Source organism: Gopherus flavomarginatus, chromosome 10 (assembly GCF_025201925.1).
Source record: "Gopherus flavomarginatus isolate rGopFla2 chromosome 10, rGopFla2.mat.asm, whole genome shotgun sequence".
NCBI lineage: Eukaryota > Metazoa > Chordata > Testudines > Testudinidae > Gopherus > Gopherus flavomarginatus.
In genome coordinates this window covers 69,257,314-69,507,608 of record NC_066626.1, presented here as the reverse complement: position 1 = coordinate 69,507,608, position 250,295 = coordinate 69,257,314, and the positions used below count along the sequence as shown (strand labels likewise).

At 43.0% G+C, this 250,295-nt stretch overlaps 4 protein-coding genes across 7 annotated transcripts; 2 read left to right on the top strand and 2 right to left on the bottom strand.

Annotated features, from left to right (window-relative positions):
- Positions 1-16,997: 16,997 nt before the first annotated feature.
- Positions 16,998-84,915, top strand: LOC127030463 (TGF-beta receptor type-2-like). Its single transcript, XM_050917073.1, has 7 exons — positions 16,998-17,153; positions 56,944-57,094; positions 68,667-68,869; positions 75,056-75,870; positions 76,615-76,756; positions 79,180-79,307; positions 82,699-84,915. Exons 1-7 carry the CDS (start codon positions 17,102-17,104, stop codon positions 82,909-82,911), a joined length of 1,704 nt encoding a protein of 567 aa, XP_050773030.1. The 5' UTR covers positions 16,998-17,101; the 3' UTR covers positions 82,912-84,915.
- A 1,704-nt stretch (positions 84,916-86,619) lies between these two features.
- Positions 86,620-191,515, bottom strand: OSBPL11 (oxysterol binding protein like 11). Of its 2 annotated transcripts, none has more exons than XM_050917047.1 (13): positions 191,427-191,515; positions 128,412-128,480; positions 125,855-126,030; positions 124,721-124,800; positions 122,361-122,543; positions 113,006-113,207; positions 105,187-105,332; positions 103,628-103,768; positions 99,841-100,339; positions 97,565-97,751; positions 92,569-92,751; positions 91,280-91,433; positions 86,620-88,304 (listed from the first exon to the last, which is right to left on the bottom strand). In XM_050917047.1, exons 1-13 carry the CDS (start codon positions 191,498-191,500, stop codon positions 88,227-88,229), a joined length of 2,172 nt encoding a protein of 723 aa, XP_050773004.1. In that variant the 5' UTR covers positions 191,501-191,515; the 3' UTR covers positions 86,620-88,226. The 2 variants fall into 2 exon arrangements, with proteins under 2 accessions (XP_050773004.1, XP_050773002.1); XM_050917045.1 differs by lacking the exon at positions 191,427-191,515 and adding an exon at positions 155,152-155,586.
- A 1,702-nt stretch (positions 191,516-193,217) lies between these two features.
- LOC127030494 (glycerol-3-phosphate dehydrogenase 1-like protein) lies at positions 193,218-220,433 on the top strand. The gene is made up of 9 exons (XM_050917134.1): positions 193,218-193,504; positions 202,964-203,141; positions 208,412-208,552; positions 209,395-209,533; positions 211,576-211,688; positions 213,589-213,822; positions 214,420-214,526; positions 218,001-218,093; positions 220,179-220,433. Exons 1-9 carry the CDS (start codon positions 193,464-193,466, stop codon positions 220,198-220,200), a joined length of 1,068 nt encoding a protein of 355 aa, XP_050773091.1. The 5' UTR covers positions 193,218-193,463; the 3' UTR covers positions 220,201-220,433.
- Positions 220,434-220,936: 503 nt separating this feature from the next.
- Positions 220,937-247,176, bottom strand: LMLN (leishmanolysin like peptidase). Of its 3 annotated transcripts, XR_007768394.1 has the most exons (18): positions 247,015-247,176; positions 245,046-245,143; positions 244,933-244,963; positions 244,465-244,547; positions 244,095-244,212; positions 241,769-241,944; positions 238,567-238,672; positions 238,249-238,343; positions 234,683-234,800; positions 233,137-233,244; positions 231,491-231,567; positions 230,652-230,762; positions 229,483-229,615; positions 228,316-228,475; positions 227,509-227,639; positions 226,463-226,673; positions 224,913-225,223; positions 220,937-223,701 (listed from the first exon to the last, which is right to left on the bottom strand). XR_007768394.1 is itself a non-coding variant. In XM_050917053.1 (17 exons), the coding sequence occupies exons 1-17, from the start codon at positions 247,165-247,167 to the stop codon at positions 225,123-225,125; spliced, it is 2,010 nt and encodes a 669-aa protein (XP_050773010.1). In that variant the 5' UTR covers positions 247,168-247,176; the 3' UTR covers positions 220,937-225,122. The 3 variants fall into 3 exon arrangements, 2 of the variants coding, with proteins under 2 accessions (XP_050773010.1, XP_050773011.1); XM_050917053.1 differs by having other exon boundaries at positions 220,937-225,223; XM_050917054.1 differs by lacking the exons at positions 220,937-223,701; positions 224,913-225,223 and having other exon boundaries at positions 226,558-226,654.
- Between the last annotated feature and the right edge of the window lie 3,119 nt (positions 247,177-250,295).

Genomic DNA, 250,295 nt, shown 5'->3' with positions numbered 1-250,295 from the left:
GAGCCCTTTCACTTTAGGGACCTGTGACCAGTGAGGTGGTTAAAGTGACTAAAAAAACCCAACCCTTCTTTTTTTTTAAACAAAGTAGTTATTTATTCATTCACCCAAAAGGTACAAAGCACACATAGCAAATGCTAAAAACAATCAAGGTCAACATGTATATTTCCATTTACGGAACCCTTAATCTTTCCTTATAAGCTTTCGTATATTTCAGCTAGCCCAGTACCTCCATGTCTTGATTGTAAGAAGCAGACTGCTTGTTGTATTATTTTATTATTGTTTATTGTCATAGTGCCTAGGAATCCCACCCCCATTCTGCTAGGTGCTGTACCAACAGAGAACCAAAAGACAGTCCCTGCCCCAAAGACCTTACAATGTCAGTATAAGACAAGAGACAAAAGATAGGGGAGTACAAGGAAAAATGAGACAATATTTGTCAGCACACCAGCAGCTTAACCATTGTCACATTTTTTGTAAACCTGAGAGCACAGTAGTGTATTAAGGAAGGTTTTTGAAGGAGGATAATGAGTTAGTTTGGGGGATGTTTATGGGGGATCCCGAGAATGAGGAGCAGCATGAAAGAAAACACCAAGGTGCTTGTTTGAAAATTTAGGTGGGTGATGCAAGACAAGTAGCTTATATTTGATTCATTAGGGAAGAAAGAGCTAGTGAAACGTTGCAAAGAGAGGGGTGACATGGTCAAAGCCACAGGCTAGGAGCATTCTGAATAGATATCAGCAGGGCAAGACTGCATTCGTCAAGGTCAGAAAAAAGGGTGTTGCAGTAATTGAAATGGGAGACAATGAGAGCCTGGATGAGAGTTTTATACGTATGGATTGACAGGAAAGCCCCATCGTACAGATATGATGTTGAAAAAATCTGCAAGATTGAGGCATAGTCTGGATGTGAAGAGTTAGAGTCAAGTTCCAATTCCAGATGATATTCAGGTTACAGGCCTGGGTGACAGATAGGATGGTAGTGTTATCCACAATGGTTGAGAAAGGAGGTTGTGACAGATATGGCTATTTCCTGCAATATCTTTAGAAGATCTTAATATATTATGTTTATGTATCGTTGTGGGTAGGGATTATGTATAATTCCATGGAGAAGGTAGACCATAGCCCACTAAGAATATTGGGGAATGATTAGGAAAATTCACTCAGGTTGTAACACTTCCTAAGAGGTCCCACTAGCTGGTAAGACTTGCACATACTGGTTCAAACTGCATTCTCCAGAGACCAACAGACAAAGCAAGGACTGTGCTTGCTCAGGGAGATTAGAGACGCTACAAATACAGCAAACCCAATAATAATGGGGGATTTCAACTATCCCTGTATTGACTGAGAACATGTCACCTCAGAATTGGATGCATGCAAAGATGAAATTTCTAGACACTATTAATGATTGCTTCTTGGAGCAACTAGTCCTAGAATTCACAAAGGGACAGTCAATTCTTGATTTAGTCCTAAGTGTTGCACAGGGTTAGGGTTAGGGTTAGGGTTATATATAGTTGAACCACTTGGTAATAGCGACCACTTTGTAATTAAATTTAACTTCCTTGTTAAAGAAACTCACCACAGTAGCATTTTACTTCAAAAAGGGGAACTGCACAAAAATTAGGCGGCCAGTTAAATGAAAATTAAAAGGAACAGTCACAAAACTGAAATGCCTGCAAGCTGCATGGAAACTTTTTTTAAAACACCATAATAGAGGCTCAAATTATATGTACAGTAACTTCACATATAATGTTGTAGTTATGTTCCTGAAAAATGAAACTTTAAGCAAAATGATGTTAAGCGAATCCAATTTCCCCATAAGAATTAATGTAAATAAGGGGTTTAGGTTCCAGGAAAAAAATTTACACACACACACACACACACACACACACTCTCTCTCTCTAAGTTTTAAACAAACAATTTAATACTGGTATACAGTGATGATGATTGTGAAGCCTGGTTGAGGTGGAGGAGTCAGAGGGCGAGATATTTCCCTTACTGCTAAATGATGAACTAGCAATTGGCTGAGACCTCAAGGGTTAACTCTCTCACTCTACGAGGCAGCAGGAATGGAGGGAGATATGCACATTTCCCCTTTAAGTACACTGCCTTGTTAATTAGATCAGCTTGCTGAGACCACAACTGCTGCAATCTCCTTCCGTCCTGAGCCCTGGTGTGTCCCCCCTGCTCTATGGAAGATGGGGTAAGCGGGGTGCAGGAGCAGGGGGGAGGGGGACATCGTGACATTACCCTCCTTTTTCCCCCTACTCACCCCCGCACAGCAAGCAGGAGTCTCATGGAGCAGCTCCAAGGCAGAGGGCAGGAGCAGCATATGGCAGTGGGGAGAGGGACAGCTGCAATTGCTAGCTTGCTGGGTAGCTGCTGCACAGGGAACATAGGGGAGCTGATTGATAGGGTGGCTGCCGGTCCACCCTGGTTCCAAGCCCCCACCAGCTACCTGCAAGGGGCTGCTCTTCCTGCAAGCAGTAGACAACTAGGCAGCTGCCAAACAATGTTAGAAGGGAGCATTACACAACTTTAAACGAGCATGTTCCCTAATTGATCAGCAACGAAACAATGTTAACTGGGATGACTTTAAGTAAGGAGTTACTGTATACCCCAAATTAAAACAAAACAATAAGAGGACCAAAAAAATATATATGCTAAGATGGCTAAACAACAGAGTATAATAGGGGGTTAGAACCAATTTTTAAACAATGTCTTTTTGTAAGTTGAATCCTACGGAGGGAAAATAGGAAAAAACTCTGGCAAGTCATGTGTAAGAGTATAATCAGGCAGGCCAAAAAAAGAATTTGAAACATAACTAGCAAAAGACACAAAAACGAACTGTAAAAAAGATTTTTAAGTACATCAGAAGCAGGAAGCCTGCTAAACAATCAGTGGGGTCACTGGACGATTGAGGTATGAAAAGGAGCACTTAAGGAAGACAAGGCCATTGCAGAGAAGCTAAATGAATTCTTTGAATTGGTCTTCATTGGAGAGAATGTGAGGGAGATTCCCACACCTGATCCATTCTTTTTAAGTGACAGATCTGAGGAACTATCCCGGATTGAAGTGTTGACACAGCAGGTTTTGGAACAAATTGATAAATTAAACAGTAATACATCACCAGACTAGACTGTATTCACGCAAGAATTCTCAAGGAACTCAAATATGATTGAAGAACTGGTGTGTAACCTATCGCTTGTCTCAGCCACTGTACCAGATGTCTGGAGGTCTGTTACTGTGGTGCCATTTTTTTAAAAAGGATCTAGAGGTGCTCACTTCTAACATTTTTTTTTTGGTCCTCTTACTGTTTTGTTTTAATTTGGGGTATACAGTAACTCCTTACTTAAAGTCATCCCAGTTAACGTTGTTTCGTTGCTGATCAATTAGGGAACATGCTCGTTTAAAGTTGTGTAATGCTCCCTTCTAACTGGCAATTACTGGACAGTAAGCCTAACTTCAGTACTGGGAAAATTGGTTGAAATTATTGTAAATAACAGAATTATCAGACACAGATGCACATGGTATGTTGGGGAAGTCAACAGAGATTTTGCAAGGGAAAATCATGCCTCATCAAACTATTAGAATTATTTGAGGAGGTAAACAAACATGTGGACAAGGGTGATTCATTGGATATAGTGTACTTGGACTTTCAGAAAGCCTTTGACAAGGTACCTCACCAAAGGCTCTTAAGCAAGGTAAGGAATCATGGGATAAGAGGGAAGGTCTTCTCATAGATAAGTAACTGGTTAAAAGATAGGAAACAAAGGATAGGACTAAATGGTCAGTTTTCACAGTGGAGAGAGGTAAATAGCAGGGTTCGCCCAAGGATCTGTATTGTGCTGTTGAACATATTCATACATGATTTAGAAAAAAGGGTAAACAGTGAGGTGGAAAAGTTTGCAGACAATACAAAATATAGTTAAGTCCAAAGCAGACATCAAAGACTTACAAAGGGATCTCACTAAATTGTGTGACTGGGCAACAAAATGACAGATGAAATTCAAGTGTTGACAAATGCAAAGTAATGCACATTGGAAAACATAATCCCAAGTATTCATATAAAATGATGGGGTCTAAATTAGCTGTTACCACTCAAGAAACAGATCTTGAGGTCATCGTGGATAGTTTGTAGAACTGATAAATGAAATTGTTTTTAATTGTTAATGTAACTTCTGTTCACCATTCACTACACTTGCCTACATTGTAACTTCTGTTCACTGTTTGCCATATTGTAATTCAAACCCCATTTTAAAACACTCACTCCATTTTGTAAAAACTTCCACCAACCTTCATTTTTGCAAACCCTGCTGTAATCTTATTAGTTTAGTTTAGATGTGTGAATGAGGTATGTGTGGATGACGGAATCAACCTCCAGCCCCAGCCTGTCCTAATGAGATAAAGTTCAAATACCAACGGCTGAAGACCTAGACAACAGCCCTAAACAAAGTAAGAAGCATCCACCCTAAAAAGAAAAGGACAACAGAACAACAGAAGGAAGATCAAAGCCAAGTTCAAGGCTGAAAGTCACGCCTGCAATTGATGGGTGATCAATCTAAACCCAGAGGCAGCGTGACACAGCAAGACCTATAGACTTTGAATCCAAACTAAAAGCCTATAAAAAAGAAGGGTGAGATGAGAGACTCTGGGTAACATTCTGCTGCCAACATGGAAGGACATCAGTGCCTGCCGAACAGAGATCCAGCTTGTCCTTGTGCCTGGCTTTCCTGGCCAGTTAGCTGCCACAAGCTACGAACCCAAGCTACAAAATCAAGCTATGAACTTAAGCTATCTTCAGGACTGGTAACTATGCAGCAGCTGCAGAACATCTGATGGATGTGAATGTGTGTGTGTGTGTGTGTATAGGTATTAGGTATAATGTGTGTGTATAAAAATTAAGATATTAGTTATTAGTCATAAATCAAATTGTTATCATAATAAATGTGGCATCTTTGTCTTGTCCCCTTTAATAAGATCCTGCTGGTTTTTACTGGTCTAATATAATTAGTATAATATTTTGGTGGAAAATAGCGAAAGGGGGATTATTGGTATTTTTGCCTCACTTATTGTAAACCAATCTGTGTGCACACAACCGGTCTACAGAGCATGGTTCTATTCTTGGTTAACCAAAACCTGCTGGCCCCCGTGTGGGTAGCAGGAAAATAAAGAGCTCTTAAAATTGTTAACAAAACCTGCTGGCCTCCGAAGAGGTAGTAGAAAACTTAAAATTGTTAAGAAAACCTGCTGGCCTCTGGATAGGTAGCAGAAAACATAAAATTGTTAACAAAACCTGCTGGCCTCCGGATAGGTAGCAGGAAAAGAAAGAAAAATCAGGGGCAGCAAGAGGGTCCCAGGGGCCAGCAGTGCTGCTTGCTGAACAAAATTAAAAATGTTTAAGAAAAGGCAAGGGAAAACAGTCTCAGAGGGAGGAATGGAGTCAAAAGTAGCTTCTACCTCACCTTTTATTAAAGAGATAATGCCTTCTAAACAAATCCTTCAGAGATATGGGCACAGTCCTTAGACTGAACAAGCCCTTGCAGATATCTGCACCATTTCGGACCTAGAGGATAGGTTGGCCCAATATATCCTCATATGTAAACCCCCAAATGCAACAAAAAAAGATGCTGCAGGGATCCGGCTGCTGTGGGAGGCTTGTAATGACAGCTACCTCCATCTAACAGCCTGTAAAAAAAAAAAATCTCTCTAAAAGAGAAATTATTCCAACTAAAAAAAAAAAAGAACATTTGAGACCTCAGAAGGGGCAAATTTTTGGGACCCCTCTGGAGAGTGGAAAAGGGAATATTTGGGTAGATTCCTCCTCCCAGGACCAGAATGCCATTGCAACAGTAACAACAGTCTTGCTTCTGCCTCAGACCTCCAGGCCATGGCAAAGTGGCTGGAGATTTTAAAATAAAAAAATCTAAAGTCACAAAGAAATGCACCACTTAATTAGCATTTGTGCAGCCCCAAGTACCCAACACACTGTGGCAGAGACTGAGCAGGGTCTGCCGTGTGGGAGCACTGTGCTAATTTGTTTCTAAGCTTCTGTCTTTCAGGCTCTGAACCAGAACATCAGGAAAGCTGGTACCAGCTGAAGAGTTATAAAATACCATGGTTATAGTTTCGCGACAAAGTCTGTGTTGCATGTTCTGTGTTGCATGTTCTGTGTCTATCTCTAGTGGTGTCCTGTGCTAGCATTGGGTCCAGAAAAAAAATAAGAAATACTACACTAGACAGGACAAATGTCTTTTCCTCTCTCTACTTCCCCCAAGTCCATCCAATTTAGCAATCACCACTTGTGTCCAAAAAAAAAAAAAACTTTGGTCCCCGGTGCATCAGGTTTATTTTTTGTTAAATTCTCTAATAGTCATTTTGTTGTTAATTTTGTTATTGATACATTTGTATTGTTAGTTACATTTGCTTATATTGTTAATTCCACACTTTCTTCTATGCACTCTGGTTCTACTCCCCCAAGCCCAAAAGGGTAGTTCTTGGGCCCTCATAACTTGTAAAATCTTGGCCCATAATTGTAGGGCCCCATCTTTCAGGTCCCCAAAAACTTCTTGAGAACAACTGTTAAAAATAGGGGATTCTGCAACATTTTAGCAACAAAATGTTAGTTTAAGTCCAAATCAGCTTAACCTTGCATGACAACTGTGGTCCTCCTACAAAATCTTATTTGCTGTGTGTGCTTAAAAAGGTCCTGACTTCAGTAACTTTTATTGTTTGATGGCTATTGCTGCATCAAACTTGGTCCTCATTTTATTTGTCAATGTACCCAATAATTGTAATGGTTTTATTGTATTCCCATTTATTATAACTATAATTGTTTTCATTTATGTATAGGTTATATCTGGTGTTTAGTCAGTTGTAATAGGTTTAGTTATATTCACCTAGTTCTAATTATTTGGTTTGTTTGCAACAGATCACCTTGCCCTACATGTCAACAACTACTGTAATGGTCATAACTCAAGGGGCAAAGTGTTGTAGAAGCAGCCTGTCTGGTCAGCAGTTCTAAATATAATTTTTCATCCCCTCATTGTCCTATTAGTAACCCTAACTGTTATGTTGGTTCTGCCTTAAAACAATTACATAAAGTGTGACCCATTCAATACCCCTGGATTGAAGGGTCAAAAGGGGGACAATGTAGAACTGATAAATGAAATTGTTTTTAATTGTTAATGTAACTTCTGTTCACCATTCACTACACTTGCCTACATTGTAACTTCTGTTCACTGTTTGCCATATTGTAATTCAAACCCCATTTTAAAACACTCACTCCATTTTGTAAAAACTTCCACCAACCTTCATTTTTGCAAACCCTGCTGTAATCTTATTAGTTTAGTTTAGATGTGTGAATGAGGTATGTGTGGATGACGGAATCAACCTCCAGCCCCAGCCTGTCCTAATGAGATAAAGTTCAAATACCAACGGCTGAAGACCTAGACAACAGCCCTAAACAAAGTAAGAAGCATCCACCCTAAAAAGAAAAGGACAACAGAAGGAAGATCAAAGCCAAGTTCAAGGCTGAAAGTCACGCCTGCAATTGATGGGTGATCAATCTAAACCCAGAGGCAGCGTGACACAGCAAGACCTATAGACTTTGAATCCAAACTAAAAGCCTATAAAAAAGAAGGTGAGATGAGAGACTCTGGGTAACATTCTGCTGCCAACATGGAAGGACATCAGTGCCTGCCGAACAGAGATCCAGCTTGTCCTTGTGCCTGGCTTTCCTGGCCAGTTAGCCGCCACAAGCTACGAACCCAAGCTACAAAATCAAGCTATGAACTTAAGCTATCTTCAGGACTGGTAACTATGCAGCAGCTGCAGAACATCTGATGGATGTGAATGTGTGTGTGTGTGTGTGTGTGTGTGTGTGTGTGTATAGGTATTAGGTATAATGTGTGTGTATAAAAATTAAGATATTAGTCATAAATCAAATTATCATAATAAATGTGGCATCTTTGTCTTGTCCCCTTTAATAAGATCCTGCTGGTTTTTACTGGTCTAATATAATTGGTATAATAAGTGCGCAGATGTTTGCAGAGCAATGTGTAGCAGCGGTCAAAAAAGCTAACAATATTAGGAACCATTAGAAAAGTGGTAGATAAGTAGACAATAAATCTCATAATACCACAGTACATATCTATGGTACCTTACATATCCATGGTCCCTTACACTGTGTGCAGTTCTGACTACCCCATCTCAAAAAAGATACAATCAGAAATTTTAAAAGTACAGAGAAGGGCAAGAAAAATGATTAGGGATATGGAATAGCTTCCATATTAGGAGAGATGAAAAAGACTGAGACTGTTCAGCTTAGCAAAGAGATGACTGAGGAGGATATGATTGATAGATAGGGATATAGAGGTCTATAATACCATGAATGGTGTGGAGAAAGTGAATAAGGAAGTGTAATTTATCTCTTCATATAACATATGAACCAGGGGTCACCCAATTAAATTAATAGGCAGCATGGATCTACTTAAGTCACAGAGAAGTCACATATTTTTAACTGGTTGGGCAGGGCATAAAAAGCAAATTTCGCCGCTGTATTCATTCAGTTGTATATTCCATGCCAGCCTTACTTCAGCACTGTTGCAGGCAGCGGCACTGCCTTCAGAGTAGGGCACCTGGCCAGCAGCTGCCACTCTCTGTCTGCCCAGCTTGGAAGGCTCTCCACTTTGCCTTCAGAGCTGGGCGGCCAGAGAGCAGCAGCTGCTGGCCAGGCGCCCAGAAGGAGGATGAGGCATAAACTACTACAGACACAAAGAAGGGGGGAATGTTCAGATAAGTTTGAGAACCACTGCCCTAATGATTAGTATCCTCCTTTTGGCCCTAGATTTAGTCTTGGGAGGAGTAAACCATATTTAGCTTGGCTGGCACTAGTAGAGTGTATTCCCCCAAAACAGATTCCTTATTGTTTGTGCAAGGATTCATTTGTGTCATTGTTTTACCTTTCCTGCTTGGTTCCTTTAACAATCCCTTTTGATCTAGTTCTGAAGCAAATAGCCCATTGTAACAAACACACAGAAGCATGCACCATATTCATAAAAAATAATATCCATATTTTGCAGTTTGTCAGACACCCTACTTTGCATTAGTGCTATTTACAGCTTCAAAACTATGTCTATTTTTCTCTTTAAGGGGCTTTTTAAAAGCATCTAGAATAAAACAAAGATTGCAAAAGATTTTTAAATCCACCATTCTATTGCTGAGAAATTAAATCAAAAAAACCCATCCACCATGCTTTCTGCGTGTCCCAATAATATTTGTGCAGTCAGCAACCAAAGCAGGAAACAATTAACTGGCAAATCTTATTCCCAAAGATATGACGTATGTGTTTGTACAGCACCTCGTTCGATGGAGCCCTGGTCCATGACACGACACAACACAACCACAACACAAATCAATAATAATAATGTATAATGATACAATATATTGGCTCAATGAAATTGGTCGTGGCTCCCCATCCCTAACGGTTGGCTCCAGCAAACAAACATAAAGCCCGCTGCTTGCTAATAAAATTAGTTCTGTAGCCCGAGATGCTAGTGGCTTGTCCTTCTGGTGCTGAAGGGCCTATGTTTGAGCCCCACTGAAGACTGTGGCATCTGTATGCATGTGACCATGTTTGTTATAATGATAAACAAGGCAGAAATTTATGTTCCTTAAGAGACACTAGGGTGAAGAATCACTGTTAGGGAATTGCCAATAATAAATAGTAAAAAATCCTTGATAGCTTGCTTTAGCATGCAAGAATGCAAGAGAGAGGGCAAGGAGAAAGCCTAATAGGTCCAAAAAGAGAAATCCTTCACCACAGATCAGCCCAAGACCCTCATGGATGTGTTTGTATATGAATTGAATAACTATGTGAAGGGGCCATAAAGATAGCAATAAAAGCAAAAGTCAAGCTAAGCACCCAGACAGGGAAGCAGAAACTCATAAAAAGAAAATAATTAGAGAGGATCTGGAAGCCTTTCAGAGAAAAGAAAGGACCAAGTCACTTTGAACTCGCTTTGTCTCACTCACTTTGAACTCAACAGGAGTTTTGCCACTGTCTTCAATCAGAGCAATACTGGGCCCATAAATACCAACTAGAGAGCCAAAACCAACTCAGAGTTTTGAAAGAAACCAGAAGGGATCACCAATGCCACAAACAAGGCTTTGCTGAAAACTGTCCAAAAAGCAGCCAGGAGGAAGAAACAAGAGAAACCCAAAGCCTTATGGGAAGAAGCCAAACAGAAATGGGAAACAATGGAACAGAAAAAGAGATTAGGGACAGCATATTGGGGCAAATTGTGCCCTGATATAGTCTTTTTGCATCTTCAGTGAACTGAATGAAGGTCTACAACAGGGCAAACCCTATTAAGAAAAATAACAAGCATAGCAACATAGAAAAAAGTAATATCATGCACAGCCAATAGGGGTCAATCATCAGGTAGGTGTACATGAGAAGCAATGCAATCCATTTGGTGATATGAACAAGAGGTGTGTTAGGTGATGTGTGAGACTAGTGTGTGCAGGGCTAAGGGGAAATAGGGGTGGCAGTGCAAAAAACAGCATAATGTGCCTCCCATCCAAAAATTAAAAAGTTTATCCCTGATCAGAAATCGTTGGAATAAGCTGTACATAACTATTCTCCATGACTACTTAAATGTCATCACAGCAGATGTCGAATGAGCTGCACCAAGAGAATGAAAAATGACAAAGTCCAACTAAGGTTGGGGTTTTCTCATAGGTGATGTAAGGGAACCCATTTGAAAACCAAGCCATATAACCCATTTGTATAATTTCAGTAACAAAGCCCCAGGAATCAGGAGCACGGCAATATGAGTGGACATTCAGCACAGAATCAGAACAAGTATCCTTACAAACAAAAGGTGGTTCATGCTGTTGGACTTGATTCTGCACCACTATCTCAGGCAAAGCTTCCATTCTTATCAGTATGGGTTCTCTATCCACAGTCTGAGAACCGCTAGAATAGAAAATGACCCAATGTTTTTAATTCCAGTTGAGACAAACAAGGTAGGTGATCGGATCACCTTCTGTTGGTGGAAGGGACAAGCTTTTGATGTTCACAGATCTTAGAATCATAGAATATTAGGGTTGGAAGAGACCTCAGGAGGTCATCTAGACTAGTCCAATTCCCTGCTCAAAGCAGGACCAACCCCAACTAAATCATTTCAGCTAAGGCATTATCAAAAAAACGGGTCTTAAAAACCATTAAGAATGGAGATTCCGCCACCTCCTAGGTAACCCATTCCAGTGATTCACCACCCTCCTCGTGAAATAGTGTTTCCTAATAGCCAACCTAGACCGCCCCCACTGCAACTTAAGACCATTACTTCTTGTTCAATCATCTGCCACCACTGAGAACAGCCTAGCTCCATCCTCTTTGGAACCCCTCTTCAGGTAGTTGAAGGCTGTTATCAAATCCCGCCTCACTCTTCTGCAGACTAAATAATCCCAGTTCCCTCAACCTCTCCTCATAAGTCACATGCCCCAGACCCCTAATCATTTTTGTTGCCCTCTGCTGGACTCTCTCCAATTTGTCCACATCCCTTCTGTAGTGGGGAGACCAAAACTGGATACAATACTCCAGGTGTGGCCTAACCAGTGTTGAACAGAGGGAATAATCACTTCCCTCGATCTGCTGGTAGTGCTCCTACTAATACAGCCCAATATGCCCTTGGCCTTCTTGGCAATGAGGGCACAATGCTCACTCATATCCAGCTTCTCGTCCACTGTAATCCCTAGGTCCTTTTCTGCAGAACTGCGGTTTAGTCGGTCCCCAGCCTGCAACAGTTTTAGTCCGTCCCCAGCCTTCATGGGTTTCTTCCATCCTAAGTGCAGGACTCTGCACTTGTCCTTGTTGAACCTCATCAGATTTTTTTTTGGCTCAATCCTCCAATTTGTCTAGGTCACTCTAGACCTTATCCCTACCCAACAGCGTATCTTCTTCAGATCTAAGGAAGGTAACCAGAGTATCTAAGCTAAATACAAGTTGGCACAGATTAAGTGTAGCAGATTCACACATGCTGTCAGAGATCACTTAAAATGAAGTGGGCAATTAAGGGTTAGCAGACAGTAGAGTGTTTTACAAATTGTTGTAATGAGCCATAAACCCAACATCTCTGTTAAGTCCTTAGTTTTTAGTGTCTAGCAGAGTTATGAATTTAAGTTCCCAGGCTCATCTTTGGAAGGTGTTATGCAGGTTTCTGTTGAGGACAAGGACTGAGAGGTCAGATATGGATTGATCTGATTGCTCTGTGAAAAGTGTTCTCCCAGAGGTGATGTGGTGTTTTTATCGTTTATCATTTTTCTGTGTGAGTCCATTTGAAAGTGTAGTGATTTCCTAGTTTCACCCACACACTGGGGCATTTAGTGCACTGGATGAGATACACCACATGTTGTGATAGGCATGTGTAGGACCCATGGATCTTGAAAAGTGTTTGTGGGAAGTATTGATTATCCTAGCAATGGAGATATGTCTGCAGGTTTCGCATCTGTTCTGGCAGGGTCTGGTGCTGCTTTGAGTTGGTGTGTCCTAGTCTTCACATCAGCTTGCTTCTGATGATGAGCTTGGCAAGGTTTATTTGAAGGCCAATGGTCCATTGTCCAGCTGTCATTTCTGAACCCACTGCTGATAACAGCTATCTTGCTAAGAAGGTGGTATCATACAAGGTGGTGGTTGGTTGGAAGCTCAGTGGGAGAGACCCAGACAAGGTTCCATTCTGCTTTATTATTGGATGAACAACCATTGAAAGGACTTGACTACTGTAAAATTACACATTTGGGGCTGGATTTATTCTGGCTCTGACACAGCGAGGTGTCAATTATACCTTTGCGTGCCAGCTGATTTCCTCTGCACTGGGGGAGGAAGGGTGATTCACATAAAACGAAGGCCAGCAGTGTTGGTGCCTGGCTGTTCATAAGTTTACCACTCAGAGCTCCTGCTAACATTCCTCATAGCTGCTCTGTCTATGACCAATCCCAGACAGTACTACTCACTGGGGTGGATGCCCCTTCTGGTGGAGGGGAGATTGAAACCACTTTCTGTTACCACAACCTTTTCCTGTGGCAATTTTTTTTTATTGCCAGGTTCCTTAGTTCCACCAAGGCTGAATCTGGCCCTTTGTTTAAATACACAATGCATTGTTTCAGGTGGCTGAAGTCTGATTTTGGTTCTCCAGTAAAATGTCTTTCAGTCTTTAAGTGAGAATTTAGGAAAAACTACTCCCACAATGCAATTTAAAATTATCCCGCAGAAATCTTTTTGACTGAGCTCAAAATCCAGCCTTCAGTAAGTCCTGAGTTATGAGGTTGTCCAGACCTCTAATAGAGGAACAGGGGAGTTTACACCAAAAGGCATAAACAAGTCAACAGTTTAAAAAAAAACACCGTTTATCTCCTCCTCCTCCCCAATGTCTTGTTCCAAAGTTCATTGTGTTCTGTCACTGAAGCAAAGCACTGGAATATAAATGAAAGGCCAAATTCTGAAGCTGTTACTCACTTCTTACTCATTCCTTAGCCAGGCAAAGTTCCCAGTAAGTTTGGGGGTTTTTTTCTTGCATAAAATCTGAAAAATAAGGGAGGACTCCAGCCCTGAGCTATTTGTGAAGCAGAGGCCTGGTCTAGTGGTTTGAGCAGAGAGCCAAAAAAGTACTGCGCCATAAGCCTGGCTCTGAAACCAATTCGTTCCATGTCCTTGGGAGAGTAACTTAATCTCCCTTTCTCAGTTTCCTCATCTGAAAAATATATGTAAAACATTTTACTTGTCTACAGAGCGAGTTCGTGCATGGCAAGCCATGGTGGGAACCTACAGCACACCAACTGAACATTCACTCCTGGCTCGTGTGCTCACAGCTCCAGAGTTGCCATGCACGATCATGCTGTGTAGACAAGCCCTGATTGACAATAAATAGCATCAGCTCAGCAGACAAATATAAAATGTAGGTTAGTGGAGGACTTCATCTAAGCTTATTAAAACAAAAATCTGAAAGCAGACAGAAGTGCCCTGGCCACGCACACTCTGGAGCAATGCAGGCTGTGGGCCCCAGGAGTGGGAGGTTTGCCTACAGAGAAGCTCAGTAGTGCTTGCCACTTATAAACCGCACTGTTTCAAGGGCTAGGGAAGCTCTGATTAAAGCAGCATTAGAAATGGTCAGGGCAGCCCCAGGAGAGGGTCGAGCCAGCTGGATGTTGCTTCGAGTCAACATTTCTTCCAGACAACCCCCACTAGCAGGGATATTACAGAACCTCAACTGGATCTTAATGATACCATCCCACAGGAGAACCTGCTGCTCTGCATCCAGGGTGAGCACCCCCTCGTTTCCAGCTCAGGTGGGTGAATTTGACCCAGGAATCTTTTCCTCAAATTATATCGCATGGGCATATTGTTATGTATTTTCTTGCATTCCACACTCTTGCCCTTTAATGTTCCATCTATCTCCTATTTTTAGTTTTCAGTGGAGATGAATGCGGATGTAAAACCTGGCTGGGAATGCTCTTAAACAGAGTAGCATTCACAGTAGGGTTTGTTTTGGCTCATAAAAAGTTAGGGATCATTTGGATCCACATGTAGGTTCAGATTTCAAACATGCCTGTAGTTTGTGGCTATTTTGATCTAGGCCTTAAGTTCAGAGCTATCACTAGTTTTCTACCTTCTGATCATTAAAAAATCCCATTGCTGAAATTTTGCTTACTCAGAGCTACTGACTGTACAGTGACCTTGTCTTGTCAGTGTCCACCATTGTTTAAAATTCTTTTGGGCTCCTGCTGGGGACTTTGCTTCTCTCCAAGTTTTCCTTCTCAGCAGGAGATTCTTCCTGGTTTTAAAGCGTTTTAAACATCCATCATGAATAATCTGTGACATTTCCAACAAAAGCCTGCCAGCTTCTGACTTACACACACACACATACACAAAAACACACACACACACACACAAACACACACAATGCTCAAGCTTGGAAACCGAAGGGCCAAACAGAAATGAACTGTGGACCTTTTGAAGTGCACTAATTCCGAAATGAGAGGGAGTCAGTGATCTGCTCAAAGAACCCCTGGTTAAAAATTCAGTATTTCAATATGTAGATTGAAGAATAATTCATTTTTAAAGAGTTATTAAACATTTGCTAATACTTAGACATACAGGGCCAAAGCCTCAGCTGGTGTAAATCAGCATAGCTCAGTTGTAATGAAAACTATACCAGTTTACACCAGCTGACAATCTGACTCAGTTTACTCTTAGGCAGGATCATATTCTCCAGTTTGTATTTCCTAGGAAAGTTCTCGACTGTTGTAGATCTCTACATATTTAGACACTGCTCCTAAGCAAAGAATTCTAAACATTTCAGCCTCCAGTTCAAAACTTCCCTCCTTATTCCACAGATTTTAATGGCAGAAGGGATCATTATGGTTATCTAGTCTGACTTCCTGCATAACACAGGCCCTACAATTTCACCCAGTAATTCCTGAATCAAAGCCATAACTGTTGGTTAAATTGACTGCCGAGCACTCTCCCGTCAACTCCGGTACTCTACCGGAGCGAGAGGCACAGGTGGAGTCGACGGGGGAGTGTCAGCTGTCGTTGCACTGCAGTGAAGATACCGCGGTGAGTAGATCTAAGTACAAAGCTGAAGTTGCGTAACGTAGATCGATTCCCCTGCCCCTGCCCCTCCAGTGTAGACCAGACCTCAGTGTAAGACCAGAGACAATAGATGGATACAGACAGATGGGAGAGTACAAGGAAACAATGAGACAGCACTGGTCATCATGACAGTCAATGGTCTCAGCAAAGCAGCAGCCTCATCATTGTCCAGGGTTTTGTAGACATCACGGCAAAGTAGAGATGCTAGCTAGGATGGGGATAGATTGTGATGGGCCTTGAATGTGAAGATAAGTACAAGGACCTGATGTTTCATTTCTTATTGAAGCTAAACTCGGATATATATCATCAGCAACACACAGAGTGTGATGAACTGTAAAATGAGTAAGTGAAAAATCATAGCTTTACAGTATATATACATAGTACTAAGTATATATCCAGAAATTTCTGGATGTATCACCTAGCAATAACTGCGGAAAACAAGCCTCAAATTAGAGTAACTTTTTGGCTGTAAAAGAATGGATATCATCACTTCTTTCTCTGTCACGGTAAATTACTCTGGTCACTACTTTAGCATATTTGCAGTGTGTTTCAGGGGATAGAAGACAGGACTGGAAGTCAGGACACAAGTTTTATTCCCATTTTTCTCACAGACTGCTTGTGTTAATAACTGGGGCAAGCCAGTTCTTTTCTAGGTACCAGTTTCCCCATCTGTAAAGTGGGGAGAATATTGCTTACAAACCTTTGAAAAACAGTTGGAGATCTTGGGAAGAAAAACACTGCATAAATGCTAAGAATTATTATTTTACTTTCTAATTCAGGAAAGCATTTTAATATGTGCTTAACTCCCATTGAATCAATGGAATTTAAAGATATGCTTAAAGTTAAGCATGCGCTGAAGTGCCCTTTCTGAACAGGTATGTTGTCCTGAATCCTGCAACTAAGCATTTTTAAACAAATAATTTTACAAATGTATTGACAAAAGTAGAGTTAAGGTGAGAAAAGTGGTAAATTAGCACTTCTCAGTGTACTGAACTGCCGCAGTCTGGGTTTTATTTTAATGAAAGGGGTGTGTTGTAGTAAACATAACATTTTGATTAGATGCCTGTAATAGAAGTGGAGTGCTCTTCAAAGATCCTTGGACAATATGGAGTTTGAAGCAGCTGAATATTGTCATCAGAAAATCAAACTTTGCTCTCAGAGCCAGAGCTCTTCCCCCAGGCTCCCCCCCTCCACCACCACCCATATTTGTATATAGTCAGAGAGGAGAGTCAGGCTTAGTTTGTTCATAAACTCCAGTTCCTGGGCGGACCCCACACACAGCTGGATTTGAAACAGCTGGATCCGCCTTCCCTGCAAGTTTAGCCAGGAGCCTCGCAATCCTGGGAGCTTTGGGTTAGGAGCAAAATCATCACAGACTGGCTGCACTGGTGGAGGATGAATTGATCAAAACTGTGAAGCTGGATTTCCAGTTGCTGGCAGGATCCAGAACATGGGTTACTGGAAGAGGCTGGGTCTGATTTCCCTACTGCTGCTGTCCTTCTGTGAGTAGAAAAAGGTTTCTGGTAGGCAAAGTTAAGCAACATATTCAGAGAGTTATTTTATTTTTTCCTTTCTCCAGCAGATAGATAATCATTGATTTCTACCCTAATGGCCATTAGCTAGAGGGTTTGAAATAGCTGAGATGTTAGTACAATACGGTAGCAGTAACACTGGTTTGGAAATCAGCTGTATAATTCTCTTCTAACAAATGGTAAACATTCGACTTGCATGTAAGTTTCTGCATGCACTCTGAGCTGCTCAGAGATGTCAGTGTTTATAGTACAAAAAAAATATATATATATAGGTCAATGTTTCTTCTTGGAAGGTTTTATTTTATTCAAACACAATAAAAGCAACTGAGATGTACGGTTGAATGATTTGACTTCAGCTGTGTCCAGATGCTGAGATGTTTGCAGCATAGAATTTTTTTTAAAATCAGCCCCAGTTTTATGTGCAGGATTAATCAAACTATTAAAGAAACAGGGTGGGGAGACTCTGCAGCAACATCTGGTTATTCAGCAAACCATTCCAGCACTTATGTAAAGATTTCTTTGTAATAAATACTCTGGTTGGGTTTCTATAACACTCTTAATACTGCAGATAAACTTCCTACATCAGGATTAGAAAATATACCTCTCTATGCTCTAAATTCTCTTGTTTAAATCTTAATGATTGCTTCAAGATGAGGAATAGATCTGTATATAAATGGGTGTTATATACACATCCAGTAAGCATGCATGTCTCTCTGTATATGCAGTACCTATACATATGTATACATACACATCTATATATAGTGTTTATCTATAGATTCATGCAAACACTGGAACTTTCTTATGGTGAAATCTTTTTTAAACACAGATTAGTTTTGCTCAATGTGTAAATTTCACTGTGACTGGAATTGCTCTTTTCTCAATGCAGTGAAGCACTGGAATTTTTATTTCACTTTGTTCACATCCAAGTGAAATGATTGTGGGGCTCTCTCTCCACATTCACTTTTAGTGGGTCCCAGTGTCTACAGAAAAGGGAATGAAATATGACAGACAGATAACTTGTGTGCGTTCAAATATGACATCATTGCAACTTATGAATCATAGAGAGCCAAACCAGGGAATTGAGTATATACAGTTAGAGTAAGATTTTCAAAGAGTTACACAAAATTTTACTGGTGATACTAACAATAAACTGGCAGATAAAACCCTAACTATTGCTGTAATATAGAGGGGACAGGATGTTATACTGGAAAGTGACTATGAAAATAAGTAATTTTTTTAGCAGAACTAACTGAAGTACTACAAGGTGGTATTTTAATCACAGTATTGGATTATTGTTGGTAAGAAAGGAAACCTCTAATTATCCTTGAGAAATGCCCAATTATAAAGTTATTTAATTCTTGGTCTTCCTCTATAAAAGGCAAATTTTTAATCTGGAAAGAGTCAACCCAAAAGATATTGCCATTACTAAATTAATCTGAAAGGTTAAGAGGCTGATATGTTGATAAAGTTAATGTTATTCAATTAATTTTGAATGTTTAAATATATAGTGTCTCAAAGAGGAAAAAGCCAGAATCTCTTTTACTGGATTTAGTTCAACAATGATATTTTTAAAGTGCTACCTCCTGTTCTATGATGCATACAGTTAAGATCAGCTGCACAGTAATGCTGAGATTGTTAAAAGAATTTAAGGAAATTAGTGCCCAAATCCCATTGTTGTTAATTGGAATTGGGCACCTAACACCCTTAGACTCCTTTGAACTCCCTGCCCAAAGTACCAAAATATTTTAAAACAAGTATTTGATCCCACCTAAAGCAACAAATTCCCAAAACCATGTTGATTAATTGTAAAAGGGCATCTGGATTAACTGTTTAGTGGCAACTGGAAAGTAACTCCTCTCAGCATAAATGACACATCCTTATTCATATAATAAAGAAAATGGGCTGGATTCCATCTCAATTACCAGAGTAATCCCATGAATTTCAGTCTTTATCATCACAAAATAATAGAAATGTAGGGCTGGAAGGGATGTCAAGAGGATTATGTGGTAAAGACATTACTATGGATTTACACTGGTGCTGTTGAGAACCATATTTAGTGCATTATCAGCTTCTAAAATGTCCTTTTCATATTACTTTCTTCAGTCACATGGCTGAATGGTCACTAGATAATGTAACTGAATATTTTCATCTGTATGTGATAAAAGCAAAGACTGTAGTTTGATGTATAGTTAAGAATGTAAAAGAGGATTTCCATAATTCTCACTAGTAAGTTACACAAAGACACACAAGATTCTGTTCAAAAAATTTATCCTTAATATTTTTTCCTTGTTGTGGCTGCTTTTCTGAAGAGTAAGTAGGGTTTTGTAAGCTGAATGTGGAGACAGGAAACTTCTCAGTGGCATCCCAGCAAAATTTGATACTTGATTCCATTTTTAACTTATGAAGCTCTAGTTCTGGAAAGCTAGGAATCTTTTTGCACATGCACGGGTTGTGTCCAGTTCTGGAATCCAAATTTTTAAAGGAACATTGACAGAGTTGAAAGGGCTCAGAAAAGAGCTACAAGAATGATTCAAGGTCTGAAGAACCTGCCTTACAGTGGGAGACTAAAGAAGATCCATCTATTTAGTTTATCCAAGAGACAGTTAACAGGTGACTTAATCAGTCTGTAATGGAGAGAAAAATTCTGATAGTAAAGGGCTTTAATCCAGCAGAAAGCCATAATGAGATCCACTTGCTAGAAAATGAAACTACACAAATTCAAAGAGAAATAAAGCACAGATTTTTTAAAGTAAGGGTAATTACCCATTGGAACAACTTACCTAGGGACGTGGTGGATTCTCTTGAATTGTAAGATTGGATCTCTTTCTACAAGGTATGCTCTAGCTCAACCAAAAGTTATGGGCTTGATGCAGGAATTACTGGGTGAAATTCTAATGCCTGTGTTATACAGGAGGTCAGAATAGTTTATCCTAATGGTTCCTTCTGATCTTAAAAATCTATTAATCTGTTCTTGGAAATATGTAACTGGTGTAGTGACATCTCTCTGCATTTGCAATTGGGCATCTGAGTGCCCAAGCAGGGAATCAAGCTCAACAAGTCCAGCAGGGCAGGTGAGCCTCACCAAGAGAAAACCAAACTGAGCTAATAGGTGTACTTGGATCTCACCTACAGCAAACTGAGCCCAAAGATTCCAGAGGGTGTGCATGATCATACTTGGAATATCTGCACAATATATAGTGAATGCTCTCTCATGTGGGCAGAGCTTATTTTGTGTCTGGAGCTCAGAAGAGTATCACTGCTTCAGCCGGTTCAACGCAAGGATAATATTTTGGTTGCCCTTGACTCCAAGTAAGGGCACTGTCATCTGGGTAGCTGTCATCAGGGTTTTAGCAACAGTCATGGGGCTTTTAGATCCTTGGGAAGGGGGTTTCTAGAAGGATGTTGGGTACCAGATTAAAGAATGTGTGGTGCCTCAAGGTGGCAAAGTAGTCGGTACATCCTGAGTGCACCCTTTAGTCCCCTCCCCCAGAATTTGATTTGCAGGGAAACCCAGAGTACCGCACTTACACTAATGGGAGTGACTTGATTTGTTAATAAGATGCACACATGGACAAGGGAAAGCCACAGGTGTGGGCAGCCCACCCTGGAGGGCTTTGTGTAAACTCACAAGGAGTAAGAATCAGAAAAAATATTATTGTAAAAAAGGCTGACTGCCTTTACTATATTAGATAATTGTATGCTAAAAGTATAATCCCCAAGACCCAACCTTCACCCCCAAACGCCCCTCCGAATGGATCTCCCTTATACAAAACTAACTCCAATGCACATTTCGGCTTAGCTAAGAATGATGACTAGTCAATGGCAGGAAAACATTCAGTCATAAGTGCTCAAAATTGGTCTGTTTGTTGGTGGGGATAAGACTTCAGTAATGGGGCAGGGTACAAGATGCACAATGTTCTCTCGGGAACTGCTGCCTCTCTGCGTGAGGATGATGTGAGAGACTCACCCTCACACATCCTAAAGTGTAGTAAGGGGCTACCTAGATCCACTTGTGATGAGTCTCTCCTCCCTTGGTCTCTGAAGTTCTCACAAGCTGTAAACAGGGATCTTAGGTTCATTGTGGCAGCAGCAAGGACTGGTACTTGCAGAGGATAAGATGGGAGCTCTGGCTATGCCTACAGTGCCCCCATGTGATTCTCCCAACTTCGGGGCTGTTTATCTTCAGCCTTTCAGACTGCCTCCCTTCGGGGAAATGGTCACATTTGCAAGGGTAGCTGAATTTATGACCCCTCTTCTGGTCTCTTGAGTGCATCCCGTCAGGTCTCAGGCCTTGGGCCTTTATGAATGGGAGAATTGTAGGATTACATCCCAAGAGAGGTAGACTGTCCCTAGGCTACAGTACCCTATGGATTAGCTGTGCTCACCCAGAAAGACTAACTGGGTTTGGGCACCTGAGGTTCTTCGCCTCAGGAGTCTGGGTTACAGTGACCCAAAACAGCCCTCCTATAACAAAGTATTGCTTAATCTTAACAGCAAGGCCAAAACCTGGCATAAGAGAAGATTTATGAAACAACAAAAGGTCTACAAGCATGTCTATCTTGACCCAGATCCCTAACTTCTGGGGGTCTAAGTCTCATTCTGTTCCTCTTAACTCTCCTTCCCCTCTCCTTGGGGGACTGTCTTTTAAAATCCAGCCAAAGTCCTTTGTTCTCAATTTGACAGGCCCTTTTTATTCTACTGCCCAAAAAACAATCTGGTGATCTCAGAAGGGTGGTGGTGGTGCACTTTCGGAGCGAAGGCACTTGCATTGTACCTCAAGTGTTGGGAGCTGTATGGCTAGCGGAAGCCATTGTTCCCTTTCCTGCTTACATGCAGCCAGCCTCTTCTTGAACGAACCCCACATTTTCATGTGGTAAACCCTCTTACAACAAGCAGCCAAACATATAGAATATAGAGTATTCATAAATTACCACAGGCAGCTCCAAAGCTGTCACAGAAATATCCCTAGTATTTGTTCAGAGATCTCTGGTGACCTATCCCAGGCTCCTCAGGCTGCTTTCTGAAGAGGAGGGGCTCTTGTTTCTATGGCAGTTGGAGCCAAAACCAGGCTTTGGAGACAATTTCTGCCCTGGATTCACTGTTGCAAGTTTACATGGCAACCCTTTCCCACAGCTCTGCAGGGAAACACTAGCAGGGTGCACAGATGCCCAAAACACACACAAGACAGGACAGGAACAACCATATTGTGAAGAGTAGCCCCATCTACTCGTGGTGGTATCTCATTTTGATGCCATACGTGAGTGGGCCTTGGGTTGTAAGTGGAGCTTAGGAGAGGAACCACTTTATTTTGTAAAACAAGTTGAGACCTACATTTATGAATTAGCATTATAATACCTTAATATATTTAGTAGTAATAGTATTCCCTGCCTTAGCATGACCTCTAAATGTATCAATTTGTACTGGCCCACTTCAACCACTACTTTGAAAAGAGTAGATGGGGAGAGACTCTATGCATATTAAGGCACAAAAGAAGGCAAAAGAGGGATTCAAATGGTTATTCATGGATTTTTTTTTTAAAAGTGGGAGATCAAAACAGAACCCACCCACACATTTTACTAATAACGGGAAGGTGGTATAGTTTGAAAGGAGATTCTATGAGGCATGACTACCCAGGTTGGTAGTTGGTGCACATTTCTCATTTAAATATTTCTGCTACGGGGTATGTGGGACAAGGGGGGGGGAGTATATTGTTTTGTTTTTGGCACATGTGAATTTGTTTACATGTTTTGCAAAGGGAGGTGTTCCTCTTACAAGGATTTGACTTTTATTTTATTTTTTTCTATTACATTAATAGCCAGAAATGCCCAAGAGCAAATTAGCACCGTCAAAACATTCAGTGATTTCCCCCGTCAATCTGATAATGGATTAAAGGACCAATCAATGGTTTCTGCCCATGGTTAGCTTTGTGTCTGTGGAGGAGAAAAATAGTTGATTCTTTGGGCAGTTTCTGCCTCCTTGTAAAGGAAACCAAATACAGATGTTATGAAAAGGCTGAATGAGAGCTAGGTTATAACAACAGCTCTGAGGTACGCAAATAAAAGGAATAGGAACCTATTCAACACTTCAGAAGGCTGAGCACAATCTTGAAGATGCATGGCCAGATTCATGGGTCCAACCAGGTTATGATTGTCTGAGGAACAAATAGAGACAGGTGGTTCTAACTCTTCTTTATGTTCTTCTCCCCCTCTTGCTGGGACAAGACACAGACTGTTTCAGCCTTTGGTATAACTTAGAGCAGCCTCAGGGCTGCTCTAAATTACTCTGAGAGTAATGGTTCCCTAGAACTGTTCCAACAGGCCCAAGATTGCTGGAGTGCAATTTGCTCTGCTCACCATCCCTTATGCCTGCAGAATTCCCCCTAATTGTGGGGCAGGGAGCAGGTGGCATATTACTGGTTATGTTAGCTTTATGCCACTCAGAAATTTCCCCTGCTTTTCCAGCTATTTTCTGCTGCCTGAGCAGTGCAACACAATCAGAAGGTGGAACAGAGATCTAGATCTGAAGCAGGATGGTCACAACTAAAGTGATAGTTTTTATTATTTTCTGTGAAAAAGTTTGACGAAAATGAAGTTTTTCATTTTTGTAGAAAATTTTTATGGAATTTCTCAGGTTTACATAAAAAAAATAAAACCCCAAAGTTTTAAGATTTTGGACAACCAAAAACTAAGGGAAAAATTGTTGTCAAAATTTCCATTTAATACAGAAGTCATTCTTTTTTTTAAAACATTCAGCTAACTCTAGTTACAACACATGTAAATTTTATCAGTGCCTTATCAAAGAGAAAGTCCGTAACGTATTTACTCCTCAGATTCACTGATTATGAAATAAGCAATCACTGGCTTAATTTTTTTTTTTTAAAGGGGACTCTTGAAGTATTCCTGTATTCTGAAGTAATGCCAACGTCTATTGTCTACCCTGATTTATATAGCTTTTGTAAGCTACTTTAAGCTCCGCCAGTTGTCTAGTTTATTTCTCTGAAGATGTTTTTCTCTCTCCTTGCAATGATTCATCTTCATCATGTTTCCTTTCAGTCTGGTCCTTTATGGATTTGTATTGTAATCTGGAATAAAATGAATGCACCCCACTGTGGACTGTCATGTTTTATTAGATGTGCAACATCCCACATCTTCATAAAAAAGAAGTACCTACAGTACATTAAGCATAGCTCAGCAAACTAACCTGATAGGGACTGAGATGAAATCATCAGTGTGACTTGGAACAGTCTGTGAACTACACCAGCTTGCTTCTCTGTTTACATCAAAAGGTTTAGCGCCAAATGCAAGAGAAACAAAAATAAATTTAAAGAATAAAACCTACCTCTAGAAAAGACCAGCACTTATATGGGGCAATAAACCAGTCAACCGCCAATGGCATCATCAAATCTGTGCGCACCAAGAGAAGATCGTTGGACCCAGACTACGGGCTGAAGTCCCCCACAGGCTCTTCAGGGCCTTGAAGGATTGGGCTAATGGGTCATAACTGGCTCAGCCTTGCTATTCTGCATTTCCCTGAATGCAGGGGAAACAATCCTGATCCTGCCTGCCTCTGTCCAGAGGGAGAGGATTAACCCTTTCCTCACCAGTCTCCAGAAAGGATCCAAAGGCCCCATCACAGGCATGTTTCTGTTCTTCAAATAGTCCTTTTACTTAACATAGACAACATCAGTTCTTACTGTCAACCGCTGATAGCTGTTTGCTTTTCAGAAGATCAGACATGTGAGCACTTACAGGTCTTGCATCCACCACTGCAGGCTCTGCTCCAAACAACTGCACTCAAGATGATTTACCCCTGCATGCAGTTATTGCACTGCAGCCATCAGTAGTGTTTAGCATCCCTGTGATAAGCCATGAACATGCCTAACAAGCTAAACTACAGCTGATTTATGCTGGAGCAACTGCATCTTGTCTTGTGGGAAATTAATTAATCCAGCTGTATACTGCAATCTTCCATTTTACAGCAAGCTGACAGTCATTGCTACATGGATGCTGGCAGTTTTAAAATGCACCTTAATTGAAATGTTATTCTTGACAAGACAGAATTGTGTATAATCAGATTTAAACATCTTTTTATCATTTTACACAATGCACAATTTGAACCTATTAATAAGATCTAAAGATCCTAGCTACAGTGCCAGTTCTGGCAGCTGCTGCATTTCACTTCACTTTTCCACTCCCTCTACGTTGTAGAGAGAGACCTCTGCTGCAATGAGACCTCTGCTAAAACACTTGGGCTGGGACTTTCCATGGGCCTAAAGGAGTCTGTATCTTATTGAATTTCACTTGCCCTTTTGTGCCTGGGGCAATGTGGCAAAGTCTCTTACCTCTGACTGTGGAGGATGAGGCTCAGTTTTCCTCTCTAAGGGCTGGTCCACACTACGGGGGGAAATCGATCTTAGATACGCAACTTCAGCTACGTGAATAACGTAGCTGAAGTCGAATATCTAAGATCGGATTACTCACCCGTCCTCACCGCGCGGGATCGATGTTCGCGGCTCTCCCTGTCGATTCCGCAACTCCGTTGGGGTTGATGGAGTTCCAGAATCAATATAAGCGCGCTCGGGGATCGATATATCACGTCTAGATGAGACGCGATATATCGATCCCCGAGCAATCGATTTTAACCAGCCGATACGGCGGGTAGTCTGGACGTAGCCTCAGCGTAGTTTAGTGCTCCAGCCAAAACAAAAACTCCACCTTCTTCTGGAGTGCACAAAAACCAATCCACCAACAGTAGCTCCATCAGCCAGTCTTCATCCCACTCTCCCCCTCTTGGCTGTCCACTGAAGGCTTGTATCAACCTTCCCTCAGGATCTTGTCCTGAGAAACAGATCGAGGGTTTGGTGAGGTCTTTTCCCCTTGGTGCAGGGAAGTGAAAAGAACTTCTACCTATCTTTGCACAGTCTCATGCAGGACCACCAGCCTCCCTCAAGGATGCGTCAATCCTCCCCCCTCTGCCAGATTCTGACAGCAATACCTTCTGGCAGTCCCTGAGAGTTCATGGAGAGCTCCTGCCCTTCCTCCTGTGTCAGCACCAGACCTGAAGCTGTAAGTGACAAAGTATTGGCTCTCTCTCTCTTTCCTAGGCACTTATATGGCCCCCATCATGGTAGTAACCAACTCACAATCGTCAATGTATTTATCCTCACAACATCCCTTGAGATAGGGAAGTGCTATTACAAACGGGGAACTAAGGTACAGAGAGATGAAGTGACATCTCCAAAGTCTCCGCTTCACTTTCGTCAGGTCTTGTTTTATCCAAACCAGTAATATTTGAGTTGCGGGTGAGGGTGGATAAGAGGTTCTAGTTTGGACTCACCTCATTAACTCTCTGCAGCTACTGGTATGTATTTGCACATAACAAACAGGACGTTTTTAAGAGCGATAATGCACAATAGCTGGGACAGAAAGGTGACTGAGATTTTGACAGTGCTTTTGTCACTTCAGCCAGTATTTCACAAACCAGGTAGCTTTACTCTGTATTTTGCATTCAGGGTGGAAAATGTGTCTGCTCGCTTTAAAGAGATTGTACCACCAAAATGAATGTATACGCTGGCTGTTTATCATATATCTGTAACCCATTTCCTCCTCTACCTAGTGCTCTTTATAACCTCACTTGTCAGTCAGTTGCAGCACGTAAGCTTCAGTCCTGCAACTTTGTATGTGCATGGGATTACGAACACGGACAACGTTATTCATGTGAAGAAATGCTTGCAGTACCAGGACCTTAAGACTGTAAATTCTTTGATGAAACTTGAATCGTGTGTGGGTTTTTTTTTTAAAGTGCCTATGATACCTTTGGGCTCTATAAAACTAATAATAATAATAATGTGCAAAGGGCAGCATTCTACATAGATATCGCTTAAAAAAACTTCTGTTTTATTTTAATCATTTTAATAAAATAAAAACGCACCTGCATTTGCACATGCAGAGCAAATCCCTGAGCCCAAACCAGTCAGCAATCTGCAAGAAATCAGGACTCGAAAATAAAGATTTGTTTATGTCTTTGCATGCTGGTTATTTTACACTAAGAGAATCTAAAAGCCAGCATCCCAAGTTAGAAGACACTGATTCAATTGTCCTTTTGACTAAGTCATTTTTTCCATGTTTCAAATGTCCCAAATTTAGTCTAACCATTCCATGAGAGATAACAGGGTCCTTCGTCTTACAACAGGAAGTGATAATACATCCAGATACTACCAATACATGGGTGATTAATTCAGTTCTTTCCAAATCACAGATCCATGGAATAGACCCATCCACAGAAGCAAGAGCAATGGATCCTGTGGGAATTCAGTTCTTGTTATGTCTTTAATTTGTCAACAGGCATCTTTCCAGAATTGCTGGAAAATACTCTAGGACATTCCCACCATATGTGCAGGAAGGTAACTTTTGGGTTGCATTCCCTCCAACGCACGTTCAATCCAGTTTTGTATATTTGTTCTATGCTTGCCTGTTTGTAAAACACCATCAGTGGAGGAGTGAGAGGTCCTGTTCCATATATCCTCATCAGCACTATCCCCCATGGCACAGAAGTCCACAGCTTGGAAAGTATTTGTTTAACAAAACTCTTGTTTAGTGATATACCCACTGGAGCATGTTTCAGGGATAACTCACTGAGCAGGACTGGGTTGGTAAAACAAATAACTGTTGCAGAACAGGGACCAGATTATGAGCTGCACCTCTGAGTGACATAGCCTGGGGCGTGGGGGGGAACACAGCAGTAGCTATGTGCCACCTTTCTGTCCCCAGTTCAGGGCTTGTATGGTGGCTGGGGTGGCTGCTGCTCACAGTTCCACATGTAGTAATCATGTAGTCCAGAATAGCCAGAGTGTGGAGTTCTCTGGCCACACCCCTCCCAATATGCCCCTTCCTATCTTTGCCATGCACCTACTTCTGCCATGCACCTACACCAGGGGCTGCGAGACAGGGTATGTCATGGGGATTCTACTCACTGCTGGGGCGCCCCCTTATGGCTGTGTCCTGGGATTAGCTCTGCTCAGGCTGCTGCTCACGTCCGTCTCTCACTCGCGTCATAGCCCTTTTCTAGGAGTCGCAGTGCTTCCTCTCTGTCACTTGGCCCTTTGTCTTCATGGCCTGGTTCTCTGGCCAGGTCACTATGTAGTTTTCCCCTTCCAGGATAGCAAAGTCTCACTGGACCCACTGTCCGGGTGCCATTCCAGACAGTCTTCCCAATCAAGACTGTGCCACTTCCCTATGGCTAGCAGGGGAACCCAAGCCCGCCTGCTATTCCAGGTGCCAGCCCAGTAACTCTACACCCAGCAACCACAGTCTGCTCAATCTCTGACCTTCTTGCTCTTTCCCTGGGCTCTTTCCTACCTTTCTTCCCTATCTTCTGGATTCCCCACTGGGTTACCACTGGAGCTTCCTCTACTCCCTGTGGCTACTTCACCATCTCTTGGATTCTTCCTAGAGTCTGTATTCCAAGGCAGGATCCCAGGGCTTAAGAACATGAGAACGGCCGCACTGGGTCAGACCATTGGCCCATCTAGCCCAGTATCCTGTCTTCTGACAGTAGCTGGTGCCAGATGCTTCAGAGAGAATGAACATAACAGGGCAATTTTTGAGTGACCCAGCACCTGTCATCCAGTCCTAGATTCTAACAATCAAAGGTTTAGTAACACTGAGAGCGTGAAGTTGCACCCCTGACTATGATGGACCTATCCTCCATGAACTTATCTAACTCATTTTGGAACCCAGATATAGTTTTGGCCTTCACAACATTCCTTGCAACCAGTTTCACATGTTGACTGTGCACTGTGTGAAGAAATCCTTCCTTTTGTTTGTATTAAACCTGCTGCCTATTAATTTCATTGGGTGACCCTTAGTTTGTGTGTTATGTCAAAGGGTAAATAGAACTTCCCTATTCATTTTCTCCACACCATTCATAATTTTATAGACCTCTATCATATCCCCCCTTAGTCAGCTCTTTTCCAAGCTGAACTTTCCCAGTTTTTTTAATCTCTGTTCCATAGCCCTAATAATTTTTCTTGGCCTTCTCTGTACTTTTTCCATTTCTAATATATCTTTTTTGAGATGGGGCAACCAGAACTGGACATGTATTCAAGGTGTACACATACCATGGAGTTATATAGAGGCATTATGATAGGAAATTATCGATTCCTTTTCTAATGGTTCCTAACATGCTTCTAGCTTTTTGACCACTACTGCACATTGAGCAAATGTTTTCAGAGAACTAGCCACTATGACTCCAAGATCTCTTTCTTAAGTGGTAATATGAATTTAGACTCCATCATTTTATATGTGTAGCTAGGATTATGTTTTCCAGTGTGCATTACTTTTCACTTAAACTAATTTCAACATTGCCATCACCAGTTTTGTGAGATCCCTTTGTAACTCTTTGCAGTCTGCTTTGGCCTTAACTATCTTGAGTAATATTGTATTGTCTGCAAACTTTGCCACCTCACTGTTTACCCGTTTTTCCAGATAAATTATGAATACTTGCACAGGATAGGTCCCAACAGTACAGATCCTTGGGTGACCCTGCTATTTACCTCTCTCCACTGTGACAACTATTTATTCCTACCCTTTATTTCCTATCTTTTAATGATTACTTATCTATGGGAGGACCTTCCCTCTTATCCCATGTCTGCTTACATTGCTTGAAAGCCTTTGGTGAGGGACTTTGTCAAAGGATTTCTTAAAGTCAAAGGCCATCCTTGTCCACCTGGTGGATGACGCCCTTAGAACTTCTCCTTGCCTTTAGCCAACTCCCCTCTTCTCTAGGGAGTGACTGCAGAGTCCCTCCCTGCAGCCCTTTTCCTATACCAACTTCCTCTCTTTATAAGCTTATCCCAGCTCAACCTCAGCAGGCTTTATCAGTCATTAGGCCTTAGCAGTCCCTGGCTTTCCGCCAGGTGTAGCCTATAGTTTAATAGGCCTGTTTTACCTGTTTGGGCCTTGTGTGGGGTGGGTACTCCCATCCCAGGCCAGCATAAATCCACCTATGTTACTCTTGTGCCACATTTATGGCACAGGAATTCCCTGAAAGGAAATCCACCTGGGTTCCATCCCCCTTACCATATATATCAGCTGCATAGTTGGCGGGAATCATTAATCGCCATGGTTTGTCTGTGAGGATATTTTGGGACCTGCTTCCATACTGGAAGCTCAATTCCATCCCCACATCCCAGGCTGCTCACCCACGTCAATTCCTTTGTCCATAGCCCATGTGTTCAGGCTATGCTTAGGGACCAGGGTTTGCACACACGTAATACTCCCGTTAAATTCAGTGGCTAGTTTTGTGTGCCGAGGACTTGCAGGCACTGTTTGAGGAGTTTTCTCATAAGAAATAGTCTTATTTGTGCAGAGATGTTTCTTTCTTTCTGGGCTGCAGTCAGCTAAAATTCTTTTTGTTGTGCATTCTTCCACACGGCATATGACAGTAATGCACACCAACATGGGATTGTCATTGCTAATTGCAGGGCTGGCTCCAGCTTTTGCCACACCAAGCGGTGAAGAAAACAAAAAAAAAGAGATAAAGCCGATCGGCGGCACTTCGGCAGCAGCTCAATCATGCTGCTTCATTCTTCAGCGGCAATTCAGTGGCGGGTCATTCGCTTCCTCTCTTCCTCTTTGGCGGCACTTCGGCGGCAGCTCAAAGAGGAAGATGAGGAGTGACGGACCTGCTGCTGAATTGCCAACAAAGACCCAGACGTGCTGCCCCTTTCCATTGGCCGCCCCAAGCATCTGCTTCCTTCTCTGGTGCCTGGAGCTGGCCGTGGCTAATTGACATTTTTCACAGATTTGCCCAATTGGTCACAATCAGGAAAGTATTTGAATCAAGGAATGTGCATAAACCAAAGGACAATTTTCAAAAGTGACTTTGATGCTTCAATTTTTGGGTGCCCCAACCTGAGACTCTCTGCACAGCCTTATTTTTAGAGTATGGGTGCCTTGCACTTTCTGAAAATGAGACCCCTTTAAGGTGTCTCCAGCTCAACAACTGAAAATCACTAAACACTTTTGAAAATTTCCACCAATATACTTAGGAATTTACAAATGTAAGGCCTGTTACTGAGTACGCTCATATCCACTGACTTCAGCAACTAAAGTCCAGATTAGTGGACTTTATTTCAAGTGTGGTTTATCTAGAGCAAAAATAAGATAGAAAGAAAAAAGAAATGGCTACAAAAACGATCATTCCATGTACCTGGAAGAGGAGACTAGTCTCACTTATCATCAACTATCAATTGATTTAATTGGTCATTTGTGTTTCTTGCAAAAAATGGAAAATATGGATGACCTGCTCAGTATCACTGTCCATTGACAGTTAAGAATATTCCACATTAAAATTTATGATACTCTGACACTATGTAGACATAAGAGTTTTTCACACCAATTTCCAAAGTGAAACTATGTTTCACTGTTTTACTTATATATCATTTATATCATTAATTTGTTAGCAAAAATATGTACATTATGTCTAGGTAAATCAGAGATTTAATTATTTTCCATGACACATCATCATAAAAGGCAATGAACACCTATTGAAAGAAACATGATCATAATTTAATCCTGTGTACACATATATAAATTGTAACTAATATTGTTTTAATAATACTTTGCAGTTTTATAGTGCCTTCCATGTGAGGATCTCAAAGTGTTTTACAAATATTAATTAATTAAGCCTCACATCATCTTGGTAAAGTAGGGAAGTGTTAGTAGACTCATTTTAAGGCACAGTGTTGATCAGTTGGCCATATACCTACACATTCAAAAGTTTGGGTTTCTTTTAAGTTCAACCTTTACTTTCAGTTTCCTGGTTTAGGCTTGATTGGTTTGTTTTTTTCAGGGTGTTTGGAGCATGGTTAAATTTAATAATAATAATATTTAAAAAATTTTAATGGTTGGTTTTAATAATTCAGTGCCCTTATAAAGGTGTTTTTTTAAAAACCTCTATGTTATGGATACGTATTCTCAACTTTAACTTCAGTTTAACAATGTTTTTATCTGGTACAACAGGATACACTATTTGGTATCTTGTAGGCTATAATATTTACAAATAAAGCTGGTAAACATTTTATTGACCAATTCTTTTAGTTGGTTGAAAAAGATAGGAAATTTTTTGCAAAAATGGTAACATTTCTTGTCCAAAAATTTGAAATCATGAAAAAAATGCCATCAGCTTTCTTTCCAGGTGTGGACACATGGGCCTGGTAGGAATGTTAAGATGAAGTACTAATACCGATGCAAATAAATTACGACTGTTCATAACACCTCATAAGAAGATCTTTAGGAAGGAAATTTCTACATTTTTCAGCTTGTTGAGACTTTTACGTTTCTACCCAAACTTGGAAATAACAGAGTTTTATTAGATACGAAAGAATAGTCAGTGTTGGAACTTTCTGATAAAAGTACATTTATTTACATCACTGTAAATAAATAATCAAAAAGATTAAAAGATGCTTAAGTTAGTGGATCACAATACTCTGTTATAACAGCTACTCCATTCCAACATGTCTTTGCTGGCTCATCAAAGTCCTCCTAACAGATGGTAAATAGAACGTGTGCCAGGAATTTTCAAACACTCCCCAGGAAGTTCATCTAAATCATCAGTAAACCATTTGCACTTGAAACAGAGCAAACTCTGTTGCCCAAATGTGACCCAGATAATGTTTCTGTTATGTTTACCTATTCTGAGGATATCTTTAGGGTTTTCTTTTTTTATTGCCCTTTTTGTTCTCCTACTTCCATCTGCTCCTGCAGAGCAAGGAAAATACACACAATGCTCAGTTCCTGGGCAAAAAAATATAGAAATATTTTTCCTAAGATCAAGGTGGTCAAGGCATAGCAGCCTGTGGGCCAAATACAGCTCACTTTGTTCTGCTATTTGGCCTATTGCTACTTTCACCATTAATACGGGCAGGAGGTGGCCTACAAAGACTGCAGCTCCCTGGTCAGTGTCTTACTGGAAATGGGGTTTGAACGACGGTGAGCTGGCTGAGACAAAATCATCCAATCTGACCTTTTGTCAGTAGCCCGGAAGAAACAAGCAGAAAAAGGCGGAGCTGGTGCTAGTTCCCTCCTTTTGTCACTGAGGTTTGCAACCTGTATTTATCTAAGTATCTTATATGGGATCCATCATTGTAGCATCTGAATGCCACAGACTCATTCATATATTTATCCTCACAACACCCCTGCAATGTAGGGAAGTGCTCGTATCCCCATATTACAGAAGAGGCCCAGAGAGATTAAGTGACTTGCCTGAGATCACACAGGATGTCTGTGGCAGAGCAGAAAATTGAATCCAGGTCTCTCCAGTGCCATGCTAGTGCCATGACCATCTTCAGCAGTTTCTAGATACCCTGATAGTAGCTCTAGACAAAAGCACTTCACAGCATTAGTACCAGCCAGCAGATTGTAATTTTTTCTTTCATATGGGGTCCTCACCTCAATGACCCATGATTTAACCACTTGGAGATAGGATTATTGTCATTTGCTCTTCATGGGGCTGCAGTTTCTTCTTTCTAGTCGTGACATGGTATATTCTGAGGTGTTGGCTTTAGTCTGCAAAGTCGTAAATGGAGGGGTTCTTGGAGAGCTGGTAGAGTTATTTCATGAGTATGTTGTCATTATTCAACCAGCTCTAGGTCCTGGTCACCTCAAGAACCTTCAAGTCCTCTCTCGCTTTTCCAGGTGGATCTGAAGGGGAGGCAAATGGGGTGAGTGTCTAGGGGGGAATAATTGGAGGGTTTTAGGTTGGAGGGGCTCAAGGTTGTTCTTAGCTTTTGGACATTGGTATGATATTATTATAAAGAGTCTACACATTACTTTGGGGGAGCACATGTTAATAAACTGAAGTACACACACATAATGAGATGGCCCATTGCTTCTGGGACCCATGGGTTGTATCTCCATATTAAAGATGATGATAGACGCATTCTGCTCCATTTTCACTAAATTAGGTAATTAGACATGATCCTCTAGCAACTGACAAGCAGCCCATATGGCCCCCTAGTTGGACAAAGTTTGGAACCAGAGTTTACATAGTAACTATTCACATCTGAATTTCATAGTACTGTAATTAACATACAGCTGCTGCATTTTTAACAGGTTAGGAACAATTATCACAGCGTAAACTCACAGTTGCTTTTCTCCTCCACACCCGTTTACATTGCATGGTAGTTGCTTTCGCACGTAATTACACAGTAATCTGCAAGCACCAGTACACACTATGCAGTTACATGGTATTAAAAACAATATTAAGGTGTCATGTCATTAAAGAACAGTTATCTAGTATTTATGTCCTGTGTGACTTGACGTATTATTGCAATTTCTACCACTATGCTGACATACAACCCAAGTATGGCCAGATTTTCAATGGGATTTACTGGGTGTTGAGCACTTTTGAAAACGTGGTACCTACTAACCTCAGGGGAGTAACGGTGTATCAGGAGTTATAACCACCCAGGCCTGGTTTTAGAACAACCTTGTTCATTTGACGTGTTGCAGGCAGAGTGCCAACCTGTTGTAATACTCGTGTTGATTTGTGAATGCACCCAGGGCCAATTCCCACTTGCTCTCCTGTTGTCATGACCTATATACTGCAGTAGGACCCTATCAGATGTCCTGATTAAATTGTTTCTTTCCCTAGATGGTGACTTTTATTATTTAGGACTAGTCAAATTAACTCAGTCTGGCACAGGAATCACCCATAGGGAGCCATGGGCAATCGTTTTAAAATTACATCACTGTAACAGAATGTTCTGTTACAAGTTGTTATATTATTTCTCGACATCATAAGGCCCCGATTCAGCAAAGCACTCAAGCATGTGCTTAATTTTAATGACTTGACTTAGTTTCTTGCCAAATAGTGGAATTAAGTGCATGCATAAAGTTATGCCAGTGCTTAAGAGATTTGCTGAATCTGAGCCTTACTGAGTTGAGAAACAATGGTACCAACTCGTAACAAAACAAAAGGTTGGAGTGCTTTGATTAACCAGGCCCTGAAAAACAAACAAAATACTTGCAGACATTTTGGTGAATAATTTCTAGCAACATTTTAAAAATCAGCATTTTCCAGTGGGCCTATCTTTTTAGTAAAAGGATTTCAATCAGCTCTGTTTATAAGTGGCTACAGTAAAATTTGCTTAAACATCTAATGGAGATTCCTGTGGGGTTTGCCATACTCCTGTCATTCGATGCTGAAGAAACATCACTCCAGAAACAGCCTGAGGTTGAGGTTACATTGATTTAGGTTGACTGGTGCCCTCAAAATGTATGTAAATTCTCTACTTCTTGTCCCTTGCATTCATATCCTTTCTGGGTCTGATCCAAAGCCCACTGAACTGAATAGGTGTCTTTCCACTGATTTCAATGAACTTTCTATCAGGTCCTCCTAACTTCAATATCTCAAGTACATAGGTTATTATTTTTCTTTTTATATGTCTTCCTTTGCCCGCTCATTGTTACTTTTAAAAAAAATTCTTTAAGTAAAACAGAAATCACAAATCAGTGTATCAGAGGTACCCACATTTTAATGAACATGGGAAAAGATCCATACAAAAGGGAAAGATTGCTTCACTCCAATAAATGTTATGACTTTAATCGTCTAAACCAAAAGAATAAATGGAGAGTATTACCTTATGATTTTTTGCCCAATCCTTCCAGAACTTTATTCCTAAGGGGAGTAATTGGAGCCTGACTGAGAAGCAAGAGGGAAAAGCATCCTGTAATTATTCTTTTGAATCTGCAGAAGGATTTCAGTTCAGCCCGTTCATGACCCTGCTGCATTTGCTCTCCACAAACATTTGCTCAGCACAGTTTTGCTAGCACGAATGGTCACAGAAAATGAATTCAAACTTGAATATTCAGCCAAAGCAAATACATTATATATTTGATTCTAATATTCAAACTTCAAAATGCACCCTGGGGTGGCAAGCTAGTTACAGCACGTCAAGCATTGGATAAATCCAAAAGAAATATTAATAAAACAAATCATCCAAGCAGGGAAGAGAACCAGTACCATGATTTAGGTCACTAACCAACAAATCACAAATGCCAAAGTGCATTTGCCATCAATTGCTTGTGAACTAGTCACGCTATGGGAAAAAATGTGTTTAATCCTGTACAATGAATACATTAAGAATGATCAGTCTGCAATGGCATCCTACATTTTGGGTAGATTGTCACAGTCCTATCTCGGCCACACAGGGGAGCAAAGGCACCTCCTTCCTATTCCCCTGCTCAGACAGACTCCAGCTACAACCCGATATTTCCTGCAAGCAAGTGGGTGCAGCATGAGAGGAGCCCTGGCTGTGGGCTGCCCCATAGAAAATAGTTGACTCCTCTCCTCCCCCAGACTAAGCGCAGGGAGCAGGGAAGGGATTGTAAAAGACGGTTACTCACCTTTGTAACTGTTGTTCTTCGAGATGTGTTGCTCATATCCATTCCAGTTAGGTGTACGCGCCGCGCGTGCACATTCGTCGGAAAACTTTTACCCTAGCAACTCAGTGGGCCGGCAGGTCGCCCCCTAGAGTGGCGCCACCATGGCGCTCGATATATACCTCTGCCGGCCCACCCACTCCTCAGTTCCTTCTTGCCGGTTACTCCGACAGTGGGGAAGGAGGGCGGGTGTGGAATGGATATGAGCAACACATCTCGAAGAACAACAGTTACAAAGGTGAGTAACCGTCTTTTCTTCTTCGAGTGATTGCTCATATCCATTCCAGTTAGGTGAATCCCAAGCCTTACGTAGGCGGTGGGGTCGGAGTGAAATGCGGCAGAATGAAAACTGCCGAGTCAGAGGCCACAGCCTCTCTTGACTGTTGAACCAGGGCATACTGCGAAGCAAAGGTATGGACCGAGGACCAATGGAGCTTCGCGACAGATCTCGTGGGTAGGTACACGAGCCAGCAAGGCGGCAGACGAAGCCTGAGCCCTGGTAGAATGCATGGTGATGTGGCTTGGTGAAATATGAGCCAAATCATAACAAGTGGGGATGTCCGCCATCACCCAAGATGAGATCCTCTGAGAGGAAAACAAGCAAGCCCTTCCTTTGGCCCGCTACCGCGACAGAGCCGGGGCACCTTAGGAGATGGGTCTGTCAGCACAATATAAATGCGAGCCCTCCACAGATGCCCAAGGAGTGCAATGGTTATGCCCATTGCGTTGAGCTGTGGGTAACATGAAAGGCCGAAACCCCTTAGGGAGGAGACGTAACAGCTACGAGGAAAGTTGTCGTGCAGGACAGGCATAGCAGAGGGCCAGTCGTGAACGGCTCGACTGAGGGAGACATAAGTCTGGTTAAAACGAGGCTGAGCTCCCAGGTCGGGGCTGGGCGGTGCACCCGAGGGTGCGAGCGCTCCAAGCCCTTGAGGGACCTCGAACCCATAGATCGTGAGAACAGGGAACGGCCACCTTAGCCTGCTGGGAGGTAGAGAGGCTGCTAAGTGTATCCTCAGCAATGATACCGTCAGGCCCTGCCGCTGAAGGCCAGAGGCAGGCCAAATAGAGGGGATCGAGACCTCAGCAGGAGCAAGATCGAGCGTATTGCAGCCGTAGAAGAAACACTTCCACCTGGCCCTGACCGTTGACCAGGTGGAAGGCTGCCCGTCACCCCGACTCAGGTACGCAGCAGCCACACCGTGAGGTAAACCAGCTGCAGGACCGAGCGACAAAGCCCGTTGTCGCCCTGAGTGATGAGGTCTGGGTGGGGTGGAAGGGTAATTAGGTCTGTTACTGACAGGCCGAGCAACATGGTAAATCAGTGCTGCCTGGACCACTCTGGAGTGATCATGACGATGCACGCTCTGCCCCTGCGGAGTTTGAGCAGGACCTAGCGGACCAGTGGGAACAGTGGGAAGGCATAATGCAATTGGCCTCTCCACGGCATCAGGAATGCGTCCAAGATCGATCCTGCGGAGAGACCTCGGAAGGAGCAGAACATCTGACATTTCCTGCTCTCGCAGTGAGCGAACAGGTCTGTGTGAGGAAACATCTCAACTTCCGGAAAGCCGAACGTCTCACATGGGGCAGAGTGATCGCTCGTAAGACCAGAAAGACTTGCTGAGGCAAAGCGTTAAGACGTTCCGAACGCCTGGGAGAAAGGACGTCGCCAGCTCCATCGAATGGGCCATGCAAAAGACCCGGAAATGGATGGCCTCCTGACAAAAAAAGGGGGGGGGCAATGTCCCTCCCCGGATACTCATGAAGCACATGGCCGTTGTGTTGGCCGTAAACACCGAGATACAACGGCCTCGCAGCTGCCGCCGGAACCCCTGGCATGCCAGGCGGACTACTCTCATTTTTGGGGCATTGATGTGGAATGCCAGCTCCCAAGAAGACCAAAGGCCTTAAGCCCGGGGGTGACCATGAGCACTCGAGCAGAGAGATGACGCGTCCGTCGTCCAGGCACACATCAGGGAGGGAGGTAGCCACCACTCTAGGGAGTCTATGGTGTTCGAGGGAACGGTGACCACCATGACCATTGGCTCCCTGTCCAGGCGGTACGCCGAGGTGGGCCGGACTTGGCGAGGACGGAGGCGGAACGTGGCGTGTTTGGATACAAACTTGCGGGCAACCATGGACCCAGGAGACTGAGACAAGAACAAGTCGAGGTCGTTGGGAAAGCCCTTCGACCTCCTATGATTGTTGCCATCGCCTAAAACCGCAGGTGTGATAAGCAGGCTCCAGCTGGGTAGGAGACCAGGATAGCCCCTTGGAAGCCCAACCTCTGCGTGGGAACCAGAGTGGATTGCTCTATAGGAACCATCAGGCCTTGGCCTGTGAATAAGACCGTGACGATGTCCACGCACTGAGCGGTTTGTGTCTCAGAGTCTCCTCGGATAAGCGAATCGATGGTAGGCGGCGACTATGGCCGTAAGCCAGGAGAGTGACCGTTGGCTATAAAGCGGAGGTACCTCCTGTGCGGAGGGAAGATGGCGTCACGAAAGTACGCGTCCCTCATATCCAGGGCGGCATAGTAGCCCCCAGGAGGTAAGGATGGAATAATGGTTCCCAGGGATACCATGCAGAACTTCAACCTCATTCTAAACCGGTTGAGTCCGTGCAGGACCAGGAAGGTCTGACCTGTGCCCGCGTGGGGGACTAGGGCATAACGGGAGTAAAACCCCTCGCCCCTTTCGCCCGCCGAAGGGGGACAGGGCTGGAGCAAATTAAAGGTGATACACTGTCCCCAGGTACACCTTGGAAGGTTCGTCTCCGGTCCCAGTGGTAATTACGAGGGACCTTGACCTTGGCTCTTTAGGGGGCCTGACGTTCGTCCGCGACCACCTTGGCCTTGCCGTTAGCCAAAGTTCTGCCTCTGGCTAGGCACAGAGTATGGCGGCTGGGGCCAGAAAGGCCTGCGTTTAATCGCCGGCGTATGCATGCTTAGAGAGCGCATTAGGAGCCCATTGACCACCAGGCTTCGCAGCCTGGGGCTGTCCCTGCCACGACGAGGCCTTTACCAACAAAGGGTAGATCCTGAATGGCAAACTGCAGCTCCCGTCGGAGGTTTGAAACCTGAAGCCATGCACCTCATGGCAACGCCCAAGGCCAGAGTCCTGGCCGCAGTGTCTGCTGCGTCCAACGAGGCCTGGAGGGACGCTCCGGGAACCTCCTTTCCTCTGTCCTCCGAGATGGCAGCGGACTCCTGGCGGGAGGTCTGAAGGAAAAACTCCTTCACCCCGGTGCTATAAGTATTGCAGCTAAGCAAGGCTTGTTGCTTTGCTACCTAGAACTGTAGGGCCTCTGCAGAGCACCCTGGCGGCCAAGCAAGCCCATGCGCCAAGCCTCTTTCGGCATTGGGGCGGGCGCCCGCTGGCCATCATGTCAGGATCATGGTCCTGAGCATAGAATCTGCGCATATGGAATGACACAGATGCGTGTGCGGACTGCCACGGAGGTACTAAAGAAGGCACAGGCAGAGTCTCTGACTCACTCGGACCTTGCCCAACTCGGCACCGGGGACCGGCACCGGGAGGCGTACCGGTACCTGGAACGAGATCCAGACCCGCAACCAGAACGGTGCCGGGAGGTCAACCGAGATCTCGAGGCTCGGGGAGAGACTACAGGAGTCAAGGTGTCCGCCGCGGCGCCGGGAGTCGGAACGGTGCCGACAGCGGGTCGGCGAACGGAATACCGGGCGGTGCAGCGAGTGTGACCAGTACCGATGAGGAAACAGCATCGGGACTGCCGATGGTGCCGGGCGTGTCGACAGAACCTGGAGTGCCTGCGGGACCGTAATCATGAACGGTGCCGCTCTGCTGTGCTGACAGAGGACGGTCACCTGAAGAGACTGTATCAGGCAGCATCGACTCTGTCATGGCAATGAAATTCCTCGCCGTCGGTAACGTCTCCGGCGTGGAGGGAACAGCAGGCTCAACCACAGCGCATAGTGGGGAGCTGTCAGGCATCGGATTCGACGGCCCTTGTGGGACCGGGGTTGACGGTACCGAGGTTCGGTGCCGGGCGATCCGAGTTAGATAAGCTGGCTGGCTGCGGTGCCGTCGGCACGGAAGCAGCAGGAGCAATAAGCTCAACCACGGCGCGTGCCGGGGAGCCGTCAGGCACCGGATTCGATAGCCCTTGTGGGACCGGAATCGACGGTGCCGACATTGTCGGTGCCTCAGAGGCGTCGGTGCTGGGCAATCCGACCGAGACTAGCCCTCTGGCTGCGATGCAGGTTGCACGGAAGCAGGAGCAGGGCTCTCAACCACGGCGCGTGCCGGGGAGCCCTCAGGCCCTGGATCCTAACGGCCCTCGTGGGACCGGGACCGACGGTGCCGACGTCATCGGTGCCGCAGCAGACGTCGGTGCCGGGCGATCCGACTCAGAGGAGCCCTCTGGCTGCGGTGCCGTTGGCACGGAAGCAGCATGAGCAGTAACTCAACCACGGCGCGTGCCGGGGAGCCGTCAGGCACCGGATCCTAACGGCCCTCGTAGGACCGGGATCGGCGGTGCCGACGTCATCGGTGCCGCAGCAGGCGTCGGTGCCGGGCGATCTGACTCAGACGAGCTCTCTGGCTGCGGTGCCGCTGGCACGGAAGCAGCAGGAGCAGGAGCTCAACCACGGCGCGTGCCGGGGAGCCGTCAGGCACCGGATTCTACGGCCCTTACGGGACCGGAATTGACGGTGCCGACGTCGTCGATGCCTCAGCAGGTGTCGGTGCCGGGCGATCCGACCTAGACGGGCTCACTGGCTGCAGTGCCGCTGGCACGGAAGCAGCAGGAGCAGTAGCTCAACCACGGCGCGTGCCGGGGAGCCGTCAGGCACCGGATTCTACGGCCCTTACGGGACCGGGATCGACGGTGCCGACGTCGTCGATGCCTCAGCAGGTGTTGGTGCCGGGCGATCCGACCTAGACGGGCTCACTGGCTGCAGTGCCGCTGGCACGGAAGCAGCAGGAGCAGGAGCTCAACCACGGCGCGTGCCGGGGAGCCGTCAGGCACCGGATTCCACGGCCCTCGTGGGACCGGGATCGACGGTGCCGACGTCATCGGTGCCGGGTGATCCGTCTTAGATGAGCTCTCTGGCTGCGGTGCCGTTGGCACGGAAGCAGCAGGAGCAGTAAGCTCTACCACGGCGCGTGCCGGGGAGCTGCCAGGCACCGGATTCCGTGGCCCTGGGGGACTGGAAACGACGGTGTCGACGTCATCGGTGCCTCTGCAGGTGTCGGTGCCAGGTAATCCAACTTAGACGAGCTCCCTGGCTGCGATGCAGATGGCACGGAAGCAGCAGGAGCAGGGGGTCTCAACCACGGCGCGTGCCGGGGAGCCATCAGGCACCAGCAGGAATCGTAGGCTCTCTCGACCTCGGAAGAAGGGAGCGGTGCCGAGCCGATATCGGTGCCGGCGACGGCCGGTGCCGAAAGGCCTTGGTAGTATCGGCGGGGTCCGGTGCCAAGGAGGCGCTACTGCCCGCCGCTTGATCATCGCTCGGCGCTCCAGGTGGAGGGGTAAGTGAAAATCCCACACCGTTTTGTTCTCGGCTTAAAAGCCTTGCAAATGGGGCACTTAGCTGTCAAGTGTGATTCCCTGAGGCACTTGAAACAGGAGTCGTGTGGATCTCCCTTCGGCCGCGGCTTCTGGCACGCCGGCCCATTCGAAAAACCGGTGAGCCCCGCATGGGCTCCGGGACCGGGTTCATGGAAGGGGCTACTTCCCGAACCCCGCTAACTAAACTAACCATGTTAGCAAAGAAAACGTAACTATACAAATATATAAATAAAAGGGTTATAACTGCGTAACTATATACGAGAAATACGAGTAGCTAGGGAAGTGGAGGTCAGCTAAGCCGCGCTCCACTGTTCCAACGACCGACACGGGCGGTAAGAAGGAACTGAGGAGTGGGTGGGCCGGCAGAGGTATATATCGAGCGCCATGGTGGCGCCACTCTAGGGGGCGACCTGCCGGCCCACTGAGTTGCTAGGGTAAAAGTTTTCCGACGAATGTGCACGCGCGGCGCGTACACCTAACTGGAATGGATATGAGCAATCACTCGAAGAAGAACAATTCATTCGCTGCTCCTGGGATGACCCAGGTTGTACTTCCCCTTCCTAGCAAATCAGTCTAGGCTTCTGTGCACAGCAGAGGCAACATCTGAAAATTAAAATTATTTGCCGTGCATTATTCACTCAGCTCAAGGCGCAGGCAGTGGGCCTGATTTTTAAAGGTAATCAGGTGCCTAAAGATGCACCTAGGGGGATTTCCACAGGAGCCTGGACATTTGACTCCCCAATGGGAGATGAATAGCTACATCTTTAGGTGCCTAAATGCCTTTACAGATCTGGCCGTATGGCCCAAACGTGCTTCTCTAGTAGCATTGCCTAGTGGGGAGGGTGCTGGAAGTGCTGCGACACACAAGGGGGACCAGAGGTGGTTACCAAGTTGAGCAGGACCTTGTGCGTGCTGATCCTGTTTAACCCCTCCCCCAACCCTCCAAGGTTTGCATGATCCCAAACTCCTGTGCAAGAAGAATTTGGCTGGGGTCATGCACTATGCCTTGTGTGGACCTATGATACATAAAGCTGAGGAGGACTGGTAGGAAGTTGTGTTCAAGGATCCCATAAAGGGTGGAGCGCGCAATACAGAAGGGGCAGCCCGAGGAGAGGGGGAACAGCAGCAGCTTTGTGTCTGGATTCTGGGCTGCTGTGTGGGCAAGGTGGCACCCCAAAGGCTGCTCTGACTTATGGTAGCCTCCCCAGAGCTGCCTATGGGCTGCACAGGTGCCTGGAATCCCACAGAGTGCTCAGCGCCATGGGCACGCACCCTCCCAACACTGCACCCCCTGGGGGGAGAGAGGCAATATAATGTTGATTACATTGGCCCTACTTTTCTCCTGCTCTGAAGGAGTTCTCCGTCAACCCCCTGCAGCACCTATATGGCCCCTGGCCTTAGGTACCACCACAACAGGGACCAGAGTCAGCCTCTGAATCAGAAAACTAACTACTGGTTGTGTTGGTTTTGTTTGGGTTATTCCCAATGCGTGGCCATTAGCTAAGGGCCTCGCTGCAGGAAATCACAGCAGGACAAGAAGAGCTGGTGACAGTACTATGAAGATGGCTATATCCATTACAGAGCATACAGCATGCAGTCACCTTTAGCTCTTCAGTCCCAGCCACCTGTGCACAGTCTGATCTGTAGTCAACACGCTGAGCTCTGTCGGACATAAACTTAAGAACCAGCTGTCTGATCAAAGGGCTGCCATGCACAGTCTGCACATAATGGTTGGCAGGTGTTGGGTCATATCTCCGCCTACCCCTCCCAGGGCCACCTCCCTTTCCTCCCCCCCAGCCTGCCACCACGTAGCCCCTCTCTTCTATCCTACAATAGGCAAGCTCTATCATCCGAGGACTGGGCAGCCACTATCCAGACCCATGCACCTCTCCCTTCTGCTATTGAGCACCTGCCTGGGGAAGTGGGGTTGCTTCCCTTCACTTGACTGCCTGTTCAGCAGCCCCTGCTTCCTGCCTACTTCTCAGCGCTCACTCTGGGGGCTCCCCACACTCACCTGCCTGCCTCTTCTGCTCCCCATTACACCTCTTCCACCAATGGCCCCTGGTGGTTCAGTGTGACCACTTGGGACTTCCTCACACAGATATCAGGACTCACTAACTGTTCCTAACTGCCAGGGTAGTTAAACACTGGAATAAATTGCCTAGGGAGGTTGTGGAACCTCCATCTCTGGAGATATTTAAGAGTAGCTTAGATAAATGTCTATCTGGGATGGTCTAGACAGTATTTGGTCCTGCCATGAGGGCAGGGCACTGGACTCGATGACCTCTCGAGGTCCCTTCCAGCCCTAGAATCTATGAATCCCACCTGCTCAGGAAGTGCCCATCTGCCATGATTCCTGCTACAAACCAGACAGAGAGAAAATGCAGGGGGTGAAAGGGTCAGTTCCTATACTTTCAAAGTTCAAGCTGACTGTCTAAATGACTCCTAATGCTAGCTTGCAGTCAAACTGAGTGAAAACAACAACAGTTTTAGTATACAACCATCCTTTATTCATGTGCAGCATTTATGTGATGGAAAATAAAAGCCAGAGCATGCAAAGTACAATCATTCCTCTTTAACGGTATGGAAATTGCTTCATTATTACTGGAAAAGCATGAACTCCTTATGCGTGTTGTATGTGTGTGTATGTGCTATTCATTGCACCGCAAAGGGTGCAACGGTGGAATCCAGAAATAAAAAAAATGACTCAGAGGCTGTAGGCTCGATGAGTCAGTCAGCACTGTTGTTGTTTTCAAATGAAAAGAAGGGCACACAATATGGAAAATAATTATCAGTACCACTGTGCTGCAACAAACCTGCCATCTAATGCAGCGGCGCTCTGGTGAGACTGCCTCCGGGAATTCTATATTCAGTACGGGGCACCTTGTTACCAGGAAGATGGAGACAAACTAGTAGGAGTTCAGAAAAAGAACATCTGTGATTAAGGGGGCTGGTGGGATTGGCTTAAATGGAAAGACTGAAAGAACTTAGCATTGTGTATCCTGCAGCCCTTTCTCACGCAAGAATCAAAGGAACTATTTATGTGATCAAGAATTTTCCAGGATCAGGCTTTTAAATATGGATAGCTGGCTATATGACAACTAAGGGAGGAGGGATACTATAATTGCCTGCACATGTTCCAAGGAGAGGGAATAACTACAGAAGAACCTCAGAGAATGGAGGTTGTTCGTAACTCCGAAATGTTCATAACGCTGAACAAAAAGTTATGGTTGTTCTTTCAAAAGTTTACTACTGAACATTGACTTAATATAGCTTTGTAACTTTACTATGCAGAAAAAAATGCAGCTTTTAACCATCTTAATTTAAATGAAACAGGCACAGAAACAGTTTCCTTCCCTTGTCAATTTTTTTTTGAAACTTTCCATTTATTTTCTAGTAGTGTACATTTAACACAGTACTGTATTTGCTGGGGGGCGGGGGTTGGTCTCTGCTGCTGCCTGATTGTGTACTTCCAGTTCCAAATGAGGTGTGTGGTTGACTGGTCAGTTCATAACTCTGGTGTTCATAACTCTAAGGTTCTATTGGATTCTGGATGGTACAAGGGAACATGACTAGAAGCAATGGGATGAAATTCAGAATAGAAAAATGTAGACTTAATGTCAGGAAAAGAATTCCTAACAATGGAATAATCTGCCAAAGGAAGAAGTGGAAACTCCATTGCTTTGGACACTTAACACCAGACTGGGCAAAGCACTAAAAAATAGTAGGGTGTAATGCAGGAATGGTGCACTGGGGATCGGCTAGATGACATGCAGTAACAGCAACTTGATATTATGCTGAGGAGCACATTAAAGAATATCATAGACAAACAGAAAAGATGTATTATCTAATCTATCTTTAATTTCTATGCTCCTGTGACTTCAAGAGCTGGAGAACAACTGCATGAGCCAAGGAAACTGAAGCAAAACATAAGATAATCCTTGCATATCATTCTGGGCTCACTCCTGCTTTCTGTTAGCTAGAATGATACCATTGAGTGTGCTGGTACTGACTTCAGAAATCGCACACATGGTATGATGTTTGTTCTGTGACATTGCACCCATATGCTACTGTATAAAACTTCATCATATCATGATAAACTGTCATGAGGCAAATGCCACATGCAAAGCCCAGTAATTTCAATGGCACTTAGACATTAGTGGTTAGAAATACAATAGATTAGACAGCCAGACAGGAGAGAGATTATTCTACAAATCTCCATTATTCTGATTTTACAGCAGTTTTGAGACCGTTCCTGGTATAGCCCACGCACATCAGCATTTACTTTGTAATCGGCCTAAGCATTACTTACAAAACACACTAATTTAAAGAAGATACTTTTAAGACTCTTGCCCACATGCTCAGGGTTTAGCTGATCGCCATATTTGGGGTCGGGAAGGAATTTTCCTCCAGGGCGGATTGGCAGGTGCCCTGGAGGTTTTTCGCCTTCCCCTGCAGCGTGGGGCACGGGTCGCTTGCTGGTGGTGTCTCTGCAGCTTGAGGTCTTCAAACCATTTTTGAGGATTTCAAAAACTCAATCCTGGGATAGGGGTTGTATAAAATTGGATGGGTGGGGTTCTGTGGCCTGCCTTGTGCAGGAGGTCAGACTAGATGATCAGATTGGTCCCTTCTGACCTATGAGTCTATGAGTCTATGAGAACAAAAGGTAAATGACAGAATAAGTCCGTTATGATCCTACCTTTAAAAAAAGGTCCAGCTAGTCCACAAAGGATATACTGCACGTCTGATTTGGCCTCAGGAAGCACCGTGTCTAATGCAATCAAAATTGACCCTTTTTTATTCACAAGGATACATTATGGACTCACTCCAGTCTTCACAAGTGCAGTAGTTTATTGTATAGGGCAATGTGAGGGCAGGATTCAGTTGTATGAACCAAATAAAGTGTAAGCAACACCATAGGTGCTGAAACCGAGGGTGCAGGGGGAGGGGCAGCTGCACCCCCTGGCTTGAAGTGGTTTCCATTATATACAGGGTTTACAGTTTGATTCAGTGGCTCTCAGCACCCCCACAATAAAAATTGTTCCAGCAACACTGAGATTCTAATAAGAGATGTGCTTTGCACATCATGGGGTATCTTGGAAAAATTGCTACTGAATCTCTCTCCAGCTCAAATAATTTGGTCTGTCCTCTCCTTGATACCCATGTGTATATGGAGTCTAAAAGTATCTATGTGAGGAACAGGCATTTGAAAATAATGGGCTCTCCAGTCTGGCAGACAAAGGAATAACAATGGCTGGAAGTTGAAGCTGGACAAATTCAAGCTAGATAAAAGGCACACATTTTTAACAAGGAGGGCAACAGCCATTAAAACAATTTACCAAGCGCGTGGTGGATTCCCCATCACTGACAATTTTTAAATCAAGATTGGGTGTTTTTCTAAAAGATTTGCTCTAGTTCAAATTGGAATTAATTCAGGGAAGCCGTATGGCCAGTCTTATGCAGGAAAGTCAGACTAGATGGTAAGAATGGTTCCTTCTGGCCTTATACTCTAGCCATGTGCCAATCTATCAGCGCCGTAACAAGGGCAAAGCGGAGGGGGGGCAGCTGTCTGCGATTGGTGGCGCTTCAGCAGCAGCTCTACCGCCGCCACTTCTTTGACAGCGGGTCCCCGAGTCCCTCTTGGAGGGAAGGACCTGGCGCCGAATTGCCGCCGCTTCATTTATTCTTCGGTGGCGGGTCCTTCCCTCCAAGAGGGACTTGCTGCCGAATTGCTACTGCTGCTTCATTCATTCTTTGGTGGCAATTCAGCAGCAGGTCCTTCCCTCCGACAGGGACTCAGGGACCCGCCGCCGAAGGGCCTGGAGCCGGCCCTTGCCTTGGGCACAAAAATTCCTTGTTACAGCTCTGCAATCTATTGAGGATCAGGAATATAGGAATTGTCACACTGCATCTAGTCCAGTATCTTGTCTCTGACACTGGACGTCATGGAAGGAACCCTGCAGTAGGCAGTTATGGAAAAACTTGCTGACAGGGAAAGTTTCACATGGAACAAAGGGAAGCTAGATCCCATTGGCTTTTCTTTTCTTTTTAATATTGAGAAACAAATATTGTGTATAACAAGGAAAGAATTTTGTCATTCTCAGAAAAGGTTATGAATAGCTCTGTTATTGTATAGCTGTGTCATTAGTCACAGGATGAAATCCAATTCTAAAGTCTAATCCTGAGCTCAGATACACACGTACGCCTCACAAAAAGGTGCCTCAATCTGTGCTTTTGAGAGGTGCAGGGAAGCCTGTGCATTAAGCAGCAGCTCTGTATGATCCCAGTGCTATGTGTGTCTTCCTCATCTGTGTCTGACTGGGCTCCAATCTGATGTGGTTTGACCCCACGTGAGAGGCCTTAGCTTTGCATCTCAGTTATTCATTGCCTGTGGTATCACACAGGCATATTAGGAACAAATATGCTGAGTGGAAATTACTATACACACATGAGGAAATGAACAATGTGCACGAGTCTCCTCCAAAGCATATTCAGGAAGGAGCTGCCTTGCCAATGTGTCATTTAACACAGCTGTCAGTTAAAGCAAAGACCCAAACATGAAATCCAGCCCTTGGGGACACCATGTGGCTTGGGGACACTCTCCGGAGCATTTTGTCTCTATTCATCAATAAATGGCTCACACTCATCCACACCTTCTTACGGATGTATAAAGCTCCACTTGGTACTTCAGTGACATATGGAGAGCCAAGTAGGCACATGTGAAATTAATTGCATGGCACGTGTCATTGTTTCAGCTGGAACATGCCTTTTGCTTCACTGGCACATATACGACATACTACAAATTCCTTGCCATCCTTACTGGTTATCATTTGGGGCCAATGATATTGGGACTTTGCAGAATGCCCAACACAAACGTTACATGATATGTAGCCAAACAGTGATATGGAACCTATCTGACGTATGCCGTGGAAGATAATTGCTCCCTCATGATGGCTTCAACCATCACTGTGTTATCCAAGCACCTCCCCCTAGTGCATTCAGATGTTTCAGGGACTGAATTAAGTCTATTGAGGACGACAAGATTGGCGCAGAGAGCTGCTGGGAAAGCGATTTTAGGTCACCCTATAAACAGGAAGAATATGGTGCATTGTGTGTTGAAAACAAGTATCTTCAAGGGGACTGTGAATGGGTTCCCTCTTCCACTCCAGGAGAAGCCTGGCTGTTAAGACCTGTTGGTGAATTAAGCAGCACACAGGTACACCAAGGTACCATCACCATGTGTGTTTACTGTTTGTCTCCTTCATAAACTCCAGTACAAACTAAAAACACATAGCAACAGAGAATTCTTTCCCATGTTTCTAGCTAGTGGGTCTTGCCCATGTGCCCAGGGTCTAACTGATCACTATATTTGGGGTCAGGAAGGAATTTTCTCCTGGGTCAAAGTGGCAGAGACCTTGGGGTTTTTTTTTGCCTTCCTCTGCAGCATGGGGTATTGATCACTTGCAGGTTTAAACTAGTGTAAATGGTGGATTCTCTGTAACTTGAAGTCTTTAAATCATGATTTGTGAACTTCAGTAACTGGGCCAGAAGTTAGGGGTCTATTACAGGAGCGGGTGGGTGAGGTTCTGTGGCCTGTGATGTGCAGGAGGTCAGACTAGATGATCATGATGCTCCCTTCTGGCCTCAATCTGAGGTGCGAGTAAAAGTTATGAGAAGCCCCTTTCCTGCTCCCAAGGTTAACCTTTTGTACTTCTTGCTTTCCTACCGGTCTCTCCAGCTGGTGAGCTAATTAACTCACCAGATTACCAGCAAGTGTAAACGGGCTCCCTTCTATCTTAACTACACTCCGGGCCCTGGCTGTTCTAAGTGACTGGGGTGCTGGCTTCCAGAGAGCCCAATTTGAAGCTGTTAACAGCCCCATCATGGGGACAATTGCACATGCAAAAATGGCAGAACATGGGCCCCTCTGGGCTGAGGTGAGCAATAGCACACAGGCTACAGGGTAGAACATGGGCCTCTCAAAGCTACTGGTAGAACTGTCTTCTATACAGGTAGAACACGAGCCCTTTAAAGCAACTGAAAAGCAAACTTTAAAGCCCCTTGGCTATGGTATCAGTTCTGCTGCTCCAGTAAGATACCCCAAAACTTTTTTGTGGTTCATGTCTGTGTTCAAATGCTTAGAGTCAGCACTTATCCTTTCTGGAATAGCTCCTGATTCATAGTAATCAACACCAGAAGGCATGAACCTGTCCCCGTACACAAGAACACAAAAGATTACGGTGAAGGAAGACAAAGCACAAAGTAACCCACCTATTGGTGACTTCAGACCACCCTTCCAAACTGTTGTTTCACAGTAACTTTGACTACCTATTATTTTATTGGCTCACATCATGTCCTTATGGCTTCAATTTATTTTTTGGAAAACTCACCCAGCATTTAATTAGTTTATAGTTCGTTCCAAGTTTTGCTTATCCAGCTTTTTTTTTTCCTTTTTTTTTTTTTTTTTTTAAGTTTTTATTTTGATGTTTAGCATTTGCCTCAGCAACATCTGGAACCCCTTTATGGAAGCGTATTGTTACTTTTACTGCTTGTGCAGCTTTATTAAATCATCTGAGTATTAATATTGAAAGTGTTCATCTGGGTCTAATTAGGACTACTTTGAGTGATGTGGCAGCTAAACTGTGCCTACGAGCTAATTGTTCAGGGACACAAAGTTCTGAAGGAACTTCGGTGGGTTTCTTACACTTACTTTTACTTGTAAAAGAAGAGAAGGTGTTCCTGCCATAATCTCTCTCAGAAAAGATAATGGAATCCATGCAAAACAGTTTAGGACAATTCACAGAATTTTGACTCACTGCAACTTTATGGATCTTACTTACATAATTATATTAGACTTTTAAAAAAATTGATATTTGCATTGATTTATTCATTGTGCAGTACAAATGACACTGTCAAATCGTTAGTTCCTCAACAGGCGCTGGTACAGTATTGTCTGGTTAAACAAGCTGAGGCCCTAAGCCTGGAAATCAGTATGAATGCACAGAATCTGACTGCATGTGCTGTTTTGTAGGATAGGGGCATAAACAAACAACAAACCAAACCAAACCATTCTGTAGAGAATGTGGTATCTCCACACATGAACGCATGCACACACACACACTTTAGCAACTATAACAATTGCACGTAGTTCATTCATGATTCCATTCCAGTATTTACAGTCACAAAATATTGTTTCCAAGCAAACACATAGTGAGCAATGTCAGAGTTTCAGAGCAACTGCACCTGTACAGACGCTCCCTGAGTTACGCAAGACCCGACTTACACAAATTCGCACTTATGGAAAAAGTTCCATAAGCCAGAAATAGGATTTTCGAATTGAAGAAACTTTTGTGTAATGTACGGGTATACGTTTCCGACTTATGCAAAATTTGAGTTACGCAAGGCTTTCTGGAACAGAATGATTGTGTAAGTCGGGGGGCATTTGTATTCTCCTTCCGTAGTCCATCAAGGGCAACTACTTCAGGCTTTCAGACATCACCTCTGTTGGGCAGATAACCTCATCTCACTTCCTCCTGACTGTGGATTTGAAGGCTGCACAGCTCCCTGCCTTACCCTCTGTAATCCCCAGCAAGCCAGACTGCCTAAAAGGCCAGTGTTTGTGCCTGGCTTTCTTTCCAAGGGCTATAACCAGTGGATTTCCCACAACTATAAGTTACAACATAGCTCCTTCTAAGCAAGCACATTTATTCTTAAAATAAAAGCATGACAGAGAAAACATGCTAAAACAAAAGGCATGCTACAAATTGTGCTAGGTCACCCTTAACTCCAGCCTCAGGCTCTGCTAGCTTTCAGTCCTTCAAAACTCATAAATGGGATTTCCCTAGGGTTACAAGTTCATGCGGCTTAGATCCAGATCCCAAACCATTTCTTTATACAGCTTTGGCCTTTGATCTTGGCCTTCTGTGACAGGCCAAGACCCTCACCTCAGGGCATAGCTTCAAAAGGCTGGGGTTTTGCATAATCAGAATTGCAATAATTTGCATTAATTTCTCTCTTAACACTTATTGTTCCAATATAGTCTTTTGTACTCCCAGATCTCACAACTGTCATCTCCCCACTAGAAAGATTACATACAATCATGGCCCACAATAATATAATGAGGTCTTTCAGGGATATTGTGGGGAATTGCCACATCTGTCACAAGCAGAATGTAAACAGGCTAATATGTGGACTGACATGGGGACTAATGAAATGAACACAGGACTGGAAGCCAAGAGCTCCTGGTTCTGTCACTGTCTATGTTTTATGCCTCAGTTTCACCACCTTAACTATCTTGTATTGGTGCAGTAACATTTTTTGAAGATAAAAAGCACCACACAACTGTGAGTATAATTACTGATCCACCTTCCCAACTCCTGTTGACTGCAACAGGGGTTATTCACAGGAATGGCAGAAAATCAAGCGCTACCTATTAGTGTCTTTCTTAGTAAATAGATCCAAAAATTCTGAAGGGAGGCCCCCAGATCTTCACTCACAGAATCTTTCATTTTCTTTTCATTTTACCCCTTGTGTGCTTCCTCTCCTTTGCAGACAACCGAGGAATAATCCTCCTCTTCCAGTTTGAATTTCCCCAGGCCAGCTCAAGCACTGTCTTGTTCACTGGGCTTCAGGGAGGACACCTGTAAAGAAAAGCATAGAGCCTTCCCACTTGATCTAGTTCTTCAGCATAGCCCGTCACCAACATTCTAGCTTCATCTCCTGAGGAAGACCATCACCACCCAAATTATATCTGCATCACCCTCTTCACCTAGATCCCCCAGCGAGTGCTTGCAATGAGCCCCCCAGAAGCAAAGCTAGGAGCTGGATTCCAATTTTTCCACAGTTGTAGTGACAGATGGCCAGACTCAGTTACCCTAAGACCACTCTGGTAAACATGTAAAGGAACTTTAAAAGGGGCATCAAGTATATTTACATTTATGTAAAATGAGAATCAGACCCAGAGAGAGAGATGAGCTGGTGAGACCCAGATCTGGATTGACTCTTTAAAGCTAAGGAGCATTTGGTGCCAGGGTTTCAGTTCAGGCCAGTTTTAGGAGGTCCAGTACCAGTGTTCAAAACAGTGTGCTTGGGGGGTTATCCTCCAATCCTGGTCTCACTGAGGTCATCAGCAAAATCACCATTGGCTTCAATAGGGCCAGGAGCTGGCCCCAAGTGCAGAACTCTTGGTATCAGTTTGTACCGAAGTTTTATAGTAACCTTGCCTAACTTCTTGGTTTGACCCCCACCCTCCCAAATTCCCATCTCACAGCCAAAATGCTGCTTCTTGGAGACGTCCTTGCTGTGTGGCATTTTAACTCTTTCATGGGTCAATTAAAAAGAATTCCTCTTCCCAGCCTACGGAATCAACAGATTTGTCTGTGCCAGCCAGGCTTCCTTCTTGGTTGTGAACCTTGGGCTCAGCTGTGAGGCCACGGAAGGTTGTAAATGGTTTATTTCTGTGTGTAAGGGTTCCAGGTGTTCTTTTATTGATGTTCATCAGGGGGCAGCAGTGCTGATGGAAGGATCACGCTAGGCACACAAGATGATTGCAGAGCAGCCTGCTCTCCTTAGATTTGGGAAGCAAGGAAGTTAAAATCTCTTAATGCCATGAGGCATTTTTTCCACTCCCTCTCTAACTCCCAGATCGTCTTTGGGGTTTTCCCCCCCAGGTGCAGGTTTTGTATCTTTAGACTAATGGCTAAGGGGGTACCACAGGATGCCTTTGAGTTCACTAGTGGATAACTATGCTTGCACTTAGAGAACATCCGAGGTGAGGTTCTTTCCCCAGATGTGTGTCAATAGGAAACTCTGGCACATGTCCCTGGGCAAAATTGGACTTTTCCATAGAATAAACTTTAGATAATTAACGATGGAAAACTTTGAACTCCACTAGACCCGGATGAAAAGGAGACAGATACTGGAGAAGGCTGACTTTATTCTCGGCTGAGGCACTCAGTTACCACAGTGATGGGTGGGATATCAATTCCTAGAGAGAATGTTATTACACTGGATTTTTGGCACTGCTATCCAAAATATAAAGTAACAATAACTAAGATACTTGGGGCAAGTTTTTCAGGAGCTCGAGGTTAGACACTGAAGGGAAAAGGTCGGATGCCCAAAGTGCTCAGCAGCCAGCGGATCCCATTGATAGGGACTGTACTGAGGGTTGCCCTTATTGAGAACAGTGGTGGCTGCAGGATGAGCAGCACAGTTGAGTACCTGGTCACTTCACTTGGGTGCCTAAATACAAGCCCTTTGGAGAAATCTGGACAAAAAGCACATTCTGCCTGGGGTACTTTAATATTATACTTTAATATAGACAACTCAAGCAACCACAAATTAGGACTCCATATATATTAACTGGCCTTTTATTTTGCTACGGTCATCTGCTACTAGATTCTTTGCCATGTGTGATATTTTAAAGGAACAAATCCTCTCTCTGCCACAGCAAAATAAGGCACAATATCCTCCTTGGTACAACTGCGGCGTCCCCCACTAACATACCGTAGGGCTGGTGGCGTCAGTGCTTCTTTTAAAGAGTTCCTGACGTTTTTGCTACAAAGTTCTTAATTCACTGACACTTGGCATTCAAAGACTTGATCCTGAAAATCTGTACTCCTGTGAGGAGTTAGGCATCTGAGGCAAGAGGTGCCTTTGAGATCAGTGGGACGGCTCACGTGAGTAGGGACTAGCGAGGTGAGTGGGAGTTTGCAGGATTGGGGCTCTATTTTGAAAATTAAGTTTCAGGCTAGTCTTTTGGAAAAATAAACATGTGAACACATGGTCAAAGTTTTCAAATCTAGGTGCCTAAAATTAGGCTCCTAAATTAGAGTGCCCTGATTTTCAAAGGCTAAGATTTTCAGAGTCACATAGAGGATTTGGAAACCCAATTCTCATTAAAATTAATGGAATGTTAATATTAAGGACATAAAACCAATCACTGTCACAGCAGAATCAGGCACAGTGTGGTTTTAATGGGAACTGGGTGTCCAAATCTCTCTGGTAGTTTTGAAAATCTCATTGTGAAGTGGAGAGAGCTGACCGCTCTCACTGAAATCTGCGAGGATTTTAGATACTCAGTGCCTTTGAAAATCAGGCTGCATTAATTTGGTGCCTACATTTGAGACATTTTTTTAAAAACACTTCTTTGATGGCTCTTTTGTTTGCCCTTTTCAAAATCAAAATAAGCAGCTTTCCAACAGGAAGTTTAAATTTAGCTGAGATTTATTCCTTAACCTAAAATAGTTCCTTCAGCTCTGGTACAAAAATAAATAGGATTTTGTAGCCAGGCCATGTACACAGCAGCTACTGCACGCCTGCTGCAATTATTTCTTCATTGTGGTGTGTTTAGAAAAAGGTCTCTGTACGCAACAGTATCCTATGCTGCAGAAAGTACTACCCAAAGGCTTTCAACTATAGGGGGGCCCTCATCTTGAAAAGTCTGTGTCCAGAGCGAAATCCAGAAACCACTCCCCCACCAAAGCTCAGCATTGTTCAGAACAGAGGTTTGGGGCTGGCCCATTAGAATGTCAGAGGCACTAGCTAACTTCAGATTCAGATCAACATTTCCAACCTCCTCATCCTGTCCCTAAGTTCTGGGGCATTTGGAAGAAAGATTGTGGTTCACTTTCATCTCTCAAAGCCCATCAAAGGGGAAACAACATTAATCTTTAGCTCCGATATAGCACTTCTCCTCTGCAGATCTCAAAGCATTTTATAAAGCAATTTTCTTCATCTCCATTTTACAGATGGAGAAACAGAGGTGAAGTGATTACAGTCAAGGTCACACAGTAGCAGGGGTGGACGTAGCATCCCAATTAAATGGGTGCAGCTACTAAATCCAGTGTAACCGCTGTGTGATAACAATAAGGACAAAGAGGATGACACAATGACAGTGCCAGGGGTGGGTGTGTGGTCTGGTGGGTGCAGGCCTCAGTGCAGCGCTAATCCCGGTTACGCATGGCAGTGAAAGACATCCCACCCGAGATGCAATGGGGGAGGTGGCTCCACTCAGCATCTGTTCCCAGCTGCTCAAAGTCCCTGCCACAAGCCCAGTGCCCTGCTCTGCATCTTTGCTGCCTGGAGATCAGGACACACAGAGGTATTGCCCCTCCCCAACACTCCCTCGGGGGAGATTTTGCCCTTTGGGCCTCTGTAGAGACTCTGAAATCATTATGCAGCAACCTGGCCAGGAGTAGCACCACCATGACACAGGGCCCAGGCTTTGGAGCCATGTGCAACTTCTTATGCAAATGAGCCTCCCCCTCACCGGGTGTTTTTGCACCCTTATTTTTCCAATTTCTGTGGGTGTATTGGAATCCATGAACTCTCACTAAAGCTATGCCCCTCCCCTGCTGCCTAGTGGGTCAGTAGGAGAGTCAGGAATAGAACCCAAGTCTCCTGATTCCCAGTCCAGTGCACTATCCACTGGACCACACTACTTTTGGCAGCTCAGAATTTTCAGCTTTGAAATAAGCACTCTCCAGCAGGACCTGCTTCCCTGGTGCTCATGTAGCTGCAGCTGATGTCTGTGAATTCTGGCCTAACACATTTGACCAAAGAGTTCAGCAAAGGAAAATGATTAACAAATGCACTTACAAACAGCAGAGTGAGCTTGGGCTTGTGCGCAGAATTCCCTCTCTCCTCCTGTGGTTCTGTGAATCACACATTTTTTCACAGGCAAACTAAGTGCCAGCTAAGACTCAAGACAAGAGTGACAAAGAAAATCAGTAATTCAAAGGCTGTGTTTCTATTTGCAGCATGTTCTGCTGGGGCACGGAGAAATCTGAAGACCAACTTGTGTAAATGGTGTGACTCCACCTCCCCAGTGTGTGAGGAAAAGGTGTGCTACAGCAACTGTAATTTGAACTCCTATTGTGAGAGTCCATATGAAATCTGTGTGGCTATATGGTAAGCAACAATCCTATTACCAATGTGCTTTCTGTATGTGTGACGAAGTGGGGATTTTCCCTTGTTATGTTGTAGGGGAGTCTTACTGTTGAGCCTATGAGTTTTACTGTTTTGCATGAATATTGTGTGTGCGCCTCAGTTTCCCAGCGTATTGCACCAATGCGTAGGTGGTGGGATAAGGGTGTAGGACTTTGGCTGAGATCCCCCAGGGGGCAGGTGATGCTGCTCCAGCTGCAAAGGCTGATGCCCTTCATAACCTGAGACCCAGGAGGGGGATGCAACCAGGTGATGACCAGGTGACACTTTGCCTGGGAAGCAAGACAAAGACCAGGAAGAGGAGCATCAGGTGTGTCAGAGGTCGGGTAGCTGGAACCCGGGCAGCCTGCATGGGGAGACTGGAAGAGGGGGAGTCCAGGATGTCTGGCCCAAGGTCCCCCAAGATGAACTTCGCTGAAAGTCACTGATTTCTGTGCTCATAAGTTCTGTTCTACGCTGTGTTCCTGTCAACTAATAAACCTTCCGTTTTACGCTGGCTGAGTGTCACTGCTGGCTGTGGAGTTGGGGTGCAGGGCCCTCTGGCTTCCCTAGGAGCCCCGCATGGGCGGACGCGCTGCGGGAAGCGCACGGTGTGGAAAGGGATGCCTCATGCTCTGAGGTCAGACCCAGGAAGGTGGAAGCTGTGTAAGCTTCTTGCCCTGGTGACAGTATGGTCAGAGAGAGGAGGCCTGCTCCCCCAGAGTCCTGGCTGGCTTCAGGGCATTGGCCCAGTGACTCCGTGACAGTATGGTAAAAAATATCTGAATTATTTACAGAGCAAAAGAAGGACCTGTGTGAAATGATGGGCTTTTTAGCATGCTACACATATGCACATATTACATACACATGCACAGGAACCTTCTCCATTAATCTGTTCACACACACACATACACTGTATTCACAACTGCAATTTGCACTGATACAATTTGAGACTTTCAAATGCACTATATATGAAATTTCACTATATTCAGGTTTACTACTGGCCAAATCCTGCAACTCTACTCCAGCAGAGCTCCCATGAATTTAACCTTGCAAGCAAGTTCCAGGGGGCCAGATCCTAAAATCCTCCCTCATGACCTGATATGTCAAACTCTTACTTTTGTGGGCAGTCTTCATTCACATCAGAAGACACTGAACAATTCACTCATGACTTTAGCACTTGGAATAACGCAGCCATCACAAACTCAAATCTCTATGCCCTACTACATGGTCAGGTATTCCACGTTTGATGGCTATATGGACAGACCCAGACTTCAGATAAGGGAATGTAAAAGTGCATGGAGCCAGTGCCATAAAACTCAGCAGAAATTCTAGCCCTACATCCGAACAGAGGATCCCAATGGTCCCTTCAGACCTTGAAACCTATGAATCTCCTATTCGCGATACAGGGAGATGCTGTGATTGGCTGGGCCAGGCAATTTGTAGTTTCATATTCGCTAGCAGGTTGAGATAAATTCTAGGTTCCCCGTAGTCTTTATCTTCACTGGTTAATTAGCCTCAAAGCTGCAAATTGCTTTGTCTTCACTATGGTTTTCGCTTGAGTTAGTTACCATGTGTTAGAAAAAAAGGTGTGTTTACCTCGTATTAGCTAAGTGAAGACAAGGCCTTAAAGTCTGAAAACAAAACTGAATCTCTCTCTGGGGGATAGTAACCCCCGGACATTTCATTGGCTCTATCAGCAGAAGCCCACCATTGCTGGAGAAACCAAAACAGCAGCATTAATCGTCTGACATGGAATCAAACCATAAATCCTCATAGCAAATCACTCACCTCGTCTGGTGAGGAAGTCACCTGGTGGCCACAGGATAACAGATCCTTATTAATAAATCCCTAAGGAAGAGGCAGGTATGTTTCTGTGAGCTGTGAAAGAGTCAGTGTGGTATGAAAGCCCATCACCACACAGCCACACCTCTCTTTCCTCCTCCTCATCAGCATCTTCATTTGCCAGAAGCTTGTTAGGACTTTATCTTATCCTGCCCTGGCAGACTGTTAGCAGGCAGTCTGCCACAGAGGATACAGCTTGTTCTGTTTTGTGAAATTCAGATTTCCTGTGTGAAGAGCCCCCGGAAGACATTGACCTCTCAGGGGCCAAGCCACTGAAGTCAATATAGACTCCTACTGACTAGAGTGGGCTTTAGATCCCATCTTCTGTTGGCAAAAGCACATTTAAGCGACTTTTCCTCGTCTTTTGTTTGGTACCCAGCTTTACATCAATTTTTTCTCCTGTATGCTCCAGGTGTAAGTGACAAGTTCACCCCCAAAATACAGTCCTGTTCTCCGTGACCCAGAAGGGAAATCATTATTGTAACTTTCCGAATTATTTCCCTCAAGATTATTGATGTCCTAGGTCAGGGTGTCCTTTGGCATTCTAGTTTCAGGATTGTAGTTCAGTTTTCCACATAGGCTAATGGCTAAAGAAGAGCAAATCTGGGTTCTATCCCTGGCCCTATCACTGACTTTCTGAGTGACACTGAACAAGTCATGGAACTTGTGTGCCTAACTTTCCCCACTTGGCGATCCCAGGATGGGAGATGCTAGCGAGTGCAGAACATCATGAGTGCAAAGGTAATTATGTCTATAGTTTCCTTATGCACAGGAACTCCCAGGATGCATGACCTCGCCTTGTTTTTTCAAGGTCTCCATATGGTCTCCAGTGCCTTGATGCCTGAAATCTGTTTGCTAGTAAACACAGATTGCCACAGAGCAGAAGCCCAGTCCAACCCCACTGAAGCAAATGGGCTCTGGAACAGGTATTTGATCTCTTAGAAGCACATTGCATTCACCCAATCTGGAGAGACTTGGGGGGGTAACTTCAGTACTCACCCGCCATGAGTGGGGAAAGCATCCAGCTGACAACTTGCCCGTTGCAGGGTTTCTTTGCCACTCTTGGTGCTGAGCATCGCAGAGGCCCATCTGGAAGAGCTGCACGTTCACAGTCCTAGCATAAAAGCATTTTCATTGGAGACTGTGGCACGGTTACCTCAGTCACTCTCTGGGGCTGGCTTTGCATTGACTTTTCATTTCCTTCTAAATCTGTGTTCTTGAAACGCTGATAAAAGCTGTTTTTGGAAGAAAAACCCAAGAGCCCAAAGAAAACACGATGACTCAGTTTTGTGGTTAAGCTCTTCCCCCTGGAGACCATTGTCAGTGCTCTCTGCAAAGCGCCAGGGAGACGCATCTAATTCTGGAATGCTGCTTTCACAGTTACTAACAGGAAACCATTCTATTAGCAGTTAAATAGATATGGCTCTACACCGTGCACACACGCGCCACCCATTAGAGCTGGAACAATCTGCCAGTTAATAGCTGACAAGCTCCCACTCTTCTCTCCTTAAAAGAAAGTCTGAGACCTTATGAGGTACTCCAGCTGTATTGACCATACAACACGGTACAGCCATGGAGAGGGGCTACTATTGCCATGGATGTTACTCACCATCCAGCCCTGTGTACATCTGTGATGCTATACAAAGGACACTATTTTGCTCTTTGACAGCACCATCTGTCTGAGGATCTCAGGGTGCTTTACTGACATTTAGTTCACAATACCTGTGAGATGAGATGAAGTACAGACATACAGAGAATGCAAGTATCCAAATCACAAAGGGAGTCTGGGGCACAGCCAGGAATATTGTTCTGGTCTCCTGACTCCCATTCCTGTGTCTCAGCCCCAAGACCATTTTTCTGCCCCTTATAATAAATACTAGTATATGCACAAATTCATACTGTTCCCTGTCAGACAGGATCAAGCCCCTCGTCTTCAAAGATCTTCACAAAGTTGCTCCCCTAGTTTCTGAGCCCAGGCATCCTCCTCCTAAAACACTTCTCTGAACCCATTTCTCAAGGAGCATTACATTCCTATCTGCTCGGATACTTTTGAAATAACTTAATTCAATAATAGAGTAACATTTGATTGCCACCAAGACCCTACATAACCATATGTTCTCTCTTACCATTTCTTTTTGTTCTCAGCTTAATCTAATCTTCATCTGTATTGTAAAGCACTATAATAATAGGAGATATATCTATCTCCTAGAACTGGAAGGGACCTCAAAAGGTCATCAAGTCCAGCCCCCAGCCTTCACTAGCAGGACCAAGTACTGATTTTTGCCCCAGATCCCTAAGTGGCCCCCTCAAGGGCTGAACGCACAACCCTGGGTTTAGCAGGTCAATGCTCAAACCACTGAGCTATCCCTTTGTGATGATATACAAGCAATAAAACAATAACTAAAAATGGACCCAAGCTATTGAATTTGGATCTAGATTGGATTTCCATTGACTTTAACAGGCTGTTTGACTTCATAACATGACATAGTATAGAATACTAATTTAAAATAAAACCTCAAAGTACAGACTATTGCTATTATAGCTTTGGCCTAATTCTGACACCTTTATTCATGTGAGTAATTCCACTACAATGAGTGCAGCTTCTCGAGTGAGTTTTCAGGATCAGGTCCTTAAATATTTTAACTATTCTTATTGTTGACTAAAACAACGGCGCTACATGGGGTGCAGAAAATTCATCAACATTTAATTCAAAATGCATGCTGTTCAAACAAATGCATTAATTCCAGAAAGTGAAATCTCTTGAGAAGTCAATTACTACCGATATTAAAATATGATTCTATAAGAACAGCCATCTGGATCAGACCAAAGGTCCATCTAGCCCCGTATCCTGTCTTTTGACAGTAGCCAATGCCAGGTGCCCCAGAGGGAATGAACACAACGGATAATCACCACACTCACATACTGAACATGCTCAGGGCCCTATTACGTGCAGGTTATAATTTTGTCAGTCGAAAGGTCAAAGACATCTTTAGAAGCAGTAAAGAGAGTATCCAAAGGCTAGTTATGTCCTCTATAGAACGAAAGCCAGATATGGAGTGGTCATTCAAGGATGAAATGTTAAACCTAGCAATAGCAATACCTAAAGATGCCAGTAGGTGCCTAAAGACCTTTAAAGATCTGGCCCTGAGACACTTTTGAAAATATTCCACAACGTCCTTGTTAAAAAGGCTGCCGATCTATGATACTAAAAGTAAATGAACTCTGTCCATTAAAAATATTGTTTAACTAGAGCAGGGGTAGGTAACTTATGACATGTGTGCCAAAGGCGGCACGCAAGCTGCTTTTCAGTGGCACTCACATTGCCTGGATCCCGACCCGGCGGAGGGGCTCTGCATTTTAATTTAATTTTAAAAGAAGTTTCTTAAACATTTTAAAAACCTTATTTACTTTACACACAACAATAGTTTAGTTATATATTATAGACTTATAGAAAGAGACCTTCTAAAAACATTAAAATGTATTACTGGCATGCAAAACCTTAAATTAGAGTGAATAAATGAAGACTCAGCACACCACTGCTGAAAGGTTGCCGACCCCTGAACTATAGCATTGTACAGCTCTAGGATTGATTACACTGGTCTACAATTTTTGAGAAGTCGTCTGCTTCAGAGATAAAATGTGATATTTATTATGTATTTTGATGTGCTGAATTCAAATATGACATTTAAAACAACTGATTGGCTACTGTTTCTAAGATATTTAAGTTTTTACATTTTATGTCTATGTATATTGTGTAGATAGTAGAGTTTTAATCATAAATTGTAAACCTAGGTCTTTTCATGTGTTTATGGTTGCTTTACATGATATATTTCACCTGTCCTGTTTATGTAACACTTTAAAAATCAGCAAAAGGGTTATATAAATAAAATTTATTATGAAACAAAAGGCAAAAAACTATTATGTACATAGTTTAGTCCTATTCAGTGTCTACTCAGCGCTTCTTGGCTTGTCTCTTGTATTCATTAAATGGAGCATCTCTTGTCACTGTCCAGCAATAGTCTGCAAGCACTGATGGGCTCCATTTGCCCTGACAGCCTGCCAGGAGATTCCACTGCTGTAGTCCGGAGCCCAACAGCTCTGCCTTACTCTTGGGTAGTTCCAAATCCCTGACAAGGTCATTCAGTTCACCTTGTGTTATGAGGTGTGCTTCAGAGGAGGAGGATGGGAGAAAATGTGGGTCCTGTGACATTGATGGTTCAGGAACAGAAGTTTCATCCTCTTCCTCTTCCTCGTCCGACTCAAGTCAGAATGATTCTGGTGCATCAGGAACCGGCAGTCCTTCTCCGTGGGGTACTGGGCGTATAGCTGATGGAATGTTTGGATAATGCACAGTCCACTTTTTCTTCTTCGACACACCTTTCCCAACTGGAGGCACCATGCAGAAGTAACAATTGCGGGTATGATCTGTTGACTCTCTCCAAATCATTGGCACTGCAAAAGGCATAGATTTCCTTTTCCTGTTCAACCACTGGAGAAGATCTGTTGCACAAGTCTTGCAGCATATGTGTGGGGCCCACCTCTTGTCCTTGCAGCCAGAATAAAGGTGATAGGCTCTCTTAACCATAGTGGCTATGCTGCGCTTTTGTGATGCAAAAGTCACTTCACCACAAACATAGAAGTTATCTGCACTGTTCACACAAGTACGAGGCATCTCTGCTCACTTTGGCTAAACAGAAATGTGTCCCTTTGCAAAATCAAACACTGACAAATAAGAGAGCACAACACTGTATGATTTCTAGAGCCGATATAGGGCAATTTGTTCAACAGAGTGATGTCAGCTTCGTTATGATTGCATCATCCATGACTTCTAGGAATAACATGATGCAATTCATATCACGTATGATGCAATACCAGCTTCAGATTGCATCATTCATTGTTTTGCCTAAAAAGCAAGTACTGTCCAAACCCAGTCATAGATTTATTCATAGATCCAGTCAAAGATGTATTTTAGTCATTTCTGGTTTAAATTGAGATCCCTTCCCTTTATAACTCACTTCTCCTCCACCATTCCCAAGTCAAGGGTCGTATATACTGACCCAATAGCATATCTTGAAAACTAGAGCCAATCAACAATTTTAAGCATCATTTTCGTTCTCAGTGACCCAGAATTAGTAAAGTTGGACTACATTTATTTCAGAAGCATCTTGGCTGTAGAGCAGTGTTACATTATAACACCCCTCATAACACATCGAGAATTATTCCTCTGATAAAGTTTATTGCATGCATTTTCAGGGCATTGCTCACTACCTGGGTGTAGTTAAATGGTGCAGTCATGTTTAAAAAACAAAACAAAAACCAAAACCACTGTCATTGCCTTCTGCATAGAAACCCACTGAAGGAGGGAAAATTCTCCTGGAACCTCCAAGACATCAAGGTCTCTGTTTCCTTTGAGATGTCCCATTTGGAGTAGGGAGAAACAAGGATATTTGCCCCGTTAGATCCTTGGCTATTCTGAGATCCATGGGGAAATCCTGCGTTTCAAGACCCTTCACAACATTCCCTAGATGTCCACTCCCATCTTTCATGGCAGTACAGCTCTTTCCAGAGCCACTGTCTTTTTTAGGCCCCTTGCTGGTGGCTACCCCTGAAGTCTCCCTCAGGGGATGCCTGGAGGGTAAATACCAGGAGATAATGCTCAGAAGGGACATTACTCATTCTTTCTGCTCAGCAGTTACTCAGTAACTGAATCCGTTATGTAAATATGGGCCCAACAAACATACTGGGCATGCTCAGGGCCCTATTTCCTGCATGTTATAATTTTGTCAAATCAAAAGGTCAAGAGAGCTGTAGAAACAGTGAAGAGTTCTCCAAAACTAGTTCTGTCCCCTGTGGAAAGAAAGCCAGACATGGGGTGGTCATTTAAGGACAGCATGTTAAACGTAGCAATAAGACCACAAATTTGGTGACCAACTGAGGAAGAATCCAGAATACACCATTTATTGGCTCCACCCTGAAAAAGAAGAATGAAATACAAGTGTTTATTCAAGTACCTTCTTCTAAGTGAAGATTTCTATCAGCTAAATTACTGGCACATCTTGAATAGCAGAGATCTGGATCACCACCACCACCGGTTGCAGACATATCATTGTAATTAAATATTAGTATCTCTAGGTGCTATCACAACACAATTGTTGGACCCCACACAGGTTTTTCTTTGGGAGCGTGTGACAGCATTGTAGTGATACAGAAACAGCTTCTAAAAAAAAAAAAAGCAGGATTTATTTTGCACCAAAGGTTACACAGTGCTTGAGAGGAGTAGATTTAAAATAGCAGAGACCCACAAGCATTTTGCCTTACCTAAGCTTAACCTCTCTGACATGCATCCAATGAAGTGGGCATTCACCCATGAAAGCTCATGCTCCAATACGTCTGATCGTCTATAAGGTGCCACAGGACTCTTTGCTCCTCTCTATCTGTAGCTCCAGCCAGTCTGGCTTATTCCCCATCTCAGAGTGGGGGAGAAACAGCCCACACTGCTTGCAGCTCTCTCCCTGTCTCTGAATGGCTCAGTTACACAGCCAGCCTTTTCACTGACGCATGCTGGCCACCCTCTGCCCACCATCCACCCCCAACCCCTACCTTTTCTAGGTTCTGGGAGCTTTTTGAGTTCCCTTTGATCTCAGGCTTAGACTTGGGAAGAGTAAAACTTCCTAGCCTGGATGAAGCCAGCCATTGTTACCTTAACTCCTATGTTCTGCCACCATTAATGGCCCAGCCATTGTTACCTTAACTCCTATGTTCTGCCGCCATTAATGGCCCAGCCATTGTCACCTTAACTCCTGTGTTCTGCCGCCATTAATGGCCCAGCCATTGTTACCTAAAATCAGGGGTGGCCAACCTCTGACTCTGGAGCCACGTGTGGCTCTTCAGAAGTTAATATGCGGCTCCTTGTATAGGCACAGGCTCCAGGGCTGGAGCTACAGATGCAAACTTTCCAACGTGCCCAGGGGTGCTGACTGCTCAAACCCTGGCTCTGCCCCCACTCCACCCCTTCCCCGAGCCTGCTATGCCCTTGCTCCTTCCCCTCCCCCTCCAGCCTCCTGCATGCCACGAAGCAGCTGATCAGATGTGGGAAGGGAGGAGGAAGTGCTGTTCAGCGGTGCTGCTGGTGGACGGGAGGCACTGGGAGCAGGGGGCAGGGAGCTGATGGCGGGCTGATGACATATTACTGTGGCTCTTTGGCAAAGTACATTGGTAAATTCTGGCTCCTTTTCTGGCTCAGGCTGGCCCTGCAGTAAGTCCTTTGAAGCTGCGTATGTGAGGGTGACTTTACCTCTGTCATTGTTTTACCTTTCCTGCTAAGCTCTGTAACAGCCTCCTTTGATTTAGCTCTATGCAGTCAAGCAAGCTGCAGTACACAACTAAACTGGGAAACAGAGTCACACACTATTCATAAGAGATAGTACAGACATTTTCCCAGCTTTTCACACACGGGGCAGCTACAAAGAGTTGGGCACCAAGCATTTCATTCCAGCAGACCTGGTTTGGAAGTAGGATCATGTAACAATTAAGTGTCGATCTCATTATAGTCACCAGAAGATATTTGACCACATCAAATAATGCCACACTACCCATGAAATCTGGGCTAGTGAAAAGCTCCCTGTCAGGGAAGACCATGTGCTTGAATAATACTTTACGTTACAAGTAGGGCTGTCAAACTATTAAAAAAATTAATCACAATTAATCGCACTGTTAAACAATAATGGAATATCATTTATTTAAATATTTTTGGGTGTGTTTTCTACATTTTCAAATATATTGATTTCCATTACAATACAGAATACAAAGTGTACAGTGCTCACTTTATATTTATTACAAATATTTGCACTGTAAAAATACAAAATAGTATATTTCAATTCACCTAATACAAGTACCGTAGTGCAATATCTTTATAATGAAAGTTGAACTTACAAATGTAGCCTTATGTACAGAAAAATAAGTGCATTCAAAAATAAAACAATATAATACTTTAGAACCTACAAGTCCACTCAGTCCTACTTCAGCCAATTGCTCAAAGAAGTTTGGTTACATTTGCAGGAGATAATGCTGCCCGGGTCTTGTTTACAATGTCACCTGAAAGTGAGAACAGGTGTTTGTGTGGCACTATTGTAGAAATGTAGAAAAACACCCAAAAATATGTAACAAATTTCAATTGGTATTCTATTGTTTAATAATGCAATTAATCAGGAATAATTTTTTAATCACAGTTAATTTTTTTGAATTAATCATGTGAGTTAACTGCGACTAATCAACAGCCCTAGTTACAAGTCATGAATGCCGGGAACTGAAAGAGCTCTGAATATAGATTATACAAATTCATGATGCCTCAGTAGACTTTGGAACAGTAACTGGACCTCATAGAAGTCAATGGCAAAACCTCCATTAACCTTGATGGGACCAGGATGCGTCTCCTTTCCCTGGGGCACAGTGTGGAGACCCTTTGAGTGGAGGCACTACACAGAACCCAGAACCTGAACAATGTGAGGAAAGGGGAGAAGCTGCTCCAAATAATAGTGATAGCAAGCACCAAGGAGAGAAAAGGGAGGAGGCTTAAGCCACAGCTTGAGGGGAAGGACTACACACAGCTGTACCACCATATTTTCTTTTCTACAAATATCCCCAAAAGAAGTTGACACAGTAACTGTAAGTACGAGAGAGAGAGAGAATGAACATTTAGTGGTGTGTCACGATGAACCAGGCACACACATGACGATTTACAACCTAATTCAGAGGGGTGCTGAACAGCAATGAGTTGCAGGAGTTCAGAACTACTCAGGATCAGATCCTTTTACCATGACGAAAATAGCCGGACCACATTTAAAAGCTCACTGCTTTGCACTGTCAGGAGGGTCCTCTTGGACTATTGGAGGAGTAGCATCATTCAATGAATATGTGAAGGATGCAGCTTCTTCCTTGAACGTCTGGAATCAATGGACTAGATCCTCAACCTGATGTAAATCAGCGTAGTTCCATTTAAGGCAAAGGAGCTACCTGATAATCACACATTGCATTACAGATCATTAACCAATGAGTAATCTCCTGATAACCGCTAGATTCTTTGATCCATATCCTGCTATTGATCTCTATTGTAAATTTCCCATTGACACATAAGAAAAGTGTTACTATTTTTCAATGTTTTTTACACCAGTGGTTTTCAACCAGGCATACATATACCCCTGGGGGGTATACAGAGGTCTTCCAGGGGGTACATCAGCTCATCTAGATATTTGTCTAATTTTACAACAGGCTACATAAAAGCACTAGCGAAGTCATCACAAACTAAAATTTCATATGACATCTTGTTTATACTGCTCTATATATTATACACTGAAATGTAAGTACAATATTTATATTCCAATTGATTTATTTTACAATGATATGGTAAAATTGAGACAGTAAGCAATTTCTCAGTAATAATGTGCTGTGACACGTTTGTATTTTCATGTCTGATTTTGTAAGTGAGAGGTTTAAGTGAAGTGACAAATCAGACTCCTGAAAGGGGTATAGTTGACTGGAAAGGTTGAGAGCTATTGCTCTACACTATATCTATTGCAAACAATCCATACACCACATGGTATCAAACTAACAAGCAGCCCAGGTTTGAGACGCTTTTATCGTGCAGGGCTATTGAACATTTTTTGGACGCAGAGATTTTGGCCTGATGCATTGTTGATTCCTTACATATTTTCAGGAAGCAAGACAATGACAGCATTAAGATCAGCACTCTGTGCCACAACCCACAGCTCCCAGTAGAAAATGTAATGGTTCCAAATTACAACACCTCACGGTGCATCATGACCCATCAGTCTAGTGAGGAAGGAATATTTTACATCTGTGGTTGTGTGGATGAACAGGAATGCAACGATAAACTCATATTTGAAAACCACACCAATGGTGAGTACTTATTATTATTATAATAAAAATGACGGCACGTCAGTGTAAAGACGCAGTTCCCACTGGAAACTGCAGCCCTCAGCACTCCTGAAAACCAGATTAATAGTTATTAAGGCTAGAGAGGACCATTAGATCGTCTACCCTGACCTCCTGATTGTCACTGGCTATAAGTTTTACTTGCACTTGACTAAAATAGATCTTCTAGAAAGGCATCCAGTCTTGATCTGAAGACATCAAGAAATGGAGAATCCACCATTGGCCTGCGTTTCCTGTGGCACGTGGGGCTCAGATTAGAAACTGAAAGTCTGAGGCACCCACACTTAGTCAACACTTCTGAAAATTTTAGCTACAATATATCATGAAATTCTAGAGCAAGTGCTACCCAGAAACACCATGAAATCCCACTGATGTCAGGGTGTGTCTTCACTTCAAAAAAGGTAGGTTTTTTTAACCACAGGATAACTAACATGTGTGACTTATCCCTTTCTAAAATCCTAGCGGAGACAAGACATTGTAGTCTTTACTGTAAGGTAACTAGGAGAGGTCAACACTAGATCCCTGACTACAGTTCACATCACCCAGTTTACTTCATGGTACTACTATAGAGCCTTCTAGATATATTGCATATGTCCACTCCACTCGGTGTGCATGTGCTCTGTGCACAGTTGCTGGACATTTTTTTCCTCAGTGGTACCTGGGGGGGGCAGCTCAAACACGTTCTCCTGCCATGCGATGATGGAGATGATATAAAGAGCCCAGCTGACCCTTGATCCCCTCAGTTCCTTCTTTCCGGAAACACCAGTGCGGAGGGGTGTGGTGGGGGTCATGGAATGGACATGTGCAACACATTTCGCAAAACAGCAATTATGAAAGGTTGGTAACCATTGTTGCTTCTTCAAGTGATTGTGCGTGTGCATTCCACTCTTGGTGACTGCCAAGCAGTTAAATAGGTAGAGGAATCAGAGTTCATGGTCCCAAAGACTGCAATATCAGCTCAACCAAATTTGGCATCATCTCTTGAATACTGAATTATGGCACAATGGGAGAAGAAAGTGCGCACAGATGACCAGGCTGCTGCTTTGCTAATGTCCAGGATACAGATCTGCACTAGGAATGTTGTTGAGGACGCTTGGTATCTTGCAGAGTGGGCAGTCAGCTTGTCTGGAGGAGAGACACCTACCAGATCATAATACATGTGGATACAAGAAGTTAGCCAAAATGAAATTCTCTGTGTGGAGACTTAAAGACCTTTCTATTCTGTCCACTATTGCCATGAACAATTGGGTGGGCCGCCAAAATGGTTGTAGAATGCCAGTGTTTGTCTTACACTCAATGTATATACCTGTTGCTCCTCTCTATTTGCATGTGGTTTGGGGTAAAATACAGGCAAGTAAATTGATTTATTGCTATGAAAATTTGAAACTACCTTAGAGAGAAACTTCAGAGGAGGGTGTAAGTACACCTTATCTTCACAGGAAACTGTGTATGCTGGTTCAGATGTAAGAGAATGCAGAAGTGATAGCAATTAGGAAAACCACCTTGCAACAAAGGTGTAGTAAGGAGCATGTTGCTAGAGGCAAAATTGGTGGCCCCAGAAAGTTTAGACAAAGCTAAGTTCAAGGGAAAAGGGTTGCCTTCGTTGAAGGTACAATCTTTCCAGTCCTATAAGGAATCTAATTGTCATATAATTAGAAAAACAGAAGAGTTATCCACCTGAGAGTGGAAAGCTGCCAGGTGAGCCTTAATAGAGGAAATCTCTAATAACACTAACTATGAATTTTCAGAGTAAGCAAATCATTTTTGTGAATGTAAATGATGCTAAATTTGCAGGTCTTTACAGTTTCCAAAGCCAAATATAACAGGTATGTGCACTTCTGGGGTGGGGATGGGGATAGTGAAGTCCAAATGCTGATATCTATGCGTATAATTTTACATAAAAATGATGACTGGCTCTTCAGACATGCCACTGCCACCAAAAATTTTCACAAAACTTATTGTGTTGCCAAACAATATAAAAAAATGTTTTAATTTGAAACAATAAGGTTTCAGGCCCGTTAGTCATAGAATATTAGGGTTGGAAGAGACCTCAAGAGGTCATCTAGTCCAACTCCCTGCTCAAAGCAGGACCAACCCCAACTAAATCATCCCAGCCAGGGCTTTGTCAAGCTGGGCCTTAAAAACCTCTAAGGATGGAGATTCCACCACCTCCCTAGGTAACCCATTCCAGTGCTTCACCACCCTCCTAGTGAAATAGTTTTTCCTAATATCCAACTTCCCCCACTGCAACTTGAGACCATTGCTCCTTGTTCTATCGTCTGCCACCACTGAAAACAGCCTAGCTCCATCCTCTTTGAAACCCCGCTTCAGATAGTTGAAGGCTACTACCAAATCCCACCTCACTCTCCTGCAGACTAAATAAGCCCAGTTCCCTCAGCCTCTCCTTGTAAACCATGTGCCCCAGACCCCTAATAATTTTCATTGCCCTCCACTAGACTCTCTCCAATTTGTCCACATCCTTTCTGCATTGGGGTGGAGGGCTCAAATCTGGACTCAATACTCCAGATGTGGCCTCACCAGTGCCAAATAGAGGGGAATAATCACTAAAGCAGCCAAATATGCCATTAGCCTTCTTAGCAACAAGGGCACACTGTTGACTCATATCCATCTTCTCGTCCACTGTAACCCCCAGGTTCTTTTCTGCAGAACTGCCACTTAGCCAGTCAGTCCCCAGCCTGTAGCAGTGCATGGGATTCTTCTGTCCTAAGTGCAGGACTCTGCACTTGTCCTTGTTGAACCTCATCAGATTTCTTCTGGCCCAATCTTCCAATTTGTCTAGGTCACTCTGGATCCTATTCCTACGCTCCAGCATATCTACCTCTCCCTACAGCTTAGTGTCACCTGTGAACTTGCTGAGGGTGCAATCCATCCCATCATCCAGATCATTAATGAAGATGTTGAACAAAATTGGCCCCAGGACAGATCCGTGGGGCACTCCGCTTGATACTGGTTGCCAACTAGACATTGAGCCATTGATTGCTACCCGTTGAGCCCGACAATCTAGCCAGCTTTCTATCCACCTTAGAGTCCATTCATCCAATCCATACTTTAACTTGCTGGTGAGAAAACTGTGGGAGACCATATCAAAAGATTTAGTAAAGTCAAGGTATATCACGTCCACCACTTTGCCCACATCCACAGAGCCAGTTATCTCATCATAGAAGGCAATCAGTTTGGTCAGGCTGATCATAGAAGGCAATCAGGTAGTCGCTCTTCTACTTTTATTTATTATCTGAACCACCTTGCCAATGACAATTTTGCAAAACCCAGACTTGATGCATGCCCTTATAAATTGTTTAGAACTTCTTATTTTAAAAGATAGTTTGCATTTTGTTTTGTTTTCTTAAAAACTTTAATTTTAAATATTATAGACGCAAAATCTGATTAAAGACAAATGATTAAGAAGGAAATGACTAAAGCAGACAAGCATTTTTCCAAAGCAATTTTCCATTTATTTACAGTCTTAGACCCATCCTTCATTAAGGAAATCTAGGACTTCCAATGTTGACACTGCACTGGTGTAGATGAAAATTTGCAGTGAAATGATTTACTCTTGTAATTCGCTGGGACTAAGCTATACAAATGCAACACATCTATACTGGAGCTCAGTGATCTCATTACATGTGCAGATGTATCATTTCCTTTCCTCCCTTCCTCCAAGCCATGCTTGATACCCCAGCCTAGGAAGCAAGGCACTGGTGGTGGAAAAGGAAATGATGCATTCAGAAGATGCCATTTCTTGTTAAATATTGAGTTGGGGTCTCAAAGGTTGTGCTGATGGAGCGTGGCCTAGGGGTTTGAATTCACATCTGACAGGGACTGAATTACATGGCCAGTAATGCACTGCAATATTTGGTTTTCAGTGTGCTGCCTTTGTTTTCAGAAAAAGCAGAAAAGATCTAATGTGTAAGGGCCCCACTCATATCTGGGATTTTGCAGCATGGAGGAATCTCACTGTTAAGTAATTGGAAAAGTTACGCTCAGTTCTGACTATTTATTAGCAGGATTCATGCATGTACGTCCCTAGAAAAACCCTGCAAATTCTTTACTCTCATTCTGCTGAACTTCAGCTTTTCACAGAGGTGATCATATCCATTGGGTAAATCCTTTAGAGCAGTAGGTGATACCCATGTCTAGTACTTTCCAAAATAAACATATTCCTGGGTTCGTTACTGATTTATAGCCATTTGGGTTGATCTTGTGGTTTGAACTTGACGCCTATTTTAGAAATACTTTCACAGCTTTGAAGAAATTAGCCGCAGATGATTTTTTTTGGAATTTGCCAAGTAAAACAGCAAAGTGGTCCGTTTTTCCAGAACCTGAATTATAAACTGTACACGTTGAGGTCAAACAGCAGGGGATTTTGCTTAAGGAATGTGTCTTATACTCCTTCCCCTCAGTTATTGTACTTGGCAGAAAAATATCTGAGTAAGATTTTACTTGAATATCCCTACTGAAGTCAGCATTTTTACTCTAGGAATTGCAAACATCAAAGGATCAGCGAATTATATGTTGTGTGAGGGTCTTCTTCAAGTGATCTGAAGGGTGATAGGGATTTTTTAAAAAACATTCTTGGTTAATATCTGGGTGAAAAGTGTTTAACAAAACTGTGAAAAACGAAAACAAAAACTTAAAGTTTTCTATGGGCAGTCAGGCCCTCAATTACATGAATCTCAAGTTATAGTCATTCACACTAGCAGTAATGCAAGGAACTTTCTCTCCATTATCGTTCTGATTCAGATCTCTTTGCTCATTCTGAATAGAGCCCTGCTACAAGAGTAGATTCACCAAATTCAATAGGTACTCCTCAGTTAATACCGGCAGAATTTAGCCATATATAAGACTGCGTCTAATGCACTGGCAGAAGAGTCTGGTTCTCCATTCCACCTTAATCCACAGTTTTATCTCCATTAACAATATACATTTCATTATACCAACAGTGGTTTTTGACTGTTTTGCAAAGGGCTTTTGTTTGTGAACCAGATCCCCAGATCCAAACTATCCCAATATTTGAGGTGTTCAAAATGCCAATCCAAAACTTCCCAACTTTGTTTCATCATTGGCTTTCAGATCACTGGAAGGTTTGTGCACATAGTTTATAAGAAATCAATTTTAATAGCTCCAAGATGTTGAGAAACTAATACACACATAGGTGGTATGCTCATTGCATAAACAAAGGATGTAGGTGGACCAAGAATTCCTGACAAGACCTCAGTGGGAATGCTGCATATCATGGCCACTGGGACTTCCCGGGGACAGCAGGGATAGAACCAAAACTCTTCTCTTGGTTAGTGGAACAGTAGAAATATGCTGTTCTTTGTGTGCAAATAGTCACAGGTTGAATCCCACCTCGTCTGTTACAGAGAAGATGAATGTTCTCATACCTTGAAATTTGGAGAGCAAGCGTGGCCTATTAGATAAAACACTGGACTGGGACCCAGGTGCCCTGAGTACTATTTCTGGGGCTACCACTGGCCTGCTGGCTAACTTTGTCACTTCACTTCCCTGTACCTCAGTTTCCCTAGCTGGGGATAACAATACTCATCTCCTTTGTAAAGTGCTTTGAGGTCTACTGATGAAAAGTGCTATATAAGAATTCAATGTTATCATCATCTTGCAAGAAACCTCTACCATTTGAGCTACAGCAGCATAGGTCCTGGAACTAGGGGTGCTGCTGAACCTGCTGGCTTGAAGTGGTTTCCATTATATACAGAGTTTACAGGTTAGTTAAGTGGCTCTCAGCACCCCCACGATACACATTGTTCCAGCACCCCTGTAAGCCAGAATTTGCTAGCTTACAAGACCTCAGGCTGACAGCTGAGGAGTTCTGATTCCATCCAGTAGACGGCAGTGGGGCACATATGCTCACGAAGGTAGTGCGCTAAAATACTAATTTTTGGAACCCTCACCATGTTGCACAAGCTAAATGAAAAGCCTAAAACTAGCCGATAGTGTCACTTTAATAACCGGAGACAGGAGAATTCCTACCCTCAGAGTTACGGGCAGTGCGTGTTATGTCCTTGGCAATACTTAGTTAACTACCTCCCATTTTTCTCCTCAGGCACTACCAAAACTAGGCCTTGCAGGTATTTTATAGCAGCACATTCTTATTTATTTTCCTTTCTACAGGATACTCCATGCTGCAGAGCAAAGAGGTCATTCCTGTAGCAGCAATAAGCCTACTCCCCCCTCTGCTCGTGGCTGTCATGATAACGGTGATATTTTACCTCTGCCGCACCCAGAAGCGGAAAAAGAGAGCCAAAGACTGGGGCCAGAAGCACACACAGCACCAGGCTTTGCCCGAGCCAGGAAAAGCTGATGAGGATGATGAGAAATTATCTGTGATGACAGAAGACAATCACTCCAGCATGAGCTTCACCTGCACCAACAGCATCAACCATAACACCGAGCTGCTGCCCATTGAGCTGGATGAGATAGTGGGGAAAGGCCAGTTTGCCGAGGTCTGGAGGGCCAAGCTGAACCACACAAATTCAGGGCAATATGAGACAGTAGCTGTTAAGATTTTCCCATGCGAGGAATATTCCTCATGGAAAAATGAAAGCCAGATCTTTAGAGATGCCAGCCTCAAGCATGAGAGCGTCCTTCAATTCCTTACAGCAGAGGACAGGGGGTCTGGGCCCCGGAAAGAATATTGGCTCATCACTGCCTACCATAGAAGGGGCAACCTGAAGGACTACCTGTCCCGACACATTCTGAGCTGGATAGACTTACAAAAAATGGCCGGCTCCCTGGTGAACGGCGTGGCCCACCTGCACAGTGACTACACTGCCTGTGGCAGACCAAAGATCCCAATTGCTCACCGGGATATAAAAAGCACCAACATCCTGGTGAAGAGCGAGTGGGAGTGCGTGATTTGTGATTTTGGCATTGCTCTAAAGCTAGACCCTTCCTTAACAGCAGATGACTTTGCTAACAGTGGGCAGGTAAGTGAAGCCAAAGCTGGGTTATTGACTTAACTTTACAGAAATTCCTGGCGTCACTGAACAATACATCCCAAGTATGCCGTAAGCTGAAAATCACATGCTGCCAAATGCAAGAAGGCCATGGTGGAAATGAGAAGTGGTGTGTGGGGAGAGGAGGAAGTTTGAGAACTTTATGAATTTGCCCACATGCCACTTGGATTTAAAGCTGAAATCTAACAAACTAGAGTTGACCATCTGATAAATGTGCTCAGTATTGGACTGGGATGAGCTTAGGCACACCTGCAAACCATGATACTATCTTTAAAACCCAGTACAGTCATTGATCTATTTCAGGCCCAAGGAGGGAGTTTAGTCGTTTCAGTGCATAGTAATGTTTAATGCTGACGATAAAGCAAATAAACTATCTACTGTAGCTTTTCTAAAAGAGCTGGTGCAGGAGTGAGACTCAGATACCGTGGCAATGGGTCCCACCTGCACAGTCATTAGGCAGACAGTGCCTGGTCATTGAACTCCCTGTGAGGGCTCATAATGAAGCTGAATAGGAGAAAGGGAGGATGGGAAACCATCTCTCATACTCCTAGTGCTTGGCAGTTGGTGTTAGTTTGCTCCTGAGCAAGAACAATCAGGCTATGAAGATATTTCAGTGTCTTCCACCTACTTCCCTCAGTTGTAAAGTGGCAGGTACTTACCATGCTGCAGCGGCTTGCAGATATATTTGCTAATCTCTGTTCTTTTTTTGGCTAGGTTGGCACTGCCAGGTACATGGCTCCTGAGGTTCTAGAATCAAGAGTGAATCTGGAAGACCTGGAGTCCTTCAAACAAATGGACGTCTACTCCATGGCCTTGGTTTTATGGGAATTGGCCTCCAGGTGTGAAGTTGTAGGAGGTAGGAAAACTGCAACATAGTCCCATGTATTCCCTTTTTTCTAGAACCAAAGGCCACGCTAGCTAGCCCCTGCATTTTTGTAAATTAACCACCCTTAGACACAATAGTTTTCATGCTCTCTTCCCACTAAGCAACAATCAGTCCATTACATCTTCCACTCATACAGTCCTGTGGCTCATCTCACATACAGCTCGGTCTTGGATGCTCAACAGTTCCTGAAGGGTGCCGAGCACCAATGGAAGTTAGATTCTCCAGCACCTGATAGGATCAGCCTGCAATCTGCTAAGCATTCCCTGCTTGCTACATGCCTGCTGCAGAATGCTCTTCAGGCATAGGTTCTCAGAAGCCATGATGGTGTGCAAGATAAACAAATATAGATGGAGAAAAGAGCAGGATCTCCACGATAGTTCCTCATTTTTGGAGGCTGTTGTCCATGGTGATGGAATACTACAAAGGGGAGGGAATAGGAACAAGAGAAAAAAGTGGGTCTAAGAAGAGCTCATGGGTAAATCCTAGCCCCACTGAAATCAATGGGAGTTTCCCTAATTGACTTCAGTGGAGCCAGGATTTTATCCCACACCTCCAAGCAGGCCCATAGCCAGCCAAGTAAACATACCTGCATGCACAGCGTGGAGCCCTGCAGGGGCACATTCCTGGTGTTCTTCCCGTTTCTAAAAATGCCATGATTTAGACTAGAGACTAGTGGGATCCTAGGGCCTCTCACCCACCAAAAATTCAACGCACCCTGTGAAGACATACTCATTTCACAAGGCAGATTATAGGCCTGTGAGTGCACACAGTAAACTAGCGTGGGAATTAATTAGCTCACCATAGGCAAGTTATGTTCTATTAAAATTATCAACAAACATGGATCAAAGCCACCAGACCCTGAATATACACATTTCCCATCAGCCAGGCACCTAAAAACATTGCGCACTGCATTGTTAAAAATGCAAATATATATATAAAGAACCAAAGCAGGCTCCCCGTCCCCTTAGACAATACTATGAAGTTCATCTACCTCCCATCCACAAGTAGTTCATGAGCTCTGCATCCTACCCAGTCATGTCCCCTAACATTTCAATCAGCGTCTATTTCATTGCAATGTCCTGGTACTAATTTTTCTGTGCAACAATTTACTATGATTCCTAAGTTTTCTCCTCTTCCTTCTCTGCCTGCCCCTTTCCCTTCAGACTTTCAGCTTTCTCCCATTTTCCTTATGATTAACGCCCCCCCCCACCGCCTCCATCCAAATCTCCCCATTTGCCTCAGCCCTCTCTCCATGCCATCCATCCCCCCACCTTCCTGCATTCTCTGAGCTCTCCTGGCTTCCTTTTATGCCCTCACAATTCACTCCAGTCCCCTTTCCCATGCCCTGCCCTGCCACCAGGGAGAGGGAATGGTTCCTGGAACAGAGAAGACTCACACGTTGAAAGAAAGGACCATTGCTAGGCTCTGGGATGGAGGAAAGCAATGGAGATCCTACCCTCCTCTTTCTGGAGCTCTGCTCTCAGCAATCCCCACACAAACCAAGGGGGGAGCAAGAATTGCCATTCTTTGCCATGAAAGCTGCCCAAGAGCCCTCCCCTCTGCTACACCAGAGAGCAAAAGAGGAAAAGGTTCACAAGGCTCATCACATACCAGGAAAGGTGCGCCTGACTTACAATTGCTGTGGCATCTAGAAACTTCACACCATTCACCTTTTTAACTTGATACCCACTGATATAAAAGCACCTCAAAAATCCAAAAATTAAAGGCTGGAGAGAGTCACTGTATCTTAGACCCTTCCTGACAAAAGCTTAGTTGGCGAGAAGAATTTTGCACTATGTCCTGAAGGGCGAGTCTCTCAGCTCCCCCATGCCACAAGAGGGAGCTCTTTCCACAGCTCTGGGGTCTACATCGGGAACACTTCCCAGTCTCCTGCTCTCAAGAGGGCACATGGCCAGTCTGCGAGTGGGTCTCAGATCCCAACATCACTTTCTAAAAACATTTACTGCACCTATGATGAAATAGTGCCGTCACAAGGAGACCAAAAGCAAAAAATCCTTTCCAACGAAAAGATTCCGAGATGTTTAAAAAAATTTTTGAATTAAGAATCGGTGTTTCCTCCCCCTGCCTTTTCATTTGCAACTCCATTGATGTTGTGTACAGCAGGGCTGCCCTCATGTTTTTGCACATGTAAATTCAGTAGGGGAAGGAGTCATTTTAACTTAGTGATGAGCCTGAACCAAAAACCTGCTCCCTAACACTCCTGACCTTTGAGGACATTAAGCTCTGCATCCAAACCTTGTGGCTCTAGACCTGTCTACAAAAGTCATACTCTTTCTAGTTCCATGCCATGGATAGCAGCCAGATGAGCAAACACACGTGTACCACCAAACCCCGAAAGACATCCGGTAACGCTGCTTTGATTTATCACCTAGAGGTAAAAAGTTACGAGCTACCTTTTGGGTCGAAAGTCCAGGAGCAACCCTGTGTGGATACCATGAGAGACATTGTGCTGCACGGCAGAGGGCGCCCAGAGATACCTTGCAACTGGCTAGTACATCAGGTAAATAGTAAATCAAAGAAAAGACTATAGCAACCCAAGTCATCTATTCATTGCCCTGACTTGCAATGGACATGATCATCCTTGAATGACAGTATCAATACATCTATGATCCAAATCACCTGAATCACAAAGACATTGGGGGGGGGGGGGGGTATAATTGCCTAGGTGACTTAGGAGCTCCTAAATCCTCTAAGCACTTTTGAAAAATCCCACTCCTATTCTACAACTTAGCTCACTTGAGAGATAGACTCAATGTTAGGAGCCAAAAATCTGTAGCTTAGAGCAAGTCACCTGTATACACAATGCAACTGCTCCCTTAATTCACAGGGTATTGGTTTCTGTTTCCTAAATGGAGGTCCTCTAAACTCGCAAAGAGTTTTCAAGATGGCCACATACACAACACTTGCAGAATAAAATCTGAGCCCTGCATTTGCTACATTTTGCATGAGCCTCTCGCTAACAAAACACTATTTGTACAAACGCTCGTAGGACTTGAAAGAACCAGGCTGTAAACAGCGTCGAAATGAATCTGTGGTTTCTAGCTGGGAGAAAGTTTGCGAGCACATTTTTGGCAATGTTCACTCAGCTCTTACAACTTGCATTTCAACGCAGTTATTAGCCCTCAAATCTCACAACTATGTTCTTTAAATTTTTGAACACAGGCTTCAGATCTGCACCCTACCCGCTTTTAGGTAAAATTTGGAACTGCAGATAAAATATGCACCTATTTGAGCTATGCCAAGCTAGATTGCAAAGGCCAAGCTCTACCTTGACTGATTTTTAGTAAGCTGAAAAAGAATTTCTGATCATGATCCTTATCTGCCCTTGGCACATTAGAGTTGGTTCTCCTAAAATGCAGTGTGTGACAGCCATCTGCTGGGAGGAAAATAGAACATGTGTTTATTCACTCTACAACTCGTTCCCATCCCACTACCAACAAAGGTCCTTACTACTTAGAGGTATATTATCCGTTTGATGCTGAGAAACGGGCACAAGTTACTCATTTTAATGGGAGTTACACACAACCTTCCCAAGAAGAAAAAATGAGAACAGGTTCTAAATTCAATGCACTACTCAAAATGCCAGATCCATTTGTCCTGACCGTTTTAGGCTGACATTGTCAAAGGCACCTATGTGAGTTAGTCACCCAGATCTGGTGCCTAACTCCCTTAGACTGTTGGAAAGTTCAACTTTAACCTACAGCTGTTAAAACAACCAGAGACACATTTACTACCCTATATTGTAAATATGGCATGACTCAAATGTAAAATCAGGTTGAATTTAAAAAAAGTCTAGTTGTGCCATTAGAAAAATAAACTTTTTTCAACTTGTTTCTTGTCATCTTTACCTAGAAGTCATTTGTTTTAAAGGATCTAGTTTATTTCTACACTAACTTTTTTTTAAAAACAAACATGTTTATTGCTGGGTAAAATAAGATATTATTCGGGAGAGTGGTAGACAATCTACTGCTTAATCAATAAAACTAGGACAGATGGCAAAACTGTGGAAACTTTATTAAAAGATTAGATTCACTTAAATCTTTTCAATAAGGCGCATACATGAATTATTTCAGAAGGTACTGAAATGTAGTCTATCAATCACTTTAAGTAGACAACTCTGTTCTCTCTAACTTTTGTCATCCTAATTTATCTAGCATGTTCTTTAATCGGAAGAGAGACAGATATCTGAGGTTTGTGTGAGGGGTCAGAAAAGGGTGTCAAGAGAATATTGGAGAAATACTTCAAGATATAATATTTAACTTTAGCATTAGGATCCTGGAAGTTTTTTAGTGATATTTTAATTGTGAATGCACAGAATACACAAATCCACTGAAAAACTATGAACATGTTTTATTTAGAAGAATTTCTCTTCCCAATAGTGTCCGTTGCCAATTTGACATGATGTAAAATGCAGTAGCACGAATTGGGATTGTGGGGTGAAAGGAAGGTTAGATAACTTCTGTGCAGCTGTTAGCTCACAGAAAAAAACATCTGCCAAACAACTGCCATTTTATTTCTACACCTGACAGTTTTGGTCTCTCTTTAAAGGACTATAGGATAAAAAGTAATTGGCTGTACAGAGCGTTGGCTATTATAATGGAAAGACTAATGTGCTAGAAAGTGCATTGACAAGCCTGGGTGAAATTATTTCCTTTGGTGGTCAGTAAACAAACCTTTCATAGAATCATACACTATGTGTTGGACAGGACCTCAGGAGGTCATCTAGTCCAACCCCCTGCTCAAAACAGGACTAATCTCCAGACAAAATTTTACCTCAGTTCCCTAAATGGCCCCTGCAGGGATTGAACTCACAACCCTGGGTTTAGCTGACCAATGCTCAAGCCACTGACCTATCCCTCCCCTACCCCAGGGAATAAAAAAAATTCTCAGGAGATCTCTTTGGCACTCTGAATATATATATTTAATATGGAGATGTACATATCTCATAGAACTAGAAGGGACTGTGACAGTCATTGAGTCCAGTCCCCTGCCTTCACAGCAGGACAGATTTTGCCCCAGATCCCTAAATAGCCCTCTCAAGGATTGAGCTCACCAACCCTAGGTTTAGCAAGCCAATGTTCAAACCACTGATCTATCCCCCCCTCACAAAGTGACCTGACTAGGTGCACTCAGCAGGCCAGTGGCAGAGCTGGGAATGGAACCCAGGTCCTCCTGTGTGCCAGTAAAGTGTGCTATCCACCAGGCCAGCCTTTTGCTTGTGTATCACTGTGGTTCTTTGGCATGATTTCCTGGGGCAGAAAGCAGCAGTACAACACACCAGATTTTAAAAAGGGAAAGTTCAGGGAAGATGAAATGTTCCGGTAGAGTCATTTCTTCTCTGCACAGAGAGGCATCGTGCCCTGGGGATGCAGCACAGGGATGGGTGTCAGGAAACCTGGGCTCTATCTGAGCTCTGCAGCTGACCTGCTGTATGACCTTGGACAAGTCACTTCACCTTTCTGAGCCTATTCTGCTACCCACCTTTTGAAGGCTCCAACCCGCCTAGACAAAGCAGATGAAAGGGGACTAAGGGAGTTGAGCACCTAACTCCCTCAAGCTCCTTTAAAAATCTCCTTCTTAGTTATAAACTTTGCGTCTGTTTTGCTAGGAGTCTAGATAGTGCCTAGCACAGTGAGAGGCCCCATCTCAGCTGGGGGCTCTACGTGTTCTTGTAAAACAAATATTAAGTAATAATTGGAATGGCAGCAGTTATAACCCACTAGTATTCGTGATACCGCTGTTTCCCCATGTACTTAGAATGGGAAATAATCGCAGTAACATTGAGGCAATTCCTCCCCAAAAGCACTGTAATCCTAAGACTTCAAAATGCTTATTTCCCATGCCTCTCTCTCCTGACCCTCCAAACCTAATCTCAGATCGTCTCGTTTCAGGGAATGCGCTTTCTGTGCGACACCATCACAGAGTGTTGGGACCATGACCCCGAGGCTCGCCTTACAGCCCATTGTGTGGCAGAGCGGTTCAATCTGATGGCACAAATGGACTGTGATGACATCCTCAACAATAATACAGACAATGAAGGCAGCAAAACAGCCCATCGAACTGGGGAACATCAAGCCAGTGACGGGAATAGAAATACCCAGTGACAGGAAGAAATGAAAGCCTCGTATTAAAAAGAAACAAGGAGATTAAAGACAAGTCCGTGGCTCTAAAAAATAAATTAAAAAAACTCTCAATTCATTTTCCTAAAATGAACTAAGAGTTAGTTTATAACTTATCAGACCTTCCATCTGGTAAGTACAAAGCAAAGAGGGAGGGATAGCTCAGTGGTTGAAGCATTGGCCTGCTAAACCCAGGGCTGTGAGTTCAATCCTGAGGGGGTCATTTAGGGATCTGGGGCAAAAAACTGACTGGGGATTGGTCTTGCTTTGAGCAGGGGGTTGGACTAGATGACCTCCTGAGGGCCCTTCCAACCCTGATATTCTAGGATTCAAAGTGCCCTGGGATCAATACTTTGGTTAAAGTGCCACATTGTACAGAAATTGATTATTTTGTACTTAAGTGTACAATGTTAATACATTTTCTTTAGTATTTTAAAATGAATGTTTAACCTTTATTACCAAGCAGCTGGATTCCACCTCTATTCCCTTCAGTTTAGTTCTTTTCATGTTCATTCTTGCACCACTGAGCTTTACCTAATTTTCTAACCTATAAACCTCATATGTTAGACAGGAGCTCATTAAAACAGGCATTGTCTCTGATTAACCATTCAGAGATCAGCCAGCCCTTTTTATAGTGCAATGAGACACCTGAAATTAGATTAGCAAAAGCCTAACTGGCTTTAACACCAAACACTTTTTTCCCCAATGTATAATGCCTGGGAATGCTTGACTTTTCCAGCTGTGTGTTAAGAGTACAAAATTACTTGGCTAAAAAAAGAACATGACCAATTCAGAGGATGTGGTTCCACTCTAAACAGCACTTATGCAGAATGTCAGCTAAGTATTAATTTCAAGTCCCATGTCTCCTGACTCCCAGTATCTTCTAAATCAGACTAATGATACATTGTAACAGCACATGCACTTTAACAGTGATATTGGCAAGATGACAGCGAAGGTCTAGTTCATCGCATAGATCGTTTCCATCTCCACCTTCTGTGATCTAACGGTCAAGTGGCAAATGACATGAAGGTTAGGTAGGGCCTGGACCCTCCTTTCCAATTACAGCAGTTGGGCTCCTCCCCTCTACTGGAAAGGCTCTTAGCTGAATGGCAGAAGATAAGGTAAGTCATGCCCCACTTCCAACCTCTTCCCATTGACTGAAATCCTGCTCCACTCCCTCAGACACACTCCCATGCCCAGCTACGATTGAAAGGCAATGAGAAGTGTGTGGCTCTGCTCAGCAAGAAAGCTTACAAGCTCCTGCACAATAAAGTCATCTCCACAAAGGCAGTGTATGTGGTAGCATTCGGAGGGGCACGTTGCCCGTAAGTCTGCAACCGCATGGATCTACCGTACAGGTAATGGGAAGGGTGGGAGAGAGCAGCACAATGGCTGTGCAGGATTTTGCAATCTTTGATATTGGGAAGGATTCAGTATAAAGACTCCTGACTCTGGATTTGCAGTGGATTGCTTCACTGGAGTGTGACCCAATTTAAAACTGCTCCTCCTCCTAGATCCTCCCAGCAGTGTTTCCATCTCTCTCTTAGGTTGTTACATGGGGCAAAGAAGAGAGACTGCATGAGTATAGATGTGGGTGTTACAGAAGCATCAATTCTAGGGAATATTTTTTACTGAAAAGGTTTGCTAGGTAGTCTAGTGGGCACCTATTTTAAACCTCCATCTCATAGCCCCTGGCCAGGAACTGTGTTTCAATCCTCTCCCCTGACTGCTCTCTATCTCCTCCTGCTGCTTGGGACTTGAGGCTCTCTGCACTTGGAAAAGCTTCTCTTCTCCCATTTACCAGGAGCATCCTCCCTTTCCCCCAGCCAACCCCTCCCCTCACTTCTTTCAGCCACTAATCACAGCCCACTTCCTCCCTTACCATCGACTATACACAGAGAGCAAGACAGCCATCTACAGCATACGCATAGGAAAGAAAAGGTGAAACTGCCACTCCCACATCTGCAGGTGGCTAACGTGATTTCTGCACTAAGTCTGATATTGACACTATGCTGAAGAAACAGTGCAATTCATGGAATAAGTATAACCTTAAGATGCTTCCAAAAGCATTCTGAATGCTCTCTCACAAGAGGAGCTGTATCCACCAAAGTGTGGGGGGAAGGAGAACATTGTAAGCAAGAGTAAAGCCTACTTATATCCCAGGGTCGGTCCAATTCCTTTGTAAAGGGAGTATACGTAGTCTGTAGGTGATATTGTAAAGAGCACGTTGGGGGAAGGGGAGAATTTTGCCTGAAAACAAGAACGCTGCTATTTTTACGCCACTTTGTTTTCAAGAAAACAAACAGGAAAGAAAGAAGTGAAACCAAAGTTTTCAGGCTTCGGTGCCTAAAGTCAGGCATCTGCGTAAAGTGGAATGCTCAGCACCCGGCGCTTTCACTCAGTTAATGAGTTGTGGGCACTTGGCACCTCTGAAAACAAGGTCACTTATTTAAGCGCTCAAATCCATATTTAGGCACAGAAGCAGCTTAGGAAAAGTTTTTAATCAACAATCACACGAAGTATGGTTTCTATATATCTGCACTTGCTTAGGGGACACCTATTCTCCTTGACCAATTATCTACCAAGTTTGTACTTCTGATCAGTAAGTAGCCTTTAAAAAGATTACCATCCCACTGATATTCCACTGGCTACTTAAAGTTGTGACTGTCACTTTCTATTTAGTCCCGATTTTCCAGGAATAGCTGAAACTGAACATTTGTATTGAGTTATATTGCTGTCTGCTTTCAAATTGAAAGTGATTGTTTCTATTGAGTTTGTCCAAATGTTTCACTGAAATATTTTTAACGGTCCAGGAAAGAAACACTGACACATGAAAAATAGTATGTAGACACCTGATTCTTCACCTTCAATGTCAATGGGAATTTTGCCATTGACTTAAACAAGTGCAAGATCGAGCCCACCAGAATAAGGGAGGAAGGAACATAGGCCCAAATCTTGCATTGTGCTGGGCCCTAACAGGGCTCAAATAGCCCCAGTAGACCTCAAATAGCTGGGGACAATACAGCTGGGTAAAGGATAAAGTTTCAGCATTCACTTTGATTTCTTTGCTTCTGTGGATTTAATAAACAGACCCTTGCACACAATTAACATATTAAGCCTGTTATTAATAGGCTCTCTCTCTATTCCTTTAAGATGGATTCATACATGGAGCAGTAAAGGTATATACACTGACAACAAGCACAGCCTGTCAACTTAAAATCCTAAGTTAATCGTTAAAAAAAAATCATTAATACCAACAGATAATGTTTTCTTTACATCTTGGCTAGTATAAAGTGTTGGTTTTTATAATGATTAGTCAAAATTATAGCAAGATTGCCTGTAAAATAAATTAAGATTTATTTTTCAAACACAAGGGCACTACAGGGAACTAAGCCAGTAGTTTCAGTTTTTAATGTTACTCCTGCTCTGAATTTAAGATACGCTAAACAATTTATTTAAAAAATTGTAAGGAAAAATAGAGGGTATTCTATACAAAGTTAGAAGCATATAGTTTACACAGGGCCTAAACGGCACATCCTTCTTCAGAAGAAAGTTACTCTTACAGGTACTGGTGATCAGATACTACAGCCTGGGGAGGCCGTGGAAATATTGTTAAAGACATGAAAAAAATGATGTACGTACAATATTCATCCTAATCACCTGGACTCTGGGAAAACAGACAAAACAAGCTAATCATTTTTTAGTTTTATTTTTCCCCCCATTTTTCCTTACACATGGACTATGACTTATATTCAGACCTCAGTGCATTTCACAGCAAAATGTACAAGGGAATTAAAGTAGTTGTGCATAAACCCAAACTTTTTTTTTTTGCGCACAATTTACAGTTTTTTGTTGAATGTTAACATGGTTATTTAAATTCTCTTTGATGCCTTCTTACATTCTTATGCCTTCAATGGAAAATATCTTACCAGATCACACAGTTATGAGTTCTCACTATGATGGAACAGGTCAAGCCATTTACAACGGCTGCTGAGTGGCAGATAATGTCATATACACTGATTGGAAGACTACATCAGAAGAAAAAACAGAGTAAGGCACCACTCTTGGAAAATTAAGGTAGCTTGTAGTAACAATAATGAAAGACAATCAGTACTATTCTTAATTGCCAGCAATTCTTAGACTTCAATAAAATACTAACACTATAAAAAATGAAGGAGGTTTGTACCTGAATACAGTTTCCTGATATCTGATTGTATGTATATTAAAACAAAGTATCCAGCAAAATAAGCCTTTTCATGTACTATGAAAAAACTAAACCAGAGTCCATATGTTCAATGGTCACATTTAACTGCTTTGTTTTTTTGTTCTGAACAAACATACAAAGGAGAAAAAAACAAACCAATCCAATGGACAGCATGTAACACTGGCACTTCACCTTCAAAATGATCACATGCATGGAGATGAAGAAATTAATACAACAATTGTTTTATAGTTGCTGTTCAGTTTGAAAGCCTTAATCCTTGGGGGAAAAAAAGGCTTAACTTCCTTACATTTGCAATGTGAGTAAATCTTAAACAGTCACTCCGAAAGTGAGATTCAATAAAATTAGGAGCTGAAAAGTGTTCTGAATTATTCTTCCCATTCAATTCTTTCAAGTATACTAAATTGTTTCAGAGGAAACATGTCTCCATGGTTACTATTCCAATCAATTTTATAAATCCTTAAAAAAAAGGTAGTCCCTACTTAGCTTCCATATCCCACCGATGCATGCACACATTCTTTCTGAAGGAAAAAAGTCTTGTCAAATCCAGATGATTCTTAACACTGATTCCAGGTGCAACTTCTGAAACCTCCTCCAGTTTTCTGTCAGGAGGTTAATCACTGGGTATACAAGCAGCAAATACTTTTTTTTGTTTACATGGGTACTGAGTATTTCACAGTTATTAAACAGAGCTCAGTGCACAGACTCTCAAAAAGAGGTTCACATGTCACTCCAAAGTTAAAGCCATTGAGGCAAAAACATTTCATCTGACTGCTGCTCTTCAGGAAGTCAAATGGTTTATATCTTAGGCAGCTTGCAGTAGGACCTGCTTAAAAGAACACATTCCATAATTCAGATAAAATCTTTTGGATCATACAAAAACAAGTTGATGAACATACCTGGCAAGGTGTGCTCTACACCTTTGATTATGTGTAACCTTTAAAGTGCCCTAGTATTTTATTCCTTTACGCTCATTTGAATTTGTGCAATTATAAAAACAGGAGAGACAGTGTTATCTACTGTGTTTTGAGAGTGACAGAGATCAGATAAACAGAGAACTCATCCTGAAGAGTCTTATCTAGTTAGTGTCCATTTGCTGAGTCTGTATGGTGGGGACTGTTTTCCAAAGGGGGTTATAATACATCCAGCCATCTCCCTGCAATTCAAATGGAAAAAAAAAAGATACACAGAATAATTATAGAATTCACATAGAAAAGTATTTTGTGATGCCAGGCATCGGACTGACAGCACTGGAAACTAGAGGTTCATAGGTTATGTATACACAGATATCAGCAGTGCAAGCGTCCCAATAGTCTCCTGCCAACGTGTCTTAACTTTGCTCTGGAGAGACCACCTCTAGGGATGAGGATATCTAAGGGCTTGTCCACACTCAGACATAGAGTGTGCCAAGCTAGGATGTAAATCTACAGTGCACTAGTGTGCCCACACAGTAAGACACAGTGTGAGCCCTACAATCATGCACCAGAAGGTCTGTAGCGCACCTTGACATCTGGCTGTTTTAAACAGAATATGCCGAAGTGCTCTACGGAACTTTCAGGGTGTGACAGCAGTTTCCACGCGGCCAGTTAGCACACAGAAAGTTAACACACTGCAGATTTACAGACCTTGGATTGTCTCACAGTAACTGACCATGCAGACAAGCCCTAAGAAATCATGTTCATTCCAGTAAAGTAACGTGTTTCTGCTGGGACTAACAACAATGGCAGTCAGCACTAACTGATGTAGATATGATGATGGAACTCTGGCACCTTGTGGTCTGGATTGAGACCAGCAACATATTTTGCAAAGGCTAAGCAAACAGCCATCAGAGAGAAATGGCTTGTGCTCACAAGCAATTTGGGCTACATTTGAACTGATGATCTACAGATGAAATGGTTCTGGATATTATTTACCCTTCTCTGAGCCACTCAGTATCTCAAATTCTGCTTTCAAATAAAAATCTGAAAAAAACAGTATTTTTTTAAAACCACAAAACCTTTCTCCTGTCAACAGTCACTCAGGGATGCAATTAGAACAAACTACTTGATTAAAAAAATATTCTTAGTCTGAAATATTTAGTTCTTGTGTTCACAAGTTAATTCAAGGTAGCAGTTACTTTGTGCAGTAAAAATCTTAGTATGCAAGAGTGATATGCTCTCCCAAATTTAAAATGTTATCTTGTTAAGTCATTCTCTCTCTTTGTTCACTTTGCCACAGATAAACAAACAGACATCAGCGAAAGTTTTCAGAAACCAAAACTCAGTTTATTTAGATTTTCAGATAATGCTCTGATATCAAAGAGGCTACTTAAGCAAAATTTCTGAACCACGAGAGATGTGGATTTGTTACTGAGGGTATGTCTACAATGTAATTAGATGCCCACGGCTGCCCCATGCCATCTAACTTGGGCTCCAGCTAAGGGTCTTTTTAACTGTGGTGTGGACATTCAGGCTCGGGGCTCTGGGACTTTCCCACCTTGCAAGGTCTTAGAGATTAGGCTGCAGCCTGAATGTCTACATCACAATTAAACAGCCCCTTAGCCTGAGTCAGCTGTGTAGACATATCCTGGAAGAAAAGGAATACTCTGCAGTGGTCCCTTTGGTTTAGCTTTAGAATGCCCTGCAGTTTGTGGTTCAGAACCATATCTAGTTCTAAGTATTTTAAACCTTCTGCTGAATTAGACATTTTTTTTTGCTTTTCATATTTTACTGTACTGTTGCATTTGTGATCACACAAATGTGTCACAATATGGATCTGAATCACCACAGCATAGCTGAAATACATACCTCTATTCCCTCCACAAAGGAGAACCAGGCTACCTACCTCACCAGCTACTGGTTTCCACATAGGAAGGAAAATCTGCTCTAAGGCTGTCACACCAGAACTTCCTAGTCTTTTAGGGCACCTTTTACAGATAACAAGGACAACAGCTTGATCATGCTCCAAGCATTGAATGGACAAGCTACATTAAAACCTGAAATCTACGTTAATGAAAACAAGCTGATGAAGAAATGAGGTAGCGAGACTATTCTGACATTTCTTACTGGTAAGTCACAATGATGTTTTTGTTCTATATGCACACGATGCAATCAGCTCTTATAGCTTCCCTTGTGTTTTGCTCAGGTATTCACTGGCTTCAGTCCACTTTTGAACCACGTCACAGCTTCTGTGGGTCTCAGCTGAATTGTAAACGTTGTTTACTTTCGAAGAAAGTTAAGCCACACAAAGAAACACTTGCAGTTGTGGGATCATAATTACAAAACCAGGGTGTGCTATGAACTAGCAGATGATGTTCTCCTGCGTGCTAGGGATTTGGGTGCTCTTAAGCCATCCAGCTGTTTTACAAGGCAATAATCCAGATTCCCCAATAGAAGAACTCCGAAGCGAAAGGCCAAGTACTTTACCCTGACAGGAGACTCCGGCTGAACAGCAACTGGCACTAGGGTTGATATTGTGGATATAAGTTCTTATACCAGCTAGCAAAATGAGAAAAGTGTGTGTATCTATATATCCCCCATTAATAATGACAGAGAACCGACATGCAGAGAAAGGAAGAGGGAGCTCCCCTCAGGGCACTAAAGGGATTTTTCAAGTTAGATGCATAACCACCAAGTTCTTGGGACCTCCTGAGATGGTCAGAGGTAATAAATACCCCATTCAAGTCATCTGATTTCTTAAACCACTTGGTAAGTTAGTATAGAAGGCTACTATTTTTCTAGTGCTGGTTGTGCCGGGTGAAAAATACATTAGTGCTCTGGAAACAGAGTCACTGTATATTTTTATGCCTTTATATAAACATATCAAAAGCTGCTGTTTCCATTTTTATTATTTATGGGCAAGGAGCTAGGTGCTTAACACGTGCATTTCATGCACAAAGGTCTTTACCAACAACCATTTAGCTTTAGAGTCACCCGGTGTGGAATGGAAAAATCATAACATAGTAATAGCCTTGTATAGGAATGCACTGCCTGATATGTCATTACATGTATTATATGATCCAAGGCCCTATGCCATGCTGTCATCAGCATTCCCTAGCATGTCCTCTATAGGTTCACGACCTGTACGTTAATATACACGCTTGTATGTGCATTTACAATACATACATTTTACTCACACACAGTAGTTACTTACTTCTTTAACAAAGTATTTTGTGCTCCACGGTGCCTCTCTTTCAGCACGAAGCCTCTCTTCATTTCTCTGCCGTTCCTCAAGGGCTCGCTTATGCTCTGTTGCTTTATCAATGTCTCCATCCTTCAGAGACTCTGTTACATGTTGCCACAGTCGCCTATAAATCAGAAGTAAGGCTACGATTTAGTCATGGGTATTTTTAGTAAAAGTCATGGACAGGTCATGGGCAATAAACAAAAATTCATGGCCCACGACTTGTCCATGATGTATACTATAAACATCTGTGACTAAATCTGGGGGGGGGGCACTGCTGCGGGGGTGGGGGAGAAAGAGGTGGGTAAGGGGCTAGGGATAGCAGCACCAGTTGCCAGGGGTCGTCGGAGCAGTGGCTGGTTGTGGGGTTGCCCAAGAGGCTGGCTGCAGAGCTGCTCCAGCAGAGGCCAGTCTGGCTGTCCCAGGGGCCACCTTAGCAGCTGGCCCCAGAGCCAGCTCATTGGTTGGCCCCAAGGTCAGCCACACTGGCCGCTGCAGAAGTCCTGGAGGTCGCGGAAAGTCATGGAATCTGTGACTTCTTTGACCTCCGTGACAGAGACAGAGCCCTAATCAGAAGCTTTAATTGATTTCACATTTTTCAGCAGCTTCCTGGATTACAGTGGCTTGACATACAGAACTGGTGTACAGCAGGTGACGTTATTGCACAATGATACTCCAACCTCTTCTTGGGCATGACAAATTGATGTAAAACAGAGCAGGATTGAGAGGCACAAGAAAAAAGGAGCTCAGAATTTAGTCTTCCATCTCTAGGCCAGCATTAAGCTGCTCTCGACTGCAATGCTAGACTGGTACGTAAATGGAAAGGTATAGGAAATTTCAGCCTAACCCCAAATGGACATGTGCATGCATCTTAAAACTGCCACACAAGTTTTGTTTCTGCTGAGGACAACTCCTGTAAAGAACTGCTGGACTGCATGGAGGAATATTACTTGTACTATGTAACGTCCAAAGGCTAAAGACCGAGGTCTCCCTATAGCAGGCACTGTACATACTCGCGAGACAGTGATCATCTGTGCCCTGAATATGCACTTTAAATAGCACTTGCCTGCACTACGTCTAGCTCTAAGCAGTGCTATCTATTTCTGAATATTCAAGATCACTTTGGCTCTACTGGTCCCACACACTACCCAGAGTTTGGATATTTAAGTCTAGATTTCTCCTAGGCAGCCTGGTTTGTAAGTTGAGGAATTCCATGGATTTTATAAAACAATTAAACAGATATAAGTATCTTTTTTTACCTAGACTCAAATGGCCCTTGCTTCTCTAGGGGTCGTACTCGTTTTCTTGTCACTGACAGTTTTGTCAAGTCCACGTATTTGGTCTCTCCATTGCTGTAGGTGAATTCAAGCATGCTGTTCCATTCACCTTGCACTCTGCAGACTACAGTGTTTGTTGCATTCTGCTTTACTTCACCTGTGACTCTGGAAAATAATTTAAAAAAAAAAAGACCACATCTGAGAATAGACTGCTAGGGCCTATTCTGACTGCCTTGTCATTTACATTTCATTTCGTTTTGAAAGAAACTGCAAGCTAGTTTTTCACACATTCTAAATTTTTAAGTCAGCTACTTAAACTGTGCATTTGCATGGAGAAGCTGGGAGGGGGAATATTGAAAATGCCGTTTTTCTATCATTTTGTGATATTACCCAACAGAACTCAGCTTTTTGGCTTTAACTTAAAAACCTGAAAGCCTTTTCACAGGAGAACTGAGCTGAAAAGAAACTGACATATGGGTTACACTAGTAAACCACTACTACAGTTAATATTTTTCTCCTGGATATCAAGTTTGATATTTATTTACATGTTAACAAGCTTATTCTCTCTGTAGAATAATTATCTTCACCTGCTGGCCCTATAGGCCTCTTGCTCTTTATTTTTTAGGTGTATAATGCAAGTATTGCATTAAAAGAAACAATGAGGCAAGAACAGAGGGGAAGATAAGTACAAAACTCGGACTCGGAGATCTGTGTTCCATTCCTGGCTCTGCCAGAGATTTCCTGGGTGACTAAGAGTAAGGGTGTTGAGATGGATTCATGCTTCATACAACATTTGAGACCCTCAGATAGAAGATGCTATATATACACAGTATTAGCATCACTCCCATGAGTGCATACTTGTGTGGGTGTGTGTGTGTGGGTGGGTGGGGAGACAAACCACATGCCCAAAGAACGCATGACAATGGATTTTCAATGAAGTGACACTGGAGAGAGAGACTGGAAAGCTTGATTGACCCAGTCAGACTTAGCAAAAGAGTAGCCAAATTTCCCCACCCTTTCATGCGGTGAAGATTCATTCTCCCTTATGAGAGGGGAAGAGAGAGAGTTTGCTAGCGACGCAGACAAGACAAGTGATCTCTCAGCTGTGTGGAGTTCAAGGTTTCACTGGGGAAGCCAGCCTCTGCCTTACGTATCTCCAGTTATCTGTACAGAATGGATCTATATCATGTTACTTCCCAGGTTCTCCTTCCCACTGAAAATGAGGTTTGCTCAGTGGTGACACTTCCATTGGTCCCCAACCACATCTACATTCTGTTGGGCTCAGCATGTGAAGTTACTGCAGTATTAACTTCTGTTACACATATGGTTCTTTGAATCACCAGGTGCAAGGAAAGGAAACCGGGTGCCACTTACAGAGCACAAAAGGGCTGGCTACTGGCCACATAGGACTAGATGAGAATTCCCCAATGGGATGGAAAGCTCTGAGCTGGCACAGTGCTAGGATAGCCCGTACACCTCTCCTGGCCCAAGTGTAGGTGAGATGACAGGGCTGAGCTGGAACACAACTGCACTCCAGCAATTCTCAGATGACAGGTAGTCCTGTGGGGGCTGATGGCAGCTGATGCAGATTAAAATCACATTCCCATGTTTGCCCTAACCTACACCGGGACTGTGGCTGGAGCTGCACAAGGCAGACAGTGGCTGCCTGGCATCCCACCCCTCTCTCCCACACTAAGGGTACTACCAGAATCGGCGGGTAGTGTTCAGTGTATTGGGGATTGAAATTGATCTGCTAATCGACACCCATACTCCACCTCAGCAGGAGGAGTAAGCGGAGTTGACGGGGGAGCCACAGCAGTCGACTTGCTGCCATGAGGACAGCCAGGTAAGTCGAACTAAGATACTTCGATGCTGAACTTAGTTCAACATCCCCCGCTACTGTAGCCCAGGCCTGAGCAGATCTCAGCACATGAGACAATCTGGCCTTCTGTGTTTTACTTGTGGGAATATTGCATATTTTTACAAGTCTTTACAAATGTTTGAACAATAAGTTTGATTTTACCCAGATCAAAAAATGTTGGAGTAGTTACCGGAATATTAGATTGAACAGAATTGATGCATCTTAACTATATATTTGCAGTTGAGAAGAACGCAACGTGAGAGTTAGACGAACATTAAACTTGAAAATCATATTTTCCTATGAAGGCTTGTTTTACCAGTTAGCATGGCTCACCCTACGGTGTACGGATAAAGTGGGTTAAACAGTTTTTAAAGCAACTATCAAGACTAGGCAGTAACCTACAAGTCCGTTGATTTTATGTTGCTTTGCATCCTCTGCCACTTTCACACACCACTGGAGCTATTCTACATTATGAAATTCTCATTTATCTCAGTTATATCTCTAAACAGACTGGTGCATTCTGAGTGAATTACAGACTAAGACGGCCAGTGTTTGTGTTTACACATTTCATGTGTTAGTCAGCTTCATATTTAAATTGTAAAACAGTTAAACTGACAATGGATGCTTGTACAATTTGAGACATCACAGTGTCAATCACAAATTGGTATCTTTGTTTGATTTAAAGATAAAGCTAACTGGGATTTTAGCTCAATCATTGGGTCTTCGCAAGTGAGTGATATTCTGTCACATTGTTAGTGATCATTATGACCTAAATTTCTTCCTATCAGCATTACCCTGCACTGCACAACCATTTCCAGTCCCATATATCATGCAACCTATGGCAGAACAAGTTTCAGCAAAGAATACCACATATGTCTTGATATTGGATTTTTTAATCATCTAGATGACATTCATATTACTCTGTTGAATATTATTATCCTCAGCAATGCAGCTGGGTACAGTGCAATCTTATCTGGCACAGGGCTGACAAGCAGATATCCAACTGATGTCTTACAGCAAGGGTCACTCAAACCAAATCTATAATGGCTGCTGTCAGGGCAACATTCACTAACAGCCCATGTCACTATAACAATGCTGCTACTTCGTCTCAAAGAGTGATTGCTTAGGGTAATGTCAAAATACCATAATTTCAAAATTTCATTGAAAATATGTTCAAGCAACTGTGGCTATATCAATGATACATGTGACACCAAATAGACCCTCTCTGCAAGAATTCCTAATTTTATGAAGCAATATACTACACCACAATCACCAAAGTATATCACTGAAACCATTCCTCACAAATCACTAACTATTACAATTAAAAAAAAATTATTAAAAAAAAAATCCATGCTCTTTTTGTTAAAACACACACGGGTAAAGAAAATGCCATAACAAAATGATTACGAAGTTGAAGACACAATATGTAGGGTATGAATAAAAAGCAAATAATATGCTATTTAAGTAATTAAAAAAATTATGACAAACAAAAAGACCAAGTAAACTTCAATTATCAAAATGCTCTGGAGGACATACGAAACCTGTCAACATAATTAGATTTTCGTCTTCCATATGAATCTTGGGATTTTGGGACAAAAATGTTTTACAAACCCAACTATCGGTATTAATTGCTCCTAGCAGAAGGGGGTGGGGGGGAATCCAGTTGATGGTATCTAACTGCACCAGCCTGCAGATTTCTGCGCCCACTAGGATACTACCCTGGCACCATGGGTCCTCAAGTTTGAGATGCTTTTTACATCTTATTAAGACAGCCTCCCTAAACTGTTTCTCTGCAACAGCAAATTGCATAGTAGCAATAAACTGTCAAAGCCAATTACATGTAAAAACCTCTATTGTTCAGGCCTATTGGACTAAACATGGAAAAAATATGAAATATTTAATTAAGGGTTTTTAACAAGCACTGTGTTCAGCAGATGGTTCAAAGATGAATCTGCTGATGTCAGATAACAGTTCACAGTAAGTGCCAGAAACTGTTTCACTACAGGTCTCCTTTCTATATATTTTTTCCTTCTTCCATCATTTGAGTGTATGAATCTTTGTATGGGAGTGCTCAAGATCACTTGATCTTACGACAATATGGGCCCCACAGCAATCTAACTTGTCTCTTCCCTTGAATCCAAACGTCTTAGTGTGAAACTCATTCCTGGCCTTTACCTCCATCACACACAAAGCCTGAGTAAGTGTATGGGAAACAGAACAGACTATGGGGAAAGAATCCAACCCCCAACACTGCACAGCACGCAGTGCATCACATCCTCAGTGTCTACTAAAGCCTTTGGGATAGAATATCAATGACCACAACGTTTTGTTTGTTTGGATAATTTAGTGTTACTAATATTTACACTGATTATAGCTCTTGTTTTGTATTCACCCCTTTTCTGCATTTAATGTAATTTCATTTATATTTTATTCAATATTACAGAAGCCTGTAAATGTTTCTATACTATATATTCCTGGTTATGAGACATGCTTTCAGTTAAAACGAATCACTGGCACCAAACTCTCCTTCTCAGGCTAACAACCTTGCAGGGTTTTGCTTTTTGTTTTTTACTGCAAGTTGGAGATTCTTTCATCAGAACAGTAATAGTATTTTGATAACTCATAGAAAACACAATCTAAATACAATGTGCTTTACAAACATTAAACTTCACACCAAACCTTTTTGGTGTGTCATCTCTCACACACACACACACACGACAGAACAGGGTTAAATGGCTTGCCCAGTCACAACCAAGTCATTGGCAAAGCCAGGAATGAAAACCTAGAAGTCTGGTCTCCTGATCACCTGAACTGGGTGCATGGGGACATGCACACAGATACTCATAGCCTCCATTTTATCTGACTAATTAGCAATGAAACAGTCTTTTGCTTGTGAAGTTTGTGTTGCTGGGCCATGCAATATTGCCTCTTAACACCACAATCCCTCAACAGTTTCAAGAATAGAAAAAAAAATGCATCACTGAACACAGTTTTCTTAGCATAAGGCTACTCAGCATGCAAACAGATGGTGACAAAAACTAGAGGCAAGGTATTCATTTACAGAGTTTGAGTGATACAGTATAGGGAATTCAGTAAAAAATAAATGAATGTACTTACCGGTGCAGTTTGCCACCATAGAATGGTTTGGTATGGAAAGTAATGCTTGCAGAATACCCAGTTTTGGGGCAATTAACATTGACCTTTCCTCCCAATTCTACCCAAGGAACAGTTAAAATTGATCGAGCATATGCGCAAGGTAGAGAAAACGTGTATTCCTCTCCATATTCCAAAAGACTTAAGAGTCCTGCATGCAAAAATAAGAGTGTCGTCAAAATATTTCCAATTTATAGCACTGGGGCAAGTGGTTGTTGAAGGAAATACATCTAACACTCCCAGAAAAACTATCACAGTTATTACAGATTCCAGATACAAAAAGAATTTTGTTAACTCCACATTGCCATTAGTTAGGTTTTACAACAGACAAGTACAGACACTGGGTATCCTGGGTACCAGTACATTTGCTGTTCGCCTTGAATCTCTTAAAAGCTTGGTGCTGTACAGGCATAGTAGCAGCTAACTGTTCGCTTGTAAAAGTTTTACTGCTATAATGGTAAGAAATTCACACTCTGGAACCATGCTACAAGCATGAAATGTGCAATGAATTATCAAAGCCAGAGAACTTGGAGGTTGATGTTCACATTTCACTTCCCTCCCCCACAAGCAGATGGTACATTCCACCTTTCCAGAAGGGGTGTAGCAGCCTTAGTCTTCCTTCCTGTCACTTCCTTTTTGTTTTACTGACTTGTAGATAAACACAACTGTCGCCTGACTGCTGCTGATGCAATAGTCATTACAATTAAATTTTAAAGTGATAACATTCAAATTTTCTTGACATTTCCTCAGGAATCAGATCTACCTACCTCTGATTCTGTCTCTTAAAAAAAAAGTGTGAGAAGAAAGTGATTTTGTGCTTGTGCTTATGCCAGCTGATGCCCCCTGTAGCCTTAGGTCACTGTGTTTCTTCTGACATTTGATTTTCACAATTTCCCTTGTATCCTGTTTTTTCAGGTTCACAAGTTAAACCTTAACTGTTATCACACAGTCTTCTGTTCCATCCATGCCTTTGCAGCAGCTGACACAGACCCTTAAGAAGGCAGCTCTTCACCTCCATAATGCTGAGGGATCACACGCCCTGTGTGTGTTAGGCACAATTCCTCTCCTCATGGGCAGAAGAGAGAGGCATCAAGTTTTAAAGAAACGACATTAGGGCAAACTTCAGATCTTTGAAGAACAGCAGTGCAGAGCTGCTCACATGGTCTCTGAAACTGTCTGGAGGGAGACTTCGGCTCCAGGAGTTGCCTTCCTCAGACTCAAAGCACTGATTTACATGTTCCTTGCCTATCCTCATTGTATCAGGAGTGCAGATTATATTCAAACATCTGTGAGTCACAGTAATTGGGCAACAAAAACATGAAGGATAAAAAGAGCTGAGACGGCATTTCCAGTTCAAAACCAGCAACTTGATGACTTACATTAAGGGAAAATGGAATCCTTGGATAATGAGCAATATTCTTATTAAAGAGATCCCATTATTAAATGTAAAGGAAATTTAAAGAATTGAATCATAAAGTGTAAAATATGTTTAGATAGGGCAATGGAAAAATTAACATTTATGTTAAGTATTTTATGTTGTACATTCTAATTTGTTTTGTGCTTTTGAGACATCATAAAAAAGTCAGTTTAGGTTGTACAAATTGTACTTTTGCTTCAAAATCTCATGTTGTGTTTCTAGATACGTCTTCCTTTTCTGCAATACTATAGCCCTGTGGAGGTTTGTGATCTTATGCAATCTTTTGATTGGAGCAACGAGTCCTGTGGCACCTTATAGACTAACAGACGTTTTGGAGCATGAGCTTTCGTGGGTGAATACCCACTTTGTCGGATGCATGTATTCACCCACGAAAGCTCATGCTCCAAAACGTCTGTTAGTCTATAAGGTGCTACAGGACTCTTTGCTGCTTTTACAGATCCAGACTAACACAGCTACCCCTCTGATACTAATCCTTTGATTGTTTCTACCATGCACATCTGGCATCTTCTGTACTCCATAATAAATAAATATGTCATCTAACAACAGGACTTTAAGGTTTCTCAATCTCTTTCTCAAGGTAAATGGAGAAGACCCAGAGCTATTTTGTTAACAAAACAAAAACAAACACTTAAAATAACCTATAAACAACCTGCAAATGAATTCTTTTGAAAATCCTAGAGATGCAACTACTGAGTAAGATTTACTTGTTATTCCGACACTGGAGTTCACAGAACTTAATTTTATATTTCTCTCACTGATATTTTTAACCACTTTCCATTTCTGCAGTGAATAAATTACTCACCTTCACCAACCATTGTTACTCCTATTGACATTCCCAAGAATTTACTCTTTGTCCAGACATGAGCATTAACACAAATCTTCTTCTCTACACATTCCGCATAAAACCCTGAGACGGGAGGATGATGGGACACTTGCTCAGCTACAAATCTGACTGTATAGCAGTCTGACTCCACTTGGCCCTCTGGCTCTTGTGAAAGAGTGGCTTGCTCTGAGAGGGAGAGGGATGAAGAGTTACTATTTGAGTCAGAGGCTACTTCGCCCTTAGCCATCCTCCAAGAGCAGTGAAACGTTTCTCCGATGATTGGATTGTATGGTTTCTTAGCAATTGCTCCTTTGCGACCTTCGTGAAATGAAGTGAGATAATATTCAACAAAGCGGATCATCCTCTCCTCTGGGGTAGCTCCATTTGTGATTGCAATGAAGAGGTCCGGGTGAGACATGAAGTCTGCATACATCTCCAGCAAAGAACGTTTCTCTAAAATAAAAGTGGGAAGAACCACCTGAAATAAAGACAAAAAACTATAACAACTTAAAAATAAGTAAGCAGACTATAGTTATGAATAAATTCCTGAAGTAATCACATTACAAAGGAAATGGGAAATAGGGATACGACACTTTTAGCAGAGATTTAAAAGTCCATTCTGGCACCAATAAGCAAAATGTTCTCAGGATAATGGGAATGGCATGAAAAAGAAAGTTTTAAAATTATTTTTAATGAAAGACTTAAAACAAGAAGTAGAACAAAAAACTTATGGTGAAGTAAACACCCAAACCTAAGAGAACTTACCATATATACTCATTCATAAACCAAATTTTTTTTAGTAAAAAAGGGAAGCACCAGAGAAGGGGGTCAGCTTATGAACGGGTATAGAGAGGGAGAGGTGGGACATAGCCCCTCCCCCCAACAGAGGGAACAAGGAGAGGCAGCATAGCCAGAAGGGAAGAGGCGAAGCCAGAGTCTCCCCACTTCTGGCCACGCTGCTCTCTCCCCAGCTTCCAAAGCAGCTGCAGCTCTGGGGCTGGCAGGCTGCAGCCATGCCACTCGGGCCCACCCCCCAGAGCAGGCTGTGGCTGTGCTACCCGGGCACCAGATCACGCTGCGGCCATGCCACCTGGCCCAGCCCACTGGAACATGTTGCGGCTGTGCCGCCTGGTCTGATCCGCCAGAAAAGGCTGCGGCCGTGCTGCCAGCCAGGTCAGAGACATCCTCCCCTGGCCCTCCCCAGTTAAGGTGGGAAGGGATGGGGAGAGAGTGGGGTCATGTGTGGGGGGATCACAGGGGTTACTCCCCTGACTCCCAGCTTCTCCCCCCAAAAAAATTTCCCCACCAGATGCTGTCCCAGCCCATCAGGGTAAGCAGCTGGCATGTTGGGACACTTTGTTTACTTAGGTTTACCTCCGTGCCTGCGGAGGCTCGAAGGAAACAAAGCATCTCGCCACACCAGTGGCTTATCCTGATGGCCCAGGAGCCAAAGTTTGCTGACCCCTGAATTATAGAGTCGGCTTATGAACAGGTTATAAAAGTTTTCCATTTTTACTTATCCATCTTGTAGGGGTTGGCTTATAAACGAGCCGGCTTATGATCGAGTATATACAATACTCCAAAATAGGAAACAGTCATAAAGGAAGGGAAAACATGACTAACAATTTGTTATGAGGAAAAGGAGAAGAATAAAAACAAATCTAAACTTAACTACTGTAATGGGGCAAGGCCAGATGGCTACAGTAAAGCACTGAGAAACAGGTATGTTAGCCCCAGGCTAAACAAATCCCTAGTACCCTGATAACCAAATGGCAGTTGCTCCAGGTTAATCAAGGCACCTGGGGCCAATTAAGATCTTTCCAGAAGGCAGTGGAGATAGCTACTTTAATTAGAACATCTGCAGCCAATCAAGGCAGGCTAATCAGGGCACCTGGGTTTAAAAAGGAGCTCACTCCAGTCAGGGACGAGCCAGAGGAGAAGGAGCATGTGTGAGGAGCTGGGAGCAAGAGGGCAAGGAGCTGAGAGTGAGAGAGTGTACTCCTGGAGGACTGAGGAGGACAAGCATTATCAGACACCAGGAGGAAGGTCCTGTGGTGAGGATAAAGAAGGTGTTTGGAGGAGGCCATGGGGAAGTAGCCCAGGGAGTTGTAGCTGTCATGCAGCTGTTACAGGAGGCACTATAGACAGCTGCGATCCACAGGGCCCTGGGCTGGAAACTGGAATAGAGGGCGGGCCCGAGTTCTCCCCCAAACCTCCCAACTCCTGATCAGACACAGGAGGAGCTGACCCAGACTGTGGGTTCCACAACAGGGGAAGATCACTGAGGTGAGCAAATCCACCAATAAGCACAGGACCCACCAAGGTAGAGGAGGAACTTTGTCACACTGCCTTCTTATCAATGGCAGTAAGGACTAAGTTGTGGGAAGAACTAAACTGAATCCTGATTGAGCAGGGGTGGTAAAAATGTGGCCTGCAGGTGCCTTCATCTTTAATGCAGGAATGCAAGCTCCACCATCCAGTTATCCATATTGATTCAAGCAAACCACCACTCAGAGCAGACAGACTTGAAAAACCCAATCTTCTGTGGTGAGGAGAAAGCTTTTCTGGCCAAATACCATCAACTTCTGCAGAGTCTAATCTTTAATTTTAAAAAAGTTTCTAGTCTAGTTGTGAAGAAAATTTCCCCATCTTCCATGTGTAAACTAAGAATAAATTAGTGGCAGCCTAATCTTCCCAGATCTGCAAAAAGCAGTTCCAGTGTCTGCTTCTGTGCTATGCTTCACCTCAAGCCATGCAAGCGGGACAACTAATTAGTTTTGTCAAGTTTTCACTGCTGCTACTGAGATCCCTGACGGCAGCAGTTTAACTGACAAGAGGAGGTCAATTTCATTCTGCTACCTTTAAATAAAGTTCTGAGCAGCAGTAAAACTGTGGGTGGGAGAGAGTCAGGATAGCAGAGAGCTCTTACTTCCCAGCAGCAAACAGAAAACGGAGAGTGAAAGAGGAGCAGAACTCCACTGCCTGTGAATGCCAGAATGCTCTGGGGCTGAGAACTGAAAGAAAGAACATTCATTCTTCTTTCTAACAACCAGATGAAGGCTGGAGAAAAAGAACTCATATTTATACGACTTGCTAGCCAGAGACTGCTAAAGAAGATATATACACAAAACAGGTTCTGGAGTCAGCCCCTTTCTCTCCCCCAGAGTTTTGCAGGGAAGTTACCCTTGGACTCCCTTTTGCATTGGTCGTTTGCTTGAACCCTCTAGTTACTATGAACCTGGTAAAACCTCCAACACCTTCGTGTGAGGGCGTGGGGATGTATCAGAGTGGTATGTAGATATGTCAGAAGAGGAGAGAGAGGAAGAGAAAATAATGGAGAGCAGTAAAGAAACACAAAGTAGGCAGAGAAAGAGCTGCAAAGAACAAGAGAAAGGGGATGAAGTGAGAATTTTCTCTCTCTCTTTACACACACAGTTACAGCATACAGCTGTTTCTTTAAATTGCAGCGGAGGTGCCTTTAGGGTGGTACGGTAAGCTATATGGTATTATATATATATTTTTATTTATTTTAGTGGCTAGTAGGCTTCAAACACATGTTTCAAGTCCTGCAGATAAGGCTGAAGTTGGGACCTGAAGTTTCTGCAGGCTGAAACGCTGTACGAAGTAGCTACTATCTATTCCATTTTACACAAAATAGGCATGTTTCCACAAGCTCCTGGCAAATTGCCATATGGCATTTGGATGGACAAAAGTTAGGTGTCACTTCACCTGCACTACAGACAGTTTTCACACCTTGCCTACTTACTCTTGTTAAATCCATGCCAAGTTTCAGCTGAGACAAGAGATGTAAGATAACACTGCGCTGTTCTTCCACTGCTCCGAGGTCATCCTCTTTGTTAACACATGTATCCTCCAGCTCCTCGTCTGGGTTTATTTCTTCAGCTTCCTGGTGTGAGAAATCCATAGTCATTTCAAACCCTAAAGGACTAAAAAGCTTAGCCTGTGCCTCACGGGGCAGGAGAGGCAAGTCTAAAAAACTTTAAAGAAATCTATCAGACTGGGAATGGTCTCAAATGAGCTTCCAAAGAAAACCAGACTTCTATATTACCACAAGTGTTTCATGCTTTTTTCTGCTGATGCTACACCATGTTGTACTTACAAATGAAAGAGTGTACAGGTTTTTAACAACAGGTTGAACACACATCTGCCAATGGTCTAGGTTTACTTAGTCCTGCCTCAGCGCAGGGGGCTGCAGTTGATGACATCTTTGATGTCCCTTCCAGCCCTATGTTTCTATTATCCTATAAATCTAAGAAGTCATTGAGAATAATTATATTCCAACCACAGACAACGTAGTAATTAAAGCACTTCTTACGTACTTGCTCTACATTTAAATCTTTTGGCGAGACAAATACATTTAGAATGAACTCTGTACAGGTGAAGAGTTATTCATCTTAAGGGTAATTCTGCTTCTTGGCCAATAGGGGTTGCTATCTGCCTGTATTACGGAAATAAAAGTCTATGTGAATTAAATACTTAATTTCAACCTAGCCTACATTTTTAGGTTTCTTATACAAACTTTACTGAAAGATGTTATAAAAAAGAAAAAAGTGAGACAAGATGATGTTACATGCATATTGAATAATAATTACTCTAAACATGTAATCTGCCCCAAAGAGTTTAGTGTCACACACACACAACTCTCAGAAACCAAGTTGCCTACAACTGCAACTTAAAAGCCTCTGTTTCACAATCTTCATTATTCTTGTATTTTACAAGAATGTTTTTGCCCTTCAAAATAATTGATAGTTTAGAGTATTGAAAATACAACAGAATTCAACATCACTTGACTTCAGGGCAGTTAAAAAGATTAGTTTTTTTCTAAAGATTGAAAAAGAAAAAAGCAATAATATATAGGAAAATGAGTTATAAAATACTTCTAACAACTAGCTTCCCTCATCTATCCTCTGCTGAGCAATTTTCAAAAGTAGTTTATACGGTGAATATTTGGAAAAATTCAATTTATTCACTTCACACTGATTTCTAGTGTTAAAATGACACTAACTGGAATAATTTGTGTATTTACATATTTTAAACTGATGCTTTAATTTGCGCCTTCCCCATACCTCTTAACATATTTTATTCATATGTCAGTCTGCAGTTGTTTACTAGAAGACAACAGACTTGCTACAGGGCAACAAAACATTTAATTCAGAAGTGGTCCTCCTTATTCTACTAAAATGTCTGTACTGGCAGAAGCACCATAATTTTCCTGCATTATATAAAAAAAATTGCTAAATATCTCCAGATAATCCTGCAAATGGACACATTCCTCACAGACCTGGGGCTGCCACATTACCTTACCCTTGTTAGATGGGAGGGCTCTGGCATAGACTGCTCCTTTATGACAGATGCTGGCTTGTTTGGCTCTGATGAAAAATCTTGAGCTGCTCCATTTTTTAAATGATTTGACAAAGAAATCTTTGGTTCCAACCAACTGATCGTTGTCCCTGAAGCAAAAGAAAGTTTGCGCTGAAACTTATTCATACTCTGGGACTTCAACAAAAGATGTTTTTGAGTAAGCAGGTTTTCAAAAAGCTGCAAGCAGTTAATCTTGTTCAGCAGCCACAAAACACAAGGTGAAGGCACCAGGACAACACCTTCTTTGATCATTAGCATGAGCACTGTGATTGGGCAACTGTAATATATGCGACTTGTACTGGAGAAGATGATCGTGTTATAAAAGGTGTAATCAGACACTAGAAAAAGAACCCAAACTGGAATGTTCTGTAACCCCGTGGAGAAGTTTTTGCACCAATTAAAGAAATGGTAGCTATAGCTCATTTTCAAACTTCAGTCAGTTTCAGAAATCAAGGCTAAAATGAAAATATTTTGGCATTGTTTTCTCTGGAAAAAGTACTTGTCTTTTCTCAATTGAAGGAACAACATGCTGTGTTAAATAAATAATAGCTGCTCAAAGAGATAGCAGCAGCACCTGGAAAGCTGTCACCCACTAATTTAATGATTCAAGTGTCTAGTTACTCTCCACTAGTCTATCAGAATGGATACAATTCCTCATCAATAATGAAAATGTTCCCATTTTATTTCAAAGGCTGATGTACAGTAGACACCAATACAGTTCTATTAAAAACACACATAAATGCTATGAGACAGAAACATTCTGGCTATAACAAACCCAGAAGCATAAGAATTACTAATAACTTGGAATCTTCTATCCATAATTCTGTATTCTGCATTTTGGTAAAGTAAAAGAAATCAGGGACATTCAGGAAAAAACAGCAAGTTGAACGTTTCTATCCTTATATACTGTAACCTCAATTATCCAAACTCCCCTTATCGGAAAGAGGTCATGTCCCCCGATTTAAGCTGGGGACAGGAACCTGCATCAGATAACATGGGTTTCATGTAAAGGAGGATCAGAAAAATGGAGTAGCCATTTTGTGAGGGCAATTTGTGTGCGTGGGTGCTTGCACAAGGGGTGCGGCAGCCCCTCTTGGCTTGAAGTGGTTTCCATCATTTAAAAGGTTTACAGTTTTGTTCAATGGCTTTCACCACCCCCACTAGAAAAACTGTTCCAATGTCACTGTTTGTGTGACAGAGTTGTCTTAAAACATCTTAGCCTGGACTCAGTAGTAAAACTCAACTTTGCATGGCAAGATTTAATCTTCACGGAAACAAGAATCACAGACTATCGGATTGGAAGGGACCTCGGGAAGTCATCTAGTCCAACCCCCTGCTCAAAGCAGGACCAATTCCCAAGCCTGACCTTAAAAACCTCTAAGGAAGGAGCTTCCACCACCTCCCTATGTAACCCATTCCAGTGTTTCACCACCCTCCTACTGAAAATTTCTTTCCTAATATCCAACCTAACCCCCCCCACACCCCCCCACTGCAACTTGAGACCATTGCTCCTTGTTCTGTCATCAGATACCACTGAGAACAGTCTAGATCAGGGGTCTCAAACTCAAATGACCACGAGGGCCATGAGGACTATAGTATGTTGGCCCAAGGGCCACATTACTGACACTTCCACCCCCACCGTCCTCAGCCCCGCCCCCACTCCACCTCTTCCATGAGGCCCCACCCCCACCCCGCCCCCATTCCAACCCCTTCCCCAAAATCCCCACCCCAACTCTGCCCCCTCCCTGCCCCCAGGGGGTGCAGGAGGAGTGAGAGGTACAGCAGGGAGTCGGGGGAAGGGTGCGGCAGGGGGTTCAGGGCAGTGGGTCGGGGTGCAGGGTGCGGCAGGGGGTTCAGCTGCAGGAAGGGTTTGGGGGCAGGATCTGGCCCGGCGCGTACCAGGGGCAGGGCAGGCTCCCTGCCTGTCTGCCCTGCCTCCGCGCTGCTCTGGGAAGAGACTGGAACATGAGGAAGGGGGGGCGGAGGGCCTGTGTGTTGCTGTTGCTTCAAGCACCGCCCACAGCAGCTCCAATTGGCCGCGGGCTGTGAGGGGCTCGCGGGCCGCAGAAAATAGCCATGCAGGCCGCGTGTTTGAGACCCCTGGTCTAGATCCATCCTCTTTGGAACCCCCTTTCAGGTAGTTGAAAGCAGGTACCATTACCATTGCTTCCATTAGCATCTAGATAAACAGTAATCTCTCAGTTTGTCAGTCTTTTTACAAAAGTGTTAGAAATTATACTTTCAGCATGTTAATTGCCAGGATAACTGTTCCTTCCTTTTTTTAATCTATATCTATCTATCTATATATGGACATTTATATATACATATAAAGATAAATATACATTTCTTCCTCTTATCCTTGAGAAACCACACAGGTTGCATATTATCCGGCTTGGTTGATATGTATACTTATTTATTCAAATTTAACCAGTATTTCCTTTTCTGCTCTTTATCAGATATTTTTAGTCCACTTTACTACTTATTTCAAACATGTTTATCTTTGTGTGTTTGATTTTTAAAAATTAAGTATTTCAAATCTTTTTCTCTAAATATAATTCATTTTATATTCTATTAATGGACAGGTTTGCCCTCTAATACTTCTCCCTCAATCAGGACAATGTATTATATTCCCCTTAGCCAAAGTAGCAGACATGAACTTATTCTACATTTTTGCTGTCCCTCTTTCCTTATAAGCCTTAAATTAATACCATGTATTCTTGCTTGACTGCCTTAGCTTTTTCCCAGTTCCAGTGCAGATTTCTTTTTTACCTCCGATTTTAGAACAATGCCTTGTGACACCACATTGCCAGTTCTTATTTCCTGCTTTATTCTTTTTCACAGGAATTGTAGTTTGTGGGCTCTAAAATTTGCTTTTCTGACAACTAAACACAATTTTATCTGATGCATTATGCATCCATTCTGTATTTTGCAAAATTCAGGTCAACAGTTTCAAGCCCTCCAATAACCACCACATTCTCAACTTCACAATTAAAATAGCTTGTTACTTGCAGTACACCTTGACAGTTGGTCCAGACATTTTTTTGTTCATACTCTCCTTCAGTCCTGAGGGTGTGTAGCAGATGCCCACTGTCATCTCTTTTTTATTCCTTGCATTCTAACTCAAAGACATTTACCATCACATTCACAGATACCAAGGCCAGATGTGATCATTGTGATTATCTAGTTCTTAGCTATCAAAATGTATCTTGCTGTTAAGTACTTTTTCCACCTCTTCTGCACTACTCAGTGACACATATGCAGCGTGTCTGTTCATTTAGCATCACTTCTAGTTTGTTATAGCTCGCATTTCTAGCATTAAACATATGCTAAAGTATGCTGAGACATTTAATCTTCTTCATGGAATCAAAGATGTTAGAGTAGAAAAGGGCCTATTAGATCATCCAGCCCATCTTTCTAAAGCTTTTACTATTTTCTAAATCTTTCCGTCTTTTATTTAGGAACTTCATCCTCACCCTAATTTGTATGTCAGAAGTCCATAACAGCTCATTCTGGTTAAGCAAAAAATCCTTATTCTTCCATAACCAAGTTTTAATGCCTGCCTAAAGACTCTGCAATTCAAATCAGTACCCTTCTTATTTAAGTGGAGGTCATCTAATCCAAACAGGCTTTCATCAAAGAAGTTCCAATGCTTAATAAATTGCAACCCTTTTCCTCTATACCTGCAATACAGGCATTGTTTTGTACCCACTACCAGTCTTCTCCTTCTTTCTTGATTTTCTGAGAAAAACACACGCACTGCTCCAATCTTCAGTGCTTCCCACGGGTTCCTAAAATATTTATTTTAAGTATGGTTCTCTTGAGCAGTGTTTGTTTCCACGCAAACTATAATCAATGAAAAGTCACTAGAATTCTTTAAGATTTGCTACCCTTATTGTGGCATTGTTAACCTTGGCACCTGATAGGCAATATACCATGAAAGTTCTAAATGATATTTGTAATGCGGAAAAAAAACATGCCTACCAACCTATGTCAACTAAATATTTGTTCAGCTTTTTCCTGTTCAGTGATTTTAATAAAAAAAAAAAAATTCACGGATTACAACTTCTCCATAAAGATGGATATAAAATTCTGTCATTGAAGTGGTCCAAATGGGATTACACTTCTCCCAGATCTCCCCCTGGAACTGTAATGGCTCCAAACTTTCTAATATTAGCAGTACACAAGATTGAGAACTAAGAGAAAGCCTTTCTGCTCTTTGGCCAATCTGCAATTGAAGGTTTAATCAGAATCTCCAGCCACTTACATTAAAAATCCTATTTTTTTTTTGAAGTAGTTAATCTGCATGCAGTAGATGCTTTTTAACAGGAAATATTTTTCCCAGGCACAGCAGGTTTTTTAGTTTGTTATAAGTTAAAGCCACAAAAAAGGGTCAAAGTTTTGGACAACACCTTTCAAATGTACATCTTAAAAATTAAGCCTGGAAGTTACAAAGGCAGAAAAATGGTTTATCCTACTATGTAGTTACTTAAAAACACATGGGTTAATTTTTGTTTAAAGAGAGCTAAAAATAATTACCGTACCATTCATCAGTTCTTGTTGCAAAAAGCAGTTCAACATAGCTGGGAATCTCAAAATATATATATAATGCAAAACATAATATCTTTAACATATTCCCATCATGAAAGTAATTTATCTAGGCAATTTATTACAATAATTATCAAGAGACTGGTATAATTGTAGCAATTCAGTAGAAACCATTTGCTTCCTTAAAAGCTTTTACTAGCACAAAAACATCCAATAGATACACTAAAATTAACATATTAATGTAGAGAGACTCACAAAGGGAAAAGGCACATGTTCAAATGTGCATTTATAAACAAATTAAATGGAAACAACTCTGGTAAACATTTGTTTGCATAAAAATGAACAATTAGAGACAAAGACATGCTCTGTGCATGCAGAGGCACCCCATATTGTTCCACAATGATTACTACTTGGAGAAAGCATCTTTTCTAATTTAAGAGAGAGGGTAATTTTATACTCAACTCAATTTGAAGTTTCCTAAAAGATGCTTTCTGCCTCAAAAGGGAACACAGCTTAACATCCCTTATCGACGACTCCTACAAAAACTGGATTAAGCTAAATCAAAATAGGACTACCCACATACAACCTTGAATGATGAAAGTTTGTGCACAGACAAGGCCTAGAATTAGAACTTGATGTTTGTAGTGTAAAATTTTAAAATATAGGCTATGTTCATGTCACTACTTCAGAGCGACAATAAAGTTCTAAAATAGAACAGTGACAGAATTCACTGGAGCAATTTATTTTTTCTTTTAAAATCAAAACAGAAGAAAATTATGTTTTTCAAAACCCCTGACACAGTTCATGCCCCCAAAGAATTTGCAAGCCCATAAAATGTTGCCTTCATCATCACTGTTGTCACGCATGCTATGCACATATTGGTTCCAGCCACACCTAGGGGTAACCCCACAAACTAAAAAAACTCATTGTGCTGCATGCACAATAATTTTTAACATGCTCTGATACCAGAAAATGAAAAGCAGCTATATAAATGTTATTATGTATAAATATATATATATACACACACACACACAAAAAAAACCCCAGAAACTTCACCATCAGAATGAAAGAAAAAAATCAAATGTTAAAAAACAGTTCTTCAGGTTGGTTTAAAACCAAAAATATCAGTACTGCACGTTGTGGTACCTCACGAAATAAGAGGCATGCTGAAAGAAGAGTAACAAGTTTTGACAAAGTCTGATCCACAACAGTAATCTTAATCTTAACTACAAAATAATTTGTCATTAAGATTTTTTGCACTAAACAGGTATATATTAAATACTGTTCTTAATCTTTTGCGTTATAACAATGCAAATCAGGGAAATGCAACCTAGATGGAGCTACTATAAGGTGGGTGCAAAACTAGTTGGAAAACCATTCTCAGAGAGAGTAGTTATCAGTGGTTCAGTCATGCTGGAAGGGCATAATGAATGGGGTCCTGCAGAGGTCAGTTCTGGGTCCAGTTCTGTTCAGTATCTTCATCGATGATTTAGATAATGGCATAGAGAGTACACTTATAAAGTTTGCAGATGATAGCAAGCTGGGAGGAGTTGCAAGTGCTTTGAAGAATAGGATTAAAATTCAAAATGATCTGGACAAATTGGAGAAATGGTCTGAAGTAAATAGGATGAAATTCAATACAGACAAATGCAAAGTACTCCATTTAGGAAGAAACAATTAGTTGCACACACATAAAATGGGAAATGACTGCCTAGGAAGGAGTACTGCAGAAAGGGATCTGAGGGTTATAGGGGACCACAAGCTAAATATGAGTCAACAATGTAACGCTGTTGCAAAAAAAAGCAATCATTCTAGGATGTATTAGCAGGAGTGTGGTGAGATGGTCATGAGAAGTAATTCTACTCTGCACTGATTAGGCCTCAACTGGAGTATTGTGTCCAGTTCTAGGCACCACATTTCAGGAAGGATGTGGACAAATTGGAGAAAGTCCAGAGAAGAGCAACAAAAATTATTAAAGGTCTAGAAAACATGACCTATGGAGGGAAGATTGAAAAAAAATGGGTTTGTTTAGTCTGGAAAAGAGAAGACAGAGGGGACATGATAATAGTTTTCAAGTATGTGAAAGGTTGTTACAAGGAGGAAGAAAAATGTTCTCTCTTAACCGCTGATGATAGGACAAGAAGCAGGGGGGTTAAATTGCAGCAAGGCAGGTTTAGGTTAGACATTAGGAAAAAACTTCCTGTCAGGGTGCTTAAGCTCTGGAATAAATTGCCCAGGGATGCTGCGGAATCTCTGTCATTAGAGATTTTTAAGAGCAGGTTAGACACAAACCTGTCAGGATTGGTCTAGATGATACTTCGTCCTGCCACAAGTGCAGGGGACTGGAGTTGATGACCTCTCGGGGTCCCTTCCTGTCCTATGATTGTATGACTTTGTGTTTGTTCTTTAAATGGATTTTAGGGAATTTGAAAGGTCTTGAGAACACTCTAGTGGCTGAGATAGGAAATGACAAATTAGCTTTAAAGCGCTTCTGCTGAAAGACGTAGAAGGAATCAAAGACAGTGGGAAGGTTCCATGATTCCCACGAACAGGCAACACTTTTGAAATTAAATACCCACTAACTGCTCCTGTCAATTTAACTGTCTATAAACCACCATGAACACCTCTGGCTCAACAAACATGGGGCAAGATTAAGCCGTTAGTCTTAGTACTGTGTAGAGAGTGGCACACAGCCATGCCTCCCCAAGAAGAGCAGTAGAAAGGATTCTGACTTAGTCATACCTCTCCAGTTCATCTTTTTCCCGGGAAGTAGAGTAAATTGTTCCCTATATCTCATGCCTAGAGAGGAACATAGGTTGGAGCTACGCCTTTGCCTGCTCTCCACCCCACTAGTCACATAAGAAGGGAGAGTCCTGACAGCACTACTGTAGTCACAAAGATAGGTGGTGGGAAGTGTAATTCTCCAATGTGACTGCATCAGAACTAGAGACAATCTGGCCTAAAAAAAGTAACCATGCAGGAACACAAGAACTGCCAGACTGAATCAGACCAGTGGCCCAGCTAACCCGGTATCAAGTCTCTAACAGAGGCTGCTTCAGAAGAAGATGAAAGAAACCTTGCAGTTGGAAGTTTTGGGATAACCAACCCACAGGAAGATAAATTCAGTGGAATAAACATTTCAATCAAAATCAATAAATTCTAGGCTTTATGCTTCAGTCACATAGAATGCAGACCTTTACCTTAATCCATGACCCACCTGCTGGTAAGGATCCCTTTTGCTGCGATGCATGTTGTAGCTGGAGAATATGGAAGCAGTCATTTAAGCAGTTCATAGTTGCCATGGAAGTTGCTTTCAGCATTAACAGGTCTGGATCCAAGGATGTAAGGTGACCAGAGGCAGGAAGGCATTCTATGTTTCTGATCAAGTCTCTCTGCTGTCCCTCAGCCTGAGACATCATCTATCAAACAAAACAGTGCTGGTGTCACAGAAGATGATAGACATTTTTGTGGTATACAGCTATAATGAAGTACTTCAAAAACAGATGACCCTGAAGAATATTACAAACTTAATACAAATCCCAAAGAATAAATAAGAATTCGTTTTATATATGTCAAAAATAAAAGTACCATCTTGTTACTTAAATGTATGGTTAAAGATGAACTACAAAAGAAAAATATAAATTAAACACATTTCTGTGCTGAATGCCCCCACTAAACCCCCCATGAAATGCATGCCACAAGTCCCATGCAGTCCATGGTATTTATTGTATTAGTTACATAGTGAGACAATGTATCAAGAAGATTTTACAATTTTACTAACTCTACAGCCTGCACCATTGGTACCATCAGTGAAGCTACAACAGTCACTAATTATTGGTCCTACATTTTGTGGTGAAGTCTAAAAGAAAGGCACATGCATTCATACACAGTATAGTGTTGGGAAAACGAAAATTTGTAGGTTAAAAAAAAATCACTAAGAGAAAATATTGCACAGGTTTTCTGTGATCACAGGTACTATCTATAACCTCTTTTTTTATTTTACCGGTCTCTCTTCCTGGGTAGAGGCAACAAACGGAATCTAAGAAGAATCCTGCTGCTCTCTGGATTCTTACAAATTTCTGTTAACCGCCTGAACACAAAAATAGAACTGGCAGGCAAAGGAGAGAGTTTCTTGCATGTGCTCATGTCATGTCATGTCAGATTCATGCATGTGTCTGATTTCAAATTGGTTGGTGAGGTTTTCAGTTTACCCACTTTGACAGTATCCTTTCACTCTGTTTTCTATCAGTCTCATAACATGCAGTCTCTACTAGGCAACGGTTTTTAGATTTCAAAGAAATATTCAAACAATATTGTATATCAGCAAATCACAAAAACTGTTTGACAATCTCACAGTATTATTTGGTAACACTATATTACTATGTCTTTTGCCAACAACCAACTACCTACCACCAGATACTGTACAATATATATGTCAAATCCACCTCTTCTTGTCACAGTATTCTCTAAATGGCTTACATGTGAACTTCTCAACTGTCTTGAAAACTGTGCAGAGTAATGCTGCGAACTGGATTTCAGGATCAATCATGCCTTCAAGGTGTTTAACCAACAAACACCACATATACAGATAAGCGCTTCTAGGAGTCTTCCTCATTAGTTATTTGCAACGTAGTAGTACCTAAAGACCTCAAGTTAGGACTGGGGTACCAAACACACAGAAAGAGACCATCCCTGCCTCAAATAGATTCATAGTTTGCAAAACTGGAAAAAGAGTCACAGGATAGCTTCAGGTTATGCCTCTCATCCTTCATTAGTCTATTCTAGCTTATGCCACCCAACCTCCCCATTAACTCAATGGTATCAAGCAGCATACACAAAATAGCCAATCGATCATGAAACCTCTCTTATTGTCACGCAAGCAGAATGAGAACAGCTGCACTCGAAACAGTGAAACCATTCACAGACAGTACTTAAATCGTCCAGACAGATCGACTCTTTTTAAACAAAAAAAAAAAAAAAGAAAAAAACCACCACTCTTTCAAGGATTGTAAGTTTCCCTCACATAACCAGGTTCATATACAACAACAGTTCACAATCAGTTCAAAACTATCAATCAGTCCAAAGTACACTTGCCATATTTCCTAGCAAAAGAGCACATCCAGAAGTACTGCTGCTCAGAGCAAAGTGGTCTCTTCTCTTAGGCCTCTTGCTATGTAGCGCAAGCAACTACCTCAAGGTTTCCAAAGCACCAATACAACTTACAGATTCAGTTAAGAGCCAAGAAAGTCGGGAAGTTGACATTTTGTGCAGTTTGGGGTTATTTTTGGTCTGATTATGTGCAGATTTTATACAATTTAAAGGAGGATTGTGCATTTAGAAAGACTGGTTCTGTCGCAGACTCGTGAACTGAGACTGTAACTAGTCAAGTAATAGTATATCAAAGTATAGCATCCATAAATGAACATACACACGTTTATATAAGGTTAGAGAAGGTTACAGGGTGACTTGATTACAGTCTATAAGTATCTACCTGGGGAATAAATGTTTAAATATAGGGCTCTCCAATCTAGCAGAGAAAGGTTAACAGAATCCAATAGCTGGAAGCTGACACTACACAAATTCAGACTGCAAATAAGGTGGATTTTTTTTAAATGGTCAGAGCAATTAAACCACTGGTACAATTTACCAAGAGTCATGGTGGATATATCATTCACAATTTTTAAATCAAACTCAGATGCTTTTCTAAAAGATATTTTCTAGGAATTGTTTTTGGGAAGTTCTATGGCCTGTGTTATACAAGAGGTCAGACTAGATGATCACAATGAAGGCCTTATACTTCACAAATTGGTAAATTCCATGTTATAAATTCTGACACAGAACTTTTAAACATGCCTATCAACCAAGCAACACCACTCTGAGGAAAAGAAAAACAGCCTGCTTAACACATCTAGATTAATAACTGACACTGATGATCCTTGTCTTTATGCTTCTAGAGCCTCTACTGCTGTTCTTGCGTAAAATATAGGATTACACCACATCACCCAGTCCAATACGGATTTAAAACCAGAAGATTAATATTAATTTTCTACAGGCCCCTCTTTCTCTGTAACTAAGAAAATGCTTGCAATTCACTTCAAACAGATGGAGGGAAAATCAAAGTTCTGCCTAATGCACGCTGGCCATTTCAAGGGGACTCAATCTATGCCTTCATCATATCACTCCGATTCAGGTCCTCTCTTTTTGCGGAGTGCAGTCTCACACTTCAGAAATGCCATGCACCACCTGGAAGCTTAACGAAAATCTTCCAAGTCTCCTCAGCCAAAAGAAAATTACTGTTCAAGCACAGCAAAATAGCAATATACAGAAGGACAAATTGTTAATATAGTGTAACTTTCAAATAAAGACTAGTATCAGTGTCATTGATTTTCTCTTCTGCTCTTCCTGAAGTTTTCTATTCTTATGTGACATGAGGTAAAAAGGGCAGGTAGCATCCAAATTTACTGTATGCTACATTAGCTCTACCAGTGTCAAATCCATTTCTTGAAAAGAAGGGCATTTCTGATATATTGAAGTAGCTAAAACAGTCTACCTTTAAACTTCATATGTTTAAGTTGCAAACATGAACTTGTTACAACAGTTTTCAAACTAAAGGATGAAGTGGTTCAACAAGCTCTTAAAAAGGCAGAAACCACTGGAATGCAGATTAAGGTTTTTCTAGGCACCGGAGGGCACTTCATGTCTTAATGCTAGCAGTTGTTTAACCCTGCTATTACAAGAAGAATATAGCATGACAGTGGCAGTTATTTTTTTCCAAAACCACTGTAAGAACATCTTACTGGGGACACAATGTGCAAAAGTTTAATTTTCCCCTTTTGGAAAATGTTTTATTTTAAAACTCTCATCTTTAAAACAGTGGCTTTTTATCTTTTCTCCACTTCTTTCTTTTGCTTTTTGTATTTTACAAGCAAACTTTATAAATCACATTGAAGCCCCTACATAGTTGTTGCCCTAGTTTGTAAGTGACACTCGTCTGGTGTAAATGGATATCATAAGATCTATGAAATACAGGTCCCTCTGAGTCACGCTTTACTCTACCTATAACTTGAGAATATTCTCATCTCTTTCAAAACGTCTCCCTTCTTCCTTTTCTACCCCCTCTTTTTTTTTTTTTGGCAGGGGGTGTATTTATGAGGTTAAATTCTCTTTTCCTTAATCCTTTTCTGTGAAAGGGGAGAGTTGGAAAGGTCTCTCTTATGTGCACCAAACCCACCATGCGTGCAAGCTGACCTAAATCTAACTTAATACTGTAAACACAAAACAGCTACTGGGCTCTTGCTTACAAGGAGCGTTTTAAAGAGAGCATGTATCTACTAAACCAGCACACTCACTACCTAAAATAGTTTTGAATATAACACCCGCAACTTGAGATAGATGTGTGCTGATTCAGGGCTATCACTCTGAGGGCTGCCTGGCACGCTGGACAAGTCTGCAGCCATTTGGGGCACTAAAGTCTGAGGGAGCTTGTGGGGGAGAACAGACAGCTGAGCAGGGCTATGTGGAGACTATGATGGGTGGACAGCACTGTCTAAGACAGAGTATAGAGAGAGGAAAAGAGGGGTAATGTTTTACCTTCAGCTAGATGTCTTCCCTGAAGACAAGCTCTACTGTGATCCACAGGCAGTTCATGACAAGGAACTTCCCTTCAGCCTCACTTTTCTGACCCAACCTTGTCCACAGCATTTTAAAGTAGAACGAGGTATTAGAATTCGTGGGGAAGGATGTGGCAAGCATGAGGGAATAGTAGAGATGTGGGAGAGGATGGGGCTAAGAACGGCATGAGGGAGATGAAAGGCACAGGGATTGTTCATGTTACGGCCATTTCCACACTAAAGAAATCTGGTAACTGACAGCTAAAGGATGCTTAAATACATTTTCTATTCAAATAATACCCAGTTAAATCAGGATTCTCCTCCACACCAATCTCAGCTTGCCTGCCTTACTATCCAATCCCCACAATACCCAAACACACAGACTCCATGGCTCCACGGTAAACTTCTCTTCCTATTCCAACATATAACTAACCACCACACATCAAATTCCTCTCCACCGCACTCAGATGCACCTCAGCTCCAATCTCAAACAACCTGAATTCTCACATTTCCTAATTTCTGAGGGCTTGATTTTGCAAACTTTACAATGTTAACAGATTCTATCTGGTATGGAATCTAAGAGTTGTACAAAACACCCTCCGACACATTCAGCCTGCCTCCCTGATTGAGGCTGTGCTTGGCACAGAGAGTCAGGAGCAAAGAGAGATTGTGGGCAGTGTCCACTCACCCTGACAATCTTCCCAACTCATGGTCCCTCTTATTGTCCCCCAACATCACAAATGCCCACACTGTCCCTAACTATGTTCTCCAGCCTCCCTGCTGGCAATCCCAGACTGATAGACCACCTGTTTGTGGTTTGGGACTCTCCTTTGGTGAGCTACTGAAGATCTGCTGCCTGCAGAAGCAGCTACTTCAGAGGCAAAGCTGGTAACTTTACTACAGACACCTCTTACCTAGGGTGACTAGATGTCTCAATTTTATAGGGACAGTCCCAATATTTGGGGCTTAGTCTTTTATAGGCACCTATTATATCACCACCCCCGTCCCAATTTTTCACACTTGCTGTCTGGTCACCCTGCTCTCACCAGACACCCAATTCGTTGATATGGTGCAAGGAAGTAGAGAAAAGGGAATACAGATACCTTAAGCTTCACTTTAGACAATACTGGGGACCAAATTCTTCCCTCATGCACTTAAATCAACAGAAGTCAAGCCCATTTATTCAATGGCAAAATTACGACTTTCTACATTCACAAGTCTGACTTCCTCTCCCTTACATAAGGTTAACTTGCAATAGCCTATAACAAAAGAAAGCTATGGATAAATTATTTAATCTTACTCTAACAATATGAAAAGACTGAAGATAATATAACAGCTTTTTTCAGACACAGATCTCAGAGTCCATTACACAGCAACATCCCATACACTGCTGTGACATGGCAGGGGTAAACCCATTGAATGCCCTGCTAAAACGCTGGCTAAGTCCTGCTTTTTTGTAAGGAGGCCACATGCAGGGGCTCAGGCAGCCAGCAGAGGACCCAGCTGCAGGCCCTAATGAGGGCAGACACAGCAATGGCTTGAGTTAAATGCAAGCAGCTGGGCTGAGGATAGGAGGGCTATATAAGCCCTGAGGAAAGCTCAGTCAGGAGGCCAGCCTGGGAGGAGACAGGAGGGCAATATCTCTGTTTCTTCACCCAAGAAAAGGAGCCTCATGGGCCAGCAGACCCTGGGGAAGGTCTAAATGTGGATAACTGTTGGGGGAACAAAGTGGGGTTGCACTGTAAATAAAGACAAGGGTGAAGCACAGAAGAGGCTTGAGAACTATTTATTTAACCAGCCAACCCAGGGCACAGGCACAAGAGGGTGGCCCCTGTGATAATTCCATTATCCCTACCTTCTATTAGAAAGTAAACAGGAGGATAGTTGTCCATTCATGGACCATAACTGCCTAGGAGTCAGAACCTTCTCCCTTCAGAATTTGTTCTCTGCTCTCAAAACTCCAGTGTTTCATGATGCTTACAGGAACTGCTGAGCTGTTAGCAACCAAACAGAATGCAGGGATTTAAAGAGACCAAACCCTGCCATTTCTATCACATTCCTTATATTTTCATCTCATAAAGCAAGAATTCTTTACAAATATCTTTCTGTGACCCAAGTTTTCTCTCAGTTCTATGGGCTACAGAAAGTAGTATATGCCGTAACCGAAAGGAAACATTACTGGCAGGCAATTTTCATATTTCAGAATGTGCTCCGACAGAGAACACTTCAGCTACAAGGAGAGATCCTTGTCCAAATACAAGCACCTAAAGGAACCTTACAGACAGATTGATTAGTCTGTAGATTATAGGGAGGCATAATTGGTCAGAAGACATCTATTTACATATGGAAAGTAAAAGCCTTTTTCATCTGGTGGCACTGAAAAGATGTTTTAAGTGAAAGTGGATAAGTGCACGCTGCAAATAAACCCCCACAGCAACAAGTCCCAGAGCTCAGGTCAACTCATTCAGGATCATGGGGCATGCCATCCCCCATCCACAGGATTTCGGAGCCTGGGTTCCAGCCCAAGAGGGAACCTCTACACTGGTATTTTTAGCCTTGCATTGCAAGATCTGCAAACCCAAGTCAGTTGATCCAGGCTCTGAGATTCGCTACCGGAGCTTATGGGAGGGTTTCTTTCTTTTTTTTTTTTTTAAATTAAATGCAGCGTAGACGTACCCAGCGTGTCTACATCTTGGAGTGTTTTTCCAGACCAACATGTTTCTTGAGCTGATCAACTCCTAACTAGCAGTAAGGAAGGATAAAATTAGATTCCATGAATTCTGTAGTTGTATTCTTCTGAATTTTATATCACATCTAAAAAAGTAATTTTGAATGATGCAATGTGGAATTTTTTATTTTTACAGAGAAATGCCATAAGTGACCAAATATTTGGATCCATTTCATGAATACTGCCAATGTTTTTGTTTCAAGGTATTTGTGGGCTCAGGATCTGTATGCAGATTAAGGGGGTAAGATGCATTTTCAAGCCTGAATTCACCTTGAAATATATTTTCTAATAGTGTTGGTCCTCATATTGGCAGTCTAATCACTGGCTCTTCAATATCTCAGTCATCTCTCCACTACTTTAGCAAGATCCCTTCTTGCCATGGTACGTTGAAGGCCAAGGCTCTTCCAGAAATCTTTTACAGAGAAATGTGATTCTTGTGACTGTGGAATGCCCTGTTTAGGACAGTTTGCCAAGTCTCTCACTCATCATGTCCCTTTTACAAACTTGCCTCTACTGCGAGGTCTACAAGGATCTTTTAATTGAAAAGGAAAAGAAAAAACTAACTCTTGCTCACCTATTGATATCCCAGTACATCCCATTTTCTGTGCAACTATCTTTTAGTGGCCAAATATATCTGTAACCCACGCGCCAGAGTGTGGTGCTCTGTCCAATCTAGTGGCACCAAGACCACTTAGAGAGAGATATTAATGAGTCTGCTCTACAGCCTTAGCTAAGGTCCATATGGCTTTTAGCTCATGCAGTAGAGGCTCATGCATTTAGCTCCAGAAGTCCCAGATTCAACCCCACCCACCATTGACTGGGGTCTGTCGGTATTACACATCTTTTGTTGTAATTTATTGTATTGATCACATTGCATTAAACTATTATTAGCTGTGATAATACTAATATTGGCAATACTAGTAATAGGCCAACACTAGTTAGAGATCTTACGAAAAGAAGGAACGATTCAATTTGCAGAGCACATTTTAAGAGTTTCAGTGGGAAACAAATGTTGACTGGCGCTGGAAGGGAAAGTTGGCACTGAAAGACAGAAAAAGGTCTTGGATGGACAATGTGGTATCTTGGATGGATCAAAAGGACTATTCACCCACAAAAGACTAGCAGAGGATCATACAGAACAGGGCTACCACGGTTGCAAACCTCGAGTGATAGAGGCGCCACATAAGGAGAACAACAGATACTTGATACTGGTGAGTGGTGCAACAAGTTTTCCTTTTAGAGATGGGTTAGATGTCAGAGATATATATTAAATGTTTTTAAATATTTGCAACTTTTTATATTGACGGCAGGGATGGAAGGATACAAAAAAAGGATTGTCATGCTCTGTATACTTTTAGCAACGTATACCATTTATCCAGATTTACTATTCAGTGGAATCATATTGTTGGGTTTCATCCTTTTCTTTGCTTTCCCCTTTGAAATCACACTTTGAGGTCTTGGCCATAAAACTCTAACATTACTTTTTGTATATTATTAGCAAAATTCTCTGATATGAACCAAACTGATTCCTCCTCCATCCTATGAAGCTCATGAAAAAAAGAGTTCAGGCCTTGAAGTCAACTCTTCCAAGGCTTGAGGCAGGGGAAGAAAGGAAGAAGTATGTGATATGACATCTTCTTGAGCTGTAATGCCAGGACTAGCAGGGACAGGAATATGTGATACTCAGTCTTCAATGTCAGGATATTATAACAGGTAACAGCACCAAAGTCACCTCCCACTCAAGAATTTAAATAATAAATATGACAGTTATAAAGAACCTTTAATGCCAAAGCACTTTACATATTTAAAGTGAGACACAAAATACATTCTGATCACTTCCACCACAACTGAAATAGTGCCAGCTCTGGGGTGGGAACACGGCAGCTCTTTAACCTCCACACAGCAACACACTAGCAGTTTAGGTCAATTTAGGAATAACACACCTCTACCGCAATATAACACCACCCGATATAACACAAATTTGGATATAACGCGGTAAAGCAGCGCTACATGAGGGCGGGGCTGCACGCTCTGGCTGATCGAGTTCAATATAACACAGTTTCACTTATAACGCGGTAGGATGTTTTGGCTCCCGAGGACAGCATCATAATGACGTAGAGGTGTATATCCAATAAATTACCAGGTTTCTGTGTCAACCAAAGGAGTAAGGACAATAATATGTTGGTGTTCTCTCATTCTCAAAATAATTTATTTAAATTTTTATTCATACAAACCTCTTTAACATCTACTAGGTGGTCTGGCTGCAGAATAGGAACTCTTTTTCCTGCTGGCAACTTGTGATGGCCAACATTAAAAAATGAAACTGGATTTTGGCTGGGTCTCCTCTGAAAACCAGGAGAGTTGCCACTTCCTTGGGATGCAAGAGAAAAGCTGCGAGATTTCAGTGGAGGATTGTTCTAGTGAATAAACAAGCATATAAAGAAATTTAAAATTCCTAATACTCAAACATTTCATTAGGCACATAAGTCAGAATATAAAATCAACAATTAAATAAAGTGAGGAAAACCTAGCTTAACTCACTGTTTTTCAACTACTCTGGTAAATAATGAGCACAAAGTGTTAACTGATAAGTGAGGAAGTTTCTGTTCCTTTGTGCTATTTCCTGATAACTGTCTTGCTCCACTGCTTACAGTCAGATTGTGTTTGCTTACATGCAGCCCAGGAATTGTGATGAAACAATATACATCACTTTATATGATTAGGAAGTAAGCCCTTCTATTCAGCTTTGAGCTCTGCAGGAAGATTAACATGTAAACTGAGAGATAACAGACTACATGGGGTGAACCTGACATTTTAAAGAGAAGAATTTCATTTACAACCATTTAGAAGACAAAATGAAACACATGCAGGACTTCTCTACACTTATAGTACCGCAGTACTTAGTGAAGACGTTACTTACACTGACAGGAAAGTTTCTCCCATCGGCTTAGATACTCCACCTTCTGGAGATTTCGTAGCTAAGTTGATGGGAGAATCCCTGTCTACATAGGGAGTTAGGTCGGTATAACTATATCGCTCGGTGGGAAGGGGGAGATTTTATACCATATTTATAATGACATAAGTTTGTAATGTAGACCAGGGTGCAATCTCTTGATGATAGAGGAGTCTGAGCCAGTCACAAGGAGTTAATCCTATTTTAGAAGAACTTTAGAGTTTTGGATTTTTTCAGATTTTAGGTTAAATGAAGCAAAAATTTAAGAATATACTTCTGTAACATACAATACACATATACACTAAAGCAACAAAGCATTGAAAATGGTTTGTGAAAGGAGCAAGCAGGCCTTAACCATCTTCAGGCTTGCTAGAAACTCCTCTCAAGGAACACAAACTTTTGGAGGAGCCTTTTAAAAAAAGAAATCTAATTCAAGGGAATTAATTTGGACAAACAAATTTTGCTTTTAAACAAGCCAAGCAAAAAATGAAATTTCCAATTGGAAATCTGAGCTACAGTTCAAAACTCCAATTCTAAAACAAGAAATTTAGGACCAAAAACTGTATTCAGTATATCTTGGAATTTTTCATGCACTGAAAAGCTATCCGATAGCAAAACTAATAGAAATGTATTGTGGGGCAAATACAAAAAATGGCCTTAAGTATAATGATATGATGGAGCAAACTTCTTGTGTTACGAGATAACAGTCACCCTTGCTGCAGCAAGATATCCTTGTTAAATAAAAAAACACGACCTCCCACAAACATTTGCACCTTGATGAATGTCTGCATTGTATCACTGCCATAAATTAACTCCTGGAGTCTTATTCCCTCACCCTCAATTCACTCAGGGTCACACCTTCAAAATGGACCTGCTAAAATTAGGAATGGCATGGCACAGTGAACAATACCTTTTCATCAAATGTCCACTATGCTACTCCCCAACTAGTCAGCAGGCCAATACAGGAATTACTTTTTACAAAACTTAAATACTGACTTAAAGAAAAAAACATTTTTTGGAATTCCTTAAGAGTAAATATTATTTTAAAATCACTGAAAATTAAAGTAAAACAACATGATTTATAGAATGTTGCTAGAACAATTTTACTGTACATTTAAGGTTAGGACACAATGTTAGCTCAAGTCACTAAATTTCAAGTTTCATCCTAAATGTACCTGTAAAATATACATGGTATAAACAACCAAGGAAGGAGAAATCAAGCTCCAATCATTAGTCCTTTTATGGCCCTTTCCTCAAGGCTAGCGGGTTACCCACAAAACAAAAGCAAACTATGAAAAACACTCAGCTTTAAAACTCCCAGCGGCTTCAGCTTCCTCTTCCTTTTATACTCTGTACTATCAGCCAAATGACCAACTAGGACCTGTTAACCCTTCTCAGGCTGCAGTACCTTCACCATTTCATAGTACGATATTACATATTTTAGGAAAAGACCATTTCTATTACAGACTATGTATGTCAAGTGTACTGAGCCACACTCTCATGTGTCCTCATTAAGTGTTTGGAACTTTTCAGATTTTTACTTAACCTTACTTAGCTCCTGGATTAATAGAATATATCAGTTTTCAATTAGTTTTACCACAGACCCAAACTGAGCAAGAACCCATTAAAATCATTCAGTACCTTTCCAATTGCTTCCGTGTGATGCTGCGTGCATACCTGGAGTCTGCTAACCCAATGCTGCCGTTCTTTAGCATCGGTGGCTGATAAAAAGCAAACAAAGAATTTCTTACAGGAACAAAAATTAAAGTATAGGCAAGAGTACAGATAATTTTTCTTATTCTTTTAAAATAACACTAATGCAGCACTAGTATACGATAGGCTTCCCTCCCCCCACCCGGGTAAAGAGAGAAACCAAATAAAACTATTTATAGTGCATGGAACCAATATCATATCCTGGTTTTACTGTTGTCCTTCAGAAGGAATGTACAATTTCCTCTTTGGTAAATCGACACACAATACAAGAAAAAACATACACAGGTCAGAAAGAATGCAATGGTGAGCCTCAAGTGAACAGGAACAAAAAGACATTAGCCCAAATTTCCATAAAAGTCTTTTCCATGGCTCTAGACCAGAGGTCGGCAACCTTTCAGAAGTGGTGTGCTGAGTCTTCATTTATTCACTCTAATTTAAGGTTCCGTGTGCCAGTCATACATTTAAACATTTTTAGAAGGTCTCTCCCTATAAGTCTATAATATATAAACTAAACTATTGTTGTATGTAAAGTAAATAAGGTTTTTTAAATGTTGAAGATTCATTTAAAAATTAAATTAAAATGCAGTGCCCCCCGGACTGATGGCCAGGACCCGGGCAGTGTGAGTGCCACTGAAAATCAGCTCGTGCCATAGGTTGCCTACCCCTGCCCTAGACTAAGATGCCTGTAGAGCAGTGGTTCCCAACCACTGATTCAAGTGTCAGTACTGATACTTTGAGCTTCTTTCCATGGGAACTATCGGCTGGCTCTCCTCCCACTAGCAAAAGTTACCTAACGTAACTTATGAAATACTGAAACATAGAATTTAGGGGACTGTCTATTGAGGTTCCTCCCCAAGTCAAATTTATCATCTTGGAAAAACCACCATCCCATAGATTTTGGGGCCACACACAAAAAAAATAAGGATATTATACTCTGTGTGCAGTTTTGTTCATATGTTTCTAAAGTAAACAAAGACAACCAAACACAAAACTACATCATCATATAGGAGGCAGGAGTATCTTCTAGTGGAAAATTCTTCTGTCCAACAACTAAAGTCATACCTCTTAGTTTATACTGCTCTCCACTAGCAGCATTAACGGTGAAGGTATGAGAGTCTTCATCGCTAGGTGAAATTACAGCTCCAGCTAGCTGCAAGGTACCTCTGGGCTTTTGATTTCTAGACTGTTCATTCACGAAGTACTCCAGTAGGCCAGCTTCATTGTTTAAAACAAAAAATCTGTGATTGTGATAAAAAGTCCATTTATAAAATAAAACTAATGTAGATCTTTTTAATATAAATAATCACCACCCAAACCAAGACCATCTCCACATAAGTTTGGGGAAAATTAGTTCTTGTTTTAATTGGACCATGAGACATCAAATTGGTTTATGCAAATACCACAATTTGCCAACACACACTCACCAAATATACTAACCATAGCTTCAAGTATCAGAGCAGAGGTCTGCCGTGTTAGGCTGGATCTGTAAAAAGCGACGAAGAGTCCTGTGGCACCTTACAGACTAACAGACATATTGGAGCATAAGCTTTTGTGGGTGAATACCCACTTCGCCAGATAAATGTACTGGAAATTTCCAGAGGCAGATATAATATGCAGGCAAGAATCAGTCTAGAGATAATGAGGTTAGTTCAATCAGGTAGGATGAGGCCCTCTTCTAGCAGTTGAGGTGTAAACACCAAGGGAAGAGAAACCGGTTTTGTAGTTGGCAAGCCATTCACAGTCTTTGTTCAATCCTGAGCTGATGGTGTCAAATTTGCAAATGAACTGAAGCTCAGCAGTTTCTCTTTGAAGTCTGGTCCTGAAGTTTTTTTTTGCTGCACGATGGCTACCTTTAAATCTGCTATTGTGTGTCCAGGGAGACTGAAGTGTTCTCCTACAGGTTTTTGTATAGTGCCATTCCTAATATCTGATTTGTGTCCATTTATCCTTTTACACAGGGACTGTCCAGTTTGGCCGACGTACATAGCAGAGGGGCATTGCTGGCACATGATGGCGTATATTACATTGGTGGACATGCAGGTGAATGAATCAGTGATGTTGTGGCTGATCAGGTTAGGTCCTGTGATGGTGTCGCTGGTGTAGATATGTGGGCAGAGTTGGCATCGAGATTTGTTGCATGGATTGGTTCCTGAGTTAGAGTTACTATGGTGCAGTGTGTGGTTGCTGGTGAGAATATGTTTAAGGTTGGTGGGTTGTCTGTGGGTGAGGACTGGCCTGCCTCCCAAGGCCTGTGAAAGCGAGGGATCATTGTCCAGGATGGGTTGTAGATCACTTATGATGTGGTGGAGAGGTTTTAGCTGAGAACTCTAGGTGATGGCCAGTGGAGTTCTGTTGGTTTCTTTCTTGGGCTTGTCTTGCAGCAGGAGTCTTCTGGGTACACGTCTGGCTCTGTTGATTTGTTTCCTTATTTCCTCGTGCGGGTATCGCAATTCTGAGAATGCTTAGTGAAGATCTTGCAGGTGTTGGTCTGAGTCTGAGGGGCTGGAGCAAATGCGGTTGTACCTCAGAGCTTGGCTGTAGATGATGGATTGGGTGGTGTGTCCGGGACAGAAGCTGTAGGCATAGCAGTCGGTGCGTTTTCAGTATAGAGTGATGTTAACGTGACCATCACTTATTTGTACTGTGGTGTCTAGGAAGCGGACCTCCTTGCAAATTTGACACCATCAGCTCAGGATTAAACAAAGACTGTGAATTGCTAACCAACTAAAAAAGCAGTTTCTCCTCCCTTGGTGTTCACACCTCAACTGCTAGAAGAGGGCCTCATCATCCCTGATTGAACTAACCTCGTTATCTCCAGACTGATTCTTGCCTGCATATTTATATCTGCCTCTGGAAACGTCTAGCACGTGCATCTGGCGAAGTGGGTATTCACCCACGAAAGCTTATGCTCCAATATGTCTGTTAGTCTATAAGGTGCCACAAGACTTTGTCGCTTTTAACTATAGCTTAGAATTGCATAAGATTAGACTCGTACAAAGATTCTTTAAAGATCAAACCTTTGCATGGTGTATGTAAACTGTCACTAAGTAAATTAAAAGTATATTTATGATACTTCAGGAATGCAGTCTTGGAAGACTTAGCACTGTGCATATGAGAAACTTTAAGACAAAGCAATACCAGCCACAAAGATAGGGGAGTATAATTTACATCACTGGACCAACGCTAGTTAGGAATAGACATACTCACAACGTATGCAGTGCACAATAGAAGGTATTTCAACAAGTGTCCTTAGCTAAACTCTCTGAAACTACTGTTGTGCAACATACTGCGTTAGACAGCTTGTGCCTCCAACCACAACGTTGGTTGTATCGTTATGGTGCCATATAAAGTTTGAGAAAGTGTTGCTGAATACCCCCCTTACACTCATACATCAGAACAACAAAAGGCCATTTAAATGCTTAGTAGTCCTCCTCTGCTTTTCATTAATCTCTTAAGTCATATACTAAAACAAGATGTTATCCCTAATATGGTGGTAGCAGGTCCATCTTCTACCTACTTGTTGGTTTAATCCATATTAAATCTGAAAAATACATAATTTTTTTCTATTATTTTAATTGCTTAGCAGAAAAAAAATTGACTGAAAAAAAAAAAGACTTACCGATATTGCCAGCCAGTGACGAGATTGGTATATTTCATTAAATAGCCACAAATATTTTCCATGTGATCACTGTTGGAAAAACAAGACAAAAAACAGTCAGATAAGACCAAATAAACTGACAATTAAAACCATTAAAGTAGATCTAGATCTTCATTTATACAGTTTAAAGTCCACTTTCAGCAAACCGCTCAAAATTTATTTTAAGAAGGAAAATTTGTGTTTGCAGGCTTACTTCAGAATACAGAAATTTTAGGCAAATTTATTGCACTGTCAGTAAAATTAAAGAACAAAAATTGTCAACATTGTTGAAGCAATGAAAGACAGTCTGGATCCATAATATAAAACAGACTTCTGGACATATTTATTATGCTTCGATATGAAATAGTGAATATACTATTTATGACTTCTGCCTACCCACCCCTCTTCTCTCCGGGGGGGTAGTTTTGAGTTTCTACACAATTAATTTTCACCACCTTACAAAAGATTCTTACTAATCTCACTAATTGAAAAGAAATCTGTCATTAGGCACTACTAATTAAGTAAATAAAGTTCTAATTATGTTGAATTTCCAGAACCATCAACAACTATACTAAAAATGCCATATTGCAAATAGAGAAGATGCTCTGAGAAACCCAAGAGATAGTTTCGGACCACATTAAGAAATACTTTAAAGTATTAAAATGTCTTCTCCATTTGTTTTATAACAATTTGGCACAAAAGATGAACAAATAACTTCCCTTCTGGGGTCCAAATCTGTAAGAAACTCAGCACTATCTCCCAGTGAAAACAAGAGGCACTGAGGGCCATCAGTACTTAGCAATATTAAGCTCCATATACAGCTTAGCATGTATTTTCAATAAATAAATATTTGCCAAAATAGTTACTCATTCTGACTGTACTGGTTAGGGACAGTCTTCTTATGAGACCAGCTCAGAGTAGTTCCTGGAGACCCCACTGTGCTAGGCACCAGGCACACACAGTGAAATATAGTCCCTGCCTGGAAGAAGTTACAATCCAAACAGACAAAACAAAGGATGGAAGAAGTTCTGAATTTTACAATGAGGGAACTGAGGTATAGAAAGATTAAGTGACTTGCCTACCATCACAGAGGAAATATGCAGCAGAACCAGGAACTGAACCCAGGTCTCATAAGATTGCAATCATTGGCTGTAATGACAATTGTTTACTTTTATAGAGAATTATAAAGATAATTCTCTATAAATAATGTCTTCATAGTTAAACCTCAAATTAGATCTCATACCTCGTCCTTATTATAGTAGTTGGTGGTTCTTACATTTCCCAGAATTCAGAACATATGGGAACACCTTACCCAGGTAACATACTGATAGGTAAACAAGTTTTTCATCTTTACTTAAAAAAACATGGTGGCAGAATATAGCTACTGAAGTCAAGGGATTAATGTAAAATCTATTCATTAACAAAGACTGCTAGAGCCAGTAAGTATCAGGCATAGTGGAAAATCTTTGTCTGTTTGCACAAATCAATCTGTTGCCTACATTTTGTTTACAAAAGGTTTCACTAACATGACAATGTTAAACTGTTTATATACGTGAAATTCTTGCTATTTAAACATTATGCAGAAAAATTACACCCAATTACATCTTAAAGTCTTTTTTATGACATACCTAATAGGACAATCCAAAGTAACATGCTAAATCTTTATCCCAGTAAGAGGTCTTGCTGATTTTGTCTCTATGAAGGTATTAAGTTTATGAATAATCATCTTTTTTTGGCAGAGGACATCAAAACAAGTGGCACTAATTCTTTCACCCAATTACAGTACATAAACTGGCACATCTGAAGCACAGAGCTTTAAAGAAAAAAAAAAGTAAGGGCAGTTTAATTTTATGGAGCAACTGGTTTGTGACCTATAAAACACAAGTGGCTACAGCTGCATGTGGTCATACAGCAATACAAAACTAGGTCTATATAGGGCTGAGGAGAGGCTCCTAGTCTACCACACAATCTCTTTCCTAAAGGCATCAGGATTTTGCTAAAGCAGCTGGACAATTAGCTCTATTACACACAAAATGTAGGAACTGTGTTGGATGACATGTGCGACTGCAACTTTTAATAAATGCGATGACCCATTTTTCCCTTTTGCTAGTCTCCATCAAAGTTCTTTCCTTTTAAAACTATGGCCAATGAGCATGTAAATAACTGACAAAACAAAGGAATGAAACAGTCATCTCAGAGAGAAAACATGAGGAAGAGAATTGTCTAACAATATTGAAATCTACCAACATTTCTCATGTCAAAAAGTATTCTATAGAAACCCAGTGACTGGTTCCTTTCTCAACTCCATCAGTTCTGCACAGAAATGTCATTCAAGCCACCTCTTCATTAGAGAACTGCAGCACAGCAACAGAAACAGGTGTGACAGAACCAATGCAAGTTGCAACAGGGGAGCATGACCACATTAGCTCCATCCTGTTTCCAACAGTGCACCATGTTCACACACAGTCCTACATTTGAGGATCTACGTAAGTCATGAGGCACAGGAACTATGCCATGCTCCACCCTGACGGTGGAAGAATCCTGCCATACCAGTTCTAGGCTTCAAGGCCTGGTATATAGTATGAGTTCCACTGTCTTAGGGGGACCCTGCTTGAGGATTTGTGTGTCTGTGTGTGTTCATTTATTCAATTTCCTCACATCCTCCCCTCTTCTTTTATAACTCCAACAACAATTCCATTCATCAGTATTTTCTTCTAAGAGGGAGAGACAGGTATGCTCTAGTTCTGGAGGGAAGACATATTTTTGGGTGCCTCACTATGGCCTATAGTAAGTTCCTCATCTTCCCTTCCATAGGTAATGCCCTAAAGGATCCGGAGGATGAATCACTCAGAGGAGTGAGGAAAAAAATAAGTGCTGGAGAACCAGGGGGAGTTCAGTACATATACATAAGTTAAGTAGAAGAGCAGGTTATCTGTCTTATATTATCGCTAACTAATGATCCTTTTGTGTTTTCTATTTTAAACTGCTCAGGAGTACAGAGATGCTGCTTGGGCAGTGAACTGACTGTTGGGACAACTTCCAGTAAAGTAAGTGCACTGAGGTATGTGCCAGACACGTAACCGACCACTGTTTGTGTCTGTCCTATATAGCAAGAGGATCCCTGTGGACAAGATCTACATGTTTTAGAAAATATTACTGAAGATGTATTTTTCATTATACATTTGTGACCGCCTCTGCTGCTGCCCTGGAGGTTAGGGCAGTGAACCTCGAGGGTGGAGGAAGCCATGGGCAGAGCTCAGACCTGCTGAGTACCGCCTCTGTTGCTCGAGCCTGCACACAGCCAGTAGCTAAGTGCTCTGAGCTGCTGAAGCTGTCCCTGATGCATGGGTACGGGCAGTGTAGGATTGCACTGAAGACTAATTGATTTCTACAATATGGTCTGCAGAACAGCAATTTGGTTGTCTCAGTCTAGTTCCTAATGGGTAGATATCCATATGACAAATATGCCAGAAACCAGCAGAAGAATTACAGCGCTTTGACAGGTTGGGGAAATGAATTAGGTTCCCACTTCTGTTTCCTCCAGACTGGGATGCAGTAGCTGGGTGAGGATGGCAGGAGGAACCTCGTGGTACTACTGCAACTGCCATTCCTGCCTGTGTGGATAAATTGTATTTTTGTGCCTGTGTAGAGCACTGCACTGACTGCACCAAATTACATTTCTCCTCCTCCATACAATCTATTTAGAAGCAGTTCTCTCAGAGGCTGAGGCCTTGTCTACACCACAAAGTTGCAGCGCTGGTGAGGGGGTTACAGCGCTGCAACTTAGGAGGTGTACACATCTGCAGGGCATTACCAGCGCTGCAACTCCCTGTTTGCAGCGCTGGCCGTACACCCGGTCGAACCTCGGGTGTAGAGGATCCAGCGCTGGTGATCCAGCGCTGGTCATCAGGTGTAGACACTCACCAGCGTTTTTCTTGACCTCCGTGGAATAAGCAGGTATCCCAGCATACCTGAGGAAGCCTCTCTGGTAATCAAGCAGGTATCCTTCCCCGCGGTTTGCTCTCGCGTTCCCCGAACCCCCCCCGCAAGCAGGTCTCCTTCCCCGCAGTGTGCTCTCGCGTTCCCCGAACCCCCCTGCAAGCAGGTCTCCTTCCCCGCGGTTTGCTGGGGGGTTCGGGGAACGCGAGAGCACACCGCGGGGAAGCAGGTCTCCTTCCCCGCGGTGTGCTCTCGCGTTCCCCGAACCCCCCCCGCAAGCAGGTCTCCTTCCCCGCGGTTTGCTCTCGCGTTCCCCGAACTCCCCTGCAAACCGCCCAACAGCGCTGCAGTGTGGCCACATCTAACACCACTTGCAGCGCTGGTTGCTGTAAGTGTGGCCACTCTGCAGCGCTGGCCCTATGCAGCTGTACTAATACAGCTGTAACAACCAGCGCTGCAAAATTGTAGATGTAGACATACCCTGAGTGAACTGCTTCTAGATTCCTCACTTTAATCATGAGGAAACTTGCCCTAAATATAAGAGTCAGTCCATGATTCATTCTAAGCTATAACCGCAGACAAGATCAAAACAGAACAGAGCGGGTTGGGCATGCTAGTTAGAGCACAACAATCTCCTTCATTCTTTCCCCTGCCCTGTATTTAAAAACAGAGCTTAATAGTTCATATCAGGTGTTACCCGCAGAATTACCATTTTCTTCTGTGTGGAGTCAGCATTAAAGTAACAACATTGTAACAAAGAATCCCCAGTAAGATAGCAGACTATTTATAGTAGCTCAAACAGTACTAGGGCTCTAAAACAAAGCCATTTGGGGAACGGAATCATGCAGTCATATATTCTTAGGGCCCTTCATTTTCGGTTTTTATTTTACCCAAGAATTTATGGGTGTTTATTACTATGACAACAAAAACACGCAAATTGGTGGAAAAAACTATTAATAGTTTTCTGGGTAAATATGAGGGGTTATTTTAGTGGATGGAAGGACAGGAGAAGAAAGTATTCAGTAGAGTAATACTTGGATTAACTGAATTCAATATGGTTTGCTGCAGAACTAAAGCTCAAAACACAGTGCCAGCTTTGAGTTTAAGAAAACAGTATCTCTCTATCCCCAAATAAAACTTTTTATTTGAATAAACAGTTTACTGTTGTAGACTTAAAACTATTAGCCTACAAATATTTAGATTTAATAGTTGGACCATACCATTTGCAGCGCATACACTCAACTTCTTGATTTCCTGTTGTTTTTTTTTAAACTTTCAATTACTTCCTTGTGTTCTGAAATGTATTCTGATACAGATTTTTGTTTTCTTTCCATTTTAGTGTGTCAGAGCTCTAAACCATTATCTAAGAGTGTGAATGTGTACGCAGTGGGCATGAGATTCATCAGTACATCTAGAACTCACGGGCCTGTTTGTTGTGTGTATCTTCTAGATTTATACACAGCCTTACTTCACCAGGCAGCTTTGCATATACACACAGACTAGTGTATTATCGTAAATACATACATCTCATGCAAAGTATTGTATTTTCCTAATAAAACGAGTTTTTTATATATCTGAATGATACAAAAATAGGGTGAAAATAAGGAGGGAAAAAACAAATACTGTTTGTAAAACCCAGGATTTTTTCAGTAAAAATCTGTTTAAACTGAAAACCAAGGGTCTTATATATTCTGAATACAGAAAAAATTTTAAGGGAGAAACACTAATGGAATAAACCGTCTGAAAATGCTTCAGAACTGCTACCATATTATTGGCATACACAAAACAAAAAGTATCAAGATTTGAATTAGTTGCACTCATTTAGAGCTACCTAAACTTTGGTGAAGTTTTAACAACTTTGAACAGAAAAAAAGTGTTTTGAAATTTTAAAAGACAAGCTTGCTTGCAAATATGTATGAAGTTCAATTTTTAAAAACTTTGATCTGAAGTCTGTCTCCAATTTCCTTTGATTGGATTCACCCACCCACCACTTTTTCACAATATGAGAAACTACAGAACATAAATCAAGCCCTGCCTTTCATTTACACATCCCTTAGAACACCGCACGCTCAGCAAAACAGAAGAACCACCATGCTTCATGACACAACAATCTAAATCATGCTTATGCTGTAAACAAATAAATGAATAATAGTGAGGAAATTCAGAGTGGTAGCTTCTGCAAGCAACACATCAACATGAGGAAAGGCAATCAACCAGTAAAGGAATATGGCAATCTACATACTACGTTTTGGAAATTGCCTTATCTGATTATGATGATGATGAATCAGAGAGTTTAAAAATTTAATGAAACAGTAACAATGAAACAGAAAGCTGTGATCTTCTCAGTCTGAGGACACTGACTGAAACATAGTGAAGGACAGCTTAGCAGATGAATACATAAGGGAAGTGACTCGGACACTTTCAGAGTGGAATTAAGTTAACTTCTAGTGCAGGGATCGGCAACCTTTCAGAAGCAGTGTGCCGAGTCTTCATTTATTCACTCTAATTTATGGTTTCGCGTGCCGCTAATACAATTTAATGTTTTTTAGAAGATCTCTCTAAGTCTATATATTATATAACTAAACCAGTGTTGTATTGTAAAATAAACAAGGTTCTCAAAATGTTTAAGAAGCTTCATTTAAAATGAAATTAAAATGTTGATCTTACGCTGCCGGTCCGCTCAGCCCACTGCTAGTCTGGGGTGCTGTTCACCCAGGCTGGCAGTGGGCTGAGCTAGGCCTGAGGCCGGGATCCTGGCTGGCAAGGGTACATCAGCCAGAACCCAAGACCAGCAGCAGGCTGTGCGGGGCCGGGACCCAGAGGGCTGCAGTCAGGGCTGGGTATGTGATGGGGTGCTGGTGTCAGAGCAGAGGGGGGGCTGGGTACGGGTGGGGGTGCTGGTGTCAGGGCTAGGGTTGGGGGGGGGATGAAGGAGTCAAACAGAGGGCTGGGTGTGTATGAGGGAGGTACAGAGCTCAGGGCAGGGACCTGGGGGCGATGCGGGGCTCAGGGCAGAGGGTGTGTGGGGGGCGGTCAGGGCTCAGGAGAGAGGGCTGGGTGACTGCACCAAGAACTCTTTACTCCGCTGCTCCTTGTCCCCTGACTGCCCCATCCTGGGACCCCTGCCCCCAAATGCCCCCCAGGACCCCACCTCCTATCTAAGCCTCCCTGTTCCTTGTCCTCGGACTGGACCCTAACCCTTACCTGTCCCCTGACTGCCCCGACCCTTATCCACACCCCCATCCCCAGCCAGACCCCCCCCGGATTCCCATGCCCCATCCAACCACTCCCCGCCCCCTGACAGGACCCCCAGAACTCCTGACCCATCCAACCCCCTCCCCCCCAACTCCCTGCCTGCGCCAACCCCTCTCCACACTTCTGCCTCCTGACAGGACTCCCAGAACTCCCAACTCATACAAACCCCCCCAGCTCCTTGTCCCCTGACCACCCCTTCCAGAGACCCCCCCACCTTAACTGCCCCCCCCAGGACCCTCCTTGCTCCCAGTCCCCTGACTCCTCTGACCCCTATCCACCCCCTGCCCCCTCACAAACCCCAGGACTCCCATACCCCATCCAACCCCCTCTGCTCCCTGACTGCCCCCTCCAGAGACCCCCGCCCCTAACCCCCCCAAATGCCACCTCCCCATCCAACCCATCCCGCTCCCTGTCCCCTGACTGCCCCCACCCCTTATCCAAGGCTCCCAGCCCTGGGCCCTTTACCTTGAGGCTCCACGCAGAGCCAGACATGCTGCCCACGGGAGAGCACTCAGAGTGCTGCGCGCGGCGGCAGCATGGCTCCAGTTGAGCAGGGAGCATGTCTGCCTCCCCGCGGAGCCAAACGCTGCCCCGCGGGAGTGCACAGCCCTGACCCCCAGAGCACTGCATGAGGCAGCAGGGCTCCTGCGGGGGGAGCAGAGGGCAGAGGAGAGCGGGCGAGGCTGGACAGGATTTTTAATGGCATGCTGGAGTCCGGGCAGGCTGCAGCATGCCATTAAAAATTGGCTCGCATGCCATCTTCAGCACGCATGCCATAGGTTGCCGACCCCTGCTGTAGATGCTTCACCCCGATATAGAATATACTGAGAACAGGACAATGCGGCCCAACTCCGACTGGACCTTTGGATACCACCACAGTATAAATACTTACTACAAAGGCACAGAGGTCACAGAAATTGTGACTCTAAATAAAATTAGTTCAATTCTGGAAATGGCTGGGGGAAGAAAACAGGGGTGCTTCAGCTGCAGGGCTAGGCCTAGCTTCTGCTCCAGCTGTTGCTATCTGGCACTACTCCGATTTTCAGTATCCACCTCTCTCATCTGCCCCTCCTCCTCCAGCTATGAGCCAAACCAGAATGCCATTGCAACCTAGCACATGAGGTCACACCACCAACTGAATTTGGCCCATCTGCCCCTCCACGTACAGAGGGGCAGATACCCAAACTTTAGAAGCATCAGGTCTCATACTCAGAGTGAGGGGCTTGGTCCAGGACCTGCTGCAAGGTCAGCTTGATCTCCAGCCCTCCCCCAAGATTTCATTGACTATAGGCCACCAAGAAACAAGGACATGAAATGTCTTTTCTGTGGAATGCCTTGAATTAGAAGTACATTTTATGCTAATCTGCATAAAACAAAACCACGCTCCCCCTGCAGGAACGCTGCTGATCTTTCTGTGACTTTTCCTTTTTCTTCCTGCACCTCTGCCGTGAAATTTACTAAAACATTTTGTGCCAAAATCTTAGCCTCATTTACAACTACTACTACATGAGAGTAGTCTGCCACTTTTATTATAATACTTGTCAAATGTATTAGAGAGATAGGCATGCGTTGCAATGAAATTCTTGCACCTGTTTTAGGGAAATCCAATAAGAACTCATTTTGCATTCCTCTGTGAAGCCTTTATTTTGCTTTTTGATATTCCTCCGTGTGCAGTAACTGCTTTTACAAAATATGTCCATACATCATATCAAGATTGAACCCTTATGCACTCCTTTGATAAACAAGCTTCAGGCCCAAACCTGCATACAATATTATATGGAAATGTTGATCTTTGATAGTCCTTAGCTAATAGAATTTATTTATAAACTTTGCAAGGACACCACCTCCACAATACCTGCTCATGTCAGACCATGTTTATCTTCACAGCACCATTCTAATAAGGGCAGTATTAACCCAATGTTACACTTGGAGAACTGCAGAACAGAAAGACTGAGTTACTTGTCCAACATCACACAGGAAGTTTGTGGCAGAGAAAAAAAAAAACAAAGCAAATCTGAGCCACAGTCCAGTGCCTTAGCCACAAAACCATCCTTCCCTTGGAAGCACTCCAAGCTGCTCAAGTTAGGCAGTTCCTTATACACACACACACACACACACACACACACACACACACACACACACAACACTTTCCACCTTCCAACTCCTTTACAAATACCCCTCTGGGATAGGTAGAACTAACTCCCATTTTCCTGATGGGCAAACTACGCCACTGAAGTACCTTTTCCTAACAAGCTAGATTCCTTCAGAGCCCATATACTCCCTTGAAGAAAACAAGGGGAAAAACATTGGAGGATTTTCCCAAGAGACACATTTTAGATACCTAAACACAATTATGTCCAGGCATCATTAAAATGTAAAACTATTTTTTCCACAACTTACTATCATTAGTCCATTTGTATTATTAGTATTAGCCCTCTGTCAACTGACAGCAGATGTCAAAGCCTGGCAGGTCAGCTTCCTGTTGTTGGAGAAATCAGTGATGCTAAACCGGGATATAGTCTTTGCGCAACTTGTTTACTTCACACTATATATAGCAGTGCTTGAACACAGGTGGTCACAAAAGGCATGCAGGCAGCCCCCTCATTCAAGAAACTCAGCCAAAACAACAATGCCCAGTTCCAGTGAGCAAATATGCTTCAAAAAAACTAACCCTAGTAAAACAGATTAAATCAGAGATCAAACTCCCAAGTGATTGCCATGGCTCTCCAGAAAAAAAAAAAATCTACTAAAAAATTAACAATGATGCAACATTTCGGCAGACTGAGCAGTGCTTGTATACTAAGAGAAAACTTGAAGACTAACAGCAAGGTCTGGCGAGACTCCCATCACAACATTTTTATTTATTACAGAATAGTGCATGAAGACATCTCCAGGATTAGGGCCCCATTGTACTCAGTTACGTACACAGGAAACCAGAGTCTCACTCATCAAGAACTTACATGTTCAATTCGACTGTAACAAAGTGAGTAAAAACAAAAGAAAAAAGCAGAAAAGGGGAGAGAAGAAGAGAGTATACATAGCTAATAGTATGCACAACTCTGTTTTTGAAAAATGTAAACTAAGTTACTGTTTTAAAAATTCCTAATTAAAAGGTCATGCCCCGATCCCAGAAAAAGTGTGCATGGGCTGGCTGCCTAAATTAGTTTATTCCCCTTGTATATGAACTATCCAAAAGTTTCCATCTACACAGCATTATTATGTATTTTTTTTTTAAGGGAAACAAAACTACCTCCCACTACTTCCTCTGACGATAGGTCCCTAGAACTGTGATGCCATGCCCATGTGGTACTCGGAAACCACCAAAATCCCAAGAGTTCTACTTTCCCTACTGCTGTCTTTTGGGCATGGGTGGGACTCTATAGGCATCAAGTGAGAGAGTGCAAAAGTCGAGCATATACGCTGACATACTTTTTTTTTTTATTCTAAATAGCTTGAGGGGAAAACTAGGAAGATTCACTGTGCAATTCATCAGCATTTCAATAATCAACTGCAAACTGGAAGCAGTGATTTCTGTTCCTTCATTTAAACCTTGTATTTTTCACACTTACTGGTTTCTGAGGCAATCAGCACATTCTCCTGCATTCAGTCAAATAGAGAGCAACCAAATCTACAAAACAAGTTCCTCTAGGGCAATGGTTCTCAACCAGAGGTACGTGTACACCTGAGGGTACACAGAGGTCTTCAAGGGGGTACTTCAACTCATCTAGATATTTGCCTAGTTTTACAACAGGCTACATAAAAAGCACCAGCAAAGTCAGTACAAACTACAATTTTATACAGTGACTTGTTTATACTACTCTATATACTTATACACTGAAATGTAAGTACAATATTTAAATTCCAATTGATGTATAATTATATGGCAAAAATAAGCAATTTTTCAGAGTGTTGACACACTTTTGTATTTTTGTGTCTGATCTTGTATGCAAGTAGTTTAAGTGAGATGAAATTTGGGAGTACAGAAGACAAATCAGACTCCTGACAGAGGTTCAGTAGACTGGAAAAGTTGAGAGCCACTGCTCTAGGATACTTAAGGAACTAGCTGAAGCAATCTCAAAACCATTAGCAATTATTTCAAGAATTCATGGAGGAGGAATGAGATCCCAGAGGACTGGAAATGGGTAAACATTTAAGTGCAGAAACAAATTACAGATCATCAGTCAGACTAACTTCGACACCTGCAAAGATACTGGAACAAATCACCTATCAATTTGTAAGCACCTAGATGATAAAAGGGTTATAAGGAATAGCCAGCAACCATGTTAAATCAGCCTCATTTCCTTCTTTGACAGGGTTACTGGCCTAGTGGATGGGGCCCGGGAGAAGGTGGGAAGCCGTTGACAAAATATATTTTGATTTTAGTAAGGCTTTTGTCACAGTCCCACATGACAGTCTCATAAGCAAACTAGGGAAATGTGGTCTAGATGAAATTACCGTAACATTGGTGCACAACCTGTTGAAAGACCACACTCAGGGACGGTCTACACAGAGGGGGAAGGAATCCATCTAAGATACGCAACTTCAGCTATGTCAAAGTATCTTAGTTCAACTTACCCAGGGGTCCTCATGGCGGTGAGTCGACTCCCGCGGCTCCCCCGTTGACGCTGCTTACTCCTCCTGCCAAGGTGGAGTATGGGCATCGATTCGTGGATCGATTTATCGCGTCAAGATGAGACGCGATAAAATCGATCCCCAATAGATTGATTACTACCCACTGGATCGGTGGGTAGTAATCAGTGATTCGCTATCAAACTGGGAGGCAGTATCTAATGGAGTCCAGCAGCAGTCAGTACTGGGTCTGGCATTATTCATATTTTCATTAATTACTTGGATAATGGAGTGGAGAGTAAGCTTATAAAATTTGCAGAGGACACCAAACTGGGAGATGTTGCAAGCACTTCGAAGGGCAGGATAAGAATTCAAAATGACCTTGACAAATTGGAGAGTTGGTCTGCAATTAAGAAGCTGACATTCAATAAAGACAAGTGCAAAGTACTTCACATAGGAAAGCAGCAAAGAATCCTGTGGCACCTTATAGACTAACAGACGTTTTGGAGCATGAGCTTTCTTGGGTGAATACCCACTTCCTCAGATGCATGTAATGGAAATATCCAGGAGCAGGTATATATATGTGTGCTAGCAAGCAAGCTAGAGATAACGAGGTCAGTTCAATCAGGGAGGATGAGGCCCTGTTCTAGCAGTTGAGGTGTGAAAACCAAGAGAGGAGAAACTGGTTCTGTAATTGGCAAGCCATTCACAGTCTTTGTTCAATCCTGAGCTGATGGTGTCAAATTTGCAGATGAACTGAAGCTCAGCAGTTTCTCTTTGAAGTCTGGTCCTGAAGTTTTTTTGCTGCAGGATGGCCACCTTAAGGTCTGCTATAGTGTGGCCAGGGAGGTTGAAGTGCTCTCCTACAGGTTTTTGTATATTGCCATTCCTAATGTCTGATTTGTGTCCATTTATCCTTTTCCGTAGAGACTGTCCAGTTTGGCCGATGTACATAGCAGAGGGGCATTGTTGGCATATGATGGCGTATATTACATTGGTGGATGTGCAGGTGAATGAACCAGTGATGGTGTGGCTGATCTGGTTAGGTCCTGTGATGGTGTCACTGGTGTAGATATGTGGGCAGAGTTGGCATCGAGGTTTGTTGCATGGATTGGTTCCTGAGCTAGAGTTATTATGGTGTGGTGTGCAGTTACTGGTGAGAATATGTTTCAGGTTGGCAGGTTGTCTGTGGGCAAGGATTGGCCTGCCACCCAAGGCCTGTGAAAGTGTGGGATCATTGTCCAGGATGGGTTGTAGATCCTTGATGATGCGTTGGAGGGGTTTTAGCTGGGGGCTGTATGTGATGGCCAGTGGAGTCCTGTTGGTTTCTCTCTTGGGTTTGTCTTGCAGTAGGAGGCTTCTGGGTACACGTCTGGCTCTGTTGATCTGTTTCCTTATTTCCTCGTGCGGGTATTGTAGTTTTGAGAATGCTTGGTGGAGATTTTGTAGGTGTTGGTCTCTGTCTGAGGGGTCAGAGCAGATGCGGTTGTACCTCAGTGCTTGGCTGTAGACAATGGATCGTGTGATGTGCCCGGGATGGAAGCTGGAGGCATGAAGGTAGGCATAGCGGTCGGTGGGTTTTCGATATAGGATGGTGTTGATGTGACCATCACTTATTTGCACCGTGGTGTCAAGAAAGTGGACCTCCTGTGTAGATTGGTCCAGGCTGAGGTTGATGGTGGGGTGGAAGCTGTTGAAATCATGGTGGAATTTTTCCAGAGTCTCCTTCCTTCCCATGGGTCCAGATGATGAAGATGTCATCAATGTAGCATAGATAGAGAAGGGGTGTGAGTGGACGAGAGCTGAGGAAGCGTTGTTCCAGGTCGGCCATGAAGATATTGGCATATTGTGGGGCCATGCGGGTGCCCATAGCAGTGCCACTGATCTGGAGATATATATTGTCATCAAATTTGAAATAGTTGTGTGTAAGTATAAAGGCACAGAGCTCAGCAGCCAGTTGTGCTGTGGCATCATCAGGGATAGTGTTCCTGACAGCTTGTATTCCATCTGTGTGTGGGATGTTTGTGTAGAGAGCCTCTACATCCATGGTGGCTAGGATGGTGTTTTCTGGGAGGTCATCAATGCATTGTAGTTTCCTCAGGAAATCAGTGGTGTCGCGGAGATAGCTGGGAGTGCTGGTGGCATAGGGTCTGAGTAGAGAGTCCATATATCCAGACAGTCCTAGCCACCATGGATGTAGATGGTGTCTGGGTACACGTCTGGCTCTGTTGATCTGGAAATCCTGGACGCCCCATCATCTAGGGCATTGGCACTCTCACTAAAGGACTGTCTGGATATATGGACTCTCTACTCAATACCCGCACAAGGAAATAAGGAAACAGATCAACAGAGCCAGACGTGTACCCAGAAGCCTCCTACTGCAAGACAAACCCAAGAGAGAAATCAACAGGACTCCACTGGCCATCACATACAGCCAGCTAAAACCCCTCCAACGCATCATCAAGGATCTACAACCCATCCTGGACAATGATCCCACACTTTCACAGGCCTTGGGTGGCAGACCAATCCTTGCCCACAGACAACCTGCCAACCTGAAACATATTCTCACCAGTAACTGCACACCACACCATAATAACTCTAGCTCAGGAACCAATCCATGCAACAAACCTCGATGCCAACTCTGCCCACATATCTACACCAGTGACACCATCACAGGACCTAACCAGATCAGCCACACCATCACTGGTTCATTCACCTGCACATCCACCAATGTAATATACACCATCATATGCCAGCAATGCCCCTCTGCTATGTACATCGGCCAAACTGGACAGTCTCTACGGAAAAGGATAAATGGACACAAATCAGACATTAGGAATGGCAATATACAAAAACCTGTAGGAGAGCACTTCAACCTCCCTGGCCACACTATAGCAGACCTTAAGGAGGCCATCCTGCAGCAAAAAAACTTCAGGACCAGACTTCAAAGAGAAACTGCTGAGCTTCAGTTCATCTGCAAATTTGACACCATCAGCTCAGGATTGAACAAAGACTGTGAATGGCTTGCCAATTACAGAACCAGTTTCTCCTCTCTTGGTTTTCACACCTCAACTGCTAGAACAGGGCCTCATCCTCCCTGATTGAACTGACCTCGTTATCTCTAGCTTGCTTGCTAGCACACATATATATACCTGCCCCTGGATATTTCCATTACATGCATCTGAGGAAGTGGGTATTCACCCAAGAAAGCTCATGCTCCAAAACGTCTGTTAGTCTATAAGGTGCCACAGGATTCTTTGCTGCTTTTACAGATCCAGACTAACACGGCTACCCTCTGATACTTGACACATAGGAAAGAAAAATCAAATACAACTACAAAATGGAGAATCACTAGCTAGGCAATAGCATTGCTGAAAAGAAGCGGGGGGTTAAAGAGGATCACAAACTGAACATGAGTCAACATGATGCAGTCATGAAAAAGGCAAATATCACTGAAGTATATGAACAGGAGTTTCATATGCAAGACATGGGAGGTAACTGTCCCACTCCGCTTGGCACCAGTGAGGCCTCAGATGGAGTACTGTGAACAATTCTGGGCATCACACTTTAGGTAAGATGGGGACAAATGGAGACGGTCCAGCAGTGAGCAACAAAAATGACAATAAAAAGTTGAGAAAACCTGACCTATGAGGATAGAGAAAAAAAAAAAAGAAAGAAACGTTAAAAAATTGGACATGGTTACTCTTGAGAAAAGAAGATCTGATAACAGTCTTCAAACCCATTAAGGGCTGTTATAACAATGACCAGTTATTCTCCATGTTCACTGAAGGTAGGACAAGAAGTAATAGGTTTAATCTGCAGCAAGGGAGATCTAGGTTAGATATTAGGAAATATCGACGGGTAGTTAAGATCTGGAAAAGGCTTCCAAGAGAGGCTGTAGAATCCTCATCACTGGACGTTTTTAAGAACAGACTGGATAAACACCTGTCATAGATGGTTTAGGTTTACTTGGTCCTGCCTCAAGGCGGGGGACTGGACTTGATAACCCAGGAGTGCGCAAACTACGGCCCCCAGCTGTTTTAATCCAGCCCTTGAGTTCCAGCCTGGGGCTTATCCCACTCCCATGCACCAACCGGGGAGGAAGGTCGGGGGCCACTCTGTATGGTTCCCAGAAGCAGCAGCATCTCCCCACCTTGGGCTCTTACATGGAACTCCACTCCACACGCTGCCCCTGCCCCAAGTGCTACCCCCACAGTTCCCACTGGCCAGGAATTGCAGCCAATGGGAGCTGCAGGGGCAACGTCTATGGACGGGGCAGCACTCAGCAGAGCCGCCTGGTCATACCTCTGTGTAGGACCCAGAGCAGGTACATGCTGCTGTTTCCAGGAGTCACTTGAGATAAGCGCTGCCCAGAGCCTGCACCCCGAGCCATCCCCCCGCACCCCAACCCCCTGCCCCAGCCCTGATCCTCCCCCTACCCTCCCAACCCCTCAGTCCCAGCCTGGAGCACCCTCCTGAACCCCAAAACCCTCATCTCCAGCCCCACCCAAGAGCCTGCACACCCGGCTGCAGCCCTCACACTCCTGCCCCAGCCCTCCTGCACATTGAACTCTCCATTTCTGGCCACACTCTAGAGCCTGAACCCCCAGCCAGAGCCCTCACCCCCTCCAGCACTCCAACCCCAATTTCATGAGCATTCATCGCCTGCCACACAATTTCTATACCCAGATGTGGACCTCGTGCCAAAGTTTGCCCACCACTGTGATAAACTCTCAAGGGCCCTCCCTTACATTCCTATGATTCTGTAAGACAAAGACACCAATAATTTGAGGAGAACACAAAGCAAGCCTCTAGAAGTGCTCCAAGACACTTATTTCAGTGAAATACACTGCTTACCCCTTTCCATATATAAATGTTTCATGATATAACATTTGACCTACATGAGATCATCCCTCTTTGTTCAAACAGACAGAGAATTTCCTATTACATTAGGTTCTGGGTCAATAACAATGTTCAGTTTTTGTAGCAAGGCTCAAATCCTAATATGCTGTAAGATATGAATATTTCTGTACCCACTGAAAGTACCAGTACACACTGGGAGAAAAGAGTTAATTCCTTTGAAAACTTATTGTCAGCAGGAAATTCAAATCAGACTTAAGTGTTTTGAAATACCATTCTGCCTTGCAAGAGAAAGGGGGAAGGATGAATAGTAATGCTTACTGTCCATTATATTAATGAAACTGTTGAAGTGACCATGCTAACTCTGGTACAGGGCACAAATTAGCAAACAGAGCAAAGACCCTACACTTAATGAATAAAAAGCAAAAACACTGCTCTCATTGGACAGCTGTAAAATGGCCTGTTTAACTGCACTGCTATTTAGAAGGCTCTTTAGCACTCAAAATATATCTGCCATGCAAACCAACTGAAGTGGGTGTTTAAAAAAAGCAATTTAACTTCTGCTTACATTAATACTGAAACTACTCTGTGAAACATATCTAAATTTAGCAAAGACTCCTCCCACATACACAAGTATGTACAACAATTCAAATTGAAATCTAAAGTAAATCTATGGGTGACATGGGCTTACCGTATCAGAAGTACTGGTGATTAATGCTCAATTTGAGACATTTTAAAGAGGCCTGATTTTCATAAGGTACATTCTCAACACTTTCTGAAAAACAGGTCTCTTTAAAATATCTCAATGGAGCACCTAAAAATGGAGACACACAAAACTACTAGCCATTTTTGAAAATCCTATGGTTGGATTATCTTGCTTCTGAAGACCACCATTACAATCATTTATACAGTCTGGCATATATATTTAGATAAAATGAACTGCAAGGTTTTGGAGCTGTGTGTCAAACAAATTTCCCAACAGGCCAACATTTCAATAGTATGGTTATGTTACATAGTAGAGCACAGAAATTGTTACTGTCTGCAAGGTACAGCTCGATTATAATTTTTATATCAGCAAATTTCCCCACCATTTCACTTAGTAATTGCAGTTTCTGATAAATATCAACAGAACATTCACTTGCTAGTCTCCTGACATCAATTTCATTAAGTTCAGCTGGTGAACCAAAGCTGCTCTACTCAGAGTTACGTCACAACACAAAATTTGCTTCTATGCATCTTATTTGGTTTAAATATCAGGCTTATTCTTGAAGTCAAATAAAAAGGATTTCACTTTTAGAGTAATTGACCCTAAGCAATAATTATGCATAAAAATAGGCAAAATAACAAATCTCTATAAAGCATATCTAGGTTAGCACAAGCATGGCCCAGAACAGTGGTTTGCTCTGCAGTTCCTATGTCTCTTTTCACAACTGCATTTTTTGCCTAGTGCTAATTACTAAACAATAATATATAGTAGGTCCCAGCCTACCAAGAAACATGAGAGGATTTTCTTGTAACTGTAAAACTACAGTATCCCAGAATCGTACTGATACTCTACATGTCTGTTGTAGACTTTGCCACAAACATCAAGTCATAAGAAATCTGAATAGCCTACATCTTATCAATTATGCAAATCGATTGACATCCACTATTAAGTCCTTTCACCACCCCCTAAAACTACCGTTGGAAGAATCTTGGAAGAAAAATAATTAACTGTTAATTCCCACATCTCGGAAATGGTTCAAAAACAAGACGCTTGGATTCATTGATTTTATTCTCTGTGCGTGTCAGTTGGAAAGTATCTAACAATGCTGAATTCATTTTACAACAAACTGCAATTTGTCTGGATACTCAGAGGACTCTCTGTTTCAAATACTACACATACACACCACAAAATTAAAAAAGTTAAAAGAACATTAAGGTTGCAAAGTCAAGCATTCAAAAGCTAGGAAATGCCAGAATTAAGGTTGCCTTTGCAATTTTAATTTGGCCTCCATGTGTATACCTTATGAAAGGGTTTAATTACATGATTTTTTTTTTTTGCCATACCTCATTCAGAGCACAGAATAGACTGTGCTCATTTAACAGCTATTCAATATTGTGTTTTCTCCTCTTTGCTCAATGCCTTATTTGCTGTACATTAATCACAGAATATCAGGGGTGGAAGGGACCTCAGGAGGTCATCTAGTCCAATCACCTGCTCAAAGCAGGACCAATCCCCAACTAAATTCATTATTCAAACCTTGCGCTGAAGACAGAATTATTAATTTCCCAATGGGCTTTTCTATAGTGTGCATCACTGTCGTAGCAAAGTGCTTCATAAACATTAATTTATTTTCACAACATCCTTGTGAGATGAGAGATATTATCCCCATTTGACAGATGGAGAACTGAGGCACCAAGAGATCAAGGTCAAACCTATCCACTAATTTTGGATGCCCAATTTGAGATGTCCAAGATCTGATTTTTCACTATACATAGCACTATATAGCACTTTATACGCAATAAAACACAGCTCCCATTGACTTTAGTTGGCAGTTGTAAGTGCTCAGAAGTTCTGAAAACTCAAGCCTCAGAATCTTAAATCAAGCACCCAGAAGATAAGGAACACACCATTAGTGACCACAAGTGAAAAGTTTGGTTTAAGCAATGACTAGCATCACACAAGAGCTCTGTGGCAAAAACAGAGATGGAGCACGCCCAGTGTAGATGCAGTCTTCAGGGAATCTAGCTGTTAAAAATCTAAGATGTTGCTACACAGCACGTGCCCACCGCAATTTTGCAAAGGCATATAACTTGGCCAAATTTGGGCAGATTTTCACAGGGATAGTACACAAAAGTCACCACCTGCCAAATTTCAGGGCTCTGCTCCAAAGCATGGGAGGGCTAGAGCTTTTTCAAAGAAAGGATTTCCAGATTTTTTTTTTTAACATGGGCAAAACAATGTATTTTTCCCTAGTCTCATTCTCAAACGGCTGAACTTCTCCCCCCCAAAAAATCTGCCTCAGGCAGCCACCCAGCATAGAAAATTTCAGCCTAAATGGTTAAAGTTTGGCAAAGTTACAAGCAACTAAAAACAGGGTCTTATAATGGGAAGTGTTAGGCAACCTTAATGATAGGTGATGCTATCCGCTGCACCTATAATCAAATGAGTCAGTACTTGAAAATAAGAGGAATCTGTATCATGATAGAATACTCAGGATAAGTAAGAGTCCTGTATACATTCCCAATTTTTCAGGGAACTATTCTATTCTTCGTATGTTCTCATACTGTACACATAACAGTAATATTCAAGTGCTTTCCTGTAGTACATTAAGTGACATGACAAACATCTGCCATGCATGGTTTGTTCTCCCCAGGGGGAGAATTTCATGTTATGTGTAGTGGAACATTTTGTTTTGGTAGGATTTTTACTTTTTTAATATACATGTAGTTATGTTTTTACATTAGAGCTTGCACTTGTAGCGAAAGGTAACAAGATTTGTGACGGTCCTTGGTTCTCATGTGAATTTATTCCACAGGAAGCCATCAAAAGCACAAATGATTTGAACTCTCAGAACAACATGTTAAAGACATTTCCCCTGTACATTCATTTAGTTTTAATATCTAGATGTAATCTGGGGTCAAATCACTAAGACAAATATTCTGTTATGATATAGTCAATAGAGGCTTTTGCACATTCCTGCCCCCATGGGTTCTACTGCTTTTACTTTCAGGGTCCTACATGATGAAGATGCTCAATGGTAGCAAGACCTGGATAGCACTCTTTTAGCAAACACTCATCAGCCCTGACAAGCTAGTGGAGAGGAACATTCAGCAGTCCCTTCCCATTGGCCCACTTCATGTGTAATTGGGCCCAAGTATTTTTTTGCTTTGTAGCAGACAGCTAACCATAGAAGTTGCATCTCCAAGTGCCTGTCCTAACTCCTTTAGCCATTCTTTCGTAATCCTGTCAACTTCTTTAACGCCAGACAGGTTCACTGCTCATACGTCAATATCCTGTGTGACCTTCCCTTTGTTCCAATTTGTTCCACCCATCTAGTTCTTTAGTTCATGCATAAAGATGAAGGACTTGCCTATACTGGGGAAATGCTTTCTGCTATAACAATGTTAAACACTCAAGGTAAACAAGAATGGTTGTGTTTTAAAATCACATCTCATCATCATATTAATTGTGAACTCAGGATGGACCCCAAGGTTAACCACAACTAGCTGACAACTTTAACTCGACAGTCCTTATCTATATTGAGTGCTAAGTTGTGCTTAACTCCTTTGTTAATATGTATTATAACTAGGGCTGCCAAGAGATTAACTGTGCAATTAAAAATGATTAAATGTTAACACTATTAATTGCGATATTAAACAGAACACCATTTATTTGAATATTTTGGATGTTTTCTACATTTTCAAATTTATTGATTTCAATTACAACACTGAATGTGAAGTATATAGTGCTCACTTTATATTTATTTTTGATTACAAATATTTGCATTGTAAAAAACAATTAATACAAGTACGTAGTCCAATCTCTATCATGAAAGTTGAACTTACAAATGTAGAATTATGTACCCAAAAAAACCTGCATTCAAAAATAAAAATGTAAGACTTTAGAGCCTACAAGACCACTCAGTCCTACTTCTTGTTCAGCCAATCGCTGAGACAAACAAGTTTGTTTACATTGCCAGAAGATAATGCTGCCCACTTCTTGTTTACAATGTCACCTGAAAGTGAGAACAGGCGTTTCCATGGCACTGTTGTAGCCGGCATCGTAAGATATTTACATGCCTGGCGTGCTAAAGATTCATATGTCCCTTGCTGCTTCAACCACCATTCCAGAGGATGTGTCCATGCTGATGACGGGTTCTGCTCGATAACGATCCAAAGCAGCGCGGATCAACACATGTTTATTTCATCATCTGAGTCAGATGCCATCTGCAGAAGGTTGATTTTCTTTTCTGATGGTTTGGGTTTGGTAATTTCCGCATCAGCGTGTTGCTCTTTTAAGACTTCTGAAAGCACACTCCAAACCTCATCCATCTCAGATTTTAGAAGGCACTTCAGTTTCTTAAATCTTGGGTTGAGTGCTGTAGCTACCTTTAGAAATTTCACATTGGTATCTTCTTTGCATTTTGTTTTAAGAACACTTTCACTGCAAATTTGACAAACAACATACTGGGTCATCATCCAAGACTGCTATAACATGAAATATGTCAGAATGTGGGTAAAACAGAGCAGGAGACATACAATTCTCTCCCAAGGAGTTCAGTCACAAATTTAATTAATACTGTTTGTTTTTTTTTAAACGAGCGTCATCAGCATGGAAGCATGTCCTCTGGAACGATGGCCGAAGCATGAAGAGACATATGAATCTTCAGCGCATCTGGCATGTAAATAATTTGTGACACCAGCTACAACAGTGCCATGCAAACACTGTTCTCACTTTCAAGTGCATTGTAATTAAGAAGTGGGCAGCATTATCGCCTATAAATGTAAACAAGCTTGTCTGTCTTAGAGATTGGTTGAAAAAGAAGTAGGACTGAGTGGACTTGTAAACGGTAAAGTTCTACATTGTTTTGTTTTTGAGTGCAGTTATATAATCAAAAAAACTACATTTGTAAGTTGCACATTCATGAAAAAGAAATTGCACTAGGGTACTTGTATGAGGTGAACTGAAAAATACTATTTCTTTTGTTTTCAAGTATTTGCACTGTAAAAATTATAATGAAAAATAATACCAAGTGAGCATTGAATGCTTTGTATTCTGCACTGTAATTAAAATCTATTATATTTGAAAATGTAGAAAAACATCCAAAAATATGTAATAAATTTCAATTGGTATTCTACTGTTTAACAGTGCAATTAATCATGATTAATTTTTTTGAGTTAATCGTGTGAGTTAACTGTGATTAACTGACAGCCTTATAACATGGTGCTCTCTCTCAATAGAGAAGTCCACACTTCAGATAAAAGGATCAAGCACTAAGTTTTTTTTTCAGCCATCCCAGCTGACAAATCACAATGACTGACTGCATGCCAGTGCAGATCCCCATGACTAAGGCTTGCCAATGCAGCTCCCAACAAACGATGTTTGAACTGTGATGCTGTAACTCCATGCTGGCATGTAATTATTTATTATCTACTAATCACAGGTGCACGCTGTGCTTTACAGACTGCTTAGGTGTATTACTTTGTAAGTGGGTAAATTAATTTGCCTTCACTTTGAATTTGTTTTACTCGGTTTTTTTTTTTAAATAAAAGTTTTATTAACTTTTGCATGTGCCATAGAGAAGATCAGTCATGAAAGAAGCAACTTCTCAGAGAGTTCAAGGAGGAGGTGGTCACTGAACACATAGGAAGAGCAAGTCCGTAGCAGGCATAGGGGTGACATGAAAAAAAGGCACAGAGTTGCAAGTGGGAAGAGGCTATGGGGGAACTGAAGAGCAGGCACTATACAGGAAAAGGAAAGCAAAAAATGGAAAGGGAAGGAGAAAGATGAGCTCTAAACAGGACAGAGCACATACTAATTTTAACTTTAATAACAAAGGATTTTTAAAAGCCACACATTAAGAATTAAGGCCCAAGTTTTCAAATGACTATTTAGATGTCTCAAGTTTTTGGTACCTAACTTGACTCACCTTAAAGGGTCCAAATTTTCAAAGGGTTGGGGGCTCGGTGCTTTCTGAAAGCCAGGCATCTTTAAAATGTGTTAAGCTGAACACCTAAAAGTTGAAACATCCAAATTTCTAATCATTTGAAAATTTAGAGCTAAGGCACTTAACCAATAGGAAAGCGGTATGAAAACACAGGAAAGGTAGAGGTGGAAGGAGAGAGAGGGTGATGTCAATTGGTGACTTACTTCTTGATGTCACAATCAAGCACCCAACTATGAGTTTTTTTAAGGGCATCGGTAACACAGAAACTAAGGAGGAGGAAGAAGAAAAGTAAGAAGGGGACAGAGGAGAAGCAAGCATGCTAGCTCTAAAACAGACTTATCAGGTAATAATAATCGGTTATTTTCCTTCTCTCTCTGAAAGGCTCTATGGGCTGGCTGCAGCAAAGCAAAAGAAGTTTAGAATAATTTGAAATCACCACCAAAAAAAAATTTCCACAGGTAAGGAGTCTAATAAGTTTTACTTTTAAATAGAACAGAGCAGAGATGACGATGAGAGAGAACAGGTAGGGACAAGAGACAGAGTGGAAGTTACAAAGAAGTGGCCTAAGAAAATTGGCCACTAAAACTGATTCATCTAGACCGCCTTACTCATCACAATACTAGGGACCTTGACCTCAACGGAAGCTCTGGCTTACTCTCAGAAATCCAATCTTAATCAAATCAGTTACTACTAACTATGCAATTCTGACGCACTGCACAGCTAAAACTTAGTTATTAGTTTATAACAAAAACAATAAGTAAGTATATAACAAAAATAGAGAAAACCAGAGTTGGGAATTAAGGGTCAACCTACTGCAGAGGTTAGAGAATAACCAACCAGTGCTCTCAAAAACTGTGTGTGCTGCAATAACCAAGTTTACTTAGTTTCCCTAGTTTAATTTACAGCCTTAAAAGGCAGATTAGTAGGTTTAAAAATTGGTATTTTAGGGACTCAGATACTCTGGTGATGGGCATGATATAAAAGCCTACAGATATTAGATGGATACCACCCCACTCACCAAGGATCTCTCTGATCTTTCAGATTAACTCCAATTCATGCCAACTTCACTAGGAAGAATTCTTATCAAAGTCAAACCCAAGGGCAAATCACCTCAATTTTATGCCTTAGCTGTTAGTGAATTTTAGATCTGATTAAAGTTGGTTTTTAATGTATTTCATGGTCTTTCACTGGCTTACACAGTTTTCTTCCTACTCATAGCGTGAAATGCAAGAATGTTGAACTTTTTAATCTCCTCAGAATGTTACTCCAAGTCATCTGTGAGCAAGGCTTTTGTTTGCTGTGTCCATTGCCTTTAGAATTCACTTCCTGCAATATTCCTCTAAAGACTGCATAGTCAGTGTGCATTTTAAAATGCAGAATACATATTTCTTTACCTTTCAGCCACAAGTTATTCCACATCCTTAATGCCTGCACACCTGCTCAACAATAGAAGCAATCCCCATGTCAAGGTCAGTACAGTTAGTTTACAATACATAACCCATTACATCAAATACTGTTCTGTATAAAAGAGGTGGATACAAGAGCTAACCTATTTTGACTAATATTTAAATGTAATACTTTTAATATTTTAAATGTAATGTCCATTTAAACAGTCACTTTCTCAGTTTGTGAAAGTCTTACAAACAGCATCATTATTTAGAATTTTTATTACAGTAGTGTGTAGGAATGCCAGTCAAGGATCAAGGACTTACTGTACACATGTGTAACAAAGATGGTGCCTATCATAATCTACATGGGGGTAGGGGGATATTAAATGGCAGAAAGGGGGATGTGAATGCAAAACAAAAACAAAAACCAGGGGGATCCCACGGCAAACGTAGCACCCAAATCTATTTTTATTTCATTGTTTTGTTTTTAACGGACCAGATTTCAACTTGATACTGTCTATAGAATAAAAACAAAACAAAAAATTCCTGCCTCCACAACCACCGAGTTTACCTTTTACAGTTTAATATGTCAGGCACATTGGTAACATTGTTTTTCTTTTATTTTAAAAATGGCATACACTTGCTGTTCAACTGAATATTAATGACATCAAAGATCTCAACATCTGAGAGAGAAAAGTCTCTGCATTTTGTAGGGGAAAGAAGTAGTTTCCACCTACCACCAGTCAGTGCAAATTATGCTGTTTCAATATAAATTATAAAGGTTTTACTAAAACTCTGAAAGACGCTGCCTGGTCAAATTCCTACAGTTTAAGTTTTAGGAGGAGGTGAGGAGAAAACCACCTTTTTCAAAAGTTAAGACAAATAACAATGTTGGTTTTTAAAAAAATCAAAACATGCCTACAAACATTCCATTATAGCATTTGCAGCTCAAACTGCAGCTTTGTGTTAATGCACAAGAACTTGAAAAGGTAACTGACTGGAAACTAATATATTTTCATTGTCCAAGATGACAAATGTAAAAGCATGAACAGCATAAACACTGAATAGTTGATTTTACAAAAAATTAATCTGAGAATACTATAACTTTAATACTATAGCTAATATAGTTAATATAGGTTAATATTTCTAACAAGCTTTGAACTAAGCATCATATTAATATAAGTCTAAATAAAATACAGACGCAATATAATTAAATCCATGGCTATGTTATTCTATGAAAATAGAATGACTAGGTGTGATTTTATCTCACTCTTCATAGATATTACAGTACTGTTGACAACCATTTTATAGAGAAAGATCATTTTCTTAAAATCAGAAGAAGATTTACAAGTGGAAACCAGTTGTATCCTTGGTTTCCAGTTGCAACAGACAAATGTCATAAATGACATGTTGTGGTAACCGATTTCACAAAGGTGACTTCTCATCCAAGAAAATTAATTCACTTAATAGAAACAAGGAACTGATTAGACAGGTTCACTAACCACAGAGTTCCCTTGTAAACCCTAAATGTCAGGGTAAGATCTGAAACAACTCAAATAATTAAAAATGTAAGAAGCTGAAATGATTTGGGATTAATTTCCATCTCTCTCATAATAGTGTCTATTACTTCAGCTTCTTGATTCTTTTAATTATGCTAGTAAGTTACAACACAGAGTAAAAGTAAACACATTGTCCTAAAATGAGATGCTACATACTTATTCCTATATGTTAGACAGATTTACTTGAGAATCTTTGCTTTGAACTTCCCATTCTGTCTCCTCTCACCAGCCTCCCTTTCTCTCCTGACCTTTGAGACAGGAAAGGCTTATGAGGTCCTGGGGACTATCCTCCCCCCAAAGGCAGGTTGTTTCCCCCCACGTTTGGCCCCTTCTGGGGTTGCAGTGTTACATCACAGGGCGGCCGGAGCCTGGAGACAGGCTTTTACCCCAAGGGAGATGCACCCGGGAAAGCGGGATCCCCGTAAATCGCTCACACAAGGGATCCCCTTCACCCCCTGTCCTTCGGGGATGGTCCCCAGGCCATCAGAGCGGTACCCACCTGTATTGCCAGCCCTTGGCGCTGCCGCCGCCTCGGCTGCCGGGGCTCCTACTGCTGTTCTGGGCCGGGAGCGGGATTTCCAGCTTCGCTTCGCTCTCGGACACCCTCATGGCCGCGGCCACGGCGGACTCCGCACTTTGCATGGCACCGCTTTTAAGCCGCCTGACCCAGGAGGGATCCGAAGGGCCCCACGGCCCAGACGCCGCTCCCGCAGCGGGTCCCCGCGGGCAGCCAGCGGCCCTGGGGGAGGGAGACACCGGGCGAGGAGGCGGCGCAGGCCCCAGGGTGCAGCCGTCAGCGGGGCAGAGGAACCGGCTGGTGCACACCGGGGAGATGGCGCGGGGCTGCCCCTGCCGCTCCCCTCTCTCTCTCCCGGCCTCCCCGCCGCCCGGGGCAGAGGCTCAGCTCCCCGGCCGCGCCTGAGTCACCGCCCACTCCAGGCCGCTGCGCCGGCAGTGGGGCTCGGCCGCGCCCGCCTCCTGTGGGCGCCAGGTCCCGCCCCGCCCTCCGGGGTCAGGCCTCCGCGTGCGGCAGACGGAGACACAGAGCCCGCCCCGCTGGGCCGGGCCGCGCCCGTCGCCGTGCTCCCTGCGCACGGAGAGCGCCAGCGCCGCCTCCCCTTCCGGGTCAGCCGCCTGGTGGCGGGGCGCGGGAGGGCAGGCTCGGCTGCCATCTTTGTCACGGGCAGGGGCGTGCTCAGCTCAGGGGAGGAGAGCTGCAGAGAGCCGCAGACCGCCCCGGGGGGGGGGGGCGCCTCCCTCCATCCTGCTGCCCCCAGAGCCGCCCTCCCCAGGAGAAGGGGGCGCCTCGCTCTGTCACAGCGGCAGCGGGTAAACAGACCCATTGACCCAACTGTAAACCCCGCGGGAGGATGGAAACCACGTCAAGCCGGGGGTCAGCAACCCCAGTACCCGCAGTTCCAGCACCTGTGTCCCGGAACTGCCCCTCCCCCTAAGTTGCGCACAGAGAGGTGCCAGCAGCAGGGGTAAGGCAGCTCCCTGCCCACTCTGCGTCCCTCCCTCCGTGCCACTTCGTTCCCAGAAGCAGCTGGCATGTCCCTGGGAGGGGGGTGTCTGCGGGCACTGCCCCCACCCCAAGTGCCGACTCCACAGCTCACATTGGCTGGGAACTCTGGCCAATGGAAATTGCAGGGGCAGCACCAGTGGGCAGAGGCACACGGAGCCCCCCTGGCCCTGGTATACAGGATAGCAACAATCATGATGCCCTAAGTGGCCACAGATTTGTTACACTGGTGTGAGCACTGAGATTTGAACTACTCTGAACCCTAGACGTTCACGGGCAGCCTCTGTCTAATGAGGAGAAGAAATGTTCTCCCCTCATGTTTGTTGTATCTAACTATTGCTTCTCTTCTTATACTTAGAGCATAAATTATTTAGGGGCAGTGACCATATTTGTGTGTGTTTACGGTTCTAGCGTGCTAGGTTTGGACCTCTAGGTACAAATAATAGTCATGGACTAGCTAGTATGTATGTGTACAACTCCTCTAATGAACAGAAAAACTACTTAGTTGTTGGCAGAATATGAAACAGTTAATAGAGATTCTCCTTTAGTTCTGTTGGTGAGGGTCTTTTTTTACAGGAGGAGATGTTGAGTTTCATCACCGTGAAGTCCCAAATGGCCATGCTATGTAGCACAGTGACCATCCTAAATGTCTACAAATGTGTTACGCTATTTTAATTTGATGAGCGCAAAAGAAGGGCCTGAACAGTTTTTTAAACACATGAAAAATTGCTCTTTTCTTTTATTCTTTCCAAATGGAACTCTTTTATCCTTTCCAAATCTTTTCAATAACATTATTAGCTACTTGTTTTTTCAAACCTTTTTTAACTGGTCATTTTCTTTTTTCCCCATCCTGTTGTATGTCCCAGTGATACTGTTAGAACAAACATTAAGTAATATAATACAGGAAGAGACTGTAAACCCTTGGGCCTGGGTTCCATGTCTATACAGTAGCTAACACAATGGGGCCCTGATTCTTTAGGCACTACTGTAAACAATAGCAAAAATGTGATGCTACCCAATATCTTCAGGAGATAAGTGTCTGAAATTCTTTCAGGGCTACAGGTTGAAATAAAGGTCAACATGTGGGCAAGTGTTTAAATTATTTTACCCTCAAATTAAAAAAAAAATCCAAATTGCATTATGAGGACAGATTAAATAAGGGCTCTCAGTTGTTACAGTCTTCAGCCTGGCAACAGCATTCTGGTTGCTTACCTTATTTCCCTTTCAGGTTTCTTGCTGCTGTTTGTTTAAGAAAATTCATCTTTTCTTGTATGGTTTAGGAGACTCTACTTAGATAGGAAAATTAGACAGGAATATGCAATCCATTAACCCTGCCAACAAAAAAGCTAAAATTAAGTGTAACCCTTCTGCCTCTCTGAGTTGGCAGCAACAAGGGCCAGGTTCAGTATCCAGGGGATCTGTTATAATAACACAATGCATAACCGGCTCGAGCCCCCACCCAGTGACCTGGGACACTTACATACCACACCCTCCTGGCCGCCTCTAGGAGGCAATACTTCTCCTCTCGCAAGCACGGAGTCTGAGTATAACAAAATCCTTTTAATAAAGAAAGGAAACAACCATCAGATACACACACCAATCCCCAACCTCTCTCTCTTCATGGGTTTTTGGAACCCATGTCCCATGTTTAGCAAGTACCACCCAACTGAGGTTGAGTCATCTCTATCACAAAGCAGTCCCACAGCTCCCCATTCACACAATCAGGGTGACAAACTTTTTTTTTCCTGCCCCAATAACAAAGAAATTGGGGATCCCAGAGCTGTTAAAATAACCATCCCAGTCTGCTGTGGGCTTATGCTAAGTGGAGGGTAGATGCCAATGCAAATCTTTCCCCATTATTTGAAATTCTTGGAATTCTTTCCACATTCCCTACAATTCACCACCAGATGTCAGGGTAGCGCTCATCCTGACTCTGCTTACATCCTCCCCCCGGCCGAAAATTTGTCGTCCCGACAAATCACACTCCCTACTATACCAATTCACTAGTCCCCTCCAAAGGGCCTCAGATAGCCCACTTTAGTTTCCACAAACCTGTGTGCTAAATGTATTGGCTCCTCACTAGTCACCCCAGGTGCATCATAAGTTAACCATTTCACTGGTCTTATTACTCTGTCTCACCTATTGAGAGTCTCTGTTGCTGTGGTAGGGGGGACATCCTCTTGAGTGACGGATGGGGAGGTTTCCTGTGAGTTCTCCTCGGATACTGGCATAGGCCCCTGTATTGCTACTTCTAACAGTGGAGGGTCGAAGGTGCTCAGGACATCCTTCATCTGTATGTCGCCACTGTCCAATAACCTGTGTATGTCATCACACGGGGGTTCCACCAGTGGCTCAGGAGTGTCAGGAATGGGCCTAAATACTTCTGCCATAGGGTTTAGGGCGAAAGAGGAGGTACTCTCTTTTGATTCAGCTGATTGAGACTGGAATCTTGTCTTCATCCCAGGATACACCATGGTTGCGTCTTCCTCCTCGGACTCACTGTCAGATGTGCTGAGTAGGGGTAAATTAGCTGCAGAAGGTCGGCTGTCCATGTTGGAGGGCAGCTTCGGTACAGTACCTTTGTTCTGCCCAGTTGTGGCCCATCTCATAAGGGCTGCCTACCAATTCCCCCACAGGAAGCAAAAGGTTTCTGTGCATGGTTTTGGTCTGCCCTGGACCCTCTTCAGGTTTGACTTTGTAGACCGGCAGGTCTCCTAACTTTTCCATCACCAAATAAGGTATTGCCTTCCATCTGTCAGCTATTTTGTGTTTGCCAGCAATACCCAAATTTCGCAGCAGAACTCTGTCCCCTGGCTGGAGCTCTTGCAGATGCACCCTAGCATCATATTGATGTTTGTTGCGTTCTGCGTTCTTCCGAGCTGCAGACGTAGCTAAGTGATAAGCATCCTGCAGCTTTTCTCGTAGTTGGGATACATATTGCTGATGGGTTTCATAGCTATCGCCATCCTCTGATACACCAAAGCACAGATCTATGGGTAATCTTGGTTCTCGCCCAAACATCAAGAGATATAGGGTGACCCCTGTAGCATCGCTCTTTGTGGCTTTGTAGGCGTGCACCAGAAATGCAACATGTTGGCTCCAGGTTGCCTTCTGCTCTGGCCGCAAAGTCCCTAACATATCTAATAGGGTTCGGTTGAACCTCTCTGGCTGAGGGTCACCTTGCGGGTGATAAGGCGTTGTCCTCGACTTTTTAATTTCTGCTATCCTCAGCACCTCCTTCAGAAGGTGGCTCTCAAAGTCTCATCCCTGATCCGAGTGTATCCGGGCTGGGAATCCATAAACTGAAAAATATTTTTCCCACAGTACTCGAGTGACAGTGGTGGCTCTCTGATCACGTGTGGGATACGCCTGCACATATCGCGTATAATGGTCAGTCACCACTAGAATGTTCCCAATATTCCTCTTGTCTACTTCTAAAGATAAGAAATCAATGCAAACCAGCTCCAGAGGTTTGTTGCTGGTGATGTTCTTCAGATATGCAGCCCTCGTGGGCAGAGTTTTCCTTTGAACACATCGCACACAGGTCTCACATTTCCTGCGAAAATCTTCAGCCATCCGGGGCCAATAGAATCTACTGCGGATAAGTTCCAAGGTCCTCTCCATCCCTAAATGTCCAAAGTCATCATGCAGGGCCCTCATGGCCAGGGCTCTGTACTCTTTCGGCAGCACTAGTTGATTCCGTTGCTTTTGTAGAGGGTCTGTGGTCGTGCGGTGTAGCACTTCCTGAATCAGTTTTAGTTTGGTCCATTCTCTCAATAGTAGTTTGCCTTCTGGGGTAGGTAGGATAACCGTAGCTGGGCCTTGCCCCTCCCTTTTGGCAAGTAGTGTATCACGAATGTCAATATCTTGCAGCTGGGCTTCCTGCCAGTCAGCCGTATTGAGCATGGACAAGGGAGATTGGTCCAAAGCAATATAGTTCACTGAAGCAGAAGGCACGCATTCAGGGGGTAGGCCCAAAGTTTCAGCAACACATCCATGAAAGCTCTCATGGGCCTCCGGCTCTCGGCAACTTACACTGCAAATAGCTCTCACTCCATCCGTGGGTATCACAGCAAGTCCTGGTGCCTGTGGACATCTGGACAATGCATCTGCATCTACATTGCTTCTCCCTGATCGGTATTGAATGCTGAAGTCATAGCTAGCCAAAGCGGCCACCCATCTTTGCCCTGTAGCATCCAGTTTAGCACTTGTTAACACATAAGTCAGTGGATTGTTGTCTGTCCACACCTGGAACTGAGCCCCATACAAGTAGTCTCGAAATTTCTCAGTGATGGCCCATTTCAAGGCCAAGAACTCCAGTTTGTGGGTGGGATAGCGGGTTTCACTATCAGACAGTCCTCGGCTGGCAAAGGCTACAGGTTTACGCTTGCCTTCCACCTCCTGGTACAGTACTGCCCCCAGACCCTCCAAACTGGCATCAGTATGCAGGATAAATGGCTTGCTTGGGTCAGCAAAGACTAGGACTGGGGCATGAGTTAGGCAAGTAATGATTTCTCGAAAAGCCCTTTCACATTTCTCATCCCATCGTGGCCCAAAGGGTTCGAAGGGGCCATAGTGTCTCTGCATGGAAGGCCCTTTATTCTTGGTCTTAGATTTGTTCTTACTGGACTGATATCCCCTGGTAAGATCATTGAGGGGTTTTACAATTGTAGCATAGTTTTTCACAAATCTGCGGTAGTAGCCACTAAACCCAAGGAAGGTCTTGAGTTCTCTGTAATTGCTTGGACGTGGCCATGTAGTGAGTGCTTCTATTTTATCAGGATCAGTACTCACACCCTCTTGGGACACGATGTGACCCACATACTTCACCGAGGTCCTGCAGAACTGGCATTTGTCAGTTGAAAGCTTCAAACCATAATCCTCCAACCTATCAAGCACTTTAAGAAGTCTTTCTTCATGCTCCTCCAAAGTTCTTCCAAACACAATCAGGTCATCCAAATAAACTAACACCTGCAGTAAATTCATGTCTCCCACAACTTTCTCCATAAGACGTTGAAATGTGGCAGGTGCTCCAGAAATCCCATGGGGCATACGTTCAAACTGATAAAACCCTAATGGGCAGATGAAGGCTGTCTTCTCCTTATCTTCTTCACCCAGAGGGATCTGGTAGTATCCACTCCGAAGATCCAACACAGAGAATCACTGGCTTCCCAGCAAACAGTCTAAGGCATCTTGGACTCGAGGCATTGTGTACTGGTCAACCACAGTACGGCGGTTTAGGGTGCGGTAGTCAATACACATCCGAATTTTCCCATTCTTTTTACGGACCACCACAATGGGTGAGGCGTATGAGCTGCGGGACTCTGTAATGATGCCATTTGCAGCCAGCTCTTGAAGATGTTGTCGCACATCTTCCATCTTGGAGAGAGCAAGCCTCCTAGATCTCTCTCTGAAAGGTCGAGAGTCATGTAGTCTGATGTTGTGCTCTACTCCTTTTGCACATCCCACATCCCACTCATGCAATGAGAACACCTTGGATCTTTCACAAAGTTTCCTCCTCAGGCGATCTTTCCACTCCTCAGACAATGGTGAATCTCCAAAGTCAAACTTTGCTGGGTCTATTGTCGGCACTTGAGTCTCACACTGGGGTTTTACAAGTGATTCAGGCTCGAAGAGGTCTGCTATCTTTTGTCCTTGCCTCACAACAACATCTCTACTTGTTTCATTAGCAATCAGTATAGTCACCTTTCCCTGGGCTTCAGCCAGTAGGGTTATGACCCCACTGGGGACCAGCACTCCTTCCGGGAGCTCTCCTTCAACTGGCTGCTCTATCTTTGCTAATGACCCTTTATTGCCTTTCAGTCTGGTATTCATGACAAGTACCTCTTGCTCCGTCCTTGCAGGCACTACTAAGGGGGTTGTACTCATGTACTTCAGTGCCCCAATTGGTAGCTCAGATGTCTCCTTCTTGGCGCTCTCAATCTTCCTATAGGCTTCAGCACAAAGCGTATGGATCATCAGGGTACTCAGGTACTGATCCCCAGCCCGTCGTCTGCAGTAATCCGCGAGCACCTTGAAGAGACTGGAGTTGGTCCCTATCAGCACCAACACATCAGAGGTCCCTTTTGGGTCAGGGCATATTAAGGCAGCTGTGTCTACCTCTTGCTTTACCCCAGCAACCTCCTCTGGGAATTCCAGGTGCACTATGACATACCCTTGATAGGGGTATTCATCCATGCTGAGGCCACACAGACCAACGCCAGTCAGTGGCTGTATAGGCAGGTGCCTAAGCATCTGTTGGTAGAATGACTGAAATATAATAGTCACTTGAGATCCAGTGTCAAGCACGGCTTTACACTCCGCCCCTTTAATCCTCACCATGACCTCTGCTCGAGGCCCTATCAGTCCTGCAGGGATCCCAGCTGGACAGTCTCTTCTGGGGGAATCTTCAAATCCTGTAGGCCTAGGTGGTCTCCGTCCGCAGACCTCCTGGCAGCTACTGGATCTCTCCCAACTGATCCTCAGCTTTTCATACACTAAGAAGGGGTTCTCTTCCTTATGGCAGTTAGCAGCACTGTGCCCATCCTGACCACACCGGTAGCAAAAGAATTGTCCTTTCCCCCTTCGCTGAGGTGGGATGGTGGCTCTAGATACTGACATCTCCCTCGTCACAGTCTGAGGCTCTTTATTCCTGGAAATCTTAGCTCGGTCAATGATGCTTTGCAGCTCAGCTATCCATTCCGTCAGGACCTGCATTTGTTGGGCAAGTTCCTCTGTGGTGCTCACCATCAGTACACTGGCCATTGGCAGTGACGTTGTGCTGGCTGGTTCCAATGTTTGGGCTTCCCAACACTCGCTGGCCGCCTCCCTTTCTTCCTCTTCCCTGACCTCCTTTATCAGCTGGGAGTAACTTGGGGGATGTTCCTGCCGTTCTCTTAGTCGGAGATGAAGTAGGATTGGGTTCTGATACTGAGTCTCTCTTACAACCTGAGCCAGTCTGGTCTGATCCATCTGCTCAGCAGTCACTGCTCCCCTCATAACAGCTCTCTGAAGCAGTCTCTCCAGCCTCTGTATATAGGCTGAAATTTTCTCACCCCTTTGCTGTCGGGAATTAAGGAATTTACAGTAACTGTCCTCAGGGCCCTCTACACTCCCAAAGGTATTATCAAGGGCCTCTAGGCAGTCCTTCACACTGACCCCAGGGTCAATGAGCTTTAGGGTGCAAATTACGTCTAATGCTGGGCCACTAAGGCTCTCTATTAGACATCTTCGCTTTTCTACATTGGGTACGGCCCACTCCCGCAGCATTTCAGTGGTATGCTCCAACCAGGGTTCAAACTTCTCTTCCCCAGCAAATAACCTTAACTTACGACACGAGTTTGACGTAGCATAGGCCAACACAATCTTTTCCAATATATGCCCCAGTGCTTTTGCCCAATCATAGGCTGCATCTGCCGCCCCTGAGCTAGAGGCTGCAGGACTAGGGCTCAACAAACCCGACATATTAGCCATTATACAAACAGTAATTTCCTCAAAATATAAACACAATTATTTCCCAATACAGTGGGACACTCAACAGGTGCTTGCGAGGGGTACTGACCCAGGGATCCCGGACGAGCCCCCAAAAATGTAACCCTTCTGCCCCTCTGAGTTGGCAGCAACAAGGGCCGGGTTCAGTATCCAGGAGTTCCGTTATAATAACACAATGCATAACCGGCTCAAGCCCCCACCCAGTGACCTGGGACACTTACATACCACACCCTCCTAGGTGCCTCTAGGAGGCAATACTTCCCCTCTCGCAAGCACGGAGTCTGAGTGTAGCAAAATCCTTTTAATAAAGGAAGGAAACAATGCGGCATCCAATTGGAGAAACACCACAAACAGGATTATAACACAAACCATAAACAAAACCCACCTCCAAGTACATTTGGCAATGTCCTTTCCCCTTTAGGGTCTTAAGTCCAATTACCCCAAAGTCCAACAACCCAAAAGTCTCTGGTCAGTGCCACCCCAGAATTCAAGAGTTTATCTGCTGAGTTTACCCCCCCCCAGCCTGGGTGGAAAGGGAGGGGGGAGAGTCCACACAAGGTGTTAAGGGGCACCTTACATGGGCCAGGGCCAACTGCTCCACCTCTCCATGAAGTTCTGCTGCAGCCTTCACCATGACCCGCTCCACCACACCAGCCGTGCCGCTCCTCCAGCTGTCCGTGCAAACCACTTCACTCTGCTCACTGCTCCATGGGCTGCTCCAACCACAGCTGCTCCAACACGCTGCAAACCGCTCCGCTGTGCTCTGCCAGCCGCTTAACAATAGGTCTTCAGGCTCTCCCACAGGTTAGCACAGCACTCAGTGATCTCAGCTCAGCTCAACTCCTTCAGTGATTTCAGCTCTTAGTAGGGGAGCCCTGGTGTTGGTACACCATTGGCTCAATGTGAATTCAGCTCAGCAGTCTTTAGATGGACTCCTAATGGAATCAAAATTAGCTCTACTCTAACAGTGGAGAGAGGAGGCTGTGCAATTGGTGTTCCAGGCCCTCACAAGGGCCCATACCATCAGGTACACACACCAATCCCCAACCTCTCTCTCTCTCTCTTCATGGGGTTTTGGAACCCATGTCCCATGTTTAGCAAGTACCACCCAACTGAGGTTGAGTCATCTCTATCACAAAGCAGTCCCACAGCTCCCCATTCACACAATCAGGGTGACAAACTTTTTTTTTTCCTGCCCCAATAACAAAGAAATTGGGGATCCCAGAGCTGTTAAAATAACCATCCCAGTCTGCTGTGGGCTTATGCTAAGTGGAGGGTGGATGCCAATGCAAATCTTTCCCTATTCTTTGAAATTCCTGGAATTCTTTCCACATTCCCTACAATTCACCACCAGATGTCAGGGTAGCGCTCATCCTGACTCTGCTTACATCAGTACTGTTCTTACTTGGATGAAGAGCTCAATATTGTTTCAGATCTCTTGAGTTCAAAGGATGACATTTCTTTAACTAGATATCTTCCCATGGTATCTGTCAATGTCACTCTTTCCACATCAGTTTAGGTAATGGGCCTCATCAGATTGCAACCCTTTACAGAATATTCTGGCTATGACCTGTATTCTCTTCTAGGGGGAAACCTTTTGCCTGGGAAGAAGCTATTGTTTTTGTTGATCAGTTGGTGCCCTCTAGCGAATGATGAATGTTAAAGAAAGTTTGATTTCAAATCAAGTACAACATGTCAAAGCCAAGGTTGATAATGGTGAAATAACAGGGACAGTTCTCCTTACAAAAACAAAGAGCTTATTAAGTGGCATCAGAATGAAAAAGCAATACCAGACCATTAAAAGACTCAGTTTTTCTCCACTGGGCAAGTAATCCCTGGGAACAGACATCTTCCTGTAAAAAGGCAGCAACCATACCCACCCCCTAAAAATAGGTCTAACTCAGAACTCCTGTAGCACTCTATGTACATGTTATAAATGCTTTAAATACTTGAAACACATGGCTGCATAGGCTACACAGGACTAAGGATATCGTGGGAGCATTTATCCCAAATAACAAAAAAACCCTCAGTACACAATTCTATCCCTTTAGAACTGAAAGGGACACTTACCACTAGCAGTTGGCTTTATACCACACAAAGGCAATCTTTGGCCTTGAGAATGTCAGCAACATTCATAACATCTTTAACTAATGAGGAAATAGAGTGAGGCTGGACCTTCACTAGCATCCAGTATTAAAAGTGAAGTTCTAGAACTTTACTTTGGGGTCAAATTCTTTTCCCTCACCAAAAGCCTGAATGAAAGGACCCAATATGAGGGCTTACCCTAATAACTGGGGGTGTGACTCCTCCCCCAGAGCTTAACACAGACTGAACAGATTGTGGCATGCAGAAGGCAAAAGTCCCTTGTTTTATCTTTCTGCAGCCTCACCCCTCACTACAGCAGAACCAGGCTGGCTCTACTGCTTTTTTGAATTTGTGAACCCATGCCATGTTGGGCTGGGGGCCATAGAATTTCTTCAGAGGAAATTCTCTGCCAAAAATAGCCCTCTCTGTGGCCCGGCATTCTAAGGAAAAAACTTGTATTTTAATACATGGACATACCCGGCAAATTTTCCACAACATGACACACAAGAACTAAGTCAGAAATTTCATGTCCCTAATTCATTTTCTTCTGCTGTTGGCAACTGTTACTGAAAGAAACACAATAACTTTTCACCTCTTTCCACTAGACCCTGTGTAACTGCTACTACACTTGCACTGGGATGCTAATCTTGCCTGCAGTCTGTTACAGCACAAGAGCAAGGCAGTTGCTTCCTCCTGAGAGGTCCTGGATATCCACAGAATCAGGCCTTGGGTAACAAGAATATAAATGAGTATAGATTTGCTTCATACATAGTCAATTTAAAAAAACTAGTGAAGGTGTTTACTTATGTCATTACTTTCAGTACCATGGAGTTCCATAATGTGGCATTAAATAAAAATTACTCAGGCCTGATCCTGATCACCCACAGCTACCACTTCATCTGAAATGAGTAGGCGTTGTGGGTGCTCCACACCTCTCTGAATCAGCTTTTCCTACAGTCCTCATTGGGGACTAGCCACATTCAAAGTTTAAAGTTTTAAAAATGAACTGAGTTTTAGCTGTGACCCAAAAAGTCTTATTTAAAAAAAACAACAGGCAAGATATTTTCCCCATCCACCCACAACAACTGAACAAATTTCTCTCCAACTTTACAAACAAATTACCTTTGCCTGAGACCATGTTTAAACACCCTGGCTAATTGCATTGTGTTCCCATCCAATAGCTGGTCCACACAGAAGAAAACAGTAGAAACCTATGCGTTGGTGCACATGGTCCTGGTGAAGAAAAGAGAAGAGAAGAGAAGAAGCTACCCCACCTTCCCCACACTGATTTTTTTTCCCATGAGTACTACTGAATTAGATAGTTACTCACTGATGAGAAAATGGATGACAAGATATCGTTCTTAGTAGTGCTCAATGCCTGTATTTGTAATCTTTGCAATGATTGACCAATGACTGACTATTAAGGTTAATCACTTACTCAGAGCCACTGACATTTGGTCTATTAATAGTTTGGGAAACATATTTCTTGCTTCTTGTGACTCTCTAGCTGATGGCTATAATAAAGTAGAAACTGGGTGCAAGGGGTATTATTCAGAGCGATAGCACAAAATCTGAAGGGAAAATATAATTAAAAGAACAGCCTTTCCTCCTAAGATAACCTGCATACCACCTGGTATTCCCTGCCCCCATTACAAAAGTAGCGGAGTCAGTGTAACACAGAGCAGAATTTGACCTATAATATTTTAAATTGCTGAAATGGCCTGGTGGAATTTCTAGGTTTCAGACCTTTATACAGGCTAAGGGGCTTGGTTTTATTGGATACTGCTAATTCCCCATGTAGCTTTAATAGGCCAACACTTTTTGTAAGTTATTTGTGATGCTTAGTAGCTGCCCATTTTCTCATAATTTCCTCACTTTTCTTTCTTAAACCCAACCTTAAGTCATACAGACATAGGGTCAAATGCTGCTCCCGTTTACACTGGTTGCTCAGTTGATTATGTAACTGAGTGCCATGGCAGAATTTGTCCAAAGTTTGGAAGCAGTTCACTCTGTGTATGAAACTTCCCTCTTTTCCCCATTCCCCTTTCACCTCCTTCAAACTCAAGTTCTGCAGTATTTCCAGTTCTGCTTAGAATTACTCATTGCCAGACTCTGTGCACATGCACCACAGCATCAGCACATGGGCCTTGCATGAAAATATAAACAGGACTTATTCAATGTGTTGGGAAGTCTTAGCACTGAAGCCAGTCCTTCTGTAGGATTTCATGCTTGGCAACTTAAGTAGCTCTCCTCACAAAAAAAGCCCAGTCTAAGCAAATGGGCTGTGCCTGTGCCCAAGGGTATTATGCAGAGACTGGAGGCAAAAGAAATCCTCTAGTCTATGGAACAGCTACTTTATAGCTACTATTGCAGCTTCTGAGGTAACTGAATTCCCACCATGTGTGTATGTGTTTGGGGAGGAGGTTTGCTGCTGGAACTACATGATGATGGGGTCTCACATTGATGTTAATGCATGAGGATTCAGCAAACACTATAGATGAATGTGTGTATGCAAGGTCAGACCAAAGTGAGAACTATGAACATGGTGCAGGTGGCACAAACAAGCCCATCCACGATCATTGTAGGTTGTTCATGTTTTTCAAATAAGGTTTTAATGCACTTTCCTTCAAAGTGGCTAATGGAAACATGACAAATCTGCCACTGCCTAGCTTTGTCATGGGCTGTTGCTTCCCAGTTGCTGGGGTCAACCTGAGATGCTTTCAAGTTTGACTTCAGTTTATCTTTTTATCATTTGTACTGGCCCCAATGAGAATGGGTTGCTTTAACTGTCCATAAAATATGGCCTTGAGTATTCTTGAGCTGGCTGTACCAATGAGATGTCCAGGCCAATGTAGCTGAGCTTTTATGAGCATGCTTTGAATGGCAGATATCCGACAACGATTAAGAATTTCGATATTGGGAATCCTGTCCCACCATTTGACTCAAGAAGCAAACAGACTGAAGACAGCACATATGACACTGGTCAAGTTTCCTAATGTGGTGGCAGTATGTTGTCCGTATCTCACAACTATATAGAAGTGTTGTAAGCTTGACTGCCCAATAGACATTTAGTGTAATGCTTATTTCGATGCCACTATCATTCCATAGGTTTGATGCCCCTATCATTCTATTCCATCATCAATTGTGGTATTCTGCGACAACATACTCCCTAGCTAGGAAAACTATTCCATTGACTTGAGAGGAGCATTGTAGATCTTAATAATTGGGTAGACATGCACATCCCCCAGCACAGGCTGGTATAGTACTTCAGTTTTCTTTAAGCTATTTATGAAACCAAAATGGCTGACTGCATGAGCAAAAGCAGCAAAGAATCCTGTGGCACCTTATAGACTAACAGACATTTTGCAGCATGAGCTTTCGTGGGTGAATACCCACTTCGTCAGATGCATGTAGTGGAAATTTCCAGGGGCAGGTATATATATGCAGGCAGGCTAGAGATAATGAGGTTAGTTCAATCAGGGAGGATGAGTCCCTGTTCTAGCAGTTGAGGTGTGAAAACCAAGGGAGGAGAAACTGGTTTTGTAGTTGGCAAGCCATTCACAGTCTTTGTTTAATCCTGAGCTGATGGTGTCAAATTTGCAGATGAACTGAAGCTCAGCAGTTTCTCTTTGAAGTCTGGCCCTGAAGTTTTTTTGCTGCAGGATGGCCACCTTAAGGTCTGCTATAGTGTGGCCAGGGAGGTTGAAGTGTTCTCCTACAGGTTTTTGTATATTGCCATTCCTAATATCTGATTTGTGTCCGTTTATCCCTTTCCATAGCGACTGTCGAGTTTGGCCAATGTACATAGCAGAGGGGCATTGCTGGCATATGATGGCGTATATTACATTGGTGGATGTGCAGGTGAATGAACCGGTGATGGTATGGCTGATCTGGTTAGGTCCTGTGATGGTGTCGCTGGTGTAGATATGTGGGCAGAGTTGGCATCGAGATTTGTTGCATGGATTGGTTCCTGAGCTAGAGTTCCTATGGTGCGGTGTGCAGTTACTGGTGAGAATATGTTTCAGGTTGGCAGGTTGCCTGTGGGTGAGGACTGGCCTGCCACCCAAGGCCTGTGAAAGTGTGGGATCGTTGTCCAGGATGGGTTGTAGATCCACCACGATTTCAACAGCTTCCACCCCACCATCAACCTCAGCCTGGACCAATCTACACGGGAGGTCCACTTCCTGGACACCACGGTGCAAATAAGTGATGGTCACATTAACACCACCGTATACCAAAAACCTACCGACCGCTATGCCTACCTTCATGCCTCCAGCTTCCATCCCAGGCACATCACACGATCCATTGTCTACAGCCAAGCACTGAGGTACAATCGCGTCTGCTCTAACCCCTCAGACAGAGACCAACACCTACAAAATCTCCACCAAGCATTCTCAAAACTACAATACCCGCACGAGGAAATAAGGAAACAAATCAACAGAGCCAGACGTGTACCCAGAAGCCTCCTACTGCAAGACAAACCCAAGGAAGAAACCAACAGGACTCCACTGGCCATCACATACAGTCCCCAGCTAAAACCCCTCCAACACATCATCAGGGATCTACAACCCATTCTGGACAACGATCCCACACTTTCACAGGCCTTGGGTGGCAGGCCAGTCCTCACCCACAGGCAACCTGCCAACCTGAAACATATTTTCACCAGTAACTGCACACTGCACCATAGGAACTCTAGCTCAGGAACTAATCCATGCAACAAATCTCGATGCCAACTCTGCCCACATATCTACACCAGCGACACCATCACAGGACCTAACCAGATCAGCCATACCATCACCGGTTCATTCACCTGCACGTCCACCTATGTAATATACGCCATCATATGCCAGCAATGCCCCTCTGCTATGTACATTGGCCAAACTCGACAGTCGCTACGGAAAAGGATAAACGGACACAAATCAGATATTAGGAATGGCAATATACAAAAACCTGTAGGAGAACACTTCAATCTCCCTGGCCACACTATAGCAGACCTTAAGGTGGCCATCCTGCAGCAAAAAAACTTCAGGGCCAGACTTCAAAGAGAAACTGCTGAGCTTCAGTTCATCTGCAAATTTGACACCATCAGCTCAGGATTAAACAAAGACTGTGACTGGCTTGCCAACTACAAAACCAGTTTCTCCTCCCTTGGTTTTCACACCTCAACTGCTAGAACAGGGACTCATCCTCCCTGATTGAACTAACCTCATTATCTCTAGCCTGCCTGCATATATATACCTGCCCCTGGAAATTTCCACTACATGTATCTGACGAAGTGGGTATTTACCCACGAAAGTTCATGCTCCAAAATGTCTGTTAGTCTATAAGGTGCCACAGGATTCTTTGCTGCTTTTACAGATCCAGACTAACACGGCTACCCCTCTGATACTTGACTGCATGAGCAAAGTGATCAGTTAAAAACTGATTGTCATCGAGTGAGCTACCAGTGCAGTCATCAGCAAATAAAGGCTTCTTAATGAGTAAATCTGTCACTTTCATGTGAACATGGAAGCATTGCAGACTATAAAACTTCCCATCCATGTACAACTGGATAAATACTTCTCTGTCAAAGTCGTGAAATGCATCCATAAGCATAGATAGAAAAAAGGATGGAGAAGACTGTGGGAGTCAGCACACAACCTTATTTAGTGCCATTAGTGACTGGAAAGGAGTATGATACCTTGCCATTTTCCACCACTCTGGCCATCATCCTATCCTGGAAGGACTGAATGACAGAAATTAACATAGGAGGACATCCAAAGATGAACAAAAAGTTGCCAGATTCCCTCATGATTTATAGAGTCAAAAGCTTTAGCTAAGTCAACAAACCTTGTCTAAAGACCATAGTCTTGCTCCTAGCACTTTTCCTGAAACTGACAGGATGTGCAGATCATGTCTATAGTGCCCTATCCAGAACAAAATCTATACTGTGACTCAAGGAGGATGGTTTCTACAAGTTAGTGTTAAATCTATTCCATATGACCTGTGCAAGAATTTTCCCAGCAATTTTCCCAGGAAAATACCACAATGATTATCACAGTTTGCACTACCACTCTTACGTTTATAGAGGTGCACAATGTTGGCATCCTTGAAATCCTATGGCACCGTCTCTTGCTCCCAGATAATATGCAAAAGCCACATGAGATGTCTTGCAGTGTGGTAGCCACTCTGCCTATAGATCTTTGCTGGAATGCCATCTGGTTCATCTGCTTTTCTTTTTGATATTTGCTTGATTGCTGTGATAGTCTCATGTAAGGTGGGGGCTAGTGCAAGTGTTTCTTTTAATGGAAGTTGCGGAAGAGCATTAATTGCTTCCTCAGAAATGTTGGAAGGGAGATTGAGAAAGGAACTGAAATGTTCCATTCATCACTCAAGTATTTCTTTTTTGTTAATTGAGTCAATTTTCATCCAGTGATCACACAGGGGTTATCTGATTGCACTTGGGGCCACACACAGCACAGAGGCCAGCAAAAAAGTTTTTGGTATCATCATGGTCTGCTGCCAGTTGTAGCTCTATACTTTCTTTTCCCACCACTGATTTTTCATTTGCCAAAGTCTGATCTCAACCATCTTTTTGGCTCAATGCAGTCTTCCTAGCTGCTGAATCATTGTCCTCTGTGTAAGTTATATGGATAACATGCTGTGAGTTCAAGACCTGATATATTTCAGGGACATTCTTATCAAGCCCATCATGATGTTTCCTCTGAATGAAACCAGGGACTTCATCAGCCATATTATATGTTGTGTCCCAAAAATGTTTCCAAGTGGTCTCAGCAACCCTGTGGCTTCTGTAATTAAGGAAAATGCTTCTATGAGTTTCTGTTGGATCTTAGACTGTGTATCACAGTTTTCCAGGCTGAAAAATTGATTTTCTTTACAAGTTTGAGTCACTATCTATCCTGCTTGAGAAGAATACAGAGAAATATTTGACTTCTCACGAGTCTATGGTTCTGACTTGCAGTCTGGCCTCTCCTGACGTGAGTGAGCCAGACGTCCCCGAGATCTCTTCACCTACAGATCATATGCCAGTGTTTTGAACCAGGGAGCATCCAGGTCATCTTATACTTGTTGGTGATAACTAGATTGTTCTCAGTGCATTTTGAAAGTAATAGCAAGCAGTTAGAGTACATATTACCTATTCTGTGACGACCTATCACATTGCCCCATGATGCATAGTGATGACCAACTGTGGCATTGAAATCACCTAAAATAATAAGCTTATCATTACATGGGACCAACCTGATGATGCTACCGAGAGCAGGGCCAGTTCTACAGTTTTCGCTGCCCCGGGCGGCGGGAGCAGTCCCTGCACCCTTAGGGCAGCAGGCACGTTTCCACGGCGGCGGCAATTGGGCGGGAGCTTCTATGTTTAGCTGAAGCCGCCCTGGACAGCTAAACATAGAAGCTCCTGCTGAATTGCCGCGGAAACACGCCTGCCGCCCTACGGGCGCACAGACTGCCCCCACCGCCCGGGGCGGCAATTTGGCGCACTGCTGGGGGGCAAAACAACAGGGACTGCAGCCCCTTGCAGAATGCCGCCCCAAGCACCAGCTTGGAATGCTGGTGCCTGGAGCCAGCCCTGACAGAGAGTTTGATAGACGTCCTCCTTATCCTCACCTGGATGGATCATTGCCAATGCATATGCCCTGATGACAGAAGCATAACAACCTTTAACAATACGAATGAGCATAAGTTTGTCATTAACACTCTTTGGCAGTGACACAGGTTTGTGGGCCATTGAAGAGCCAATGGCAAATCACACACCACAACATCTGCATCCAGTCTCAGATTTGCCAATCTAGTAAAAGGTGTAATGAGAATCACTCCTAGCTGTGATTCGCCAGCAAGTCTCAGTGCACTGAGTGAAGCCAATAGCTATGTTGTACTGTGCCCAACTATGCCCAGGTCCATCGCCTCTGTCGAGGCACATGAAAAAATTCCAAGTTTCAATATTTATTTGGGTTTTCTTTATATTTAGACTGCAGTAGACAGATGTGGAATTTGGATAGAACAAATGTTTTTTAGAGATCTTTTTCCATCCCCTTCCCCAGTTCAGGAGAGCGGCCATGTCCCTAGATAGAGTTGCTCTGACACACAGGACAGATATGAATATGGCATGTGCTTCAGTCTATGACAAAAGACCATCACTCCCAGGCCACCTATGTACGGAATTGTGACTCAGGAGCTGCCGTATCATCCTCTGCCTGTCCCCATCACCGCAGCACTTAGATTAAGAGGTTGCAGAGTCAGCCTTGTGTTGCTGAATCACCTGCATGGTGATTGGATTATAATGGAAAAGATGGGTATAGTTCCAGTCCCACTCTCTCGTCAATGCAAGTCAGATGCCATATTGGTGCAGAAATTGCAATGAGTAGGGTGACAAACCCAGGTGCAGATGTAAGTTCAGAATTCCTTCTCCTAGCAACTGCCGTTGAGCCCTCATAGTTCCTCCATATTTCCAGAGTTATTTCTGGAGGGGCCATTGCATGCCCCTATAGCAATGGTGGACAACCTGCAGCCCGCCGCTTCCCACAGCTCCCATTGGCCAGGAAAGGCGAACCGCGGCCACTGGGAGCTGCAGGGTGAGGCCATGCCTGCAGATGGTCAATGTGAGCAAAATGTCTCATGGCCCCCAATCAGATTACCCTGATGGGGCCGCAGGTTGCCCACCACTGCCCTATAGGTTGTAATTGGCTGCCGGCAGCCTCCATTCACCATGTCCAGTAACATCTTTGGTCATCTGTGGCATTTTATAAGAGCAGCAGCGCCTCCACCGTGCACTGTTGGCACTGCTGTCAGATTGTCTGCACCTGCTTATTCAATAGGTTTCCCTGCTTATATCACAGCTACCTACCATATTTGGAGAGTGTTCTGCCACACACAACCTGCAGATGACGCTGCCTCTAGGAAAGTCACCCACATCTACATAGTTGCAGATCAGCTGATCATGTCCCTTCCTATCACAACCCCCCCTATATGTGCTATCATGAATGTAGTTTGCCAAACTCAGTTGCACACCATGTGAAATGCATACAACCCTCCTGCACCCCTGCATGAGCTGCCAGAATTATGCCCCTACACGTACACAGCAGAACCTCACAGTCCCACTGCATCTTATGTCTTGCGGAGGCAGGATTTCAGGATGACTTTTAGGCCCCCTCTGCCCCACAACTACAACCTGGTTACAGAACCACAGTTAGGTACTATCTACGGTCTTTAACCATGTTGTCACTGGGTTAGGGGCAACTATGTGGTGGCCAGATCCCTAGATGCCATTCTAGTCAGTCTAGATGAGGCCTCCCACATAGTCTGATGTTGTCACTTAGTTGTGACTCCTGCTATTGGCAAAGCATCTCCCCAGAGGCCAGCAGTGATTTTGGAAGCAAGCCCAGTTTTTAAATTGGCAGTGTGTCAGTGTTGTTGTTAACAGCTGACTGTGTGCATAGAGCCTTCCTTTTGGCTTCCAGCCTCTGGGTGCTCCAGTCACACAGGAACCCTCCCCTGCCCTTTTCACTTATACACAAGTATACACTGGCGGATGGGGCTTTCCCAAGTCTCCCTTTGTGTGGAAAGGCCAAGCCACTCTTGCACAATGCGAGCGTGTGACTGAAGGATGTCAACTGAATGTGCTAATTTTGCACAAGCTAAGGAATTTGCTGCAGCCTTCCTCCTGAACTTTACAGCTCATGAAATGACTGTTTCTGTTGAGGCAAAAGGGATCACTTTGTTCCATGATCATAAGCTCTGACAGGGAGGCATGCTGTGAGCAGAGGGACTGGATCCAGCTGCTGCTGAGTTCTAATCCTGGCTCTGCCACTAATTTACCAAACAGCTTTGAGTAAGTCACTTTTCAGCAGTGCTGAGCACCCCAATCTGCAAGAGCTGGCAAAGGCAGTACGTCTGCAAATGAGGCCACTGGGGTCAAGGCTGAGCCCTCTAAAACCGAGATGGCCAGGATAAGAAGTATCACTTGAAAATTTGAGTCATAATGACTTTGGTCTGATCCTGCAAGGTACTGAGTGCTCTCAGCTCCCATTGAAATCAATGGAGAGGCAGAGTTTGTCTGTAGTGAGAGTGGAGGCTGCTCAGCATCTCTTGGGGGTACTCAGCACCTTGCCCAAAGTCTTCCTTAATTCTCCCACCTGCAGCATGGGGATAATAACATTTAGCACCCTAACAGGAGGTTGTCGTCACATTCCAGGGTGCAGTCATGACCACTGAGGAGTTCTGTCACCATTTGCCCTGCAACTTGGGGTACCTCACAATGCTTTGCTGCTGTCGACCCCAACCAGGGCAGCTCACATACAGCAAAATGGCAGGTCACATCCTGAGTGTCTGTGTACAGATGCAGCCTGCCAGCACGCTGCAGTCACATGCTGGCTTCCTCCAGCCTTGGTTACCACTTGCAGGATGACCCCAACACACAGCCCCAAATGTTCTGCACTGTCCAGCCCTTTCTTGGACAGTTCAATATTTTAGGTCCATTGCCCCTGTAAGGGAACAATATCCAACAGTTTACTACTTTAACTGGAGTTACCCAAACAATTCAGTTTGAATGCAACACTGGATTCATTTTGATCAGAGGTGGCCAACCTGTGGCTCTTTAGAAGTTAATATGCGGCTTCCTGTATAGGCACCAACTCCGGGGCTGGAGCTACACGTGCCAACTTTCCAATGTGGCGAGGGGGGCTCAACATTCAACCCCTGGTTCTGCCACAGGCCCTGCCCCCACTACACCCCTTCCTGCCCCCTACCCTGAGCCTGCTGTGCCCTCGCTCCTCTCCCTCCCGCTCTAAGCCTCCTGCACGCCACAAAACAGCTGATCGGGAGGTGCAGGGAGGGAGGAGGAGGCACTGATCGGTGGGACTGCCAGTGGGTGGGAGGCACTGGAAGCGGGGGCAGAGCTGATGGGGGGGCTGCTGACGTATAACTGTGACTCTTTGGCAATGTACATTGGTAAATACTGGCTCCTTCTCAGGCTCAGGTGGACACCTCTGATTTTGATTAAAGAATAAAACAAGTTTATTTAATTACAAAAAGTTAGATTTTAAGTAAGTACAAGGCCCTAAAGTAAGAAATGCTTACAAGAGAAATAAAGATAAAATGCTTCCTAGCGCTAAAACTTAACAAAGCAGACTTGGTTCAAGATAATATCCTTACCACATGCTCCCGGCAACAGGACTGACCAAATTTCAGGTCAGGATTCCTCCCAAAGTCAAATGACTGCTTCTTTTGCCTGCTTAGGTGAGAGAGAGAGAGAGAGAGAGAGTGCGAGCACGCTACCTTGGCGAGTTTTTGCTCCAAACTTTTATAGTCCAGTGCCCTTTGAAATGCATTTTCCTGAGGGTTACCCCTAGAAAAACTTCATTCCTGCTGTGAGGTTGGAGTCATGGTGTCTCACAGTGAAAGAAGGTCCATGCTGCTGTTTGCTAAAATGTAGATCCAACTGTTTTTGCCCCTCTTCTTTGCCAAAAAATGGCCACTTGACAGGTGATTGCCCAACAACTTTGGTGACACCTGATACTTGACAGCTGACACAAGTCACAACCTGACATTCAAACATGTTCATCCCCCAGCTGCACACCAGTTCTCATGTATGTCCCAGAATCCTTTGCTTCTAAAGCTTTAGAGAAGATCTGGTATAATTGTTGGCATCATGAAGAGGGCAACTCATAGCTTTCCACTAGGCTCCAGGTCCTCCATGATAAATAAGGCTCTACATTATTCAGAGCTAACTGCAGCATTTTATATCAGTCCTGATTCTCACACTGATTTGGAGACACCTGTTGGGAATATGACTGGCTGTTGCATAGTATGTCAGAGATCATTCCTTTCACTCTCCTTCTCAGGTTTCCTTGGTACCCTCATACTTTTTCTACCAATGCCAGGTGATTACCTTCTTAAGTATCTCCTCCCATGTAGGGGATCATTGCACCCATAAATCTTTTCTCTTTTTGACTAGTTTTCAGTGTGGCTATTTCTGCAATGACTTATATCTCAGATTTCGTCTGAGATTGCCACTGGGTTGAACTAGGAATAAGGGACGAGGAAGCTGTGAAAGAGAGAACCCATTTACACATCAATAATTTCAGGAGTTAGCAAGCATATCAAGAGAAAACAAAAAAGGTAAAAGAATTTTTGCTTGAAGTGTGACAAGTTTTAAGTTTTCCCCATAAGGAAAGTCCTTCTTTAGGGCTTGATCCTGCATAGTTCAGGGGTACAGAGGCAGGGTTAAAATATGAGTAGACAAGGAAGCTCAGAGGATTCCCAATCCCACAATAATGCTGTGTGGCCAAGCTGCTCCTGCTTACTAGCAGGAATGAGGCAAGAGAGGGGAATGCATAGCACTGTTGGCTTTATGAGGCTCATAAACTCAAGTTGCTGCAGACATGCCCATTCTCCACCTATGCCACCCATTTTTACCTTGCACTTCTGAGAGAGAGTGGGGACAGGATTTGTAAAGATATTTAGGCATCTAATTCCCAATGAGCATTAAGCATCTAAATGCCTTTACATATCTGGCCCTGGAAGCACAAGGAGCTGGAGAATTACTTCTGGTCCAGTAGTGCTTACCCTGCCTTTGTGCTGGAGTGCCACAACCTTGCACATCCCTCTGTGCACCAACCAGGGACTTACAGAATCAACAATCTAATACCCAGCAGCTGGTGAGCCATCTATATATCGATGACTTAACAAGGCTGAGAAAACTGCAGTTTGAGTTTCAGGCTGTTGTGATGGCATTCTTCCATTTCAATCCTCCAAAGCAGTGGCTCTGAACCTTTCCAGATGACTGTACCCCTTTCCAGAGTCTGATTTGTCTTGCGTACCCCCAAGTTGCACCTCACTTAAAAACGATTTGCTTACAAAATCAGACATAAAAAAATTCAAGTGTCAGAGCACTCTATTCCTGAGAAATTCCTGACTTTCTCATTTTTACCACATAATTATAAAGTAAATCAATAGGGATATAAATATTGTTCTTCCGTTTCAATGTATAGTATATAGAGCAGCAAAGTCATTGTCTGTATGAAATTTTAGTTTGTACTCACTTGGCTAGTGCTTTTTATGTAGCCTGTTGTAAAACAAGGCAAATATCTAGATGAGTTGATGTACAGCCTAGACGACCTCTAAATACCCCCAAGGGTCCGCGTATCCTGGTTGAGAACCATTGCTCCAAAGGGTTCTCCAGCACGGGGGGCAGACAGCAGCTGATGTTTCCAATGTACAAAACAAGCAAAAAAAAAAAAGTCTGTTTTAAAATTCTGCCTTGTCCCAGGGTTTTCACCAATGTGTGCGTGCGCACACGGATACACTAAGGGGGAAGCAGACCACATGAACCAGTGCAGTGCTGCCAACTCCCATTATATCTTTTGTGAGTCCTGTGATTTTGCTGCATTTTTTTCCTTCATGTGATCTCTCAGGAAGTGCCCGACAGCTCAGCATTTTTGGCTGAATTACAGTGGATGCTTCAGTGGCCTCTGCCACTAGAGACAGCTGTTGGTAGTCTGAGCTGCCGGTGCTGGACCTCCTGCAGAGGCTTCCCCTCCTGTGGACAGCCAGGACGCAGCAGCCTATGTGCCGCCCCCCTCTCAATCCCCCAACTCTCCTGCATAGTGCTGCATTGGGAACGTGAAGACTGGGAGAGGCAAAGGTGAGCAATGGGGTCAATGCACGGTGTAGCTAGGAACAGTTCTGGATTGTGCACTGTGAAGGGGATGTAAAGTTAAGTGTAAAAACGCATGTAACACAAACTCTCCTTGTATTAGTCTGAAGAACACCAGACCCCTTGCAAAGGGAATTCAGCCAGAACTTCACAGTTCAAACACTGAGGTCCTGGTTCTCCTCCCAGTTACAGCAAAATTGGGCCCTTCATCCGTTGTGCGTGCTCCCTCCTCTCCTAGTTGCCTCTCTAGGAAATGGGGTTAGGGGTGAGCCACTTTTTGAGGCTGCTTCCTAAGTCACAGAGGAGCAATAAAAGACAAAGCCCTTTTCTGTTTTGCATTCTATTTCTAAATCTCTTTGAAAGTTAATGCATTTTTATTAATATCTAGATTAAATTTACCAGTCACTGAGTGAATTCAGCTGCCTCAGTCACGATCCCCTCCTTCCTTCCTAAAAGCTTTTCATGACTTGCTGCACTCCTACACACTTTTGCAGAGTGGTTCCTATGGCAATGTTGGCATCTATCCATTTGCTGTACATCTCCCATTATTACATTTATCTCCATGTCATCTGTGTTCAAGTGCAATTTCTAGGTATATCACAACAGCCAGATCAGTTTGGAAAATCAGCCAAAACCCATTTGTATTTTTGATAGGCAAACCTGTGTTTCCTGCTGGTTTGTGCTCGATTGATATGTTGTTGTATCAGCCCCATTTAAGGAAGCTTGCTGCTATGCTCTTTCTGTTGCCAGCTGCCCTATTTCTTCTCCTTACCCTGATCAGTTGAGTTGTAATTGCACTGTAACTTCAAATGGTCATCTCTTCAGTCTCATCATGACTGGTGCTGCCTACAAGCTGTTTGTGCTCAGATTCTGGGGAGTCTTTGCAGGTCTGTTCTAATCAGATCAAATGTTTCTTCAGCTTTTCATTCACAAGTGCTGAATTCCTTGCCCTCAGACAGGACATTTTCCTTGAAATACCATAATATTCCTTTTTTATTTGTAGAGAATTCTGTTTTGAATAAAGAACTAACACTGAAGTAATATTGACCACAAACTTTACTTGTCCTGAAAATGTTATCTATTGTGTTACAGCAAGCACCAACATAACACGTGGAACTCCAGCTTCCATTCTTCTCTTGCTTTTTGGATTGCTTATAATTTTCTCATGAAATTTTCCATGCTTGGTCTTCTCTACAAATACATTTTTGGGGGACCCTGAGGAAAATCAGATAAACAGTTTTTGAACCATTCAGGTGGTTTCTCCATATGTTTCAATCAGAACCTGAGCACCCAACCAACTAATATGAGTGAAGCTAAAACCTTCAGACTTGTTTTTTGGTTTTTTTTAAATAGATCCCCCTCATCATTACTCCCATAACTGTGTTGGTCATTGGGGCACCATCAATAATGAGCAATCAACCAATTGTCTCCATCCCTGACGATTTTGTGTCAGTGCCTGAGTCTCCGCAAAGTCCATTCCTGTCCATTCTTTTATGTTGCCAGTCCAACTCTTCTTCTGTCTACTTCTTCTTCTCTTCCCTCGTACTGTCCCTTGGAGGATGATCTTGGACAGGCCAGATGATCTTGTTACATGGCCATACCACTTCAGCTTGCGCTTCTTCACGGTCGTCAGGAGGTCTTCATATGACCCAGCGCATTGGGTGATTGTGTTGCTGACCTCTTCATTAGTGATGTGGTCAAAGTAGGAGAGGCCCAAGATTTTACAGAAGTATCTCATCTCTACTACCTGTATTTTCCTTTCAAGTTCTGCTGTAATTGTCCATGTCTCACACACATAAGACAAATGGCAATGACCAGTGCATGCAGCAATTTCAGTTCGAATTCCAGGGAGATGTTCTTATTCCTCCAAATTGGCTTTAGCTTTGCCACTGCTGCTGTTGTTTGCTCAATTCTTGCCCGAATTTCTGCCTTGGATCCTTCATCAGTGATGATTGCCCCCAAATACTTGAACTGTTTCACGGTCTCCAGCTCTTGTCCACTAACTGTGATATGTGAGCTGATCTCATCACGTTTGTTTGTCATCAGCTTGGTTTTCTCTGCACTGATTTCCATGCCATATTTTGCGGAGGCTTCATCCAATCGAATCAATCCCCTTAGTACCTGACAAAAATCAGTTCAGTAGTTTTAAAGTTACAAACATTTTAGATTGTAAGCTCCTTGGGGACAGGAGCTATCATTTATTCTATATTTGCAGTGTGCCTACCACAATGGGGCCTCTAGCTGATTGCAGCCTTTAGATACTTTTTTTGTTTTTAGTAAAGCCTATCCTATCTCACAGAACTGGAAGGGACCCTGAAAGGTCATCAAGTCCAGCCCCCTGCCTTCTCTAGCAGGACCAAGTACTGATTTTGCTCCAAATCCCTAACTGGCCTCCTCAATGATTGAGCTTACACCCCTGGGTTTAGTAGGCCAATGCTCAAACCACTGAGCTATCCATATAAATGTTTAATAATAATTTTAAATCAGGTCTAACCGTTAGAGCAGAATCAAGTTATAAATCCTTCATGCCCCTTCACCCTCTCCTATGGGAGCCTCTGGAGGAAGTGCGCATTTCAATTTATTTAAAATCACATTTCAAGTAGAGCTGGTCACAATTTTTAGTGCAGAAATTTACCTACCCAAAACATGATTTAATTAATACTGAAAATTTTCAAGGGGACATATCAATTCTGATGGAAAATGTTCACACACACACACACACACACACACACACACACACACACACACACACACACACACACACACACACACAAAGTATCGAAATGAAAATGTTCAGTTTGAATGTAATTTGTTGTGATTTCTTGGTTTAAAAAAAAACATTGATAATGCCAATTCAAAACTGTTTTTAATTTAAAATTTCTTGCAGGAAAAATATTGATTTTCTAACCAGCTCTAATTTCAAGTACACATTTGTTAAGGCTGTTCTTACATCGTTGCTGAAGCTATCCAGCTTGTAAGGTCTTAGGTTGAATTGGTCCTTATTCATCAAGGAACTTACTTAAGGTCAGTTAAGGATGCCACCATGTGCTCTGCTGCAGCTGGGAGCCTATAATTCTTATGAACTCGGTAGGAGAGAGAACCCCCAAGTAGAGACCTTTCAGCAAAAACCTGCTTGTTAAAAGAACTTGAAAGCTCTGCAAAAGGAAAGCAGTAGGACCTGATCAAACAATTGACAAACATGGCTGATAAAGTCAGAGTAAGCGACCCAAGCCAAACAACTCTAGATTTCTCTTTCTCTCATTAGAACACACTTTAAAAAAAATTAAAACAAAAATAAACTTTCTTCAATGCAAAGTTAAAGTTGAAATATTGAGCGCTCAGGACATTCCAAGACTGAACCCCTTGCTCTAGCCTTACCACTGCATTAACACTATTTGTTTAAAATTTGCATTTAGCCCATGTCCACATGGAACCGGTGTTTAGTTTCTCATGTTTGCTGATACATTCCATTGAGTTTTAACTGCTTATGTTAGTAAAATGCATCCATCTGCTGACAACATCCTCAGGGCAAAATCCTGGTTTTACTAGTGTGGGGCACGTGCTGGGGGAGGAGCTGAGTGAAAGTGGCAGCAGAGTCTACCAACACATGACACTTGCTATGCAGCTGCTTCTTCTCCTCCTACCCTTGCCGGAGTTTTCATCTGGGCTATAATGGCAGAAAGAAAGGAGGGTCAGGGCAAAACTGGGAGGCAAGATCAAACCAGTATCTTAGATGCCTATATACAAATGCGAGAAGTATGGGTAATAAGCAGGAAGAACTGGAAGTGCTAATAAATAAATACAACTATGACATTGTTGGCATCACTGAAACTTGGTGGGATAATACACATGATTGGAATGTTGGTGTGGATGGGTACAGCTTGCTCAGGAAGGATAGACGGGGAAAAAGGGAGGAGGTGTTGCCTTATATATTAAAAATGTACACACTTGGACTGAGGTGGAAATGGACATAGGAGATGGAAGTGTTGAGAGTCTCTGAGTTAGGCTAAAAGGGGTAAAAAACAAAGGTGATGTCGTGCTAGGAGTCTACTACAGGCCACCTAACCAGGTGGAAGAGGTGGATGAGGCTTTTTTTAAACAACTAACAAAATCATCCAAAGCCCAAGATTTGGTGGTGATGGAGGACTTCAACTATTCAAATATATGTTGGGAAAATAACACCACGGGGCACAGACTATCCAATAAGTTCTTGGACTGCATTTCAGACAACTTTTTATTTCAGAAGGTTGAAAAAGCTACTGGAGGGAAGCTGTTCTAGACTTGATTTTAACAATAGGGAGGAACTCATTGAGAATTTGAAAGTATAAGGCAGCTTGGGTGAAAGTGATCATGAAAATCATAGAGTTTGCAATTCTAAGGAAGGGTAGAAGGGAGTACAGCAAAATAGAGACAATGGATTTCAGGAAAGCGGATTTTGGTAAGCTCAGAGAACTGATAGGTAAAGTCCCATGGGAATCAAGACTGAGGGGAAAAACAACTGAGGAGAGTTGGCGATTTTTCAAAGGGACACTATTAAGGGCCCAAAAGCAAGCTATTCCGCTGGGTAGGAAAGATAGAAAATGTGGCAAAAGACCACTTTGGCTTAACCACGAGATCTTGCATGATCTAAAAAATAAAAAGGAGTCATATAAAAAATGGAAACTAGGTCAGATTACAAAGGATGAATATAGGCAAACAACACAGGAATGCAGGGGCAAGATTAGAAAGGCAAAGGCACAAAATGAGCTCAAACTAGCTATGGGAATAAAGGGAAACAAGAAGACTTTTTATCAATACATTAGAAGCAAGAGGAAGACCAAGGACAGGGTAGGCCCACTGCTCAGTGAGGAGGGAGAAATAGTAACAGGAAACTTGGAAATGGCAGAGATGCTTAATGATTTCTTTGTTTCGGTCTTCACCAAGAAGTCTGAAGGAATGCCTAACACAATGAATGCTTATGGGAAGGGGGTAGGTTTAGAAGATAAAATAAAGAAAGAACAGGTTAAAAATTAGAAAAGTTAGATGCCTGCAAGTCACCAGGGCCTGATGAAATGCATCCTAGAATACTCAAGGAGCTAACAGAGGAGATAACTGAGCCTCTAGCTATTATCTTTGGAAAATCATGGGAAATGGGAGAGATTCAAAATGACTGGAAAAAGGCAAATATAGTGCCCATCTATAAAAAAGGAAATAAAAACAACCCAGGAAACTACAGACCAGTTAGTTTAACTTCTGTGCCAGGGAAGATAATGGAGCAAGTAATTAAGGAAATCATCTGCAGACACTTGGAAGGTGGTAAGGTGATAGGGAATAGCCAGCATGGATTTATAAAGAACAGATAGTATCAAACCAATCTGATAGCTTTCTTTGATAGGATAACGAGTCTTGTGGATAAGGGAGAAGCAGTGAATGTGGTATACCTAGACTTTAGTAAGGTATTTGATACTGTCTTGCCTGGTATTCTTATCGATAAACTAGGCAAATACAATTTAGATAGGGATACTGAGTAGTTATTAATGGTTCCCAATCCTGCTGGAAAGGTAATAACAAGTGGGGTTCCGCAGGGGTCTGTTTTGGGACTGGCTCTGTTCAATATCTTCATCAACAACTTACATGTTGGCATAGAAAGTACGCTTATTAAGTTTGCAGATGATACCAAACTGGGAGGGATTGTAACTGCTTTGGAGGATAGGCTCATAATTCAAAATGATCTGGACAAATCGGAGAAATGGTCTGAGGTAAACTGGATGAAGTTTAATAAAGGCAAATGCAAAGTGCTCCACTTAGGAAGGAACAATCAGTTTCACACATACAGAATGGGAAGAGACTGTCTAGGAAGGAGTACGGCAGAAAGGGATCTAGGGGTTATAGTGGACCACAAGCTAAATATGAGTCAACAGTGTGATGCTGTTGCAAAAAAAGCAAACGTGATTCTGGGATGCATTAACAGGTGTGTTGTGAGCAAGACATGAGAAGTCATTCTTCCGCTCTACTCTGCACTGGTTAGGCCTCAACTGGAGTATTGTGTCCAGTTCTGGGCACCGCATTTCAAGAAAGATGTGGAGAAATTGGAGAGGGTCCAGAGAAGAGCAACAAGAATGATTAAAGGTCTTGAGAACATGACCTGCGAAGGAAGGCTGAAAGAATTGGGTTTGTTTAGTTTGGAAAAGATAAGACTGAGAGAGGACATGATAGCAGTTTTCAGGTATCTAAAAGGGTGTCATCAGGAGGAGGGAGAAAACTTGTTCACCTTAGCCTCTAATGATAGAACAAGAAGCAATGGGCTTAAACTGCAGCAAGGGAGATTTAGGTTGGACATTAGGAAAAAGTTCCTAACTGTCAGGGTAGTTAAACACTGGAATAAATTGCCTAGGGAGGGTGTGGAATCTCCATCTCTGGAGATATTTAAGAGTAGGTTAGATAAATGTCTATCAGGGATGGTCTAGATAGTATTTGGTCCTGCCATGAGGGCAGGAGACTGGACTCGATGACCTCTTGAGGTCCCTTCCAGTCCTAGAGTCTATGAATCTATGAATCTAGTCTCCAGGTTGTATTAAGCATCTCTGAGCGCCAATGCTAACCTGCAGCCATCCATGCGGGCCAGCGGCAGCACAAAGGTTCCTCCTTAAACTGAGGGAAATTAAAATACATGTTGCACTTTTATCTCTCTATTTCCACTGGACATTCTGGCTCATGATTCATGAGAGTAGTTCCTTTGAAGGCACCACGATTGCTTGGGTGAATCAGGAAAGTAGGATCTAGCCCTCTGTATTTTTTTCCATTGTAATAGTCCTCTATCTGTTTCATAGTAACGGATACTTACAGGAGTAGTGGTAGTGAGGCAAGGGGCAGAGAAAGATGATTTCCTTTCACTGAAACACAGCCCTGTATTCCTGTGCTTGAGGCTCCAGAGAGTTCTGGGTGCCACATTCCAGGAAAGATGTGGACAAATTGGAGACAGTCCAGAGAAGAGCAACAAAAATGATTAAAGGTCTAGAAAACATTGACCTGTGAGGAAAGATTGAAACAACTGGATTTGTTTAGTCTGGACAAGAGAATCCTGAGACGAGACATGGTAACAGTTTTCAATACATAAAAGGTTGTTACAAAGAGGAGGGAGGAAAAACTGTTCTCCTTAACCTCTGAGGATAAGACAAGAAGCAATGGGCTTAAATTGCAGCAAGGGAGGTGTAGGTTGGACATTAGGAAAAACTTCCTAACTGTCAGGGTGGTTAAGCACTGGAATAAATTGCCTAGGGACGTGGTGGAATCTCCATCACTGGAGATTTTTAAGAGCAGGTTAGACAAACACCTGTCAGGTATGATCTGGATAATACTTAGTCCTGCCATGAGTGCAGGGGATTGGACTAGATGACCTCTCAAGGTCCTTTCCAGTCCTGTGATTTTATGATTGGAGGGGAATGAATATAGCAACACAGCTTTACTTTGGCCTTACCTGAACTATGTTACCTTGTCTGCTCTGGCATTTTTCTAAAAATCTCTCACTGTTGCAGCTCCACCTGCATCAGTGGCTGGAGCGCTGATGTAGACAAGGCACAGATATGGAGGTATTTCACCACTGTGTTGTTTAACCCTGTTCAGAGTAATGCTAAAGAGACCACAGGATGGTCTACACTAGCAGGGCTGCTTCCAGTGAGTCACAGATTTTAAGGTCAGAAGGGACCACTGTGATCATCTAGTCTGGCCTCCTGCATAACACAGGACATAGAACCTCACCCAGTGATTCCTACATCAGGCCCATAACTTTTGGCTGAGCTAGAGCATATCTTTTAGAAACCACTGGTGGGGCTACACTGATGGTAGCATGACAGTGAGAGACTGTAGGAAAAGGCCTATGCTAGCTTCAGGGAGTCTCGTTTGGGAGATTCCCGTTACCTCTCCAACTTCTCCTAGATGTATATTGTTACAATTTAAACAGGGTCTGAGCAGCTATTAAGACCTCAGCTCCATATAAGATGCTGTTGCCTTTGTAAACGATGGCTGTTTAGAAGATACACAATTGATTACCAGTGTGACTGGGTCTGACTAGAGAAAGTGGGGTAGAGGAGGTCTTGGGAGTTTAGTCTCTATCTTCCCTTTGTTAAACAGACAGAGCTTTTATCTGCGTAATGCCCCAGTGACTTATGTTTGAGGTGTGTGTGCTTGTGTTAAAATTGTGTTAAAAACTGCTGAACTGGAATTAATTTGCAAACTGGACACCATCAAATTAGGCCTGAATAAAGACTGGGAGAGGATGGGTCACTACAAAAAGTAATTTTCCCCTCTGCTGATACTCACACCTTCTTACCAACTGTTGGAAATGGGTGACTTCCACCTTAATTGAATTAGCCTCATTAGCACTGGACCCCCCCACACACACTTGGTAAGGCAACTCCCATCTTTTCATGTGCTGTAATATATATACCCACTTTCTGTATTTTTCACTCCATGCATCTGATGAAGTGGGTTTTAGCCCATGAAATCTTATGCTCAAATACTTTGTTAGTCTCTAAAGTGCCACAAGGACTCCTCATTTGTGTTAAAATAGCCTTTCCGCATTCAATACAATTCCATTCAAGAAAAGAGCCTTCATCTTACCTCATAAAATAACAATCACCACTGTCTATCTCTGTATTCCGCAATTCCATAACTGGAAATTGCTACAGAACCCACCTCTTGCTGCAGTCTGGAATCTAACCCTTCCATTAAGATAACCTTACAAATGTGAACTAAGTGTAAATTGATGCAGTGCTGTCAGCAGACAGCCTGAAACAATAGTTCTGAACTGTAAATGGTCTCGATCATCTTGGTGGATTGGTGACATCACAGTCAAAAGATGACAATTCAAATGTCAACACAGTGAGTATTTCACAGCTGATCGCTTCAGCGGTAGCATGCATCTAACGTGTTTACCCCCCAATCCCAGATTGCCACCCCTTGTCTTCCCAAGTGCTAGAGGATCCAGTTGTCCCCATCTAGCTGCCAAAACCTCCAGCTTCCTCCCATGTATCTGCTGAATCAGCAGCATATTGAAAACTGAAATGTAGGGCAGCATAAACACAGGAGCTACTGGACTGATTGAATTATTCATTTTTACAGTTAATTCAAAGCTGCCACCTTTTTAATCTAAATGAAGCTGTCACAGAATTTCCAGTTTGCTGCACCAGAGTGCCATGGAAACTAGGGAATTTGTCATGTTGCCGGTTGAGATTTAATACGTCACGATGTCAAATAAATAAAACTTCAGCGGAGTTAGTTAAGACAGACCATCCAGCAATACTTAATGCAGTACTATACAGAATATAGCAAAGGAAACATACATACCAAATCTGAGAGTATGGAAGTGAGGCCGCCTACCTGAGTTCACTTCAGACAAACTCCCTGAAACTCATCTCTTGTAGACTGTTCAGAACAAAGAAAAGTCCTCTCGTGTTTGATTTTATTTTGAATCAATAAGCCAATGATATCTGTACTTAATGTATCACTGCTAGGACCACGGTTAGCTCTTAATGCTTAGACATTAATCCATACCTTAATGTTTTGCTGAGACATTGATTACAGAACACATCTCCTAGCCTATTTTGTCAAGTACTAAGTTTATCAATTACAGAGCACTTATGAGCATCCCTTTTCAATTACACCATTTTGTCCATTACAGCATACATCTATAACAGGCATCTCTTTATATACTATGTATGTTTACTGAAAAGAGACCAAGAACGTGAACTATTGACTGAGGACTTCTTTTCGTGGTATCTGTTTTACATAATTGATAAGCTAAAGATATCAGGTCGACCATCTACTATTTTATCAATTGCAAAAGATATCTATAACCAAGTCACTATGACAGAAATCATCTGGTAGAATAATTACTGATAAGCTAAAACATCCTACAGACGGATTACAGAAAGCACCTGCCCCAGATCAATTATAAGTAGTTCCTTTCTGGACATCTGGACAGTTCCCTAAGGGTCAAGAGTTTAGAGTACAGAAGACACGCAAGCTACTATTTAATAACATGCTATAGTCCAGCTAAAGGTCAGCTTATTCATAATACACTAGGGTTAGCTAAAGTTCAGAGTACAGAGTGGATAATAACGGACAGGCTTACTAGGACAAAGACATTCATGTATCTAAAAGAAAACACTCTTCAGAGTTCAGCCAGAATCTTTGGCTTACACAAATGATTCGGGGGGGGCGGGGAGGGGTTGGTCAAGTAATCATGAGAGTCTGATATAAGAAGAATAATGAAAGATTAATGTTTGCTAACAGTTGCACAGTTTAGATCCAGCTTGTTACAGAGAATGCTATTATTTTTTTTATCTTCTTAGTGCCTGGGGATCAACCCAAATCAGGGCCCCATTGTGCTAGCAACTGGGCAAAGAAAGAGTAGTAGACAGTTCCTGCCCTGAAGGCCTTGGGGTCTAATACACATGATAGATATGGGGAGGGGAAAGAGAACATGCAAGCAGAGTGAACAATGTGATGGCAGCAAATATTTAGGTCCACAATTTGTTGGGGCTTAGGAGGGGATAAACTAAATGGAAAGACAAGGGAAGGGAGAAGGATGAAGGGGACAGGGCAAGTGAGAGAGGGAGGGGAGAAAGATCTGAGCTTCAGGCATGGAGTAAAGCTGAGGTGAAGAGACTGAAAGGCAGGGGGCAGGAGGGAGTTGGAAAAAACATCCAGGGTATGTCTAGACACTAGTAGCTAGGAGGGAGGTGTAATTCCTAGCATGGCTAGTCAAACATACCCTAGCTTTGCTCAAGCTAGTGCCTAAAAATAGCTGTGTGGCTGTGGCAGCACAGGCAGCAGCTTGGACTAGCCACCCAAGTACAATCCCACCCAACCCCCTGGGTACATGCTTAGGCGGCTCGTCTGAGCCACCGCCTGTGCTGCTGTGACCACACGGCTATCGTTCAGTGCTAGCTCAAGCAGAGCTAGTGCATGTGTGGCCGCCTGCGCTGGGAATTACACCTCCCAGGTGCTGTGTAGATGTATTCCCAGTCAGCCCAGAACTGAGAACATTCACGGGGCCTTGATAATACGTTCCTCCTCCCTTGATGTTCACACCTCAACTGCTGGAAGAGGGCCTCATCATCCCTGATTGAACTAACCTCGTCATCTCCAGACTGATTCTGGCCTGTATATTTATATCTGCCTCTGGAAATTTCCGTTACATGCATCTGGCGAAGTGGGTATTCACCCACAAAAGCTTATGTTCCAAAACGTCTGTTAGTCTATAAGGTGCCACAGGACTCTTTGTTGCTTTTTACAGTAATAATAGTGTTACACACCTGTGTATATGAAAGGGTGGCCATGTGTCCCTGGTAGCCATGAGTCAGGGACACCCCCTGGTCAGTTTTGAAAAGTCTAGAGTTTGTCCTGGTTTGTATAACCCCAAACAGATGCAGGTCACCTGAAGGAGGCACCAGCCATTTGAACTGGTGACACTGACAGCAGGCTGGCTGAGCACATGTACCTCACAGACCACCCACAGGCCTGTCAAATGTTGGCAGCCTGTCTTCCCTCTGTGAGGCATTGTGGCAGCCCTTCTCAGCACACAGAGCCAGAAACTCACTGACTCAGGAAGGACGCTGCTGCAAAGGCAACATATGCTGTCACATAGTGAACAAGGCTGTGGTTCCCTGAACTACAGGGAATCACAGGACTGTGACAGAACACTGGGAAATATGAAAAGTCATGGAGATGAGAGAGAGAATGAAGCAGAGAGCTTGCAGGATTAAGAGAATGACAAAGCATGTGAGAGGGAGACAGATGGATGCAGGAGGTTTGAGAGGTAACTGTCAATTTTAGACAAAATCACAGGCGGTCATGACAATAAAGGCACTAAAGAAATATCAAGTTGGGACATGGCTTTGTATTCCCAAATAATCCTTTCAGTTCCCCTATTTAGCCCAAAGAATAGGAACAGTGCGTGTGCAGTGATGAGTCCTAGGCAGAGATGTTATCAGCTGAACCCAGCGCTCCAAACACAGACACTGCCTTTTACCTGAGTGAGAAGGGAAACAGATCATGATCTCTTGACAGAGTTAAAGCTGCGAGCAATTCCTCCAGTCTGGCCATGGAGAGATGTAACCTACTGCTGGCTTCTTACTGAGCCCACGGTTTAAGTCAGCAGTTCTTATGAAGTCTGTCTGTTGTCATAGTCACCCACTGTCATGCAGAAATCCTGAATATCACATCAGGTAGTGCTGCCACAGGAGAATTACAGAATCTAACACAGCATTCTTAACAGAAACTTCTCCATGGAGGTCTTAGGGTTGCAGTGTCCATTAAAATCTGGATGGCTAAGTCATCTGCAAATGCAAAATCAGACAGGGTGAAATTGTGGGGACAGAGTGGTCTATTGGGTAGACTAGGGGACTTGTTCTGGATTCTTGAGCTCTGCCACAGCCTCAGCATGCGTAATCTTCAACAAGTCACTGAATTGGTCTGTGCCTCGGTTTCCCTGCCTAGAAAATGGAGATGACACTGACCTACTGTATAGTGGGGGTTACAAGACTAAGGTGTTGTTTCCATGGGAATGTTTTCTGGCATAATTTAAGGTATGAGTTTAAACAGTTAGACCAGTGGGTGGTCTTAGTCCAATATAACAGTCAGGGCTGGTGCAAGGACGTTTTGCGCCCTAGGCGAAACTTCCACCTTGCTCCCCCCAACACCCGGCAGCTCCCCCCCTCCGCCCTGAGGCGCCCCCCGTGACAGCTCCCCACCCCCCACCCTCTGCCCTGAGGCACCCTCCCCCCGCCCAAGCTCACCCCTCCTCTGTCTCCACCCCGAGCACGCTGTCACTGTTTCACTTCTCCCGCCTCCCAGGCTTGCGGCCCCTAAGCTCATTGGCGCCGCAAGCCTGGGAGGCAGGAGAAGTGAAGCGGCCAGGGTGTGCTTGGGGAGGAGGCGGGCAAGGGGTGAGCTGGAGCGAGGAGTTCCCCTGCGTGCTGCCCCCCTCCTTACTTGGCTGCAGGCGGCCCTCCCCGCGCTCCCCTGCCCTAGCTCCCTCCGCCTACATGCCAGCAGGGACTGGGCCCGACGATCAGGCCCCCACGGTCGCTGCCGAAGAAAATGGCGCTCCCCAAATCCTAGCACCCTAGGCCACCACCTAGGTCGCCTAAATGGTTGCACGGGCCCTGATAACAGTGGCTTTTCTTGGTTTCGCTGACCTTGCTTGGGAAGGAAGTTATGCTAAAGGTAAAAAAGCCACTCTTCTCCAGGAGTCTGTCCCCACGGGGATGTAGCTATCCATGAATAACTATAGGGGTAGACCCTTCCTGTTTAGACAAGGCTCTTCCAAGCGGCTTTGTGCCCCCCGCCTAAGAGAGGCTATAGGCATGCAAAGAAGGGGTGTTATAAACACTTTGCAGCGGGGTAGCAGCCCTGTTGGTCCCAGGCTATTACAAACACCGCCCTCTGCCCCTTGCCTCGGCTTTACAGCGCCTCTTGGCCTGTCTATGCAATTTCGGGTGATCGCTTCAGCGCCTGCGGATAACTGGGCTCAGGGAGGCGGAGTTACACGCGGACTTTAATCCTGGATTTTGTTTCACGTACCCGAGAACCGTGCTTTGGCGGCACATTGTGGGTGGGGTAACTAAAATGTTCGGCAACTAACGGGTTAAGCAGGGAGGTTTCCCCCCGGGAGGGTAGCACAAGGCAGCTGCTTTGCACGGGGGCGTTATGAACCTGTGACATTTCCCTTCCTCCAGCCCCTGCCTTTCCCGGGGACAAAGGTAGGAGCCACCTCGGCAGCACCCCTCCCTGCCGCTCACCGGCACCTGCTGTCTCCCATTGCTCTCCAGGGGCCGCATCCTTCTGCTGACACCCGGGGGAGCGGCCAGCGAGCGAGGTCTCGGGCGCAGGCGGGGCTTGCAGGTTGGGGAGTGTTCAGACCGCCCTCCCGCGGCCACACGCACTGACAGGCGGAAGATTGAGCAACCCGGAGGCACCAAGCCGCTGCTGCGCAACCGGGTTTCTGGTCGGTGACATCGGAGACAAGCACCAGCTATTGCCCCAGCAGGGCGCGTGAGCCACCACCATGCCTGCGCTGAAAGTCTGCATCGTTGGCTCTGGAAACTGGTGAGTGCCGCCCGGAGCCCGGGACCCGCGGTGGGGCTGCGCCGGCCTCCAGCTTGGTGCTTTCTGTAGCCGCTCCGCGCCCAGCTGCTGGGCTCCGTCCCTTGGGTGGGAAGGGAGAGGGGATTGCAGCACACGGGGACCCGACAGCGCCTCTCTAGTCCCTTCCCCGGGAGCTGGGGCCGAGGAGCGGAGACTTCAATCCTTCAATCGTTCAGCTGCACGAGAGATGGTGTCTCTCGGCTGGAGTCCGGGGGGCTCGGGGCAGGGAGAGCTCAGTCTGTCAGAGCCAGGCTGCAGCGAGCTCAGCCCCTTCTCCCAGGCAATCCGCAGCCAGCTCCTGACTCCCCTTCTCACGGAGCAGAAGCGAATGATGGTGTTTTACACAAAACCTAGCAATCTGAGTCACCACAAAAAAAGTGACGCCCGGGATGGTTTTACTGCGGGGTGTATGTCCCGGCTGCATATTTAAGCAATTTCTGCCTTTGCAAAGCCACATACTGCCCCATGCTAATGTGAGTCCGGATTAACTCCACTGAAGGCAGTGCAGCGAGTCCCGAAGCAGAAGCCTGTAGCAGAGCAGAATTTGGGCGTATTGAAAAGTCTCCAAGCTCCCAGTTATACTGTGAGGCAATGGAGGGGTTTCTACCTGGGTTTTGAGATGACTTTCAGGACTGCACATCACCTGAGCATTGGTTGGAAAGAGGCACATACACACACTGGGGCCTGATCCTTTGCCAGGCTGAGTTCATCTTGAGAGGTGCTGAGCTCTCCTAATAGCTGCTAGTCAGTCAGTAAAGGGGGCACTCAGAACTTTACAAGAAATTAACATCTCCCAGCCTCGAGCACCCGGGCCCTGGAAGTCAGTGAAATATTTGCGTTGGGGGAAAAAATTAATCTAGGATTGGGCTGTAAATGCCAGAAAAGAGATGGTAATTAAACTATTCCAGTTACAAAACCAGGAACCTGTGGTCCCAAAACATGCCTAGCGAACCGTACAAGATCATTGGTCTTGCTTGGCTCAGAGCTCTGCGCATCTATTCATTTTGCGCATGCATCTGCGAAGTGGGTATTCACCCACGAAAGCTCATGCTTGGCTCAGAGCTCTGCGCATCTATTCATTTTGCACATGCATCTGACGAAGTGGGTATTCACCCAGGAAAGCTCATGCTCCAAAACGTCTGTTAGTCTATAAGGTGCCACAGGATTCTTTGCTGCTTTTACATTCATTTTGTTGCTCTTTCTACCCAGCCCCCAGCCTGACCTTCTTGTTTGGCTGGTCCACCTGTTAAGTCTCATCTCAGACTGTAAGCTCTTTATGGCAGGGACTGATGTTTGCTAGATGCTTGTACAGTGTCCAGCACAACAGGGACCCAAGGTGGTTGGCCTCTAGGGACTGCTGTAATCTAAATGTCAAATAATAATAAACAATGGACGTAGCCAGAAAGCCTGTGACTAGTGGAAGAAGCTGTTCTTTACCTTTAGTTTTAGGGTTTTACAGTTGGGTGCTAGGAGAACCCAATGGTAGTCCAGAGGAGAGTTCTTCCTACATCAGGGGTACACACCCATCAGAAGCTGGTGGCTCATGGAAGAGGATCACATGCCACTAAAACTGGGAGAAAAAACAATAGAAATATGAAACACCAGGTACTTATTAGTAAGAACTAATAGCATTTTCATGTATACATCTCAAAGCTTTGCAGAGGTGCATCACTATTATCCATTTTTTTTAAGATGAGGAAACTAGGTAGCTACAGAGCTTAAATGGCTTGCCCAAAATCACAAAGTAAGCTGCAGGATTGGGAACAGAATCCAAGTCAGCTGATTCTTCATACAGTGTCCTCTCCACTCGACTGTGCTATGAGGGGAAGCATTGCACATGGTAGATATGTGGCTGATCGAGTAAAATGCATACTGAAACCTAAAGGTAGCAAGTGACTACTCTGAGCCTTGTACCTCTTGGGCCACGTCCACACTACGGGGGGGAAATCGATCTTAGATACGCAACTTCAGCTACGTGAATAACGTAGCTGAAGTCGAATATCTAAGATCGGATTACTCACGCGTCCACACCGCGCAGGATCGATGTTCGCGGCTCTCCCTGTCGATTCCGGAACTCCGTTGCGGTTGATGGAGTTCTGGAATCGATATAAGCGCGCTCGGGGATCGATATATCGCATCTAGATTAGACGTGATATATCGATCCCCGAGCAATCGATTTTAACCCGCCGATACGGCGGGTAGTCTGGACGTGGCCTTGGGTGGAGAGGCAAGAGGGGATTCCATGAGGCTCCAGGAGAGTCTGTAGTGTCTTCCATGTGCCCCAGTCCCCAGACTGACTGTGAAACAGGGGCGGCTCTAGGTATTTTGCTTCCCCAAGCACGGCAGGCAAGCTGCTTTTGGCAGCTTGCCTGCGGGAGGTCTCCGGTCCTGCGGTTTTGGCAGCACGCCTGCAGGAGGTCCACCGAATCCGCAGGACCAGCGGACCCTCCGCAGGCAGCCACCCTCATGGCGACCGGCAGAGCGCCCCCCGTTACTTGCCGCCCCAGGCACGCGCTTGGCGTGCTGGTGCCTGGAGCCGCCCCTGCTGTGAAATAACCTCATGCTCACCCATCTTCACATGTACTCTTCTTTTTGTAACTGCCACTGAATGCAGATTAAATTTCTCCTGCTTTGATATTTAGTACTGTTACCTCTGCCTGGAAATGGCAAGTGCACGCAATTTTCTAGAGGGATTGCCAGGCTCTCTACTCGCCCTTTGGCTTTTTGTTTTTGGTAATTTCGTATACTCCTCAATGAATTATTGCAGAGATCTTTATGTCTCCTACTGGAAAAGAATATGAGGGTCCTGATTCTACAGCTGTTGTACAACACAATACTTCCATTGACTTCGGAATCTGGATCAGCATATGTGCAGGATTGGGCCTCTGTAAGGAATTATTTTCCCTTCGGTCCCCAGTGAGGGAGCTCAGTCTCCCAAAATATGTGCTCAAAATAATGCGCTGGTTCTTTACACAGATTTCAAGAAGGTCTACACTAAAAGGTGACACAAATTTGAGAGCATGGTTTGCACTGGGGAAAAATGGGGATTCACTACTAAGACCCCAGCAATCCCAGAATACCAGCCCATTCCTGCTAAAAATATCACAGGGAAATAATGTTTACATTTTAAATTTAAATCATTAGGTTTCAGAGTAAACACACTAAGATGAATGGAATTTCAGGAGCAGTCTTTCATTGTTGAGTATTATTATCTGCAGACTTGGATGAGCATTCTGGTCATTATCTTCACAACCATCTTTAAACTGAATGCTTAAATTATGCAAAAGCTGATGGTGTCCCCAGAGAAGAGTTGAAGAGTTTAAAGATGTAGCATCCTACACTGGCACAGTTCAAATCCTGATGGACAGGTCTGAAATCTGATGCCTCTCACTAGTATGTGCACTCATTTTAAAATATTTCTCTGCCTTCCCCACCCGGCTACTAGGGAACACACAGTTTCTTCCCTAAGGTCTTGTTTATACTCAGATTTGAAACCATATTTTCTAACAAACAGTGCATGTATATTCAAGTGCAGATCTCTGAACTGCATATTGAAGGGCAGATCTCAGACTGGGCATTAGGGAAAGGAATGTCTCTCCAAGACACACATTATGTAACATCTGTATTTTAAAGGAAGTCAGATTTTGAAAAGCGCCTAAGTAACTGAGAAGCTCAGATCCCATTTTCAATGAATAGGATTTTAGCTCCTAAACACCTAATTCACCTTCGAAAAGGGGACAAGGTGATTTTGAAAATTTAACCCCTCCGCAGCAAAACAAATTACATTGTACATTTTAATATCGATATTCTTCCCTATCCTCATACCCCAAGGGAATAACTTTGTTGCAGCTCCAACTATGGAGGGCTGCCTAGTGTTACAATTCCAGCTCCTGGCCTACGCAACCCAAACCACTATCTGGACCCTGAGATTGTGGCAATTGCATACAGTAGGTGCATGTGTGTCACCCTGCCCCTTTATTCATGCTAAATTCTTGTTAATGTGGTCTATTGCACCAGACCAGACTGGAAGGCAGGAGGCCTCAGTTGCACTCACAGCACTGCCAGGAATTTAGTGGCTTCAGGCAAATCACTTTGCCACTCTGTGCCTGCAATTATCCACCTATAAAATGGGGTTATTGATATTTACTCACCTTTGTAACACGCTCTAATATTTATAGAGGAAAATCCCAACATGCTAAGTATTACCAAAGCATTTTAGGGCTGAGCACCACTTGCCTTCAATGGAAGCTGAAGGTTTTCAGCAACTTGCAGGATCAGGCCAACTCACTGCTCAGAAGGAGAGCAAAGGGTCAGTACGCCTTGTATGTGATCCTTACATGAAGGGGTGAGGACAAATGCCAGGGCAGCCTTCATTTAACATCATGCCCACACAGAGATTTGAAAGAACATTTGCATTTTCCTTTGAAGTATTTTAGCACCTTTCCCAGGAATCCACTGTTCTCCAGAAAGGTTGATACGGTTTCATATTTCTGTGACAATTCAGCCTTAAATGGGTCCTGGGTTTGTTGCTTCATATGAGTGAATATTGTGCTACCATTCTGCTTTCCCCATTGTTGTAAATCAGGAAGCTGTTGAAATGGGCAAGAACATTGCTCTGGAAAGCACTTTGGGTGTAATCCATAACCTCCTGAAATCAATAGGTCTCTTTCCTCTAAGTTCAGTGGACTTTGGATTTTGCTTTCCTTCTGGACCAGGGGTAGGCAACCTGTGGCATGTAGGCTGATTTTCAGTGGCACTCACACTGCTCGGATCCTGGCCACCAGTCCAGGGGGCTCTGCATTTTAATTTAATTTTAAATGAAGCTTCTTAAACATCTTTAAAACCTTATTTACAACAATAGTTTGGTTATATATTATAGACTTATAGAAAGAGACTTTCTAAAAATGTTAAAATGTATAACTGGCACGCGAAACCTTAAATTAGAGTGAATAAATGAAGACGTGGCACAGCACTTCTGAAAGGTTGAAGACCCCTGTTCTGGACTAGAAGAGCAGAATATGACTGAATAGCATGGCATGCACACTTCTGCGTGTGTGTGAGATCAAATCTCTCAGTGGTTCTTTGGATTGTTTAAGCCAGGAGCTAGGTGGCTTAGGGTAGTTGCAGCTGGTGGAAACACATTTTAAAGCAGAAAGAATCATTTTTATTTGTTATTTTTGAGCTTGTCAAAGTTGGAACAGTGTTTCTTTAGAAAGCAGCCATAACAGTGGAACGTTTACCTCTAGCAGACACACCATTCCTCGGTTGCTCTCAAACTAGATATTTAGGTAACAGTTCAGGGATCATTTCTGAGTCTCAGGAAGACAGTTGACACATGACACAAATGTTTCAACAGCTTCTCTCAGCTGCCCAGTGAGTCACAGTGATCCTTATTATGCCAACAGTACTGGAATCCTTACAGCAGATTTGATTATATAAAGTACCTGCCAAACCTGAGGAGCAATAAGTTTTGTTAGTTAGTAATGGTTCTGCTATTTGTTTAAAAAATACTGATTAATTTCTAAATTACAGTATCTGGGGGCCTGATCCTCCAAGACGCTGAGTGCCTTCCACTGTCAATTTAGTTCAGTAGGAGTTTAGGGTGCTCAGTACTTTACAAGACTGAACATTTATCAGTAGAGGAGCAAGTGTCTATTTAATGTAGAGAGGACACACTCGCTCACTCTCTCTGTGAAATGTTATTTGTCTGCCCTGTATAAAACCTCGGTAGATTGTTCCAGTTATACCAGTATAATTAAACCACTATAATTCCACCAATACAACTCCCTATCTAGACACATTTATTCTGGAATAAGAGTGCTTTCTTCCATCTTAGTGTAAACCACTTTCAGAGTGACATAGGCTAAACTGAAAAACACCTCTTATTCCAGAATAAGTGTGCCCACCCACATGAGTTATATAAACTATAGTAGTTCAAACTCTACCTCACACTGGTATAACTTTCCCATGTACCCAAACCTATAGATTATAAATTGCTCAGGGCAAAGGCTGGCTTTTTGTTCTGTGTTTGTACAAAGCCTCACACAATGGGATCTTCATACATGACTGGAATTCCTGGGTGCTACTGCAATTCAGATTAAAGAGAAAGACACTACTCTAATATTAATGAGCCATCCTGTTCCTCTGGGGACTGACCCTGCTTGATAGAATTGTCAGTGACTTCAGACAGAACACTGCCGTCCAAAAGTTCTACAGTCCGCTAATGCTGAGAGCCAGCACTGGAAGCATAGTACTACTATTATTCATCTATCCTAGAAGAACTTGTTTTAAGAATTAGCAGCAAAAACTATTTGTTGTTGATTTTTTTCATAAATTGGGTTTCTGTCAACCCTTTAATTGGTAGCTAATTAAAAAGAACAGCCTTCTATTATCCTTAATAAATTGATCTTTGACCAATAAATGAGGTAAAGTGTTATTTATCTGGGAGTCTGCCTTGGCTTTGTTTGCATTCCTGAACCTTCCCTGCCACTCTCCTGTAGTCTACTAAACACTGGTTTCACAGATAAAGCAATTCTTTCCAAAGGCTGGTTAGTGCTGAACTATGAATTTCATATAGGTTAGGTAGAATAGAGCACCAGTTTTTGAACTGTTTGTTTATGGGCGAGTCTCCCATTAATTCATAGTGAGAATCTTTTCCTGCTGACTGCTGAACACTGCCTCAGATTTTTCTAAAATTGCTTATTTAGTAACCTAGATTCCTTTGTATTCCGGTCTGGTCAGTTTCAAAACTGTGCCCCAGTAGCATCTGAGCACATCAGCTATGAAGGCACTGCTGGAAAAGCGGTCTGGTTCTCCGAGAGCTGCCAGTCTATTGTAAGTTACTAAAAACTTTAAAGAGAGGTTAGTGTGCTGGAGCCTATCTTCCAATTTTAAAATGAGCTTGGATTGCTTAAATGCTAGAACAAGCAGTTTCTCTTAATGGTTAAAGCAGCAAAGAATCCTGTGGCACCTTATAGACTAACAGACATTTTGGAGCATAAGGTGCCACAGGATTCTTTGCTGCTTTTACAGATCCAGACTAACACTGCTACCCCTCTGATTCTTAATGGTTAGTGCTCCTTAGCTGGTATCCGAAATAATCAGCATAATTATTTTTATACTTAAGTAATTTTAGATTTGCCTTTGTTGGCCTGATTTGCAAAGATGCCAAGCATCTGTAGTTCCCATTGAACTCAACAGGAGCTGCAGATGCTCAGTAGCTTTGAAAATCAGACCAACTTTTTATATTACAGTAATGCCCAGAGAGACTCCAGATGAGATCTGAGCCTCTGTATTATACTTGGTACTGAGTACACATTTGGTAAGAGCCAGTCCCAGCCCCCAAGAGTTTACAGGGCCAATGAAGGATGGGAGGGAGGGGAGAACATTATTATCCTCATTTTACAGATTGAGAACAGCAAGATTAAATCATTTATCCAGGGTCACAGAGAAAGTGTGTGCCAGAACCAGGAAGCCCCAATCTCCAAAGTCCCAGGCCAGTGCCTTAACCACAAAAGCAACCTTTTTTCCCAATGCTTAGTCACTGCGCTCTTCCACAAACCGTCGCCCTCCTTTCAGTCTCCCATTCTGATGGGATGGGCCAAGAACTGAACTATAAATTAGATATAATTTTAGTATTAAATATGGTAAACCTCATCTGTTTCACAAAGAGAATCCTTAATGCCCCTTTAATGAATATTTCCCCCTGAAATCTTTACCTATATACTTTACATTTGTAAATAGCTTAAAAAAATAAACAGATTGCCTTCATGAGACAAGGCCTCCCAACACCCCCATGGTCTTTGGGTAGCCTGGTATTTGGGTAGCCTGCATACCTTGGCACCTGCCCTGCAGCCAATACTCAGGCAAAATGCCCATTGACTTCAGTGGGACTTTTGCATGAATAAAGACAGTAAGACAGGGGCCCTTATTCTGTTATTGCTTATTGAGCAATTGGCCTTGTGCAAGCTAATTTAAGTCACTACTATAGTTGAGTGAAGGGAGGCAGTTACAACATGGTTTCCCTCTGTCCCAGTTGCAAAGCAGTTATGACTTGCTGTTTGGACAACATCTAATTGGACTTAACCTTGGATAAACCCAAGCTTTTATCAGTTGCTGATAACTGGCTAACACACAAATTATGGTCTGTTCATGCTTCTAATTGTAGCTGGGTTGTAACTGGGTCAGGGGACAAGAGTATTGAAACCAGATCCTCTGACTCAAAATATTTGTAGTGTGGACGGGTCTTAAAAGTCAAAGTAGGCTCAAAATGTTAAGTTCTTTCTTAAAACTTAAAGACCACTAACAGTATTTTCATGTCTTCTACAGTTAAATCAAGTTTTTTGTTTAATTTAAATATTTTTCCTGCAGTGTTCATAACTCAAAACATGTCAGTATTGTGCTGGTGCATGAGAAGATGAAATCAGGGAAAACGACTAGTCTAATTTCACTCCATGACTCCATGCATCTGAAGAAGGGAGGTTTTTTACCCACGAAAGCTAATGCCCAAATAAATCTGTTAGTCTTTAAGGTGCCACCGGACTCCTTGTTTTTGTAGTCTAATTTCACTGTCTATGCCAGTGGTTCTGAGCCTATTTACCATTGTGGGCCACGTGCGTTACATGGGATACATCAACACAACATATATACTATCTGTATGGCCATGAGGATGTCACATGGGCTGCAGCTGTGTGCTGATTGGACTGCAAGCAGCCCAGTGGGCTGCAGGTTGAGAACCACTGGTCCAAGTTGACAGAAAAGCAAGTAAATGCACAGTATGAATGATACAAAGTAAATTAGATGACTTCAGTTGTTTCAGGTTTTAACTATCTAAGGTCTTGTTTGTCACACCAGTAGACTTTAAGAGTGATTTTTAACCTGATAATATCCCTTTAACTAAGCTAGACCACCCCTCAGGCAGGCCTTTCCTGGAGTGCGGCTATTGATAGGAAAGTTTGATACAGTTCAGGTAAGACGCACAGACTTCAGTGTATCCAGATTGCTCAGCAGCATCTTCTCGCTTGGACAACTCTATTTTTTTTTTTAAGAAGCTAAGAAAAGTATCTGATAAACAAAAAATATTATTTAAAGTTCTAAGTTAAAAACAAGATGTAACATGGTACATCATACTTATATTAACCCTGGATTTCCGGCCACAAGTGTATTTTACTTGGTATCCATTTTCTGTATCTCTTGAGTCGGGTATTTTCTTGACTGAGGGAAGAGCCTTGTGCTGGGCTTAGTGAGCATATAAACATGGCCATAGTTCCTGTAATGCAGGCCTTTCAATGAGGTAGGAATATTTTGCTCAATGCAGTTTGTGCTTCCAGTTGGAACTAGGGTTACTAAACTTTCCTAAGGAGATTGTTTCAAAACAAATGTACAGAATCCTGTCTCAAAGTATTTTACTTTGTTATACAGGGGGTCTGCGATTGCAAAAATTATTGGCAAAAATATCCAGAAGTCCAACAGGTTTGATCCTGTTGTGAAGATGTGGGTGTTTGAAGAAATCATAAATGGGAGGAAACTCACAGAGATCATAAACAAAGAGCATGAAAATGTAAAGTATCTTCCAGGACATACGTTACCTAAAAATGTGGTAAGTTGGCTAAACAACTGAGATGTTCATTCAAAGCTTTAAGACTGATGGTTGGGCCAGACTGAGAATTTCACAATCCCTGGTTTACTTTTAAAAAACACACCTTAAAAGGGGCTTTAACACTAGGGAGAGGTGATAGGTTGACTCAGGGGAAGCTAAAAGTTCTTTATTTAGACCCTAATTCTTCAAATGGAATCCCTGTTGTTTGGATCATTTACAACTAGTCATTAATGTATGAATCAGAGGGACTTTAATCCTGCTTTAACTGCCAACCTTATCTGTAGGTTTACTATCTCATCCTATGTACACGTGACAAATATTAAGATTACTTACATCTCTTTTCTGCCCAACTTACTCTAACGTTTGCATGACTTCTGAATTTGACCCACTCTTTGCGTCGCTTACAAATGTCTCATCTAAATTCTGAAGGACATACAACTTCAAACCAACCAGCTATATTTGTGTTTTTGTACACAAAGCTTCAGATCCTGCCCAGCTGTAAATCAGCACATCTCCACAGCATTTATAGGGCTATGCTGATTTGCACCAGCAGAGTGTGTGGTCCATAGCATCCACCCTAAATAAAATTAAGGTTGTTTCAACTCCTCAGTGGCATAACCAGGTTTTCAGTGTAGGGGGAAGCAAAAAACATAAAAAAGGCGCCCCCTTGGCTCCTCCTCAGGCCACGCCCCCTTGACTCCGCCTCTGGCCATGCCCCCACACCGGATCTCCCCCACTCCTGCTCATCTTCCCTCCTGCACTGCCGCGTGTCCCCAGCTCCTGTCCCAGTGCTTGGCTGCACCGGCCAGCAGGCACTGCTTCCATGCCGGGCTGCCGCTGCCGCCCCGCAGCTCCTCCGGCCGTGTGGCTGGCAGCGCCGGCCAGCAGGCGCTGCTTCTGCGCCTGCTGGCCTGAGGGGAAGCAGCTGCTTCCACTGAACCTCACCAGCTACACTACTGCAACTCCTCCTCCCTTTCTAAGTAAAAGTTCAATAGAAAAGCTAACAGCATGGAATATAACAGCATTGCTGTATTTACCTGTGTGATTTCAGAATAGAAAAACTGAGGCATTTTAATTCGTAATACAATAAAATCTACCAAAAGCAAAAAACTATAACTTTTACAGCCATTCAAAATGTGTGATCATATACTAGATAATTTATAGCTTCATAAACTTAAAGAAACATGATCATTCTAGATTATTTATAGCTATTCAATTTAAAGCAAGCAGGGTGACATTTTGTTTGTTCAGGAGCTTGCCAGATGGTCATGTTTTGGAAAGTAAAGAAACTAGCACAGCCTTAACAGAGTAGCTTTTAATTTGTGCAAACAGAAATTAACATGCTGCATATGAGGGGCCTCCTTGCTTAGAGTAGTTAATTTTTCTAAATTTATTATTGTAATAGCTTGTTTGCACTCACATGACTTGAAATTGACATAGGTGGATTTGATCTCCTTGGTTTAACACCAAGAGAGACATGAACCACCTTGATTATTTTTACAACACTATAACAGGAGAAAAAGCCTGGTTTTTATTCCTATCCTGGTAGCAGACTCCCCCTAAAACCTGACCTATGCTAGAAAGTTGTACCAGCTAAAACAGCTTTTTTCCAGCCCAGCCTGGCAGGTGTCCACAGGGCCGGTGCTACCATTAAGGCGAACTAGGCGGTTGCCTAGGGCGCCAAGATTTGGGGGTGCCAAAAAGCAGTGCCCTCAATTTATTTATTTATTACAGTGTTCCTCCCTGAGCGCACAGTCACTGCTCCACTTCTCCCGCCTCCCAGGCTTTCAGCGCCAATCAGCTGTTTGGTGCCGCAAGCCTGGGAGGAGAATTGGTGGGGGGGGCGGCGTGCTCGGGGAGGACGCGAAGCAGAGGTGAGCTGGGGTGGGGAGGTGCTGCAGAGCTGGGGGGGCGGTGCAAGGTAGAAGTTTTGCCTAGGGTGCGAAACTTCCTTGCACCAGCCCTGAGTGTCCATGCTTAATTTAGTGTTTTATTGACAAAACCTTCCACTTTTTCCAGCATAGTTATTCACTTTTTCGGAGAAACGTAAGTCCCTGCTGGTATAGTTCTATCAGACCCGTGGCAGTGTCAATGCACAGCTTGTACTGATATAAGCAGTCCTCTACTTGCAGTCCCTAATGCAACCAGGGGTGGCTCTAGGGATTTTGCCACTCCAAGCGTGGCAGGCAGGCTGCCTCCGGAGGTTTGCCTGTGGAGGGTCCACTGGTCCCACGGCTTCGGTGGACCTGGCACAGGCGTGCCTGAGGGAGGTCCTCCAAAGCCACGGGATCAGTGGACTCTCCGCAGGCAGCCTGCCTGCCGCCCCCGCAGCACCGGCAGAGCGCCCCCCGTGGCTTGCCGCCCCAAGCATGGGCTTGGTGTGCTGGGGCCTGGAGCCGCCCCTGAATGCAACATACATTCCCTTTATACATACAACATAAATTCTCCGGCAGCACTTTTGAACTCCATTGCCCAGGGTCACAGTGCCTGGAAGTCATCCCTGCTCCTAAATGCCTTGGACTGCCTTCGCAGCCACATTGTTATACCAATTATATTAGACCAATAAAAACCAGCAGGATCTTATTAAAGGGGACAAGACATTTGTCACATTTATTGTAAATACCATAATAAAACAAAAGATAACAGTAAACAACGTTGTTTGGCTACTTATTCCTATTACTACTTACTTCTATTACTACTTATTTCTTATACACTTCTGTATATATACACATACACACACATTTGCACAATCATTCATACAAGTTTTGTATAGATGTTATAGTTACCAGCCTAAGCGTTGCTTGTGACAGAATACTGGCCAGGTATCCTGTACACAAAAGAGTGGAACCGAGTCCGAGTCAGGTGCGCACCTGATGCTCCTGGAGGGTGGTAGCAGAACCAGAGACTCAAAGACTTATTCTTCAGAGTCCAGTTTTATAGGAATTTATCCCTATGTCAGTCCATGAGAGTTGCTCCATTCTGCTGTTAAATCAATCAGCAGGTGGCTGGCTCCATGTTGTCAGATGTTTGTTCTTCCTTTGAGGTGGTGGGATGGATTCCAGTTTGCCCTCTGGGAGTCATCTGGTTGATCCCACTTGACACCTTCTTTGGCCGACACTGAATTTTTCAGGCTGATAACTCCCTAACCATTCATTCATTATTTAAACTAGGCACTTATTCACATACATTCTCTATCTTAATCCCATCTATTTCACTGTCTCTTTACCTTTCGGGGTGTTACCAATTTATGAGACTCCCTGTCTTTTATCATTTAAAAATAAAGTGAGATGAAAACTTACAGAGGGTGGGGGTTTCTATCTATGTTCTATAACAGCTACTGTTTTGGCTTACCATGGTGATTACAAAGTAGTAATTACACAGTTTTGCCTGAGGCACAGAGTCGATTGACCCCTCACGCGCTGAGTCAATTAACCAATTAATAGCTTCCAGCGGCTGTTACAAAGTAAAGTAGCGACTACAAAGTGTCACTTAGAGAACCAGCACTTAGAGTCAATTAACGTTTAACAAGTTTTATACAAAGTATTTCTTTGAGCAGGCTTCACACAGACAGCTGGTGGCTTGCAGGTTAGAGGTTAAATCTCGGGAATAACATTTATTTCTAATATAACCCTTTAGTTATAAAATATCAATTAACAATAAATCATTTCTAACAAATTATATTTAATAAATCATTTTTCATATAAACCATGTCTAATATAAACCTTCTTTAATATCCCTACATCTCTTCCTGTTATCTGCCTCCTTTTTGCTGAAATCACGGCTCCTTGCATTTGGTCTCATGATGCCTGCTGGTCCAGTCCGGAGGTGCTAGATTTCCTTGCACTGGGGGGGAGAGGAGTGTGTGCAGGCTACTTTGCTCCTGCAGGAAGAATAGGTACAGTGATGTGGTTAAGGAGATGGTGAAGCTCAGATATTTACCCCAAAGAAAAAGCCCCAGGGTTGCACTGAGGTAATTATACTGGAGGGTGAAGAGCACCACTAGGAGTTCTGGACCCACCTGCATATCCTGTGCCTTTTATAACATGCTGGATGCTATTATCAGCAGGAACCCTGTCACTCCGCTGGAGACACTTCACATGCTGGGGTTTGCACCGCACACATCACTGTAGAATTTAAACAATGAGTAGCTCTTCGTTGCTTAGATCATAAGTCTCCCATTTCATCTTAGATGGATAAGGATATAGGAGAAGTGTGTGTGAACAATTTGCTAGGAGGGTGTGTTTTAATTAGTTAAAAACCAGTCCTGTTTTTGATGGCTCACTTCGCTCCAATATGCTCAACAACAGAGTGGAATTCCCCATTCACATTGGCCTAACTGGGTTAGGCCAGTTATTTTAAAAGAATGCGAATGCTTGGCTTTGAAGGAGCTGATGCGGAGAGCTGCAGTTTGTCTAGCTGTGAACCTGAAAGTGCTGTTTGATTTCTGCTCAGCTCATACTATGGCACAGATGAAGGGCCCCACTCTTAGGGGGATATGTTCTCTTATTATCATCAATAAAGCTACTGGTAGCTGTGGCAGAGTGAAATTCAGCTGCTGACTTCCTTATAAGGGTAGGGCTTGCCAGCTCCTTGGTGTGTTTGTGTTCATTTTTTGCAAATACTAGGCCAAATCACTATCTCCTGCAGTGAATCCTGCTTGGGCAGGGTAACTATAAGGATCCCCTGGCAGAGTTTCTCCTTGATCATTCCATCAGGATGAGAGGAGTAACCCACACATGGTAAGCCATAGGGTCTGCCACAAACCCTGCAGATCCCCATGGATCCTGAAGCATTCACAGGTGACCAGAGTCATCTGAGGAGAGGCCCTATGCCGCCACACCCTGGCAGGATGGCTCCAATGTAACTGTATTACCAGGGTCACTTGGCTGCCTTTAAGAACTGTATTAAAAGGGGTGAAGGGCCTTCCCTGCTCTGAAGGGCACTTGAGGAGATAATGCAGCTGTAGGCTGTATTATATTGCCCCCATCATCTCCACAGGGCTAGTACGGCACGCTGGTTTAAGAAGTTAGGCTATGCTGCCTTCGTGGACATTTTGATCTGGAATACAATACCTGATTACAATACCTGATTGCATTAAAGGCTAACACTCTGTCATAGCATTAATTAGTTTAAGGGTTCCTTTATTTTTAGTTTATGGATTCTTATTTTAATGCCTTTCTGTGATGGATTAGGTGTACATTATTTTGTAAGTACGTTAACTCACTCATCGTACGAGGGACGGTTCATTTTTTTCCTCACTTTCGTCCTAGGTGGCTGTAGCAGATGTCGTTGAAGCATCGGCTGGGGCAGATATTTTCATCTTTGTTATACCCCATCAGTTCATTACACGAATTTGTGACCAGATTGTTGGTCACATAAAACCTGGAGCATTCGGCATTTCACTGATCAAGGTAATTTGTGATCTCTACAACATACAGACTGATGTATGCAGTGAAGGAATAAATATGCAGTATGGAAAACTTGGGGCTAAAAATGCCAAAGAGCTACAGGTCTAAAGCCTTAATGCTCTATTCCATGTATTCTCAACTTCCAGGGCTGTTTTTGAGAGTACACACGCAAAAAAAATGGACAACATTTACAGCTGGTTTTACAGAACTGAAATGATTTGCAATTGGAATCAGGGAGGCGATCTTAAAAAGCTAAAGAAGCCAGAGACAATCTGAAAAGGAAAAAAACAACATTTAGGATGTTTTTAAAACTTGCAGTTTGCCTCCAGCTTTGAGTCCACTGCTCCTTCTTTCCAATTGTTACAGAAAATGTCTCATTTAAAACATGAATTGAAGAAAATAGAATTAAAATTTCAGACCTACAATTCTCCAGCTGTTGCCTTTTCCCTCCCTTTTAAGAGTCTCCCGCAAACAGCAATAGAAGAGGAAGGAAAGCATAACGCACCTTGACTTATTTCTTTATACAAACAAAACTGGGGCTGTGCTGTTTCTGGTTTCACACAATATGTGTTACGTTTAAATCTTGCCTAGGACATTTAAAAACACATTACATGAAAACTTGATTATTTTACAACTATGGGAAGTTTAACGTATAAAGAAAAAGCAGCCTCACCATAAAGTAAAACCTTGTGACATACTGTTGCAGTGGGTCCAAGTCCTTTCTTTTAAAGGGAAAACTGCCTGCAGAGGGCCTACCGCATGAGGCCTACATTTCACACTCTGATGCTCTGTCACCCTCGTTTCTTTTCTAATGACTTGACTTTTGAATATTATCTTTTCACCAGGGGGTTGACGAGGGTGCCGAAGGCTTGAAGCTCATCTCAGACATCATTCGGGAGAAACTGAAGATAGAAGTCAGTGTGCTCATGGGGGCCAATATAGCCAGTGAAGTGGCTGATGAGAAGTTCTGTGAAACCACCATTGGTAATGATCATTCAGGGAGAGTTACAGTCAAGAGCTCCGATTGGCTCTACCACAGATGTTCATTTCTACTTCTAGCAATCCCTTGCAGAGGAATAGGACAGCATCTAAACATAGCAACATGTAATTGAAACATGGAAACCTTTGAAGGGTTTCTGAACAGTTTTACATATACACCACATATTAAACTCTGAACCTCCTTCCCTTGAAGGAATGGCCACATTTCCAACAATCTCAGTGGAAACAGGATCAGACTCAAACAGCTGCAGGTGCTAGTACATGCAACAATTAGCTAATCTCTTCCATTAAAAAAAAAATAGGCTTAATTCTTCTCCTACAGGAGTTAATGGGAGACTTCTAGTAATGTCAAAGAGATTGTGTCAAGTCCTTCAGCGGCTGACATACTGCAACCAGCCCCACAAAGCCTCCTCCACCCCTCGTTTAAATTTCTCAATCCTCCCACCTCTTTATAACTGAAATTGTATCACTTATTATTTTCTCTCTCTCACAATGCCTACCTGAGCACAAACTGTTTCAGTGGTGTCTCTAACCTTTATATTTTTACAGTAGCTTAAAATCTGTTGTGAAAATTAAAAATGCAACTTTAATTTATTGCAGCCTGACTGGCTGTTTCAAATTGTATGTGCAAATTTCAAACTGCCCATTCCTGTGCAACGTTAATAGTGAAAACTATAGCGTCTTGGCAACTTTTGCTCTCTGAGGAAGCTATTAGACATCAGTATGAACATTAGCTAAGCAATACTGTTACAATAGATCTTTCTGAGAGCTTGGAGGTGAGTTTAGCACCTTTGCTTGCCTACGTTTAAACGATGGTTTTGAGGTTACTTCTTCAGAGGAAGTTTCCCTCTTTGTTCTCGTGCCCTCCCTCAAAGCGTTTCTGCCACTTCTATTTGGGAGCGAACATCTAGAAGAGCTTCCTTTGCTGCTAGACAGGCCAGAGATTGTTACTGCAGAGAAACAACATATTCCTACATGCCAACTCACCTAGAGAGTGAAGGATACAAACCTGGCTTCTGAGCTTGAGCACTAATCCAAGGGCTGCAGGACCGAAGCAGCGCAGGCTTGCTCTGATATTTAACAACATGGGGCCTGACTGTCAGTGCTGCCGAGCACCCAGAAGTCCCACTGGAATGGGGACTGATGATGCTCCACTGAACATCAGGGCCACATCGCTATTATTAAAACAAAGGCCAACACAACTTTCTAAAAGTCAGGTAAAAACTCATTCAAAGATCCCCACACAGCTTTCCCAGTAGCACTACCGCTCCCCCGTCACCATACGGAAGGACACTGTTTTAATAGTTTGATACATGACCTCAGTATGGCTGGTAACACCATTTTTCTAACAGCGCCAATACTGAACATCGTGGTCTATGGATCCTCCTGTAAGTGGGAATGCATTTGGTGTTAGGAGACCTTTGTCCTAGTGGGTTAGCAATGCTTTGCTTTGAAAATGTAAAACAGCATAATTGCTATGTGCAAACTTGAATTGATCCTGACACCACCCTGCTAAAAGGTTCAGTGACTTGGCCATACCCAAACTGTGAGTCAACAGCTGAGCCAGGATTAGAGCTAAGGAGTTTAACTCAACCCAGTGCTCAGGCTGCTGTAGCCCTCAGGCAGGGCTTTGTGAGCTGATGGCATATTTGTGTAAATCGGTACTTTCACTGTAAGAGACTAAACATACACTAGAAAACCGCAGTTGGCCAGGTTTGGAATTATACAAGGTAACCACACCTGCTGAGCAGAGATGGGTGTTGGAGGATATCTACCCGTAACCACCTGAAGTGTTATTGGACACGTTTTGCTAATGCATTTTTACTTGTGCAGTTATACTGGCTGCCAGCTGCAAGAACTGGTACTGGTTCACAAATCCCCCTTTAATGTCTAGTTATACAGATTACAAAACTTAACCCTTCCCTCAAAGTCATCCCCCTACTTCAGTATCTTGTAAACATACACATTTTGTCCACCCCGTAACTTGTGTAACAAAAAACGTATAACTCCCATCCTTCCTTCCACAGGGTGCAAAAATCAAAAGCATGGGCAGATCTTTAAAGAATTAATGCAGACCCCAAATTTCAGGATTACCGTGGTGGATGACTGTGATACAGTGGAGATCTGCGGAGCCTTAAAAGTTAGTGATTCCAAACCAAATAATTTTTTTTTTTAGGGCCAAATTCTACCCTCATGTCTTGTTTCAAGGTTCCCTGGTCTAGTGCTGGCTCCGCCACCAGGTCATTAAATGGCCTTGGGCAAATCATATGGGAATATGTACGTACCTCATAAGTGTGTTGAGGAATGATTGGTTGTAGAGCATTTCAGAACAAATTATACAAATGCTTTCCTTATCATAAGTATGCATGCTTCTGAGAGTGGAATTTGGTCCTCGATACTTCCTTGTCTAGGTAGATTGTAAGCTCTTAGTGGTAGGAATTTCTAGCATGTGTATGTGCAGCACCTAGCACAATGTTACTTTCATCTTATTTGGTGCCTCAGGGCCCTCTTGTAATACAAATAATCATAATAGACTATCATTCAAACTACAATTACAACTTAAGTTAGATTTATCAAAGAGCTTTTTTTTTTTTTTTAAATATAAAGGTAGCAAAAGGATAGAGTGTCCTCTTTAAGCAAATGTTTTCTTTCTAAAGTTCAAGTAATAACTTACAAGGAAATAACAGATTGTAAGCTCTGTGGGGCAGGAACCAGGTCTCCCAGTGGTGTTGTAACACATTTAGGAATAGTGGCACTCCAATCCTGATTGGGACCTCTGCATTCAACTGCAGTGTAAATGAGAAATATTACTGAAGTTGAAGCCTGTTCCAAGCAGCACTTGAGTGAGATGGATAGTTTGCTTTAAAACCCATTGAAAATGCACTCCAGCATACAGCGCAGTCGTATATTCTTATCATTCAACTTATTCTGACAAAAAGCATCAGTGGCTTGAACTGAATCGGTGTGTGGCTTACCTATAAGTAAATCAGTTATTTACACACACAAACATGTATCCCAGGCAGGTTTCAGTAGAGTGTTTTTTTTATGGAAATAGCCCAGTCCTGGCTGCTACTGAAATGAGAGTTTCAGCAGTAATGGTGCAGAGAGCAAAACTGAGGCATGAGCATTTCTGGGACTTCAGACAAAGGTAGCCACACTAACACCTATTACTACAATATATCGTGAACTACACTGTCTGACTACAAAGTGTGGGATATTTTTGATTAAGCATTTGATTGGGATGCCCAGTGAACCTCTTTCAGACTTTTGTAAGGATAGTAAAATGTTCCCGTAGGCCAGGGGTCGGCAACCTTTCAGAAGTGCTGTGCCGAGTCTTCATTTATTCACTCTAATATAAGGTTTCGCGTGCCAGTAATACATTTTAACGTTTTTAGAAAGTTTCTTTCTATAAGTCTATAATATATAACTAAACTATTGTTGTGTGTAATGTAAATAAGTTTTTTAAACCATTTAAGAAGCTTCATTTAAAATTAAATTAAAATGCAGAGCCCCCCGGACTGGTGGTCAGGACCCGGACAGTGTGAGTGACACTGAAAATCAGTTTGTGTGCCGCCTTCGGCACCCGTGCCATAGGTTGCCTACTCCTGCTGTAGGCATAGGCCAAGTTTGATCTACTGCAACCAATGTTTATGGAGGCAGAAATCCAGGCTAAGCAAAGATTCAATTAAAGGTAAGAACAGAAGGGTCACTAGATCCCGCTGCCAACGTGGCAACAAGGGGAAAAAATCATTCCAGCTGCATTATATGGCCAAATTTTTAACACATTGCCCTTCATTTTGCACCTGGAAATAACAGTGGGAACATTTTTTTAAGGCCTTAGAAGTCCAATTACTTGACATTTAAGTGCTATGAAGTATGCTCACAATTTTTTGGAATTGGAATACCTGGGAGCACTCAAGTAAAAACAGGTTTACTTACTGTGTTCACTTACAGTTAGCATATGCTACCAAAGAACTGCACGTCTTATCTGACTTATTTTCCTTCTCTCTTTTGCACCTTTTCTATTAAACTGGTTTTAGAACATAGTAGCCGTAGGAGCTGGATTCTGCGATGGATTGGACTTTGGCGATAATACTAAAGCAGCAGTCATTCGTTTGGGCCTCATGGAAATGGTAGCCTTTGCAAAGCTGTTCTGCAGGGGTTCAGTATCAATAGCTACTTTTCTGGAGAGCTGCGGTGTTGCTGATCTAATCACTACATGCTACGGGGGGCGCAACAGGAAAGTAGCTGAAGCCTTTGTGCGGACAGGAAAAGTAAGGAGCATTTTTGAGGCATCATAAGCCCATGTGTTAATCAATTGCGTTTTACACACACAACAACAGTCATCTTCCTGATGAAAGGATAACACTCCCTCAATGATCTAAGAGAGGAGGGTTCAGAAGTGACTCTCACTCTCCTTGCCAACTGCAAAGACTGTTTCAGTAGCACATATTATTCCAAACATGTCCCAAGAGTTGACAGCTTTGGACTGAACAAAGATGAGCTAAAATAAATTGGAAGGAGAGAGAATAGTTTCCCACAATTCTAGAATAAGTGAAAATCCTCTTCCCCCTTGGAACAGCACATCCAGTGCTGCTTCCTTCTGCTTCTAAAAGCAAAAGGTTATATAATATGGACTGTATGCCTCAGGCACTGCTTAGGGACCCAAGAAAGAATCTGTTCAAGCCTCCCACTACCTTCTGTTCATTAATCACTTGGCCTATAACAAAAGTACAAGGCAGGCGTGGGCTGCAGTTTAAATCACTGGATTCTTTTGTCTAACATTTTCAGAAGCCTTCTGCTTGAAACATTCTGTTCCGTTATGCAGCTTCCTTTTATTCTGTTTGTGTGATCACTCTCATTTCTTCTAGTCTATTGAGGAACTGGAAAAAGAGATGCTGAATGGACAAAAGCTACAAGGTCCTCAGACTTCAGCTGAAGTCTATAAGATGCTGAAACAGAAAAACATGGTTGATAAGTAAGTTTGATTTTTTTTGGAATAGTTAGTTGACAGACTTGTTATAAGCAAAAGTTATTACTAGTTCACAACTGTTTAAAAGTCTTTATGAAACAAGTATAGAGTCTGTCCATGTCCACGGGGGAAGGGGATAGCTCAGTGGTTTGAGCATTGGCCTGCTAAACCCAGCTAAACCCAGGGTTGTGAGTTCAATCTTTGAGGGGGCCATTTGGGGATTGGTCCTGCTTTGAGCAGGGGGTTGGACTAGATGATCTTGTGAGGTCCCTTCCAACCCTAATAATCTATGATTCTATAAAGGACAGGTGTCCACATCTCAAGGCACCATCACTGTTCACATTAGCCTGCACTCTTACTGGCAGTACCAACAGAACAGGCCAAAGGCTGAATGGTATGCAGAACGAACTACTTCACCTAACAATGGTCCTTTCCAAAAAAAAGGGAAATTTGAGCTGCAGTGTTGAAGGCAACCTGGGTACCTGATCTGTAGACAAATAAGATTTCATGCTCGATCAGTGTTACACTTTTCACTGATACTAGCTACAATATTAACTTTAACTAGCGCCTTCTCTTAGTAAGCTATGCAGGATAATCTTTCTAAACAAAGACTGTTCGTGTGCTGAAAAATTTCTGTGCAGTAGGAGCATTTTAGTGGCACAAGGGGATGCTATTGGAGTACAGAGCCATTTAAACACACTTTCCTTAATGACCTGAAAAATCAAAAAAGGAATCCTACAGAAAGTGGACACATGGATGAATGCTAAGGAGGAGTTCAAAAGAACAGTGTAAGCAAGCAGAGTCAATGAGAAAGGATAATGGCATAAAATGAGTTATCTAGCAAGGGGCATAAAAGGCAAGAAGTTCTTTAAATACACTAGGATCAAGAGAAAAACAGAGGACAGTGTAGGTCATCTATTTAGATGGGAAGAAGAGCTAATAACCAATTACATCAAGAAGGCTGAGGTGTTTAATGCCTATTTTGGCTACAATCTTCACTAAAAAGGTTAACACTAGCTACTCACAGTATTAACAAGGGGAAGGAAAGCCGTCCAAAATAGGAAAATAAAAGGTTAGATTAGAGACTATTTAAATTAGATGTATTCAAGTCAGCAAGGATTGATGAAATTCATCCGAGGGTACTTAAACCAACTGGAGCAATCTTGGAACCATTCGTAATTACCTTCGAGTACTCATGGAGGACTGGCGGGGTCTCAGAGGACTGGCGCAGGACAAAAAACATAGTATCTATCTTTAAAAGGGGGAATAAAGAGGACCTGGGAAATTATAGATTGGTCATATTAACATTGATACCAAAATACTAGAACATATTATTAGACAATCAGTTTGTAAACACTTAGAGGAGAATATGTTTATAAGGAATAGCCAGCATAGATTTGTCAAGAACAAATCACAACAAACCAACCTGATCTCCTCCTTTCGAGGGTTATTGGCCTAGTGGATGGGAAAGGAAACCATAGATGTGATATCTTGATTTTAGTAGGGTTTTTGATATAATCTCACATGACATTCTCAAACAAATTAGGGGAAGTGGTCTAGATTAAATTACTGTGAGGTGGGTGCACAAAAAGTGTTGAAAGACCGTACTCAGAGAGTAGTTAAAGTATTCGTTGTCAGTCTGGAAGGACATATCTAGTGGGGTCCCACAGTGCTCAGTCCTGAGCCTGGAATTACCTCAATATTTTAATTAATGACTTGGAAGACTGAGTGGAGAGTGTGCTTATAAATATTTGCGGATGACAAAGTGCTTGCAACCCCACCCAGTGGGGTTAGGAAGGGTTAGGCTGGGTTTGAATTAAAAAGTAACTAAATGCAAACGCGCAGCTACACAATGGAGACTAAATGGCCGGATATAGTGCTGGTGAAAAAGATCTGGGGGTTATCATGGATCACAAATTGAGTACGAGTCAACAGTGCAATGCAGTTTAAAAAAAAAAAAAGCAAATATTATGGGGTATATTATCAGGAGCATCATATGTAAGACATGGGAGACAATTGTCCTGCTATACTTGGCACTGGTAAGGCCTCAGCTGGAGTAGTGTGTCCAATTTTGGGTGCCACACTAAGAAATCTGTGGACAAATTGAAGACAGCGTCAATAGGAGAGCAACAAATATGATAAAAGATTTAGAAAACCTGATTTAGGAGGACAGGTTTAAAAAAACAAACAACAAAGAACAGCAGCAACAACAGGGCATGTTTACTCTTGAGAAGACAGACTTACGTCTTCAAATACGTTAAGGGCTGTTATAAAGAGGACTAATCAATTGTTCTACATGTCCTTGCAGGTAGGACAAGTAGTAATGGACTTAGTTTGCCGCCAGGGAGATTTAGGTTAGATATTAGGAAAAACTTTTTAACTATAAAGATAGTTAAGCCCTGGAACAGGCATCAAAGAGAGGCTGTGGAATCCCCATCTCAGCGAGTTCAGAACAGGTTGGACAAACACCTGTCAGATGGTCTAGGTTTATTTGGTCCTGCCTCGGCCAAAGGGGCTGGACTTGCTGACACCTCAAAGTCCATTCAAGCCCCACATTTTTATGATTCTATATATGCACTTGAGATTACAGATGGAAACATTTGAATTACAATTAGGCTTTGCCTCTGTTTCAACTCGCACAATGAAAGTAGCTGAGTCTTTCAGGTTCTCTTACACTAGCACACTGCTGCAGCATTTAGGGTGAAAGCACTGTAAGGAGGCATTGGAAAGAAAACTTGTCCACTGGAATTGTAATAATTATAGAAAAAACTTTTTGGTTTTAGATTTCATAAAAGCTTGTTATGACAGCTAAATTATGCACTTAGTTTCAAATCAATTCCATTCTCTCATTCTTGACTGTAAAATTACCTAACTTAAAAGGCAACCAGCAAAATGAAAAAATTCTTTGCTTCTTCATGCTATGTAAGGGAAACCATGTGAGGTTCAGTTCTGCATGCTTTTACCTTAGAAATATCACAGCTTGTCTTTCCTGGAAGACTCCTTAGCAGGAGTAGGGAGCAGAAGGGAGAGCTTTTCAAGTCCTTAACTGAAAACACAGGTTGTTGAGTTTTTTCCATACAGCTTTCTCCCACGTTTGTCAAGCATTAGTGTTAAATAGGCAGACACCTTCCCTACCCCAAGATTAACAGTAACATCCTTTCCTCTCAATTGGGCCAGTTTCATTCGCTTTGTTCTTCATGTCTTAATCCTACAACGAGCTCTCCAGTTATCCAGACAATCTCTGGAAAAAAAATAAAAATAAAAAGCAGACGATAGGCCTAAAATTTTGAGAGAAGAGGAAATTGTGAAAGGAGGGGGGAAAGCAGCATGTAAACCCTTCAAACTTTGTTCTACATCCTAAAGCAGAAAAAGGCAGCACTTTTCCCCCAAACCCCATTTTCATAGGTGTCAAGAATAGTGGAGCTGTTTGCATAAACGTAAACTTTCAAACCCACTTTAATTACTTCATCCTTCTTTTAGGTTTCCATTGTTCTCAACTGTCTACCAGATCTGCTATGAGGGTAGGTTGGTCCAGGAATTCATCTCTTGTCTACAGAATCATCCACAACACATGTAAGAATTTCATGTGGCCCATCTGGATGTGCATTCATCTCTTCTGGGCTTCTCTCGACTTGGTAGTAAATAAAAGCAGCCAAATAAGTCATGTGGCACATAACTCTTTTTGTAAAGGCAATGTAGACATTTTGTTTTGTTCAGTCAGCCTGAATATTTCAATATTATCTCCAAGGAATTAGGATGGATACAGGATTTAATAACTTTAATATGGGTTTGACTTTGGTTGGTCTTTTCAGAATCAGCCCTAGGAAAATTCTTTTCTTTCCTGTTGATAGTAAGTAAAGCTAAAGATTTTGTCACAAGTGTTTTTAGTAAAAAAGACACAGGTCATGGGCAAAACAGAGAGAAATTCACAGAATCCATAACCTGTCCATGACTTCTACTAAAAATATCCCTGACAAAATGGGGATCCCCGGATCCCCACACTATGAGGCAGCAATGCAGGGGCAAGGAGCCGCCTGCAGCAGTTGGTGGTTGTGGGGTACCCCTATCACCTGCAGCTCCTGGCGTCCTCCAGGTGCCAGGAGCTTGGGTTCCCGACTGAAGCCCAGGGCTGCCCGCTACCTGCGGTGTCTGGGAGCTTGGGGGTTCCCCTTGGCTTGCAGTGGCTCGGAGCTTGGGGTTCCTCACCACCTCTGGCCTGAAACTGGGTGGGGGTTTCCCTCACCCCCGAAGCACCTGGGAGCTGCAGGGGTTACCCCGCCAGCTGGGGTTGCATGGAGCTTGGGGCTCCCCTGCCACCTCATGCCAGGACTCCGGTTCTCCTGCTGCAACACCCATAGAGGCTGGGAGGTCTGGGGTTTTCCTGCCACCGCCAGCAGGGAGCTTGTTCCCCAGCCCACAGCAGCAGGGAACTTGGGGGTTCCCCTGCCACCCGCAGTGGCTGGGAGCTCTGGGGGCCTCCAGAGGCAGTGGGGGTACCCTGCAACTCCCTGCGCCAGTGGGCGGTGTGGACTCTGCAGCTCTCAACCATCGCAGGCTGAAGTCAGGGATTCTGTGACTAAATTGGAGGAGACTTAATTATAAGCAGTCCCCATACTCATCTGCCCCCCACCCGCATCAAATCGAATTCTCGTGCATCTTATCACTTTGCCCACTAATATTTCTCATACAGAAACAGTGCAAAGATGCATGTAATTTGGACAAAAAACAATTGGAAAATAAATCAAAATTAGTTAACTCTTCCTTAAGAAAAAGACTACTTCAGTATTGTCAAGCGGACAAACGTTGGCTTATACAGTTCCCCTAAAATACAATTCCATTTCAAAAGCAAGGTGTCAATACAATTTCTTACCCAATTTGATTTCCTAATAGAAAGCTTGTGGAAAAGGGTAATTGTTACTCTACTCAAATATGACTGACTGTTCAGTAAACACAATCAAAGCAGTTTAATAGAATGAAAATCTTACCTCTGAAGCTTCCAAGTGTCCTGGTGAGGGGTTTTCATTAATTTCTTTTCTTAAAGTACAAGGATTTGAGAGACTAAATAACACTGCAAAATGCATCTGTGTTTAGCGTCAGTATTTCTCAGCAACTGATGCCTAGTAATTATCATTAGCCAAGATAGCAAAATGTATCTAAGACTGACAATTAGAGTTCAAGCTTCACCCTGATGTATACCATGTGCAAGTGTTGATTTCAATGGGGTTACAAGTGTGCAAAGAGGAGTAGAATTTGGCCAGTGAAGTTAAAGCCCTTGATGTTTCACTGCTACACATGCACAAAATTGCTACAAACGCACAGTCTTCCTATATGATTACATTGGTGAATGAGTCTTGCATTTTAACTCTTAGGTAGGAGGCTTCATTAGAGGCCAGTGCAACTTCATGCATCATCCAGCAGACAGCAAGCACTGCAGCCACAGCCCTGCTCCTCCTAGAGATTAAGCTAGCCAGTTCCATCATGCATTCTACACTCAAAAATATCCACATCACTTCTGAATCTTAGTGACGCCCATGCTGACTTATGCACCAATGTTTTAATTTTGCTACAGTTGGCAGCCAGATTTCAGGGCTGTAATTTAACTTTTTGAACACTGTTTTATAACTGTTTGGGTAACTTTGCATACTTGATGTTTTCCAGGGTTAAAGCCATCTATGAATGAACTGCGGTACTTTTATATTCCAACCTTCTGAGAAAACCATGTACATTAAGGATGTAACCTACTTTTTGCACAAAATTGCCTCTATTTCATTGTCATGCTAGGGCATAAGTTAGTGTTTTATAAATTCTCTATACAAAGACTAAGGTAAAAGATTTTTACATTAGAAAGATTGTTTTCTTCCACATTTTACAAGAACCCTGTTACATCTCTGACATGGATTTGTTCAGATTAAAAATATAGAACCATGAGGGGAAAAAAAAAAAACCCACAAAAATCTCCGCCTTAAAGATGATCAGGAAACAGCCACACAACTCCCATCCATTTCAATGGGAAGCGTATGCCTAAATTCCCTACGCTGTTTTGAAAACCTCAACTTACATCTTTTCGGGGTTGAATGTAAATATGCTGCATGATTTTTAAATGGAAATTACGATCATAGGTTTGAAGTTGTGGGCCCTTTCTTTGCTCTCCTTAGTCAGGCCAAACTCCATTTGAAGTCATTTTAATATTATAGCGCGTTTTCAGGCTTAGACAATGTATATCAAGTATGAGTTCATTTAAGTATAAAGCAATTTAACTCTGCTAAATTTATAAATATTTGCTGTAATTTCATTTTGCAAAGGCACGGTTAAAATAATTGACAATTCTAATATATAAATTACTTTCTCTTTGTTTGTGTTTAGAGTTTGAATTTACAATGTGTGTGTCATTCTCAGAGAAGGGCAAGACTGAGATACAATTTTCTAGACAAGTGTTTATTGATGTACAAGGATTTGTTTCATTATTTGAAGATGGCAGTACCTAACACATTAAAACAAAACCTTCTACTCACAACAGCACAAAAGTTAGCCCTTTATCCTCAATTCCAGTCACAAAAAACAATGTAAAATTTACTCTACATTTATATTCTGTACTAAAATAGGAAACACATACTCAAGGTCACAGTCCGTTCTCTCATCCAAAATAATTCTGTTTTCAGAATAAAAGGTGACATTTGTACCCATAGGCCCAATACCACATACCACACAATGTATACACATGGACCCTAACCTTGCAAAGCGATATAAATGCATACAGAGCCTTACACCCACATCATCCCTTCCATCTCACTTTGCAGAGTCAGGGCCTTATACTGCTCAGCCACAGGTCACCAACTTGACATTAATAGGAACTTTGGAGAAGAAAGAACATACGCTTCTCCAGCTGCACTGAGATACATTAGTGTAGAAAAAATTTCAGGACAGAAAATACTTGAAAACAGGCACCGTCCCTCCGAAATAAGGGCAGAGGACATACGATTTTAAATTAAATATTTGTTCCTAGTTTACTAGTGCACATCAAAAAGATAAACTACCTTGTACTAACAGTCAAGTAAAACACTGGAGCAAAATTCTGCTTAGATACCTCCAAAGTCCCAGGAGTCAGCTCATTTAGGAGAACACAGCACTGGAGTAACAGTACTGCCTGCTGGTTTGGAGCATTTTGCTCATTGCAAACAATTTATCTGACCAAGAACGATCCCTCTCTCCCTGTAATTCTTTGAGACCAGTGCCACTGTTGTGTTGCTCAAAATCTAGCTCACCTGAACTTTCAGTTACTATTTTAGATTAAAACTAGGGAAAAAATTGTAAAACACCTTTGAGAAATGAGACACTTTTTCCTGTAAGCAAATATGTAGTGTTTTACAAAATAATTATAATATAAATCAAGAAAATTCAGCTACAGCAAGTCAAGTAACTTATTTGCTAGTCCAGGAAGAAAGCTGTAAGTAATACACACACGATGCAGTAATAAGTACATCAGAAAATAGGTGCAACTAGGAAACAAGAGTAGCTTCCTGCAGGTTATTTTAGAAAAATAACACTGACAATTTTGTTAGACAACACTTAAGGCTGCCTAAATGACTGTTTAAATTAGGACTTTCAGCTGTATATTCCGCATTCTGAAATGGCTTCTGCTTCCTACTCTAATTCTGCTCTTAAAAACCTGAGATGTTTTTACTTATTCAGCTTGAGATTTGGAAATTAACAGTATGTTGAATATTTAAATCTAAGACAGTATAGAAAACTGAGGTAGGCAATTTTATTCGGTTATTCCTTCTGAGATGAAAAGGGATATTTCCACTGCATTGACAGCCACCTCTTCACTCTCACCTTAAAGGTGACCTCATTACATCTATCAGCCATCACATTGTTACTACAATGGGGCTACCTGTCATTAGCTTACTAATATAAAAATATCAAGTGTTTGATTTAACCTGTTCAAATACATTTTTCTACAAAAATCAGGAAGTCACTTCCAATTCTACCATTCATAGCTGGATTCTTGACTGCTGCATGTGCTCACAGAAATCATGACTGAAATCTCAGGTTTATTAAGACATTATATTTTTACTTCACTGGATACATTAAAAACAAACAACTACTCAGCAAGTACTGTTAAGTCTGCCTCGAAGCGTTCTGAGAGGTAGGCGAGTTCTCCCTCTACAATGCACGATGGTCACTTTCACTTACTATATAGTACACAATGCAGATGTAAGAAAGCAGTGTCTTTTCAAGTCACCTTACGTGCTTCATTACATTCTCAGAGAACAGACTGAGCAATTGGGATAAATAACTGTTCTGTTGAAGACAAGATTCTTCATTCAAAGACAGCAAGTTTCACATTTGTACAGATAGGAGATCAGGAGATCAAATGTCAAATGCAATAAATTAACACTGGTAAAAATGTTTAACAGCTATAAAGTTAATCAGAAAGTTGAGACAGTGCAAATATTTTACATTATTAAAAAAAATAACCAAGAAAAATTTTCAAGTATAAAAAGCATCATTGTTGAGTGATGCTACTTAAAATTCTATTATTGCACGACAGACAAAAGATACAATATCAACCTCTGGGGCCTAAGAAATCTTTTCAAACCATTATGCGTTTTCAAGGAACCTTTTCACACTGTTGCTGCATTGTGTATATATTAAACATTTATCAGTCTGTTCATTGTTTTTAGTGTGTCTTAATCCAAATTTGTATGCATTTTAAAAAACTATAGCAATTAGGGATAAAATGTTTTAAACACACATATTTAAAGCTAATTTAGGCCTTGTATAATTTAAAGCAGTGTATATAACTTGGAACTAACCCAATGCAAAGGATTCTCAGTTGTGATTCCTTAGGGCAGTTTTAACTTGTGTAGCAAATTGGGGGTTCGGTGACATTGGTCACATTATAAAAACCCTATTTTTACGGGGATAATGTTAAAAAAATGCAGTAGGCATACAAAGATTTTTCTTTAACATGCATATAACCATAATGGAAACTCTCCCTACTAATGGACAAGTTCATCTGTGACCAGAGATTTTTATTCCATATCTTCACCCTTTTTTCCTTGCAAAGACTCCCTGACAAATCCATTTCCTTATAGCAGTTTAAAGGGAGGTTAGAAGATATTTATCCTCCTTGTCTTAGTATATGCTGGAACCATTGGGCACTCCTGCCCCCTCACATCTGTAATGGAAACAGTTTTCTGAGAATCAGAACTATCAGCATGGACAGACTGAACAGAGCAAGCAAGACTTATTTGTAAGTCCAAAAGGAGTACGATATGGGCAAGTTTGCATCTCTAAGTGCCCCCAGGAGCAGTCATCCTGTAGAAACAGCAATTCTACACATTTCCCTAAATCTAGTAGATTTTGTGCACCACTAACTTGTGCTTCTCTATAGCACAGTATGCCCTGGTTTAAAAAAAAAAAACCAGCTGTTTTCATAGCAGTATTTTAGATCTTCACGTATCCAGTATCACTTTAGAGATCAGCCACATGTCCATCAGAAGAGCCAGTCTATAGTTTTCTCAGTGTGTTTATCTTGTTTTGGCCTAAAGTAGTCACTGTCTTTGTTTACTACAGTTGCCATCGCTATTATTTTTCCCCCAAAGGAAAGTCAAGTTAAGTACAAGTGTTGTATGTTCACATTATCTATGCAGAATAGAACACATTACTTCACTGCTGTTTAGCTCTCAACACCCATAAAGTGCCAAAAAAACCACCACCACCCGCACCTCACCTGCACTCTGAACACTGATATTGAAGGTAAAGGACAAAAGCTACTGTAGTGAAGTGAAATATTTTGACCATCCCATCAAAAGTACATCAGTGCTCCCCCTTCTTAAAGTTACCCTGGTAAGATTCAAATACGTAGTGCATCAATTTTCATATAACTGGCACGGATTCAATGAGAGTGGGCTTCAAAGAGCTGAAGTGGGATTACTAAAATATTTGAATAAATGTAAAGAAACAAATTTGATGAAAAATATACCATCAATTCACCGTAAGTTTCAAAGTACAGAATAGTATTTTGGAAGCAATGCCATAATATCAGTGTTTTGTGTGTATGTCTGTGCGTGCGTGGCTGAAATTGCAAGACTTGCTAAAAGCCCATTTCAGCCTAGGTTCCTAGCAGCAATGCCAACTGATTTTTTTCCATGGCTTTTCACTAAAGAAACATTGAGGTATATCTCCAGTTTGAGGATGCTAAAAAACAACATCCTGCTATCACTTAGAGGATTTAGCAAAACAAAATTCAAGAAGCATTCTTACAGTTTCACATGTATATCACTAATGACTGAGTTGCCAGTTGCCTAATGCAGCTAGCACATTTGATCTTCAAAAGTTGTTATTGTTAAAATTAAAGGTCTGAATTCAGAAAATACTGGCACTTACTGAGAAAGCATAGTAAACTTTGCTTCCTCTTAAAAGCTAGCTGCTGTTCTGAGCACCTTCTTGGCTACAAGCAGTAGTGAGATAGACCAAAAGGCCATCGTCCAGTGTGAGACTGCTGCCTGCAGAGATGTTGCACTATGATAGTGCTCTTGACTCGAGGAATGCAGCATGGTGGTGAAGTCTTGGAGTAAGTACATTTTTTACCCACACTTAACTCCATACACACAAAAGAAATCCTGTCAGCAAGGGGATCAAGTTAGCCATCAGCAGCCAGAGCGTTACAACCAGGCTGGAGGAACAGGAGCACAAATCTAAAGTCAAATATAAAGATAATACAGTTACAAAATACACACCTAAGACACAGAATAGTGAACAATTTAACAAGCATGAATTTCAGTTAAAAAAAAAAAAAGGAGGCATGAAAACATACAAAACTTCATTTGAAATACTGTCTATGTTAATGCATATTAGCCTCCCATGGCTAGGAACTCTGCAGTAGTAACATGATTAGCCCCTAAGACAGGAAGTGCTTTGTGTTGCTTCTACAACTGATTTAGAATTAGCAGCTAGGAAAATGGTCAGAAAATAGCTGAACACAGCAAGAAAAAGAGAAGGAGGGGTAGAAGTCAGGGTGAGTAGGATCAACATTTTAACAGTGCCTCAGGCTTTCACAAGAGGTGGATTTTTGAACAATTCTGATTTAGATTGCCATAAAAGCAGAACACTGAAAACCAAACCACAGAACTGAGGTAAAGAAAGGAACAGGAAGAAAGAAATAGAGGGAACTGAAAGAGGGAGCTTGCAAAAATACCTGTCCCTCTAAGTTCTCACTGTGTGTTTTTCTAGATTTATAAGAATGTGGGTGATACTAACACAGCCAGCAGTTTCAGAGATCTGTTCTGAATAATCTCTATACACAAGGAATACAGGATACACTATGCTAAACCTAAAGCAGATACTAGAACTCGAGTTAGTTTACCTTATATTAATGTGTATAATATTTTTCTTCCTAGAAAAGCTTTACAAACTATACACTAGTTCTTTCCCTAATCACTGCAATTTGGTCACTTCCACGATGGAACAAAAAACAGCTGTTTTAACAGTTTGCAACAGAATTATATAGAAATTTAAGGACAGGAGGTGAAGATAAATAGCATATTCAGCTGAGACTAGATGGCAAGTTCACAGAGACAATGTAGTTACCCAAGCTGGAATATGGCCAGCATATCTAAGGACTAAACACCACCACCACTCTGGCTCTGCTCCCTTCCCTCTCAAAAGTTTTCAGGACTTTGGAATAGAGAGGAAGGGAGGGTTTGCCCCTCCATTTTGATTTACTTGGTAGTCAATACAGTCTTTGAAAATCAAAATGTAGACATCTTTTTGGAATCTAATTAATCAAAGTACAAACTGTTCAAGTTATTTAAGAATAGTTACATTGCTGAAATACTGTAGCACTTAATATTTTCCAATAACTGACAAAATCCTCTGAAGTTTTCAGATGTTTTACCTATCTTTATTTCACATAAGCAAATCATAAGGCAACCTACCAACTGATAGTGCCCTTGTTACGTTAGAAGCTGGAGGATCCCGTTCAGGGGGACAGGAATCACAGAAGTCCCAACAAGCTGGACAAATTAGATTTCCAGCATGTACCCATCCATTCATCTGAATGCTAACAGTTAACACTTGACCGGAGCGGCTGCACAAGTATGCTGTGTCCTTGACCCAAACGTTCAGCCCTTTGGGAGAACAAGAAACCTTAAAATAAAGAAACCAAGTTAGGTCTGTTATGTTTAAACATGTCACTTTGTTTATTATCCAAACTTGTTTATAGATTCTTCCAATAAGCAACTATTTTGTTCACAAACTGACTTGGAGACAGCACAGATGAACTGGAAACCCATATTGCTAATTTTAGAACAATTAGCAATTTTAATCTGCTATTTGTTTCAAGGATTTGGTCATATTCTTCTCTGCAATTATTCTAACTGAACCACTGAATTAAGAATTACTATAATCATCTGCATACTGCCAATGATTTTATATAAGTGCATTTTCAGTTGTGCTAAGAATATTTTTTAATCCATTCTTTAATTAGTACAGCCAAGATGATCATGATTATGAAAAATAAACTTACATAGATCCAGTGCCTTTCACCTAAACTCAATGGGACTCACAAAACAAGCTAAGCTAGACATCCTGTGAGAATGACATCCCAATATAAATTACAAAATATAGAAAAATTAGTATTCCTATTTTACAGCTGGGGAAACTGAGGCACAAAAACTACCTTGGACAAGTCATTCATAGGAAGTCTGCGGTAGAGATAAATTAACATCCAGATCTGTCCTCTAGCCCTGTTCTTAACCCCAATCTTTTTTTATTTTTATTAAACTTCCAGTGGATAGTTTAAGTTACATGCTCATGTTAGGAAGCTATTTTTAAAGCATTGCTAAAAATATTGAGTTATTTAACAAAAACAGCCTGTGATATTAAGTAATCTTATCCTATTTTTTAAACAAATTCTGAGTTTTTATAAAAAGGTGATTTTTTTTTAAATGGTTTCTAAATTTATTTAAAATGTCATCCTTACCTGATAACATCCACTGCCCCAATCAGGGTAACTGAGCTTTTTTCTGCACTGTGCCATGACAAATGCTGATTTCTGAATGACACACACAGAGTTTGGTCCGTATTTCTCTGCACCATAGTTTTTTAAAGGATCTGAAGGAAAGAGGAACACATTTTTGAAGAGTTAACTCAGCTTTGTTAAATGAACATCTGCAAGCCCCTATTGTAAATTAGTAAAGAAAATTAACTTCAAGTAGTAAACGATCTATAGGGCAATTTCAACAAACACCAGAAAGAAAACCTAACTCTTCAAACCGCTCATAGAATGTTAGACTAAAATGCTAGGACACCATTTCCACAATCTGAAACAGCTTAATGTCTATTGGAATAAATCAACTTCTGTTAACATTAAACTGAATAAGTCTTCCACCAGACTGCAAATATATGCCTGCCAGCTACACTGTACACTAGCAGTGCTAATTTACCATCCCAGTAAGGCCACTGAGTCACTGGCAGTGTAAAAACTCAGATTATCAAATTAGGCAGGAGTATCAGATGGTAACTGTTCAATGTAATTTACTCCGCCCTATCTGTTCATGAAGAAAAATGGAGACAAAAAGGAAAGTGTTGGGAGTGGAGAAAGGAAGGAGGGGAAAAAAAATGGTCTGCTGAACAAACCAGACAACAGAAAGTGGATTGAAAACAGCGAAGAACCTTGTTTTCTAAAGAATGTTTTTAACTGGAAATGTGTGGGTGTCCAGATAAGACCATCCTTGTGAATTCTGCAACAAGAAAAACACTTTGAAAATATACTTCACTAGAAACTGACCTGGCTGATTTTCCATTATTCTACAATCTGAGCTGCGTTGAAATTCACCACTTAAATGCCAACTAAATTCTTGACTAAAGGGGCAATAGTCAGCAATTTCTACTGAGCCACCATAATAAGGCAAATCTTCTGATGGTACTCCATTAAGACTGTCAAAGTACTGGAGAAAAAAAAATGAGGCAGTGAAATAGTTTGTGCAACAAGGAGAAGTGTATATTTAGCTTTCATTGAATCTATCATAATCACAAATTGCCAACATCAGTGGTGCTGCACATAGACACTGGTAACAGGAGTCTATGTTTATGAAATGCCTTTGAGCCAGAGGGATCCGAAAGCACTTTAAACTCTGCACGTATATACACACATATATGCACACATGAGAGAAATCACTTTTCCTACCAAATCACAGCCACCTCCAGAATGAAACAGCACTATTGTAACAATGCACAGCAATACCCGGCAGCACTCTAGGTAAGGAATTGAAGAAATACCATATATAGAAAATCTTCCAGGGAAATCTATGTAGGAGCTTGCAATGACTTACGATGGAATTTGGTCAGAGTGCCAGATTAACATTATTGTTCTTTCAGAAGAGACCAACATGAGATTTCTAATGACCATAAACGGTCAGGTCATTTGTACTTCTCTGAAATAGGGCACTTTCAGCACCACACATCCCCTTCACATAGTAGTTCAGTACCAGCTCAGAGGGAAAGAATGCTACACCCTAAGTCACCAATACATCTTGCACCACTTCAGTCATCAGTTCTCAAACTGTGGACTGCAACCCTGTTTTAATGGAGTTGCCAGGGCTGGCGTTAGACTTGCTGGGGTCCAGGGCCAAAGCCTGAGCCCCACTACCCTGGATGGCAGGGCTCAGGCCTTGGCTTCAGCCCTGGGTGGTGAAGCTCAGGTTATAAGGCCCCTGTCTGAGGCTGAAGCCCTTAGGCTTCAGCTTTAGTCCCCCACCCAGGGCAGCAGGGCTCGGGCTTCAGCTTTGACTCCTCCATCCCCAGAGCGGCAGGGCTCAGGCTTTAGTGCCCTCTCACGGGGTCGTGTAGTAACTTTTGTTGTCAGAAGGGGGTCATGGTGCAATGAAATTTGAGAACCCCTGACGTAAATAACAAAAATAATTTGAGCTGTTCTATGGAGTAAGATGCATTATACCTGATACTCCTGAGGTAACTGCTTTGGGAATTTCTGTAAATTGCATACTGCTACTGCCTTTTGGTCCTGTCTACAAGTTAACTGCAGTGGATTACTCCTCAGAGTGTCACAATATGGACTCACCAATTGCCTCCTTCAAAAGAGGAAAGAAAATCTTAGTTGAATTAGATCATATTTATATCAATTGCTTTTGCTAGACAATTCTATAAGGACTGGTGTTACTTTTCCCCACTTCACTGGTCCATCATGTGTTGGGCACTGGTCTCTTAATGAGCTTGGCAGCAAACTATTGCCATTTGATTGGTCTTGAATGTCATGGGAAATGCATCCATACATTTACCAACACAATATTCTCTAAATCAAAAAGTCTTTCATCTAGGATGCACTTACTCATCTACATGGTCTAATGTTTCACGAGTCTTTACAAATTTTTAAGCCGGTGAAAAGATTAAAAATGTGAGAAGGCCTGCTAATACAAAGTGTAACGAGATATGCTCCCTATGGGTCAGATCAGTATCTTAAATACTATTAGAACACACACAAACTAGGCCTGATTTTGAAAAGGACCTTAGCCCGCTCTCCATTGTTGCAGGTGCAATCAGATATTTAGATTTCTAAGAGTTATTTGCACTTCCAATTCAATGGAGGCAAAGTAATAGCATGTCCACTTTTCAAGATTAAATGTAGGAGTAAAAGCAAGGATATTAGTGATAGAAGCCAACCAACTATTAATCTTGCACAACCTAATAAAAGTGAGTTCATGGTCTACACAACAGAAGAGAAAGATGTAGCTGAATACCGAATACTGACAAACTGCAAATTCAACAGGTTTCAAAGCATCATATTGAGACACATGATGAAGGGAACCAGCGAACATCTACAGAGGATAATTATTGTCAAGGCCGTCTGTCCTTTGTTGCAAGTCAAATGATTTTGTGGCACTCTGGTGAGACAGACTGGAAATTTTGTTGCAGCTAAAATTGAACTATCTTCCAATTTAAAAGCTACCACGCATTGCGATGAGTGGAAAAGTTCATTGGACTTTCGGCTCACTATTAGGCTCACAACACTAAACAGCCACACATTTCAAAAAGTTTATAATATGAGTGAAGACAAACACACACAGATGAACATGAACATTGAGCTTTTAAAAAAAAGTGTGTTCTTACTTCTCTTTCTTTTGGTCAATCCAAAATTTACAGCTTTTCATCACAAAGTCACAGCCTTTATCACGGCCCCAGTCTAATTTCTCTGCCATGCTGTAATTGGCTTTATACCAGCTGTAAAGATATTTTGAAATGGAAATACAGCTGAGAAACTGGTCTTCTGACCAATCATCAGAAGACAGTTTAAAAACTTGATAATCTCTTTATTCATTCACTGAAAATTTTAATGGAGGTTATACCCTTTGTATGTACAAATTATACAAATATTTCCTTCTGATTTTACAAATAGTGAATTAAAGCTAAAACTTGTCTTATTTGTTAATGTGCATCTCTTGCTGAATAAATGGTGACTACATCTGGCATTGTACAATGGATAAAGTGTGCCAAAGAAACAGGAGTAATTGGCCAAAGGGCTTACATATATAAAGGGGAAATTCTGCTCTCATATCCACAGGTTAGATCTTGACTGATTCTGCCCTCCTTCCAGGCATGGAAATTCTATACCTGTAATAAGAGCTGAATGACAGTGAAGATCTGCTATATAGCTTTTCAAGGAGAATTTTACCCCAAAGGCATAATTTGATTAGACAAACCAGATACACACAAGGGTGTGGTCTTTATGGACAGAGTAATGATAGATGGCATTCAAGAGACATCTGAAGAAAAATGAAGATAACATACCAAATATCTTTAATTATTAACTTTTTACATAAAGCAAGCTGTATTCATTCAACTGCAACATCTCTAAGTGCATGAACTCCACAGTACTTTCATTGTTTATAGCTTGAAAAAACACAGGTCTGAAACTGAAGACTAACAACATTTGGTCTTTACACTCTTACCCTGTATCCTCCATTAATGCTAAGGTAATCCGAGAGAAGACCCTGTTCTGTGTGTGGGATCCAGTCATTGCCTCATTCTGAAAATTACCAGTAACTGTTAGGAAGCTTCTGAAAAGCGATTCACAGTGTTTTCAGAGCACATTTTCCTTGACAAGTATTTTAAGAAGTTATTTCTCCATACTGAAAAAAATTTCACTGCACGTTAAAAGGACACCAAAAGTATTTTCCAAAAATGTTTAATTTTCTCTTACCAACTTCCCTAGAAAATCTTGAAATTGTAATTTGTTCCCTTATTGCTTACCTCCACAATGCACAACATTGATTTGATATCGTGGCTTTACCCATGACTATGAGGTCACTAACATTTGTACTATAAAAGGAACAATGCTGCACAGACAATCAAATAGGCGAAATGACCACCGTCTTAGTGAGAGAAAAGTCAATTGCCTTGTTCAGAGGAATTTCTGCACAGGGGAGATGGCAAAAGCCACACTGGAGGAGGATCATAGAAATACAGATGAGCACTGAAACAGGTTACCTAGGGAAGATGTGGATTTCCTGTTACTGAAGGTTTTTTAAGAACAGGTTAGACCAGTGGTCCCCAGACTTTTCAGGGTCGAGCCATGGCTATGGCTCCTGTTGGGGGGGTAGGGGTGAGGACATGCGAACAGGGGTAAGGGGACTGAGACTGGGGCCACAGCTTGGGGGAAGGTCTGGAGCTGGGGCCAGGGATGAAGCCACGGCCAGGGATGGAGCCAGAACCACGGCCAGGCCGCAATGGGGGCCAGCAGCTGGGGTCCTGGCTGGACTGCAGTAAAGGGCCGATGCTGGGACTGAGTGCGGGACCATGGCTGAAGTAGAGCTGGGGGCAAAACGGGACTGAGCAGCGCTCCCTCCCCACCTCCTGTGGGGGCTGACCTGGGCCCCACTGTGCCCCCCAGAATGTTCCTCCACACCCCCTTAAGGGGGGCATGCCCCATAGTTTGGGGACCACTGGGTTAGACAAACACCTGTCAGGGATGTCTAGATATATTTAATCCTATAATACAGAGAAGGGTTAGATCACCTCACAAGGTGCCTTCCAGCCCTACATTTCTATGATTTTATGAAGTCAAAGTAGTGAGACAAAAAGGTAGAAGGAGAGGGGATGACAAAAAGATAAAACTGGCACAAAGGGAGTTCCACTCCCCTCTCCTCCCAGAAACACTCACTCAGTAAACAAAGATCAAGTTCAAAAGTGCCCTTATAAATGTAGTTTTCTTATGAAGAGACTAGTTGCTACAGAAGTACATAAAACAAACTAAACTAGGATCACTGCATAGCTGTATTACACTAATAAATTCTACAGGGCAAGTTGGGGGAAGATAGGTAAAGAACTATAGAAAAGTGAACCTCTAATTGTTCGTCATTTGATGCTGTTTTTCTAGGCACTGGTGAACCTTGTGCTCTGAGAATTAAGAGTTTGGAGAATGGTACGAGAGTTGTGTGGGAACGAATAGAGGTTTAATGTGCACAGCTTAGAGTTATTTGCAATGTATTTCAGTTAAGTTTAACACTGGTGGGTTTCCACTAGATCTACGATACACTTGAAAAAACTGAAAATCTACATTTTTATCCCCTTCAGTGAATTATTTACCAGCACTAACCTCCAACAATCGCTTTTCCCAGTGATTGAGCTCAGTACCCATGCCACCTTGGTTTTCAAGCTCCATTCCCTCTAGAATTGGACAGTCAAAGTGTTTCCGAGCTTCTTCCTACAAAACAGAACTGTTGTTACAACCTCATTATGAAAATACCGAGAAAAACTCAGAAATGAACTTCTTGATTAAGATTTTTTTTTTTAAAAAAAGGACTATTTTAATGTCCTCCTTTTACCACAGTCTACTATTTTCCTTTGAATGCTGAAGGACTTCTCCTTATTGAAGTTCTAACAAGCTAGTGAATCTCCCAGTACTGAATCCAGCAACTTGGCTGTTAGCCGCCAATAAGTAACATACCATACCGCCTACTTATTCCAAGTTCATATCAGGATCATTTGAAAACAATGTTTCACAGAAAATAAGCTTTCATCAAATAGCGCCCCCTTCATGATTAAGTATGCTCAAGAAATTCTGAACAAAACATTTTCACGTTAGAAAACGGTTTTGTCAAAATCAAAATTTTCCATAAGAAGAGAGATTCTGGTGGAATTTTCCATGAGAAAAATCAAAACATACCGCTATTAGCCAACAGGCATCACAACGTTGTCTAAGATTTGTGGCCTGCCCTCCCAGCTCCCGCCTCACAATAGGACAGTAACCAGGATGAGCAGAAGCCCCTTACTATAGTTAGCAGTACAGCTTTAAAGAGTTAGGCTACAAATAGTTATTTCAATTTCCTAAAAGTAAAGGTTAGACTAGAATTTCTCCAAACAAACAATCTATAATACCAAAATTAATGTTTGGGTGAAAGTACTGTTTGGTTTCATTTATTAATTGGTTTCTGTCCTCAAATTCCTTAAAAATAAAAAAGTTAAAATTTGAAAGGAAAGGCTGTGAGAGAGTGGGGTAGAGGGAGCTTGGAGGAGAAAGGGTGTCAAACACTTTGGAATAATTTCTAAAACAAGAGGAAAGGTGTGATGAAATTTTTCAACGCTGACACTTCATTATAGGTGGAATCAGGAAAACATGGAAACAAGTAGTATTTAAATGGGAAAGGAAAGATATACTAGTCATATGAAAAAAAAATGAACACTGAACAGAAAAAGGATTAAGGGCATTATCACTTAAGTCAATAGCAATTGCGAGTGATCACAGCCTCAGGATCAGAATTTATGGAAACAAGATGTCAGTAGGATGGGATGGTCCATTTAATCGCTACCAAATCTGCTTTAATCTTCTACTCTATCCTTCATGGTATCTCTACCCAACCCCTACATTCTGTCTTTGCATTTCAATTATTTCTCCCCTTATACCTCAAGACCCAATTAACTGTTTTCCATCTTACTGAAATATCCCTTAATTAACTAGGAGTATGATTTTCTCTAAAGTTTGACCCAAACCAGATGACGTGGTCAAGAATTCTTTTTTGTTTGTAGTATCCAATAAATTAACATTTTTGTTATCAACAAGATGGTAATGACTGAAGTTCAAGTATCTGATGGTAATGATGACAGATATACTATGAAATAAGTTTAAGTTAATCAGTACTTACAACTACTCGAGGTGTTATCAGAAGAAATACATCATGGCGCAGCATCTTATTACCTCGTATATCCCATAACCTCACTGCTTTATCAACAACCTTATTGCTCCACTGATACAAACCTAGACTGTAAGGAGAGTGTTTTAATTAGAGATGTTTTACCAGAATAGAGGCAATAAACCTAGACTACACTCCAAAACTGAACATTACCTTCCAAAACTGAACAGTGCTCAGTATCCTCTTAATACGTACTCTAATTCCTTATGAAAATGAAATAGTTTAAATGGGCAACTTTCCTCCTTAGTAATATTCTTCCAAGTTATAAGCCTAATTTGCATTTTGTGACCAGCCAAACTGAAGAATTTTACTAAGGAGATATTTTCAGAATTATTATGCACTAATAAAATATATTGCACATATCAGGAGAGAATCTAAAAAGCTAAGAACTTTCACTTGCAGAAATTGCACGAAGGAATGAGTTTTTACTAGTAAAAGGGAAAACAGTTGCAAAATCACTTATTCATACTGAAAATATCTAAATTAACTGAAAAACAGGAAAGTGTATTGTGATTTTTTTTTTTAATAGTAAATGAGAATTATAGGCATGCAAAAATCATCCTACATAGTGCCATTACATATTGCACACATACAAGATGGGAAATGACTGCCTAGGAAGTAGTACTGCGGAGAGGGATCTGGGGATCATAGTGGATCACAAGCGAAACATGAGTCAACACTGTTACAAAAAAAGGAAACATTCTGAGATGTATTAGCAGGAGACTTGTAAGCAAGACACAAGAAGTAATTTTTCTGCTCTACTCTGCACCGAGTAGGCCTCAACTGGAGTACTGTGTCCAGTTCTAGGCACCACATTTCAGGGAAGATGTGGACAAATTGGAGAAAGTCCAGAGAAGAGCAACAAAAATGATTAACAGAAGACTGTGAGGGGACATGGTAACAGTTTTCAAGTACATAAAAGGTTGTTACAAGGAGGAGGGAGAAAAAAAGTGTTCTTTTTAACCTCTGAGGACAGGACAAGAAGCAATGGGCTTAAAATGCAGCAAGGGTGGTTTAGGTTGGATATTAGGAAAAACTTCCTAACTGTCAGAGTGGTTAAGCACTGGAATAGATTGCCTGGGGAGGTTGTGAAATCTCCATCATTTGGGATTTTTAAGAGCAGGTTGGACAAAGACCTGTCAGGGACGGACTAGAATGATAATACTTAGTCCTGCCTTGAGTGCAGGGGACTGGACTAGATGACCTCTTGAGGTCCCTTCCAGTTATATGATTCTATATGTAAAAACCTTGGAAGATAGACATCTTATACTGACTAAATTCAATTACAATGATATTTGACATGTGATACATCATTGCGATTTGAGTAAACTCAATACAAGATATATATGAAGAATAAACCCTGATTCAGCAAGGTACTTAAGCATATGCCTAAGTGTAATCATGAATATAATCACTGTTTTCAGTAAGCTCACTTACATTCTTAAAGTTAGGTGTATGTTTAAGTACACCACTGAACTGATCCACAGTGATGGATCATGCAGTCCTCAGAGGCAAGACCCCAGTGTTCCTGAGAGGACTGCAGGATAATCCGGATTGAAGTCCTAAAAGGACTGCAAGGGAGAAGGGATAGTTCAGTGGTTTGAGCATTGGCCTGCTAAACCCAGGGTTGTGCGTTCAATCCTTGAAGGGGTCATTTGGGGATTTAGTTGGGAATTGGTCCTGCTTTGAGCAGGGGGTTGGACTAGATGACCTCCTGAGGTCCCTTTCAACCTTGATATTCTATAACCTACAGTATTATACAGTAGTTGTCCATTACTGAACACACAGAATAATAATACTGCAGACTTATGAACATCTACTGTAGTCCTTCAATGATATGAAGGCCCTTAGTTAACTAACTATTGGTTGTATCAGTTAAGGAACAGACATGAAAACTGACCAAATTACTGCAGATTAAGGTTCAGGTCAAATCTGAGATCTTATTGAAAAATGAAGACAAAGTCACATTTCAATATGACAGGACCACCAATTCTTTTCAGTCTAGGAAGATTTCATATATTCAGAATAACCAAATTTGAATAGATTGCCCTTGAATCGCTAGCAGGTGAAGTGGTCAGTTTAAGCAAAATTGATAGGATTCTGTCAACTTTTAATCAGCACAGTTTAACTGTGGGCATTACTGCTACTTAGCATTACCTATAGTGTAGAGGAATGGGGGCAATAAAGCTGAAGTTATGCTGCCAGATCCAATAGACCCTATGTGACTAATTTGGAGTTGCTCTAGAATAGCTTATGAATACTGTATATTGACCTGGTTACTGGGCTGTTAATAGTATGAATATTTTGGGTTAATAGCAAGCTGTGGGGAATCACAAGCCAAAGAGAAAGAATGGCTCAAGATGAGCAACTTCTCAGCAAACACTTGAGAGTTAAGAGACAATCCCAGGACAGGAAAAGGCTAGAAACACAGCAGGTCAAAAGAACTCTGGCTGGTTTGAAAAGGAATGCTCTCTCAGAAAAGGGAATAGTTCCGGGGAACCAGACCAGCACACAGACACCCCACTGCTTATAGAATATTTATTTACAATCTTTTTTCTCTAAATCAGTGGTCCCCAAACTTTTCACAGTCTGTCCCACCTTACCCCTGCCCGCCCACCCACCCCCCAACCAAGCCAGGAGTGGGTCCCCCAGCTTGCGGTGGGGGCACAGACAGGGGAAAAGGAACTGAGGCTGGGACTGGGACCAGGACCATGACTAAGAGCGGAACCACAGCCAGGGGCCAAGGCTAGGGATGGCAGCGGAAGCTATGGCCCAGCTGTCGTCAGGGCTAAGGCTGGGGCCGGAAGTGGAGCCGCAGCTGAGAGCCACAGTTGTGGCAAAGGCGGGTGGCATGCCCTCCCCATGCAGGCTGCCCCAGGCCTCACCCCCCCGAACATTCTTCTGCACCCCACTCTGGGGGGCATGACCTACAGTTTGGGGAGCACTGCTCTAAATTTTTTGTTCCTACTGCTAAAGCAAACAATACATTGATTTAAGGAGGCTGTCTGATCACTGTGTACCACTGGTCACAGCCTCCCAAAGGGAAGAATGGCACAAGGGATACCCCTGCAGGTTTGGCTGAATTCAGGTATGAATGGTTAATACACAGTATACTGCAGCCCAGCGCCAATCTAAGAGTGGGAGAACTGTAAAACTACTTTGAAATAGGTGAAGGCATGAGGCCTGACACCTGAGGGAGTGCACCCAGAGAGACCACCAATGGAGGCAAAGGTGCAAGTAGCGCTGTAATTGACATCCTAAATCTGACACCCCTCCCCCCTTTGGGGTGTGCGTGTGTGAGAGAGAGAGAGAGAGAGAAACACAAAAAAGCACAATGCCACAAATGAATCAACTCTACAACAAATTAAACTAATGTTTGAGTGTGAAGAGAAAGAACATTTCTGCAAAGGAAACAACGCTGGCTTTCAAGAGGCTGACAGCCAGAATATATTCTTGCAAAAATGAAAGGACACTGTCAAGTTACCAAACCAAGAGGATTCAGTGATTTAAAAATATACCTGTCATTAAAAGGTGGGAGCCCCTCTGCATATCTTGCTGTCAAAGGATTTCCATCATCATCGTGATAAAATGCAAATAGCCCAGCGGAGAAACCCTTCAAAAATGTAAATAAAAAGCATGTTCAGACAATACTAATCCATATAAAATACTAAAAGCCATTAACAGACCAATATACAACCCCTAATACATATGTTGAGAATATTATACCTGAAAGCAATTAGCACAGATGTTGAAAGATGCAAATTAAGTGCATTCCTTTTTATACAAACTAGCTGGGAGAACGTAAGGAAATGACATATTAAAATATCAAGTCTTACCAGTGCATGAATAATTTCATGTTTCACTGTAGACAGCATGCCAATAAAGTCCTGAGCTTGAGTAGAAATCATATTTGGACACAAATTAGCATATCCTGCTACTGGCCTGGAAGACAAACATTGCTTTGTTTTATAAATTGGATTTCAATTAAATGCTGGGCAACTTAAAAAAAAAATCACATTAAATATGAAGGTAACAAATTAAACCTCAAAAACACTCATCTGATTTAACGCAAATAACTTTTCACCCTCTTTTGGGGATAAATCCTTCCATGTAATGTTTTTCCTGACTAAATAGATTACCAGTAGTAGCATGTGTACATATAAACACACACCATGCAAAAAGTGTGAAATTATTGGAGGTCAATAAGTTAACCCAATGGTTTTCATCCTTTATTTCATTTGCAGACCCTTACAAGATTCGAATGAAGGTGTAGACCCCTTTGGAAATGAGGGGTCCATGGACCACAGGCTGAAAACCACTGAGTTAACTCATTAAATAAAAGAATGCTAATCTAGCAGCAGACACTGCACAGTTGAAGCTCAGGGTCAGTCAGTTTCCATTGCAAACCTTCTGTTTTATAGCCATAATAAGAGACAGAAAACAGAGACAACCAGTTATCTCTTAAAACCTCAAATGGAGGGTAAGGAGCATAATTTCAGCTCTCTTACTTGACCACCCAAAATAACCCCTCCCACACATACACTTATTTAAAAGTGAAAATAAAAATTAGGTCTAGCTACTGCTTTATACAGTACTGCAGAACTATGTCCCAAAAATTGACTTGTTGCAGCAGAAACAGACCTCTCTTCTACCACCTCTAGGAGTCAAGGGCATTAGTTTTCAAACTTTATGTATTGGTGACCCCTCTCCCACATCAAGCCTCAGAGTGTGACCACCTTTCTAAATTAAAAAGGGGAGGTATAATTTAATTTAATAGGGGCTCTGGGCTGTCAGCCCCATGGAGCTGACAGCTCATGACCCCCTGTAACCACCTTGTGACCACCTGTGGGGTCACGACCCCCAGTTCGGGAACCCCTGATCTATTTTAAAATAAAGAGATTTTCACTTTGCTTAAGCTTGTAAAACTTCAGGCAGTAGCAGAGGGGTGGGATCTAGTCTGCACAAAAATTTAAGGCAAAGTGCATCAGTGAGGTAGGGTGACCAGACAGCAAGTGTGAAAAATTGGGACGGGGGTGGGGGAGTAATAGGCTTCTATATAAGAAAAAGCCTCAAATATCAGGACCGTCCCTATAAAATTGGGATATCTGGTCACCCTACACTGAGGTCAACTTCCATAAGGCTCCACGTAGGTGATAATGGATACAATTACAAGGTCAAGGTGCACATATTCTGCAGATAAGGGGCCCAATCCTACTCCCATTTAAATTAGTAGAAGTTTTGCACTTACTTCAATGGAAGCTTTATATGGTTTGCGTATTAAGGAAAGAGGTTTAGCTTTGACTTGGTATGTCCCAGCTTCTCAGGATTTCGTGTAGTTTGATTTGTGTCGGGGGGTGGGGGCGGAGAGTGTGCGCGTGCGCGCACACATTAATAAGAAAGTTTAGTTTATTTTAATAAATAATGAAAATATTTGTTAGCATAATTCCTACTTGACAAATAATATTTAAGCAAAATATTGTTTTGCAAAATCTCAAAAAGTGTATGTGTCAAGGAGAGACATGAGAACGACTGTTTTGGTTCTTAACATGTAACTTGTCTACATTACCATGTTCCACTGTAGTGGAGTCATACAGCTTAAGGCCGGAAGAGACCACTGGATCATCCAGTCCAGCGGTTCTCAACCAAGGGTACATGTACCCCTGGGGGTACAGAGAGGTGTTCCGGGGGTACATCGACTCATCTAGATATTCGTCTAGTTTTACAATAGGCTACATAAAAAGCACAAGCAAAGTCAGTGAAAACTAAAATGTCATACAGACAATGACTTGTTTATACTGCTCTATATACTGAAATGTGAGTACAATATTTATATTCCAATTGATTTATTTTACAACTATGTGGTAAAAATTGGAAAGTTCAGTAATACTGTGCTGTGACACTTCAGTCTTTTAATGTCTGATTTTGTAAGCAAGTAGGTTTTAAGTGACGTGTAATTTGGAGGGGCGCGGGATGGGGGAACACGACACAAGACAAATCAGACTCCTGCAAACGGGTACAGTAGTCTGGGAAGGTTGAGAGCCACTGACCTAGTCTGAACTTCTGTATAATACAGGCCACCAACATCATCCAGCACTCACATGCTAAACCCAACAACCTAAATTAGACCTAAGTATTACAAGTCACAGGAGACTCGACTGTTATTCTCTGCCTATGGCACATGAGAGGGATCGAGGTGAACCAATGCCTGAGGTCCCTGCAATGGCAGGAAACTGATTAAATGATATACACTCAGATAACCCAACAAGTGACTCGCACCCCTGCTGCAAAGGAAATTGCTAATGCCCTCAAGGTCACTGACAATCTAACCTGAGGGAAAATTCCTTCCCAAACCTACATATGGTGATCAGTTAGACCAGGGGCAGGAAACCTTTGGCACAGGTGCTGAAGTCGGCACGCAAGCTGATTTTCAGTGGCACTCACACTGTCCAGGTCCTGGCCATCAGTCCAGGGGGCTCTGCATTTTAATTTTAAATGAAGCTTCTTAAACATTTTAAAAGCCTTGTTTACTTTACATACAACAATAGTTTAGTTATATATTATAGACTTAGGGAACGAGACCTTCTAAAAACATTCAAATGTACTACCGGCACACAAAACCTTAAATTAGAGTGAATAAATGAAGACTCGGCACACCACTTCTGAAAGGTTGCCGACCAGAGTTAAACCATAAGCATATGAACAAGAATCAGCCAGCTGGACAACTGAGAGAGAGAGAGAGAGAGAGAGAATGCTCAGAGCTACCTTGGGGCACCAGCCAACCACATCCAGTGTCCCATCTCCAGCTGTGACTGTCTCTGATGCTTCAGTGCAAAAACCCAGAACACACTGGGGGAGTCCCTTCTAGACCCATGCAAGTGACCAGCTAAAACCATGAAGCATGAGATTTTAGGAACATAAGACGTAAACCAACAACCCTTTACACTCAGCAGACCAGACATATCTAGTGAGTTCAGCATAAATGAATGCAAAGACCTGAAATAATTACTCAGTAAAAACTAGCCTGGAATTAATTTTTACCTGTCCATTTCTGCTTCCAGTTGGCAGTAGGCTGCGTATGCAATAATATTTTCCTGACCACATCTTTCAGTAGTAAGAGCACTGACATAAAGTACAAAATCAGCATCTCGAACTCCTTCTTGGTCTGGTAAGCCAGCAGGTCCACAATGCCCATTGTCACGACATACCCTACATTGCTATGATAATGCAATTAAAATGGGAAAGATATGAAATAATTAGCCTAAATAACAAATTCTTAGAAATGTAATATGCCTATCTTAAAGCTATTCACAAATATTTGTTCTTTTAAGCCACGTAAAGATTAGAATCCCTGCTGTCGACTAGGTGAATACACTAGGGCCAAAGTTTTAAAGAGAGTGATTAGTGATTTTGGTAATAATTGGAGATATACCAATCTCATAGAACTGGAAGGTCATCGAGTCCAGCCCCCTGCCTTCACTAGCAGGACCAATTTTTGCCCCAGACCCCTAAGTGGCCCCCTCAAGGATTGAACTCACAACCCTGGGTTTAGCAGGCCAATGCTCAAACCACTGAGCTATCCCTCCCTGCCTGGGCTTCCTCAGTTTGAGTGGTGCCCAATACGAAGTGTACTAAAAAGGCAGTGATCAGCCCTTTCAGAGTCAGATTTTTTTTATGGTGTCTCCAACTTGGACATCCAGAAACTGAGGCACACCTATCACTCGCGGTTCTGACTGTATTTCATATAAGTGTGTCCCTTGATTCATTTTAATGAAATTTCAATTAAATTTAAAAATAAATTGAGTAAAAGTGCTACACAATACGTTTGAAAAATGGTATCAAGTGTGTAAAGCTACAATGATCAGAGCAAGTAAGAGAAGTGCTAATCATATATTTTAATATGAATCGAAACAGCCAAGTGAGAAAATATATTGTGTCAACATGACTTCATTAGAAGATTTGGATGAGTAAGAACTTCAAAACTGGACCCTATGATGGCAAATTAATTCTAGAAAATTGGACACACTGAATAAGGAGTATTATAAATTGGCTTTAGAACTCTGCTAATATCTGAGGCTTTGTCATGGTATAATTCCCCACTCTGAACCTTAGCGTCCAAAAGATGGGTACCAGCATGAATTCCTCTAAGTTCAATTACCAGCTTAGTACTTGTAGCGCTGCCACCAACCAGGAATTCCAGTGCCTGGTACACTCTGGTCCCCCCAAAACCTCACCCGGGGACCCCCAAGACCCAGACCCTCTGGATCTTAACACAAGGAAGGTAAACCCTTTCCCCCCGTTGCCTCTCCCAGACTTCCCCTCCCTGGGTTACCCTGGAATATCACTGTGATTCAAACTCCTTGAATCTTAAAATAGAGAGGAAAATTCACCTTCCCCCCTCCTTCTCTCTCCCCGAGAAAGTAATCCTTTCTCCCCACCAATTCCCTGGTGGATCCAGACCCAGTCCCCTGGGGTCTCACCAGAATAAAAAAAAACAAACAAACAATCAGGTTCTTAAACAAGAAAAGCTTTTAATTAAAGAAAGAAAAAACAGTAAAAATTATCTTTGTAAATTTAAGATGGAATATGTTACAGGGTCTTTCAGCTATAGACACTAGGAATACCCTCCCAGCCTAAGTATACAAGTACAAATTAAAATCCTTTCAGCAAAATACCAATTTGAACTCCTTCCAGCCAAATACACATTTGCAAATAAAGAAAACAAACATAAGCCTAACTCACCTTATCTACCTAGTACTTACTATTCTGGACATATAAGAGACTATATCAGAGAGATTGGAGAGAAACCTGGTTGCACATCTGGTCACTCTCAGAACCCAGAGAGAACAACCACCAAAATCTAACAGCACACACAAAAACTTCCCTCCCTCAAGATTTGAAAGTATCCTGTCCCCTGATTGGTCCTCTGGTCAGGTGACAGCCAGGCTCACTGAACTTGTTAACCCTTTACAGTCAAAAGAGACATGAAGTACTCCTGTTCTATTAACCCTTAACTATCTGTTTATGACAGGCTTAATATTCAACAATGTCCTTTCTGAATCTATTTTCCTTAGTATCTGTAAAATTTCTATTGCATAATTTTGACACACTCCACACCAATGCACCGTAATGCAATTACAGCAATTTTTGTAAGGATTAATTCACTTGACTTTTGGCCCTATAATATAATCAGCGAAACACTGTATTGCCTTAGATTATATTGTGTCTTATTGTTCAAATCTGATCACCTCCCACAAGTAAAAAACTACATATAAAAAGGTCAAACATACTAATATTAACTTTATTAGTAATCTTCACAAACCATAAAACTTATAATGCTAAGTAGATGTCACTTGGTTTGAACTACCTGTAAGTGTTCCTCAGGAACTACAACCGGGCCACATCTCGTGTGTTCTGCACAGGCTCCTCGGCAATACCTATGAGGGTCACCTTCCTTCCTTAAATACTGGTTTGTTGCACATTGCCTTCAATTAAAGTCAAAATTATTTTGTAAGTGAAAAGGGAAGCTGTAAAATAATTCATGGCAGCTAAAGATACTGAAATAAACAGGTGCTACAATATTACTGTGTAAGGCATTAGTATGAGAAATATTACTTGCAAGAGGTTACTATTACACTAGTGGAAAAACAAGATGTTGTTCCACATTTATATTAAAGTTCACTCAAAAGTATTTTAAATATCAACAGAGCAAACAACAGTAAACAAACTTCACTCACCTGCTTAGCGAAATAGTACCTGTTGGTTTGCGAACTTGAAAAGTCTTTTCCAAATAAGAAATAGCTTGTGGGAAAAGTTTGTTCTAAATTTAACGAAAACAAAAATACACACAATGGACTCCTTGTTGCAATACAAGTACAAATGCATCCTAGGACCACTAACTCTCACATTACAGGGCATTTGCTAAACATGAAGGCACAGCAGAAGAAAGGATGGCATGACATGAAGACTTAAGCGCAGCTAAGCTGTATGGCACTGCAGTCACAGTAATACTATTGACAGTAATCTATAGTTACTCTGAAGGATCCCAAAGTGCTTTATAAACTACACATAAAGTGCCACTGGAAACCAGACATTTTTTGGAGTGAAAAATAGCAAATAACTGATGTACAGCACATTGTGGAATAACTTTTGGGAGAGCAGACTGCCATACATACAAACCAAAAGGAGAAACAAGTGTAACATACCTTTATAAGGTGTCGTTTCTCAGGGAGCAAACTCGGGGGAAAAAAGGAAATATTTTGATATAGATAATATATTTTTACATTTCAAAACTGCAGAAAAATATCACTATACTTACTCTTCGACACTTCTGTCATATATAGTCTTAATTCTCAGTGTTTGATCAACATTTCTCTTGAGAACATGATTTTCCTTAAGATAAACTTTGTAGACAACCTGGTAAAAACAGGAACAGAGAACTTGATTTGACAAGTTATTTTTACAATTTTTTTTAAACTGACAGGTATTTACAAATTCTGAATGCCTCCATATTGAAAGGCTCTTGATTTAAAATAAAATAATAATAATAATAATAATAATAATAAATAATAATTCTCACCTTCCTAATCAGAGATCACTCAGTACTCTGGACAGCATCCCAAAAGTCAACATATTTACTTCCACATACACACACCTTATCTCCTCCTACTTGTATTAGTTATATATTGACTAAAACAGTCTGAATTTTTAAAAGACAGTTACAGAAGTGGCTAAATTTATAATTTTGACTACAGCAGAAGCCCTGTCTATGTACATTTACTCTCTTGAATTTCTTATGCAAGTTCCAGGAAGCTGCCTCAAATGTCTTCAGCAAGGATCAGACCTAGAAGTAACAGGATTATGACCAAAGCATTTAAACCTGGAATGACATATCAAATAAGCAGTTTTATTTGCAACTGATTGTTCTGGAATGATCTCATTATCTGCCATCTGTTTGCTTTAGTTTGAGGTTATTCTGTAGAGCTTCAGTGGAGCCATTTTTCAAAACAGCTGATTCTGGCATTACCGAGATATTGACACCTCTCATTGGAGCACCATTACATTCCAACATCCTTCCACCACTTGACTCCTAACATAGATACCTATAAACCCCACTCAGATACCATGGTAGCCTAGCCCCCAGTTCTCCCACCCTTTGACCAATCCTCCTTACCCCATTCCTCCTTTACCCCATCTGATACCACGCAGCTCGGATACCTCCTGATCCCAACCCTTACCCCTTCCCCAACCATTACAGAGAGGACACCACCCCATATCCACTCCCTGTCCCGTCCCTACCCTGTATGCAGAGGGCACCGCAAGCCCCGCTGGCACTCCATGCCCCTCCCAACCCATTACACACAGGGCACCCCGTGCTCCACGCACCACCCCTACCCCACATGCAGCGGGCACCCCATACCGCGCCCATTACATACAGGGCACTCCGTGCTCCACGCACCACCTCTACCCCATATGCAGCGGGCACCCCATACCCCGCCCATTACATACAGGGCACCCCGTGCTCCACGCACCAGCCCTACCCCATACGCAGCGGGCACCCCATACCCCGCCCATTACACACAGGGCACTCCGTGCTCCACGCACCACCTCTACCCCATATGCAGCGGGCACCCCATACCCCGCCCATTACATACAGGGCACCCCGTGCTCCACGCACCAGCCCTACCCCATACGCAGCGGGCACCCCATACCCCGCCCATTACATACAGGGCACCCCGTGCTCCACGCACCAGCCCTACCCCATACGCAGCGGGCACCCCATACCCCGCCCATTACACACAGGGCACTCCGTGCTCCACGCACCACCTCTACCCCATATGCAGCGGGCACCCCATACCCCGCCCATTACATACAGGGCACCCCGTGCTCCACGCACCAGCCCTACCCCATACGCAGCGGGCACCCCATACCCCGCCCATTACATACAGGGCACTCCGTGCTCCACGCACCACCTCTACCCCATATGCAGCGGGCACCCCATACCCCGCCCATTACATACAGGGCACTCCGTGCTCCACGTACCACCCCTACCCCATATGCAGCGGGCACCCCATACCCCGCCCATTACACACAGGGCACCCCATGCTCCACGCACCACCCCTACCCCATATGCAGCGGGCACCCCATACCCCGCCCATTACACACAGGGCACTCCGTGCCCCGCCCCCACCCATTACACAGAGAGCACCCACACTACCGCCGGCCCCACGCGTTACGCAATCACCTCCCCGGGCCGCCCGCAGAGCTCTGGGCCGGGGACTCCTCACCTCTCCGCCGCTGGGAACGCGGTGCTGACAACTGGAAGAGGAGGCGGCGGCGGGGGCTGGGCTGCAGCCCAGCAGGAGGAGCGCAGCGGCGAGGGCGGAGAGCGGCGGCCACCAGTACGGCACCCGGCCCGGACTGCGGGGCTCGGCCACCATCGTCCGCCGCGTCTCCATGGAGCGAGTGAGTGGCAGCACGTTCCGCCCTAAGCAGCCAACCGAGAGCAGGAGGAGGCGGGCTCCGGCCGAGAGAAGCGTCTGATTGGCTCTTAGGGGCGGAGTAGGAGCAGAAGCAAATCGCTGCCCTCGGGGGCTGGGCCGGGTGGTCCAGACTGAGGTGGGCGGGGCTAGACTGGGCTGAGGTGGGCGGGGCTAGGCTGGGTTGAGGTGGGCGGGCATGGGCTGAGGTGGGCGGGGCTAGGATGGGTTGAAGTGGGTAGTCCAGGCTGAGGGTTGTGAAATGTCTAATTGCACAAACCCAAACACTTGGCTGTGCCCCTCCCCTGAGGCCCCGCCCTTCCCCAAGGCCCCACCCATACTCTGCCCCTTCTTTAAGGCCCTGCTCCAGCTCATTTCATTTCATCCCCCTCTCTCCATCATTGACTCTCCCCGACTCTCACTCACTTTCACTGGACTGGGGTCAGAGGTGGGCAACATGGCCATGGTAACAAATGTTGAGATCAGTGGGGCGCTCACCTTAGGCAGCTCCCCTTCCCTGCTGTTGCTGGCGGAGGCGCAGCCAGGCGCCAGGCTGCTCTGCAGGCACACTGCCTCGGTCCCCCACTCCCCGAGCGCTGACTCCGTGTCTCCCAGCCCATTGCCAGAAACTGCAGCCAATGGGAGCTGTGCGGGCAGCACATGCAGATGGGGCAGATCTGCCTGGATGCGCCTCCATGTAGGAGCCAGAGGGAGGACATGTCGCTGCTTCCGGGAATGCCACCTGGAGCATGCACCCCTGACCCCCCTCCCATGCCCCAACCCCCTTCCCCAGTCCTGATCCCCCTCCAACTCCCTCGATCTCAGCCTGGAGCACCCTCCTGCACTCCAAACCTCTCATCCCCACTCCTACTCCAGAACTTGCAATCCCCAGCTGGAGCTCTCACCCCCTCAACCCTTTCTCCAGCCTGGAGTCTCCTCACGCACCCTGAATCCCTCATTTCTGGCCCCACCCAGAACCAACACCCCTAGCTCAGAGCCCATACTCCCCTCCTGAACCCAACCCCCTGCCTCAGCCTGGAGCCCCCTCCTGCCACTGTCCAGCACTAAGTCCAGTAATTTTGTCAAGTGTCCATCGCGCAACATGGTGATGCTGACCCCTGGTTGGGGTGCAGGAGGGAGTGTGGGCTCTGGGATGGGGGTTGGGGCTGAGGGGTTCAGAGTGTGGGAAGGGCTCCTGGCTGAGCCTGGGGCAGGGGTTTGGGGTGTGGGAGGGGGTTTGGGGTTCAGGCTTTTGGAGGGAGTTTGGATGCTGGAAGAGTTCAGAGCTAGGGCAGAGGGACAGCCAGGCGGCCATGTGCACTGCCCCTGCCAAAATGCACCACCCCCGCAGCTCCCACTGGCCATGGTTCCCAGCCAATGGGAGCTCTGGAGTCGGCACTCGGGGCGGGAGCAGCACGCAGAGACCTCCTGGCTGCCCCTGCACCTAGGAGCTAGAGGGACGTGCCAGATGCCGCAGAACCAGTTGGTAGCCCCCCACTGCGCCACCCACCAGACTTTTATGGAATTGGAATTGCAGCCAATGGGAGCTGTGGGGGCAGTGCCTGCAGGCTGGGGCAGTGCACGGGGTCACCTTGATGCACCTCCACCTAGGAACAGGAGGGACATGCCAGCCACTTCCAGGAGCCACCTGAGATAAGTGCCGCCTGGAGCCCACACCTCCTGCCCCAGCCCTGAGCCCTCTCCTGCACTCCGCCCCCCCTTCTGCACCCAAAGCCCCCTCCCATACCTTGAACCCCTGATTTCTAGACCCACCCCAGAGCCCAACCCCAGCCAGATCCCTCACCCCCTCTCCCTCACCCAACCCCTCTGCCCCAGCCCTGAGCCCCCTCCCACACTCCAAACATCTCATCCCTGGCCCCACCCCAGAGCCCCCACCCCCTCTCTTGCACTCAAACTCCCTGCCTCAGCCCTCAGCCCCCTCCTACACGCCAAACCCTTATCCTTAACCCCACCACAGGGCCCCCACCCCCAGCTGAAGCCCCCACCGCCTCTCAACCCCCAGCCCCCTGCCACAGCTTGGTGAAAATGAGTGAGGTTGGGGGAGAGTGAGCGGAGGATGGAGTAAGTGGGGGTAGTGCCTTGGGGAAGGGGCAGGGCAGTGGCCGAGACAAGAGTGTCAGGTTTTCTGAAATCAGAAAGTTGGCAACCCTAGGGCCCCTCCACCTACCTGGGGTGGGGGGCCCCCAAGAGCAGCCTCCGGCCTGTGTCCCTGCCTCCCGGACCCCTGCCCAGGGCAGGTGGAGAGTCCACGGCTCCCCACACCTGTTTGCATGGCTCTTACCCCAGCCCGGCTCCAGCCAGTGGATGGGGCCTCGGAGCAGCAGCTCAGCCATGGTAAGAACCTCCTGGGAAGCTGTGGGGAGCCACGAATCCGCCACCTGCCCTGGGCAGGAGGCCCGGGGGCTGCTCTTGGGCCCCCTACTCTGGGCAGGTGGAGCGTCCGTGGCTGCCCACAGCTGCCTGGGTTCCAGCTGCTGGCCTGGACAGCGGTGAGGTCTCAGGGGGAAGAGGAGGGGCAGGAGGTGGGGTCCATGGCAAAAAGTGGATGGGCCACACACCCCTGCCCGCCCCATTCCAGCGCCCCTGCTTCCATTTCCATGAAGGGGTAACAGCCTGAGGGTCTGTGCACAAGAAATGTGCTAGAGAGGCCAAGGAAGGAAATGGTGCTGAAGCCTGTTGAGACCCAGGGAAGCGGAAAACACGTGGGATTCAGAGACTGGGATTCCCCCACAGCAATCTGGAGGGCAGCCAATACGGGTCTTTTCCTTTTTGGAAAAGTGCCAGGTACACATTGCTCTATAAATAATAAAAGATTATTTTACTGTGTTAGAAAAGAGGGAGACTCTGAACTAGATGGTCCCCTCATGCTGCTCCTTCTTACACTGTGGGGTTGTTCTTGTGGCTCTGCTGCAATAAACCCATCACTAGAGTAAATCTCTGGTATATCTGCAGTGGTTCTCTAGCAATCTTAAGACACAATGCTGTATTTTAACCAGTACAATAGGGCATCATAAAATCTCCAGTGCAGTGCCATGGAAACATTTACCATGGTCACTCAGAAGCATTAT

What these genes read in the sequence shown, in the direction of transcription:
- LOC127030463 (XM_050917073.1), top strand. Translation starts at nt 17,102, where the DNA reads ATGGGTTACTGGAAGAGGCTGGGTCTGATTTCCCTACTGCTGCTGTCC. An exon ending in CCTACTGCTGCTGTCCTTCT is followed by an intron (nt 17,154 to 56,943) that starts GTGAGTAGAAAA and finishes TTCTATTTGCAG; the next exon opens with CATGTTCTGCTGGGGCACGG. An exon ending in ATTTGAAAACCACACCAATG is followed by an intron (nt 68,870 to 75,055) that starts GTGAGTACTTAT and finishes TCCTTTCTACAG; the next exon opens with GATACTCCATGCTGCAGAGC.
- OSBPL11 (XM_050917045.1), bottom strand. Translation starts at nt 155,294, where the DNA reads ATGCAAAGTGCGGAGTCCGCCGTGGCCGCGGCCATGAGGGTGTCCGAG. An exon ending in GTCACTGGCTGGCAATATCG is followed by an intron (nt 126,031 to 128,411) that starts GTAAGTCTTTTT and finishes TCACAATCACAG; the next exon opens with ATTTTTTGTTTTAAACAATG. An exon ending in TTGGCATGGATTTAACAAGA is followed by an intron (nt 100,340 to 103,627) that starts GTAAGTAGGCAA and finishes TCTTTATTTCAG; the next exon opens with GTGGTTCTTCCCACTTTTAT.
- LOC127030494 (XM_050917134.1), top strand. Translation starts at nt 193,464, where the DNA reads ATGCCTGCGCTGAAAGTCTGCATCGTTGGCTCTGGAAACTG. An exon ending in CAGAAAAACATGGTTGATAA is followed by an intron (nt 214,527 to 218,000) that starts GTAAGTTTGATT and finishes TCCTTCTTTTAG; the next exon opens with GTTTCCATTGTTCTCAACTG. An exon ending in CAGAATCATCCACAACACAT is followed by an intron (nt 218,094 to 220,178) that starts GTAAGAATTTCA and finishes GATGTTTTCCAG; the next exon opens with GGTTAAAGCCATCTATGAAT.
- LMLN (XM_050917053.1), bottom strand. Translation starts at nt 247,167, where the DNA reads ATGGTGGCCGAGCCCCGCAGTCCGGGCCGGGTGCCGTACTGGTGGCCG. An exon ending in TTCCTGAGGAACACTTACAG is followed by an intron (nt 241,945 to 244,094) that starts GTAGTTCAAACC and finishes GCATTATCATAG; the next exon opens with CAATGTAGGGTATGTCGTGA. An exon ending in GGGAAAAGCGATTGTTGGAG is followed by an intron (nt 231,568 to 233,136) that starts GTTAGTGCTGGT and finishes GGTAATTTTCAG; the next exon opens with AATGAGGCAATGACTGGATC.